The sequence below is a fragment of the Cyclopterus lumpus genome, chromosome 3, assembly GCF_009769545.1.
Source record: "Cyclopterus lumpus isolate fCycLum1 chromosome 3, fCycLum1.pri, whole genome shotgun sequence".
Taxonomy (NCBI): domain Eukaryota; kingdom Metazoa; phylum Chordata; class Actinopteri; order Perciformes; family Cyclopteridae; genus Cyclopterus; species Cyclopterus lumpus.
Genome location: NC_046968.1, coordinates 19,975,773 through 20,255,280, shown reverse-complemented (window position 1 = coordinate 20,255,280; position 279,508 = coordinate 19,975,773). Strand labels below are relative to the sequence as shown.

At 40.6% G+C, this 279,508-nt stretch overlaps 14 protein-coding genes, 1 long non-coding RNA gene and 1 other non-coding gene across 24 annotated transcripts in view; 10 read left to right on the top strand and 6 right to left on the bottom strand.

The window, feature by feature from the left end:
• The first annotated feature begins 43,734 nt into the window (after nt 1-43,734).
• LOC117725575 (zinc finger protein 710-like) lies at nt 43,735-52,933 on the top strand. Its single transcript, XM_034525714.1, has 5 exons — nt 43,735-43,931; nt 45,588-47,159; nt 49,623-49,814; nt 50,159-50,330; nt 51,225-52,933. Exons 1-5 carry the CDS (start codon nt 43,887-43,889, stop codon nt 51,404-51,406), a joined length of 2,163 nt encoding a protein of 720 aa, XP_034381605.1. The 5' UTR covers nt 43,735-43,886; the 3' UTR covers nt 51,407-52,933.
• A 1,181-nt stretch (nt 52,934-54,114) lies between these two features.
• Nucleotides 54,115-60,520, bottom strand: LOC117748624 (isocitrate dehydrogenase [NADP], mitochondrial-like). The gene is made up of 11 exons (XM_034558568.1): nt 60,048-60,520; nt 58,854-58,945; nt 58,505-58,670; nt 57,692-57,852; nt 57,450-57,593; nt 57,108-57,244; nt 56,755-56,906; nt 56,515-56,627; nt 55,627-55,724; nt 55,444-55,536; nt 54,115-55,301 (listed from the first exon to the last, which is right to left on the bottom strand). The coding sequence occupies exons 1-11, from the start codon at nt 60,148-60,150 to the stop codon at nt 55,217-55,219; spliced, it is 1,344 nt and encodes a 447-aa protein (XP_034414459.1). The 5' UTR covers nt 60,151-60,520; the 3' UTR covers nt 54,115-55,216.
• An 831-nt stretch (nt 60,521-61,351) lies between these two features.
• Nucleotides 61,352-64,383, bottom strand: tmed3 (transmembrane p24 trafficking protein 3). The gene is made up of 3 exons (XM_034558596.1): nt 64,147-64,383; nt 63,419-63,664; nt 61,352-62,590 (listed from the first exon to the last, which is right to left on the bottom strand). Exons 1-3 carry the CDS (start codon nt 64,288-64,290, stop codon nt 62,357-62,359), a joined length of 624 nt encoding a protein of 207 aa, XP_034414487.1. The 5' UTR covers nt 64,291-64,383; the 3' UTR covers nt 61,352-62,356.
• A 1,017-nt stretch (nt 64,384-65,400) lies between these two features.
• Nucleotides 65,401-68,863, top strand: LOC117748631 (retinol dehydrogenase 13-like). Its single transcript, XM_034558582.1, has 7 exons — nt 65,401-65,663; nt 66,046-66,186; nt 66,368-66,559; nt 66,882-67,043; nt 67,233-67,349; nt 67,438-67,642; nt 67,818-68,863. The coding sequence occupies exons 1-7, from the start codon at nt 65,588-65,590 to the stop codon at nt 67,912-67,914; spliced, it is 990 nt and encodes a 329-aa protein (XP_034414473.1). The 5' UTR covers nt 65,401-65,587; the 3' UTR covers nt 67,915-68,863.
• Nucleotides 68,864-89,018: 20,155 nt separating this feature from the next.
• LOC117728661 (ras-specific guanine nucleotide-releasing factor 1-like) lies at nt 89,019-114,979 on the top strand. Of its 2 annotated transcripts, none has more exons than XM_034529433.1 (27): nt 89,019-89,294; nt 94,789-94,895; nt 96,447-96,594; nt 97,383-97,475; nt 98,705-98,958; nt 99,076-99,155; nt 100,043-100,236; nt 100,851-100,960; nt 101,137-101,255; nt 102,922-103,082; nt 103,493-103,556; nt 104,450-104,574; nt 104,873-104,955; nt 105,558-105,806; nt 108,598-108,971; nt 109,347-109,468; nt 110,970-111,138; nt 111,442-111,548; nt 111,669-111,784; nt 112,301-112,361; nt 112,532-112,638; nt 112,822-112,906; nt 113,081-113,278; nt 114,007-114,086; nt 114,195-114,312; nt 114,403-114,471; nt 114,735-114,979. In XM_034529433.1, the coding sequence occupies exons 1-27, from the start codon at nt 89,019-89,021 to the stop codon at nt 114,825-114,827; spliced, it is 3,762 nt and encodes a 1,253-aa protein (XP_034385324.1). In that variant the 3' UTR covers nt 114,828-114,979. The 2 variants fall into 2 exon arrangements, with proteins under 2 accessions (XP_034385324.1, XP_034385323.1); XM_034529432.1 differs by having other exon boundaries at nt 103,493-103,568.
• Nucleotides 114,980-117,945: 2,966 nt separating this feature from the next.
• Nucleotides 117,946-123,647, top strand: ctsh (cathepsin H). 3 transcript variants are annotated; one of them, XM_034529436.1, is made up of 12 exons: nt 117,946-118,092; nt 119,699-119,730; nt 119,881-119,986; nt 120,121-120,191; nt 120,283-120,387; nt 120,952-121,038; nt 121,217-121,272; nt 121,388-121,469; nt 121,556-121,624; nt 121,860-121,966; nt 122,640-122,768; nt 122,865-123,647. In XM_034529436.1, the coding sequence occupies exons 2-12, from the start codon at nt 119,722-119,724 to the stop codon at nt 122,938-122,940; spliced, it is 897 nt and encodes a 298-aa protein (XP_034385327.1). In that variant the 5' UTR covers nt 117,946-118,092; nt 119,699-119,721; the 3' UTR covers nt 122,941-123,647. The 3 variants fall into 3 exon arrangements, with proteins under 3 accessions (XP_034385327.1, XP_034385326.1, XP_034385325.1); XM_034529435.1 differs by having other exon boundaries at nt 117,946-118,324; nt 118,419-119,730; XM_034529434.1 differs by having other exon boundaries at nt 117,948-118,324.
• A 497-nt stretch (nt 123,648-124,144) lies between these two features.
• Nucleotides 124,145-130,013, top strand: wdr76 (WD repeat domain 76). The gene is made up of 15 exons (XM_034526801.1): nt 124,145-124,309; nt 124,647-124,766; nt 124,860-124,928; nt 125,060-125,152; nt 125,984-126,042; nt 126,449-126,566; nt 126,664-126,750; nt 127,004-127,044; nt 127,213-127,366; nt 127,713-127,871; nt 128,008-128,123; nt 128,253-128,351; nt 128,475-128,627; nt 128,722-128,775; nt 128,892-130,013. Exons 1-15 carry the CDS (start codon nt 124,259-124,261, stop codon nt 129,145-129,147), a joined length of 1,629 nt encoding a protein of 542 aa, XP_034382692.1. The 5' UTR covers nt 124,145-124,258; the 3' UTR covers nt 129,148-130,013.
• A 203-nt stretch (nt 130,014-130,216) lies between these two features.
• Nucleotides 130,217-187,982, bottom strand: LOC117728716 (FERM domain-containing protein 5-like). Its single transcript, XM_034529512.1, has 14 exons — nt 187,414-187,982; nt 147,683-147,787; nt 146,779-146,821; nt 146,544-146,622; nt 144,104-144,201; nt 143,572-143,695; nt 139,196-139,283; nt 138,826-138,914; nt 137,256-137,319; nt 136,750-136,841; nt 136,580-136,654; nt 136,362-136,430; nt 136,131-136,237; nt 130,217-133,621 (listed from the first exon to the last, which is right to left on the bottom strand). The coding sequence occupies exons 1-14, from the start codon at nt 187,513-187,515 to the stop codon at nt 133,035-133,037; spliced, it is 1,722 nt and encodes a 573-aa protein (XP_034385403.1). The 5' UTR covers nt 187,516-187,982; the 3' UTR covers nt 130,217-133,034.
• A 1,392-nt stretch (nt 187,983-189,374) lies between these two features.
• Nucleotides 189,375-189,446, bottom strand: trnah-gug. The gene has a single exon. It is a non-coding gene; the product is annotated as a tRNA-His (tRNA).
• A 278-nt stretch (nt 189,447-189,724) lies between these two features.
• On the top strand, nt 189,725-193,872 carry cry5 (cryptochrome circadian regulator 5). 2 transcript variants are annotated; one of them, XM_034529302.1, is made up of 11 exons: nt 189,725-189,890; nt 190,017-190,241; nt 190,356-190,550; nt 190,684-190,802; nt 190,936-191,090; nt 191,646-191,786; nt 192,029-192,196; nt 192,324-192,464; nt 192,936-193,087; nt 193,191-193,409; nt 193,517-193,872. In XM_034529302.1, the coding sequence occupies exons 2-11, from the start codon at nt 190,027-190,029 to the stop codon at nt 193,578-193,580; spliced, it is 1,569 nt and encodes a 522-aa protein (XP_034385193.1). In that variant the 5' UTR covers nt 189,725-189,890; nt 190,017-190,026; the 3' UTR covers nt 193,581-193,872. The 2 variants fall into 2 exon arrangements, with proteins under 2 accessions (XP_034385193.1, XP_034385194.1); XM_034529303.1 differs by having other exon boundaries at nt 193,191-193,412; nt 193,519-193,872.
• Nucleotides 193,873-199,364: 5,492 nt separating this feature from the next.
• On the top strand, nt 199,365-210,091 carry LOC117751726 (alpha-protein kinase 3-like). Its single transcript, XM_034525083.1, has 13 exons — nt 199,365-199,492; nt 201,210-201,331; nt 201,699-201,816; nt 202,045-203,293; nt 205,151-207,227; nt 207,557-207,704; nt 207,841-207,968; nt 208,072-208,107; nt 208,203-208,477; nt 208,687-208,775; nt 208,888-209,105; nt 209,630-209,678; nt 209,782-210,091. Exons 1-13 carry the CDS (start codon nt 199,365-199,367, stop codon nt 210,089-210,091), a joined length of 4,947 nt encoding a protein of 1,648 aa, XP_034380974.1.
• Nucleotides 210,092-216,689: 6,598 nt separating this feature from the next.
• Nucleotides 216,690-221,628, top strand: sec11a (SEC11 homolog A, signal peptidase complex subunit). The gene is given in 7 exon segments (XM_034529248.1): nt 216,690-216,868; nt 217,379-217,488; nt 218,818-218,967; nt 219,214-219,304; nt 219,306-219,334; nt 220,978-221,035; nt 221,122-221,628. Coding segments are annotated over 7 exon segments (540 nt in total). The 5' UTR covers nt 216,690-216,817; the 3' UTR covers nt 221,173-221,628.
• A 1,704-nt stretch (nt 221,629-223,332) lies between these two features.
• Nucleotides 223,333-224,070, top strand: nmbb (neuromedin Bb). Its single transcript, XM_034529423.1, has 3 exons — nt 223,333-223,498; nt 223,731-223,918; nt 224,017-224,070. Exons 1-3 carry the CDS (start codon nt 223,333-223,335, stop codon nt 224,068-224,070), a joined length of 408 nt encoding a protein of 135 aa, XP_034385314.1.
• A 4,306-nt stretch (nt 224,071-228,376) lies between these two features.
• Nucleotides 228,377-232,909, top strand: tspan3b (tetraspanin 3b). The gene is made up of 7 exons (XM_034525781.1): nt 228,377-228,544; nt 229,375-229,566; nt 229,693-229,767; nt 230,201-230,302; nt 230,460-230,612; nt 230,789-230,872; nt 231,778-232,909. Exons 1-7 carry the CDS (start codon nt 228,482-228,484, stop codon nt 231,868-231,870), a joined length of 762 nt encoding a protein of 253 aa, XP_034381672.1. The 5' UTR covers nt 228,377-228,481; the 3' UTR covers nt 231,871-232,909.
• A 1,239-nt stretch (nt 232,910-234,148) lies between these two features.
• On the bottom strand, nt 234,149-240,683 carry pstpip1b (proline-serine-threonine phosphatase interacting protein 1b). Of its 2 annotated transcripts, XM_034525761.1 has the most exons (15): nt 240,464-240,682; nt 239,773-239,873; nt 239,094-239,168; nt 238,705-238,739; nt 238,485-238,591; nt 238,008-238,070; nt 237,756-237,848; nt 237,260-237,305; nt 236,955-237,034; nt 236,512-236,610; nt 235,586-235,682; nt 235,283-235,379; nt 234,889-234,977; nt 234,570-234,664; nt 234,149-234,406 (listed from the first exon to the last, which is right to left on the bottom strand). In XM_034525761.1, exons 1-15 carry the CDS (start codon nt 240,512-240,514, stop codon nt 234,275-234,277), a joined length of 1,260 nt encoding a protein of 419 aa, XP_034381652.1. In that variant the 5' UTR covers nt 240,515-240,682; the 3' UTR covers nt 234,149-234,274. The 2 variants fall into 2 exon arrangements, with proteins under 2 accessions (XP_034381652.1, XP_034381660.1); XM_034525769.1 differs by lacking the exons at nt 234,570-234,664; nt 234,889-234,977 and having other exon boundaries at nt 240,464-240,683.
• Nucleotides 240,684-266,360: 25,677 nt separating this feature from the next.
• The window catches only part of LOC117726216, a 16,386-nt gene continuing 3,238 nt past the window's right edge, over nt 266,361-279,508 (bottom strand). The window contains exons 2-4 of one of the 4 annotated variants that reach the window (XR_004608978.1): nt 279,399-279,508; nt 274,063-276,450; nt 266,361-273,373 (exon numbers count right to left, since the gene is read on the bottom strand). The exon at nt 279,399-279,508 is cut by the window's right edge and continues 2,443 nt beyond it. This is a non-coding gene — a long non-coding RNA (uncharacterized LOC117726216). Of the gene's footprint in view, nt 276,451-279,398 lie in introns of all 4 variants that reach the window. The other 3 variants (XR_004608980.1, XR_004608977.1, XR_004608981.1) reach the window with 3 other exon arrangements.

Genomic DNA, 279,508 nt, shown 5'->3' with positions numbered 1-279,508 from the left:
GCAACGAGCAGAAAAAAAGAAAAAAAAACAGTCCTGAAGGTTGAATTTCACAAACGCTCCACGGTTGTTGATCACATCACCCTTAATCTGCCACTGCACTCAAATAATATCCCCTTGTAGTGGCACGCAAACGCACCAGGGAGCATATTAAGGTCATGGCCACCCATGGAGCTTTTTCTGGGGTTAAGTGTATGACAGACTCTTTCGGTAATACACAAAACCAGATTTGGACAGTGTCTTGTGAATGTATCCATCCAATAAGCTTTTGTCAAGTAAATCAAGTCATTGTTTCCCCTTTTGATCAACAGGCTCAAATGCACTCTAAGTTTAGATGACCTTGATTGTGTGTATTGATTATTGTCCACGTGTATTGATTTTGTGCATGGTCAACACAAATTAGAACTCGCTGAAGTAAAAAAGAGAGATTGATAGGTTTTGAAAATGACTTGATTAGTTAATTTGTAGCCATGTAAGCGACGTGGCTATAGGTGGACATCATGGTCGGTTGGTCAGCTCAACAACTATTAGATGGATTGCCATGAAAAGTGGTACATTAGTATTAGTATTCATGGCCCCAATAGGTAAATCCGAATGACTTTGATGCTCTTCTGGATTTTCATGGAGCACCTGTAGGCCAACGTCATAATTAGCAGATGTTAGCACGCTAACACGTTCAAATAAGATGGTGAAATCAGAAAACATTATGCTAAACATCAACATGTTAGCATGCAGACGTTAGCATTAGACTACTACAGTACAGCCTCACGGTGTGAAAGCATGGCTGTTGACCGACTTTGTCTCTAATGATTACTGACTTGGTGGTAAATAGAATATTGATATACATATGTTATGCCTTTATACCAACTATGGCAAGCAGGTTATTGTACACAAATGTAATGTAGAGGGGATGAAAACAAGTATTGTTGACATGCAACATGGTTGAACTCATGATCCCATGAGGTGTGCTCCCCCTGACCAGTAAGCTCCACCCTTGCAGACTGTGATGAAGTCAGAGCAGCTTGGTGCAGGTGCCTCCCACAGAGCGAACAGCACTATGACTCATCCCGTGTCCACACCTTGTCCAACTCTGACAGTCCCAAAAATGTCCCCACATCTGACATGCTCTCTCTCTCTTTCTCTCTCTCTCTCTCTCTCTCTCTCTCTCTCGTCACACTGATGATTCATGACTATTCAACTGAAGCAGCACACCAGTCTGAAAGTGTCCCATTTGCTTACCCTGTAAATGATCAAGTACTTTGACAGGTTGGTCATAAAACAACTTAAAATGCGCTCGACTGTGACCATATGTGTTTTGCACATCTGGGAAACCAAGGGAAACTAATGTTTCTTGGACAAGATGAGAATCACAATAAATGCTTGTCAGTAACCTTTGTGCAAATGCGAAACCTTCATCATACATTTGGATTTTTGTCTAAAAGCGACCCATGTAACTCAGCCAATGAACTACTTTGCACCCTGATACAGTTTAAATGAAAATATCAAATAATCAAGTTTTCTCACTCCTTCGTGCTCACCTCAATGCTAACGTGTTGATGTTTAGCAGGTATTACCATGTTAGCGTGCAAACACACGCTAATAAGCACAAAACACAAATCTCAAATCCATACTCGGCTTGAAGCAGCTTCAACCTTTTTATAAGAAGCTGCAAAGACCAATTTATTTTATCCCGCCCAACAATTTCCTACCTAGTCCCGCCCTACTGTGCTATGATTGGCTAATATGTTATGCCTCGACTGTTCAGCTCGTTTTGCACACAGGAGAAGTGTGTCCTTAGGGCCTTCTGCCAGAAGGTATTTATTGGAACCCAAACAAAGATCAGTTACTAAACTCAACCAATTAAGTTTGTTGCCTAAACCTAAGGACTATTGTTCCAAAATGCAATCCACAACATATATGGAGGAGCAGCCCACAGCTGAAAAAGATAAAATGAATTGTGGGTGGAGGTGAAACAGCTTCAAATCATTATGGAAAACAAGAAAAAAACATTATTTATGTAAAGTATGAGTTTTTCTAATGTTGTTTTTCAATGCTCTGAGCACCATAAATAAAATGCCTTTCACCTTTTGTGTATTTGGGTCAAGGCAAAAAATCTCAGGGCCAAATCCTCCGAGATCTAAGCACACAAAACTATACGCATGGCTGGACACCATTGGAGAGAAATGTTAGATTTTGTTGTAATTTATACACTGACCCTTTAAGAAACCAGAGAATGCACTCATGTCGTGGTAGAGTTGTTGGTAACGGCCAGTCAATAAGAAAAAAAGAGTACATCACTGTTGCCGCAGGTGGCAGCTCATGTCCATATCAAAGACAGCCATTCCATCATACCCTGAAGTCTCATAGCCACCTATCCTGACTCTCTCCGTCTGATACGTGTCAAAGGAAGGCCTGTGTTTATAGTGACAGGGACTCTTTTTTTTATTTTTTTTTACACGAGATGCAAATCATGTCATCTGCTTTAACTGGCTTGTTCATGTTTAATCATCTCAGAGTGAGTTTTTAATTTTTCTTGGTTCCCCCACATAATTAAAGCTTAGAGGTTTACAAGCTTACTGTCAACACAGCTCATCATTGAACGTAGGAAGAATTTAAGACTGAAGGGTTGAAACAACTAATGAAAAGTCTTGATTTTACCGGCCATATTTTGTATGAGGAAATCTTAATTTATTTGATTGTTCTTTAAGGTTGCCTGCTAGACAGAAGCTGAAGATGTGGCAGGAAAGAAGGATGCAAATACTTTAGGTTGAGCTACATTGCTGCTGCAAAGACCAGTAGTGGTAAAATTACAGAAAGAAATAGTCACAAACAAGAAAAGACAAGTAGAAAAACAGATAAAGAGAGAGCCTGACATGTGGCAAAGATTAGGAAATGGACTCGAACCCTTGGAGCCATGTGGAGATACTGGAGCAGGCTCAACTGTTTGGATGCATCTTTATCTTCCATAATGAATGAGAACGATATCTGCTGTCTGGCAGCTTCTGTGTACCCACCGGGGGAAAGATGTTATGAGATTATTGCATATACATGTGGTCCTGAGACCTTGGGGGAAGTGACGTCAGTGACGACAAGCGCAGTTACAATGAAGAAGTCAGTGTGTGTGTGTTTGCTCAATACATGGATTTTCTTTGTCTGGCTCTTTCTTCGTGGTTTTGAAGCAGGGAGGCTGTGGATGCTGCAGTAGGAGGGCATAGGTGAAGGTCCTGCACAGCTGCACAGCGGAAGGGGGGAAGGCTGTGGAAGGCTGTGGAAGAAAGCCTCCAGGCACTGGGAATGAATTAATGAGTTTCAGATTTTTTTATGAATTTATCAGCACAAAGAACTTTATTAATCTTGACATTAAATATATAGTACAGCGTTAAAGGGGAATATCATTAAATGTAACAAATTGCTTTGGTGTTTCTTAGGTCTAATGGCAAATTTATCCAATAAGTGTTTGAAATTAAAAGCCAAAAAACATTAAAATCTCGGCATTCGCCACTTTCACTCTGTCGAGGTTTGTGTTACAAAATAAAAGTTAACTAACAGAAGGAAATTTCTACCAGCTGCTTGGCAAGCAATGCAAGATATTAGTAATTATTCATGGGTATTTTAGTAGTTGTAAAGCGCAGGAACATACAAACAAACTGAACAAGGATCATCCATATTTTTCTTTGCTTTCAACCTTGTGTTCTGTGTTTAGTCTTTATTAAAACAACGAATACTTCCTTTGGTTTGGAAGTATTCATTGTTCCCAATGCAGTTACACAATGGCCTGAATTAGATTTTGGAAGTTAGAAGTTTTTATGTTAAAAATCTCTTCCTGATAAGGTAGTATTCCTGACATTTAGGCAGTTTGGATGAAATAGGAACATGTTTCATTCTTGGGAATACTGCTAGTGCAATAAAACAGTGACGGGAAGGTTTTTGAATCTTTTCTGTGCTGTATTCAGGATCCAAACTGGTCACACAGCTGGCAGAGTCGATGAAATATTGATTGAATCGACCTTTTAACTTTCCTAGTCTTTCACAATTCTACCTGGAGTGAGTTAAAATATTCATAGTCACATCAGTTGATTGATCTGACGTCAGCAGGATTCACAAAATGAACAGGTTCAGTCCGCATCTGTCATAATCATACCAACAGCACAAGTTCTGCCACCTCAACTTCACAGAGCCGGACTGTGTGACAAAACAGATGAGAGAAGAGGCTCCTCGCCATCAGAGGATGATCTAGTAACAGATGAACTGCTTCAGGGAGAATATTAACATTTAGATTTTCTGCCAGGTCACAAAGTGCAGCGTATGAGTCCATTATTAGCTCCCAGTTTTACATCTAAAGGTCTTTGGGGCAGCACAATGTCTGTTGTCGACTGTAACGGTATTTAAACAGTAAGAACTCAATAAACTATCTCGGTAGGACCACTCGCTAACCTTTTAAGCACCCAAATAATGCTTTAACTGCCAATCGGAACTGGCTTTGTTGTGCTTTCTCAATCCCTGTTGGTCTATTAGTTTGTTGTTGGACCACCATCCTAATTACTTTCCATTCATGCCTACATAGAGTATGTCACAGTTAAACAGCCTCGAGGAAGAGCTTTTCCATGTGCTAATCATTGAATATAAAACACTGTTCCATGAGGGACTTCCAAAATATCTTTGTGGGTTTCATCCTTTCTATGTGGTTATAGCTGCAATCATTCATAATAATGAATTGAAAAGCATTGCAAAGCTAATTTGTTGGTTAATTGAAGAATGGCATGGAGATTATCTGGCATAGAAAACATATTGTTTGGTTTGCTGCCAATGATTTTGATGGATTATTCCGTCCAGATTTACTAGATTGAATTATGGATCCCTGTTACACTAATCAACCAAACAGGATGGAGTTACTTAAAAATGAACCAAAATAGGGCATTTATATTGAAATTGAAAAGCAGCGAATCATGTCTGGCTTCTTCCCAGCTCAATGTGAAATAGAAATGGAAAAAACATCTGGATGAATTAGTAATGAGAGTGTCCACATGTGGAGGAGAGCAACCATTATAAAATATTAACAGTTCAACACACTGGATGTAAGATGTTAGGTGGCAGTACAGTGAATACACAAAATGCAATTTGGTCAACCTCAAGAAAGAAAAATGCAGCAGTGACTTCCGTCCTCAGTTACATTATCATCAATGTGCCACAAAGCAATCAAAAGCCGCGGCAATAATATTATTACTTTCCCTATGAGACTCAATGTCATTCATCCTTACGGTGAAAGCTGCAGAGCACATCATGTGGAAGGAGAAGACAGGGAGAGCACTGCAAGTGTCCAAATGTCAGGTGCACGAGTTCACACCACATGCAGACACCCTGTTTTGTCAGTGACACAACAGGAACAATCTATACGCACATAATGAGACTGTCGGGGCTTTATTGTAGCCCATACATCCTCCCTGTGCAGCGGCAATAATCAGAATAAACTAAACCATCACAGGAACTCAATGCAGGAGCAGCATTGGTTTGCACGTGTGTGATTCCTTCCCTGTTATCTCAAAGCAAGGTGACTGACATTTTTCAAAGAGGAAACCAGATAACTCACAACACCCTGGACCATGTTTAGTCTTCATGATTCATACACACACAGACACACACACACAAACACGTGCACCTCGCCACAGCTTCCAGCACCTTACTAGGACACAGACACACAATTAGCCAAGACCCTGACTGAATGTAATCTATTGCCATGGCACCCAGCGCCTGGATGGCCGGTATCTGTAGTAACTGAGCAACCTTACACCACATCATCACTCCAAGCACAAACTCAGCTGTGAGCCTCTCCTCCCAGGCTGCAGTGGCAGCCTACCGGTGTTTGGCCGCCACTCTCTGCAGAAACCCCCCACGCCAGCTTCCTCTCACCCTATTGTCTTATTGTGACCCACTATCGCCTGCTGTCATGAGAGAAAGGAGGTACTCACCATGCTTTCCCCCCACGGCGGAAGACAGGAGGCAGGTGGAGCGAGCAGAGGCTGCAGTGGCGGAGGAATCCCCCGGTAGTGTATGTGTAAAAGTGTGTGAGAGGGAGCATGGAAGTGTGCATGTGTGTAAGTGTGTGTGTGCGTGTGTGTCTGTGTGTATGTGCGTATGTGTGTGTGTGTGTGTGTGTGTGTGTGTGTGCAGGGAGTCAGAGCTGATCCAGCAGATGCAGACAGGAGCCACCAATAGAATGAGGAGAATGAGAGAGGAGTGTGTGAGAGACGGCGGGAGGGAGAGAGGGAGAGGCAGCAGAGGAGGGGTCTGCTAGCATTACATCATGGACTAGGGAATGGTAGGTTTGCAGGAGGGGGGGTGGGCTACGGGTGGGGGAAGGTGTGTGTGTGTTTGTGTTTGTGTCTGCATCACCATCACTGTATTATCTCCCTCTGCAGCGGACCACAGGTTGATTAAAGGTTGTGTCCATGCTGCATACAGTGCAGTGTCGTCATGGTGGCTGCACCTGTGTGTGTGTGTGTGTGTGTGTGTGTGTGTGTGTGCGTACGGTGTGTGTGCGTGCGTGCGTGTGTTTGTGTGTGTATGTGTTTGTGTGTGTCTGTGTGTTTGTGGTTGTGGACATATGAGCAAAACAACAGCAATAATCAAGAAGGTATAATCATCACACCACATTTCATAGATCATGTACCCAAACCTCCTGGAAACTATAAATAAGCATCCTCACAGCTTTCATGTACAGATACTTTCCAGATGCTGATTTTCATTTATTTTTTTCTATTACTTCGATGTCATAGAGGCGAACAGTTGGCTGCATATAGACATTAAAAAAAAACTCAAACCCACCCCTTTCCACCACACAGCCTCGAGCTAATGGCTCCCTTGTCAGTTTGAAAAAGCACTGATGGACACCCTGTTAGGAAGTCACTGACATTTCAGGTGAGTGATTCCAAACACTTTCTGCTGGCTGTGACATAGCACGTCTCTAAGTGGAAGAGAAAAAACACATACACACACAGGAAGGAGAGAAAGAGAGGGAGGAAAAGGCGTTAGTAGGAAAACAAAGACAGCTCAGGGTCATTCTTGCACCTCTGCTCTGTCTGTACCAATCTGGCACCAGACAGGCAGAAAACGAGATAGGAGGGATGCAGGTGGCAGAAACATGTAGATAAGGAAGTCTTTCCTCCCAGCTGTCATCATTCATTTCCATAAAAGTATGTGTTGATCTCTGCTTTAAGTGACTTAAAGCACATCTTTGTAGTGTACGCTCAGTCAGGATGCAGCTACGACATGTCTTTACTTGTAAGAAATGGTCACACTGCAAAGGGGCCACACGAAGCAGGTGGGGGCCGAAAGCTTGCTGACGCAGTGACCACTCGTTGGTGAACTTCTGTAGCTGTCACAGGGTTATCCCGATGGACCCAGGACCTTCATTATCGGCGATCGGTGAGGACTATCTTCGCAGTTCAAACTGTAAAAGGAGGTTTGAATTGTAAAAATCCATTTGGCCACCGTGGAGGCATCAATGTCCTAAGAAAACTGTCTCGACTGCAAACTTAAAGGCGTAGGTTTTAAAGAGTAGGTGGGTGAATTCAACATATTGACCAGAGGAAACATACCTGGAACATTTGAACTTGGCAACAAAAAAAAAACATTGCAGGGAACACTGCTAACAATAGGACTTTCTCTATTTTGGACACTCTGGCTTTCCGTCCCCTCAAAGGTCAGTATTGTCAAGGCGACTTGTTGTTGGGGAATGGTGCACATTTCTCCACGACATTTCACAGTTTTATGGCGTGTCCAGGCCTTTAGATATCACTGGCCAAAGACACGTTCATCACGTGTGATCCTCCAGGAGTGGCAGCGGGGCTTTGTTTGAAAGATGACAAGCACAATGATTCAGCACTCAGCGGTGACACAGGTTAATGCGACACCGTCGCTGTTACCATACTTTTAGAGTACAGGAGAAAATCTCAGTGGGGAAATAAACAATAAAAAGGTTCCACTAAGTCTGAATGATTGATGATTCTTCTCTATTTAACATATTTATGGGACATTTATTGTTGCAGCTTTTAGAACTGCTGCCACTCACGCTTTTCCTGCCAGTATAATTTCATGCGATATTGAATACTTTTTCACACAAACCTTCCCATAATGATTCTTGCTGATGTTTCAAGTTAAGGCATGTTTTGTCCATAATCAGTAATTGTCTAAAGAATCTCCTCCTTTTACATCTCCCACATCGAAATAGCTGACTGGGAATCCTCCATCCATCTTCTGTGAGATTGGCGGAAAAAATCAGAACAGTGCCTCATTTGAACTAATTTCAAGGCATTTGTTGGGCAATGAGGAAGGAAAAGGGAAATTCAAAGTTAAACGCCATGTGTCTATTCAGAGGGGATGCTGCAGATGTTTTAATTTCAGCAACATCTTTTTTTAAATTGTTTACATCAACATGTGAGCATGCTCTAAATAGGTTTGACCTTTTATTTGTCACAAGCCATTAGATATCCTCTCGACTCACTAATGAAATGCGACAAAGTGGATGTGACTCTTTTTGGCAACATGTTTGCCCATAACATGTTCGCTTTCTAGACTGATGCCATGTTTATTGTAGAAATCACTGTGAAAGACTGAAAGCGACATTGATATACTATACATTTAACACATGCAGTGTGAAATCTGTATTTATCAGAGTGGTAACAGAATATTGGACGCAGGAACATGCAGGATTCATGGCTATTCAATGATTGGTATAGTCTGCAAAAGTCACATTTTCACTTTAATTGAAGGATAAAACAGCACCCTGAAGCTGTTTCAATAACTTTAAAGTACCGTAATGGTAATTTATTGACTATAGTGGCCAGCTTGTATTTGTGTAAGTTCCAGTGAAGCTGTATCTTCTTGGTCTTACAAAAACAAAAATAATGCCCTGTTGGGAAGGGGCCACATCTAAAGTCAACATGGTGGCAGGGTTCCCAGGCTCTGGAAACTAAGCACCGGTTATGACCGCTGACATCAGTATGGCAGGCCAAAGTGCAATACATCAGTGTGGCATATGCACACACAATGCTCCACTGGTTGAATGACATAGAAGAGATGTGTTGCCCCTTTCCTTATCTTGGGATTTAATTAGCACTTGTGGAACAATGTTTGCTGTGCAGTTAATCAATAAAACAGCTAATGTAAGAGGAGTTCCTGCAGTCATGAAATTACATTATGTGCAGATAATGACTGAGTTGATCGGCATTTACTCACAGCATATAGTAGATATAGGTGTAAATAATCTGAAAGTTTAATAAACTAAATCAAATTCAGCCATCATTCATTTTATTGCTCACAGACAGGTCAAAATGTCTTCTGTGAGAAACGCCAATCCACTTTTTACACTGCAATATGAATGCTACTCGAAAGACACCATAACATTTGTACGATAAAGTGTCATACCTGCAAACAGTCCTCCTTTTCCAATCGGCTCATGGACATTTTGACATTTGGGTCCAAGGAAAGGACTTCTGGTGGTTCTACAGTTGATGGAGCTGTGGGTTTGTCTCGCAGTCGAGGCAAAGCTAGATCAAGAACTGTTGGACACAGCATTTCCTGCACACACATTGTGAACATTTGGCAGAAGCGAGAGCTCAGACAGAACAGATGTTCTTCAGATGACTACAGTCCAATGGACACGGGCCAGTTTTCTCTTATCTAAGATGATTTGTGGGGGGATTTTGATTAAATTCATGGTGAATAGTCAGAAATACATATGGGGAGTAAATGGGACCACGTGCAACATAACATAGGTAACCCAGCTGGGATGTTGCAAATACATGATATACATCTTAATCAACTTGGCCAGGGTAGATGGGCATATATATATATATATATATATATATATATATATATATATATATATATATATATATATATAGATAGTTAGATAGATAGATAGATATACATATAGATTGATAGAATACCAAAAAACCTGCTGTTCGAAAAAACATTTTCAGAAATAGGTTATCCCTCTAAAAGTATCATTAATGGCAAATATCAGAACATCGTTTGAATTAAAATATCTTGTTCACCAGGTGGTGGCAGATCTAAAGTCAATGAGTTTTGATCTAATGACATATTTCCAATATGCCTCATTTGTTCTTCATTTATATAAATGAGTCTGTATTTGTATCCCTGAAAAAGACACTTGAATTACACTTCATCCATGACACTTCTGCATACAGAGCCAACATTCTAGAAGCAGATATCATCTCTCAGTTGGTTAGAGATAAATAAAATTATCAGTGTAAAGTCCTACAGGATGTATTTTACTCTGTTACCAATGACTGCATAATTTCAAGCGTGTTCATTTTTTAGTGCACTGAAGACCATATATCTAATGAAGCAGACATGAGAATAGATCAAAGTATCCATTCGCCCTGGTCTGGATACCCGGAAAATGCTCTGTGTGCGCTGTGAGGCACATTCTCTGATATTGGGCTTCTCAATTTTAGACACTGCCTAAGCAGCACGAGTTATGTTTTTTTTTTTTTTTTTTAATAATAATGTTTTAAGTAACTTCTCTTTTTCTCCCTCAAAAGGGAGTGTGGAGTATCTTAAGGCACACAGGTGTCCCCTGGTGTCTCCAGTTATCCCTATCAGTGCAGACCCCCTCTTCTTTCACTACCATGCCTGCACTGTTCCCTGTTGCCTTGGCAACCCTATGGCCAGGCCTCATTCACTCTGGATACACAGGGACTTCTGTTCTTGCCCCCAAGCAGCTGAAGAAGGACTCGCTAAGGAAGGTTGCGCAGAGGAAAAGGTGCATGCTTGTCCTTTCTTTCTCCCCCCCCCCCATTGAGACACTCGCATGACCAGAAACAGGAAAATAGCCCCACAGAATAAAGCCTGAGCAAATACATCTGGTGCTGAATACTGCACTGCACATATATTCTGAAAACTAGAACGTAAAGGTCGACTGCTCTGAAGGCTCAACACCCATGAGGTTTAGGCCAAAGAGGTGCAATCTGTTCCAACCCAAAAGGAGTGGCAAACAGGAATACAATGGTGTGTTGTGTCAGATTGTTTCCATTACGAAGACATCACGTCTCTCTTGATTTCATCCACTGCCTCGTCCATTCTGCAGAAATTGTGTTGTTCAGGACAAAAAGGTTCAGCTTTAAATAGTTCAACATTTTCTGAAATAAGCACATTTGTCTTCTTTCAGAGTTAGATGAGAAGAAAGAAAGTGTATTAAGTACATTTAGGTTTATTAGCATTAGTCTTTTTGCATTCATAATTTCTACATTAAGCATGCACTTTTAGTTGATTTTGTATTGTCAACATATAAGTTATTTTATCTTTAAGTTGCATTGATATCATGTGTCTTTCCTGCTGGTCCAGAGGGCTTCCGGCCTCCGCCATAAGAGATTGACGGATGCAACTACGATGTTAAATGCCTTCTCCTGACCCCTGAGATATAATATAGTTTGTATTTCAAACTTACTTTGTTCAGTTTGCTGTATTCTAGTTCTGTTCTGTTCCATTGACTTCTTTAAGGGCAAATTAAGTAAACAATATATTAATTTCTTTATCCAAAAGCCTGTGTCCTGTGACTTGCTGCTCGGCCAATCACAGACACAATACATTCGGTAACATCAGTCAGATGTCAACTGCTCTGTGAAGACATCAAGTCTAATCTAACAGAACCAAAACGGGAAATGTGAAGACCGTCCAGCTGGCAAAATGTTGTCTTCCTTCAAAAGTGAAGTAAAAAAAGAAACGAAAACAGCACAGATAGCCTCGCCTGCCACTGTGTTCAAATAAACAACACAGGTTTTACAGCACTAGGATAGCAAAACCCTTAATCTCCAGCTAAAGAGATCTAAGGCTGACAAGAGGAGGGCGGTTGTTGTCGTGCCGTCGCACCAGAACATCGACACCATAGAATACAATACGTACAGGCCGAGGGGCCCTTTCCCATGCTCTGATTCAAATGATTTAATGAAGTGTCAAGAGAATGGTTATCACTTTGTCTCCTCAGCTGTAGCTCATCAGCTTTAATTGCCTGGTTTTGTCTTGAAGGAAGTTTTAATTGTTTGGTGTTTGTGTGTGTGTGTGTGTGTGTGTGTGTGTGTGTGTGTGTGTGTGCGTGTGTGCGTGCGTGCGTGCGTGCGTGCGTGCGTGCGTGCGTGCGTGCGTGTGTGTCTTCCCTTTGGCAGAACAAATTGTTCTGTTCTTAACAAGATCTTCCAGTTTCATGGACTGTCTGGTCAAGGGCCTCTCAGAGCTTAGGGGGGGGGGGGGGAGAATGAGAGAGTCAGGTGCAGCCTGAAGTACATCCTGTATCTGAGAACCAACACACTGAAGGCTTTATCCTGCCATGTTACTGGTATATTAGACCTGTTCTCCGTCGCAGCATGCAAATACTTTGTAGAAATAGTCGGCATTTATTAGCTTCCAGATCCAGCGAGGGTCGAAAAACAGATGCAGAAACAATAACTTATTTTAATGATTAAGTGGGTTAAGAGATTGGGAGGGAGACAGAAACAGGATGTCCCTCAGCCTGAAAGCATCACTTAACCCTGTTTCATGAGACAGCTGAGGAGGACAAGAAAAGGGACTAATATGGAGTTTTCTTGGAGAGATCCCTGAGTGTGACCGCCCCGGGTGAAAGGCAGAACAGCTTGTTTTATTGACACTGGCAATGAGAGACACAAATTGCTTGAGTAACCTAATAAGATAATTTCTCAATCATAAATCCAAACAATGACTTAAGTAAAAGCTTTATGAGAACGACATAATCTGTCACCTCCTGACCTCTTTCTTCTGCTTCCATCAGCTTGACAGATCGTTCACAACAACTGAGAACTCCCAAGCGTTGCTCCCAAACCTTATATGGGTTCCTTAGAGCTGACCCCTGCATGATATCTAGTTGATTATCCGTAGCCCAGAGATACACAGATTGTTCCCTTTTGAGGGTACACAATAGACAATGTCACAGGTTAAATTACTTTAGTCAGCTAGCTTTTGTCCCTTGTTTTAAAGGTCCTGAAAACTCGTTTTCTACATAACATTAATTATCTGTGACTAAATAAGTATAATTATTTGTTAATGTTTATAAATATCATCTAACTTTATCAGAACTGTGCGGGTGTGGTTTATTCAGAGTTTACTAACCCAAGCAAATAGCCACACATAACCCCACAAACAATATTACATTTTGATTTGAATGTTGCTTCATAATATTGATCACCTTCTTTCAATTGAGACCCATCCACTTCAAAACAACAACTCTGAAATATCTTATGTGAAAGGATTGGAATTGTGTTTGTGTAAGCTATGAACAATATGCCTTTTGGGAATATGTGTTTTCAGAGCATTCAAAGATTCAAAGTATCCCTAATATCCACAATGTTATGATAAGATTTTAAAAAAAACTACAATGAAAAAACTAAAACCAAAATAAAAAAACTAAACTAAATGAAATCCGACCAATCCATATTAATCCACTGCTAAAAATGTGTGTATAAAATACACTATTTACTCCTGTTTTAGTAACATTTTATAAAGACTGCAGTGACGAGCTGTCTTCAAACCATGAAGGGACGTTCATGACATCTTCTTAACAGTATATGTGTTCAGTTGGGATCAATTGGTTTAGTGCTGAGAGACAAAGGAAACGGGGGAAGTTGGAACATATTGAGGGACAGACTAACACACTGTTGTTGTTTTTTGTTTCACTTTGACAATAAGAAAAACATAGAATGACTCCATCCTTTTCCTTTAACTCAGTTGCCAATGTATAAGTCATGAGTGAAAGCAACTGGTGAGAGTCAGCCAGCAAAGCAGCCAGTTGCTCACCTGGTCAGTGAGGCAAAAGAGACGACTAATTGTACAGTTAGTCTATCTTTCATTCTGTGCGTCTGCCAGTCAGTCAATCAGTCACACAGTCAGACTGCAATGCAGCCAGCCAGCCAATTAATCAGCTCGGCAGCCAGTCATCCACAAGAGTGATGACATAGTGGGAACAGAAGAGAAATGGGGAAAAAGCTGACGGAAGGTTTTCCTTCAACGACGATAAATAGATCTGAAGCACTTTACACACTTCAGCAGGATTGCCGAGAGGAAGAAATAACTGAATTGGTGAATTAATTCATCTAAAAATGAGTTCCTGTTTGAGTTGAAGGAGCAGTGTGTAGGATTTAGTTGCATCTCGTGGTTGCAAGTTGCATCCAACTGAATACCCCGGCACTCACCCCTCCCTTTCCAAGGGTGTTGAAAAACAGCTGGCCTTCGGGTTACAACAGAGTTTGTAGTTTCAGGTCATTATACACTAATGAAAACTAAGTTTTGAAGATTATATTCCATTTCTGCCAATAAATCCCCCTAAATCCTACACTCTGTTGCTTTAGGTTGTGTGTTAATTGTGTAAAGATTTGCTACACAACCTGAAGTCGTACTCTATCGGTACATGTTTTACTCACCACCAATAACAAGAGAGATCATCTGCAATAAATCTTCAATCCAATTGGAAAGGCACCATGAAAACCTCATTGTTCCCCCTCTGTGATTGGCTGTATATAATCTCTCAGCGTCATGTGCAAATGTCAGCTCGGCCCCATTGGGCCTGTTTAAATGTTAAAGGCATTAAACTCCCAAGAACCAAGAAGACTGTCGAGCAGCGGCCGACGTCCATTCACAGCCCGGTTGGAGGAAGGCTGTTCAACTGATTGTCTTATTGTAACTAATGTGACGGCAAGGGGAGCCTTCGGTGGACACCCTTGATACGTCTCAACAGTGTTTTGTGCAAGATCCAGTCCAGGAATGAATACACACATATATTCTGCACTAAACACACCAACAAGGGGGAGAGGGAACGTCTTTGTTAGTGCCGTGGTGATGTCAGCCATCTGACGATTCTCATGTTGATGAGGTCAACTTCCTCCCGGTAAATGGGAGCGGATTCATGGTGCTCTTGGCTGCGCATGCCTTTCCAAATGATCTTTTGACTTCACACCAAGGGTGGGGAGTATTCTTACACTGGTGTTGTGAGTTCACTTTCCTCAATTAAATATGTTGACGTTTGGTGGAAAATGTTAATTTCAAATGTAATCACATTGTTTTCCTCAGTAACGCAGTATTCAAGTTACAAAATATAATTCCAACAGAACTCTGGTGTATGCAGTCAATTTAAATCGCTGTCAACATCTCGCAAATTCCTTTGGTTTGGCTCTTTTCTTCGTCTACTGTCAGAACACGTGTGTGCACGGGGGAAAGAATGTAATCAATGCTGCATTTGGCCGAGGAGGCTGCATGCTTTCACAATTTTACTTCAGGGAAAGAAAAAAAAACTTCACTGCAAAATTGAAATTGTGGTGTGGCAGCGCAACATCAATATGTGACACAAAGAAATACATGTCCTATTATAATGGTGAGAATGCTAAAACACCTCGTGACAAACTACAGAAGTGCTCGTCCATGAGAAACAGACGGGCCGAAGCTCGGCGACGTGGTGACCTGCTGTACTGAAAAGCTTGCGCTACCCACTCACAATAGCCCCCTGAGCCTTTCTCAAATTTCCCCCAATATTGTTCTGTTTACTTCCCCCCTGACGGCATCATTACACAGCCTTTCGTTCAATAAAAGGTAGCTGAAGAGGAAAAAATAAAGCTTTCTGAGCAAACGGTCTGTTGATAGTGGAGAAATAAGTAGTGTGTCATATATAACTTTTTCTTATTCTTCCACAACATAATTAATCAATGTCAAACACTTAAACATGTTATTAAAGGGAAACCTCTCTATGTGCATATACAACAGACTACGGTGGATAAAAGGAGGAACAAGAATTCGGACAAACACTAACATGACGTGTGTCGTGGGAATGTAAAGCAGTGTTTTATTTTTTATTTGGCTGCAGGGACTGAGCACAGCAGTCAGAGCACATTTCTACACAGCTGGACTAAAGAATTGTGTAATTTTTCTCGCGAACAATTGATTCAGTACTAGTGCGCTATGCAGAACCGTAATTAAATGTGCATGTATTCTTGATGCTTGTTGGTCGTTGTCATTGCATGTGTTTCTGTGAGAACACGTTACCATGACGTGGAACGAGGAGTGCGCTACAGTATGATCACTTCTTCTTAACTCAACAGACCCCGACTTTTTTTAATTACAATTTGCAGTCTTCCTCCCAAACGGATGTTGCCTCAAGTGACATCACTTGAGGCAATTTATCTACAAAGAGCTTCCTCTGCAGCCACAAAAGGCTTTCGACAACTTGCAGTATTCCTTCCCCAGTCTTTAATATGTAAAGTTGGACTTTACTTTGATACAACAACCAAAACATTGAGTGCTGCACACTGTATTAAGAGATAAACAAATATGTCTGTCAATAGCATTCACATCTTTGAAAAACCTCCAGAAGCTCTGCAGACTTCTCTTCAAACACATGCTGGTCTCTCCGTTTGAAGCAAGGATTTCGGTCTAAAACTTTCTGCAAGCATAATCTCTGCCAAAAAAAACCAACCCAATGCCAAACAAACAGAAACGATACTGTGGCAGAGCCAGTGCTGAGTATATGACCTGCTCATCATATTTGTGAATATGAATTTGAATATGTTACTGAAGGCGCTGTGGAGCTGAGCGTTAACATAACACTTTGAGGTCCATTGCCGAAGAGGATAAACATATTTATTCAGCCTTTCCTCACCTTTGGCTTCAAGAAAACGCTGATCCATGTGTAGGGAAATGCAGTTTCGCTGGTTTGTGAGGCAGCATAATTGTGCCCGTCGAGGTGCCTGCAGCTCCCACACCATCAATAGACAATACAAGACAAGAGCAGATGCAGCTTTTGCAATACAATGGGCTCTGACAACATGGAATTACAGCCTCTGCTGCTGAAAGTGGCTTTTTATTTCTGTGCTCCTGGGAATGGCAATAAGGGTGGGACACATATTGAATAATAGCATTGATTCTCATACAAAGAGCCAAGTGGCAAAAAATGAGGCAAAGCTAGCATCTGCACTGATCTGTCACTCCCAAATCTCCTCCCAATCTATAAAGAAAGAAAAAAACAATGCAGAGGAAACACTGGATGTGAGATGATTCATGGAGAGGCAGAGGCATGTGATACATCAGCCTCTCATCCAAAAAACCGAGGAGCATATGGTGTGCAGAGCTGTGTGTTCATGCATGTGGGCCTGTGCTGAGCTCACTGAACAGCTGTGAGGCAGGCTGCAGGTGAAAGATGAGTCAAGTCCTAGGGGGAGGCATCAATCATTGATGGACTGACACATCTGAGAAGAAAGACATGAACGAGTGAGACAGAAGGGGAGCCCGGAGAGAGCGGACACCAAACACACTCTTACACTGTTGAGTTCTGACCTTGTTGAGAAGTAGGAGAGTCAACGCTGTCCGGCCGAGCCCATCCCAGCGCATATGAATCCAGTCAGCCCAGAGGGGAAAGAAAGGATGTGATGCAACATATGACAGGGGCTCTTACAATGAACGGTTGTTTTCCAGAAACATGCATCATATGCTGTATTTAAGCACCAGTCTGCCAATCAATAGCTTATTAATGCCAAAACTTAGATTTGTGCGGATCCCTAGGTGCGTTATTGTGCTTCAGGAAAAAGTGACACTTGTTTGCGACCAATTCCAATATTGCCTCTCCTTTTAGCTCTTCAAAAAAAAAAAAAAAAAATACATGACTCTTTAGCTTCTAATTACTATTCTAGGTTCACCAGCTAGCCATGAACATTGCCTGTCTAAAAGAGGACCTATAAGAGGCAAAAAACAACCCTTCAGATTGGGGTGATATTTGTCTGTGGATTCGGAACTATGAATGTCTTTTCTTATTACACATCTTCATTTGATTAATTTCCAACATTAAGAATATTGATTAATGCAGCTTCAAGATTGAATAGAAGCAAAACAAATTGCACCATACAAATTCTACAGGATGACTTTACTTATGGATATACCATCATGGACGGATGTTTCAGTCTGGGGGAAATTGTAATGGATGTCTTTGTTCTAGTCCAACTTTATGATTTACACTAATAGGACAGATGGAAAAAAAAGTTGCATGATTTTTATCCATTTTATCTGGGATCCATAGAAAATAACAAATATCTGGACCTGATTTATGGCTAAACATATAGTGCAGTTTGCAGATGTTATGAGTCCTCCAAAAGGCCTCTAGGCAAGAAAGAGAATGGATTAATCAAAATATGATCACATTGAGCATCACATAAAAATAATTGACTCATTAGTATTTGTAGAAAACTGCTGTTCCAAAAACAAAGTACGAAACAGAAAGAAAGTTCACATTTGTTTACGGAAAGCCACTGAAAAAAAATGTTTATCACAGAAACAGTTCTCTTGTAGCACAATTTGAATCCCATTTCTTCCAGAGTGGCACACAGCATCTCTGACCCAGTTTACTTTTTCTCCTTTATTTGGAATGTTTCTCTTTTATTTTTAACAATCAGAAGTGGGCCTTAAATTACATAAGATTGAGAACGCCTGTATTGAAGCTCCTTCGAGAGAGGAGAAGAAGAAGAACCCATCACTGCCCACAGTACCGTCAGGGAGGAGTGGCCATTGCTCCGCTTTCATGAAGACAATCGGTCTTTGAGTGTTAAAGTGAGTCACTGCTAACAGGATGTGCTTCAGGTTCATCCCAGGCTCATCTTTTGACCTGCTCAGTATTAGATAACCTTTAACTGATGGGTGTTAATATATGCAAGAAAGTATGTGTGAAACTATCACACAGGAATGTGTCTCAGTGACATATGAGTCAGTGGCCATGTGTGTTGCTTTAATGACTTCTGATGGATGTGCTTCTCACTGATGGGAGCAGGCAAGGTTAAAGTCTTTCCTTTTCAGTCCAGTTATCTCTTTGGAACCTTTCTTTCAGGTCTACCGAAAAGCACAACTATCTAAAAGACTGGAGAAACTAAAAGAACGGCAAAAAGAGAGGTTAGCACCAAAATGCAAGTCTGTGAAAAGCAGCTTTCCAAAGAGTTTTGTTTTTCTATACTAACAGCTGAATGACAGGTTGTGCACGTTCCTTCAGACACTTGAGATGTCCTGAGAGTGAAGTACAGTCAGTTCAAAGCCCCTCTCTCATATTTTTAGCCACGTGGCCTCTGTGACACTTCACTTGCCTGCTGCAAGTTCTCACCAGCGTTTCTCTTCCTGCTACAACTATGAAACAATAAAGACACTGACCCACTCTTTCTTTTAATTAATCTGAATGTAATGAAGAGTGGACATCTGTTTGATCTAAAGGTTCACAAAAATTACAACTAAAAAACACCGCGTGGGTAAGCCATGCAGAAAGTTACATTTTGTTGTTGTTGAAACTTAAGATATCCTCTCCAGTGTCGTGTGGTGCAGCCCCAGCACAATGATAATAGATCATTTTCATGTATTGAAAAGGGTTCAAGTTTAACTTCAATTAACTGCAACAGGACTTTACAGACAAAACATGTTGGTTACTGTGGACAATACACCAACCTTGCAGTCAAATCTATTGCCAAACAAAGGTATACAAAAAACAAACAAGTTCTAATATTGCTTGTTGATGACACACTGTGCCACTCCTCCCCATGATTTAGATTCTAGATCAAGCCCTAAATATATCTTTGTTTCTTTTTGCCTTCTTCCCAAAAAACAGATAGACATGGAGTCACAATAAGTGGAGGTGTTTGCCGTAACGTAGTCCGAGAGCTCACCAATTGTCATATACTGCCAGCCTTAGCTTGTGTTTCTTTAAGACTGAATTAATCTGCAATTAGGGATTATCTATCAGTAAAGGTCATCTTTTTGACCATTCCCTTGGTTTGGTATCAAATGTACAGTGAACATATTTGAGTCATCACTAAGATATGCTTTCTGCATTCCAAACAAACGGTGCCATCTTGCTCCGAATTACATTGCAGCCCGCACTGCTGTCGATAGCGCTCCCTCTCAATACTCAACTAAGTTCAGAAATTATTGTCCCTATTAGTCAGTTAGACACAAAAACATGGGAAAATAGGATTCAGGTTAAAAAATACAGAAGTTCCTCTCTCAGTATGTGTGTGCTTTCCCCACCAGTACAGAACCACATAAAAAGACGAATGGTCAATATTTCATTGATCAACTCGGTAGTTTTGCCAGAGTGAAGCTGTTTATTAAAAATAAAATCCAATACCCTTTGTGATATAAAGTAGAAAGTCCATACACTTTCGCTCACACTTAGTTCAGGCCACCCGCAGTAAATAAACCCGTGGTTTAACATCTCGTTCCAGTTTCAAAGAGTGAACAAGGGACATGTCTTTGCCCTTCTGTTAAGGACCAAAGACTCATGTGGATTCAGAAGAGAGAACGTTTTCAATAACTCAGATGGATACAGGTGGGTGGATTTCCCCCAGTCTGAGTGTCTACATCAAACAGAGGCAGCACCTGTGCTAGCTGCTCACCTCGGGCTACAAAACACTCTGTTTTTCAAGGAGCGAGGGAGAAACCCCTTACAGGTGCACGGCTTACATCCTCCAGTCCACCAAATCAAAGCGTTGCACTGCAGCCGGATAGAAACCAAGCTGACTGAAATGTCTTCTCTCCCAGATGAACAAGATTGCTCGTTCACATAAAAGCTGCTCTCTGCTTCTGGGGATGTGAATGCATCCCGCAAGTGTTTTTAACTGGACAAGGAGCAACAAGCATGTGGAATATTTGGTTCTTGACTGCATTCTGAAAAATCCAGTATAGCCTTCGAAAACATCTTAGTTAAAATAGAGTAATATTTTGGTTTAGCGATAATGCCCGACACGATAACAGATGTATCTGTATTGAAATAAGCAGGAATAATCTGATTCTGGACAGGTTTGTCTTTGTTTTGAAACAATTGAAAATGACCAGCAGGCTCTGCAAGGGAAAAAGTGGAACAAGAACAATGAAGTGTTTGCTGGTCTGGTTTCCATGCTGATTATAAGTGCAGCTTTCAAGGGAACTTGACGTGTCGGTGCCATTTCCAACTCCACGTAATGCGGATATCCTTCTCAGACGTGAACACATTTCCAACATGTGAAAAGAAAACATCAACATTAATAAAACACGTCGTTAGTCTGCCAAGAAGCAGAGTGCAACACATTTAAAGTGGAATAACAATTATTGCTAATTAATTCTGAATATTTTCCTTAAATCATACTTCATTTTGATGCTTTTTTAATGTATTCAGTCTGAGCTCCACAATTCCCACATTGGATTTCAATTGCCTTCGAATGCAAGACGGATTTATAGGAAACAATGCAGCATGTAATCCAGCATCGTGTCAGGACTGTATTAGGTTACGCTGCTGCTTCGTGTTGAAACTATTCAACTGGTGAAATATGGGGTCATTTATATTTTGAAAAGCAACAGGAAACGCTACGTATTTGTCACTGAGCGGCAACAGGAGCCCTATAAATAAAAGAGGTTATCATTAAACGGCCCTGGTGGTAACTAGTATCTTTCATTATCGTATTAAACTGCCTTCGTTGTTGCAACGGTAACCGCGGGGGTCGCCAAATTAACCAGGAATAAAATCTTAAAGGGACATTTCACCCCAACTTCAAAAATACATATTAAAAATACTGTATATGTTTCTGTCATAAAGAGCTTATAACAATGAGAATGTTTCACACTCAAGATAGAACATGTCTCTGATGGGCCGTTTAAGTAGTAATGTGGGGATTGGATTGCTGTTTGTTCAATTTGTTCAGTGTCTGTGTTCTGTGAACACTGTGCTCAAGCAATTAGAAGGTAGCTAGAAGGTATCATCAGTGCTTTTTACCAATAAAGCCTTAAAGGTTGATGCATGGTGGGAAACTCAGGCTGTGTGGGTGCAAATAAACCTGGAGGACATGTGTCCACGAGAAGTCAGCTTTCAAACAAATAGATGTTAAAAAACACACATTGGAATATAAGAGTTACACAAGTCTGAGTGTGTGTGGTAAAGCAAGGCCAGGCAAGTTTATTTGTAAAGCACATTTCAACAACAAGGCAATGCAAAGTGATTCACATAAAACCATTAAAAGCATCAAAGCATAATGCAAAAGAAAACAAGATTTAAAAACAGTCAAAAGCAAGAAATAGAGTTGTAGTGCAGTTAGAGAAATGAAATGCAGTAGTGAGATGCAGAAATTGATTGATATCCTTGAATCTGGTTCAATTAAAGGAAACAGCAAATAGAAAAGTCTTCAATCTGGATTTAAAGGAGCTGAGGGTCTCAGCAGACCTGCAGCTTTCAGGGACCTTGTTCCTGATGTGTGGAGCAGAAGACTGAACGCTGCTTCCCCGTGTTTAGTTCTGACTCTTGGAACAGAAAGTAGACCAGTCCAGACGACCTGAGGGGTCGGGATGGTTCATAAGGTAGCAGCAGATCACAAATGTATTTAGGACCTAAGCCATTAAGTGCTTTATAAACTAGCAGCAGGATTTTAAAGTCCATTCTTTGTTGGACAGGAAGTCAGTGCAAAGACCTCAGAACTGGAGTGATGTGATCCACTTTCTTAGTCTTAGTGAGGACTCAAGCTGCAGCGTTCTGAATTAGCTGCAGCTTTCTGATTTACTTTTTACAGAGACCTGTGAACACACCGTTACAGTAGTCAAGTCTACAGAAGATAAATGCATGGACAAGTTTCTCCAAATCCTCTTCAGACATCTTCAAAACACCAAAGCGGTGGATAATTTGTCTAAATCAAGAAAGGTTAAAATAAGGGAGAATGTGCAGGCCATATTGATTACTGCTTGTTGAAAACAGACATTGTGAAGAGGTGGTAATAAGCGTCTCCCTTTTTCAGTGGACTCCAAGTCTCAAACAAATGTATATATATATGTATATATATATACATATATATATATATATATATATATATATATATATATATATATATATATTGTATTTTATAATATCCAAGGATCATTTGATTTATTTTACCCTGATGTAACCACATTTTAGGGGTGGCTGAAGATAAATCAAGTAAGCTATACGCCTTGCACTCAAGTAATCAAATACACCGCAGAATCCAAAGGAATGTTCATATATATTTTTCCTCAAGTGTTATTCATCTTGATATGGAGTGGGAGTGTACTTCAGCCATCACAGAGGTCTCACTTTTAACTGCAAAGATGGGCGTGATATTCACCAACTTCTCTGACTCATGTCCTCAAGTGTTTTATTCTGTTTTTCTTTCTTCAAATGGTAGAAATGTAGCAGCCATGAGCGAGCTGCATGATGTCAGCCCTCCATGACGGCCTGCATGTGTTGAGGTTATTAACAACTTGTCAACAAAGGCGTCTCTTCCCTTTTCTTGTCTGTCTGTGGACAGTCTGCCTGACAACTCTCACACATTTGACACTGGACACTCCTGAACAAACCTATCTGGAGCTGTAAATCCTGAAATAGGCACAAGCACTTGGTCAGTGTGGCATCGAGGAGGAAGCCCTGTGGTTTTTACTGGTCTCTCATCAGGGGCGAGAGCGACCTCAGCTATATTAAACCCCCCACTTGAGTGGGATTCTCCAGAAACTCTGACCCCACTGTGGCATTCACTCTGATGTCATAGTTCACATGCGTTTCCTACAATTCTGTGGAATGTGTGTGCAACACCTTCAAGTCAATGCTGAACAGCATTGTAGCATTACTTTTTAGAAAGAGAGTCTTGCACAACAGCCCGTGCACTGTAAAAAAAGGTTGGGAAAACTGAAGCTGTACTCTGGGTTTCTACTGCGACCTCAATCAGGACCAATGAGGCTCAGCTGTGTGAGCAGAAACGCTGCCAGGTGGCAAGAAATAGAACAAATTACAAATGTACTCACTAAATACGGGGCTACTCGTGGATCCTAGAGTCCAACCAATTTGGATGGGAGCCAGAGCCTTCAGTTATCAAGCTCCTCTTTTATGGAACCAGCTTCCACTTTCAGTCCGGGAGGCAGACACAGTCACCTCATTTAAGAGTAGACTTAAGACTCTCCTCTTTAATAGTGCTTATAGTTAGGGCTGAATCAGGTTTGCCCTGGTCCAGCCCCTAGATATGCTGCTATAGGTTTATAGCTCCTCTCTCCTCTTCTCTCTCTCCTTATGGATGAATTTACATTTCTCCATTGCACCTTACTAACTCTGCTTCCTCCCCGGAGTCTTTGTGACTTCACATCTCATAGGGTCCATTGAACCTGGCGGTGTCTGATGCCTGGTGAGCCGACCTCCCGCGTTGGCCCTGCTGATCATGGCCCAGCGGCGCGAATGAAGCGACGCGAATGAAGCGGCGCAAATAAACCACAAATAAAAAATAAAACCTTAAATTATCATCCAACAAGAACTCTGTCTGATCTCAGGTTGAATGGTGACAGTGAGAAAAGATAATAAATAATAAATAATTACATTAAACCTACCTGATTCTAATCTCCATGATTATCAAAAAAGTGGTGGTTCAAAAGACAATATATATATATATATATTGGCTTCATTCACTTATTTTACCATTACAGTATTTGGGTGTCAGGTGTATGTACTGTATACATGTTATCATATGTGCACAAGCCAGTGGCATGATTAGACATGATTGTTGAATGTTCAATATGACGAGGGACATGGATTTGTTGTTTAACTGTCAGACATTGTAAAATAATAATAAACCGCCAGGAATAATGAAGGCGTTGCTTAATAAGTAGGTGAACAGTTAATCTACATTGCCGTGGACTTCTGTGGAAGTTTAAACTTCAGCTCCATCTTCATTTCTCTGTTTCATTCTTCAAAGATTTGAGTCCAAATGAATAGCTAACCGGCAAAGTTTAAACCCGTCTTCGATAACAATAAAGTTCTTATATTTATCTAACCTCTTCCCACTCCTGTAAAATTAGCCTAAAATGCCCATCCAAGTAAATTGAAAGCTTTTTTTTCCCAATTATTTACTGTGGCCATATATGCACGGGAATGCACTCAACATAGTGACACATAGTAGATTGTCTTTCGAGTAAGCATCTTCTGGCTGTCTGGCTGTCATGGGATGCAGCCTATAGGTCTGGTCTGTTTAACAAAGCAATGTAAATGATTGCAAATCATAGCCACGTAAATCTTTCCAAATTATGCGATACATTTCTTATTCCAACAAATATATAAGCACATTTGATGGGACAGTCAGCTAAAACATACCTACCTTAGATGACGTTACATTGACCTATCGCTGTTTTCTCTCAGATAGAAAAAGGATCGAGGGTAACAGCCACACAATCATTTTCTCAATGTTCCGTACAACCAGGCCAACAGCTGTGATTGAGATGGGATTGCTCTCACATTGGTCTCCTAGCGGAAGGCAAGTCATTTGAAAAGTAACATTATCAGCTTTACTTTTGGCTCCCTGTAAGCGATAATTTGTCACATTATGTTTCTGTTACGCTGTAGGCAGAACCCTGAAATATCCTCCTCTGTGGAAGCTCCTGGAGGTGACGAGGATTAGAGACGGACATTTGCATGCTCGGCTTGCTAGTTTGCAAACGTCCAAAAAGAAAAAAAGGCTCAACTCAAAAATGCTTGTTAACGATAGGGAGAAATTTGCTGGCCTGGCACGTTTTTATTAGTTGCTTATGGAAAAGCTTAGTTTTTGAGTCAGATTAATTTGAAAACGTTTATGAGATCAACAATTGCTAGTTGTCTTTTTTACAGTGTGCATTCTCCGGGGATTTAACTTGAATTTGAACATGTGAACTTCAGTTCAACACGCCCTGCCTGTACATCTCTGGAAAGCACTGTAAGCCTGGAGTGAACTCAAATGAGGTAATGCTAAAAAACCCACTAAAAACACGCCGTCAAGAAAAAGGGGGGAACAGAGTACTACACTTGAATGAATAGTAAACACATGTCAGCCCAAAGTTAAAATCCAGCGTAACAAATGGAACAAGCTCTCTCATTTTTATGCCCTATCAATTTTTTTTTATTAAATAGGACTTGACGTGAAGTATCAGTGAGGCATAAGTAGTGGGCGAGAGTATCGTTATTTCTATTCTAATTGCAAGATGACTTTCCTTATAATCATTATAGAACAAGACTCTGAGTCTACAGCAACGCTAGCGGCTGATTGAGACTGCAGTGCTTTGAGCTAAATGCTAATGTTGTCATGCTAACATCAAAATATCGGGAGATCCCCAACGTTAGTTCATTCTCTGGGGAACATGATTGATTATACAAAAAAATAGTAGATGTTGAGACATGTCAGCCTAGATCAAAGTGACAAACCAATTCCTTGGCTATTATGGCTAGAAAAATATAAACAGAAAATATGATAAACACGAGTCAGACTGGTCCCACGACGGGATGTGAATCAAGGCTATGATCTTTTATGTGATTAGTAAGGAAGCAGTTACTACTCTATTATCAGTTACTTTAATTAGTGTGTGGGCTAAAGGGTGTAGTTTAAGTATTTCACAATCATGAAATAAACCTCCTTTTATTATATTTCAGATTGCTGCACAAACATGCTTAAATTCCCGTTGTTAACCGTCTCAAACTCTTGCATTCACCGTAGATAACTTGTTACATAAGTGGCTCTTAGATGACATCATCACTGGCTCCATTATGTATAGCTTTAGAAGAAAATTATACTCGATCACAAAACAGGTCTAAGCTCGCTGGGGCCCTGATAGGCAGCACATGGCACATCCTCCCTCTGATGTACTTTCCCTTTAAGAGTTTCTGTTAATATCTAATGTATCTGTTTCATGTTAATCAATCATTGTGCAACATGTTCCTCTTCTAAACTAATGCAGCCATATACTCATCAGTGCATCAGTCTGATAATACTGTACTTACAGGATGGACACCAGCCTCTAATGGACTTCAAATAAAAGGAGAGTAGATTTATTGGCAAGGTCTGACAATAATCTGCTTTAGCCTCTTACTTTGTTGTTTTTGTGGCTGTTTGTGTGTGCGAGATAGAGAGGGAGAGCAGCAAACAGTGGACTGTCCAAAGCGATGAAGCAGATGGTTATCACAGTCTAGACAGGCAGGCCAAAGAGGAGGAAGGCGAGCAGGAGATGGTCCTTGCTGTAGAATCAACCACCCACAGGATCAACATTTTTAAGCTGTTTTCAAAGACTCTATTGCACAGATTTCTGCAATGCGAAAAAGCAGGCAGTCAAATTATCACGGTAGCGCATCATGATGAACCAACAGTACCAGACTAGAATATTAATATGTTGGCAGGAGAAAAAGGAGCGTGTGCTACTGTAAGTCGGAGCGTTTGCTGCATATTAACTCACATATTTAGGTCGTTATGTGAACAGCACTTTTTCTTCTCATAGATGAAAGAAAGACAAAGGCATATGTTATGAAAAAAGATATGAGGAAGCCTCAAATGGCCAGAAGTTTGACTCATAACCCAGTGAGCTTCCCAACCACCCACACATTGTCTGGTTGCTGTTGGAAAACAAGCCGATTTCCTCTCTGGCAATGCCTACAGTGTTCTTACCGACGAATCTTCTAACAAAACAATCAATAACAACTCATCTCACTTCGCTGACACAGTTTTAACCCAAGTTTGAGACCAACAACCCCGCACACATTTAAATTCACAGCGCATTTGTATCGATGGGCCCCTGAATACTAAAAGCCGCCCCAGCAGCATCTTAATGTAAGGGAGCATATTCTGTCAATAACACAGATAATCACAGGCTGCAGGGGGCCGCACAGCCGTCGACGGATATAGCACAGGACAACAGGACTGGAAGGCACAGCTATGACACACATACACACTGCTATTCTTCACCATTACAACATAGAAACCCTCAATCGCTTTCTGACTACCAGCAAGAAATTAACTTGATCAATCAAGAATCATTTCCTTTCATGTTGTAAAACTAAATGCCTTTAAAGGAGGAGAGCTGCACCACTGTGGCGGACATGCCTTGATCTTCTCTGACAGTTTATAAGAGGAACACTGATCTGGTAATTGCCACATTAATAGCAATTAATGAATTCAGGAATCATATGAGACATGAATAATCATCTGGACACTGAAAAGAGGTTTAACGCTCAGTCACACAAATTCAGTGGAGTGCTGGTGCCCCCTAGGGTCAACATTGTGCATTTATCCAAGAGGTTTATTGCGGCACAGTTTCTTAACACTGAAGGAAAATAATTCACAGTTTCTGAATCTATTCAATCAAAATGTAATCAGCGGCTCAAAATAACAAAATACTTTTGATTTGATTGAGGGGGGGGGGGGGGGGGGGGGGGGGGGGGGGGGGGGGGGGGGCGTAAGGAATAAGATCAAAAGGTTATGTTATTAATTGAAATGTCCCTTTTTCCATCTCAAAACCCTTTCCCATCTATTCAAATTATTATTTTTAAATGACCTGATGCAAAAACAAACAGACACAAACAAATATATCTGTTTAGATGTGGTTCTCACTCTGTGGTCTTGCCGTACTAAATAGTCAAAACAGATGACGGCTTTCCTCTGAAATAGACTGAGTAGCTAATTAAATAATGCAAATGAGTTTGTGTCACATTGTTCTGCTGTGTGTGTGTGTGTGTGTGTGTGTGTGTGTGTGTGTGTGTGTGTGTGTGTGTGTGTGTGTGTGTGTGTGTGTGTGTGCTTGTATTACTGACATTGTGAGGATAAAAATGTGTTCACACAGTCACATTCTGGAGACTCGCAGTTTGGGGACAAACAGCGGGTTCCTAATACAGTTAACCATTATATTTTAGCGTTAAGGCTTATTCTATTACACATACCCCATCCACTCAAAAATATGCTTTGCGTATTGTTCATTTGGATGTGTGAGCTGCAGAATGATGTCAGAGCAGAGTTTGGCAATCGAGGACATCCGGGGACTTTCTCTGTGCTCAGCGTTTGTATACGATCAGGATTTTGTGACACCTCAGCTGGTTTGGAAGCCACTCGTGGTCCAACATGCAATTTACATAAATGTGACGTGATACTTAAAACCTTTTCAGCTGCATCCAGCAATCACACTTTGTATTCATATCTGGATGTTTCAATGATTGTTGTTGTTGTTCTTGTTGAGTAAGATAAGATTATTCATTATTGAATAACATTATTATCATTCAAAGCAATGTCTGCAGGGGATCTTAATGGAGTCTAGTCACCATGCCAAATTAAATCCTGTTGTTAGGGTGCAGAGATAGCGCCACCTGGTGGATTTTGTTAATGCCATACAAAATATGTGTTTTACAGTATTAAAAAAATGACTCCTCGTTTAAAAAAAAAAAAATGTTTTATATTAAAATGAAATGACACAATAACAGAATTGTCGGATGGATTATGTTTTTAAAAAAGTGTGAATGTTCAAATTAGCCATACGCTGTGGCACATTTAGGCTATAATAGTCAATATAAAAGGTCGCAAAGCTTGTTTAAAACACCAATATTCGCCGATAAAGACCGCATCCAAGGGGCTGTGTGATGGCTGGTGGAGGATTCCACTTAGTGAGCCACATTCCGCCTTTACTTGTGGCGTTGAGGAGGAGCTCAGTTGTTTATTCATTCACGTCAGCCCCTCTCGCCTTCCCTTCCCTCCTTCCTGCTACACACAACGGGGACCCACCAACTGTTTTTCACATACTGAAATTAACCAACATCACGCCGCCACCATAAACCGATTTTGGAATCAGGTGAGTTTGCGATTTTATGTTTATCTTCCTTTTTTTTAATTTTCTTTTTTTTTTAACGACGATAGACGGAAACGTCTGCGCCGCTGGAGCGTTGACTTGTCCGGCCCGGCGAGGCGGAGGAGGAGGAGTGCTTCAACCGTAACTTATTACATTCCCCCTGACCGGGCGAGGACATGTATGCGCAGACATAACGTCCGCCGAGGTAACCGCCTGAGCGGTTGGCTCCGGGGTCTTTCGGTGCGGGGTTGTTTCATGTTGTTTTGTCAACGCTACACTGGAAACAAACGGTCGATGTAGGTCAGCAACTACAGTCAAAATGTCGTCTTTTCTTTTCTTTTTTTTCCTCTCTCTCTCTCTTTTTTTTTTTTTTTACTTCCACATTCTCTCATGCCACAAACAGATGGCGTCGAGATGGGGGGGGGGGGGAAGAGACTCATCGAGGAGTCGGGGCTCTCCACCAGGCCACATTAGCCCGGGTCTGCCCATCACTAATCTCCGCTGCCCTGCACTCACGCGGCCTCACCCACCTCCTCATGCCAGGACGCGGGAGGCCGAGATGTCTCGCCTACGGCCTGTCTTGAACAAAGTTTTTTTTTTTGCTGTTAAGTTGTCGGGCCTTTTTCTTTTTTCTTTTTTAAAGATACAGCGCGACTTTCGGTTGGAATAATGGTTTATTTTTGCGCAGGCGAAAGTGTACACAGCCCCGATATTAGGCAAAAGCTGCTTTGGTGTGTGCAGCGTTCACACCACATTTTTGGTCACAACCCAGTGCGGTGGGGAGGGGAGGGGAGGTGTTTGACACCTGAAAGCACCGGAAAGATGCACTGCAGTAGATAACCTGTGGCCCGGGCTGCATGCTCCTGAGAGGAAGACAAGCCACCACCAGTTGGCTGACTCCTCACTGGGCTCTCAGAGATCATTGATAGGCCACAGGTATCCTGCACTGCTCTAATCAGGGCACTGCATCTCACACTGGGGCTGTGAAGGCGTTGGGGGCTGTCTGGGGCTGCATGCACACTCTTTATTTTTTTTGACCGCTTCCTTCGTGACATTTTGTGTATTTAAGTGCAAGGCCCGAATGAGTAATCGTGCCGCTGACCCCTCGCCTACCTGCCATGTGGAGTCTGATCATGCGATGTGGATGGTGCACTGGCTGCATGCAGCAAGGCGGCTGCATACTGTGCATACCAGTTGGCAGCCAGGGGGTGGGGGGCTATAGATGTACTCCGGTGCAGTTCAGTGTCAGTGCACTTAGGTGGCTGGCAGTAATTAAAAAGACATCCTCCCCTTGTGGTCTATGGGTCATCTGATTGATGGTCATTGAGATGGAAATATTCAAATGACTCAGCGTGGTTCGACAAAGGTATCGCTGCCGTGCAGATCTCAATTCCCGCTCAGATCTCTCTGAATGCAGTTTTAAAAGTTGACCCATTTCTCTTGTCAATTTGGGCAGACTTGCATTCTGAAATGACACCTTGACTAAACTGATTTAATCATATCGGTGCTCGAGGGAGTGAAGGGTGTCAACCATCTCTGTCCGACTCAGCCATTCTCCAGTGGTACACTAACCTTTTGTCAGGAGATCATATTTCATTGCAACTCTTAGATTGAGCATCCCCAGTAGGTTTGCTGTTCAAGTGATGCTGTCCTGGTATATTTTCTCAATGTAGACTCCACCTCTTGTCTTCTAAAGAGTGCATTTATTGGCACTTGCTGTACTTTTACCCCAGAGTGTCAAGCACCGGCCATGTTGGAGCTCTCGGCCTCCCCGAATGCAGCTTTGAGTCTCTCTGCCTTTCACCGTTTGATGATAAGCTCTCCAGTCTGTTTTTTGCTCAAAGGCATCTTACCAAATATTAATTTGCAAAACTTGCTGTCTCTCAGCTGGCTGCTATATTTGTTGTCTTTGGTGTTAACCTTGTGTTAATGATGTGTTCAATCTGCTCTGAACATAGAACATCTTGGAATTTTCATGTATTGTCCTCTGTGATGAATGATACATGCATTGTGTTCGGTATTTGGCATTATACTTACTTAATTAGTGGTGTTGGAACGTTTGATTGATAGTATTTTTTTTTTTTACATAACGTACGATGATCCAATAACTTGAGTAAATAGTAGTCTACCGAAAAATGTCAAGCTTGACAGATAGAGCTGTCGTAATCTCAACAATTCAGGCTTGTACTTTGTTTCTCAATTAATGCCTCCAAGTTTAACAGTCCATTTTTTAATTTGTTATTGCTTTGCCAGCTTGAGTTGTACGGTGATGAATGAATTTCCCCAAGTTTAAATCGATAATGTGTTATTACACCTCTGCTGCAAGCTGCTACGACACAATCTGCTACCCAGGGGATCATAAGCCACTCGTCCATGGATCATCAGCGGCAGGTTGGCCGGGTTGAAAGAGGCCCAGCAGAGCCAAGCAGAAAGCACATCACAACATCCATAATATGCATTAAAAAAACTGAATCAATCATCTTAAAGGACGTGGAAAATTAGACACCTCTTATAAATGAAAATGAGCTGTTCTCTTTTTGTTCCTCTCTACATCCTTTCTTTGTCAGGACATGGGGATAAAGCTGTGCTAAAAGGTTTAGAATAGCTGATGATAGTGTCAGCACATTGCAGCGCTCGGCAGTGCTGCAGGCACGGTTTTAAAAAAAAAAGAAAAAGAGGCCGATGTTTCTCGAAGCACAAAGGCCTAATGTGTAGGGCCTGTTTGTTAGAGCCACGATGAACGACCTCCAGAGTGTAATGCCACTTTGTTTGTTTGTGCCGTGTGAGTGTGAAGTGTATTGTGTATTGTGTATTGTGTAGTCCTATTGCAAAGCCACAATACTTCAGGGCCTTCTGGGAAAATGATGCCTGCAACATCCAATTGTTGATAAATTACATCCTAAATTATGCTTTGTGTCGTTAAGTTGTCTAACTGCTTACTCTATATGGCTTCATTAATAATAAATGCAACTTCCTCGTTGCATAACAGATGGTTGAAGCTTTGGCATGTTTGAATGTTCACTAATAACATAACTGTCAGTGCACATAATGACTGATGGACCATGTGAACACATATAATTGTGATTCAAAGCAACAACAATCTTGTCCGCTGTTATTACGACTTGTGAGAGATACAAGTTTTGGTTTTTAGAGACGTTGGGCAAACTAGGACCTAGATTTAATCACTCATCTGTCACCTATATTTCACCTAATATCTCTAGCCAATGTCAGGGCTACTTTGTTTTCGGCATGCCAGTGGATTGGCTCTAGAGGTGGGAGTGTCGATTAACTATCGATTGCTGTGATACATGACATTCATTGTCCTCAGTGGATGAATCCTAACTTTGGTGATACTCTCCAGATTTCCCTCCAGTGACACCAGCGGGTTAAAGCTTTCACTTATTTTGGGAAATATGTCAGCATCTATGGGATGGAGCGGTACATCATTTAGTGCAGACGTTAATGGTCCTCAGAGGATGAATCCTACCGACCTTTGTCAATTTTCTTCTAGCGCCACCAAAACGCTGGCATTTCTTTACTCGAGTGAAATATCTCGACAAGTATTGGATGGATCGCCATCTTATTCATAAACTGTAATAACATTGGTGGTCCCTTAACCCCTTAACTGTACATCTAGATATATAATCATGTCAAATACTTTTTCTTTTTGACCAAATACCTTCTTATCTAATGTAATTCCCTTCGGCTGCACTTTGCAAATGTTGGCAAAAAAAGGGCTAGACAAAGATGTTGAACAATTGTGATCAAGAATTTAGCTCAAAGCACCGTACTCGCTGAGCTGCTAGCACGCCTGGGTCTCTTTTAGTCCTGAGATTTAAATGCTTCAAATAAAGTTGTGTTGATTTTCTGTTAGAATCCAGACAACTAGCACTTAGCTGTGTCTGTTTGCTGCCGATGAATAAGTGAGGAATTGGAAAACCTCTATACATTTTAGTTTTAATGCATAACAATACATATTTGTTCTGCTCCATGGAGTGTATGCAGGAGGAGTTCCTAAAAGACAACTGCAGTATACTGCTTATTAAGTTTGAGTCATGCCTGCCAGTTTTGGTCTCGCTGCTGGTCTGGCTAAAAGCTGTTCTTGCCAGCTTTTACTGTGAGGTTGTTACTAGTTGTCTGGTGAGTCGGTTTGTCATTCAGTCCTGCCAAATTCTCTGTTTAAAAAGATTAGCTGCTGAACTTATTTAGCTGAAGTTTAACATAACATGATATCGTACAATCTGTTCACTTGTTCATAGCTCAAAGTATTTGTTGTTCAAAGCTGGATTATCGGTTCTCGCATAAAGTAGAAAAAAAAAAGACTACCGTACTTCTCATCGTTTGCTCCTTTTTTCTCTTTCAATCTGCATCCCAACTTTTATCCTTTTGTGTTGAGTCAAGATCAGGCCGCAATTATCTGGGCTGACGATAATGGTATTGTGCGAAGGAAGCTAACAGTTCAGTCACAACTAACAATTGTTTTCATTGTTGACTTAATGTCAATTAATTAATTAGTTCAGAAAATGATGAAACCGTGTTTCTAATGTCTTGTTTTAGCCACAACTTAGTTATTCAGTTTTCTGTCATAAAGGAGTAAAGAAACTATTCACAGTGAGGAAGCTGGAATCTTTTTACTCGAATCGATTTAATCAATTATCAAAATAGTTGGCGATTTGATATAAAAGTTGACAACTAATCGATGAATCTCTGCAGCTCTAAAGGTGACTACATTCAGATATCCTTCAGCCCTTGTGTCCCTGCAAGCCTCTGTTCACTTAGCCAACGACCACTTTCCTGCACCGTGCAGGGCAGTGATCTAGTTCATGCCCTCTTCAATGTCATTTTAGTTGTGTGTGTTTGAGTGCATGCATTGTGTGTATCTGCGTCCATAGACGCCTCTCTGTTTTGTCTCCTCTTATCGTCTCTGTTTCCCGTTCCTCTCATTCTCTCGCTGTCCTCTCGCACGGTTTGTGTCTCCGTCAGTGATGAGGCTTTTGTCACGACACTGTTGGCGTGCAGAACCCGGGCTGGTAATGCCCGGGTCGTTACCTCAGTGGTTGCACCTCTGTGTGGACGGGTGATGTTGTTCTCAAGGAAGTCCGAGACGGTATGGCCATTTTAAAGTGTTGGTTTGATTGACGCCTTCTGTTGCTCAGACAGTGCCGCTGATATCGGGTTTACACTGTGGCTGTGAATGCATGAAAAGTAGCCGGACTGGAGAATTACACAATGATGTTGTGGACAATAAGTAATATTCAGGTGGTAAAACTCAAAGAATGAATTACCAGTTTGCACCTGTAACGGTGTGACCATTACATAATCTTCCAGAGAGCACCGCCAAGTTTATTTTTACACTGTAACATGTCCCATTCAATATGTATCTTGGTGCACACTTGATAAAAACAAACTAAGGTATCCTTATCAGGTTGTTTGAATATGTCATGTCTTTATGTCAGTGTCATAAGTAGTTATGTGACTTGGTGCACATGTACTCTGTGTGCAAGATGCTGAGAATCAGCTGCACATGTGATGAAGAATGCAATGCAGATAAATTCACACTGAACAGGGACTACTTAAATCCAAAAGATGTTGCGAGGTGTCAAATTGCTTAAAATCTATAGCTAGATAGTTAGATGAATTAAATCTCACTAAAGAAACATGCAATGGGTGTTGTGGAAACTTTCCATTAAGTCGCCAGGATACTTCATCGGGACTGCTAGTCGGATGGCCAGACAGCCATCGGAAAACCGGATTAAGAGGAATTTTGTCCGACCATTTCTGTAGTTCGAATCCAACATTCAAATCCTTGTCCTGATGTGCAGGAGCCCCGGTTTACATTTCTCTGACTCTTTTTTGAAAATTCATTACACAATATACATTTTCCATGTGAACAACAGACTGTAACGCTATGCATATCAATCCCTGTATATGTTCCCCTGTATGCAAGCATATATATATATATATATATATATATATATATATATATATTTTTAAGAGAAAAATACATGACTGCACCATAAGGTTACAAAGGCAAATGTCGAACAGGGAAACAAAAGATTTTAATCTCCATTTCAACAAATGTCTGCCGTGCTGAAGAGCCCTTGAGCAAGACACTAAATCTCCACCTCGTCTCTGGGAGTGCTGTTGTGTAGCTGATCTCCAAAGAACAAGTGCAAAGAGAATTCCCCTCCAGGGATCCTTATTATACCAGAACATTAATCCTGTTGTTTAAAGGGAATTATTGTTCTTTTTATGTCCTATTTTGTATTTTCACATGAATCAAGGGGAGGGGATAATAAGGGATCCTGATCATCATACTATAACCACATGTGCAAACTCAATCTGGATTAGAGAAACTCGTTGAGGATAATACAAAGAAAAAAAGCAATGAAGGACTGGAAGCTAAGAAAGAAGTGATGAAAAATGGGGGGAAAAGAGAGGAAAAAGGGAGTGTATCCATGGAAACATGAGGACAGCGTGTGCGGGAGAGAGAGAAAGAAAAATAAGTGATGTAGTTTGAAACTGTTAGAGCACTGGAACAAAATGGTAGGCCCGCAGCAGCAGAGACAATGTTTATTGAGACTTTAAATTGTGCCTTTTGCTTGAAAGCTTTGCGTCTTGATATTTAATGATGCTATTCTTGGTGAACTTTTAACACAAGGATGAAACATGGTAGACATTTAAGAGATGCTACGTTAGTTTGGATCGATATCCTCGTAAACCCGAAACAAACCCAGACTCAGCTCTCCAATTATTCATATCTACATGGGGAAACAAAAAAAAAATCAAACGGTGTTTAAATGGGTAGCTCATAAGTCATGTAGCCGTTTTTCACATTTAAGGAGAACAAAGATGAGACGGCTAACACCATGTGCTTGTGACTATTCGCAAAGGACAGCTCTTCATAAATATGTTATACTGTAAACTTGCCTCAAGCGCTGCAAATAGACTACCTTAAATCTGCCATTTACACCTTTGATGGCATGTTCATAGATTGCAGTTTAATGTTGATTTAAGAAACACTTAAATTCAAGGCCTAAACCTGTCGTCAGCATTTCATTGTTTTCCTTTTATTAATGAAAGTACAAGTAAAGGAGCATTTCCAACTCTGCTCGGATACTTTAGACTTCATAATTTTTCTATAATCCAGGGGAATTTCAAAAAACGAGTGAGAGGCTTATGTGTCCCTGAACTGCAGGGCCCCATGTGACCAGTGGTGCTCGACCCTCGACCCTCGATGCTCGCAGCTCCGGCTCTGTGCCAGAGCTGCAGTCGGGGAGGGGGCGTCCCCTTCACAGTGCCGATCAGTGTCAGATCCAGTTTGTTGTTTGTTTTTATTGTTTGTATGGGTTTGCATTGGAATTATGTTGGTTCAAATACTTTTGAATACTGTGTTTTTGAGTAATTCTGCCCCTTAATGTCTTTCATTTTAAGTGAGTGCTCGGAGACGGGGGCAACATTTAGAAAGCTATAAAGATGGGTTTCTCTCTAACACGACGGACCAACTTCTCCCAGGTGTTCAGCTCTAGGTTGAGATCAGGTGACTGAAGGTCAGAGCATATGAGTCACACTAACTTGGGCCGTCCTCGACCGGAGATGTTCTTCGTTGACAAACACTTTGTCCTTTTGATTTGGACGAGATGATTTGATCGACAGGTCTGTCGAGTTTCTCCACAAAACAATCACACAAAAGCACAATTTTGAATCTTGTGATTAGAGCCGTGTTCATAAGTCATTCAGCATGGAAAAAAACGCTAATCTCAGTCGACTAAAACCAAAACGACCGATTAGACGACTAACCGACTAAGAGGAGCAGCCGACACCGGCCGAGCCCTGTTTGGAAGTTCACTGAGTTATTCAGGTTTTTCTCTTGTATGAACTATATTATCAGGGTTCACTTATTTATGAATATTAATTTCCAACCAGTATAATGTGAGTGTGTCAAAGTGCAGAGCTTTGAATGATCTCATGCTGCTCAACTATTACGGGTGGTGAGCCCACTATTTAATTATAAGTATGTACTATTGTGTGTGTGTGTGTGTGTGTGTGTGTATGTGTGTGTGGTGACCTTTCACATTGATCCACAGAAGTTCAAACTTTGTTCCTTTTTTTTTTTATTGGACAAAATGGGAAATTACAATAAAGTGCATCGTGGCTAATTTACCTTTCATGGTAAAAGTAGTTTTTAAATGTGTTAAAACACACACACACACAATATTTTGAGGTGCTATTGCGTGAGGCAACCAGCTCTTTGTTAGACCCTCGCTTTATTTATAGAACGGCAGCATAAACACTGAACACCAGCTTGAGTTGCAGATTTGGTCCTCAACCTTCTAGTTAACTGCTCCGGTGAATAACTGCTGACGAGTTATTTCTTTGTTGGCACTAGTTCTTTGAGGTCGGCTCAGTGTGTCAGGACCCACTCACCTTTCACCGTGGTCACTTTGGGAGACGGATAAGCAGGCGGCTCTTGTTGCTGTTGGGCTCTTTAACCCAGGAGGGAAAAACTGCCAAAATCACGGTTTTAGCTGCAAACATAGCAGTGATGTGACGGCAGCATCATCGTGGTGGTGGTGATCCAAACAAATGTATTCCTAAAAAAATTTTCTGCTTCTCTATTCTCCTGCACTTCCAAGTGTATTAATATCATCGACATGTATTACACTTAATTATTTTCACTCGTGTATTAGTGTTGCAATATCTTTGACGAGGAACTTTAAATTGAGTTATTACAGAATTCATGCACCGATCCTGTGGTGCATGAATTATGTGGTGCTGACAGGTGACCTGCAATGACTGAACAAATGTAACTATTGGAGGAAACGCTGAATCATGATCGCAATGACGACAACAACTTTGAACAACACTATTTCCATCTCCGATGTCAATTGTAAATAAACATCCATAAATTCGGTCAAATCATAAAAACCATAGATCAGAGTTGCTCCTTTTTTTTTTATTACAGAACTTACCTGAGAATCATCAGGTTTGGAAGTTTTCTGTAGTGCCGACATAATCCAGTGATGGTTGTCTGTTCATGCAAACATGAACTGCTAATAGGTAATTCAGCATTTGGCCAAAAATGTAAACAAATATAGACAAAAAACCTGTTGGAGCCCACAATGTACTGTACTGAATCCATAGCAACTCGCAGGAGGTGAGAGGGGTGATGGGAGGACACACTTGTCTGGATTTATATATCGCGATATGCCTGCTGGCCGCCACTATTTAACATTTCAGCAGTTGAGAAGAATAACATTTAGCCTTTTTAGGAAGGACCCCATCACAATATGTGTGAATGGAGCGGTCTTCACCCTACAATGATTAACATGGGTGATTACATCTGATGCTGGTTTATTGTTACTGCTTTGGTGTTTGTGTTGCATAGAGAGGACTTGCAATAACCAACGGTAACCTTCTTCTTCTTCTTCTACTTTTGCTGCAGCCATGTTTGTGAAACCACGAAATAGAGTGAAATGGGTTTTGTGCTCTCTTTCTCCCTCGCTCACTCCCTAATTTTTTTTTTCTGCACGCTCTTTCTGTTTTTCTCTCTCCAGCTCTCTTCCCCTCCCCCTCCCTCTCTGTTTCTCTATCCTCCTCCCTCCCTCCTCTCTCTCCCTCCCTCCCTCCTCTCTTTCTCTCTCTTTCATTTTATTCCTCTCTTGCTCTTGGTTTCCATCTTGCTTTACCCCTCCCTCCCCTCTCTCTTTGCCTCTCTCTCTCTCTCTCTCTCTCTGTCTTTCTCTCTTCCACTCTCACGTTGCACACTGCCCCTCCCTCCCTCTCTGTCTTGCTCTCACGTTGCTCCCTGCCCCATCTCTCTCTTTCTCTCTCTCTCCTTTTTTTTCTGTCTCTCTCTCTTTCTCTTGCTCTCCCTCTACATCCTCCCCTCCCCCACTGCTGCCTCTCATTTTCTCTCTCTTTTCCTCTCTCACTCCACCATTTCACTCACTCACTCGCTCACTCGCTCACTCACTCCCCCTCCCATCCCTGTTCTCTTTATCTCCTCCCCTCCCTCCCCCTTCAATCCCTCTTTCATTCCATGCAATCATCTGTTCTCTCTCTCTCTCTGCTTCCTCTATTACGCCCCCATTTTGTCCTCTGCCGTTTCCCTTTCTCTCTCTTTCCTCCATGTTCTCTCTATCCTGTTGTTTACCACACTCCCCATGACATTTAGGTCGCAAACTTTATTAAAAAAATGTTTTCTTTCACAGAAAAAAACCCACACATTAGGGATATAACCCACTAGAATTCTACAATAAAAGCTGTATCTTGACAAAAAGCTTCTCTCCCCATCACTACTTATTTCTTTCTTATTTTAACCCATCCATCTGTGATGCTATTTAAGTACCACTGTCTGCCTCATGGAACATTGGGTTTGCTTCTGTTTGTCAATGTTCAACAAGTGGCTAACTTGCCGGGCTACAAAACAACCGCAAAAAACAGTACTCGGAATGAAACTAGCTGAACCAGGTGAACCAGGTGACTGCCTCACCTCTCAGGTTAACCGAGACGATGGCCTCAAACACCGAGCTGCTCCTTCTGCACAGCTGGAAGCAGAGTGTTGCTGCTCGGGCTGGGTTTGAAGTGTCTTCGATACACTACAATGGAGTGTTGCAGGGATGACGTATTTGTCTTGGCCAACCCTGGAGGTTGGCATCGTTACCTTTGACAAAATGCCAATGGGATTTTTTTATTCTTTGGAATTTTGGATTATTGGTGAAGGCGTACTAGTCGCTGTGATGACGCTTAGTATTTAGCCACCGCCTTTTTAAAGACATGTAAAAAGTGTCATGAGTGGTGGATTAACGGCATGCCGTATTTTGCATTGTAGAACAAAAGATTGAAATATCTTAAACTACAGACCGTATTTCAGTCATCTATCTAAAAAGCCATTGACTTCAAGACGGGGGAACGTGAAGTGCTAACAGGCAAACTCCTTTCCAGGTTGTAGGACTCATTCCTGCAGCACAGTTTAGTTTTTAAAGTCCCGTTCATGTTTCCTAAAGACTTTGTTACATGTTAAAAGAAAATATGGGGCAAGAAGGTAACTACGACCCCCAAGATGCATTTTGGCCACATCAGAGTTTACGGTTGTGATTTACATTCTACCATTTAAGTCACTTCTCTTTTCATTGCAGTGTATTTATTTCCTATGTTGAGCACAGTGTCTGCCTTTGCTTTAGAGTGGTGCTGTTTATTTATTATTACGAAACCAAGTCCACGGTGAGGTCTTCTAATATCTTGCTTTGTTCGCCCAAAACACAAGAATAAACAATATAATGATGCGAAGCAAAGAAAAAGCAGCACATCCTCACATTTCAGATTGTTGAACCAGTGAATGCCATTGTGCTCTATAAATAAACGTATGTTTTTTTTTAATTGACGAAATGATTCAATTACTAATTGTTTCAGCACTATGACAAATATATCTATCTAAATATTGCCATAGCAAGCGGCCGTATGACTTTAATCTTAGGTTCTAGACATAATGTGGAGCGAACATGAATGGCTGCAGATGGGCCAAAATGTCTTCAGCCAGCTCTGTCTGCACCATGTTGGGTTCTGTCCCACCCCGGTGTCTCGTTTTATCCAGATGAATCCAGAAGGGGTCGAGATACGGCTGAGACAGACCATAGTTTACACCTGTCATCAGAATGCATCACGAGCAGCAGTTTAGTTGGGTGTCTCTTCCCTCTCCCTTTTGATCTGATCAGTGGGAAACTGTGACTGCTGCTACACAGAAAGAAATGCCCAATGTGCACTTTACTGTAGAGCTAGAAAATAAAAAACCTTTTGCAACAATAAAGCAAAACTGTAAATAAGTTGTTTGGGAGTTTAAAGCTGAACAATGCAAAAGACCAAATGCAAAAGCAGCATGAGCTTAATTTCCAGGATTTTCTCACTTTTGCTTTATCAAGCTAAACTTTGTCACAGACTAAACGCAGGGGAAGCTCTTTTGAGCTTGTCTGTGTCGGTGGTAGCATAACCCCGGAGAAAGTTAACTGTTCGTGGAAAGTTTTGTTTTGTGTAGATGAAAACATGGAAATCGGTGAAGCTGGAAGTAGAGCACAGACACAGTCACGTTTCAGACCGACTTGGAACCAGAATATGCAAAGATTATAGAAAACGCTACCAGTGTTGTTGGCCTTAACAAAACATATCAGAACAAATACATAATGCTGGAGGGTTTCGAATAATCAAGTAATTTAAATACACATTTAGTTTATGAAATTTCTTTGAATCATATATCCAAGAGCCCAATGTCCAATAATTGACTAATCAATTGATCAAAGGATGGTTTTCGCTCTAATTCTAATTAAGCCAACCTAATTGATGTGTTCTAGTTTGTGAAATTAAACCCAAAGTGTTTACATTTAAAGCAGTAATCATATATATGACATTCTCAGGATCGACTTTTTATTCCTTGCAAATTAATTGTAAATAGATGCTTTCTAGACTAGACGTTTTTTTTTCTCATCTCTTTCAGATTTCCATTCCATCCTTCCAACCCGATCCTTGGTTTATCAAAGTGATCGGTTGTGTCTATTCATTTGTTGAACGTTTGGCGGTTCTTCTTTAACTGCTCGTGTCAAAGTGTTTCACTGGATCTCCCACGAGAGCCGTGTGAAATTATAGCTCGAAAAGGAGCGCTGCTAAAAAGGACATTAGTGTCTAGCGCATTTTAAACACGGCTGTTTTTCACATTTCAATTAAAAACGGAGAGCTCAGACTGTATTACTGTAGCTGTGATCGACGATTGTTCAGAAGGAGGGCTGGTCACAAATACATGTTGTAGAGGGAACACACCTTCAACATAACCTGCTCACACATTCATATAATGCACATCTACATTTACAGCCAACTGACACCAAACAAGTGCAAAATGCATGCAAGACATCTGCAGGTTTTGTGTATGCACACGTACTGTTAGTCATTTCTTGGGAGGAAGTGCTGGTGACTCTCCTGATTCCCGTTTTCTCATTTCCAGCCATATTTGTTACTCTTATGTTGTCTCGGTTTCATCATGGGCAGGATGTGCATGACCTTCGTGCACTCTCAGGCCACCGTCGGCACCGTCTCACGGCTGTCTCATCTCCCCCAATTTTGCTGTTCGCGAGATGCTGTTAAAAAAAAAGAAAAAGTTCTTCAAACTCGAACTTTGGACGAGTTGGTGTCAATCAGGGGTCGTGTGTGTGTGTGTGTGTGTGTGTGCGTGTGCGTGTGCGCGCGTGTGTGTGTGATTTGAGGAGAGAGGGATACATTGGCTTGTTTGCTGCATCATTAAAAGAAGTGTCATACCTTTTTATTCTGTCCCTTTACTCTCATTCGATCCTTTTCTCTCCCTCCATCTATCTTCCATTTCTTATTCTTTTACCGCATTCTGCTCCACTCTTCCCATCCCCCTCTGTCTCTTTCTCTCTCTCTCTCTCTCTCTCTCTCTTTCTGTCTCCCCTCCAGCCCTCCCCTCTCTTTTCCTTCAGTATTCTTTCCTTCCACTCCCTCTTCCTCTCTTTCACCACCATCTCTCTCTCTCTCACTCTCCTCCATTCGCTCATCTCCCTGTCAGTCACCTTCCCTCTGTGTCCCTCTCTTCTTCCTCTCTCCCTATATCACATACTTTCATCCAAGTCTGCACAAAACAATCTTCCAACACTTTTACTTATAAACCTTACTTGATAAATGAAAGAAAGAAAAGATACAAAGGCAGAGAGAGGCAGAGAGATGGAGAGAGCGCTGCGCAGAGGATACACAGAAAAGGACTCGGTAGATGGAGCTACAGGAATAAGCAGATAAAGAAAGAGAGACAGACAGGGATAGGCAGAAACAAAGAATGACAGACGGAGATGGAAGAAAGAAGGGAGAGTGAGGCAAGAGGCAGCCTGGTGGATCCATAATTTCCGACTGATATGATGTTGATTTTATTTTGTTGGTGTGTGTGTGTGTCTTGTGACTTTGAGGTGACTTGGCCCATTGATCATCCGACTATCAGGGAGCCTTGTGCGAGCCGGTGATATATGAGCTATGCATTTTGTGTTTGTTTGTTTTCAAACCCACTGGCCAAATACTGATTCGTTGGACGAACCTTTGTTTGTGACTGGTCTGTGTTTGTGATGGTGTGACCAGAGTCACTATACCAAAACTGTGTTGGAAGACGAAGAAGAGGGGTGGAGGCGGGCAATATTAGCCCCGCCTCCCCCCCATCCCTCACGTATAAAAAGGAAGGGAACGTAGCCGGTTCTCACTCAACACACTCGCACTGAAGAATGAGATCCTTAAAGCACCTGAAACCTCACAGCAAGAGGAGCGTGGTGAGTTCATTGGCTCTCACTCGTAGCATGTTAAGTGGTAGTTTACTGAGGTGGTGGGCAACGAGGCTCGATCCCACTCGCAGCTGAAAGACAGGTAGGGAGCTGCAGTCAGGGATGCTTTGGTTCCTGGTAGGTTTTCTTTGTTTTTAAAGTTGCCATCTGCCGATTTTACTTGTTTTCTCCCTAATTAAGACTTGTGTCTGGCATTGACTCTGTTTGCCCTCTTTTTAACTGTTTTCAACTCTTCTTCGTTCCTCTTTTTTCTCTCCCTCGCTGTTTCCACTTCACAATTGTATTTTATCTTTCATTCTGTCCGGCTTTCATTTTGTCATTTTCTTTCTCCTTCTGTCTCTTGGTTGCTCACTGCATCTCCCTCCCTCCCTCTCTCTGTCTCTACATATCTTTCTTTCTCTTTCTTCCTCTTGCTCTCTTTTGACTGCTGCCTTACATTCACCCTCTCACTCTTTCACTCAGCTCTCCCCCTCCCTCTCCAGTATTTCTCTCTCTCTCTCCCCCTCCCTCTCTGTCTCTCTCTCCAGTCTCTCTCTCCCCCTCCCTCCAGTATTTCTCTCTCTCTCTCAGTCTCTCTCTCCCCCTCCCTCTCCTCTCTCTCCAGTCTCTCTCTCTCTCTGTCAGCTTTCCTCCTTCCCCCCCACACCCCTAAACTCCTTATCTCTCTTTCACTCTCCCTCTCCTTTTCTCTTTTTTTATTTCTCTCTCTCTCCCTACTCCCCTCCACTCGACTCTCGCCTGCTCTAAACTCTCTCTCTTTCTCTGTCTCTGCTTTTTCCTCTTTCCCCCCCTCTGTTCTTGCTCTGCTCTCTACTGCTTTTCCATTCTTTAAAAATAAAATATCTTCATATTGCTCAGTTTTGTCTTCCTCTTTCTCCACTTCTTGTACTTGAATGTGTTTGTGTCTAGATCAGTAGGCCATCGTATGCCTCATAACACACACACACACACACACACACACACACACACACACACACACACACACACACACAAACACACATAAGCCATACATGATTAGGATGGTGTCTTTCTTAGCTCCTGTATCTGTCACTAGATGTGTACAGTCTTGCTTCAGGTGGTCTTCTTGTCCCAGAAGCATTGATTTGTGGTGAAGAGTCTCTGTAGGAGGACATGTGTTTGTGTGTCCTTCATCGGGATGCTATGAAGGGCTCCTTAAAAGAAACATTCCTGTTTCTCTCTTTCTCCTGCTATTCCTCTCGACAACCAGCTCTTGTGTCAATGAATCTGAGGACAGTGTGCTGTAGTTTGACTCTTACTAAATTATTGTCATTGCTTTATTGTCATTGCTTTAGTTTAGAATGAGTTGGTTGTAGCCCGAGTTTCCTGTATTGACAAACGCATGCTGTTTCAACTTATCTTGAGCAAGCCAGGCTGTGTTTATTGTTTTCTTAGCTTAGACAATTTTGTTCACATGCTAGATTTGAGAAATTGTCTGAAACAACAAACAGACCTTTACCTAAACTTAAGACGAGAGAGAAAAAGTTTTTCACCCACAATATCGCAGAGCAGTTTGCATTTTTGTTGACTATATGTCTTTATTTCTCTTACATCAGACGTATTGTATATTTGATAATTGCTTCCTTGCCATGCTGATGTCTGTGCCTGTGTCTCTCTCTGTTCCAGGAGGAGGCGAGCCGGCGCCTGGGTAGATGTGAGCCCAAGGTAATGGCCAGGCTGGTGGACATAGGCACACAGACAGATCCAGTAGTCGTGCTGTCCCTGGCCCAGGCTGCCGTGCTAGGTCTCATCTCCCAGAATGAAGTGTTCGGCGCTACCATTGCACCCAACGGCTTCTACACCGGCGAACCCAAAGAGTCCCCCGCACCACAAGTAGAAGGAGTCGACTACGAGTACGCAGACCAGCTTATCGGAGCCAACGGAGATTACCTCGGAGACAACTTGGGCGAAGACGGACAGATGCAACCCAGCTGCAGTCAGAGGAGGTGGCAGCAGGGGCCCCCTCAACATCCGGACACAAAAATGGTCGGACCCGATCGTCACAGCCTGCAAGGCGGTGACGTGTCCTCATCCCACGTGAAAGGGGAAGTGGTGAACTCTGGAATGTCCTCCTGTGTCCACATGCTTAACAATTTGACTCCCAGAGGTGGTTTAGTACAAGTGGATCCAGCCTCCCTCAGAGGCACCAACAAGAGCTGTGTGGATTGCGAGCGGGACACAACCAGTCAGCCGCAAGCCAACACACACGTTCACCCTCCTCCCCCCCAGGTTGGCCACAGAGGAGGGGAGCAGGGCCACCGAGGACTGCAAGGCCAGCGGCCTATGGGGGGCCACGGTCGAGGTGGCAGGGAGGAAGAAGAAGAAGTAGAACACCAGGGGAACAACATGATGAAGCCCACGCAGCAGGAGGAAGCCATCAGCAGCTACTTCCAGACCAGCGAAGTAGGGAGCTATGATTCGGCGGAAATGGGCATGGCGGGCGAGTACGAAGACAGAAGCCAGAACATGATGTGGACAGACGGGAACGCAGGAGCGCAGCACCAGCAGCCTCCGCAACCCCAGCCTCCCCGTCGGCACGGCGGCCGCAGAGTGGACCGGCTAGATATCAACATCCAGATTGATGAATCTTACTGCGTGGATGTGGGAGACGGCCTGAAGCGCTGGAAGTGCCGCATGTGCGACAAATCGTACACCTCCAAGTACAACCTGGTGACGCACATCCTGGGCCACAACGGCATCAAGCCCCACGCCTGTCCACATTGTGGGAAACTGTTCAAGCAGCCCAGTCATCTTCAAACCCACCTGCTGACCCACCAAGGCACGCGACCCCACAAGTGCACCGTCTGCAAGAAGGGCTTCACCCAGACCAGCCACCTGAAGCGACACATGCTCCAACACACTGACGTGAAGCCCTACAGCTGCCGCTTCTGCCGCCGTGGCTTTGCCTATCCCAGCGAGCTGCGAGCCCACGAGGTGAAGCACGAACGTGGGCGTTGCCATGTTTGCTCGCAGTGCGGCATGGAGTTCCCCACCTACGCGCACCTCAAACGCCACCAGACCAGCCACCAGGGTCCCCACACCTTCCAGTGCACCGAGTGCAACAAGTCGTTCGCCTACCGCAGCCAGCTCCAGAACCACCTGCTGAAGCACCAGAGCCCGAGGCCTTACACCTGCTCCCAGTGCGGTCTGGAATTTGTGCAGCTCCACCACCTGCGTCAGCACTCCCTCACTCATAAGGTACTGACACTTCCACCCCGGAGCTTCCTGAACGCTCCAGTTACAAAAACACTATTGATATTTCCTGCATAAATTAGACGGAAAAAGGATTTTTCTTTTGTCATGGAAAAAGAAAATTAGAGTAGGGAGCAAAAGCAAATCCTATCGGCTCACCAGACCTCTGCTCATCTTCTGTCCTTCACCCACTGAGATCTGGGGGAAGTAGACGGGCAAGAGCACTTAACCTGGCAGGCATCCACACTCTGTACTCGTACTGTGCTTTTGTGGCTTTGTCTGACTTTGTGACTTCTTTGGAACTTCTGAGGTCAGAATAGAAGAAAGTAGAAACAGCTAAATGGAGACTTGAAAAGGGGTTTTGACTGCAGTCACCCTGCGTACAGTTAACCAGCCATTCTCTATTCAATAGAGCTCGCTCCAGGGCGCGCGTTCTCTGGAGAATTGAGTTTTCCGCTTTGGAAAAGTATTATTTATGTTAACAACAAAAAGAGAGGACAGATCTGTTGCAGGATAATTATCCTATAAGCTGTTAAAAGAAATCCCTTTCGAAAAATAATATGTTTTTAATCGGGGAAATGAGAAGTAGAAAAGATATGTCTCTCACACAGATTTAATTCTTAACATCATCAAGTCTGAGCGTCTTCATATAGTCCTCATTATAGTCTCCATCAGAATGAAATGTGCGTAATTGCTCAGTGAACACACACACACCCACGGGTGAGGAAGAGAGAGATGGGGAGCATAGAGTGAGCACAATTCATTTGATATTACCAAAGGACCGTCTTCTCCTCAATTCTCCCACCGTTGTCGTTCTAAGAGATGAGATCTTGACGTTTCTCTAAAACTGCACTGTTTGCAAAATTGCCAGACTTTTACTTCATCCAGATAGCTGCAGCAGTTGAAATGCTGAATTCCTGAGGATTTACCTACGTTTGATTACTTTCAGGGAAACAATAACCCAAAGCCACACTGAAAATGAGAGCAGTTGGTATTCTCAGTGGAGAGAATGTTCCCTTTTGTATTTGAGCCTGCTGGCTGTTCACTGCTCCCCCTGGTGGACAACGCATGCACAACACATTTGTTGTGCAGACAGTGACAGTCTGCCAGAATTGGTTTGCTTAAACAGACAGTCTCTCGGCCCACTGGCGACCTTTAATACATATTAGTTCTTCTCAATACACCAGAACACAGTTATTCAGGCCCACTTGTTTGTCTGCGGACATAGACGGCAGAGTGAAGTGTATAATGCAGCAGCACATTCATTCAGACGAGCCTGGAGGCCTCGGGTGCTGTGACTGTTCTGCTCTTGTGACCTGCTTCTCGATGACTACACATTTCCTGTCGCATGTGGTTGAGAATATTACTGGAATAGAAGAAAGACGGACGGCAAGGGCTTTTCTTTCCCGTACTGTAGTAATCTTTTTTGGTACACCCAAAATGGCTGCCATGGATTTTGATATGGTCAAACTAATGAGCATCATCTCGCAAGCAGGATGTGGATGTGGATGTCATCACGCTACCAAACTGACGTCCCAGACAAACCGTCAGGGCCCTCTGCTATTTGGCAGTTCTGCCTCCCCTGTTGTTTTGTGGATGGTATTAGATATTAAGTCACAATAGCACAAATTAGTTTTTAAAGTTTGACACTGTGGGCTCCCCAACATTAAATACGATACACCTAAACTAGATAGATGAGTGTCACTGTTCCAGGGATATAGGAACCATGTTGAGGGGACATTCTTAATCGTGTAAAGACAAATCTATATTGGTGATGCAATAGGGTCAGGATAATCATCTCTCAATGTTTTGGAACTACAGTTCCCGTAATGCTGTGGGGGATGTAAAAAGGAAGTACAATGCCATGAATTCAGTGAGTAACCCTGCAGGCGCCAACTATTTTAGCCTACATTTCTTTACCGTTTGGCAATTTTGTCGCCGTTAAACATTTGCTAAGTCAGACATCAGCAGTTCATCAGCAAAATGCTCATAGATGCACAGAAGCAAGCACGTTTTGGAGTTGTAATGAGCATACTTTTAATGGATTAATGAACATTAGAGGGACATTTTTTGGAAAGTGTAAGCTGCACTGAATCTGAGTCTGTGTGTTCAGATTTGACTCATGACTCAAACAAGCAGTGTGATTTTTTATTTTTTTTTAAACTTATTGTGGCCCTCTGCTGCGGAGTGTTTTAAAGTCCCTAAAGTGAATGGCCTCTGTGAGCAGTGTGCCGTTGCTGCAGCTCCAACAGCCGACCGAGTTGATCAGCCGGCCAAATCGGGCTCCCCGGTGTGCTCCGACAACACCAGAAGGCACTTCTCCCGCTCACCTATGTGGCCTCAGTCTCTTCCTCCTTGCCTCCTCTCAACTCTCTCTCGCACAGTGAATCCACTTCCGTCTGAGCGATATTACAAAGGGGGTAAGACAATGTGAACGATTAACCCCTTTCTTCCGTTTGCACTCCGAAGGGAATGAAAGGCCACAAGTGTGACGTGTGTTCGCGGGAGTTCACCCTGTCGGCCAACCTGAAGCGGCACATGCTCATCCACAACAGCGTCCGGCCCTTCCAGTGTCACGTCTGCTTCAAGAGCTTCATCCAGAAGCAGACCCTCAAGACCCACATGATCGTCCACCTGCCCGTGAAGCCATTCAAATGCAAGGCGAGTATTTGAACTTGATTTTATTTTATTCGTGACAAAAAATATAGGGTGACCGCGGCAAGTGGGAGATTTTTCTAATTAATTTCAGTGTGAAATGAGATGTGATGATGCACTTGAAGTTCAATTTAATGGAACAGGATTATGTGAGCAGGAGAAATTTTCTTACGGATAATACGCTTTGATATCAGCGGGTTTGATCCAATGTAAATTCACATTCTTAGCGCGGAAGAAAAGACCGCGACCGTCGTCAGGCAGGATGTTGTCATCACTAACTTCCATGTACAAGTAGAACTTTAAAATAAATTGAGTTCATTTTTTTGGGTTGTGTATATTTTTGTTTCCAGGTATGTGGCAAGTCTTTCAACAGAATGTACAACCTGCTGGGCCACATGCACCTCCACGCTGGCAGTAAGCCCTTCAAGTGTCCATACTGCACCAGTAAGTTCAACCTGAAGGGAAACCTCAGCCGGCACATGAAGGTCAAGCATGGAATGGACGTCTCACCAGAAGGACAAGGTGAAGGCCGCTCCACACGCTGTCACACGTTTCCTTTAACTGGTATTCATCCACTGAAGGGTGATCGTATGCATGCGCTACATGTTAAGTGACCCTCTGAATAAAAACCTGCTCCCGGCCTGGTCGGACACACCTTCTACACACATGCCCACAAATATAAGTAATTAACATAGTTTGTGATAAATGTTTAATTGTGATGTTTGTTTAGCTTCAATAGTAACAAAATATTCAATATCCTTGGACCCCTGTTGTTTTTTCCCAGATATAAACTAATTTCTATTAAAAGAATCTTGCTTTTTATACAGGCAACGTGACTATCAAAGGCGCTTTTGTCAAAGTTTCATTTATGGATGTAATAATATTTATTTGTAAAGTTTTAAAGGCCATGAAAAACATTTTTTATCTATCGGCTTCTCATTTGTGCGATGTGATCCAACATGATTGCACATCTTTCTGCCAAACATGAGATTTCTGCATTTATTTATTTTGTCTTTGTGATCATCTCACTAGTTTGAGGTGGACGAAAAGGTGATGTATCAACTTTTGAATCAGAATCTGATGACAGTTTTGGGATTGCCTGCTTATGGTGCCAGGCCACTGTCAATCAAATCTGATCAATACTCATCCTCGCAGGTTAGCTGAGTTTAAATGGCTAAGAATGTCATAAGATTGTTGCTATATACATATCATACATATCTATTAAGAGGTTTCTTACGAGTACATATCTATTAAGAGGTTTAAAGTTGATGTAAATTTTTTTTTTAAAAAGATATATAAAAGACAAAAAGGTTTTTGTTTCCTTAATGTTTTTAACCCTAATGAACAATTTCTTCAGCATGGGGACACTAACTGTAGCTTGGAAATGCACTTTATAATGCTTTTGTTTTTTTCCAGATGTTCTTCCAGAAATGAATAGCCAGGGGGAGTATGAAGGACAGAACTTCAGCTTTACATCACAAGACAATATGGACAACGGTGGCTCCCAAAACCTCACTAAACTCACTACAGCAAACATGGACGACATGGAGGAGTATTACAATTTCGGGAAGGATTCGAGCAGCTACGCGACACCTTGAGTGGCGATGAACCGGAGAACATGCTTTGGGTTTTTTTCTTTTACGGCAGACGGAAATTACCGAGTTGTTTTCAAAGCTTCGGGAGACACTGGGGACGGGGTTTTCTTTTAGGGATTGGCCTCCTTCCAGAAGAGCCAGAACTGAACGGCCTCTGATGGGAGGCCAGGAAGGAGGCGCACTTCAGAGCAGACGTTTCAACTCTGTTGCTGATCGCAGAGACACTGAAGCTGTGGACGCTGGGCCTAGAGCTCCTTTTTTGGGGATTACTACGCAAAGCGACTCAAAGACTCTCACTGGCGGACAGTCGAATCTGTATGTTGTGTGTATGTATCAGTTATTTGAAAAAGGAAAAAAAAGAAGGAAAAAAACATATAAAAAGTTGCAGAGCCATCAGTTACATTTGATGTGATAGAAATCTGTTTACCATTTTGCCATTGTTGTCATTCACAACCAATGTATGCCCTTTATATTTTTGTCTGAAAGTGCCAGCGAGATACATTTGCAACTAAGCTTCCACCGTGTCAGCTATTTACTCACTGTATATCGAACTTTTGATACATAGTCACGACATATTCAGAGGTTTGAATGCTCTTACTAAACAGTTCCTAATTGTAGTTACCCATTCCTTCCCAGCCCTCAGTTTAAACAGGTCGCTCTTTCAATGCGTGCGAGTGCTTTTTGTTGCACAGGACATCGTAGCGGTTATCTTCCCGGGGCACTTACTACCAAAGTTGCTACTGTCCCATGCAAGCTGATACCAGAAACAACAATGTTGGCGACATGTACAGAGGATTCGATTCTGCAACAGACTTTGGTCTCACATGGTTTAGCTTGACATTAATAATCTATCACGTGTAGTGACTATACTGCTCAATGTTTTACTGAGTGAAGAATGCAAAGCACTTTTTCCATTGAGACCTGTCATTTTTTCTGTGAAGGCTTGTCTTCGGTATACTCATTTGCCTCCAGGAGAAAAGTGGGGAGAAATAAGATCGTAGAATCTTCCGAACCCCCATAACGGCAATATTGTTAAACAGATATGCTTTCTCTGTAGTTTTTTTTGTAAACTGCAGTTCCCTTGATATGGATATTTCACAGTTGTCAGTTTAAATATGAATTGAAGAATGGGCATCTTTGTTTGGAGCATCAGCAGTGTGGACTGTTTTCACTTCACTTTCAATTCACTTTATTCAGACCGATATTTCCCCACTCAATGGGGAACAAAACACCTAACGTGGATATCAAATCCAATCTGTAGATTTTAAAAGAAGAAGAAGAAGAAAAAATATCTTTCAGATTAAATTCTGTGGGGTTGAATTGAAAGTGGACTGATGCTAGTTCTGTTATTCATAATTCTGTTTTGGGGAAGACTCCCCCTGTCCTGCCATGCAGGTCAGCCTTGATATGCACACTAAACCAGAGGAACGGTCTGCAGCACTAGTTCTTCTTTGAGATGAGGAATATCAAACTGAGACCTCATGGAAATTGACCATGAATTATTTAATAAAGGTTCTCTAGTTTAAATGATGGAGACTGGTGTTTTAATCTGTCACTGTTTGGGGAGGGGGGGGGGGGGGTAATCCTCAGAGTTGGCTATTTTTAGCCATGCTAGCGGCTCTCTGGATGGCAATTGGTCCAGGCTGAAATCTATTGAAATATGCTATTGAATGGATTGTCATAAAATGTCACTTTTTGTCCCCCTTCACCTCCTGACTTGCATGATTCTCTGACTTCCTCTAGCGCCACCACGAGGATCACAGTTCTGGTTTTAAGTGATACATCTTAACAATTATTAGATGGATTGCTCAAAAATGTGTTTCACAATTGAACGCTTATAAAACTACAGAATAACAAAGAGTAACCACTGAAGAAAATGAGAAGGCCGGTGACACCATCTAATGACGTTCACATGAACGTGATCCCTCATTTCCATCCTGTGGATATCCGAGAGCTCTTAATGCAATTATATAGATTTTAGTATCCAGCACCCATCCCACTGAGGTTTAGTGGACGTATCCACGACTACTAGAATAATAGCCTCTGCTGATGCTGACGTTTGTATTAATTAACCAATGATAGCTGGCTAACATACAAAACTAGGATGGTAAACAATATGCTAAACATCAACATGTCAGCATTGTCATTGTGTTAGTATACCAGTGGCAAATGAGGAATAAAAGTGGGACATTTAATGAATATAAATAAACAAGGCAGAACACATTTTGATTTATTGATAACCTGTAAAGGGGGTAACCTCCCCTAATATTAACTGGTAAGGAGTTTAGTGTCTTCCCCGGCTCTGAAGCCTCAGTCATCTCAGTGCAGATCCCCCCCTCCCTCCCCCCCCTGCACAATGTGCACCCATTAATCGGTTCTAAACTGTTTCATGGATGCTTTGCAGAAGTTATATTTGCATAGGAAAGCATTTCCCAGGATAGGGTTGAACAATCTGCTCAGATATAACTTTTAAGGCTGCAGCTCATATTAAGCGGGAGGTTCTTTAGCACTTCATAGTTGCACAGGAATGTTCCACCAGGAGGAAATTAAAACAGGAGAAAATCTAAATGTAAAATGTATTGATAGAGGCACCGTGACTATTTTCTCTGACATTTTAGTGACTGGGCGAAAGAGACTAGTCAGTGGTTCAGTTAGAAAGTGAGTACCACCAATCTGTAGATTGAGAATAACAAAATATCAGACCAACGTTGTTCCGTCAGTGCTCCCGTGTCCTTTTATTCACATGTCCTTAAAGGTATGTTTTGCTTCCCTCTACTTTGGCTACTTTGTTGTTATGCGGGATAACAGTGAACACCAGGTCATCTAGAATCTAGATGAACAGAAACCTATCTCGAGGTAAATCCAGGCGTAATGAGCTATTTACCAGACACACTCTGAATTGTCTTACTGCAGCGCGCCTCAGCGGTTCTCCATCCAGCAATAACGAGCTGCAGGGGCCCACCATTGATTTCAGAAGAGCATCTGTGAGTGGCACAATGAAGCATTCAGCACATGGCTGGCTGGCTAACCATGTCGACATCTGCTGGTGTTGTACTGTAATTGTCACAACATCAGAAAGCGTTCCCAAAACTCCCATCAGGCCCCGCACCCTGCTGGAGCAAACACCACTCACCGTCATGCACTGGAGGGGGCATTTGACCGCATGAATATTCTCCTGGACAGAGGCTCACGTGTGCCAGCGCATGCAATTAAAATGTAGAATAAGATGGCTTGAAAATTAATTGCGAGGGGAACCCTTATAGCGCCCTCTGGAGGAGTTATGGATTCAACACGAGAAGTCACATTCCTTAACTGTTGTCTCATTAAATCATATTCTTGAAGCTCTTTCAGAGGGCTCAATGCTAATCACACCAATACTTCTCATTACTATTCTGACATCTCACACATTGTTCTTAAAACTATGTTCATAAACTGAAGTAAAAATGCTCCTCTGTCACATTACATTGAATTATATCCGCATTAGTTTGCCTAACTAATTAAATGGGTAAGTATCATAATACAGAGGATTTGGAAAATTAATCTAATCACTTATAGGAAGATATCTTCAGGGAACATTGGGTTAATAGCATTGATATCGATTCATACAGCAGAATCACTTTTATGCAATGCATAACTGGACATTTGGCAACAGGAAAGGCAGAGGACCATGAGCACAGTTATGTGTCAGTGAGCTATACAAATACAAAAATTGCAAATTTGGTTCCTTTAAAATTGGATACAAAGATTTATACAGAAGGAGAAAAAAAGAAAGTGTCTGAAAAATTTTTTTTTTCTACGTTGGCAAGTTTGTCTTCATTTGCTCAAAACTTTGTCCAAGTTGGTCTTGATGGCATCGAGGAAGTCCGTTGTGTTCACATAATGCTCACCCAGCTTGCAGCTGCAAGATAACAGTTCAGAGGTTACATTTGTAACGACTTGTCAAATCTGTCTTTCCTAAAAACACACACACACGCACACGCACGCACACACACACACACACACACACACACACACACACACACACGCACACACAAACTCACTTGGCCAAGCCATGGATGCAGCCTGCCAGGTCCTTGGTCATCACACCATTTTCCACAGTTGTCACACAGACACGTTCCAACGTCTGGCAGAACCTGGAGAGCAAAAACGCAGAGCGACACATTATTTCACTGTAAAATTGCGTAAACATATACTGCATGAGTAAATGACATCAGATAACGCACTTCATCAAATCAGGATTGCCGTCCAGTTTCCCTCTGTGCTCCAGCCCTCTGGTCCAGGCAAAGATGCTCGCGATGGGGTTGGTGCTGGTTGGTTTTCCCTACAAAGCGAGGACACGGTTAGGTTTAGTTCCAGAAACGTCAACATGTCTTGTGGTTGCTTTGCATTTGGGTTCATTGGCATTAATGTGGATAGGGACGTTAACGTCACTGCCTCTCCCACCATAGATTTATGGAACGGATTTCCTGAGTATATAAAGGGTTTAATATGGTGAGGACTTGCAACATAACCTGCACAAGCATTTACTATTAATGACATGACTTCTGCTTTCAAACTAGCTCCGATATAAATACCACAAAATGACTTAGCCAGACAACACTGTGGAAACACTCTATACTAGACACAATTATCTAGAAATGTTAAACAAGCTGCAAAACTAACAGTTTCTACACTGAAACACCTGGAAACTGCATTCAGTATAGTTTGGTTCTGAAATTCAACAATCATATAGACACAGTTTCAGCCCAATTTATTATCAAACATACAGAATTCAATATTTAATAATGTTCCTTTTTACACTCAACTCAGTGAAATTGCAACAACTCAATTAACACTTGCAATTTAATACTGATAAAACAATAAAATAAAAAAGCCTTGGTCCGGTATTTCAGTGCACTTCTCTCAAGTCAAGAGCTCATTAGTGTGAACAGTGTGCATGTTAGACAGTTTGCGCTCCACTGGCTTTTAACATTTGAAAATATATGGGGAGGAATCACAGCTTCAACTACAACCGTTGTCCTGAGTCTAGCCTCAAACCTGGCACCAAATCCCAGACCTGATTGCGTCCTAAAGTAAATACCACCCCAGCAGTGTGACCCAGTGGCTCTTACCCTCTGGTGTTCACGGTAGTGCCGGGTCACAGTGCCGTGTGCAGCCTCGGCCTCGATAGTCTTTCCGTCTGGGCACACGAGCACTGATGTCATGAGACCTAGAGAACCAAAACCTGCACACAACACACAGACATTACCTGGCATCGCAATTCACAAAAACGAGCCCACATGTAAATAACGTGTCAATTGTGACCGTCGCTGAGCAAACAGGGCAATACTTCAAAGAGAAGGTGCACTAACCCTGAGCCAGAATGTCTGACTGCACATCTCCATCGTAATTCTTGCAGGCCCAAACAAATCCTCCAGAGGACTTCAGGACCTGGGCCACCATGTCGTCAATAAGACGGTGCTCATACCAGATCTTCAGCTTGTCAAACTCAGGCTTGTAGTCCCTGAAATAGACAGAATAATACGCATGTCTCGTTACAAGTGACAGTTAGTGGCCTGACCGTAACACACTAAAATGGGAGACCGAACACTGTTTGATCACCACATAAAATTGTGAAGAGTCAGCTGAGGAGTCCATTCCTTAAGCAATGTAATTGAACAACCCAATGCACCAAGTCTGTATTCTGAGACGTCCAGTATCTTACTTCTCAAAGATGTCCTGGAAGATGTCTTTGAAGCGCCCGTCGTAGGCCTTGAGGATGGTGTTCTTGGTGCTCATGTACAGAGGCCACCTTTTCTGGATGGCATACTGGAAGCAGCTGTGAGCAAATCCACTGATGGACTGTGCAATGGAAATTAATAATAAAAAAGGTCCAGATTTTAAACATAAGGAATCCCATCACAGAACTTAACATAAAAAAAAGAAAAATAGAATGCACTCTCCAAAAGAATTGTGTAACAAATTATCTTTAACCATTTATAATATTGCATTGATTTCTTTGCATACGAATTCATGTAAATGAACATAACAGCAAGGCTTTTCTTACCTCGTCAGTGTTGTACATTCCCAACCCACAGCCCCCAGCGAGAAAGTTATACACCTCCCACTCCTTCTGCTGGCTTCCGTCGGCCGGAGCGAACACCATCTTGAACTTGCCCGGCTGGTCAACAACAAAGTCTGTGGCCCTGTACTGTGAGATCAAACGTCAAACGTGGGCTGTGAGATTTGGCCTTGGTCAGTTTAGAGGGATCTTTGGAAAGAGCAACACACACGTTCGCATTCTCATACCTGATCGCCGAAAGCATGTCTGCCAATTGTTATGGCTTGTGTCCAACCGGTAACGAGACGAGGGATGTTTTTACAGAGGATTGGCTCACGGAAAACGGTGCCGCCCAAGATGTTCCGAATGGTTCCATTAGGACTTTTCCACATCTTCTTTAGCTTAAACTCTGGAGAAAGTATGCATTGAACGTTGTTACCATTTGGAGACCCAAAGGATCCAGAACAGTTAAGAACTCTTCAAGGACCAAAATGAAAAGTATTAATACATGTATTCTTATTAACATACAACCGATTGCATTACTAATGCAGCTATTGGTTGAAAATGAACTATCATGCAATGCAAAACATTTCTCAAGGCTATAAACTGTTGTTAGAGCCATTGTGTGTGTGTGTGTGTGTGTGTAAATAGTAAAAACAATATTATTGACACCTAGTGGTGACCACATTTTAGGACTGCAATTCCCACGCGTTCAAGCCAATTAATAGAAACGGGTGTGAACAATTTGAAGCTGGAGACGCTGACGAGAGACAGTTCTCATACGTGTAACGTAAACCCTCAAGACGATTTAAGTTTGCTTATTGTTTTATTTCGTCTTCGTAAGGCCTACTTTCTTTGAATGTGTGTTTCGAGCAACCTTTATTTATTTGTTTTGATTTGATTCTCCGCACGAGTCGAGCAAGTCAAAATAACGCGTTTGAGAATTTAAATGTTTATCTACAGAAGTGGAAGTAGAAGAAGGCCGCGACAAGTATTCTTCTACACAAAGTTAGAATAGTATAGATGGCACAGGTAGCATAAAGAAACAGACTCAAACTCACCTTCAACTCGGGCCTCGTCGGGGGTGATGGTGGCACACTTGATAGCCACATTGTATTTCTGAGTTGCCAGAGCGGAGTCGATGGTGACCTGGTCGTTTGTCTGGTCCCGGTAGGGCAGACCCAGGTCAAAGTACTTCAGCTCAACATCGACATTGGGCAGGATGAGCTGCACATGTAGAGATGTTGATGTGTTATCAGGACAACACACTGCATAGCAACCCCAAAAAAGAAAAAGTGTACATATGCAGTCTGTCTTTCTGATGATTAAAACCCATTACACCCATTTAAATTAGCAATTAGGCGACCTCCAGTTTCTTTATACGGTGAAAGTCTAAATCATTTGATTTACCTTCTCTTTGATGAACTCCCATATGATGCGAGTCATCTCATCGCCGTCCATCTCCACCACCGGCTGCTCCGCCTTGATGCGCTTTGTGCCATCTGAAAAGTTCAGTTATTCATGTTTCACAAAGTTAGACGGAAACAAATATATATTACAAGTTTGCCTCAGGCAAAACATTAACATTCATTTAGCTGGAGAGTTATTTTTAAACGCTCATTATTTGCATGTTTTCATTATTTTCACTGAATCCACTGCCTTGTATATACGTTAAAGAGCCTTTAAAGTCACATCGCTGTGGGAAGGTTCAACAACAATTAGAGAATATCACTCGAACCTGTGACACCAAACTGATGACACACAACACACCTGCATTTTGGTTTCATATCCCTTTTATTACTTTGGCTGCTGTAATGTTATAGAGTTCATTCTCACTGAAAACTTTGCCAGACAGTGTGACCTTATATGACTGCTTTAATAGCAGGTATTAGCTGACAAGCCCTTTTTGTACCCGACACACACGTGGAGTCACATGTCAAGATTAAATGATAACGCTTGTTTTGCTCAAGGATTCAAGGTTTTTATTTGCCATTTGTGCCTACACCAACAGTCCAGACACATTGGAAATCTTGTTCAGAAATAACACTGTAATAAGAAGGAAAAAGAAAAATACAAAATATAAAAGAAAACACTATACAGAAGAGTGGTACTATGTACAAGGACAAGAGATGTGCTAATATGCACCGTTTGGGATACAGTTTTAAATCAGACCTTTTTAAATGATATAGTTTTAAGTAATAATATGTCACATATTGCAAGTGTAGTGAGGTAGTGTTGGGTTCTTAGACAAATTTCAATAGTGTTGTGTTGCCACTGTGGCAGGGAAGGAGCTTGTTGTAGGTTGTGTGCCGTTTTTAACTTTCTGTGCCAAATGGAAATACTGAGTCTGTTTTCAGGATCGTATGTATGATTCAGTGATGGCACTTTGCCAATCAGCAAGATCGACCTCGTTGGCTACGGGTTTCCACTGACGCCTCCCAATTAGTAGCGCTCATTCATAAAACATGCACTCTGTATGTTACACAGCCACGTGACCACATTATTGTTGTGAATCTCGCGAAAATTGCGCAAAGCTGTATACAATTTTTTTTTAAAAGTACTTTGGAGTCATATTGGTGTGAATTTAGTCGACGGCTGACTTACAGTTTCTCTGTTGCAGGAGGCAGACGGAAGCCGGTGAGAGCACAGCGGGGCTTTGCGACAGTGCAGCAGCTGTACAGTGCAGAGCTTTCAGGTAACCCGCCATGTTTACACGGAACTGATGACGGTCGAGGCCACTGGAACCCTCTTTGCTTATGAATGAAGGACAGACAGGTAGAGCCCGGTAACGACCGGACGTAGGTGTTGGTGAACACCACCACGTCAGCTTGGAAAGAGAACGCTTTACTCTGATTGGCTAGCCAAATCGGCTCCGGGCCAATCAGAATGAAGTATGCTCGTTGAAGTTGGCTACGGTGAGTTCAGTGTAGGTTCAAGTTCACTTCAAATCTTCTTCCCTTTTCCCGTTACCTGTCCAGGTAGAAGTCTCGTCTGCTCTCTTTCTCACACTTCAGTGTTGGAAGAAGGAGCCGACATAAACTAGTAATACCACAGTGTAGACATTACCCATATTAAAAGTGAAAGCATTCAAAATGTTACTCAAGCAAAGTAGCCGTAATATAAGTAATATAATTAAAATACTTGTATACTTAAAGTACCAACAGTTAAAGTTATTCATTATGCATAATGTTGCGCCTGGTAATGGTGCGGCTAATTTTAATTAATATACTGCTGGATAGCTTGTGAATTCCCCCCTAGAGATCAATAGAGTGTTATCTTAATCTTTCATAATACCCAATTTGTTTGCTGATTATATTTTGTAATATTAATTGGCAAAGTAATTAGTATCTTCAATTATGTTAAATTAACAAAAAAAATTATATTATTTAGTAAATTAACAGTCACATTGCACCACAGCACAGTGAAATGTAGCCACTGCATTTAACCGTCCCAGAAGGGGAAGCCGGCAGCTACTATGCAGCGCTCTGGGAGCAGTTTGGACGTTTGGTGCTTTGCTCAAGGGCACTTCCCAGGAGGTGAACTGGCACGTCTCCAGCTTCCAATCCGCACACCGAACCACGGACTGAGCTACTACTGAAATTATCAAATGAGTGTAGTATAAAGTACAATATTTCCATCATAAAGAGTGGAGGTGAAGTATATAGTTGCAGAAAATTTAAATACTAATATTAAGTACACGTTCCTCAAAATTGTACTCACGTACAGTACTTGAGTAAAGACTGTTGCATGAGGTGTGTGAATGTATTGAAAGAGAAAATATATTTTTATCTAGTGACTAAAATCTTCTTTACATGTTGGAAAACAAAAAGTGAGAAATAGATAATAAAATCCCCTAAAATGGAGTTCATCTGTCAATTAGAAAACAGAGAGCCGACAAGGCTGCACAATTATGTGAGCTACTTATTTTTTTATAATGAAACATGTTTTCTGAAGAATAAGTTCAAAATGTAAAATACATATTACATGAACCTGGATCTAAGTTGGCAGCTCCTGACACATTGTCCCAAAAAAATAACAAAATTGCTCAAAATACAAACCATAATATGGCAATGTTAAACCAGATTTTCATCTTTACTAAAAATGGCTTTTGTCTGTTGACCGGTTTTACAGATAATTAAGAGACAGATAAACAAATAAGACTGCAAGCATACTTTGTGTTGTTGAAAAAGAAAAGCCATCACAATGATGTCACTTAACAGTGTTAAACATATCTCTGTATAAAATAACATGGATTTATAATCCACAAGAGTGAAAACTGCGAATCCAATCAGTAACAGGATGGTGCACATCAGACCAATTAAAAAAAAAGAAGTAAACTTTCAACTTGGTAGGAAATTAAAAGAAAATGTCTTAAGGCACTTTGTATGAGACACAGGGGACGAGGAAGACGGAACTCTTACACCTCTTATTTTTTCGCACATAAATTAAGGTAATAATAAACACAATATAGAACAATACAACCTACACTCAGCAACAACTGATTTACCACAACATCTTGTGTAATTAGCATCCAGATGAAAACCCATGACCGTCTTCATTATTAACAGATCAAACTAACCCTGCTTTGTGTTGCACTAAAAAATATATTATAAATTATCTGTGCAATGTTGAAAGGTGGAAATATCTCATTTTCCAAAACCAGTACAAGAGTTGTTTCTTCTCGAAACCGCTTGTTAAGAACAAATCAGCACAGTCATGATAAAGGCACTCACAAGTTTGTATGACACTTTGTGAGCAGGAAAAAAAAGAGAGACTTCCCAAACTATCCCTTTTAACAAAAAAAGTCTGCTGGAAATACTACAAGGTGTGTGCTAATCTCCAGACGCACGTATGTGTGTTCACATTGACACGCTTCCACCTGTTTTTCTGAGGGCGAATCAAGACTACGAGTTCTAAGTGGTGGCCGCCACAGAGCCTTTCCTCTCACTGAAGAAGCTCTTGAGCAACACGACTTGACCGAGGCCGATAACAAACAGCAGGACGGTTTCTCCGATGGACCAGTAGGTCACCCGCTCCAGGAGATGTTCGGCTTTCGTGCGGTCGTGTGCCTCTCTGAGCCTGTACCATGTCTGTGAGTCATCCACCACCTTCAGGACCTCGTGAATGGAGACGCAGGATGACTCCAACTGAAAGTAGAGCGATCAACACAAATGAATCCAGAGCACAGGAATGGCCCAGGGCACACAGCAGGAGGAGGAGGAAGGTCACATAGATGCAAACACTATCCAAAACTGCTCCTGAACAACTTCACTTCAACTTCCCACATCTTCCCCCGCATGTCTCGGGGCTCGAAATGGCCGAAATACAACACATACATAAAACAATCGTGTATGTAGTATCGCAATAAATACACTGTAACTAGGGATCTACAAATGTGGGCTGATATGGGGAATCCGAGTGTTATTCTGTGTTCTGATTATCTGTAAAGATGTCCGGCATACAAACTGCAATGAAGATGTTTGACATTCTCTGAAAGGGGGCGTTAACAAACCCGGTGTCTCAGGTATTGTGGCGTAAGGAGAGCGTAATTGTGGCGTACATTTAAATACTCGCAAATACAATTCAGCCATGGTTAATACAATATTTGCAGTACACTGCGATACTTGTCATCTCACACTTTTATATTTGCACTCTTCCGACTTTGTATTGCAACTGCAACCCAGCAATGTCCCTAAAGGGCTAAATTAAGTTTTGTCTTAAGTTAGAACAGCTTTGGCTCCACTTAGTGGACTTTTAAACTGTCCCGCCAACATGGGAACAGTAAAGGTTATGCTGCACTTGCAATATCCACGACAGCTGATTAGTTAGCCCAACTTACAAATTACAACATTATTGACTAATAATGTTTTTGCTAAAATGTCTCTTTAACCTGGCTCATAACTCTAAATGTGCACGTATGGATTGTAGTTAACCTAAAGCAGACGTATTTTGAGCCCCTTGTTCCTCAGACATACCTGAGTCAGTGCTGTAGCTCCAGTCATGGTCTGAATGAGAGGTTCCTCGTCTCCGTGGCGGAAATCCAGATACACGGTTTTATGTGTAAACGTGGAGAACTCATTGCTGAAGCAGACCTTGTAGGTTCCCTCCATAGTCGTGGTATGAGAGAAGCTGTCATACTGCTTCTTCTTCTCATTGTACAAGACGTTGTTTTGAGGATCGGTGACGAAGCTGTCCACATCGTAGTTGCCTCCTGCGATGACCTGAAAGAAAAGAAAACATTCTTGTACACATGTGGATGACAAATCATTTATGCATGCCAAAATAGTTGACCATTGTAACAGGATTTCTTTTTTTGGTGACATATGGATTGTGCAAGGTTGAAACTGCTCATACTGGTTATGCAGCAAAGTGAGCAAACCAGTTAGGTGGGTGACTTTGGACAATAAAACACACTTTTACCAACAACTATTTCTCCTCAGTTTAAGTGTGTGATGAACTGCAGGCAAAGGAAAGCGTGAAGGCTCAAATTTAGTTGCCAAATGTGCACTCAAGATGAACGGAGGCCTTTTGAAACTATAAGAAATAAAACGATGCATATTCTTTCCAAGAACGAAAGACAGAACAAGTTACTATCAAATTGCTCGTGTTTTTTTTACAATATGCTGCACGAGTTATATGTAACTCGTGCAGCATATTGTAAAAACACACTTGTGGAAGTGATGAGGCTTTCGGAGTAACTTACTTGGAAGTCTATTTCAAACTTCACGTCTTTCTGCAGTTCCTCGTAAAAACATTGCTTTTCGTTATCAGAGAGCTCAAAGGTGAGCTCGGTGCCAAACACCAGAGACACATGCAGCAGCAGACAGGTGAGTCCCAGGAAGAGCATCGCGACAGCAAGAAGAAACAGCTGAAAGCGACAGTGGAGCTAGCAGTTGGTAGCGGGGATGGTAACAAGTGTGTAGCTCTGACGTGGCACGAGCACGAAGAACTTCCGGGGCAGGTTTTTTTTTTTTAAATTATTTTTAATGTAAAAATAAAAAAATACAAATGTTATCGAGCTTAAAATACTGTAAAATAAGACACACTGTGACTCTAAATGTGAGTCAATCTGTTTTTAAACCAGTTAAAGTCACGAAACGACACATTGTTTCGATAGGTCTCCACTGCGGTCTAAGCCAGAGCCGTTTATCTGATCCAATTAGAGCACCGACAGTCATTTGGTTTTCAAAATAAATTACCCGTTTCTTTTTAAGTAAGGCAGGTCACACATTATTTTTACTTTGAAAAATAAAACACACACATTTTATAAAGTATAACCCCTAACGGAGTTTTTAAAAGTCCATTTATGAGCAATAGTATTTTCAAGCATTCAGAAAAATGGATCCTGCATTCAAAATCTATTTAACTAAAAGTACAGAAATATATGTAATGCAGTTCAAACTGAACTTGTTAGTTTGTGTAACCAACATTACATTATATTTTACAAACTGATCATGTTTTGCATGTAGTCTTAATTTAAAATATAAAGCAGCTCAATAAGTGTAGTAAAGAGTATTTGCATCAGTAGTGGAGTGGAAGTACAAAGTAGCACAACATTGAAATACTGAAGTGAAGCACAAGTACCTCGAAATTGTATTTAGGCACAGTACTTGAGTAAATGGTTACTTTCTACTACTTTCCACACCAATCGTATCAAATAAATAACTGTGATTACAGCATGATTAATTTATTTAATAAAATAAATAAAAATAAAAATGATGTCCTCTATCCAGATAACTGTAGAAGTCAACACTGCAGCTTTGCTTTCCTTGGGCCTGTAATATATTTTCAAACCTGATATTAACGCGTAATTTTCACGACAGCAAATTGCATTTTCATTGTGAACAGACGCAAAGCAGCATGTCATTAGTTGCCAAGACAACAGAAGGTAAACAGTAAACAAGAGTCTTACTCTGAAAATCCCACACAGTGCACATCACGCCCCCACTTCCGCACAGGGAGTTGTCTTTAGCAAGAACAAACTCGCCTTTTCATACAGTTTGACAGCATTTGATGTGTTATTATCTAAAGAGGAGTGTGGTGTTATTCTAAATAAGACAGTGTTTACTATACATTGGTGATACTATTTCTACTGAAGCTTCCACATATTTAAGCTGGTTAATTAATTATTAACTGGCTAAAATATGCAAAACTACGCAGAGACAATCAGGCACTTATTAAAGAGGCACGCGACCGGTCTCGCCGTTGCTTGTGTTGCAGGTAAATACATTATTTTATCTTAACGATATTGTGTATGCTAACTTTCCTTGAATGTTAGTGCAAGGTTAAGTGATCATTACTAGCTTGCTGATAATGTAAGTAGTAGTATTTACTCTGTAACCCATAATTTAGGCAGAAAAGTACCAGTTTATTCCACAATGACATTGGATGTCGAGCAATATTTGAAATGCAGTAGCAGTTCAACTTGATGTATTTGTTGATGTATTTATTTACTCTCCTGCAAGGGAATGAGTTTTACTGACCGCTTTTCATGTCACATTAACAAGGAACAAGAATAAAAATAAAAAACTCATGTTGATAACCACAACAAGGTATATTACACTGTATTTGCTATGAAAGTTAACATTTCCTTTTCTGTCAGGAGCAGGCATACTGGCCTTGCGCAGGTGGCTGGCTGGGGGAGTGTGTCGGAGCAAGGTCAGACTAGATGGGAAAACAGTCCTGATCACAGGAGCCAACACTGGCATTGGCAAGGAGACGGCCCTGGATATGGCCAAGCGAGGTACGACCCTCACCTTCTATACATGTTGTTAGTTGTTTTTTTGTTGTTGTTTTTGTGCTGCACTTTTCCCCTATCTTTAGAGTGGCTTTGGATTAAGCTAAATTCCCTGCTGCTTTGACTACTAATGAATTACTACTTACACTATTACTGTTTAACTCCTAAACACACTGACGCTGTCAAGGAGCCAGAGTGATCCTAGCCTGCAGAGACATGACCAGAGCCTGCATTGCGGCTGAAGAGATCCGGCAGCAGAGTGGAAACGGCAACGTGGTGGTAAAGAAACTGGACCTCGCCTCCCTGCAGTCTGTCAGGGACCTGGCCAAAGATGTCGAGGAGAACGAGGGACGTCTGGACATCCTCATCAACAACGCAGGTATTTTCACTTCAGGAATAAAATAATACAATACCAATACTAATAGGTGCAAGCAGAATTTATTATGGGGGAGGCAAAATAAGTGCGAACTTCATGACACACTGTTTTATTTTTTACTTTAAAAAAACACCTGACAGCTTAACAACCTGTATAAAAATTTATTGGAATTAAAAAAGCATCCTATATGTTTCATATGAGTGGCTACTTTATATGGCTGAAATTGAGCTGGCTGTATTTATTGATCTCAGTTTGGGATCAACTGATGGTGGACCAAGAGGTTGTATATTAAGTTTAAATGTTACATTTATCTGTTGACTTTTAGGTATCATGATGTGTCCTAAGTGGAAGACTGATGATGGCTTTGAAATGCAGTTTGGTGTCAACCATTTGGGACATTTTCTCCTCACCAACTGTCTTCTTAACCTGCTGAAGAAGTCGACTCCAAGTCGCATCGTCATCGTCTCCAGTCTGGCCCACGAGAAAGGTAAAGATGATGCTTTGTAATATGTGTCTATCAAATCGACGTCATAGTTAGAATTGTATCTCTGACGTTTTACTCCACATAAAGTGATATTACGCTTTGGTTGGTTATGACAGATACAACTTACATGATTGCTTCTGGATTTCAAAATGTAATTTCTGTTTGAGGACTACACTGGATTGTTTCTTGCAGGCAGCATCGACTTTGATGACATCCACCTTGATGTAGACTACCAGCGCGAGACAAGCTACAGGCAAAGCAAGCTGGCCAATGTGCTCTTCTGCAAAGAACTGGCCTCCAGACTGCAAGGTAGGGTCCAATGCATGACTACATCTTAATGGCCCTCTGGTGTTAATGCATTGTATTTGGTTTGATGGATCTCTCTCCCTCTCATTAGGCACTGGTGTGACAGTGTACAGTCTTCACCCTGGTGTCATCCGCACCGAGTTAGGCCGCCACTTGTTGCCTACTTTAGCTCTGTGGCAGAGGATCCTAGTCACGCCAATCATGATGCTGATCAAAAGTCCCTCCGCTGGAGCTCAGACCAGCATCTACTGTGCTGTCGACGAAAGCCAGGCAAACGCCAGCGGCCTCTACTACAGGCAAGTGCTTCTGCAGTAAAACTCACCGGGCTGTGAAGATGAACTTCATTAACTGAGTTAATATTTTCAGTTGACTGCATGTTTTTTTTTCTGCCCGTTGTACTTTATCAGTTTAGATTATGTGAACACGGTGACTCTTAGTGATCTTCTCCCTCTATTTTAATTCCTTGTGCAGTGACTGTGCCCCCAAAAAGCCGGCACCACAGGCCCTGGATGACGCTGCGGCCAAGAAGCTGTGGGACCTCAGTGCTTCCATGGTCGGGCTGGCGTAAACACAACAGCCTGCTCCTTCTGCTGGAGTCAGCTTCCCTGTTTACACGGGTGAATTTACCACGATAAATGTTAGTTGTATCTAATAGGTATGGGTATTGCATTAATAATGATTTGACCTCTTCTGGGTCTGAAAGATTTGCTGCCCAAGTTTTGCACTATTTAATCTCAGACTCCAGTCAGTTGTGTGGATATTACATTATTATATTGAGCTCTATTGTATATCTGTGTCCTTATCAAATTGAGACAATGCTTGCATTTTAATGGACCATTTAGGCTGATTGTCTGTCTGTATGCATTTGTGGGCGGCTGTGGCTCAGGAGGAAGAGTGGGTTGTCTTTTTATTACCAGGCTGATGGTTCGATCCCTGGCTCCCCCTGTTTGCATCTCAAAGTGAGCAAGACACTGAACCCCAAGTTGCTCCTGATGAGCAGGCCAGCGCCTTGTTTGCAGCTCCATTATCATCCGTGGGTGAATGGGTCCATAAGTGGCTTTGTCCGGTGAAGTAGAAAGGAGCTATATAAACGCAGTCCATTTCAATAAGCAATTCTTTTATTTTATTTTTATTTGGAATACTAAAATGTCTACTTTTCCAAGGTAATTTAAATAATTCAAACTGTTTCTTTTATTCATTACAACAATCGACAACATACAGTAAAATGATCGTATAGTATTTTTTAATTAATTCTGTATATCAAATTAAAAACATGTAAAGCAATACTATATTTTCCGAAGAACTACAAGGAAAGGTAGATGACAGTGTACCGCTTCAACCTAGGCTGCCGTTGGAGTAGTGATGAAGTGTTGCATGAAGGCAGAGGTGAAGAAATTCTTGCTCTTCAGAAGAGAGAGGGTCCTCCACCAGGTGTAGAGAGGGAGGGGAGAGCAGTTAGGAAGCAGCCAGTAGCTCCTGAAGACTCGTCAGCTTGTGTGTGTGTGTGTGTGTGTGTGTGTGTGGGGGGGGGGGGGGGGGGGGGGGGGGGGTTTGTATCGAGGTTAGTTGCTTTCTTTGAGGTGAGAATTGAACTGTGTGCCTTCGAAACAAAGAAAAATCTGCAATGTAATAGTTTTTGCAATAAATGTCTGATTTAAAAAGGATTTATTTTCTTGCATATAATTAAATAGCAGGTGCAATATCTTAAAATCGTAGATATATATTTACGTGAGATTGATGGCTGTAAATGAGGGGAATAGATATCGACAAAACAATTAAAACGCATGTGGACTGGAGGAATGACAATAGCAGTATTACCAATGAAAATTGTAATAATGACAAAATAACTCGCTAATAAGTACTTACATAAAAGTTGCAGAAACAAATAGAGATTCCTGGCTCTTGCCTGCACATTAAAGATGATGCTGTGTTCAAAAGAGTGAATGCGGCCGCATATTGTGTTTGAGAGCAGTTTATGCATCTTACGATATGGGGGGGTACCAATCTGAGCTCCTTATTGGAAGCTTGGTTATTAAAAAGAGTTTTCCCTTTTTAAATTTCATGTTTTATACCAGGACGTTCTTATCGCTACCCAAAAAATGTTCACACTGTTTTGTAACCGTTTCTTTAAAACTTTCCATTCAGTGAGCTGTAAGTAAGAATGCCAAAGCTGCATGTTTATAGGTGTGAACTCATGTCAGTAAATTCGCATGCATCATAAATTACTCACCTAAGTTCGCCAGTTGCTTCGTCATGATTATGTCATGCTGTAGCATGTCTCCGAGTTCACTTTCATCTCTCGGGTTTCTAGAATATAATGTCAGGAGAAGTGATTTTACATGCTACATACTTCCCCTGACATATAAACTGTCGGTAAACTGAATTGAATTTTAATGGATCAAACTGATAATGTCAAGAAAAACATAGTCTTGCCTGTCCACACCTGACAAAGATGATTGCTTTCTGTCATATTTTTGGGAAATACGACATAATACATAAACCAGGTGTGCGCAGAACTGCCTGAAGGGAATCTATGTTAATATTCTGCTGTCTCTCATTTTACGAGACAGAGGCGCAAAGCCAACTTTACTCTTTTCAGTCCGTGATTGTCAAGTACAACCCAAATCATCCAGGACAAAATCATCTTCAAAAAAAACGTAAGATAATTTCATTATTCACAAATCACAAGATTACAATGCAACCTAAATGTTGGTGTTAGTGACTCAAAACTTCACATAAAGCTCTTATTTTCTTAACAACTCTTCCAAATGCAATACATTCCATCTAAACAATTAATTAGGAGCAAAAAAATAAAGCACAAAACAAATAAAAGCCTTCAACGCGGTCAACAATTACACATTGAATGAGTGAATTACCCCGCGGCTCTCTGACTCAGGTGTTGCCTCCTCAGTGTCTGTAGGTAATGTCATGCACATGCCCTTATCAGTTCTCCGTCCAACGGATACAGAATCTATAGCTGGGCTGGAAAAGTGATAAGGAGATGTGAGCGACCACAGTACCGCACCAATTGTTACAGTCTCTAGCAAACTGTGATGGAGGACCTATTGTTCAGGGACACAAATGAGATTCCTGAAAGGTTTACAAAGTCTCCATCCAAGGACAACCTGACATTACCGTCCCTTCCATAGTGGTCCTGGTCCCAAGAGAGGAGTTTCGAAGTCGCAGCGGATGAGATCTGTTTTTCACTTCCATCATTCGGTCGCAGAAGAGGTAAACCCGTCTCTTTTTCTACCATCTCTACCACCTGAAAGCCGCTCAGCTCCTCACGCAGCGAGGAACTAGTTAGGCTTCAACCAGTCAGAGTGGGTTCCCGCAGCAGTGGCCCCTCACTGTTTGACTGCTGACAAACTTTTGAGACACACCCCACTGATGAGTTTTATTTCACTGCAGCCCCGCCTGGCTAGGAGGGATTTCTCTGCTGCCATTGGTTCACCCTCAGAGCTCAACATACCTGCCCCCTGGCTCTTGTGGACTGGAGCCAAATAGTTCTTCCAGCTGTCAATCATGTGGAGATCAGCCAGTGGGATGAGAGAGGCCAGACTTGGTTGGTGTGTTTCCCACAGGTGTGGCTGAGAAGCACATTCCAATATGTACATACCTGTCAGCTCCTCTGGTATTCAGCTGCTCCTAGAAGGTCCTCTGTTGACCACTCACTCTCCCCTCTCCTCCTCATGGGGCCCGTGCAGAGGGAGAAGAAGGAAATAGCTCCTTTTTCAGTTGCACAAACAAGCGATTATCCACCCATGGTGTGTGTATCCTCAATTCTTTCTTAAAGCATACCATTTCTGGAGCAAACCCATGTATGAGCTGCTCATGAGCAACATGTATGTCACCAATGACATACATGTTGTGTATAGGTAAAGTAAAGGCTCCCTTTGTGCCTGGAGGATGTTTGGAGTGTAAACTCATGGGAGTCACGAAGAGCAACTTGTGAACTCTGTGAGTAGACATAAACAAAGGCTACATTTTTACATATTGCACTATATAAAAAATATGTTTTAACATATTTTAGGAACCACAGTCTTAACATACGCATATCTCATTTCATGATACACCCTAATATGTGGAGACGGTTAGCGCACAGGTGCAGGCAGTGGCATGTGCCTCCCCCCCCCCCCCCCTCAGCAGGGAACATCAGATCATCTGTGCCCGTTTTCTCCCTCTGTGGATCATAAAGCTTTAACGAGAATGTGTGAAGTGGAGGGTTGTGTTGTTTTCTCCCTCTGGAATGCAGGCCTCTGCTTCTTTCTCTGTTCGAGACATTTTCTATATGTCTTTCTCGGTCTTCATCTCTCTCTCTCTCTCTCTTTCTCTCTCTCTCTCTCTGTCTCTCTCTGTCTCTCTCGCCATCTTCATCTTGCAGTGTGTCCCTCAATCTCCTTCAGAGTGCGGGGACCAACTGTGTATGGCCTCAGGCAGGTGCGGGAATGCAGGTTTGCAGGCATTCACACGCCTAACGCCGAGCGGAGTAGTGCAGCCCATTCCGTGATTACCTTTCGGACGAGTCTGTGCATGTGAGCTGAATCAGAGCAGCCACAGTGACTAAGCTCCTCTGTGTCACCAAGCACTTACCTAAAGTATAGTTTAGCTGGAGCTCGCATCAGAAGCTGCTTGTTTTTTTTTCAAAAGAATCCTGAAGGCCTGTAACCCATTTTGTGCTCTCAGACAATAAGAAACGATAATAAGTGGCTTTAATATATTCTACTAGTAGCATCAAACTACTGAAATGATACTGCTGCTGCTACAACCAATAATAACGATAATGATGATGTCACAATATTTACTTGATATTATTACCTGATGATTGCCGTGGAATCCAAGTGAAGCAGGAGTTTAGTAGCAAAGCATCCAAAATGCAAAAATACTGAGTGCAGACTGAGAATATCAGTGTGTCACTGATGTATATTTTTTTTATATGCTGACAAAAAATATACTTTGGCTTTCATTACATTCATGTGACACTATGAACCAAAGTATGTTTTTTATGGTTGGTACACGGAAGGTGAATATATATATATGAAAAAGAAAAGAGATAAACAAGAGCGGTGAGTGCAGTGAAATTACACTTTGCATTGTCAGTACGAGGATGTTGTTGGACTGAAATGGTATTAGGGAAGCCATCACATCATGAAATGTGCTTTAGTTTAATAAAGAAGGAAACTTAAAGTTTCATTTCAAGGATAGATGTACGAACACAAACACCTGTACGTTGTTTTAAAATGCAATCCACTTCGATAGCCTTGCAATACATTTACAAAAGTAATGCTTAAATGTCCATTTTTGGTGAAGACAGTATGATGGATGTAATGTTTAAGGTCCTATCTCAGAATGCTGTTGTGTTGCATCGCTTCATTATCGGGTGTTTATTTTATTTGAACAATATTATTCTTTAAAACACATCTTCAGATTGGGGTCCTTGAGCCCCTGGGGCCTATTTACCAGCTCAAAAGACATACTTAATATTGAACGTTTAATACTTTTTCTTCGTTAACAAAAATCAAACATTTTCGAGACCATCCTCTTTCGTGATTCTGCTTGTTTGTGGGAAGAGAGAGATGGCGGATCGGGATCAGGATCAGGGTTGTCGGTTAGAATTCCAGGGCCCGTGCTGAGAGGAGGATTTTTAGACGGTTGTGAGAGGCGTTCAGGGCCCTAAGGACACATTCTGTCGCTAGGGATGAAGACATTGTCGAATGAGCACACAGACAACAGGGGAGGTGCTGAGTCAGCTGTCCTCCTGGTTTAGCACACGCTGCGCTGCTCCCGACTCTTCGACGCACGGTTCCCATCAGCTCCTCGTCAGGAGTCACGAATACCACGATGGGAACTAAGGCTAGATTTAGAATTTTGGCTATTGTGAACTTTGATTACATGTATTTTGAAATAAAATAGACTCCCAAAACTTATTTCTAATAATGTTGTTCACTCATTACTTTTATTATGATTTTAGATTTGAATATATTTCAGGCACACTATAGGCACACTTGGAAGAAAATGCTGTTGAAAATTACTCAAAATAAGCTTTTGAAAAGTTGCGTTTCCTAAAAGTCGTTAAAAAAGACACTCCTTTGTCCTGGAACAGCTTAAATGTCTCATATTTCAAGATTATTCAAATAAAACTTATTCAGTTTAGATAGGATTAAATGTCATAGTTAGTCTTATCAACATGTAAAGTTGTTAAATCTTTACTTTTTACCTGGCGCCATGCATGCAGCTTGAATGTGCATCCCTGTTCCGCCTGGTTTGACATTCTGCTCTTGATAGTTTGTGATGTCTTAGCACAGCATCCGGAGAGGAAGGGCTGTAGCCATCTCTGCTGGCATTGTTGTCGATTATTTAGTTGAGTTCCCCTCGTCAGTGTGAAAGTCTGGCGCTAACCAAACAGCCGTCTGTCTCTCTTTATCCAGTTCCGGAGTTTGTGGGGGAAACCGACAGCGGGTCCATTCATGTGGACCAGAGGAGATCTGCTAAAACATCTTCTGTCCTCACTGGGATTAGTGCGGACACATTCCTGGGTCCTCTGCTTTGTGGCTCCCACCCCTCCACTCACGTGTATGAATGTCCATGTGTGTGCATACAACATAATCCTGACGCATTCGGAATGGCCATAGCACTATTACAAATGACAATTGTAATAATGGCAAAATGCCTCGTTAATAAATACTTTCATAACAAGTCAAACATCAAAGTGACACATTGTTCCAAATGACAAGTCCATCAGAAAAAACACACCCTAAAGCATATTAGAATAAACCAGATGTGTCATTGTATACATCTGCAATTCAAGGGCCACAAACAAAATCAAGATTTAAAATGCTTTATTTCATGGCTGCTGTCCTCTGAACTGATGTTGGGTTCAAACGTAGTAAATGATCAAAAACACAGTGCTGAAAACAATATTCATTCACATCGTATTGTTTTATCGCAGCTTCAAGGCTCTGCCATAAAATGTCATCCACTCATCACACGCGATGTTCGGTTGGGCCGGGCAGCGGGGGAAGCATCCCCTGGCGTGTCGAATCCTCCCCTGGATGGACTGCAGTGGAATGTCCCAGCATGCTTCCTCCAGCACTGTATAAGGGAGTCCACCTTCCACAGCCAGGCCAGAAAAAGAAAAAAACTATGTATTGATCCTGGAATTCTAAATAGCCGTTTAGTGTTTGGACCTAGAGAATGGACTTTGAGTTCAGGTGTGATGGCTTAGGGTTATTGTCCCTGCTACATGAAGCCATCATGCTACAACCTGTGTTCACAAAGGTATTGGATGGTTTCAGAGATCACAGTTTGACATGTCACTGTTGGGAAAGCGCAAGTATTAATTATGTAAAAACGGCTTATCCCTTATACTTGACTTACTGGGACAATTGAATAGAACAGATATGGTCAGGAGTCCCGATCTAATCCTTTATGTTATTAGTACCTCTTGTGCTTTTCTGACAAGTCAAAATGACACTGCAGTGACAAAAGGGTTGATGTTCAGAGTTCAGCTCAAAAGATGAAATAAATCTGGCAGAAAAAATCATACTTTTTGGAAATTACCAATCTTAATAATTGCTAAAATAATTTTAGAATTTTCATCATGAAATCCATCTTGTTTCTTTTTCTTAATTATTTGTTTCAGAATTTGGCTCATTGTGTCAAAACTGTATACACAAGCCAACTAGCTAACTAGCCTTATAAACATCTCACTTCTATCTCAAAGTGAAACTGCAATCAAAACCTTACAAGCTGTTTCAAAATGGCATTTTTGCAACAAAATGATGCACCCATTCACACAAGACTGATATTTGAATATCTTACGATATATAAAACACTGCTGTCTTTAATACTTTGTATACCTTTAACATTGTCTCATTCAAACTTCTGTGTAAGACTGGTACAGTACACTATATCTACACACAGAAGTAAAACAATATATATATATATATATATATATATATATATATATATATATATATATATATACATGCATCTTATTTGTATGCAAATGCAGGTTTTTACAACAACAAAAAATATAAAAGATTGAAAAAATACAATGTGTTACTGTAAACATAAATATATATACAATATATATATATATATATATATATATATATATATATATATATATATATATATATATATGGTTGTGGATGATGAATGGTTTTATATCCAGCCTTCTGTTCAGTTCTCATCCACATCACAAACAATGGCAAGGCAAGGCAAGTTTCTATAGAGCACAATTCGTACACAGGGCAATTCAAAATGCTTTACATCTACATCAAATTACAAATTACAAATTCCAATGTGATTCCATGTACCTTCTCGTCCTCCTCTCTCTCTTTCTTTCTTTCTTTCCTCCTCCTCCTCCTCCTCCTCCTCCTTATCCTCCTGCTCTCAATTCCTCCATGTTTGCAAGTTTTCCCAAAAGAGGTGAGCTGACCTGAGGTCTGTAGTGCTAAACACCATACTGATTGGTGTTGAATGTGTGTGTTTGTTTTGTCAAGTGTGTTTGTGTGGGAGTCCGCGTTGCCAAATCAAGTTTTTTTTTCCAATAATTGTATGACATTTCATTTGTCGAATGTGTGTGTCTGATGTAAGAAACTGTTTGTAGTGGTTTGCTGAAGGTGTGTTGCCGAATTGCAAACAAAGAACAGAACGTGTCTTTCTATTTTTTTAGACAAAGACATTTTAAGACATGGTTCCAAAAGTTAAGGTTTTGATGCTCTTGTCTAAGCATTCACTTTCAGTATGTGAGCAAAAGCAAAAAAAAAGCTAAAATGATTAAAACAATTGTGACTCAGATAAAAACAGACATTTTGTTCTCCCCCTCGAGCCGCTGTCTTCTGGTTGCTACATGATCACCTGTTCACATTCGTTTGGGCTTTTTCTGTCTGCAAACAGTTTTTTGCACTGACCTATAGACGGTTTTCAAGGCAGACATCGTGACTTGACATGGCAGAACAATGGCAGGGCGCTGACACCAGAACAGATGTGCCATTCGTGTTATTATATGCTTTTCCTGCTGCATGTTTTACAACCAACCCTTCTATGATACGACACGATACAATGTGATCCCGTGATGTAACGGGACTGAATTACAATTGATACAGGACAGAGCAGAAGGGCGCTTCACTTTCCAACATTTCCATTGTTTAAAGATGGAAGATTGAGATGAATTTAGATTGCACTGGCCTTTAATCTCATCCTTCATGTGAGACATGTCGGCCCATGCTCTCACACATTCACCCTTAAATTATCAGAAGATACATCTACGTCAGTCTCACACAGATCAGCTGAGATCACTGAGCAGATCAGTGAGTTTTTCAATAAACCCTTGCGATAATAAAATATGTCATCCTGTGGTGAAATGAGTGAAAGTGTCCTCCCGGTATTCAAAACGTTGTTATATTATTTGGAAGGAGAAGGACACATAAGGAAGGCATTGCCTCAAAATGAAACGTGCATGGGCTACTGGAATTATTTATGGTCCGTCAATGAAATGCTGACAAATTTCCAATGCTCAACTGTGGCCTCTGTTTCCAACCAACTAAAAGTTAAGAGAGGCATCTGACTGAAGTTGATATACATACAGTAGTCAAATTAGTCTCAAGTGCCAAATCTGTGTTATTATTATTTGAGAACCCTATTTCTGATTTGTTAAATGTGAATGTTTTTTTGTGAACTTGTCCTGAAAAAGCCTCATGTCATGATGAGATGTACAATTATCTCTTAAAAGAGAGTCTGATTGTTTCTATAATACATACAAAACTAGAGAGGACGCAGCTTCTTGATCCCAATTTTGACTCCTATAATAACATTTCTCTTATGTTGCCTTGTGGCTGTATTTAGTGTCACAGAGCTTAATATGTACATGACAAAAAATAGGCTACTTAGATTTGACCTATTTGTATTGTTTTTTTTTAATTAAATGTGTGTTTATATGAAACATATTCAAGAGACAAAATGTTACATTTATTTATTTTGGGGCATGTATAACATGCCCAAAACATGGACGTAAGATTACCAATTATACCACCAATGTGGGTAAAACTGTGAACTCATAATTATAAAGAGATAACCACTAAAAAGACATTGCATCACTTGAATCATCTTCAAGGGTGCAATGCCTTCTAGTGGGCAAAAGTGCAAACTGACATGTGGCTTTTAAATCAAATTTAAAAAGGGAAGAATTATTGTTGGCAAAAAATACCCCACCACATTACCAAAAGTGTGTCACAGTCTGTTAGGCAATCGGACACAGGACATCTGTTGGCAATGTCATGGCCAGTAATGGCTGCTAAAGTGTTAGAGCCTCGAAACAGTCTCCAAATCTTCCTTTGTGCTTCTTTTACTGAGAGCTGTCGTTTGGATGATGTGTTGTTACAGATCGAGACACAAGACACTACGAATGCTTCGATAAAGTGTCGGACTTCAGACTCTTCCTCAACACATTCAGTACCAGCCCTGATGTTTGACCATCTGATGATCTGTCTGCAGTTAGGCACACAGTACACATATTTTACCAATTGAATAAATATGCTCACTAGTTGGTGAAGTAATGAAAGGCAGTCATGTTTACGAGACACATTGGGTCTCTTCATGTCGGTCTTATCTTAGTACAGTTGGTGCTCATCTTGGGATATATTAAAAAGTATTTGGTAATATAAGATATTGTTGTTTCTATGTGAAGGAAATGCATTTTATGACACCCCCAAACAAGCAAATGATAGTCTGTGTTTGGATATGACATTCACACATGATTAAGCATGCAGTGTACACAGGAGATCATTAACCGGTGGAGTTGCACTTGATTTATCAGCTGAAACGTTGATTCCACACATGTTTTCACGTATGATCCTCGAGTTTCTTATCACTTCCACACCATCCTCTTTCCACTTTGACAGGCTAAACAGCACTCAGTTGCCATGGACACAGATCATGTGGTTTTGAGATAATGTGTCCCTGAAAACCAACTACAGCTCTCTGTTTGTTTGTTTGTGTGTGTGTGTGTGTGTGAGTGTGCCTACTGTACCTGTGTGGTAGATGCACTATAGAGGTTTGTTGTGCGTCTCAAGGCGTGTGCACTCATGTGACTCATAACTCGATAACAGGATTTACCCACAGGTGAGCATTAGCCAGTGCAACACTTTGGACAGAAATACTGTATGCTTTTATTAAAATCTACAAAAAGTGCAAAAGCTTTAAAATGAAGCAATACAAAAAAGACGAGGCGATTCCAAATCGTGACAGACAAGGGACACCGGATACATAATACAAATCAAGATCAGAACACAACTTCTTTGATTCTAACAATCGTAAACCTCGGCAGCACTAAAGCAGTTTGATTTCCGAGTAACTCACTTAATCATAATTATGTGACTGTGTGGGAGAAACAGCACAGTATAGGCCTACAAGCTCCAGTTCTATAAGTGTGGAGAAAGTGATCTGTAACTGATCAACCTCGCTGGGACCTGAGCGGATGAGGAGCAACACGTGGAGCTCCAGAGCTGCTGCTGCTGCTGTTGGGCGGTGCTTCACTCACTGAAGGGTGACATGTGATCACGGAGGGCTGCCACCACACATCAGGACCTGGCAGTTAAAATGGCAAGGCCAGCAAAACTGAGATCTAACACTTCTCTACCTATTGTCGGTGTCAGCCTATGAACACTAGAGGGCGAGCACGGCCTCTGCTTTGATGATGGCTGCGGTCGGTCGGCCCAACAGTGAAGATACAGTTGGTATAAAAACACAGGAACTAAGAAAACCAACCGGTCATTTTCAGTTCTCAAAGCTTTTTAAGTGATAGTAAAAGCCTTTACGGTCAACAAAAGTCATCAAGAAGAGACAGACAGGTCAACATGTTGTATTCAATAGGTCCCCCAGGTCACTATACCAATTCGCTCTGATATTATATATTGTCTATTCTTTTACACGTTAATGTTGTACCACTGCCATTTGTACCCTCGAATGTACAATAAATAAGTATCCCAATTGACTAAAATATTCCTTTGAACATCTTTATCGTCAGCAGGTGACATTTAGAAAGTGGGATACAGAACTGGGAATTAAAATGTAACATTTTCACTTTAAACTCAATTGATGTTTCACATGTGGCCCTAATCGTCTGGCGTACATATCATGGATATGAAATATGTAATACCGTAATTATTTTACAGGTTCTGGAGAATATTAGTTTTGAGTCCACTTAAAGCTCGAGCTGGAGACACCTGGCCAGTGGCCGCCTCCGGCAGAAAGACTAAATTGCTTTATTTTTGTTCATAAAACATTACAATTAAACATTAAAACATTAACAATTCGAAATGTAGAGAAATATTGCAAATCAATCTTTTTCTTGGCTTTCTTAAAGACCTTGCCAGTGATCTCCTTGCTTTTTCTAAAATGTTCTTAAGCCTTTTAAGTCTAAATTAGATCACATGTTATATTAAAATTACAAAAGGTTAATATCTGAGTACATTTTTTCAAATTTGTTAACATTTTGACTCATCCAAATTACAAAGACAACACATACTGGCCTTGTGGGGCTTGTAGCTTTAACAAAAATGCTGAATTCCTGCAGCAGAAAATTCAGGCCCAATGTGTGTCATCCAAGAAACAATGCCAGTATGCATTGACAATGTATTCTGTGTTTATCCCAGAAAAATGGTGAATCTGTATCCAAAAAGAAAGTTTACTTTTATTTATTTCTTTAAGCAGCAGCACAAACTATTTCACGTGTTTTGTGCTTCATCCTCTCTCTGCACCCCGTGTACCCTCTTCTCATTGTGTGAGTGGCGTCTTTGAGGTCTCCATGGTAGTCGGGAGGTTATGTGAGTGACATTCAATCAGCTCTTTCTCTCTATACATTGTTTCCTTCATTTACTTAGCATTGTAATTATGATATCAATTATATAGATAGTAATTATACGTACTACATATTAAAATACTGTTACTTTATAATTGACCACAGTATTTTAAATGTAATTATTTAAAATACCGTAACTAATTTAATTATACTATTAACACTGTTATTCCTTTAACCCCATTGTTCCTGTTTTGTTACTCACACTCTGGGGAATTTATTAAGTCCCTCTTAAACATAAAGTATTTCACCTCTTATTCCTTAATAATCTTCTCCTGTACTTACTGTATAGATGTGGAGAACATGTCAAATCTTAAATATATAGGCAACACCTACAAAACACTACATATAAATATAAACACAATTACATTTGTTATTTGCATATGATCTCCACTTAGACTTATACTACACACTACACACTACACACCGTGTGATTAGGAGGTGTAACCGCAACAGTGACCTCTAGTGTCAGTACTGATTTCTGGCACAACAGACGAGTTCAGGGTAAAGAGCTGAGCTGCACATTGAGCTACAGCTTGAAGACACAGCAGTAAATTAGCTGTGACTAATTTCCCACAAGTTTTGAGTTATATTTTGTTATTATTTGTCAAGTTGTACCACAGCTGGCCGGTACAAAGTAGGCAGTTTCATGGCCTTGTTTTCCATCAGCCTGTTCCACTTGTTGATCTGCTGAGTTGGCTGATTTGTGATGTGTAGACGTTTGCCTTCTTTTACGAAAAAAGTCACAATGTGAATTGTCAGCAACTTGCTGCCTTTATTTGTTTTAATTAGTTTGACAAGTTCTGTCAAAAAGAGTTTAAGTTAAAATGTTATTATCTGCCAATCAATTATGTTCTTCCTTCGCAAAGTGTGAAAAACATGGATTATTATATATGCAGTGCTCCATATAGCTTGTTAAATTCTGTTTCACAATAGAGAAAATGACCCCGAAGGAGAATGATATGAAAGATTAATTCAGCATGCCCCCAGAAGTAATCTAATTGTAGACCCAAATGAGTTATCTCATGCATTGTTAAAAATAAAAACTATTGTACATACTCCTCATGAGAATATTATTAATGATATAGATATATAGCCTTCAACTTGCTATGACACAGCAAGAAGGAGGGATTTTAACAAACTGCACAGATCAGACACTTTCACAATTCCTCCAGTTATGTCGGCCCTCAATAGGCCCTCCTATTCCAGTCTATCAGTGTGTTCATGCACTGTTGTGCACTGCAGGCGGTGAGTGCCAGTTCTGCTGCAGTTTTGAAACTAATAGAGGCATACTCTGGGAGGTTTATTAGTCGTCCCCCCTCTCTCTTCAGGGCATGGCAATGGCAACTGTGGAGAGACATTGCCACAAATAGACTCTCTAAATATGGAGGGCTTCAGTCAAGAGAGAATGCATGATCGAATGTTGGGCCTCTCCACCAAACAGCTTCTATAAAAGGAACAAGACCGAAGAGTGGCTGAACTGTTGATGACACTTTGTAATATGTGTATGTTTTGAGTGTTTGTAGCTGAGTCCTACTGTGGGCATGTGGCTGTGCGCATGTGTGCGTATCTAGATTAAATGTGCATCATCTGTGCTTGTGAGGCTACAGCTTTGCCTGCAGATCTCAGATAAATGTTGTCTCATAAGAATCATAATGCAGAATGTAAAAGCTGTGCTGTGTGCACCATGGCAGTATCTACCATCAGGGTGTTCAGGGTGTCGTGCTTGCATGTTCAAAGATTAAGTTAATGGGAAAGTCCCATATACCTATCTGCATGCTAACTACATTCCAGCAACAAAACAATCACCCGTTTTCAATGGGATTAATTTATTGATCAATACAAGACTGTCATGTTTCTGTCAACCTGATAAATGTATGTCACATTTTCTTGATCTCCACCTGAAACCCTGTGGTGAATATTTGGCTTTTTTTGGCCTTGTGCCATTTGATTATGTTAACCAGTGACTAGCTGACTTTATCTGTCTGCTGTTTGGTGCTGAACAGGTAGCGTACGGTAGGTGTTTAGAGCTGAAAACAGCTGCTTTATCCAGACAAACAACCTGAGCGGTGAGAGTGAACCAAAACAGGAAAGTTAGGGTCCGGAAAACCAAAACAATAAGCTGATAGGTAGCTCTGTAGAACTCCAGTCAGGTTATAATTTACTGTGACTTGCTGTGAGCTACCCTATTCACATACAAGTAGTCATATGATGCATTGTTGATGTAAGAATGTTGATTCTAACCACTTTAAAGCTGCATTTTTAGCCACAGTCTCACACCAGTTTATATACATTTCCTTTTTGTCTGCTGAACTGAGGACCCTCTTCCTGTTGGTTCCTCGCATGCCGGAGTGCTGCAATGCGCCATACTGACCTGCAGTTGACCCTTTGCTCTGACTTTCTGTCTCACACACTGTGGGCATTGAGGATGTAGATGGAACAAGCACAAAACCCAGTCAAGTCTCTTGTCGACCGGTGCAAACCAGACATCACATTTTAAGAAGCCGTGAGTCTGTGAAAAGTACATATTTCATCTGATCCACATTATGACCACTTTGAGATGCTTCCACACTGACTACATTATAATAATGAACACACGCCTCCATGACTCAGCCTCCTTCATCCCACAGCCAGGACTGTGTGTGCATGTGGACGGTGTCTGTAAGTGCAAATGTGTGCATGTTCACGGGCGAACTTGACCCCACGCGTGTGTCCGAGCCGCCGCGTGTTACAGCAGATGTTGCCTGAAGCCTCAGCAGTGTCTCCAGCGAGGTGCTCTCCGCTGACCTTCAGTAACATTTGAAGATGTGACGGCCCGCTTGTCAAGGACAGTGCACTCCTCTTGCTGATGATTATGCTACACCTCTCATTAATATGCCTCACCTCCAGATCTGCTACATGGCATTTGCTTGACATTAGTATATATCTTTGGGCCAACCGTTTGACACTATAGTGTACGGAGCTTCGGGTGAAGAGGGTGGAAGATGAGGGGAGCGTATTGGGGCGTAAGGGAACATGTGTAATTTAGGACTGGTTTAAGTTATATTTGTTAGCATGGAGTTCATATTCAAATAGAAATGGTTTCACTGTTCATTTTGCTTTGATTTTTTTTCTAGTTTTTTTTTAAGTTTCTCAAATCCTGAACAAAAATATTTCCAAATTGATGATCTGGGTGCAGTTTTCTTAAATAGTGACACATTGCATAAAACCATTATTTATTCTTGAAGTTCAGACGATATATGAAATACATGGTTATCCAGAGATTGTGATGGGTACTGTTGTCTCCAAAAACATTAAGCCAGCCTACTGCAGCAGAACAGAAGGCACACCGGTCTTTACACACGCTCACTATGTCAATGGTGATTTTTAATGGGTATAATGTTTGCCTACTTAATTTAACAAGTTAGTAGGCTTGAGCTAATTAGGCCTAAATGTAATATGCAACTTAAGCTGATGGGAATGTCATTTCTTTTTTTTACTGCTGATCAGTCATAAACTAAAGCATTAGACACATTCTACTTTTGTCACGATGATGGTGGATGTCAGTAAAATTCCTCCTGAGAGGAAGCTTATTATTTTCAAATGAGGCATAACAAAATAAGACAGCAGCCCAAGAAGTGATGCTCTCTCGAAGAGAACAAAAATAATTGTTGCACATCTTTGGCCCATTGTTGTGAAGCCTTCTCTGGTTCAGTATGGCATCTTAAATAATGACTCAATGTATAAACAAAGGGACAGCAATGACAGGACACCAAGGGTTTAGCAAACTTTCTTCTTCTGTTTTTAAGATTGCTTATCGCTCATTGCAAAAACATCTCTTGTTTAACCTCAATCTACACAGCACATGCACTAACAATAACATGAGAGCAAGGATGTGATACATTCCTGTTCTGTAAGTTCCAGGGTCTAAGTCAACTTTTAACATGCACTCTTCTCCTCCTTTTTGGTTTTGTATTAGTTGGGACAGTTCAGCTAATACGTGGGTGAGATCTGTTGGTCGTGTTCGTCCCTGTCTAAAACTCAAGCTTTTGGTCAGTTCAGATGCTGCTTGGCCTGAGGATGCTGCAGCCAGGTGGTGACCCTGCATGCAGTACCTGGCACACAGCAGAGTGCGTGGAGCTGCAGCCAAATCCCCGAGTCCAAGAGCTGCCCACACTGGCCAATCTGCCATCAGAGGGAATGAGCAGCAGACACAGTCACTTATATAAAAACACTCTGGCAGGACTATTGAAAGCTCATATTTTGATGCACGTTATTGTTTATATATACTTATTATAAAGCTTTGCGTTGTATTGTGAATAATTCTGTTAGAATTTCAAAGTTGTGCCGTCATACCTGAGCAGAAAATGAAGTCTCTTTCCCTCTCTGTGTGTAATCTGAGCTTCTCCTTGCTTTGTTTACAGTCGGGCCGGCCGTGCATGCTTTCAAAAAAAATAATCACAGTCTACGCTCTCTTCAAAAATAATTTTTGGAGAAACAAATGTAATTTTCTTTGCATGGTGCCAGCTTCTGTGAGACAGAGAAAGAGTACTGGGCCCACTTACTAACTAGTGTGTAGTCTCAGTCAGCAAAATGTGGCCAATCTCAAAGGTTTCTTACATTCAGTAGTTGACCATGATTGATTTAAACAGAAGCGACTGACTTCTTTTCCAGATGTCAAACCGCATATGTATGTAGCTGGTCTTAACAGGCATTTACTGTAAATTGGAATTTCATTGACAAATGTTAGTTGAGTGTCGAGGCTGCCTCCCTAATCCAGCAAGTCTTTGCATTACTTCAATGTTCCGTGAAGACTGACAGCGTCCCGAATGGGATGTGACTTCAGACAATTACTGTGGTTGAATGGTTGCCAGGCATGAGAGGATTCGTGGTCTTCACAGTTTCGAAACTGACTTACTGACATATTAGGAGACATTTACAAAAAGCAAGTGCCCACAGGAATTCAGACAATTCATAGGCCAGTTTACATACAAAACTGACCTGAATAGACATTTCAAGATCCATAGGAATCATTTTTGGCTCGACATTGTATGTACTGAAACATTGAAAAGGATCAGTTGAGAATGAAAAGTAACAATAATCCAGATACCATCTTCATAATTAATTCAGGAAACTAAAGTTTTAAAATGTGAACATCCATTTTATAATCAGATGATGATCAGATTGATTGAATTGAAAAAGAATTCCAAAAATAAAAAGAATTCCAAAAAGAATTCCAAAAAGAATTCCAAAAAAGAATTCCAAAAAGAATTCCAAAAAGAATTCCCAAAAAATATTTTTTCAATAATAATTGAACATTTCTTTTTTTCATAATTGATTCTCTATTATGAAACAGAGAATCTGTTAAAAGCTGGGAGGCCCTACCTTTGACAACAACAAAGCATACCGATATTAGCTGGTGAAGAAAGTCTAGCATCAAGCAGTAAAATAGACTTTTTTCTCATGGGTTGGTGGAGACCAAAACAAAGCAAAAAAGAGTGAATATTGGACTGATTTGTTTCAGGCGGCAAAATAACCTACTCCAAATTAATGAACATTTGCTGTTTTACAACAGTTTTTCCAACACACCGTGACATAACATAATTGTATAAGGCAATAATATGTTTGAGCCGGAGATTGTCAGCTTGCATTAACCTCCCTTTCATTCCAGCTTAATTGATGAATAACTTGTTTATTGATACACAGCAAACCTAGAAACCCAGAAAGAATGCTTGAAAATCATGTTCAAAATCACACCCAGTTGTGGGCACTGCTGTTTTCCGATTGGTTAAAGTTTCACAGGTTTGACTCCCCTTCATGACCTTTGTCAAATGTCATCACTGCTCCGTCTCTCCAATCTTATGCGTCACTTTCCATTTTATACCGCCTATAAAAGGAAGCCATAAAAATAATCTTTACTATCATTGCCAGTCAGAGAGGAGAATCACCACCTCATTACCACCCTTGTCTGAGGGGCTGATTATGGGATGGAAGGAACCCGCCAACAGAGCTGAGCCTGGGGCGTCCCGGTGGCTCAGTCTGCTAATGGCTGCATGGGGTTGAATTGCAGCTAATTCCACACTGTTGCGTCTCTCTCCCTTCACTTCCATGCTAATGTTCACTGTACCTGACACTAAAAAAGGGAGAGATAAATAAAAAAACGTAAGAACGATGGCTTGTCCTCTCTCCTCTTTAATATAAAGACCAATAAGCTGGTTGAATCCAGCAAAGAGAGCAGTCGAATCGAACTCAATTATGCCGTGTTACCTCCCTGGATCCTTTTAATGATCCCACACAGACCAAGCACTGTGATCCCACTGTGAGACACCCTGTGATGAAATAAACCATTGTGTGTGTCCTCGCCCCAATATGGTAATCCAGGATTAATTATGGTCCAACCCTAATGAGTATCTCTCTCGCCCCCTTAGATATGTTAATGTTCCAGCAGTGGACAGCGTTGAGAGGCTTTTGTTAACTCTGTTCTCTCTGTGTTCTGTAAAAGAGGCAGGACAGGGCAGAAAGAGACAAGGACAAAGGTTTAGTGGCCATAGATTATTTCAAATAATATCAATACTGGAATGAAACAAAGTATATACTCACTGGGTCACTTGAGTACATTTGTAGTGATGTCTAGAAATCAGTGTATACTTACATTAAATGTGACTTGAGGGAATTCCACCTGTGGGAGTTGAGACAGAAATCTGAAAGAGCAGAGTGCATATCAAGAATATTAAGACACACTGTACAAGTTATGATAAACTCAGTGACCTGACCTGGACCCATTTGCTATGGCTGTTGACGGACTGTTCAGTGGCTACCTGTCTCCCAGACAGCATGGGTGGTGAATTGCTTCACCACCCATGCCTAATTAGACAGGAAGTGTGAATATATGGGCAGAGCCAGAGGAAGTGTGCTCTTGTAACACTTTCATCCTCTTTACTTGAAAGGTGATGGATGAGGAGGGAGAGAGAGAGAGCGAGAGAGAGAGAGGCAACATTCAAAGATTCTCAGCTTTGTACTTGGCACAAAGAAGAAAATATGCTGATTCAAGATCAGGACATGCTGGCAAACAGTCAAAGGGGGCATTAGATAAGTATTGTATTACACTGTAACTGATGTAGAGCCAGTTACACAATATGTATCGATGGAGCAAATATTATAGATAAAGTTATTCAAACTAAAGATTACTGAAAGCTTAGCCCCAAGCTGGATGAAGTGAAACTCCTCAGCAGCGGTCCATGAACATCTGCATATTTTCAAATGATTTACTTCAGATTATTATTATTATTCGAATTTATCGTATTTGTAATACTTATGCATCAAATCTGTATTTTAGAGTTGTAGCAGATCAAGGTTGAGCTAGTTTTAATACTTTATATGCAGTCATTTTGAACCAGTCTTTCCCAATCTAGGACTGGGCCTGTGTGTTGTCACTGGCACTCGTTATCTGTCATGTGTGGACCATGTGTACTTTTATTGTAGGCATTGCTTTTTTGTCCTCACTTCAAATCAAAATTTGTTGGTGTTAGGATGACACAATAATACTAACACCTGCACATGCAATCGAAAGCTACACTTACAACAACAACAACAAACTACAGGATTTATTGCAGGATACAACATTTATATTTTCTACATTATTGCATAAACTCATTGTTAGTGTTTTGTTTGTGTTCTATATTAACTACACTACTTGATATATAGTAATAATTAAACAACAACAACAAAACAACAACAACAAAAAACGTTCCCAATGGATAAGATATAACTATATTCATCCCCATTGAAATAAATGTGTTCCAGCAGTAAAATAAGCAGTTTTAAGAGGGACATAACAAGTAAATAACTAATACACTTAACACTAAATAAATAAAACTTGAACAAGGACGTTTAAATGTTATACATCAATAGTATAATAATAATAATAGTTTCAAGGATCAAGTTTAGACTATTTATAGAGCACTTAAAAACCAAAGTTGACCAAAGTGGTGTACAGTGGCAAAAGAACAATAACAATTCATAAAGCCTGGTCAAAAAACAAGACAGAATATAAATACAACCAGAAGAAAAAAAAATCAATGAGTATCATTGCATGAGCTTATCTTGATTCCCCGTCGCCAAATGTGGTAGTAGTTCAAGTGTGGATCAAATTCTCACACCGGTGTGTGTGTGTGTGTGTGTGCGTGTGTGTGTGTGTGTGTGTGTGTGTGTGTGTGTGTGTGTGTGTGTGTGTGTGTGTGTGTGCGTGTGTGTGTGTGCGTGTGTGTGTGTGTGTGTGTGTTGTCGGTCTACAGGGCCTCCTAATAAGCCTTATCTGCGTGGGGATTCTCCACACGTCTCTTCCTGCGTGTTGTTTGTCGGAGTTTCTGTCCAAGGTGCTGAAATGTGCTGCTCCGGGGACGGGTCACGTGACTGCGCTTTTTTTTTCCCTTCTCCCTCTGTGAGAACAGGATGCAGTGTGCGCGCGCGTGCACTCGCTCGCTTATGTGCGCGTGTGTAGGCTAAGCACGGGGACACCTCAGTCCTCATCATGAGCGATTCGGGCTCACGAGGAAGGCTTTTCTAAGACGGCGTCGGCGGTGGCTTCACCGTGGCGGGCTCGCAGCGTGGAATTAGTGCAGTTGAATGCGTAACTTTGACTTCTACGCGCATCCTTTTCTTTTTCTTCTTTTGTCTTTCTTTCGCCGTTGCAGACACTAGTGTGGCAACTGTGGATGATGGGCACACGGGAGTGGGCTGCTGCCCACCAAGTCTGACTGGCTTTCGGAGGTGCTGAGAAGAAGAAAAAGAACATGTAAGAGTCTGCAGATCCTCTCGGATTCACAGACACAATGCAGAAAGGGATGAGACTCAACGATGGCCACATCACCTATCTGGCTCTTTTGGCGAAGAAGGATGGGACCAGGCGAGGTTGCCTGAGTAAGAAAAGCTCAGACAACACAAAATGGCATTCAAAGTGGTTCGCTTTGTTGCAGAACATGCTGTTTTATTTCGAGAACGACTCCAGCTCACGCCCCTCCGGACTGTACCTGTTGGAGGGATGCGTTTGTGACAGGGCACCGTCACCGAAACTATCCCTCTCAGCGAAGGAATGCTTAGAGAAGCAGGTGAGATATCGATCACACGGAGCTCACTTCAGTCCGACTGACGGCCGCTGTCAATGTGCATCGTCTCGCCGAACGAGCTCACTCGTGGATGCTCGACGACACTTGATGTGTTGTGATTTCCTGTTGGGAGAAACTTGCTCCCATCACTGTGGCGCTCGGTGAAAGCATCATGTTCGAGAGAGGAGGCATCTGTGCACGCAGCAGAATCGCAAACGACAGAGTTGATGATGTTGTTGTTGTTGTTGTTGTTGTTGTTTTTATCCCAACATCTATTTATCACGCAAAACAATGTCCCAGAGATGTTCACTTGACGTTGGGTGTTACGTAATGGCGTCATTCTAACTGATTGATTGTCTCGACCCCTGCACTAAAATAGCCTCGCGGCCAGCCTCAAAAGAAATGCGAAGACACGCAGAGGTTTAAAGTTGACGCGGTGAACGCGAATCTCGGAGGAACTTTGCAAAACACGCGAACTGGTTCACCTTCCTCCGCTGTTTGTCTCTCCTCTTCACAACATCATGCGTTGCGGCACATTTATTTATTTATTTTATATAAGAGGCTGTATTTTTAGACATCCCAAGTGCTCAGGGATCGCAGCTCATAGGTGGGGAGTAAACTTAAACAGCATCCAAACTTTGCAGGTTGCCATCTTGCGGATGAGAGCTGCCCTTCCCTGTCGTTTTGACGTATTGATTTAATTCCTTGTCTTGATATTAATAGCATCCTACCTTGGCAACTGCGTCTCCCCGCTTCATAGCCGCTTGGTTCATTTGATAGCTCTGTCGTTATCATGATGTTGATAACGACAGACATGAATGAAACCCAAACGATATGTCCCATGCTTTTGTTTTTCAGGATCCCCCATTCGTTTGAATTCCTCAGGCATTTAGTGCCATGGATTAACATGTGTGAGGGCTGCACAATATCCACTCTTTTTTTTTTTTCATGCCAGTGTGACAGGGTCAGAAATAATCTCAGGGAAAGCATGGTTGCCTCTAGCGAAACCGCTTTGAAGGCTTAGGAAGGCTGCTGCTGGAAGGAATAAACCTTGTGGCATAAAAGCATTTAAGAGCCAGAGAAGTGGTCAAGCAGCTGTGAGCTATGACTGCAGTCACCTTTTGAAATCTGCTCTGCCAGCTGCAGTCTCTTCTGCTTTCCCTGCAGTACAGAGCCAATGAATAATTGAAGTCAAAAGTCATTTCATCTGGTCAGTCAACATAATCTTTGTTTTTAAGGGGACAAAAGTTCTGACTGTTTTCCACCAATGGCATTATAATGTTTAATTTGGCATGTATTTTCCTTTTGAGTGTATGAGTGTATATAGGAAAGTTTGTAGGAGGAATGTAGGAACACCTGATCTTCCTGCATCGCAGACATGTTGCACTTTCACTATAGAGCATGTCTGTACAGCAAAAGTGAGACAAACAAGTTTCACTCTGAAAGCTATAGCACACATCATGTATGTGTCATGTTCTATTTCACAATGCATGCAACAAATGACCCTGGCCGTGCTGAAACCTGGGACGTGCGTTCATGATTGCTTAACCCTTTAAATGTTTTTCAGATTATTAGTGTTATTATAAAACATCTGATCAATCCTCGCATTATTCTGGACTCACAGGTGTTGCAAATATCTCCATTGCAATTTTTAGATAACTAGAACTTAGGTTCTAAACTCTCTCAAGTCCTACAAAGAAATCCCCAACTAATACCAGTACAACATCCCGTACAAATATTCAGCATGTCATATCTATTCCACCTATGTTAACTGAATATGCACCATGTGTTTCTTATGGGATTTCTTATTTAATATATATAGCTAAATTATCTATCTATTCAAAACAATGATTGAAGATGTTTGCACATATTTTGTTGCAATATTGTCAAGCTCAAATTTTACTTTTACAATTCATATCTTCTAAATTATTATGATTATAAAAACAATTCCATTGAATTAACCAGCTTCCTTGTAGGTTGTCTGGTTAGGACCCCAATCCTGAGATACAATATTTATATTGTACTGTATAAATGACAGCTAAAGGATGGACACAGTTTACATTAATTATGAGAGATTCAGTGTCTCCGACCGTTTCTGTATGCGGCTGTTTTCATCAGCTGTACCTGTGTTGCTGTCCGTGGAACTGAACTCTGCTGTCACGTCATTTTCTTCAAACACTTGCCCTCTGCTCTTTGTTGGCAGAGCTGTCAGGATTAGTATCAGTGTCACCAAAAGGGCTCCATACAGATGTGCCAGCAGAATTCAGACGATTCACAACATGTTTATTTTAGCGGAGACCATTTGTTTTCCCTGCAACCTGTAACATATTCAAATTGAGGTTTTTGGGGTTTGCAGTCCTCAGCTGGAAAAAAAACCTGCTTGTTTGTTATTTTCCGAACAAGCAAGATGTTGCAGTAATGTTAACTTTGATATTTATAGTTTTTTTTCTTCTTTTTTATGGAGTAGTTTTAGTTACCTAAAATTAGCCAGAAATAAATGTAGCAGAGCAGAAATAACTTATATTGGTCAAATGTGTTGTTTTGCAAGGCACTGACTAACAACCTACTTTGTCATTTAGTTATGAGAACTTGTTGGTCACTCTTGTAGAGATGTAAACTCTTAAACTTTGCTCACCGTCAAGCCTGTTTCCTTAAAACCCTGTCAGGACAAGAGCTCTATTCTTGGGATGAAATATGGACTGAGTGACATCTATGATGACAGCTGTTCACGCAGGCTGCTCCAGTGAATTTATTTCAACAGTGAATTAAATGAATTTGAAAGCCTTCAATTAGCATAACACAGTCTTCTGTTCAGCACGTGTCCCTTTACATAATATGTGTCAGGAATGAATTCTCTCAGTTTTGTGTTATTTGTGTGGGGGTGTGACATTTTGTGCACAAATTTATCAAATTTTGATCTGTATTTGCACAAATGCATGCTCTTCATGTATGAGAACTGCATGCATTGTAATGAGTCAGTAATCATGCAAGTGTACATGTCTGTATGTGTCCACATCTGTGCATCTAGTGTGTGGCTTGATGTATTTGCCCCACTGTGACCTCCTGGCATGCGCTGATGTCAGTCTCTAAAAGGTGAAATGAAAACCGAAAGAGTAATCAATGCTCCAGGTGTCTGAGGGCATACAGATTTCCTTTTCACTTTCCCCGCTCTCGAAAAACAAAGAATGACACTCGAGTCAATGAGCAGACAGCAGAGGTCATCTGAGGCAATGTGATTGTAGACTTCTGACATTAAACCTGGTCCATATGCAGATTACAACAGATTTCTGATGAGCGTCTTAGTGTTGTGTCTGCATGTACTGTGTGTTTGTGTGTGTGTGTGTGTGTGTGTGTCAGAGCTGCAGGAGGATTGGTCGGGCGAGTGCTGGATCTTATCTATGTGTGACAGGGAGAGGGACAATGCTGCGAATAGATGCCAAGCCAACTGCCACCTTGCAGGGCTACAGCGCTTTTTATAGCCCTCACTCCTCAAGAAGGCAAAAGATCTTTCTCTTCCTCCCTCTCGTCTGTCTCTCCCTTCTCATTGTATTCTTTGGAGTGTTCTACTTTTTAAATGTTCTTATTCCCCATTTAGAAGGCGAGCTACGTTTAAGCCCACAGTTACTATGGCAACCCCTATTTGCATCTGAAAAAAGTGCATTTGAAGGGGCCAACGAAATGTGCAACAACATGCCTCGGCATTGTGCTTTACTTAGCAAGTGCAGCAAATATGGGCATATAAGAAATGTGAGGTGGTGAGGGGTAGAGGGCGGATGAAGTGGAAATGCTTGATATGTTTTTGTTTTTACCCTTTTCTTTGTTTCACATAACTGAACAAAAAACAGGATCTAGTCTACCGTCATATTTCATAACTTGACTATTGTTTGTAGGGAGTTCTTCAAGAAGAAGTTCTTTTTTTTTACAGAATTCATTAAGTATAATCATGAAGTGTAGGTTGTACAGGAAACAATTGTATACTGAACAAACAGCATGGTTGGGTTCAGTGTTAAGTTATCGCTGTAATTCTCAACACTATCTGTGTCCAAAGGACAATACCGGAGCAAGTGGGTCAATGACTTGTATCGACTAAATGAATGCATCCATACATCAATAGTGGGCCGTTATATCTTATGCACCAATTGTTTTGAAATGTGTCTCTTAATGTATTTTTTCTTGTTTCACTTTTTAAATGTCAATTAAACAAGTTATATAATTCAGTTTACTGCAGGTTTGTCAAAATTAGACAAGGAAAAAACATTACCATTTCGTACTCAATCAGAGTATTGCTTCCCTAATGTTAGCGGTGTCACACATTATGTTATAAGCAACTCTCAGAAAATTAGAAAAACTCATGAAGTATCATGGTGATAAAACAATGTTAAGTAAGTTATTAATGACTTCTAACAGAACATTAGGATAGCTGTAAAAGTAAATATGTATGATAGAAAATAGCTTTTTAGAGTCCAGGCCTACTCGAAAAAGCTTTTTTATTAAAAATAAAACTGTATAAAAAAATGTTGACTTGAGAAATTCCTTTTCAGTGCATAATTGGAGGCCACACGTATCATAGTCATTACGTAGTGGTAGTACGTGTCTTCATACTTTCTCTCAAATACAGTACCTGTTTGTCCATAGATTTTCAACAAGGATTTACTACGGGCTACATTGTCTCACTTACCAAGAGATAGTGTCTCTGTGGCAAAAAGAAAGGCTTGACCTAACAGCTCACAGGAAGCGAGAGATTGGAAGCACATTATTGACCAAGGCCCATTCTGCTGCTCATCAGGAAATATGGAATATTACTTCCCTTCACAAATAATTTGCTCTTGGCATTTGGGAGGGATAAAAAAATTCAATATATTGGATTTGTGGGGGTCTATTTACAATGCATTAGTGTTATATCATTTGATGTGTTTCTACTACAAATAGGCTGTCTGTTCTATTAATGCAATGACCACCACTTTGTTGATTTGAGGATTTTACCTGATAAGCCTATTAGAAAACAATTCCACATGCATTTGCTATAATTGCCATTTCTGAACCTTTAAGGCTGTAGGGTCACTGGGGATAATTGGCGAGGGAGTAAAAACGGGCAAGGACACAGAGGTGTTTGTGTCACTAATATAAAGCCAAATCACTGGGACAAAGCTAAACAAAATGTGGCGTCAGTCGAGAGGCTTCCACCAATTCAGAGGTGAGTTGCCAGGTTACAGGCAGAATGCACGGAGGCTTTATAATGAATCTCTCAAGACTTTTCCCTCAGGATCTCGCTCTCCCACTCCTTCACACACATGGGCATGCATGTGTGTAGACACAACTTCAATTTTAACACAATGTAGGTTTATGAAAAAAGACAGTCAGGGATGACAAATCATGCATGTTTTTCCCTTAGATAGGCTTTCCTTATACTCTTGTACTAAAACCCATTAATATATACTGATTGTCTTATTAAATGCTGAGCAAATAGTTGACTCTTTCCATCCTTTTCTATTTTCAGTACTACTTTACAGTCACGTTCAATCATGACAACCAGAAGGCTTTGGAGCTGCGCACAGAGGACGTCAAGGACTGTGATGAGTGGGTGGCTGCCATCACACAGGCCAGGTACCTCTCACACATGACCTCTCACCTACATGCGCACAGTCGGCTGAGGATGTGGACGAAGTGTGTGTGTGTGTGTGTCTGTGTGTGTGTGTGTGTGTGTGTGTGTGTGTGTGTGTACCCTGTGATGTCGGACATTGAAAGGGTTTTCAGAGCCTATTGGGTTGTAAAACTTGATAGTCGTTTGGTTTAATGATGGCAGCCCATAGATTTGCATTATATCAGCATGCTCTCATATGCAGACGGTCACGCCGAGCCGGACGGCAGCACAAGAACAAGAGCCACAGGACAGCAAGTGGAAGCTGCCAACCCTGTGAACATTATCTTTTCTGCTGCAGTTTCCTTTTTGTCTAACTTGCAAACACACGTGTTGTCCTGCACTGAAGCGATATAACAAACATCGTCCACTGCCAACATTAATTTCCAGGCTAGCTAGCTAAGCAGCCGCTCAGCTGCAGCACACCAAACTGCATGTAAACGTACCTGCAAATGTCAAAAGGAGGGATGACTAAATAGGATTTCAGTTGGACCGTAACATTAGATATCGTTGTATCCTAACAAGAATTGAATGTAAAGCTGTACTAAGTCACAGCGGTGATTTAAGCTAAATGCTAACATGAATATGCTAATACACTGAACCAATGTATAAGACTAATGCAAATTGTACCTAACCCAAAAAGACTGGGGATCACTATAGTCATTATATTGTAATCCTTTGGAGTCATGAATGTTTGTACTAAACTTCATGGCCATTTTTGTCAGGGTATTTTCTTATGCGGTGGACATTCTCTTTAAGCTGACATTCTCTTTAAGTGACAATAAGATGCTGAGAACTACAACAGAATAATCTGCTATGTCCTCTCCAATATATATTTTGCCTTCAGCTCAAAATTAATGCACATTAACTTTCCCACCATTCTTCTACACTGTAAAATTGTGAGCAAAATGCCCCTTTAGGATTTAGAGACAAAAGAGGGTCATAAAAGCCAAGCGATACAATCACTCTAAATGTCAGCAGTGTGAATTTGTAAGACGAAAGGTCAATTGATTGGACTTATTGAAGATCACATTGATTAGTTCTCAGGCAGGGCAGCAACACTTAATGTAGTAAGTTGGCCTGTAAGCATGTTATACACAGCAGGGCAATAAAGATATATATTTACATATTATTATATTGCTTTTATTGAAGATTATCAAGTCTAGAAGCCATATTCTAGGGCTTTGAATTTAGTTTGTACAACTATTTGTTTCAGAGCATTTCCACTTTAACACACTGTTTTGTGATGTTGAATCAAATTAATCTAAAACCTTTTGTTGAATTGGGTAATGCTCTGAATAATTGCTCATGCAGAAGCAGGCTTTACACATGGTTTGCTAAGCCCACAAGTATTTGAAGAACTGCTTGCGTAAGTGCCTGGGCTCGGTGCGGACGCAAGGTCTGTGGTTCAAACATATGCTGATCAGAAGTCTGCTTTTGCTTTGATAAATCTATGGCGAGCCCATGAAACATGCGTTAATGAGGTCCTTACAATGTCTCTGTGCGTGTCTGTATAGTTACAGGAACCTGGCTACAGAGCATGAGACCCTCATGCAGAAGTATCTCCATCTACTCCAAATAGTGGAGACGGAGAAAATGGTTGCCAAGCAACTTCGACAACAGATAGAGGATGGGGAAATCGAGATAGAGCGGCTAAAATCAGAGGTAACTTGCCTTGTATTTTCATGCTAGTAATACCTGTGTGTTTGTTTGTTGTTGCTGTATGGTTTACAGAGACAGAGAGAGAGAAATGATAAAATTAAAAGTAGTCAGTCACAGAGTATAAAGACAGAAAGAGCAATGGACAAAGGTCAAGACCCGGATTCCAAACCAAAATGTTTGGAGTTCACGGCAAGCGTCGCAGCTTGCACCGCCCCCGGGATGTCCTTGTTAGAGACCCTGCAGTACTCTTACTGAGTGTTTTGTATCCTAATTATTCAGTCTAAAATTCATCAAATACACCTCTCTTTAATGTGCTAATGGGTAGCTCCATTTGAATTGAATGTTTTCAATATGCATGAATCAGCTTCTATTGTAACTGATACTGCCGCCTGCACCACAAAATGATAATCAAATGTCTCACTTTCCATGGCTAAAACGGGTAATAGTAATGGATTTGGGGTTGTTTTGTTTACTATCAGTCCTTTATTGAAAGATGTTTGTCTCTGGTCTGTTCTTATTCATACGCTGTGTGAGACTAATGGGAGTACATGAAAATTAAAAAACATTTAGATGCAATTGGTACCGTTTCTTCATATAAGAAATCTTTGAAACCAGCTAATGGACAGTAACAAAGTTGAACAAAAACCAAGCATAAAAAAAATTCAGAATTGTGATGAAAACAGTGAGTGCAGTGAAAGAATATGACAATACCAAGATCAACAGCAGGATTATAGATGCATACAGTGTGAGGTACTCAGTCGATGCATTGTTTTATTTCTGTTGGATTTCAGATCGCTGGACTGCTGAAGAACAATGAAAAGATCCAGTCAAATCCAGAGGTGCCTCCCAGTGAAGACGACACAGAAATCAAGAAGATCAAAAAGGTGAGCTCTGACTGCTTTAGTGCCGCGCTGTTTTAAAGGAGGAAGCCTGAATCACTGTTCTGTCTTTATCAAGAAAAACTAAAGTAAAGCAAAGAGAAAAGCCAAGTGGGACGGGGGAAAGGACGGAGGGGAAGTTTGATCTGTTCCAGCAGGGATATACATATGGTTTCTGACACATTTTATTTTTAACCTTCATTTATTCACGGAAGCTCACTCTCGCATTCACAGCAAGGAGCTGCTCATCCACTACAACCACAGGCTTGTTCTTCAGCTCTACTGAAGCAGCTGCCTGCTCCTTAATGACGCTGGAAAGTTTGGGAAAGGCAGTTACTTTAAAGCTGAGGCAATGAACCTACTAGATAATTATGACCCGATTCTGCTTTTCCCCTCAGTGCTCAAGAGCATTTTAATGTCTTTGAGCTCAGAATTTTGTTTTTGCCGCCTTCAAAGTTTCTGTTTTGGTTTACTCTCAGTACTCTCAACTAAAACTGTTTCCAACCACAGCTGCATTTACACCTATGATTCACACACCCAGTAACCCCCAGTAGCGCAGCAGAATTATCAACTATTATTGTTAATATAGGTCTCAGGAGTTGGTGAATAACAAAATGGAGGATAAAGGAGAATGCATATTGGATTTGCCAGATTAGCAGAAACACTACTCCAAATAAATGCTACTATCTGCATGATGTATAAACAGGCAACTGTTTGCGAGCATGTTCTCTATATGACACCTTGATATGGTCATAATACGTCTTATTGTGCTGCCCCCCAAGTGACCACAACAATCAATTAATGCAGGTTTTAGTAAAAACACAAGGAATTATTTAGCTCCTCACACACTGATGCCCTAAACATGAGCTAGCTAAGCTTTTCTTCACAGCCATTAGCTGCCAGATCTGGATCTTAGTCTTAGTCTTTATCTACATCCAGGAGGGACTACTATCGATATTGTGTAGTGAAGAGTGACAGTGACAATTTGTCACCATTAATCAACTGACAATGCTTCATGTAAACGATGATAATTGTCGTGAATAGTTAATAAAATACTAAAAAGTTCTGTGAGTCTATTGGAACCCCCTTTCCCAGACCTCATTTTAAATGAAATACTCCTTTTAATGTAGGCCTACATGAAAAGATCAGGTATATATAGTCACAAATCCATGCATCCATACACAAATGCAGACTAAGGTAGCTTAACTTTTGTGTGCTAACCTTTTTTATCACAGGTCCAGAGTTTCCTACGAGGTTGGATTTGCCGCAGGAAGTGGAAAACCATCATCCAGGACTACATCCGTTCACCCCACGCTGAAAGCATGAGGAAGAGGAACCAGGTGGTGTTTAGCATGCTGGAGGCCGAGGCCGAATACGTCCAGCAACTCCACATCCTGGTCAACAACTTCCTACGGCCACTGCGCATGGCCGCCAGCTCCAAGAAGCCACCCATCACTCACGATGACGTCAGTAGCATCTTCCTTAACAGGTGGCTGGTGCTGAGACTGGTTGTGATAGTGGGACAGTGGAAGCTGCCAACCCTGTGAACAGGAGCGGGAGAAACAATAGCTCATGACCATCTTCTTGCTTTGATTTTTTCTATCAGTGAGACCATCATGTTCCTCCATCAGATCTTCTACCAGGGCCTGAAGGCCCGGATAGCCAGCTGGCCGACACTTGTGCTGGGTAAGAGACTTGGAGACTACCCCTCAGTCACCCACACAGTTCAACATTTGGCTTGTTTTTGTTGAGGTTGGTCAATGGGTCAGTTCCCTCAAATCATACATAATAATAAAATATATTGCAGGTTTTTGAGATACCTACATGAGGGAGCTTGTGGCACTCATACCATCCAAAAACTTTTCTCTAGAAACAATGCCTTTTTTCCTCACACGATTCACTCGGTAAACAACATAACATTTTGTACTTATGTACCACTTTCTGAATTTAGGTGTTTGCAGAAAGTTGTACAAATAAAGAGCAACTGACTCTTTTTCATTGAGAATGATTTAAAAGAAATAGCCCTTTTTAGCGTTTGCTCTTGATGTAGTGTACGAATGAATATAGCAAAAACATATATACATGTGATTAAATTAGATTAGAAAACTTTATCAATCCCCAATGGGGAAACTCATTTGCCACCAAACATTCGTACAGACAACAATAGACACAGTCCACAGAACACAACAGACAAGTAACACACTACAAGGAACAAACAAAACCAGAAGATACCCCATAAAACATGACCATCAGAAAGATGCTAAGTCTAAATCTAAAAACACCTAAAGGTGTTCATTAAAAAATTGAACTGCTGCCGGAACAAAGGACCTTCTGAGTGGTTCAGTAGAACACTGAGGCATCCTGAGTCGCTCACTGAATGAACTTCTGAGTCCATTAAAAACACAGTGTAGTGGATGGCCTTCAAAAGAAATGATTGTTTTTAACTTGGCCCTTGTCCTCTTTTGTATAGTGACCTCTAGTGAGTCCGGGGGAAGGCCAATCACTGAGCCAGCCTTTTTGATCATCTTATTGATCCTGTTTTTATCATCCGCATATACTGTTTCTCTTTCCAGCGGACCTGTTTGACATCTTGCTGCCCATGCTCAACATCTACCAGGAGTTTGTGAGGAACCATCAGTACAGCCTGCAGATCCTGGCCCACTGCAAACAGAACCGGGACTTCGACAAGCTGCTGAAGCAGTACGAGGCCAAGCCCGACTGTGAGGAGAGGACACTGGAGACCTTTCTCACTTACCCCATGTTTCAGGTGAGACTTCACGGTCACTGTGTTGATAACAGCAGTATTATTACATAATCCGTATACATGTCATAAAGTATAAGCCTGTACACGTTGTTTAGTGCTTGCACAAAAACCTTACTTCCTTCTGAAAAAGGTATTTTTGCTACAACAATACTGGTGAAATATATTCAAAAGAGTTGTTAATCATGTCTCCACCACCAAGGCAACACGTGTAACATTTAAACCCACAGTACATCAATGCTTTATCTTACATTTTTCACAACTTAACTTTCATCATAGTGACATCACTAATACGGCAGTTCTGGCCTTAAAAGAAAACAGACCATTTAAAAAAAGAATGCCTCTATTAGGCAATCAATATTATTTGTGTGAGAATGAATTAATCAAAAATGGGACCATTGTAAGATATCACCATAGAAAACGTTGTTGTTTCTTAATCTTCAATAATGACATGACATTCAAACAGTTCTAGCACTTTTGCACAAAATGAACTGAGGTTTTCAAAGCTACATTAGCAGTGGAACAATTATGTTTCAAATGAAGACAGTATATGTTGTGGTGATAAATGTGATCAATTTCAATAACTCATTAAAACCTCTTTCTCTCTCTTTCTCTCTTAGATCCCTCGTTACATTCTGACGCTGCATGAGTTGCTGGCTCACACCCCCCATGAGCATGTAGAGAGAAACAGTTTGGACTACGCCAAGTCAAAACTGGAGGAGCTTTCCAGGTAGCTCATCAGTCAGTCAAGCACTTGAACATATATTGTTCATTGTGCAACAGTATATGTTAGAACATGAATGGATACAGAGATGTCTGTCAGATTCATACAGTGATTTTGTGAAGGGATGCTACATTCAATGAACTTGGACAGTGAAGTTTCTGATTTCCATTCTGTACCTTCAGAATCATGCATGATGAGGTGAGCGAGACAGAGAACATCAGGAAGAACTTAGCTATTGAGCGGATGATTGTGGAGGGTTGTGAAGTGCTGCTGGACACCAGTCAGACGTTTGTCAGGCAAGGTAAGTAAGACAAAATCGCAAACAGGGACTTTTGTATGCTCAGCAAATTCACCAAAGATGATTGTAAACGTGTACGGCTTGAAAACTCATTCATTTATGCAAATGTTTAGTTTCTTTAATTAAGGAGGCCACATCTCAAGCCACATTTCCAAATGAAAGGTCACACAACCAGCATTGGACAATTGACTTGAAACTGTACTTGATTATTCATTACACATCACACAATGAAAGAGTTTTGACTGATGACAGTACCAAATACTTAACGGCAAAAGTATTGCATTACATTTCTAGTTTAGTTTACTCAGCCCAGCTTTGTCAAATGTACTTTTCCTCAACAAACACGTCACATCTTTTGTATTTAACATGTGGTAGAAATAGAAAATGAGATGTTGTAGTTTAGCAAGGCCTACATTTACATTTACTGACCTTACCCTCGGGGGCTGATTTCTAGAGGACCCAACCTCAAAAGCATATTTACACGCCCCGACTTAAACAAAACAAGAACTCAAGGCCCTTTGCGTCCGGACTATAGAGGTGGAAATCAACAACCACTTTGATGATTCAAATCACATTGTCAGTTCAGGTCAAAGATTCAAGAAACTGACTATGTAGTTTGTGTACTTTTTTTTCTGATCTTAGCGGCACGTCAATGAGCAAATGCACTTGAGTTCATGTCAGTAAGTGAATGCATCACCATTCATCCCGCTGTGACGTTCAGCGCTCGTTCTGACTGTCTTCAGTTCGTTTAGTCTGATTCTGGTCCAAGCTGTCATCGTCATTTATCAGATTATGATTGTTTCTGTGGCTTTCACAGTCTTTTAAAAGGCTTTTAAGGAGGAAGTAACATACAGTTTATCACAGCTGAGCTCTAGTCAGTTCAGTTTCAGGATTCATTGTTAAAAAATGATTTGTACATACACTGAAAACCTCTTTCGGATCAGTTAGTTCACTGAACACGAAGAGACCCAACTGATAATTAACCCACTATCTAAGTTCTGGTCAGACAGAAGACAAGCCGACCTGGGATGTTAAAGCAATAGAGCATTGAAAATAATAACTGTAAAGTTATTACTGAATTTCAAACTGAGTAAGTAACTAACTATCAACTGAGTAACGCTATACTGACCAGCACAGCATGCATTATTTGTTTACAGTTACATATATTCATTCTTCAACATACATTTAACACCGTCCTTACACATCTCTTCTGCAGCCTTTCTGTTGCGATGCATCACATATAATCTCACCCAGATGTTCAACACCTTCCTCCATCTCTGCAGACATGTGAATAAAATCATTGATTATTCATGCACACATGCCTGTCATATATTTCACTGTAACCGCAAACTACAAGCGACAGAAGTCTGTATGTTTACACACACAATTGTGCACTCAAGATTTACTGCTACAGTAGGAGCAAACATTTTGAGCATTTGTCTTTATGTTATAACACCTGATATTACAAAGGTGTGTGGACCTTGTGGTACAGGAATAGCTGAGAGAGAGAGAGACATTTGATTATTCCTATAAAAGGCTTTTGAAGCTTAAACACCAATTATAAGATCAAGGTCAAAGTCACATTTCATGTGCTTTTGTGTGTGTGTGTGTGTGTGTGTGTGTGTGTGTGTGTGTGTGTGTGTGTGTGTGTGATGGTGACTCTCCATAGGTTCCCTGATCCAGGTGCCGATGAGCGAGAAAGGGAAGATCACGAGAGGCCGACTGGGCTCTCTGTCTCTGAAGAAAGAAGGCGAGAGACAGTGTTTCCTCTTCTCCAAACATCTCATCATCTGTACCCGCGGCTCCGGGGGAAAACTACACATCACTAAGGTACAGTAGGATTGTACTTAAGAGGACTTGATTTAAAAAAGATACAACCCAATAAATTTAGGTAAACATTCTTCTTAAAGTATCCTATAAAACAGATAAAATGTCTCCAAACTGGTTGAAGCTAATTCAAGCAGTTTTGGAGTTTGGAATTTCCACGACTTAAGGGGTGAAAATGAAAAGGTTTACAACGCTTTACATTTTTCCCAACATATATAATATATACATATAATAATTATTGAATTTATCTTTTTTTTCTCAAGAAAATGTTTTTGTCACATCCAATCAAATCATAGCTTTGACCCAGATTGTAAATGGCCCTCGAGGAGACATTTACAAAGTATGAACAACGAAATCTCCACTTAGCTGCTAGCAAAGTGTATGTGACCTTGTGACCTTCAACCCTGTCACAGAATGGAGTGATCTCTCTCATCGACTGCACACTGATGGAGGAGCCAGAGGGGACAGATGATGAGTGTAAGTTACAATGTACAATGTATTCAACAGTTTATATGTAGTAGTTGAAACATACAGGAAGTCAATGCACTCTTTTAGTTGATGGAGCTCAGTAAACTAGTGGACTTGAATAATTGCAAACCTTACCAAACAGACAAACAGTCAGTGATCAAAGATTTAATTGTACTGACTTCTAGCACTTTGTATAATGTCTACCTTTCCAGCTTCACTCCCACAGAATAGCAACATTTAAGCAGTTACAACAATACAACTGCAGACACACAATATGTCAAGTATTTGATAAGTTATATGCTAAGTAGTTTCCTTGAGCCTTTTGGATACAATTCTCCATAATAATCCTGTTTTCATGAGTGTCCAGAGAGAGCTGGAGACTTTTTTTCTACAACAAATATTGTTTCTTCACACTTTAAACATAACCAAATCAATCCCATTAATAATGGTTGAAACTGGTTGAAAGGGTGTTGATTGCACATTATTTAATCAAGCAAACCACAATGGATGGTTACTAATTGTGCGTTCATGCCACTCTCTCTTAATTAGAAACTGCAGATGGAAAACACATATCTGCACTTTAAACACATATCATGCTGACCTCCGTACTGGTCTGGGAATGTCAAGAATGAAACAACTTTCTTCTTTTACTTTTTCTCGTACTGTGTGTAAATGTTTCATGTATAAATCAATATAAAAACACAGTAGATGACACAAATCTGATTTAAATAACTTTGAGCTTGAGTCACAATTAGAAACTGAAACTAATTCACACTTTACTTACACAAAGTGTAATCATATTTTTGACATTTATGTTTTCTACTCACAATGTTTGCTCTCAGTATATTTTATTTTCTCCTGTCACAGAATTCAAATCAAATTAATATTGTTGAACATTGCAGCCAAGGACATAGAGCACCTGGACTTTAAAGTGATGGTGGAGCCCAAAGACGTCCAGCCCTTCACCGTCATCCTGGTGCCTTCGTCCCGACAGGAGAAATCAGCGTGGACAAGCGACATCAGCCAGGTACGTGTCCTCACCTGCGTGAATAAAGACTCAATGTGTTCCAAACAAAGTGATGATTTGACTTAAGCATCATTAGATGAAGAGAGTTTACATTACAACTGACGCAATAAAATTAGAGCGGAGATTGTAGGCTGCAAACATCATTTGGGGACAGAACGTAACATTACAAAGATTACAACAGAACAACCCTCACGGCCGTTCGGGATGGAAACCTGTATCCTCCACAGGTGTGTTAACGCCCTGTTGCTTTGTTATCATCACTAACAACCTTTTCTCTGTCCGTCTGCTTGCCTTTCAGTGCATTGACAACATTCGCTGCAATGGTCTGATGATGAACGCTTTCGAGGAAAACAGTAAAGTCACCGTGCCACAGATGATTAAGTGAGAGTCTGACACCACGCAGAAAAGCACATACATTATGCATGCACAAAGAGAGATTGGCATTGACATTACTTACATACATGAAATATGCATGAACATGTGTGCCCAAACTCTCAAACGTTTTTTAGTGCTATACTTGTGAGGGCCCTCAATGACATAACATATTCCCCATGCTCTAACCGTAACCATCACAACTACAAGCTTAACCCAAACCTAAACCTAATTGGAACCTGAAGAAAACCAGACAACATGATTTGAATTTTCAATAGTCTTCTCACTCTCAAGGTCTGAAACGGGTCCTTATAAAGATTGCAAACGCAAACACTCACACACACACACCAGTCACATACTGTTGTGTAAACACAGCTAAATATTCACAGTAGAGTTAAAATTGCAAAATTAGTACTTTTTCAATATTGTATAGATTTTTGTAAGTGTTTATTTTCTAGTTTAAAAACTACTCAACCCATAGCAATGGTAATGCTTTCCCCAGTGACCCACATGTGACCATAACAATGTACCAACTCGAGGTGGTCTGCATAACTACTGAGAGCTAAATTCCTATGAGTCACATTCTTAACCTCAGTTAAATCCCAACGCAGGTCGGACACCAGCTTGTACTGTGATGATGTCGACATTCGCTTCAGCAAGATGATGAACTCCTGCAAGGTGCTGCAGATCCGCTACGCCAGCGTTGAGCGTTTGTTGGAGAGGCTGACTGACTTGCGCTTCCTCTCCATCGACTTCCTGAACACTTTCCTCCACTCCTACCGTGTCTTCAGCAGTGCTGACGTCGTGCTGGACAAGCTCATCACCATCTACAAGAAGCCCATCAGTGCTATCCCCGCACGGTGAGTGATCCCCCGAGTGAGGTGTTTCCAAGAGGTTTAAGGGATTTTATGAGCTCACTGTTATGAAATATTTCACACTAATCGTTTTTTAGTTGCAGGCTAATAGAGAACGTTTGAAGGTAGCAACCCAACGTCTTGTTCTGCGTACGGTGCACACATTGTTTTTATGTGTTTGATCATTTATTAAATCAAGAGGACATTTCTTCACATCATATTTATAGTATGCATGCTTTTTATTCCACACCAGTAAATTGTGGGAAAGTTTTCAGCTCTAGTTCATTAAAAAAAAATGCTTTTTTACTTTGATGAAACAGTTGCAAACGCTGCTACAGAGGTTCAAGTCAATTCAATTCAGTTTATTTTATATAGCCCAATATCACAAATTACAAATTTTCCTCAGAGGGCTTTACAATCTGTACACATACGACATCCCTGACCCAGGACCTCACATCGGATCAGGAAAAACTCCTTCAGGAGAGCAACAGAGTAGGATCCCTCTCTCCGGATGGACAGATGCAATAGATGTCATGTGTCATGTGAATAATGATTAGCAGCATTTGTCAGGTGTAAAGAGGTCTGCAATCAGCACTCTGATATGTGAATTGTTTAGCCATGCTTGAAGCTCCATTGGTTGGTCCACCACCTTGATCCAGAAAGGAAATATTTTATCAATATAACTATTGGAAGGATTGCCATGTCATTTTCTACAGATATGCATAGTCCCCAAATGATTAATCATACTGACTTTCAGGATCCTCTGACTTCTCATTTGGCACCATCAAGTCAAAGTTTCAATAAAGTTTGGTTTATGATATTACATGTCATTTTTATGACCAAATACTTGCAAAACTAATGACATTCCCATCAGCATCCCAATAGCATTATTGCTGTAACCACGCTTAGCTCCAAGCCCACTGTGCCCAAATACAGCTCCACAGAACAGCTAACATTGCTGTGACTCTTAGTCCTGTTACAGTAAACCAACATGGAACAACTAGCTGAGCTATAAGGGCAAATTAATTATCCAGGTCCATCAGTCCAAATTTATTTGATGTGTGGAGGCGTTGAATGCAAGTTTATTTGTAAAGCACCGTTTCACTACAAGTGTGGTGTACATGTGGAGGAGAATGCATGACGACATCAGCCAAAGAAAATCAAAGGGAAAGTGTCTCAACCAGCTGAAACTGCAGCTAAAACAGCACACCGCCCACCTACGTAACAGTGTTTGCAATTTTGATTAAGTTAATTCCAAGTTACTGTGGCCCCCCTCGTGAAGTGTTTCTACCTTTCAACAGGAGAGCTAATACGGTTTGTTACACTTAACTCCTCCAAGCACTTCAGTGCGAGGCCGATCCATGTCGCTGGTGACAAGTGAAAAAGGAACAAAGTTTGAAATGTATTTTTCTCCGAAGGATGCAGCAACAGAGCTGTAGTGGTGCAGTGAAAGGGTGGGACTTCCCCTGTGTCTGGATTTGTCTTTGCTCTCACGTGGACTGTCTGTAAGCAGCCCTTCATGCTATCATATACCCTGTCCAGGTGAGAAGGGACTAGAGGAGAGGCAGCGAGAGGTCACACCAACTCATCCACTCCTCTCGTCTTCTGTCCACCATCACAGTTAATTGGGTCCTGCGTCCACCCACCTCTCCCTAACCCCTCCTCTTCTGTCTCATTCCTCTCTTTTACCCTTTTCCATTCTCTCACTTTTATTTTTCTTTCCACGAGTCTGACCATTCCTCTCTCCGCTGCGCTGTCACCATGGCAACCCTTCACTCTGCTGCAGGACCCCACCCTCTCCCTCTCCCCTCATCTTCTCCCTCCCTCCCTCCCTCTATCCCTCCCTCCCTCTTTCTCTCCCTGTCTCACATCATCTGCAGCGGCTCTACGGTATTAAATATTGATGGTGGTGTTTTGCACCCAGACCGTGCTCTCCTCTCTTGCTCCTTCTTTCTTTTTGTCTTACTCCTCTCTCTCTTCTCTTGCTTGATTATCTTGTCTCAATGTTCCTCTTTCCTGCTTGACTTGTGTCCTCTCTCAACTCTCCACCTTGCTTTTTATGCTTTGCCTTTTTCATTTTTGACTCAACCATCTCTCTCTCTCTCCCGGACTCCCCCAATTTGTCGTTCTCATCTCCTTTCTTTTGCAAATCTGGGCGAGGAGACACAACATGGCCGCAGTTAACACCATACACGGCTGGAGGCTTCCCATTCGCCCACTCCCAGTCAGCAGCCTTCGCTGTGGTGGAATCCATATCCACTATGTTGCTCCTTTCTAGCCCCCTCCCTCTCAGCCTCACTGTTTTTGCCCCTGCTTTTTTTTTTTGCACTGCACCTCATTCTCTTGCTCCCTCTTTCATTCTCTCTTCCTCTATTTGGCTCCCCTTTTCTCTCTGTTTCTCTCTCCCCATGTCTCTGTGGGCCTCCCCTGGGCTGGTTGCTGTTGGCAGCACCCGTGCCTCCCACACTGTCACTTGACATGCTATTTATAGGCCTTCAGAGGGGGTGGCTCTCAGTGCAAGAAGGATGCTGTCTTAAACAATGTAGCTTAAATAAAAGAGGCAGGAGCTCCCGAAGAGCCCTGTGGTTAATGTGTTCCCTCTCTGCTTCTGTGTACTGACACCAAGTGCACCATGCATCCCTATTATCACAAAGTATTCCCTCTCTCTCTTATTCAGGTCACTGGGAATAATTAACCCAAAATCCCCAAAGTGATGTTCTCAGTTGTGAAAGATGCTCTTCTTGATGTTCACCCTTATGTCTTTTTTTCGGCTTTTTCATTCTCTCCTCTTCTGCAGTTCTTTGGAGCTTTTCTTTGCCAGCAGCCAGAACAACAAACTCCTCTACGGCGAGCCACCCACGTCGCCACGTGCCAGCCGCAAGTTCTCCTCCCCTCCTCCGCTCTCCATCACCAAGACGTCCTCGCCCAACCGCCGTCGCAAGCTTTCGCTCAACATCCCCATCATCACAGGGGGCAAAGCCCTGGACCTGGCTGCACTCAGCTGTTCTCCCAATGGCTATGCAAGCATGCACTCCACCATGTCACCCTTCAGTAAGACCACCCTCGACATTAACAAGCTTTATGTGTCTAGCACCATGGCCAGCAAAATCCCCGATGAGGGAGAGACCAAAGCCGACGGCAAGGCGGAGGAGTCTGTCCTCAACAAGCAAGGTCAGAATCACTGTCCATGGGATTTTGCTCAGTTTTAATGAGGTTCATGTGTAGTGTGGAAGCATTTTCACAAGCCCAGTGTCACGCTAATATCTTGTATGTATCCTCCACTCAGAGTAAGAGTGGTACAGAATATATGTTGCATTTGTAAGAGGTGAAATAAATAAAGAATCTGCATCTTTAAACAGTTTTCTTTGAGCTTGCACAGCAAAAAAGTTTGTTTTCAAAAAAACAAAATTCAGTACAGATGTTTTGACACTCTGCCCCATCTACCACCAAGCTCAACCAGTTATGCCCAGACATTACTTTCATACACATCTCCTCCCTTGCTGACTTTTTGATTTCTTGATTGTGAAACACTTTTTCTCTCTCCAGATCTGTCCGTGAGAGAGGAATGTGATGAGGATCCAAGACAGAGTGAGGAAGTAGAAGCAGAAATGTCTCCTCCCAAATCACCATCGACACCCAAGAACGTCAAGTCCAAAAACTCTGGTGCGGTATACTTTGTCTCTGCGCCATTGTGTTACGACACAGAGTTATGCTTAAGAGGTTCCATGTCCGCGACATCGTGGGATCTACTTTTGAATACCAACCCACCAGTTTAAAAACAAACGAGTTGGCAAGATTGTTAAGTAACTTGGCAAGAATGTAAGAGCTGGCAAACTGCAGTAGATTAGCGCTTAGTGCTGGTGACATAGAGTACTTGCCAGAGCGAATTAGAAAATGAAAAAAAATAAAATCAATAATAATAGATCAAGTCAATAACAATAACCAGTCATAACATGAAGCACAGACAGGAGTGTGATTCTTATGTCACACTCTCTATGAGCACTTGAATGAAAAATTCCAGCTGGCAGATCACATGATTCAACAAATTAAGCATAAGCTCCTGTAAAACCATGTTGTTAAGCTGTTTTCAACCTGCGTGCAAATCTAAGCTAACTGGTTGCTGGCAGTAGTTCTTATTTACTCTACAGACGTGAGTGTGTTGATCACATCTATTTCTAGGCAAGGCAAGGCAGGAGCATATTTCCCAAAATGTCAAACTATTGCTTTAGTACATTTGAAACATTCAGGAGTTTGATTTATTCTTAAAAGATGTCAGCAAAGCAGATGAAAAAGGCGACTGTCTCAGAATAGAATAAACGTGTACATTTTAGGTGGAAATCAATAATATCAAAGGCAAAAAAAGGTGTCATTTAGATTGTTTACCATCGGGTCCATTTTTAGTCAGATTGTGCAGGTGAGAAGTGCAATAAGGTTGAGATGACAAGAGTAACTCATATAGTTAAATAAACACTGCAGCAGTGGACTGTATAGCAAACTTTTTTCTCTTTTTTTTCTCGGAAAATGACAAGTGTAACTATAACCAAATAAGGTCTTGATAAAAACCACCCACAGTCTCCTGGCCCTCCCCGTACCGCACAGAGAGGGAGCATCCACCCCGTAGGTAGTCAGGCACAATTCATCCCCAGCGTGTTCTCTTCCCACGGTGCTGGATACAAGGGAAGCCAGTGCCTCGTGTGAGTAGGTGGAAGGAAACCTTGTACCTTAGCAACGATGTGCATGTTCTTCTATACCGCCCCCGGCTAAACGGAGGAAGGCAGGCAGGAAGAGAGGGAGCGAAGGAAGGAGGCAGAGAGGCAGAAACAGTGGAGTTTACACCGTCACTGCTACAAGCTGCAGGACACACTGTGATGGGTTTGTTTTAGCTCTCTGTTGCCCTCCACTGGTCAACAACATAGTTTGAGCATCCACAATCAGTATTTCCACCGCACTTTAAAGAAATGACCTTTAATAGTTTACCTGATAACGCCTCAATTACCTCAGTTCCCATTTCAGCCGGATCCCGAGGCTCGGAAATATAAGACTTGTAATATTGTTTTTTGTAAATAAAAAATGCTCGAGTGGAAGTATCTTTTAACTGTTTGATGACAATAATGAAGTTAAGGGTCTTAATCTTATTAAAGTTCCCGTTTTGCTCCCCTCCCTGTAGAGTTTTCCCTGTTTTCCTTCAACAATGGCATGGTGGTGTCCTCTTGCCGGGAGCTGGACAACAACCGCAGTGCCCTCTCTGCGGCCTCGGCCTTTGCCATCGCCACGGCTGGTGCCAATGAAGGCACGCCAACCAAGGAGAAGTATCGCCGCATGTCGCTCGCCAGCACAGGTCAGTGGCGGGAGGGGATGCTACTTCAATTGAGGACTATTATGGAAACATTATTCAGTTCTGGTTGGACAAATTAGCCACAGTGACCTACAGTAGATAAGCGGAAAGCATACGCAGTGTTATGCCTTACAACCACCAGAGGGCCTTCAACCAAATTAGAAATGTCATGTCATCATTTATATAAGCGTCTGTGCCAGTGATATCTAAAGAAAGAAAACAGACCGTTTTATAGAATGGCAGGTTATAGAGTTACATCATTGTGAGAAGGAATTTTAACTGCAACTTTGTTCAACCGGGTTCCAGGTTTTCCAACAGACCAGAGGAATGGGGACAAAGAGTTTGTTATCAGGAGAGCTGCCACAAACCGAGTCCTGAATGTGCTGCGTCACTGGGTCTCCAAGCACTCACAGGTATAGTTCACCTTTCCCTCTATCGATGTCTTTGTTTCAATCTGTCTTTCGATGCTGTTGCAGAAAAGGAAAACAACACTTCTGTAATGACTCTGCTGTTGTTCCTGTGTTGGTCTTCAGGACTTTGAGCTCAACACATGCGGGCTAAAGATGCGGGTAATTGGCTTCCTGGAGGAGGTGATGCATGACCCAGAGCTCCTGACACAAGAAAGAAAGGCAGCTGCCAACATCATCAGGTTGGTTTTCTGTTATCATCGCTTGATGGCACACACAGTCATATATGACACATTTGTTTTTCAGCTCCCTTTAGAAAACAAACTTCCACAAAAGTAGTACAGTATTTCTGATGTCAGCTAATGGAGAGACAGTACATCCCAGATGTTGGACCTCCACAAAAATTAACCTGAACACTGACAGTGAAGCTACATAAAATAGAAACTTCATCTTTTCATCTGAGCAGCAGTTTCACAATGTACACTCGTACAGCGTGGCCAAACTGGAGTGCACCCCCAGTATGGTGTGTGAGATAACAACCTGTCAGCACAACCTATTGCTACAAAACATTATCAACTTGAGGAGCTGGAACCATAAGTGCCTCTAACCCAAACTGAACAAAGAGAAAAATGAATACCCATCATGCTGGGTCGAGTTGAGCACTTTTGGACAGATTAAGTCCATTCATGTCCACTTAGGTCATGGCAATTGTGGACAAAACTGTCAAATAATGACACTTGTATATTTTTCACATGTAGGACTCTCACTCAGGAGGACCCTGGAGACAACCAGGTCACACTGGAAGAGATCAGACAGATGGTGAGTGAAATAAACAGCCTTTTCAGTATAAAATAACCCCTGTACTTCTTAAAAGATTACTATTCATCCTGTTGAAAGGATTGGTGTACTCATTGTGATAATGATTTGTGTGTGTGTGTGTGTGTGCGTGTGTTTCTGTGTGTGTGTGTGTGTGTGTGTGTGTGTGTCAGGCCATGGAAGACTGTAAGACTGAGCCGTTTGAGAGCCACTCCGCCCTGGAGATCGCTGAGCAACTCACACTGCTGGACCACCTGGTCTTCAAGGTCATCCCATATGAGTGAGTACACAGGCATTCATGAGCATGTGTACGCGCAACACAAATACAAACGCAAACGTACAAACACAGGCACTATATGATCAAAATGATAAAGGCCAAGTGGGGGAGTTAAGGGAAACGCACACAGTAAATGTTGGTGTGTTTTTCATTGTTGATTATTTGAAACAACATTTTCCTCTACAGGGAGTTCTTTGGTCAAGGCTGGATGAAGAACGACAAGAACGAGAGAACTCCCTATATTATGAAGACAACCAAGCATTTCAACGATGTATGTGTTTACTCTGGTATTGTGACCAAAAATGTACATGTGTATTATAGATAGATAGATAGATAGATAGATAGATAGATAGATCGATAGAGATATAGATAGATGCATAGATTGATTGATTGATTGATTGACAGTCATTATTATTACCATGTATTTGTTCTCTTTTTTTGTCAGATCAGCAACAAGATTGCCACAGAGATCCTGCAGTGGGATGATGTCAACATGCGAGTGGCGGTGATCGAGAAATGGGTGGCAGTGGCTGACATCTGTCGCTGCCTCCACAACTACAACGCCATGCTGGAGATTACGTCCTCTCTCAATCGCAGCTCCGTCTTCCGCCTCAAGAAGACCTGGCTCAAAGTCTCCAAGCAGGTATCGTTGACGTTGCTTCCCAGCAGTGAAGTTAACTGGGTGCAAGTTTTCAGGATTTAGCTAAAGTAATTAGTAATAAAGTTTAGCTGGCCTTAAAGGAATAGTTTGCCATTTTTGGGAAATACGCTTACTTTCTCTCTTGCCAAGCGTAATATGAGAAGATCAATACCACTCTCATGTCTGAACACTAAATATAAGGCTTTCTGGGGGCCGGTTTTGTCATTGGTATCAAGCAACTATCGAAACTCCAAGAAGTCACGACTTCTGGCCAAGAAAAAAATTTATCTCTTCGTTTAACAAAGCATGTGTAACTTGTTAATGATTGAGTTTTAGAGGAGAAGTTTTTGTTTCCTTTGGACAGAAGCAGGCTAGTTGATTCCCCTTGTTTCCAGTCTTTATGCTAACCTATGCTAAGCTAATTACCTCCTGACTAGCTTTCTAATAGTTCACATATGAAAGTGGTATGAATCTTCTAATCCAACTCTTGGCATGTTTTTTTCAAGCTTTTTTGTTCAATTATACTGTAGTGAGCATTTTAAGCTTCATTTAAAAAAAATACTTTGTATAAAAAATTAAATAAAACTAAAGGAAGCCTCACATGTTCTTAGTGAGGCAGATAATGGTATTTTTTTAAAGAGCATTGCCCTCAATTCACAAAACTCTGATCGAGATTTCAATTACCTTTTTGGCTGCTGGTAATAAAAGTTTTGCTTTGATCCATTTTCTAGACAAAGACCGTGATTGACAAGTTACAAAAGCTGGTGTCATCAGAAGGGCGATTCAAAAACCTGAGAGAAGCTCTGAAGAAGTACGTATCTCTAGCTCTTCGCTCACACATTGTGGTGGAGGAGGTTTACACATCGCTCTTTATGTGTGAGCACTATATCTCACCACCTGACCCTCCTCTCCTCCTCAGCTGTGACCCTCCCTGTGTTCCCTACCTGGGAATGTACCTGACTGACCTGGCCTTCATCGAGGAGGGAACGCCCAACTACACCGAGGACAGCCTGGTTAACTTCTCCAAGATGAGAATGGTGAAGAACCCCAGCCTGCTGAAGTACACACAATAACATGAACATAATGTTGTTTCTGTCTTAAGTTGTTTTTATGTAATTTGTCTCCAGATATCTCACATTATCAGAGAAATACGGCAATTTCAGCAAACGGCTTACAAGATTGATTATCAACCAAAGGTGATCTTTTCTTATGTATTATTTCATTCTGTATTTTATACTTTTTCACATCTTTGATTACTTTTTTGGACGTATTACTTGACAAATATTGCAATGTCATTTTACTTTTCCTAATAGTCTGTATTGTTTAGTTAAAGTACTTCAAAATAAGTTATTTTCATCATATTCCTTATTCATCAAGCTTAGATTTCTGTTTGTTCCAGATATGCATGGCATCCCGGGACACTCGTTTTAAATTGTGTCTGTGTTCATTATTGCTTTAGGTCGCAAAGTACTTGCTGGACAGCAGTACAACGCTGGATGAGGAAAGCCTGTATGACGCGTCTCTGAGAATCGAGCCCAAAACTTTATCATGAAGATGATCTCTCTCTCTCTCAAACCTCATATGGATCAACTTACAAGTTATTTATTATCATGTGCACAACAATTACACAGAAGCAGTTGTTGTCAATGAAACTCTTAGATCTCAGGCTCACTCCAACAGTGATCACCCAAGTAAAAATGTAAATCTACAACATGAAATCATAAATTGTAAAAGTTAAAAATATAGGGATAAAAATGAACATATATAAAATCTCAAATTAAATCATATGTAATTGTGGTAAACAGTAATGGCAAAATGAATTAACTGATATCTAGTAATATATTTATATAAATATCAAGAGCTGTAAACAGGTTTAAAACAATAAGTTAAGGTCTATAGAGGTAAAGTGGTCCCTGATAATCCTGTTGGCCTTCTTCCTGCACTGTTGGGTGTAGAGGTTTATGGTGATGTGCAGTTTTCACCTCCCTCTGGAATGCTTCGCTGGAGAGGGCGGTGCAACTGCTGAACCAGGCGGGGATGCAGCCAGTGTCGAGGAATGTACAAGAACAATATATCATAATGTACATAAACTATTATTTGTATTAGACACAGTAGGCCGTGCCCTTCTAGTATGTGCTCCCCAATGGACTCGTTAGTGTATAATCGTTATTAGAGACTGAGTAGAAGCCCAGAGAGGTTTTATTTATATAGTTACAGAGTATTTATATCTTATTTCTCGTCTTAAATACCATTTTATGATACATTTTTTTCAACCACAGAGCAGACAGATGAGAGAGTATATAGAGTGGCTATTTAATCGTATCCTAATGGGAATGTGCAGTCTGGAAAAAGGCTCTCGTTCATGAGAAATGGTGGTCATATTTGACACATGATGATCAATTTGAAGAAAGAACTGCACGCAAGTGCAACTGTCTCTAAACATGTCCCCACTCACACATTCTGCCTGATTACAACAGCTATTTCTTCAGCCTATTTGTCCTCAAGTGCAAATCTTACATTTAAAAGTAATACAAATATCTGTTAATCCACTGGCTGCATGCACTTCAAAGTCGTGTAATCCATCAAATGTCAGTCCTGGTTGATTTGCTTACAGAGCGAGAATGGCAGAGTCATACATGTTGAGGGTTTGACTTTTCTGACACTTTTATTAAAAAACGTTTCTTCCCAGAGAAATAAAGGGAGTGAAAAGTGGGACTGCTGTGGTGGCTAAAGTTGAATCATCTGCTCTGATATTTTATGTAGCCGCTAAATGACAAAGATTAGAGATCTGGAAGTGCTGAGCCGAACTGAAACAAGAATACCTGCTGATTTCTTCTTGAGCTGGGACACTGTTTTCTGTTTGGAGAGATGGTTTTTTATGCTTTGCTTATTATCACCTTATTCCCCTGGTGGGCAACATGATGTATATACAGCATAAGCACCGGGCAGTGTATGTAGCAGACGTAACCAATATTGAGCCACTTCAGGAAGTTAAATGTCGAGCTTCACTTAGACAGCAAGAGCATAGTTTTTATGGTTAATCCTCTTTGGCCAGTGCATTATGGTTTTGCCTTAATCATGAAATGGATTATATACAAAAGTATGTAAACTATTTTGTTCTACAATTTACCAATGAAGCAGAAATATTTGCTGTGTACAATATTGTGTACAGGCAGTCTGATGCATTTCCTAATGTGCAATGTGTTAAAAACATATCCCTCGAAATGTGTTATCCTTATGATCGTTCAACTCTGTAATAACTTTTCTGTGTATGATACTTTAAAGCAAATGTTGAAAACAATTTATAAGTGTAACACATTCTGTATCCTGTCTATTCCAATGTGTTAGCGGGAACTATACAGTAGTAATATTGTGCTTATTCTTGGAATATTTATAGGTATTTTTTACAGGCTTTGTATAAAAAAACACCTATAGCTTAAGTGGCAGGCATGTACCACTTTCACGTGTTCAAATCAAATCTATATCTAGAACAGTATGTGTACTGTATTTAAACCCCACCCTTGCACATTAATCTTTACCCTCTAACAGGCACATCCAATGTTTGCAGTGAGCAATACCCAGTGGTATGAGAACTATCTTTCAGTCTATTTCAACAGCTTGAGTAGTATTTCCAGTTTTGTATAAAAGTGTATTCTTTCCTGATTACCTCTTGTTAATAAATCTATTCTTTCTCAGGGGGAGAAGTGTCTTCACGACTGCCGCATTTGTTCACGCTGCATGAGCACATGCATGCTGGAGCTTTACTGGGGACGATAAAGACGGGGGGACAAAGGAAAGGAGTGTTACCTTAAAAAGCAGCCGACCCATGTGACGCTCTCACCGCTTGTTGCAGTCGACGGGGCCAAAGTATAGTTCGGTAAAGTTGGAAAGATATTTATAGATTCGGACTTCCCGGCTCAATAACTCTTTCGCGAAACGGAGTTAAAACACACACGACACCTCTCTGTCACCGTAGTGATGATCAACAAGCTGCAACCTTAAACAGCCTTCATTTTACCAAAAAGGGACCGTCTGCAAAGTGCAACCCGGAAAATACATACTACAAAAATAGTGAATAGCTTCACTGTAATAACGTGTAGGATAACCGTTTTGAAGAAATGGGATTATAATGAATTATTTCGAATATTTTCTGGAAGAAATATTCAATAGCTTTACTGTAATAAAGTGTAGGCTGAAATAATCCATATCATATATCAATGGGTTCCCCTTTGTTGACTTACAGCTGTTGAAAGAATTGGATTTTTAATAATAATTATGAATTATTTTATTGATGTATGATATTTATTTATTTATAATTTATAATTATTGTTAATTATACACCATCTTACAGTGGAGCCATTGAATATTGTTTCCATATGATATTCTAAATATGGAAACAATATTCAATGGCTCCACTGCAAGATGGTGTATAATTAATAATAATTATAAATAAATAAATAATATCATACATCAATAAAATAATTCATAATTATTATTAAAAATCAAATTTTTTCAACAGCTGTTAGTCAACAAAGGGGATTTGATATATGATATGAATTATTTCAGCCTACACTTTATTACAGTAAATATTCGAAATAATTCATTATAATCCCATTATAATCCCATTTCTTCAAAACAACAGCTGTAGTACAACAAGGGGGAGCCTATTGATACATGACATGAATGTTGGTTATCCTACACTTTATTACAATGAAGCTATTGAATATTGTTGTAGAAGGTCCCTGGGCTCTCGTCTCACAGCTGGCGGCACATTGAGACCAATGATTTTCGTCCAGCTCGGAGACCGTCCCGTTATGGTAAAATTAAGGTTGTTTAAGGTTGCAGCTTGTTGATCATCACTACGGACAGAGAGGTGTCGTTTGTGTTTTAACTCCGTTTCGCGAAAGAGTTATTGAGACGGGAAGTCCGAATCTGTGAATATTTTTCCAACTTTACGGAACTGGAAAAGTATGGCGCTCTTCGGTGTTTTGTGGTTCATCTTCACCGTTTTTAGTTTCGTTCATTTAACACCGGTCATTTTACCCGAAGGTAAGTCAAAACTCATGGAGTGTAACGGTTGTTGTCGTTTGTTCATTTTAGTTTGTTGCAAAGTCGCTTTCGCTTATGTAACCCTTCTCCCTAGAGAAGGAAGGAAGGAAGGAAGGAATGAAGGATAGGGTTTTGAACGCAGCTGGCTCCTCTCCAATCAGCGCCAGCTGTACAAGGCACCTGTTGTCATTGCCTCACTCCCCTTTGGCCCCTGTCCTCGTCCTGTGGTGGCTCTTGGCCTGCTGTTTTGCTGCCCCTATTTTGCCTGTTTTGCTGCCTCCATTATGCTTGTTTTTACTTCTGTTTGGCATGGTTTGGCCGTTTAATACACTTCTGGTTCGTTTTACTAAACACGTCTATGGCCAAATATCAGTAATGAATCTGTGTCCTTAACACTTCTCAAACTATATATTGGGGTTGTTAAACTTATATTTCTTGGAGTGTAAGTCCCCAGGTGGCGTTGTTGGTTCCCTTTCATTTCCCCTCCCTTAAGGCCTCGTCACACTTACAGTGAACTAATATCTTGTTGAAACTAATTTGATGGCAGAAAATTAAATGAGTGTGAACGGACAGAATATGAATGGTTAGGCTACAAAAAAATATAGTTATTCTGTCATGAACAATGGTGGAATACGTATTCAGCAGCTCCTTGAGACATGATCCTTACACAGAATACTTTACTTTATTCTACTGTTATTTATATATATATATATGTGTGTTATTACTAACACCTATTCATTTTGTTCTTCCTTGTGTACATAACAGTATTGTTTAGCATTTACCTCTATTTGTCCAGCGTTATTGTTCTTGCTGTTGTGTTTTTTTATTTATATGTAAATACATCAAGATAGATGCAAAGCAACCAGTGTCAAATTCCTTGTTTAGCCACACAGATCTTTGCAAATAAATCTCATACTGATTCAATTCTGCAACATAAAAACATCCCATTAGGCTACAAGTAAACATCCTTTAGCCTATTAGAAATGTCACTTACATGCTTTAATATAGTGTATTATTAGATTATTATCAAGCTATTGATGAGTAAGTGTTATTTTACTTTTGTATGTGAAACTAATTTGAACTATTTGATATAGCCTACTGTTTGTACTGTGCATTATATTATATTAACTCATCAAATGTATTGCATGTCAATTCTTAATCTCTACAATAACTGCAGTTGACAGATAAATGCAGTAAAGTGAAAACTACAAATTCCTCCTGAAAAGTAGTTTAGTTGGGCTAGTAATACCATGAAGTAAAGCAATAAAACCTAACATATGTGAGTGAAAGTACTACATTGCCCTCACTAATGACTTGAAATGTTGATTATTAGGCTGTGTTATTAACAGAAGGCTTCATTTTGTGTCCTATCAGAGGAATATCAATTCAAACAGTGGATGTCACAGGTATGTAGCCTACATGATAACAATGTTACTGAAATGTATACTTCACAGTCTTATGAATCGTTTGATTTTGATCGCTTCAGTAAAAAGTAAAAAAACCCCACTAAATTCTTTCTTTTTTATATGCTGTTAACCTTCTCTCTTTAACTGCAGTTCAACAACATTTATGACACCGAGGAGTATTACCACCGGCTTCGCATATTCACTGAGAATAAGAGGGAAATTGATCACCATAATGCTTGGAAACACTCGTTCACAAGTACAGTAGAGCTCCTCACCCTGTCTCATAACATGTAATATATAGATTATTACCACTTTCACAAGGTGTGATATTTTATAATGTTATGAAAGACATGCATGTCCTCACAATGTTTTTTTCATTTTCAAATCTAGTGGGCTTGAATCAGTTCTCAGCCATGACATTTGAGGAATTCAGGAAATCATTTCTTTTGACAGAGCCTCAGGTATGACACATTTTACAACACACTTTATGCGGCTGGTGCTTTTACACAACAACTTTTTTGATGACAATCTTTTGGTTCTGGTCTTCTGTAGAACTGCTCAGCTACTAAAGGGGGTCATGTCAGCAGGGCGGGTCCTTATCCTGAGTTCGTAGACTGGAGGATGAAAGGCAACGTTGTGACTCCCGTGAAGAACCAGGTACCCTGATATGGTGCTGAAGTGACAAAACAATAACACCACTGTCTAGAGGCAGAATCAGGAGGACAGGAATTTGGACATGGACATTAATCCAAGCATTAACTTCCCTGATAATTTATAGTGGAAAATGAAACTGAGTGTTGCAGCACATCCCCGAAGGCTTGTTCCTCATTTCACAGTAATTTTGTCAAGCAAAACCTCACCAGTAGCTGTCATAACAGTCGCATTAAGCAGAAGAGGCACACTCATTATTTCCTCTTTCAACTACTTTGATTTAAATGTGAGCACTAAAAAAGTAAAAGCAACACATGTTTCATATACAAGCACAGTGGTTACATCAATCAAACATTTAGTTACAGTCTTTATGTATGTGGCCTGACTAATTTGATGTGAAATGAGCATAAAGTGACAGACTGCAGACTTTACAAAAGCTCCGCCAGAGACACGGAACACACTATTCTTTTTTCACAAGCCATCAACCTTTATGTGATAATATTAGTGAAGTTCCCCCTTAACAAAAGTAAATTCCAAGTGGTTGGAGTTGTAATGTGTTTGCGTCTTCAGGGTTACTGTGGAAGCTGTTGGACCTTCTCCACTACTGGCTGTTTGGAGTCAGTGAATGCTATCGCTACCGGGAAGCTAATATCTCTGGTGGGTTTGTTATCATTCTGTACTGTCTAATATATTTAACATGAGGCCCTTTCCCACAAGGATAATTTAGCAGATGTACTCACAGAAGAAATCTCTATTTCATAGTTGGATCTGTGGTTTGTCGTACAGAATTATTGCTTGTGTATAAAAGCATAACACAGTTTGCTTTCTTCACCAGTCTGAGCAGCAGCTGATAGATTGTGCCCAAGACTTCAACAATCATGGATGCATGGGGTAAGTAACCTGTTGACAGAAGCTGTTAATTTTGACACAACATTATAAGTTACAGTCATAAGAAGAATATTTGTTTTTGGCTTTAACCAATTAAACACTAGCTGGTATGTTTCAGGGGCCTCCCCAGCCAGGCATTCGAGTACATCAAATACAACAACGGCCTTATGACAGAGGAGGACTATCCCTACAAAGGACATGTATGACTTTTTTGGAGTAACGTCTCATTGTTATTTTTAATGTAAAATCATGTTACAATGTAAGAATGTTTGTTTCCTTTTTTTAGGATGACTCTTGTCATTTTGAGCCTGCCTTTGCAGCTGCTTTTGTCCTGGATTCTGTCAACATAACGAGTGTGAGTGAACAAGTGTATTCATATTGAGTTGCATTGGGCAACACATTGTACAAGTGTCCTTTAAGAAATTACTGCTTGGTCACAAAGTCACAAATCAGGTACTGTTAACCATGTCTGTGTTGGTGACCTGATAAGAGGAAGAGACAAAAGCAACTATTTTGGGAGACAAATAGACAAAATAGTTTCTTATACTTATGTGATTTTGTGACATTTTTGTATGTTTGTCCATCCACAGTATGATGAAAAGGCCATGGTTGATGCTGTGGCCCGGCTCAACCCGGTGTCCTTTGCCTTTGAAGTCACAGCTGACTTCATGCACTACAAAGAAGGTGTTTACACCAGGTGAGCTAAGGACTTCAATAAGTCAACAAGTATTTACTGTTATTTAGAAATAAACATGTGGTCATGTGGACTGTGCATCGCCATGTTGTTACTGTCCCTGTTGCACTATGGAAATATTTAAAATACAATAATGGAATTTTGTGTCCACCAGCACACAAGTTATTTATCATGAAAGAGGATTATGGAATTAACAAGGCAACCAGTTAAATCTTAGTTGATGGCTATTGGCATGACGTGACAGAAATCTGCGTGTGCCTACATTAGAGCGTAACATATATTTCATACTTTTGATTGATTTAGTGCTGTTTTACTACTTTGCCTGCCCGTTTACTTCAACATTGGTGTCAGGCCGCTGTAGTGACCAATGTCCTTTCATCACACAGCAAACTGCCTGCTGGTCGCAACATGTTCGTCCCTAACAGAGAGCTATTCATAAGCCGACCACTGTGAAGATCTGATGGCTCATTTGTTACGGTGCCTACAGTTATGAGTGCTTGTGATTCAATGCACTCAACAGGGCTAATATTAGCCTGTGTTTTTGTGTTTTGTGGCTCTGAACAGGCATACAAATATCTTTAGAAGCAGCTCCAAAACACCTCTTTGCATAGGCAGGATGTAGCCCACAAAAGACATGTACTCCATTGATCTAAAAGCGTCAGTGTTGTCTGTTTAGCACACAGTGTAAGAACACAACAGACATGGTGAATCATGCGGTCCTGGCTGTGGGTTACGGTGCTGAAGAGAGCGGCACACCGTATTGGATTGTGAAGAACTCTTGGGGCACCGACTGGGGAATGGACGGGTAAATATAGTCTGTGTCTGTCCGTGTGTGTGTTTCGGTGTGATGACTTGTTACAGCTTCCAGTGATCACAGGCAACTTTTTTTTTATTCCAACAGATATTTTTTGATCGAGCGAGGAAACAACATATGCGGACTGGCTGCATGCGTTTCCTACCCTCTCCCTTTAGTTTGAGGATTAACAACATACATGGAGGGAACATAATGGAAAGTCAGTGCTTTCATGCTCCCTGAAGTGTTTTATGGAGAAGTTTGATTTCTCAACATTATGTACATAAACATTTTTAAACTTTTGTGTCACACTGTCAACTTGCCTGTGTGGTGCATTTGCTTCTCCTTGTTTTAAGGTTAGAAGTGTTCATCTATTATCTTCGTTCCTTGTGTTTCCTAATGTGTCATTAATGACTACACAAAGAACATATATTTAATCGTATAAAGTTTGCCTGTACTGATGCTTGTACCATGCAGTACTTTTTATTAAGTATCAGCAGTGGGAATAATATCAGGAGAAGTAGCCACTTTACCAACATTTAATATAATTAAATGGGTGACATGCATGGTTATACGCTGAGCAACAGACATCTCGGTAGATCAATGATATTTTATGGCAAATCTTCCATGGGCTATTGACTTAATTTTTTTGTGAAAGGCGGCTTTATGGCTCTGTAAGTACAAAATCATGTGTGTAAAACTCTCGGAAAGTCTTCAAAGACAAGGACAAGCTGCTTGTTTGACCTCCACAGTTCTCTATCTTCTCTGACCGGATTAACAAACTTTAAAGATGGCCATGCACAAAAGACACATTGAGGAGTCAGCTCAGAAGTGAAGCATTTGTCTGTTTCCATTTCCACATGTTTTGTTAATAAACAATTCTTATGCTTATGGGTCTTTCATCATATTATTGCCTTTGTTAAAGTTTATAAAGTAAGTATTTATAAAGTAAAGATATACAGCATATACATATAAATATAATGTAATCTTTCTGTGTGTGCGTGGGTGTGTTTGTCAACTGAGGACTATTTTCTATTGCAATGTGAGTCAGTCAATTGTTAAATGTTTAAACGTTACTTTTAGGGCTGCTTTCATGCATTAAAAATAGAGAACTATCAATATTAACGACGTTATGTCGTGTTCCAGCCTGCTTCTGCCAACATCTGCCAAAAGGTGGCGACATTAACTCTGTCTTTGTGGAAGTTGAAGCCTGAAGCCAGAGAGGAGATGTCAATCAAAGTGTAAGGCCGTTCATTGGCTGTTGGTCGAATGAGAACAGCCCCTTATTCTGATGTTATGTGAAGACAACCAATGAGCTGCTGACATTCAGTTTCACAACCCCGAGGGGCGGGGCCAGCTACAAAACATTTCCAGCATGTGGCGCGAGGCGTTTTTTCTCTGCTTGTTACAATTATCAGGTACCGGCCTTTGAAGTGTGCATTTGTGACCTTGCAGTTCTCTTGAAGAAAAAGTTCATACGCACTGCTTATGAGTGCACTAATATGGAGACAAGACGAACAACACACGACGTGGTGGTGGAGTTACAGTCAACGGTGAGTTAACGCTAAATTACCGGAATTTTAACATTTAACGAATTTAATGTTAAAATACATTTAATGTCAGTTCGCTGCTTAGACAACAGCAAAGCATGTTTTTAGGCGTCACGTTGTGAGTTTCGTGAACACGTTCTTCTGTAGAAAAGTTGAGTCATGTTATTTCTATGAAGGTAGATTTGTGTCTTTATTACGCAAACAAAAACATATGTTTTGAGAGCAAATTTCACGTTTGTAAGTAAAAAAATGTATAAACTGAGAATAAATTATGTGTTAGTTTTGCTTATGAAACTCTTCATATCCCGAGTCAACGTGAGTTATAATGCCCACCTTGTAGGAAATGACCCCTGGGAGTCTGGAGGTACCAGTCCGACGATCTTCACGAAACGCTCGGCTACCCAAACGCTTCCAGTACTCACCGGAAACAGCTGGCGTTAAAAGACCCAATCGGAAAAGGGTAGGAGACGCTTCATAAATGCATTAAACTAAAATAGTTATATTCAATTTGTGTTTTTATTTTCTAACAAGCGTGTCAATATTTTGTTGAAAGGGGAGAAGAAGAAGTCACATTGACCAAAACAGAAAGGATGTTGGAAATAGTGATGAGGAGGGTTCATCTGTAAGTATGAAAAGCCCTGTGTGCGTGCGTGTGTGCGCGTGTGCGTGTGTGTAAGGGCAAGTTCAACTATTTCATGGCTGGTCATTGCATGTTTCTCCAGAAGGTCCGAGCTGTGTCTTTGTTTAATACAGGTTGCAAATGGGGTATTGTCGTCATATGAACTGGAGCGTCTGGAAAACATCAGACAGAATCAAGTTTTTCTGTCATCTATCAACTTATTCCAGGTCGGTAAACGGGCGGAGTTGCAGTTTTCATTTATTGTCATTGTAAAAGAGGATGGTGCAAAGACTTGCAGTTTGTAGTCCCATTTTGCTACATAAGAAAAAACAAAAACATATTTTACATCAGTTCGGCAGCTGATACTTTTTAATTTCTTGCCAGACGGCAGCAGAGCGAACAGGCTTTGGCTGGGGGTGGATATTGTCTTTTATTATCCTATGAGCTCTTTGCTGAGACATCTTCTCACCCTTATCACTGATGAAGGCACATCTCTTTCATTTCATATGAAATCTACAACATTAGTATTTTCCCTCAGGGTGGTGATTGGGGTGACGATGGTGTGCTACTTTTCGAGCCCCACACTCGTCCAGTAAGCTGCATGGCGTTCTCCAAGTCTTATCCAAACCCAGCTGCTCGTTAGATGGGTACCAATGATGGGCAGTTTTAATCCCCCACCGTAGAGCCCCATCTGTACTGGGATGCTTTCTATCCTGACTGCCCCACGGGTCGCCAATCCTCCACTTAATTTAGGGACACTAATCTTTAGGGCTGGATGATATTTACTGACGTTTGTGAATCTCTCTCAACCTTCTCTTTCCACTTTTCAATAAATATATTGTCTAAATTCCATTGAAATAAACTAAGAATAGCTATACTAACCAGTAACATCTAAAAAGACAATCAACCAGAAGAGTATTTAACTGGCCTAATTCAAACAAATATAGACAATAATTTCACCACGGCATGCATCTAAGACGAATGACAAGATTGGTCTTACTTTCTTTGAACAGGTAGGATGAGTATTAATAGTTTTTTATTTTTTTTATTTTCAAAAGGCAACTGAGGAGTTGAAGCAGTTGAACCGGCCAAAGCCGTCGCAGAGGAGTCTCATGAGGTGTGAATACTGAGCTCTTAATTCAGCGTATTAGTAATTGGCATCTGGTGTGTACATCATACTGGTAATAATTTTAAATGGGTTTGGGAGTATACTGTTTTTTTAAGGTTTGGTCTAAACAAGTGTAGGAAGTGTGTAGCAAGTGTAAGTAATGCCTTTTAGTCGATTGGTTAAAACAAACTTGAAAGTTGTCAGTTGATATTATATCCTGTTGCATATCTCTTTTTTTTTCTTTCTTTATTTCATACCACTGACAATTTATTACATAGGTTTTTTGTGTAGAGAAGTGGCCTGTAAACTTCACTTTAGACTGTCAATTTTTTATTTATTTAAGTATAAACTTTCAAAAGTACAACAAACAAGTGTCTTCTTCATGTAACTTCAATGCTCTTTTCTGTGCTGGCAGGACAAAGGCAGCTGTAAAAGAAGCGCTGCCAGCTCGCAAATCACTTCGTCTCCAACATAAAGAGCCAGAGATGTTGGCACTTCCTCCTGAACCCAGGGCGCTGCTGATCACGCAAAGGGTAGCTACATATAAATAGTAATATATATCTTGCCACTCCAGTGTGTTTCTTTTTCTTGCTGCTCTTTTTACTTTATTTCCTGTTTTTGTAACTCAAGAAACCTCCTGGTCCTCTGCCCATGGATCCAGTCAACATGGAAGAGGGAAGCAAGCTGCCATCACAACTTCTGGAGCTCTGGTCCGAGGTAGGAATCACTTTTCTTGGCTATTACAATGTTTTGTGTTGGCATTACTTTGTATTTATTTGTTTCACAATTTGTTTTTGTTCTCCCAAAACTGTAAATGAATGTTTAGCTGTTGACTGTTGTGCCCCAAGAACACAATAACGATGTCTACTGTCTGATATGTTATCCTACATCTTTGCAGGGTGATAATTTGTGTTTGTTCATGCTGCTCCTGAATCAATGTGTACAAATTAAAATAGCTCTTTTTTTATAGGGTTCAACAGAAGAAAGAAAAATAAGGCTTAATCTGAAAGAGTAAGGTTTAAAAATGATTTTAGCCTATCATTTAGCTTCTTAAGAAGTGACTTCTCCATCTCTTAGGGTATTAGTCTCCCTTTGTCCATTGCAATTATAGTCACATTTCTCAATCAGTTGGAAATGTTCTCCAGGTGGACTAACATCTTCACTGCTGTCTTTCCGCAGGTACATCTCAGCTCTTAAGAACATGAGGGCAACTGAGGACGGAGTGGCCAAAGTGGGGACGGAGCGCATCTTCTCTGCTGCCTTCCACCCCTGTGCCAGCAGCCTGTTGATGGCCACAGGAGACAAACTGGGGAGAGTTGGACTCTGGAAGTTGGTGCGTTGTTTTTCTTTTCACTGATCTTAATGATATTATAAATTGGTATGTGACCCTGGAGGGTACTGTGAACTCCAAAACAACAGGACTTGATGTACTAGATTGGCTGTAAACATCCTATTTATTCCTTTAGTAAACAACAGCAGAGGTACCTTAAATGTGTCTTTTTTTGTTTTATTTGCACATTTGTAAAAGGAAAAGAGAGTTGGAGTTATCTCACCTACTGTTAATGTGAGGCTAATATTCTGAAAGAAAAACATCAGTAAGTTGACACATTAAGTGGCCTTTTTAAAGGCACATCTCTTTCATTTCATATGAAATCTACAACATTAGTATTTTCCCTCAGGGTGGTGATTGGGGTGACGATGGTGTGCTACTTTTCGAGCCCCACACTCGTCCAGTAAGCTGCATGGCGTTCTCCAAGGCTTATCCCACCCAGCTGCTGAGCCTCAGCTATGATGGATCTTTACGCTGTATGGAAGTGGAGAAGGCTGTTTTTCATGATGTGAGACAGCTTTTGTTTCAGCTTTTGTTTGTACTAAAAGTTCTAAGCTTAACTGCCGACATGCAAACGTTTAAGAGCCAAAAATATTGGTACCACCTCAATCGGTTCACACCAGTTTGTTTGTGCATTGTTCTAGGTGTATGGCACTGGCGTTGGCCTGAAAACATTTGACTTCATGTCCCACGACTGTTTCACACTCGTAGTTGGGAACTGGTCGGGAGATGTTGCCATTGTTGATAGACGGACCCCAGGGTAATGAATAATAGTTTTTAGTCTCTCTCCGCTGTTGAAGAATAACAGTAGAGGTGAACAGTTTGAACTCTCTTGTCAATTAATGCTGTTTTCATAAACATGCTCCACTGGGATTTTATTTCTCTTAAGAAACACTCATGAGTCCCTCCACTCATTGGACCCCAAGACTCTGCATTGTGTTAGCGTCCACCCTTCACAGAAGCAGTACTTTGCTGTTGCAGAAAGCAAGTATGTCTGATTATTGATTTAATATAAAATATCAGAAAGATAATGTGAGCCATATTTCTCTATCTTGTCGCAGTTTGTCTTTTTTTTTTACAAACTAAAGGAATGTTTTGATCTTGTCTTCAGGGTCGTGAATATTTACGACAGCAGATATCTGAAAGAGACTCGAAGTCAGGCAGTCTCCAAGCTGCATGGACACTCTTCAAGCATAACGAGCGCTTATTTCTCCCCTCACACCGGCAACAAAGTTCTCACCACATGTATGGATAACCACATAAGGTGAAGCTGGCGCAGCAGTTTGAATAATTGCGTGTTACTCTTTGTCGTTGACTTTTCAATTCCAGCTAAATTGTATCCTGAACTCCTTTGACAGGATATATGACACATCTGCAAGGACTACAACATCTCCCTTGCTGACATCAATCAGGTAAATCCCCTTATTTATTCACCGACTTTGTGCTATCTTGTTCTTATGTATTTCTGTGTTAGGTTGCGAGTAGGTTCAGCTAACACTAGTCTCAAATTCTCAATCTTCATTTTCAGACACAACATGCACACAGGCCGATGGCTGACCAAACTATCAGCCATGTGGGACCCCAAACAGGAGGATTGCTTTGTGGTGGGCAGCATGTTTCATAGTCGGATGGTGCTGGTGTTCCACGAAAGCGGCCAGCTCCAGCACTCCTTCATCGATGCCGAGAACATTCACCCAGTGCTGTCGGCCACTGCTTTCCACCCAACAAGGAATGCCTTCCTGGGTTGCAATGCGTCAGGGCGCCTGCATGTCTTTTCTGACTGAGGTGAAGACCAAAATATCTGTCGGAGCCTTTTAGTTGCCTTCGTTAAGGTGGGCAGAATAAGTTCGGAAAAGTTTTTTTACACAGTCAAGGTGTTAAGTTCGCACAGAGAGGATGGATATCTCAGCACCAGTCGTGACAATTGTCCCTTATTTGTTATTTGCTCTGGATCTCCATATCGCTTTAAGACAGTGTTGTCATAGATACAATACTGTGAATACAGTTGTAAAACACAACTATATCCACCGTTTTCAGTCTTGAGTCTGCCTTCTGTGGAAGGGGCGGTAGTAACTTTGCACATGAGGACACTCCTCCAAATATTGTACTGCTGCTCAAACTGTCAAGGTGCATGTGACTGCGTGAGCAGCAGTGTCCTGCCACAGTCTTGACTGACTTGAGGTCTGGACTTGTGAAGCCACTCCTGTCTAGATTTGGATTCCTGTTTGGGTTTGTTGTCTCACTGGAAAGTTCAATTTAAGTCGTAGTTCTCTCCTTGGAATCGCAAGGATTTATTTGTGCTTTTCTGCATTAAAGCTAGGGTTGCTCATCTTTGTTACATTTATTGAAACTCAATATATTCCGACAGCAATCGAAAAATCAAATGCTCAAACGGAAGAACTCTGTCATCTGTAACCGTCTCATGTCTTTGTGTCTTTCAACCTGCGGGTTGCAAATTAATAACTCTGATTGACTGGATGACTGTTGACTTTTCTGTTCTCATATCTGCAGTGTTTATTACTCGAAATGTCTTACAGAACCATAATTAATTTAAAAATTTGTATTGATTGATCCCTGTTTTTTTTCGGATTCTTTTTTATTTTGTTGCTGCTGAAGTAAACAGAATAAAAATATAGTTTTTTACACTAAACATTTTCAGTGTGAGTGCTAATAATTTAGCTGGGGTAGTACCATTTTTAGCGTAGGATGGCAGCATTGTGCAAAGGAATAGTTTTTGCCATCATTGACTGCAGTCTCTTGTTTTCAAGATGCTGAAAAACCTTGATTTGGGTCGACTGTTTGTTCCCTCTGTGAATTCATGATTGAACTTGTAGACTCACTAGCTGCCACATGTCAAGAATAGATTATATTTATTCATAAACAAATTACACAAGTCTTAAGTCAGTGATTGGAAATAAGCAGTCTTGTTTGGAGGTAATAAATGCAGAACACATGCTTACAGAGACATTTCCATGTGCAGGCCATGGTACAGGAAAGAAGCTTACAGTAGGACCACATCAGGCCTCGTTCCTGTTTTACATGATTCAGCAAAACGAACACAAGGAGTTGCCCGTCAATGGGACCGTCACCCCTCTTCATCAGGACCAGTGATTTGAAACAGATTTTAACGATACAAACAAAACTACATCGCAAGAGGAGATGTTCAGGTAGTTGAATATGCTACTTCTGCTGTTCTAAATTGGCTAAAAAAAACAGTTCAGAGTGGGTCTACTGTTTTGGTGTCCAGTTCATTTACATGTACTTTCACAAGAAAACTTGCATCTACTAGAGCAGTCTAGTATTAGGCAACAATTAAACAGGACTTGCACGACAATGTTATTATACCACTGCGTGGGCTCAGGGACGATGGGCACCGCTCCCTTTACACATGCATCGACAGGTTGTTTCACCTTCTGAAGGGACGTTTTGAATGTTTAGCAGACATTCCTTTGCTGTTCATGGTTATTATTATTATTATTATTATTCATAACTCTGTTATTTATTGCTCAAATTATGTTACATTTGTCATACACATGAACATAAAATGAGACTTTAAAGTACAAATTATACTACAGTAATCACATATTTTCTGCCTCGCCCAGTCAATCAGAAACCAGCGAGCATGGTCTGAATGAAAGCAAAAGCATAACTAATTCATCGTCTGAAAACCAACCACAAAATGTTTTTCTGTTAAATATAAATAATCGGTCAATATGTCTGTCTTAGTCATCCAACTCACATAACTATTAATACTTCTTGTTATTTGACCATTTATGAATCTTAAAATGTCATTACTGCACCAAAATCCAATCAACATTCAAAGACCAGGTATTTATTTAATACTTCAGGGATAAACTTAACTCCAACCTGTGGATTCTTTTGGGAAAGATGTGAATATTAATGGTAACAAACCAAACTGCCTATAGGAGCCTACATATTCTAAACCCCTCAGCTAATCATAATAAATACATCCATTTTCTTTTAGGTATATTGATATATATACCTGCCGATCAGTCAATCATCACCACTGATACACAGAATACCTATTAGATCCCAATCAAACACTAGGCTGGCTGAGAGGACCAATAGTTTCCATTATGCTGTTGATTGCTCTGAGCTGTAAAGACGCACTGCAGGCTAAACTGTGAAACAACAAATACGTAATAAGGCTAGAGAAGGAGAGCAGACTATCAGTTTCCATCTATTGATGCAAACTGACAAACACCAGACAACAGAGGTTTCTTTGGTAGGTGTGATGCTTTACAGCTGAATGCATCAATTTGAACACAGCAAGGTTAAACAAAGTTGTATGACCTTCACGCAGCATGAACTAAAATCAATCTCTCTTAACCGTATGATGTGGGGAAAGTATAGCACTAATTCTTGCACAAAAGGTAAAACAAGGTCAAATTTTGCTGAATGGAAAGGATCTTGTTTTTTATATTAACAGTATTGCACATCAAGATAAACTCCTTCTACAGAGTGTGGGAGTCAAAGAACTAACCAAACACTTCACTATCACTACAGCTCTAGCTCACGTAGTCCCAGCACCGTTACAACTACTGTCAAAGAAACTACGGCAAAGTGACAACTGTTCCTTACACATTGAAGTTGATTGTAGCTATAAGAATTATTTGGCTGTTATTTTATAAAACCAGTAAACCTACCACCTCCTTACTTACTTATAGCCTTACAATAATCCATAATTCATAGTCATTGGAAAATAAAACGTTATCAGTGCTCTAAGGGCTCGACGAAAAATGTTAACGAGAGCACTCTGACCATAATCTAAGTCACACTTATTACAAAAATGATAATTCAAGCCATCTAACAGGGCAGCACCAACATGACTCCTGGCTCAAATAGCTACAGCAAGTAATTCTTAGCATTTGCTTCAATTTAATTTACCAGATGTTGGGTTGTATACCACATTAGGACAATTTGTAGAAGTTGTCAATCATCTAAAAGTCTGGTAAATACATTTTTCTACTATTTCCGGTCACGTGTCACATGGCAAATCCATTTACTGTATGGCTCAAATTTGAATAAAAGCAATAATAATATTTGCAAGTGTTATTTGACTCAGGACCGATCCACAGTCAGTAAGTGCTGCTTAGTTTTCCATTTCACACTTTCTCAAACCCCCAGATGCTACGACATCTAAAAGCAGTAGTTTTCAATCTCATAGCAGGGTCCATAATAACATTTTAGCATCATGAATGTTGTTGTTGGCTTTGAAATATGAAAATTAGGTGAGCTTGACTGCCTCCCGTCTTCTCTCAGTACTTAGCTCAAACTCTCAGGTTACACAACACACACCACAACACACCAGGTCATTCTGTCTGACAATAATATTGCAACGTATAAATTAATACAAAAATAAAGGCAACTATTAAACGATTGACTTGCTTTTACCTTTTCAGTGTTTAAATCAAACTATGTTACTGTGGCTTTGTGTAAAAATAAAATACCTTGAAATGACCTGAATTTCCAAAGTAAAATGCGATTTCCAATCCTCGCAGTGATGGTCAAACATAATAAACAAGGCATGGAACAGTCTGTGGCTCGGGACAGAAACCTCTTCCTGGGAGAAGCTGAGTTGATATCGGGAAAAGGGACACCATCCTTTTCTCTCTTCCCCCCTCCCGTGTTGTGTATTTCAATCTCAGCCTCACTTACTGATGAGGAAACCTCCCATCCATCGTAACTTACAGGCGAACCAGCGCCGCAGAGGGCAGAAGTATTCAAAGTGGAACTGCTGGAACTCCGGTGTCTTGCGGATGTCTCTCAGGAAGGCAATGTCCAGGTCTGACTCGGTCAGCATGATGAGGAGCAGCAGCAGGGCGAACAGCAGTCCGATGGTAACCACAAACAGACGCAACACGCTCAGGATGAATTTGTTCAGCTCCTCTACGTCGCTCGGTGGTGAAGGCCTGCTCCTGACCATATGCAGGGCTCTCCTGCCAGAAGAAAACTCTGCTGCGTGCCCCTCCTTCGATGAGCCGGCTTCTGACTGCTGCTCATCCGCGCTGCAGGGAGCACCGTTGAGGTGACGCGCCGAGGACATGTCCATCCCGTGTTCGGCCACGGGTGAGGGCAGCACGCTGTCTGAAGGGCTGTAGGCCTCATCAGAGATGACTGCCGAGGTGCTGGCCTCGCCGCCGTCCACCAAATGGCCCCGAGAAGACATGAAGCAATTGCCATGGGAGACGGAGCGTACGGGCGTGGAGTGAGCACTGTCTCGAAGGGACTCCAGGCCTGGAAACACAACACAGAGGAAGGCAGTTCGTAAGGGACACGTGTTTAAGAACTGGGAGAGGTATTGTTGACACGTTCACATTTAAAGAAATATTCTGACTTTCTTTTACCTCTAACTCATGATAAATGTAGCCTATTTCGTCCACAAGTCAATGACCCAAACGTGTGACTATAAAAAACCTGACCCTGTTTTTTAGGCAATTAAAAGAGGAGGGTTAATTCTGTTCAGTTTGAGTTTAATAAGTCCTAATGCCGAGATCTGCTCAGTGTCTTTGACCTTTAACTTGGCTTACTGGGAGTTTTCAAGTACACACTGTGGCAACAGGTGGTCAGCTTGTCAGCTTGTCATGTCCTATGCACAAGAGACTGATCCCATCCTCCTGTCATTTAATCTATTTCTAAATTAAATAAATGGCAACCTTAAAGTAAACATGACTCATTGGAGCAACTGTTACTCAGTTCTCCCCCCATCCTCATGTTCTCTGGAAGCGAGAAAACGTGATAACATCAGCGTTTCAACTTTGATTACCATCGCGTTGGACTCAACAAATTAGATAATTACACAAGTTTAAGTTTTGGAATCTGAGAAACATACAGCATCACCCTGAACTATCTGGCTCATTGGTCAGACACTCTTCAAGAGAAAGTTGTCCAATTTGAATCCACAATAAGAACCACAAAAAAGCAGCACTCCATAATCCTGCATGACAAAAACCAGCTCCGGGTTTTACCTGCACAGTTGGCTGGCGGGTTACGGCTGTGGAGTTGGGGTGGGACAGCTAGTCTGGAAGGTGTCCTGGAGCTCTGTCCCGACCCCGGACCAGAGCCTGAGGTGGAAGAACCCCCAGGGAGTGCGGGAAAGAGCGGTAGGATCCCCAGAACCTTGCCCAAGAGCCTGGGCCCCAGAGACAGCACGCGCACATTCACATCTCGATAGCAATGATTAACCATGCGCAATTGAACGTTCACCGTGGTCTTGATCCGGATCAGACACTTCACCATGGTTCAAGGAGATCAACAAGGGCCTGTCTAACCCTAACTGTGTTCCGACACATTTGCTGCGCTCCTTCTTTTTCTTTATCTCCGCCTGTACTTGAAGCTGCCTCTCGTCTCTCCTCTCTCCCTGCTGTCCGTCTCGGTCTCTGACTGCCCCTGGCCGGCTAAGCAGCCCTCCCTCCTCCACAGAGAGCTCCCACGTACGCTGGCAGGCAGGCTGACAGCGGTAGAAAGATAGACAGGTGGACGGAGAGTGAAAGACAAGGCCCAGGAATGTGGCTCACTTGTGCCACAGTTCACCTCGTCCATTCCTGCGGCGGCACACATGGCATGGCCCCCGAGAGCAGCAGCTATTTTCAGGCTGAGCTATTATTACCAGTGGAAATGCTAGTGCCGACAGAGCACCGGGACAAAACACAGGGGGTTTGTTTCAGTGTTGCAACAGTGGGTTGCAATGTCAGAGCCTTCTCTCGATGTCAATGACAAGAGGGGGGCTAGTTTTACAATAGGCCGTCTTTGTTGAAAACACTGTGCGATAGGTTTATTTATCTTTAGCGAGGCTTGTCAACGGAGAGCAAATTTACTCACAATGACCGCATTGGCAAAAGGTTAATCGCCTGATGGAGAAAAGACGGGTCAGTAAGTGACCTTTATAAACGGACTTTCTTGTGTCAAAATACTGCCACTGGCTCCAGGAGCGTGTGTGTGTGTGCATGTGTGTGTGTGTGTGTGTGTGTGTGTGTGTGTGTGTGTGTTTCAGAAAAAGCACACCAAGAGAGAAAGAGCAAGATCTCACACTAAGTGAAGAGAATGACTGACACTCACGAGTGGGGGATTGTTCACATGAAAAGGTTACATTGTCCAAACAGGATATGAGTGTATTCAAATTGAGTGAGAGCCTTAAAAAGGACCGCAGATGACTTGAGCAATGGGTGTGTAATCCAGTCAGATGGACTCAGGAAATAATTCCCAACCAAATTGTACACAAGAGGGATCCAGTTGCCAGAGGGCTGTAGTAGCTCAAGTAATACAAAATAAAAAAGCCATGTTGAGCTGTAACACCCCAACTAGTTATAGCAAATGAGAGAGCAGGTTTATTCATATAGTAATGAGTAAACAATTATAGTTGAATGAAAGTAATTGATTGAAATAACTAAAGTAATTGATATGCATGGTGAAAGGGTTTAAGGTAAGAAATGGTTGAAATAGTTGGGTAAAATCCCTTTTACATACATTCGAATGACAGGATTTGTAATATATAGAGTAGGGTAAGTAGGGAACATAGTTCATGTGACAATGAGGGTGCATCAGGATAAAAGGTTAGGAACCACTGGATTAAGACTTGTGCAACATCTGCTTCACACTGATGGAGATGGTCTCTTTCTCATTCTCTCAGCCCAGAGTGTTTGAGGACCCACAACTGTGACCTCCTGTCAGGCACATTTTTTTGTTTTGTTTTCGTCTTGACTGCACAGTAATGCAGTCACACTAATGTTTTGCGTGTGTGTTTTACCCTCCATGATGGAGATGTGCACAGCTCTCCGTCGGGTCCTTGGCACACTGGTCAAACGAGGGCCGTGGGTGATGGATGGACAACTCCTACTGGGCACCATGCCATGCCTGGACAAAAACACACAGCCATAGGCGCACATCGCATATACATCAAATTATAAATCATTAACCCCCATTTAGGGCTGCAGGCTATATCTTCTTCTTTAGATTTAATATTTGTAAGGATTCTGACCTGTGTATCTCAGGTGGGTCTCTTTTAATTCTGGCACTTTGTTCCATCACCTCTTTTGCAACTTTTCCACTGAAAAAAACATTTAAAAAACTTGAGGACTAAATAAAGAACTATTACACCAAAGGACATATGTCTAACTTTTCCAAGACTGTTTTTAATGTGAAAATGTGCACTTACTTATACTTATGTGTACTTAATATCTTAACTTAATAAGTTACCTGTATCTAAAGCGACTACCCTTGAAGAAGAGATTACTGCTTGACACAGTGCGGACTTGACTCGACTTCTCCAACCTGTGAGAAAAATGGAAAGAGAAAACATGATTTACATAACGGTGATAAACATTACGTCCTTTTTGCAGTTTTGTGTCGCAGGTCTTGTGACTCACTTGAAGAAGGCCTGATTCTCAACTCCACACTTCCACAGATGCTTACAGGCATCAGGTGTAGGTGCAAAGTATGTCAGTATGATCTTCTTATCCTGTAACATGTCCAGCACAGTGACTCATTCATACATTATATGGTTTATATAACTCATACTTCAACAAGACAAGTGGTAATTGCCCATACATTCTCATCATGTGAATAGAAAATGCATCGTGTTCTCTGTTAGTTTTACTGAGCTCCTGGTTTGAGGGCATTACGACTGATCAGACAATGCACACAGTATATTAACCAACACTCAGACAGTGGCTTTACTTGGTCTTTTGTCTGCTAAAACTCACGGCAAACACACATTTTTATTCAATCATTTCCCATTTACATCACTATTAAGGATAGACTACATAGGCTACCCAGTTGCAGTGCCCCATGCATAAACCAAAGCCACACTCATTGGCTTCCTGAGCTCCACAGGCTAGAAAAGGGAATGTTTTAATAATGCATACGCTCATACCTCCGTCTGATTTGCATATACATGGAATGTCTTTGCTTCAAACTTGAGTTTGGTCACCTCCTCCCTGTGTTTGAGATAGACAGACAGACAGAAGATAGGACAGAAAGATAGAAAGGGAATTGATGATGAAGAGGTCAAAGTGAGAAAGAGAAAGAAAGAGCCACAAATAACCGAACATTGATAGCGAGATGGTGGGAGAAAGACAGAAAGAAGGGATTTGCAGAAATAGATACAGATGGCAAAATATGTATTATGGCTGGAGGAAAATGGCCAACAGTGTTTCATTTTGGTATTTTTTTAAATCTCGACATATTGGTTCCCGTCAGAAAATGACAAGAATAAGGTGCCAGCTTAAATTAACCCGATGATTGAAATCAGGCTATCCCGGTTTCTCAAATTCTGATCCGTGCTCAAACAATCTCGTTAATTTGAACCAGACGTCAGTACTAGACGTCAGGATAGTTGCGCGTGCCCGTCTGACTTCAAAAAGAGGAAGTGTCGATCACCAAAACCATGATTTTCTAACTGCACAATGGCAAATAAACTCAAAGGAAGAGTCTCTTTTTGTCTCCGCTGACGGGCAGGAGATGACCATGAACGTATATGAGGAATTCCAGACCATAATCATGTCGAAAATCTAACACCGCCAACGCTGCGAGGGCTAGACAAGAAGCATGGCAACATATCAGACAAGTTAAATGCATTCACATGAATATTCACAACGCTTTACTCGCGTGAGTTTACTCGCCCGACTATTTGTGGTTTATTCATTCAATTCATTCACTTCACATTGCACTGGAGAGGGGGCGTGGCTTATCTCCATAGAAACAGTTATAACTTCCGCCATCCACCATGGAAGAAATAACCACTATTTCTGCTTTATACTTGTTGTGGAAATCCCACAAACATCGGAAACATCCAATGCATCATCTTACCTTGTGCTTGGAGTTCTTTCCTTGTGATTTAGTGTTTCTCATGTTTAGTGCTCCCTGTGTTTCTGATTTACCTGCTCTGCCAACTGCTTCCTACTACCTGTCTGTCCTTACCTGTCTTCCTGTGGAATCTCAGGTTATAAGTTATTTTCCACAATAAACCATTGCTCTTTTCCTGCTGCCTCCTCATCATTCCATCTGTTTTTGTGTTGAACTCAATTAACTGAGACTGTTACAGCTCTCGTATGAAAAAGTCATACTATAAAGTAAGTCATAAAATGGTCAAGTAAAAAAAAGTTAATTATATTTTATATCATAAAAATGTAATACAAGTAAAGATTTAGTATATAAAAATGCCATGAAAGTAATAGTAAATCAGAAAAAGGATTTTTCCTTCACGGGCAAAAGTGTATTATGTCATTGTAAAACTTGAACATTTGGACTTGAGTGTGTGTTTTTCTTCACGCTTTTGCATTGAGCTGTTAATTAAGGAAGGATGTATATTAATATACATTCTTTTAGAGATTACAAACTGCTATAAAATCCTGCTTGAAAATGTGAGCATGCACATGGCCTTTGATTTACATATGGTTATTATCTTGCTTCATGTACAGTTTTAACTGTTAATCTTAACTCACCATTTGAGAAAATGGACCCTCCTGTTTCCTTGCAGCACAGTGAATCCAAAAGGAGTAAAAGCCAGAAAAGCTGGGTTGCCGGACACATCCTGACAGGCACATAAACCCATGTTTTTGTTATTTTAGAATTATAATTTTAAATAACAGTTAGATTATATATTCTTGTAAATGTCATACATTGATAAATGACACTTCAAGACAATAGAATAATAATTCCCTTTTATGATTGACATCAGTTCATCTCACATTTACTCAAAAAACATTAAAAAAACATTACTCATTGCTTTTTATTAGTCTTAGCATATTAAGCTAAGACTAATAAAAAGCAAAAGCTCATAAATACAGAATACATTGGTTTTGCAAAAAACACCTTGCATGGATGAGGGTCCACTCCATATGTCTCCAGACTCTGAGCCTTCTGGAGGAAGTTGAGCTCTGATGTTTCAGGACTCTGACCTCTGAGAGAAAAGATCAAAAAGTCAGTTAATTGGCTTCTGTCAAAAACAACTGTCAACGCTTACTGTGTGTAACCTTTATTCTATTTCATTATCATTTGATTCAGGGTTTGTGCAATTTCTTTGATAAATGAGCTGAAATCAAAGAGTTTACTCTCAAACATAGGAGCGATATTTCCCCATCACCCTCTCTATTTTTGTAGTCGACCAGTACTGTGGTGATTCTTCCATAAAATTGTTTCAGGTACTTTTTTCCTGTGAAGACATTGTTTTTTCAAACAAGATGGAGCAAATGAGCGATAGAGGGCAGTGTAGGATCAAACCAGTGTCCACCTGACTTGTTAATACTGTGTGTGTGTGTGTGTTTGTGTGTGTGTGTGTGTGTAAAAAAGATTGCGATAAGAAAAGATCACAGAAAAATGCTAATGCTCTACTAACAAAAAAGTTTTGATTCAAGTTAATTATCAGCTAACAAATCAAACAAAGTTTGCACAGTACATCTTATTATCATTTTATATGAGCACAGGTTAAGCTCATTTGCATTGCATGTAGTAGTTGAGCCAATCATAAAAGTCCTGCCACACACACTGGCCCTTCGACCATGAAGTCATCAACTGAAAGAGTCGCAGTATGTCTGTGTCTGCTCACGGTGCTAGGGTTACCGTGTGCACCTGCTGTGACGCGGGGCTGTGACCTTGGCACGCACTGTCTGACACCCTTCCACTGGAAGGCCGAGGAGGCAAAGCAACGTTAACTGAACCTGACTGAACACTGCGAATCTGTTCCTGGGAGTAGTACACACACTTTGCCGATGGGAGCATTAAATAACTATCGTCCATCCTGAAGACACAAAATCCAAAAGGTGGTCAGGCTTTTCCAACATCCCCTTTCTTAGTGGATTAGCAACCATTTAGAGCTAGTAGCACTCACACACTAAAAGTGTTTCACACTATTTAGAAGAATTAGTGGGGACTGGGACATCCCCACCTCAGACCCATCCGGCATACTGGTCATCCCTCATGTGTGAGGAAGCCAAAATTAGCTACATTTTGTGAACAATTTGAACTATCAGCACCACCAAGGGGAACACATCAAAATTCACCAGACCTTTAATGGTTGCCTGAGCTCTGGCTTATGGCCACTGTTTGCCTGAGGCAGGGCCCCTTGAAATGTACAGAGCACTCTGCTGGACATTGCTTTTAATCACAAGGCTGGAGTAGCAGTCAGAGTGTGTACTGAATCTGGACATGAACATGTTAGTGCCTTGTTTTGCAGAGGTGGGTATGCAAGTCCATGGAGCCTGTATGAAGGCAACGCTTGTAGAACAACACAGTACCAAAAAAACCACACACACATACACACGCACATTGGACAGAAGTGAATATTCAGCACATTAAGTATATATGAAATTTCAAACCTATAGATATGCATAGTTAATCAGAGTATTTACTTTCAGATGTGCTCTGAATGTGAAATGTTACTGGCTGTGAGGAGTTGCATGTGATCGGTCTACTATTAGTATGATTATTATTATTATTAGTAGTAGTAGTAGTAGTAGATTTGTAGTACTATTAGTAGTATTTGCAAAGTATAGCATCTCAGTTTAAAAGTATATGCTCCTCTTAAGCTCTGCTTTTGAATCAGCACTTTCCATCACACCATAATGGAAAGTGTGGGATACACTAAACCTCAAACCAATTGCATCAAGGAGAGTTAACTTGTCCTCCCAAGTGTTACTGCAGCAATATCTGAAAACACAGTTGCCACATCTGCCAATTCATATGTTACTCATGAAATTAAAATAAATGACTATGGTTGATTTTGGTTTCTTATGACTGCCCTATTTAAGATGCACTACAAGTGTTAGGTGTGCTTCCATGATGTCTGCACTGTGCTATAGAGGTTGAAAGAGTACACAGGTACACTATGGGACATGGACTCGGTCCCAATGCCCACCCTAAAGCGAAATGTAAATATTAATATAAGTATTAATAGCAATAGGATTAATAACATGTGTTAACATTAACAGGGCACCACCCTGGGGTCAGGGAACAATAACCAAACTTTGGATTAAGTCCCAAAAGTGTTCACTCAAAATATCAATAGACAAAGTACTATTCTACATTCAGAGTTAAGGGTTGAATCTGAACGCTGACTATACCAACCAGCTGTCATCACAATACATATGCACAAAATAATCACAGAAAGCTGCTCTTTAAAAGTATAACAGAGTTTATTTATCTTCACCAATACTGATAAAAAAAATCAATAATACAAGTTAACAAACATGTATTATACAATTAAAAGCGGGGATTGAGTATTTTGTAAAATAACCGGATACATCCGTCTGGCTCAGAGGCACAGATAAAATAAATAATAAATAAAACCCACAAGCTAGCAAAATAAGTGACTGACGCTGGCCTTAAAACTATGTTTAAACTCTGCCAGTGTTCTGGATTAAAATCAGGCAGACTATTCTGAGATCGCCAAAAAAGCACTGAAAACCCTGCTTCCATTTCCAACATCCCGTCTTTGTGAAGTGGAGTTTTCTGCAGTGACAGCGACCAAATCTAAGAAATAAAGAACACACTTCTGGTGTCATTGTCTCCAATTAACCCAAGATGGTTACCGGCTCTTTGCAGAGAAACAAACTCAGGGCTCCCACTAATTTGGCGTAATGATGTATTTTTATGCAATTTATATTAGTTTTTCTGCTGGTCGTATCATTGTATTACGTCATATTTAGCGCCCACACCTTGAAGGCTGGTCCGTGGTGCAAAAAAGATTTCAGACCGCTGTAATAAAGTACAGTTTACCTACTTTACGTTTCTCCTTAGTGGCTGATCCAAACACCACACTATTACCGCAGCATGGACCAACACTATTACAGCATCATGGATCAACACTATTACAGCATCATGGATCAACACTATTACAGCATCATGGATCAACACTATTACAGCATCATGGAACAACACTATACACAGCATCATGGATCAACACTATTACAGCATCATGGAACAACACTATACACAGCATCATGGATCAACACTATTAAAGCATCATGGATCAACACTATTACAGCATCATGGAACAACACTATACAGCATCATGGAACAACACTATACAGCATCATGGATCAACACTATTACAGCATCATGGATCAACACTATTACAGCATCATGGAACAACACTATACAGCATCATGGAACAACACTATACAGCATCATGGAACAACACTATACAGCATCATGGATCAACACTATTACAGCATCATGGATCAACACTATTACAGCATCATGGAACAACACTATACAGCATCATGGATCAACACTATTACAGCATCATGGAACAACACTATACAGCATCATGGATCAACACTATTACAGCATCATGCCCAGACAAAAGCCTCTTACTTGAGATTGCTTCGTAGGGGTTGATGTGTTTCTTCTGACTTGTTTGCCGGAATTTGTTCTGCTTAGGACCAGGGAGTGACCCGCAATGTGTCGGCGGGTTCAACGGCATGCTGACTCTCGTCTGGCGATGGACCAAAGAGCGAATGTTGACTTGAAGAATCCAGGAATTCCTTGAACTTTCTTCTGTAGGTTAAAGTGGCGGAGCACGGGGCAAGTTATCCGTTTCTCCTTCAGGATCCAAGTGTGTTCTTGAACACAAAACAGTCTGTCGTTCGGCCAGCAAAGTCAGGACTATTACTTTGGGTTTTTTCTTTAAATGCACCAACGTTGTTTCACCCCCTCTTCGCAACGTGAGTCGCATGGACGGCGCAGGGTAAAGGTATGCGCTGGTCTATATGGCCTGTGACATCATCGCTGTGTCACAGGGACTCCCTGGGGTTCCCGTGGCTCAAATCTCACACTTAGTTGATTTTGACGCCAGTTGGCACAATTTTACAATCCAGGCTTTCCAAATTACATGCAGGCCTCTCTCTTTGTTTCAACCACATGGTGAAGTCTCATCACAGATGTATTATAGCCTATTCTTGTATTCCTCTGATTTCATGTGTTTTTATAAACAATTTTGAATCCTGAATGTTAATGGTTCTGTGTAAGGCTGAACACCCACGTGTTCACTCTTTGTTTTTGTTTTTTTTACACCTCAAGGATTCCCCTTGTAACCCTCTGTTTAGTGTCACAGTGGTATGAATTGGGTCGGTAATTCCTTCGTAAGGAAAGTGTGCATAAAAAAACGCAAGAGTGCCATTAAGCACTCAGTGTCTGTGAGTCAGTGAATGTGAACATTGGGATTGGGCCATGGACAAGTGTCACCTTACATCAGCTCAGCCTTGTGGATGTCAGCAATCCGCCGCTCCAACTTCTCAGAGTGCTTGGGGAAGAACTGGAACTTGGAGCTGTAGCCCTCTGGGTGTTTCCCGGGGTCGTGGTCGCCAATTTCAGCTGTGAGAAAATGAGAAAAAAAAGAAAGGTTTACTTCCATGATTGATGAAGACTTTTTAATCCACTTATTTCAATTGAAATTAAATTGCCTTACCTAAACATCATGGCTGACACTAGCTACAAGTGCCAGAAGTACTTTGTCAATTCAAAATAAACACAACAAATTTAAATTCTGAATAATAAATATCATTTCTGCCAGACAAACCTCTGTCAGAAGACATAGGGTCATTTATTTGGGGTGTGATTCTGACATGACGACCATCAAAACAATGTTTGGGATATAACATTTAACTGTCTCAAATGCACCAGTCAGAAGACACCAATGGGTTGCTGGTCAAATTGCAAAGACTGCCTTAAGTGAGGAAATGTGTGACGTAAGGGAGTTTGACGCCCTATTTTTAATTGTACCTTGTAATATGTGGGCAGCCAACAGAGCAGCATCGGATGTCTTGCACAGGAGGCGACCATGGTAGAGATCCCTCTTAACCTGCAGGAAGACGAGATATCTGTGGAGCGGAACACAGAGAAACTGATCTTGGTCATTATTTAGATAAGCCCGATACCGACATTCCTCTTCTTGTAAACACACATGGTGAATGTTTACAAATTAAAAGTAAGGTGTCCTCTGAAGCAGAATGGGTGTCAAAGAGATTGGTAGAAGAAGAAACCTTGAGAATTCTAAGTTAATTTAAACCTGAGGTTGAATACTGTGTATGTTGTGTTAATGTGTGCTTTTATGTGTTTGTGTCCCTGATGCTGAACCTTCAACCCATATGTGATAGTTCAAGGTGCTGTTCTTAGAAACAAAGAGACTTATGTAATGACAGCTCATGAGGCAGATGCCCTGTGTTTTTTAGTCTCCTTTAGATGCAGGTCTACACAGTGAAATGTAAAATAAATGTAGCTAGCAACAACTCCATTACTCTGGGGCCCTTTCATAACCCATTTATAATTAAACTATAACCCAGAAAGAAATGTATGAATCTAAGATTGGCAATCCAGTCTGGATCATTAGACACAGGACATGAAGCCAACCTGAAGGCAGAACTGGAAGTGGGCATATCATTTGGAGAATTGAAAATGATCTAAAATGTGATTGCTGTTTTGCACTGAAGTCCACTGGGAGCAACTACATTTTCTGATCTTGTCCACAACATCCAGACATCCGTCAATTTTCCCACTCAGCAGCATTCTTTTTCAAACGCCTGGGATTCAGCTTCTCTCTAATCAGCAAAGCAATAACTAAGCATTGCAATTAAAACATTTAGAATACAGTTGGGGTGTGTTATTGAGCCTTTTTTTACATCATGCCACCACCGTGTAAAATGATATACACTATAAAGACAGTTAAATGCATGCCTATGCTTATGCACCATGTATTTGTGTGTCTGTGAAAGCTTCCAGTCAGAGCAGATGGAGGAGGATGGAGGAGCTGTCCCTTGCTGGCACTTCAGCTCAATCAAGAAAAGCTGGATTGTAAATAAGAGATTTCACTGCTTGGCAACCAGCAGAGGGATGTGATTTACAGGGATCTGTGCGCTCTGTAGCTCTCTGGCTTACTCCTCACTCCTCACAGCAGTTTGCTCAGCTGTCAAGGATGCCACACACAGTACAGTGTGGTGAGGAGCTTCATGACACTGCAGCTTACTGTATGAAGAAAGAGAAAACTCAAATCCCCCTGCACACAGTCTCACTGTTGAGCTCTGGATTTTGTGCTTTTACTTATGTACCTGCATCACTTATTGCAGTTACATTACATTTAAGAGTATTGTAGTTCACCCAATGATGAAGAAGGCAAACTGAAAACCTATTTTCCATTAAAAATCTATCATAAAGATATTTAATTTTAGTTTTTAATCAATAATAATAATAGTTACAGTTCTAAGAGATATGTACTGATCCAATTCTCAGTTAAGACAAACGCAAACATTATTCTTGAAAACCACTATTAAGCTGCAGTTGTCTTATCCATGTTTCAATTATCTAAAGCTGGCTACACAGGCATTATAACAGTACGATATCAGAATACTTTTGATTGGATTTTATGAGACAAATAAATAGAAAGACAGAAAATAAAAACACTCCCTTTGTTTCAATAAAACCAGTCTAAAGTGTTTGATGTTAAGGTTTGCTCTTTGTCAGCATTTTTACACCCTGGTTATTACTTCCAAAAATAAAGTTGTATGGTGTGATTGTCCCTCGCTGACTGGTAATATGCCCCCTGAGTTGTATTTCTGTTTTATAGACATCACCTTTTCCACATTATTTTTGATACCACCAGTGAGCTCAAACAGACCCAACAGGTAACTGTTATGAACAAACAGATCTTTGATACCAGAGAAAAAAAAGGATGTTCTGATTGTCTGTGGAAAGAATTGTAAAAATATGTTGATGTATTTTACCTTTTTGATTTGGAAAACTGTGCCTAACCCCTAAAAATTGTCCATGTTTCACCACAGTGGCATCATGCAAGCTCTGATTTGTAGCATGAGATCATTTACTCCTCTGTAAATGTTGAGACAATTCACTAATAAAACAAGATTGTGATGCATGTATAAGTGCACAGAAGCCCCTTAGGACTTGCAAATGTAGTTGTGAGTGCAACACTGTTAAGAAGAGCAACGCTAAATCGGCGGAGTACACTTTTAAGACGTCGCTCAACCCTACTGCCATTCGTACAATTTGCTTGTATTACATGATTAGTGAACATGTCACACTTCTCACTTTTAAAACTCCATCAGTGGAAGACAAAGGGAGACAAGAGAGGCAAACATGTAAATGTTATTCCCTTCCATCGCTCAACACCTCAACCCCATCTGCAGCCCAACAAGCAATCTTGAAATCTTACCTGGTGATTTCCTCTTTTAGGGCAGCGGGATCCGGCGGGTAAAACTTGACACGCAAACACATGGTGAATGGAGGCTGGGCTGGGGAGAAAGACCAATATTTAAAATCTATATGTCATGTTTCTGATGTGGTTGACATGTTTGGTGTGTTCTTCTTTTTCTTTTATAATTAGCACATATTTTGAGGGTTTATTATTTAACCAACTAATTAACTAATTATAATTATTAAATACTTACATTTAATTTGTTTGGCAATTGACTTTGTAAACTCCAACCAATGCTGAAAGGGAGAGAAAGAGAGGTAAGGACCTCAGACGTCTGATTGTTCAGCATGAGGATGGAAGGCACAGTAGAATAACTCTCATCTCCTTGCCTTTATTTTATTTAGACCCCAACAACACAGTGAGATGATGACACGCTGACAATAATGGTGCACTGCAAAAATGTAAAACACAATGATGAATGTGAATGAACACCTGCGTTCACATTTTCATTGAATGTCTCTCAGATAAAATGCATAGAGAACGTGGATACCATATTCCAGCCCTGAAAGCATTTGTACTCCCATCCACAGTTCAAAAGTACAACGATTAACAAATATAATCAGTCCAAGCATTGCGAATTCAAGGACTATGTTAACCTCTGTGATTGATATTCATCTCAATCAGAGGTGGTTGGCCTCCCTGTGAGACTTAATTGATCTACAGACTCTAAAAAAGAAGAGATGGTCAAGACTGACTTGACTCGTTCTTATCCTTGCATCAGCTTCACAGGGTTTCTTTGAACCTTTTAGGATTTACAATTGAAGTGTCATCAGCATCAAATCCGAGTCTTGCCTGTTAAATACATTGCTGCATTACCTTTGACAACATAACAGGTTGTTCTACAAGATAAGGGATCTGCTCTGCAAACTTGGGTGAACTAGTTTTTAAGGGGACAAATTACTCCAAATCATTCCAGATAGTTCAGATTAAATGCCACGAATGAGAAGAGAGGACGATAGATAGAATGGACATGAAAGAAAGGAAGGAAGAAAGATGGGCAGATGGCAGAGGGAAGGAGATGAGACCATGTCACACATTTAACTGAATTTAATCCAACTGAAATGCAGTTGGGTTTATTATTACAAACACATATTTACCCTCTGCTTGTCTGGGTCAACATATCTAATACCAAAGTAGTCTTTCTCCAGCAGGTTGAGATGGTGGCAGATGAGGTCGAACAGGTACTGTCCCTTGGCATCCCGCTGAAAGAGAAATAATTTGGGAAAAGTCATGTAATGAACCCCATCAATGGCTCATACTGTTACTGTATGTTAACACGGCCCAGGTGGCGCAGCAAATGACATCACACATCTAAAACCAATATCAATAGTGTCACATCTTTGGAGCCCTTGAGAAGTCAAAACAGCCACCGGAAAGTGTTTTAATATGTAACTACCCTCAGGAGACATATATGAGGGCTATCAAATATTCATATTGAGGCAGCAGCCACCTGTGAAAGCTTTGAGAGATTTCTGCTGCACAAAAAGACCTGGAGAAACAGTGAGACAATGTGTGGGCAAACAACAGGCTGAAAAGGAGAGGAAGCCCCTGTCCTGCAATGCAGTGTGATAACCTGACACTTCCATATGTATGAATACTTTTTGTATCTTTTGTATCATTCAAGAACCTGGAAATGCAATGTTTATTTTAGAAAAACTAAGAAAATAGGCTGTTCAGCTCCCCAAGTTCAGAAGAAGAGAATAGTCTTGATCAGGTGAGACGTAGGAAAGGAAACAGCCCTGCTACCCTGGCAGTGTCAGCGGGGCCATTGCATAAAGCTGCGTCTGCCACCAAAAGACCCATTAAATACATATTTTAATCAAGTCTTTATTTAGATTTAATTGCAACAATAAGGATCAGGCAAACAAGGCTGCCACTGAATGCATAACAAAGCATGAGCCATTGGATCATTACGAACAAATTCAACTCTGCAGCCAAAACATATTTGAACATATTAAAGAAATAGGTTGCATGATAATTACAGCAAATATCATTAACAGCATCTCATTGGAAGCAAAGGGTAAGATGCGATGGTATGTTAAGATTGATGCCACCTTCAAGTTCCCTTATCTAGTTTACCTTGTCAGCGTTCTCCAAAACTATTGAAAGTTTACCATTTTGGGATGAATACTTATTAGCATATTTGACGAGAGTATAGATACGAGGAAAAATACCGCACTCATTCGAGAAACTCCCATAAACTACTGTGTAGTGCAGTGCAAGGCCACAGTAAACATGTGGATAGACGTTGTAAATTCAAACAAAAAGGTTGAGGAAAAACATCATAGTTGGGTTTAAAATATGTAACTTAACTCAGGTTTTGTCAATAAAACCAATGAAATAACATGAGTAAGGAAAACCTGTGACGAACATCACTAATAAAAACACACACATCTATACCTTGAATAGGGAAGGTAGAGCCGGAGTAGCACTCTAGTAGCACTTAAATGTCCCTTACCGATAGCACTTTGTTGTTTAGCACTTTAGTAGCACTTAAACGGCACGTACGGATAGTACTCTGTAGTTTAACGTTATTGAAGAAATTGTACTTGCTTGATTCTTGTTGTTCTGAGTTTGGACTCATGGTTTAATGCACTTATTGTAAGTCGCTTTGGATAAAAGCGTCAGCTAAATGACATGTAATGTAATGTAATGTAACTTTGGGAGTTGAACACCAGTCTAGAACACCAGGGTCTTGGTTGAAAGTCCTGCATTTTCTTCACCCGTCCACCTCCTCACCTCCTGGCTTGTGTGACTTATTTCAGTCTTTATACTACGTCATCGCACTCCCAGAGCACATTCTCTGGGTGTCTAATAACGACTCAGATGGGAATAAAAACAGGCTGTGTTATCCTGTACAAGCTATTCAGAGTAAATTTATGGTCAAGCTCAGCCCCTTTTGAAGCTTTAAAGAGCCCGTTAAAACCATCCCTTGTTAAGATGATATTCCCAACCATGTCACACGTACCTCTAAACTAAAGTCACTAATATTGACACAGACACAGATTTCTCCAACTGTGCTATGTCCACTTTCTAGCTGTCCTTCCTTCACTGGCAGAGGACGCAATAAAATATCCTCCAGTACCCTTCAAAGGAGACACTGCATTCACATAAGTGACACAGAACTGCACAGTCAGAAAGTCAACGGCGGTTATACGAGAAACGGAAGAGGAAAAGAGAAGAGAAAGACAAAACCAAATGAAGAGAGGGAGAACACCGAGGAGGGGAGAGAGAGAACAAGCCAGGCCAGTTGACAGTGATTAATCTGTCTCAATGCAGCATGCCACAGCACGGCAATCAAGAAGAGAGGACGGGAGAACATTGAAGGCGTCATGTATGAACCATTTACGATCCCTCATGAGACATATCATTTACGACAATGTGAGAATCTATCTGCTGACGCCTCTTCCCACTTCTGTTGATCAAATGGCAGAACAAACAGCCTCCAGGTTGCATGCTGCTTAAAGAGAAAAAAAACGTCAACTCTTAACAGTATGTTGATGTCCAGTCAGCGTTGATGGTACATGCATTCAGTTTAAAGAGCTACATTGTTCAGATGCTTATTATATTGACAGAGAAAGCTGAGTTCTCCTGCTCACGGAACATGCAGTGCCTACATGTACAAGGATGCATTGCAGCAGAGCCTCTGACGCCGGAGGGTGCTCACCCACAACAGCCTCTTGCACGGCGAATGCAGCCACAGCCCATTTCTTCTACCATAGAATAAATACGGCTGACTATCAGAGTCAACCATAACACTGTGAAATGTATCCTGGTCCATAACACGGTCTGCAATCATGTTATGCAATTTTCCCTGCTGGAAATATAGCTTGTTTGCAATATCAGAAAAAGGGGAAGTTGTTTGTGAGAGGCACCTTGAAAGCAACTCCCTGGCTACCCAGAAGCAGAGACTAGAAATCCCTAGCTTAAAAAGCAGACTGTAGTTCTCCTGGCCTCCAAATATGTCACTGTCACTTGAAATGACAGCGCTGGATTCAGGAAGAACAGATTTTGTAGCTGCCAAAGTCAGCTTTCTCTGTTATTAAACCATGCACTGAGGAATTTATTGCTTTAATTGACATTACATTTCAGCCACTGACTGAAGACTGACATTTATAAGGCAGATTCATAACATTCAAATATTTTCTCTCAGGTTGAAACATTTTCCACAAGCACCAGCGAGTTTGTTTTGCTGTCTGAGCACAGTCTTGTTGACAACATCCCACACAATCACACTGTATCTGCTTGTGTCCAGCACTTCATTGAACGGTATAGTACATCACCCATATTTAATAAAATATTGAAGTCCAAGATGTGACTAAAATTACATAAATATATTTGTAGAAAATGTCATGTATAAATGATATGATGATCCTGAACAGATCTTTATATTACATTGAAGCATCAAGGAGGTACATGCATGACTTAAGTCAACCCACAACAAAGCATAACCCAACCAAACTGATGTTCATGGTCTACTTGTGTCAAGCTTAGCACTTGCCAGACCTTTCCCAGGATGCACCAGGCTGACCCCTCCATCTCCTCTGTCAGTGTGTCTGTATGTCACTGTCACCACTTACACCTGACTCTCCAGGACAGGCCTAGCTGACTTGCCCAGCCAGCAAAAATAGAAACACGCACTTCAATGTGCAGTCGTGCACAAGGAGTCCCCATCTTTCTTGCTCTATAATAAATGTCTTTGGCACACCTGTGAAACCTCTAGAGCATGTACCTTCCAGTCCCTCCATCTGCTGTGCCACCGTAGTGAAAACTACAGCAATGCCCAAAAACAACAAACTTCCAAATTAACCGGCAGTAACATTTGCCGGTTTCCTGCGCACCAGTGTTTGAAAACCCCATGCATAAGTGTGTGTGTGTGTGTGTGTGTGTGTGCGTGTGTGTGTTGTGTTGTGTGTGTGCGTGAGGCTCCTGATGATCCACATCCAAGTTCGTAGTTATGAAACAACAAACAACAGAGAAGCGGTGTGATTCATCTCAGTCCAACACTTCAGCAAATAGATGAAAAGGAAAATTAATGAAGAATTCTGAACTCCTTGGCGAAAATGTCCTCACTCACAAAAACAGTGTAAGCACACACACCCTCTACAATGGATTTATCAGATGTTACTACTGATTACAATGAGTGCAGCGCAGGGTAATCCATTGTCCCTTGTAATTTACCTGACTCTGCACTCTGATGCAGTTTGGTAACGATGAGATCGAGCGCACTCTAAGTTCTCCGCGCGCTCCTGTCTGGCTCGACTGAACAGCGTTAGAAAGAAGCAGCAGTCTCTCTCTCTCTTGCCTATAGGCAGCTGAGCAGACACTTCTAATGTACACGTGGTGTTGTGTTGCATACTGATGAGACACAATGAACTTCAGTCAGCTGACCGGGGCTCCGCCAGGACACAAAGGCAGAAACATTATGGATCTGAAGTTATGTGTTCTTAACATCCTTATGAGATTTAAAACCCAGAGCCATGCTGCACGTACACTGGTGCCTGCAGAGAGGAAATACTATATGTTGCTGTATTTTAGTAGTTTTATGTTTTAGAGTAGATACACTGCAGCTCTTTTATGTGGTTTGTGGTCATGATTTCAGTGTGGGAATTGATTTCCTCCCAGACTTTCTCTCCCGTAGGTTGTTATTGCTCTGGGGGAAATAATTAGAATCCATGCTATCCAAGGATTAAAACCCTTTTATTGCCAAAACATCAGGGAATAAAGTATCCTGCTATTGAGATAAATGGCTATACAGTGAGAATTTATACAACAGGCTATGCCGCGGGAGGATTTTAGTTTTATAAAAATGATTTATAATACACCCTATTGTGCAAATCTATAAAACTGTAACAACTCATAAATGTAATTATCTAATCCATCACTAGGTGTTTTGCATAAAACTCGACATTTTAGAAAAGCAAGTGTTAGAGTTTTGTGATAATAGCTGGATGTTAAAGTCAGCGCTCAAATGAATGTGGACTCAATTTTGAGATTAATCTACAGTTTGGTTATTGGTCCAATGTACACTTTTAAAAAGACGGAGAGTCAAGGTTTTCATGTGATGGCTGAGTTTGTATTGGTCTTTAAAGTCAGCTTAATTGAGTTGAGTTTTCATCAGTCACGCAACATTATATTTCATAGTAAAGAAAGCATGGCTTGAACATTGGCTGCTATCATCTCGTCGCATCACGTAGCAGAGATATGTACTTGTTAATGAGCTGAAGGTTTTCTTTCGGGTTCATTTGAATGTGTCTGTTCTGACAGTCGCTGACAGATTTCAGTACAAAACAAAATAGATGAATAGACATGAATATCTGTTCATTTCCTGCATGTAATGTACCAACTGCACTGTTTTCATGCTTCGTGAAGACTCAAATATCTAGATGTAGGTCTCTCTTAAGCCAGTAAATGAGGTCCTTATTCAACCATAGATTTTTTTCCATTACATGCCAATTGATGCACTGCATGTAAGATTAATTAGGGTTAGATCTGTGATATTTGCCACAACATATTTACAGTAGTTGTGATAAACTGACTTTCCAGAGTAATTAAACCCCATTCATTACCAGCTTTCCAAACTCAACCAGAGCACAGCTTCCTCAGCTGTACAGCAAGTGAAGAGGATCAAGCTTTCTTCTTCTATGAGCCATAAAAGGATTCATATTGTGTTATACTGGGACGTGTATTGTATTGTATTTGTCAATACACATCATGAACTGTGATGTAAATATGAACCAAGGAAATAGGTGATGTGTAAGTGATGTTTATGGCACAGCGTTATGCTGGGAGCGAGCTGGGCTCATGATTGTCCTGTAAACTTCCTTCTAGTTCATGAGGAAGTCATTAAAGTCTGGTATTTAATTTCACTGGTCAAGACAAATGACTGGCCTGGAGGCCCTTTATTCTAGGTTTATGTATGTTGTCTAGTTGTGTATGAAATCCAGCAGGCTTGGACATGTTTACAGACTTACAGGCACTGTACAGACTTACTGACAGGCACTGAAGCTTTGAGACTCGGTGTGGGAAGAGAACTTTCCTTTGAGGCAGGGTTTGACCAGACCAGAGGTCTTGGTAGATGGAAGGAAACCGGAAGAGTCATACGAGTTTGCTCATACAGTCTACACGTGTTGTGGACTTAGTAAAGGTCACAAAGCAGATATTATCCATTGAGGAGCAGTTATTGACTGCCACTGCTACGAGCCACGAAGGGCTTGTAATCAGTTTGGAATCAGATTATCGTCAAATGCGTTCTTAGTGGGTGTTGCACCTGAGTCAGTACCGGAGTCAGTATAAAGTTGTGTGCACCTTCCACATCAGCCACTGGAATAGAAATGACCGAGCTTTTGAGGGCGAGGGTAGCACCAAAGTTGTGGAATATTCTGACTGCACCCCTACGGCTCGCTGATTCTGTGATAATCAACTCAAGACATACCTGTTTACACTGGCGTTAGTGTAAAATTCACACTCTATGGCCTGCTTTTAATCTGTTTTTATTGTGTATTTTACTGTGCCTTCTTAAATATGTCTCTTGGCCCCTTGTATGGTCTTATTGTGTTCATTTAGTTTTCTAGTCCTGTCAAGCACTTTGTGACTTCCATCTGTAAAAAGTGCTATATAAATACATTTTACTTACTTACACACATGCCCATATCCATGTATTTAATATGTTTCTTTTGAGAAATGTGATTTTATATTAATGATATAGGGTGCAATGGCCAGCCGTTATATTAGCCACAGTGACTCATGGGTAAATGAGATTAGTGCAGGCCTGTCAGTGGGAGAGGAAAGTATTAAACAAGCAGAGGCCAGTAAGTGCTTTATGTAAGCACGCATAGCTTCTCATCATAGCGATAATAAAAGTGATAAACGGGGAGATGGAAATAACCGAGACTGGGGCCAAATGATCACGGCCCTTAGTGGAGCGGCAGCACGCCGCTTTCTGGGCCTGGACAAGCCCTTGCGTCAGATTAATTATTGAGAGGGGTTTCCATATCAGCTTGGGAAACACCACATCAATAAATAATGGTGTCATTTTAAACTAGAGGATGGAAATTGCAACAACTAAGCAAATGGTCCCTGAAATGTTTCTGCTTTGTACGGTAGTGTCGAACACCGCTGCTCAACAGTGTTTTCTTTTAGTTTAGTATTTACATACAGCTCTGAGCTCCTGGCTAGTAGGTTTTTAAGTTGCAGAATGCTTTTTGGTGGTCCTAAACAACGCCCGCTTCTTTGGGGCTAATCTGCAGCGTTGATAGTTGGCATCAGCGCCTTCACTGCATGATCTTTATGCTGATTTTTTGGCTGCCTCCGAGGCTGCGAGCAGCAAAGCTTGTAAATGGCTTACTATAATCTGATGATATGGTAATGTGTAGGCTACTCTCCATACACTGGAGAGCAGGCACAGAAGTGGAAGACCGTAGCGGAGGCTCCTGTCAAGTCAGCCACTGAATAGTGGTCGAGGATTTCCACTCAAAATGCCTTCTTAGACAATCTAATAAAAGTAATAGGTGTGTTATATTTGGCCACAATTTGCAGACAAGTCAATCATTATTCAGTGTTATGCAGGTATGTTGTGCACACATTTTGCTTTACTTCAAGGGAATGAACAGAAGGTATAACTTGGTGATGAATAGTAGTACCATGGATTTAAATAATCTGGTGATGTGCACAACAGGCTGGTTCCAATGGGTCTCTCTCAGTATTTATATAGAAGAGCTGAAATGAATGAACACATTTGCAGAAGAAGAAGAAGTTTGTATTTTAGCCATTTCAATTTATTATTGAGTTCTATTATTTTTTTAAAACATAGAAATAAAACCTGTCGTACTGGTTATTCTCAGAGGATGACTCATACCGCTGCTGATAGCATGTATGTAAATTCCAAGAAACTGTATGAGATTGGATCTTTTTTTGCTGCACAGCCATTACTTTACATTTGGCTGCATGCTGGGGATACATTCTTGCTTGCATAGCACAGTGGCACTTATTCAAATTGCTCAGGATATCTTATTTATTAACCTCAACATAACTCAGGAAACAACTGAGTAAAAATAAAGGTGTGAGAAAGTGTGTTTTATGTGCCTGGGCCACTGTAATTGCTTTCACATTTTGATTTGACTTTCAAGTGAAGTACTTTGACTCTTCTTGAGGCAGAACTAAAAAGCTTAAACATTTTAATGAAACATGTCTTCAAACTTTAGACTGCAGTGAAAGTTGTGCAACAAACTACTACTTTAAACCGTTCTGTTTTTCTAACTTAACCATTCAGTCCTCTCGCAGACAAGCGCATTGTCGACATGAAGAGTCCCCCTTTGGAAAAATAACTCTTCAAACAAAAGACTATTCAGTGTAAACACCTCTACGTAGCGCCTTTTAAAGTTTCACTCTATAGCTGCAAGACAGAAAGACAGCGATCCTCTTAAAAAGCTGTTCTCTATCAGCAGGCTGCCATCTTATTGCCCTTGGTCTCAGCAATACCAGGGCTGCGTTCACAATCAGTGCTCAGTTGTGTAAATCCTTTCTCATTTAGACAGCGATTCAGGCTCCCAGGGGCTCCATTAAAGAGATGCCACAGCGGAAGAAGTGGCCCTGAGTGCAAGAGTATAAGGGCAACCACACTTCGAGTGCTCACCACGGCTTTAACGCGATAACTGGAGAGGAAGGCTTGTGAAGAGGAAAGAAGAAGAGAAAGCGGCATTGTACGGAAAATAACCCAATAAGAGAAGGTAAGTGGAAGAGGGAAATTATAGAGGAAAGGTGAACTAATAATAATAATAATAATACATTTATTTATATAGCACCTTAAAAACAGGGTTTACAAAGTGCTCTACATAGAAGCAAGGTAAAAACATAACATCAATACAAGTAAACATGTCAGAAAATACATGAGGCAAAGGAGACAATGCCATATAGGCAATGAACACAATAGAGAAATAGAAAATTAAAAATACAAAATAAAGCAGAACAGACAAACTAAAATAGGGGAACCAAAGAACTGCATAAAAGGACGACATCTTGGAGTGTACCAGTCCGGTTTTGGGGAGTGGAGTCAGCAGGAAGAGTAGAGGGTGCTGGGGGAGCTGTAACAGTTCCTAATTTCATTGCCACCATCTCGCTCTTGGGGACTGTTGTTGTGATGACGAGCCTGCAGCGATGCGCCTCGGCCGACCAGAGGGAGGGATGGAAAGCGTTGGAGCGATCAAGCCAGGAGCAAACAAACTCTTTGAGCGCCCCGATGGCCGAGACGAACGGAGGAGCAGAGAAGCCGTTGAGCCGAGGAGCTGCGAGGTGGAACACTGTAGAACCATGCCAGCCGGGGAGGATGCAATCGCCAACCACGGACCCGGACCAACCGGAGCACTAGGACGCTGAGAGGCGACCAGCCTCAGAGCAACAGCATGGAGCAGGGAGTCGGCCCGGCTCGCCGGCAGCCGCCGGCCAGCAAGAGACCGTCAGCCAGCCAGCAAGAGACTGTCGGCTAGCCAGCCAACACCAGTTGTCCAGGATTGTCCAGACGGCCAGCTGTGGGAGAGCATCCAGCAGGGAGTCGGCTGGCTCGTTGGTAGCCGCCGGCCAGCAAGAGACTAGCCAGCCAACGCCAGTTGACCAGATCGCAGTGGTGGAGAGCAGGAGCCAACGGCAATCACAAAATAAAAATAATCCAAGATTTGCAGAATAATTAAGAATGGCTACACTGTTAAATAAAATTAAAAATAATTTAAATGAATGTTAAATGAAAAAAAACAAATAAAAACAGTCCTAGTAATAATAAAGTAGAAGAGAGAGCAACAGTACAAAAGAAAGACAACAGTCACAAAGTGTCTTGTTGTCCCAGTTGAGAAGTCTCTCAGGCTTTTGTGCAGGAAAAGGGCACTGATGTGCGTGACAAAAAAAGAAGCCAACCCACTGAGCACTTGTTTCTCTCCGTCCTTCCTTTAACCCTGCAGCTCCAGGGACTGAGCAGTGCACTTACATACAAGTCCTTGCAGAGTCTTAAAGCTTATAACTCGGGCAATGTTCGATCTGGACCCCAAATTCTAAATTCTTTAAACCTGGATTTTTTCCATATTTTTTTCTCCATTTGCCAGATATTTCTTGCTTCGGGTGCTTTGTGGTGGATGTAAACAAAACATGGGCTCTTACAACATAAACAATTGCAGTCATATCTAACTGTAGGCCATTTGGGCAGCAAGAAGCTTAGTCGTGTGTACTGTCCTGACTAATCATCAATATCAGGATGTAAGCGAACATAAAGTTTGCTTGCTCGTGTAGCTGTTGGAAGAATAAGACTAAGCTAAGATCTAGGCTCACTATAAGGTAAACAAAAATAAAAAGTGTATGGCCTACATCAATGGCCATGAAATACCCAACAAACCAGGAGGGAACTTTCAAAGTCAAATGGGAGTGGCAGCTGAATGCTTTGCTCTCTTAGACAACGGTAAAAGCTGGTGCCTTGAATTTAAATTTAACTGGATACCAAAGCGGATTATTAAAAAAATACACAACTTTGAGAGAAATCTAAAGAGGGTTTTTAGCTACTACTACTAAAAAAAAAAAAGAAGCGGTAACAGGTATATATACAGTTGAGTTTAATTATTAGAATTTGAATATTTACTTTGTAAAATATTGTAAATATTGTTTACAGATATTAACGTAAATATTTCTTATTGCATTCATCAGTCTGCTGGCATCAAGAGCAGGAAAGGTTCTCGTATATCAAAGATGAAACAGTGAAGTCTCAGGCCTCAAGAAATTAATGATGGATGATTTTTGTCACATTAAACTATTACTGTCCTTCTGAAATGAGCCTTTAAGAAATGAGGGGACACTCTAAATTGGATTCACTAAACTGTGCCATAAATCTGGGAACATTGCTCCTGATCACAGGAGACATTCTGCAAATAGAAATGTAATGTGCTCTACGCTTTCATTTATAGTCTGAGGTATTCGGCATGGAAACCTTACTTTAGTCTCGGAGCTTAGTTAGACATACAAACTAAACCAGCACTTCCTGTTGGCTGGTGGAATCCAGTAGAATAACATCATACCATATTTTGGCATGAGATTAATCAGTGAGTTAACCAACAAAGAAGGAAAGAATATGCAACAAAAAGACACATCTTTATTCTGTAGTTTGTAAAAACAAAAACAAACAAAATTGTATTTATCTTCAGAAGACCTTGGCAGGACTCTAAGCAGTGCCTTAGGGCAGGACTGTAACAGGAGGCGTGGCCGCTGTGATACAGCAGGACAGCGGTTTGTTCTGTAAGAGGTGCAAACAGCCGATACTGATGCCCTGATCGAGCAGACAGCAGGTCAAACGTGTTACTGATCATGGTCCATGATAGAAGGAGGCGCCCTGCATCTGCTGCGCAAGCATCCAGACAAGGATTCGGAAGGACGCTGTTGTGTTTCAGAGCTTACACACATACGCGCAGGCGCACGTACACACACACACACACACACACACACACACACAAAAACAAGTTTTTATCAATATCTTATTTCATCAAAGTACCAGATTGTGCGCACAGGCAGGACCGACATGCTCTCAGACGATGTAGAGGCAATGTATCCACAACACACAAAGGTTTTTTTTCATTATCTTTCCTCATACTCCCCAGAATTCAACATGAGCACACTTGTGTATTGAATGAATGGGTTTATTTTCCTTTGAGGACAATGTGACCGTCAGTGCGCTGTCACAATAGTCAGGATGCTTCCAGAATGGTTTTGTGAATAGAAAACTGAGCCAGAGCAGCAGTGAAACAGCTTCCCTCCTGTACCGATCTGTGATAACGGGAGCTGGATATACCACTGAGGCGAGCAGGGATACCTGAGAAAAATCAAAGTGCTTCTTTTATAGTAAGAGAAGAAAGGAGCTACCTCAGCAACATCACAGCTGATCTTAACATCCAGGATGCTATACCTCAAATAGAGCACAATAAGCTTGTACAAAAAGAGAATACCCCTTTGTTGTTGAAGCAACTTGACACCAGCTGAACTCCCGCTGAGCCGCCTGAGGCATCTCCCTTACAGTTAAGGTCATTGTCGTGGGTGGATGTGATGAGCGAAAGGGCCGAGAATGGTGCATTATGTCTTGAATCCATCATTCTTCCTTCAAAAAGACAAACTGTGTGAAATGTCGGCTGCTTATATGAGTGTTATTTTAATGTGTATGCCTCAAAAGTGTGCATGCGTCTTGCAGAGGCTCTGGCCTCCGCATATACACTCCTTCAAAGATCATGTGGTTTATAAAGACAAATGCCAAATACTGAAAACAGTTCAAACAAGCCTTATTTCAAGGCATTGGGCTCTACTTCCCATCCTGTTTGCTATATTTAAAGACCACGTGTGTGAGATGTAATGGCATCAAGCGGTGCATGGGACCACTGTGGGTCAGTGATTAGCAGTACCTTCTTTCAATCAGGGGGTTGGCGGTTCATTCCCCGCCCTAGTTGTGTCCTTGAGCAAGCAACTTAATCCTGAATTGTTCCCTCTAGCTGTGTCTACGGTGTATTCATGTAACAAATGTCTGCTAAATGTAATGTAATATGTGGCAGATTTTAACCAACTAAATACTCCTCTGCTCACCCCTCCCTTTCCACATATGTTCAGGTAGGGATAGTTACCTTTAGGAATGTATGCAACTAGAGCTACTCTTATCAATACTCTGCTTTTATACATGAATACATATTTGCTTTTAAAAACATATACAGATTTTTAAAAACAAATACATTCGAAACAGGATTAAGAATATATTTAAAATATATCTAAATATTGTTTTCTAGAGCAGCAACAGTTATGTTTACAACAACAAAGTCACTATAAAAAGTAATACATATTTTACTGGAAACAAATGTAAAATGATAATAAAATAAAGTATTTAAAGAATGAAGAACACAGACTAACGTCAGTATCAGCCATTCCTCATGGTCTCTGTCTTCTGCCCTTTTCCTGTCTGCAGACATGTTTACAAAAATCTTAGCCTATCTGCTCACGCTTTGTGTGTGTGCGTGTTTGTGTCTATGTGTGTGTAGTTGGAGTAGCTCAGCCCAACAGAGAGAGCAGGGCAAATGTGCACTGCAGTGTGATAATAAATAAAGTCAAAACGTTAAAAAAGTACTAATAAAAGCATCAGTAACATCGAGGCTCATTAATACTCCAGTAATCTCATACCGGGGCCCGTTTAATACTGGGTTTCGGAACTCATCCTTACCTTTAGATGATGTAAAATGCAAATGGCTCATGGCAGAGCCAGTTTCCGTTGTGGGCTGCTGTAGAAACATGGTGGTGCAACATGGCGGACTTAGAGGAAGACGACCCGGTCCAGAGGAAGATATAAATGGCTTTTTCTAAGCTAACGAAAAACGCTATGATTCTTAGTGTCAGGTGATTTATACACTGAATAAAACAGAGTTATGAATATTGTATTCCATTGCTGCTAATTAATCTCCCTAAATGTCACACACTGTTTTAAGTTTACTTTGAATCCCTTTTATTAATTACACCTTAAGGGAAAGAAAATAATAACTTCATATGTTAACTAATTTAATTTACATATTTGCATAAACTGTCCATTGTGGAGCCAAATTAACTAATATGTATTCTGTTGAATCTCAACATTCTTGGATACTCATTCCCACAGAGTTATATATCGATTATTTCTACAATCTAAATGCCTGCTGGGAGAAATGTTCTTAGATGCATAATTGCCCACACACTTTAGTTATTTACACATTTACCCACAGAGAAAATGGACATTTGGACAACAAACCATTTATATTGCTAGCAAACCATCTCTATCTGAACATATTTAATTACAATAGAAATGGCAGTAACAGATGGCCTAGTCATGAGCAGTAGTTTTATACAGTAAGTTGAAGATGTTTACTGATTAGAAGATTTAAAAATGGTCATTGTCCAGAACTTAATATTGTGCATATGTAAGTGCTTTTATTCCCAAAAGAATATATTTATATCAACTTTCTTTTTGAAATCTAATGCTTTGCTTTGAAAATGTCTCAATTTTATAACTCTGCTCGACAGTTATGATACAACTGTATTTTCCATTGTTTTACCTGCAGGCATGGCACAGCCCTCTGCTGTATTCATCTCAGCTATATAACCTCAGCACATGAGATTAAACCACCCACACAAGACCTTTAACAGTGAATACGCACAAATGCAAAAACACAGGCTTGGAAGTGTATCAATCAATATGAAATTGTGAAAATCATGAAGCTGCTGAAATAAGAAAGTCGTTGGTCCACAGTGGAGAATAACATTAGTAGTAAATCATCAAAGAAACCTCTGCTACAGCCTACACAATAAGCAATTGTAATTGCTTTTATTTTTATGCACCTTTAGGATTAAATGTCTTGCTGGTGGAAATGAAATGTATCTTTATGGGGTTATCGAAAGCCTGGTTGCCATATTTAGTCCATTTAAATATGGTAACATGTAAATATGTATTTTGCAAAACAATGATCAATGATGATGCTACATTATTTTTCTTATTTAGTTTCAATTTGTTTAACTTAGTTACATTTACAAGCATTGCAAACATGTTGAGTGAAGGTAGAGTAATGTGAGATGCTGTCATGATTGCATAAAATTACAATTATGTATAATAACCGAAATTACAGACGGTAACCATCCACACAGAGATGTGGGATCCAATTTACCTCCGTCAATTGTAACTCAATGGCCCGATGGATTGCATGTTCAATCTGAATGAACATGATGCTTGGGGAACTCATCAGCTGAACGGTGCAAAAATCCATCTGGGTGCCTTGACATTTAGTGTTAATGACCCAATTTTCACCAAAATACCAACATTTCACCTTGTGCCAGCTTGTTTAATCTCGTTGCACTTTACCTCTCACCTTCCCGTCAGGCTCATGTCACACAGAGCCAAAATACTAAAAGTGCATTTCATGGTCATGAAAATGTGTCTTAGCGATGCCTGTGACATAAAAGATGAATTTAATTTTAACTGCATGACTGAATAAATAGAGAGCAGGCTTTGGCACTAAGTCCCTTTGAAGAAATAAACTTTGAGGCACACAGTAGTGCTGCAGAGCTGAAGGCAGATGAGCAAAGGGTTTAAAATTCTGAAAACAACATGGTTACCGACTGTTATCTGGCGGTTTCAATGAAAACAGCAGAAGTGATTAAATGACAGCTAACAGTGAGGGAAGTTGACAGCGATAGAAAACCTCCTTTCTCTACAACTAGTTATTTCAAAGAAAAGTAGTCTTCTTGATTGAAACGTAGATATTAATTCAATAGCCGTTAAAAATTACTGAGCTGCGAATGGAAAAGATTTTTGATAACTTGTTTCACAGTTGAAACTAGGTGGATACACAAAGAGCATGAGATTAAAGGGTAAAGAGGCACCATAAGGGCTCTCTTTCCTCCCGCTGACCTGTTATCCACATATCCAACCGATATCTGCTGAAGAAGGGCAGTGCTCTGAATGTTTGACCTCTTCAACTACTAGACTATTGGAGTTTTTAAGATGAAACATGTACTTCCTTCTTTGCAAGGTACCGGATTTATTCCCATTATTATCTATTTGAACAACACACAAACACAAGCAGGTGTTTCCAATTGTTTATGAAGTATTCAGCAGTGGGAAATGGTAACGTATGAAGGGAAGAAGAGGTTGTGTCTCTGATTCAAAGTAATGGCAGGCCAGGGCCTTGACACGGGGTCAGTGCATACAGAGCACTGGAGGTTTAACGTATGAAGTATAAAGCTTCTGCCAAACTGAAGACTGGAGAAAATGTGCATCCTATTTACTTTAGATGAATTGATGCTAATTTATTTCATATAATTCCAGCTAAACCAAATCCCCCTAACGAGGACACAGCCAGCCTGTCCTATTCAAAGCCTCAAGCTACAATTACATCCTCCAGTTATATGGAACCTATCACATTAAAAGCCTGTAGCGTCTAAGTGTTAGCAGGTGCAGGCACAGCTAAATTTTAGTACAACATCAACATTCACTGACTTGAACTGACTGCATAGCACCTTCATGTCTCAGATTTGCACCAGGACCATGAGATGAGTTCAGTAGTCTTGTATTGCCTTTCTTTGCCACTCTAGTCATCTTCCAGCTCTGTCACATTACATTTCTGGCATCAGAATCAAACATCTCTGCAAACCAGCTCATATAAACTAGGAGAAAGTCCAGTCACATCATGTCAATATATTCAACCTGTGGGACTCCATTAGTGGGAGAGCTTTGAGGAGCACTCACCACTGTCTGCCTTGCAAAAGTATAGAATTAGCACTTAGAATTTCATGAAGTATATATGTTTTAAAGATCTGCAATGAGTTAAGTCTAAAAGATAAATGTGTTTATATTTTTCAAAATTATATAACATAAAAAATTACATTAAAAAAAGAGTTTGATCTATTAATTGGGAAGATTTAACTGAAATTCATGCATTCAAAGTACCAGATTGCTTTAAAAAAAAAAAAGAGGCATGACTGAAGAATATATAATATTTTCAGACATGTGTCTGTAGTAGAAAGTGGAAAGTGGAATTTGTTTAACTACTAATTTGGGACATCATACTGATGTAAAGCTCCAGAGACAATGAACGAGGGCCAAGCTATTACAATACTAATTGAAACGACCACAAGACATGCAGCAGAACAATAACGTTGATGTACAACTTTAAGCATATTAAGAGATTTACTTTCATATTGGCAATATTTTTTGCGGCACTGATGTTATTTCAGTAAATGATGTCCTTTCAATGTTTTTTGTTTTGTAATGAATGCTAAAAGTGTTTAATTTGTTAAAGCGTGTATTGAGTGGTGTATAGTAAGACATCGCCCCTTTTCCTTCACCAAAACCGTTGACTAATTTCCCTAAATCATAGCAGCACTATGATATTCTGTCATGGACAGCGACTGGGAAACACATCGCTGAAAATGACCATTTCAAAGATGGGGCCTTTGCTGGCTGTGTACACATTCACAGTTGCTCTGCAAAATACCAAGAGGGTGTAAAGGAAGTTAAATTTTTATTTTTTTTATTTTTTTTATACAGCATATTTGCTTTGTCGCATTAGTTTTTCCCTTAGACAATGTTACGTGACTCATAGTTGGAGGTCTTACTGCTTCGCTCGGGATGAAACTCATGAGTACCAAAGATTAATAACGGCAATAGAATATATCTTGTTGTCTAAAAAAAAAGCTTATGCGTATGTGCACATAAATACTTCAAGGAAAATGCAAGATGCATTTCAGCAAAAAACACCAAGTGTAATTGTTACATTTGCAGCTAATGGCAGGTAAGAATATGAAAGGTAAAAATGACGCTGTTGAGAAAACTGAATACAATCTGAAGCTTAAATCACTTCCCTTTTAAATTGTGATTCAATTCAAATAGCCACTGCCAGTTGAGCTTCAGTAAGAAACAACGCTGAATGTAACTTAAAGATTGCCTTTTGTCAGGCCATATTTATTCCTATATATGTGGACTGAAACAACAAAATGGTCTGTCCAAATAAGGTCAATAGCATTATTTTCCCATCTGTGTAGTTGTTTATATACAGCCAATCAATTTGCTTCATAAAGAACCATATTTGGTTACAGTTTTATAATTGGTAACGGCCACACAAATAAATGGTGCAGTCAGACTGCAATCCAGGCGAGATGATGATCTCTGGTGTGGCCGAAGGGGGGGTGAAGGAAATAGCATGGTTTGAGTTGTAACCTCAAACTGTGGTAGCTACAGCACTCCACAAAGTTGTTAGTTACACAGCATGAGAGGGCAATCACTCCCATTCTCTCAAACGGACTGGAGCCTTGCGGTTTGGCATGTCATAGTTAAGTCAGATTTAGGTCAATTTGCAACCAGCATTAAATGTGTCTCTTCCGTTTCACATAGACGTGAATGGGTTTCTGGATGTTGTCATTGACACATAACAGCCAGCCTTGTGATACACAAGCAAAGAGCCACAGTCAGACTTTGAATAATCCATATTAGCTTTCTAAACATGAACATGAACACAAGCCACAAGCCACCAAACAAACATGTTCCAATGAAAGGTGCGTGCAAACTTAGTCTAGATATGTTGATTGACAGAAAGGAAGGTGTTGCAACAATCCTTTCGGCTGACAAATAGAGGTGTTTACTTGTTGAAGTGAAAACTTCTGCCCAGTCTTAACAAAAGTTACTCAGTAGCTTGAAGTATTGCTGAATGTCCTGGCATTATCTTGCATCATCAACGTAAAGGATTTCCACTGTGGGAAAATAACCAAATTAGGCTGGCAAGAAGTTTAAGTTAAGATTGACAGACATACACAAAGACATACAGATGCATATGAGCACATCCATGAAGTACACTGACTGTAGTACTGGGATTAATGAGTAAACCTCTGATTCCTGACACTTTCTGGAAATTATTGGTAGGTCATAGAAATAAAGAAAAACGCTTGTCGCTTTAGGACAAAGTTAATTTGTCAATTCTTGAAAAAAAGGCAGCTCCTTCTCCATTAATCCAAGTGACAAACAGTCGTCTGTGACAAGAGCAATGTTGCTGCAACATCCAGAATGCCAACACACAGTGGCGGAGGGACAATTAGACCCTGAGCTGCAGATTCACTGAGACCCTGAGAGGACAACCAGGAGTCGTTCTTATTCCTGTCACACAGCCCGCCGCTCAACAACACACCCCTCACACATAAACAACACTGCGGGGGAAGAAAATACCTTCTATGTTTCCGATTGTCAATGTTTGGGCCCAAACATAATGTATCTGACAAGAAAGACACGTCAAGGAGGAGATGCTTTCAAAAAACTGCAGCAGCCTACATCTCCATGGTTCTCTGTCTGTTTGCTGATGTATGTTGTTTCTTGTCTTCCTAATGCAGAAGCTTAGCCTCATAACCTTGTAATGTTGCCATTGACTGACTGACAATGTACTAGACTGCGAGAGTGAAGCTAGAGGCTGGAGGTCAGTCTGACGATAGCGGCAGGTCAGAAGAAGCTGGACATTTCCTTTGGGGCAGCATTTAGACACACAATCGCACACAAGGCCAAGCTGGCTCCTTTCACAGGGCACAGCCCGCTGCCCCAGTGAGAGTTGGGCCTTCTCTGAGGGCACATGCCCCGCTAAACCCAGCAGCATCCATGCCAGCTTCCTCTCGTAAGGCATTGTTCACAGCGTCAACATGGGCAAACAGCACAGCACAGGAAACCTCAGCCAACCTAATGTCCAACACAATCGAAGAGTGAGAAGTCCACTCTCTTGAGTATTTGTCTTTAATGAGGCACGAGGACAAATGAGAGGATGAAAAAGCAGAGAATACAGTTTGAAGGGGACTTAAGAGACAGAGTGATGGTACAATAGGATTTAAATCTGTATTACAAATGGCCTGAATGTGGTTCAAGAGGCTTTGGCCATTACCATGCACAATCTGTGCTTTATTGCAATGGTTCCAACCTGTATGGTGGACCCCTAAAATTAAGAGTGTTTTTGTATCTTCTCAGGTTGTTTTTTATTATGCAGTTGAGTTGACAATTAAGTATAAAATGTGCTCAATGTTCATGAGATACCTTTTCAACGGTGTACTCTTATTGCACTGTAGCATATTTTATGTCAACTGATTACAAATGTACCATCAACTCAGTGCCGGTGGCATCTCTGTGGTATCGCTGTGGTATAATCAATGAGCATAAAAATGTCATCACAGCGGTCTCCATAGTTGTGTTAGCCTGCTTCCTTTACTTTTTTGATATGCCATGAGATATTCCAAAAGGGTCTCTATTTCATGCTCTTTCACCGATAGTGCAAACATTTCTACCCTGTTGAGTGTTAATAAAAACCTTGAAGCCTAAACTGATTCCCATCCTTGTGCCTTAATTCTTTATTTTTTTTCTTCTTCTTTTTGTTCCCCTTCTTTTGGGGTCTGCTGTAGCTCATGGGGATGATTGGTCGTCCCGTAACTACATGGTACCCGGTTCGATCCCCGCTCTCCCCATAGTTGCATGTTGAAGGGTCCTTGAGCGAGACACTGTACTGAACCCATGGGCGCTTCACTGCAGCCCACTGCTCCTTAATAACCAAGGATGGGTCAAATGCAGAGAAGAAATTTCCCCACGGGGATAAATAATTCTTTCTTATTTCTTTAATGAAGGGAAGAGTTGAGCTCTGAGCTCATGTACCTGGCTACGGAGGAAGAGTGAAAATCCCATTGGGATGACAGAAATACCTCCAGTACAAGTCTTTCAATTAAAAGCTCCAGTACCTCCAACACTTGTGTCAGACTCACTGTGCACAAAGAAGGAGAGGAAGGAATCCTTAAATAGCAGGTGACTTGGGAGGATGCTATCACGTATTACAGAGCCTCTCGTGCATAGTTCACATCGCTCGCGGATGCATTGCAGACACATTCCAGATGTCTCACATTCTAGATATCTGGACCCGAGTGTCGGGATGTTAAAGTCAAATTCAGTTGTCAGGTTGAGAGGGGTCACCTGTGACAACAGGAACTTTACTATACATGTTGCATTTTCAACACAGACCAAAGTTGTTTTTGCAGCTAGAGGAAACAGGCTGTAAAGACGTGAGACGTGTGGGAACCAAGCCAACGATTTTCTGTGATGCCATGTGGCCCAAAAATACATTTTCCAATAGACTTATATCATGTAAATCCTCTCCCCATTACAGATATATGAATAGCCCTTGTTTAAATCATTGGGTCCTTCAAGCCTTCAAGTTGTAAAATGCACTAGTAATAGTCTGATCCAGAGTTGTTTTCTTCCTCTGTTCATGTTAATGTGCCAAACAAGGCTGTGCCGAGGGCTTGGAGGTAGGTTTAAGGAAAAACGCTAGTGGGCAAGCCCTATGGACCCCATTATCTGAAACATACGGGTGTTTCATCTCAATTGTTTACTCTTGAGTCGAAATGTTTTTGCTTCCTCCGCCAATGAGCAACTTTCATGCGCTGAATCCAGTTCTCTTTATACATCCATGGTGGAAACCAGCTATTTTGTGAACACGTCGGCCAATGACAACATAAACAAGATTTATTACAATGAAAGCATGAAAAGTTGCTAATTGGCGGAGGAAGCAAGACTATTTAACAATAAAAAATGGTCTTAATATTATGTCACTTCTCGAATGTGTTATTGTGACAAAACTTAGTTTGGAGATCAGACAACACTCCTTACCTACATGTAAAATATCTGTGTGACCACCTGTCACCGGTCATTCACAGTGTGAAAACCTCAATGACTTCAGGAATCCTGACAGCAAGTGTTGTAAGCACAGGACAGAGATTTGGAAACTTTGAAAGGAGCCTGAACACAGCAAGCATCATTTCTCTGCACTGCATCAGGGAGGATGACTGACACGTTAAGAAGCCTTGTTAGAGCCAAATGTCCATAGCACCAATGCCTGCCTGAGTATTAATGTTTAATCTGAAGGAGAACAGAGATTGAGCTCTCGAGGACATGCATCCTGTAAACTGAGAGCACTCAAACATCCTAAGCAGATATCTTTCTTAGTGATAGTCAGGCTTGCTACACAGTCATCATTGCGCCACTGCTGCAATATTGAACAAATGTCACATGAACGAATGATGTTTGGAGTGAAATAGTCCACCAGAATGGGAGCAAGTCCGCTCGTAAAAACAAAGATTAATTGAGAGAGAAAGTGGGTTTTAAAGTCCCGGTATCTTTATTATACTCTATTTTCTGTAAAGAACAGAGCAATTATTGATCCTTTGAGTTGGTAATTGACATTCTAAATGTCTTTAGCCTGGCTGGCCGGGGAGGGGAGAGCTAGCATGACCGTCATCCAGATTGTCCTAATACAAAAGGAACTTGTTAAACAGTGCCTTTGTAATGCATAATGCCATTGAAAGCCATTTCTGCTTGGTGGAAAAGTGGATTAATACTAGCCGCCAAAAAAACCCAACCAACAACAGAAGAGTATTGTTCTTAGTGTCGTGGCCCTATGGATGTCAGTCTGACACTTTGCTCCAGACCTAAATATCCTGGGACTTTATATCCAACAACAGTTTTGATACATTTGATATATGAATCCTAATGACTTTGGTGATCCTGTAACTTTTCTAGTGAGATTTATGGCAAACCATTGGATGTATTGCCATTGTCTGGCTGCATTATATTTTTATAAATTCTGGGAATAATATAGACTGACCTGAGACACTTAATAATATTGTATCTGCATCTTTACAGGCATGCATGTTTTACTACCTTACAATTGATATTCAATCCTAGAGTTATTGATTGGAATATGCCATTAGCACTTTGTCAACTTTTTTTTCAGCCATGACTAATACTTGCAGGTCTTCCTCTCAAGCTGACAGTCCTCACTGCTGCACACAATGCTTATAGTATTCATTGAAACACATTGAGGCAACCTGGATGAACATTCATATAAACTCAGAGCTTCTCTCCTCCGCCAATTCTCATCTCATTTTGGACAGTAAGGAAACCCTGTTAGGAAAGATTTAAACAAGGAAATTAAACTGAAACTGAACAAAGTAAATAAAGCTCCTTTGTTGGGAATAGTGTTGCCAGATAATCACATACAGAACAACCAGTCTTTATTCAGAACTCATGATATGCATTTTTTAATGGTGGCTCCAGTAGATTCTGTCAAGTAATCAGATGCATTTTCTCAGAAAACTAACTTTTAACCATATCACCTGCAGACATCAGATCCTGTTTCACCAGGGAGCTTCATATGAAGTACTAATGCATGGATGAAGTACTTTTTATTCACTGCAATGCCATTCATTCAGACTTGTTACTCAAGTGCACAGGAACTATGCTTTATGTGTCAAATAAGAAAATTTTATTTAAACATATTTTTCTTTCTTTCTTTATCTTTCTGAAATGTACAGACATCCCCATTCAAATAGACTATTATATTAAAATATGACGTAGTCAAACATTCAATTATGATGCGTACCAGTTGAAATTACACAGCAAATATTTATAATTATATAACAGCTTTAATATTTTCTATTTCATATGATTTTACAGTGCTTTTCTGATTTTCCCATGCAGGCCCAAAAATAGGAATTCCGGTAAAAATATGAATCAATTCAATGCATGTTAATTTAAGACTATTAAGTTTGTGGATGTGTTAATTTATCAACTAATTCGGGATTCTGACGTCACTGCTCATTTATCAGTTTTAAGATAAATGTCTTTGTAGATTAATGTCAAATGTGTGACATTTCATTAACTGAATAGTAGCCACCTTCGTTAACACCCCTTGTATGTCCCTTAAGTTATGCAGAAGTATGAACAGTTTGCTCATTTTTCAGGGTGAAATCACACATTTTTCTTAACTCACTGCTGAAACAAGTATATAGAAGTTAGTCATCATTAATAACATAAGTATCATTGCTTCATTATTCTGAAGGAATATGTTTCAGTGAATACATTGAAGCAGGCGTTTTCTTATAGGACATAATACATCATAGAATTTGATCAAGGGCAAATCTACACTCCAGATTTAGTTTTTGGCTTCTAAAAATCCTTTTCGTTAATATATAAATTCTGTAATAGAGTGCTTGAATTGTATTTCCAGTGGTGGTTATTTTAATTCTTGGTGACATCATCGAGGCACTTGAAACATCAATTAGGTGGAAAACATGCCTAGAGTGCTTTTCGCTAACAGAGATCTACAGCAGGCGAGCAGTGCTACTCTGGATTACCATGGTTGCATTGTGATTGATTATGCCAAAGGACTAGTATGGTGGCCCCTGAGGACAAAACACATACATGCACTCCAACTAAAGAAATTATTTCTATACCAAAAAACAAAAACTGCACGAGAGCCTGTATTGAACATTTTCCTACTTTCCTACTCAGCCGAGGCCTTTAGTTAAGTCCTGCATGTGATTCGGTTTGCACGTTGAGCCCCAATTCCCATTTGGATTCTGAACTCGACAATGAGAATCATCCCTATTGAAGAAAGACTGGTGTGCTTCAATAGAAGGATATCAAGCAGCTTTCCAACATCCTTTAGTCATTTGTATGTTTGAAGCTATTGTCTGACATTGCTCCTGGCTCCAACTTGTTTAGAATTACAGCAATGCCATTTCTTTATCTAAGGCTATCCCTATCACATGACACCGTTCAGTGCAATGCCAATTAATGATTCGTACGATTTCTTTTCTGATGAAAGCATTAGATTTAAGGTGTAGTTCAAGATAACATACTTGTGAGGGTTATCTTCTCTCTAGTGGCCCAAACTGTATGGGATCAAAGCCAAGCATGGTTTTGAAGTTATTTGACCAACATGACTGTGATCCTACTGACGAAGCCTGAGAGGTGAGCCATGATCTCTTCTTTAAGGCCACGTAAAACTCTGATTAGAAGAATAGAAATTGTGCTCAACAAGGAACATGCCAACCAATTCTTTATTCAAAACGGTGTAATTATTTTATCCCTTCATGGCTTTTCTCTCTCTGCCCTGGATATTTCTTTCCTCACCTTTTATGCTGCATTATCTTACACCTTCTGACAATTTATGAATTTTTAATGACTGCTCTGCAGATATATGTGCTGACTTCGTAATTCTAATTTTAGCTTTGCTCGCAAATGTAAGAAGATAATGTGTAACAGCCATGAGGGAAGTGAAAACATAGTATTTCATATATATATATATATATATATATATATATATATATATATATATATATATATATATATTTGTATACAGTTTATTCATGATTCAGCTTCTTTAGACCCAGGTAGACTGCATTACAGCTGCTGCCAGCCAGGTGAGTCCCACCTGGAGACTTTTAACACATCCTAGTTTCAAATCTGTCCTCAACCCTCTCCTCTTAGTGAGACTCAGGGCTTACAGCAAGCTGTGCACATAATGTTCAGTACCTGAAGGACCAGACAGAGCGGAGAGAGTTCAGTCAGGCAGCAAGGTTACGCTGACCTCTGTTGAAGCAGGAAGTACATAAGGCCTTCTGGGATACACTGTCCTGTCATTGCTGGTAATGGCAACTTGATGAATGATTCAGGTAGATTTGTCACCCTTCTTGAAACAACGTTGCTGGCAGAGACCGGGGTTAGTAAAAGAGAGTCTGCTGAGCAAAAGACGGGCCCGATGCTGTTGGACCTTTTTGTATACCAATCACAACCTCATGACATCCTCTGTAGGAGCACATCACAGATGGCTGTAGGTAAGTTGCTTTCGTGTGACCATCTATCATAGGCATCCACAGGGACCCAGTTCACTGGAAATGGGTCTAACAGAGACTGTTAACCCCATTTAAACAGTGCCAAACGTTTTAAGAACTAACCTTCCCTAAGGCAAGAACCAAACTGGGGTAAAGAAGGCTACAAGTGGGGAAGGCAGTTACAATCATCTGGTGTTGTTGTATCACTAATAGTTCCCTTTTTTTATAGTAGTATAGTATGGTAAAGTATAGTAGTAGTAGTAGTAGTAGTAGTAGTAGTAGTAGTATTGCTATAATCCTTTCTTTGCCTTCCTTTCTTCCGATTTTCATTTTCTGTCTGGACTTCTTCATTACATGGTTTCAGGTAGGGCTACAATAAATAATGTTTTTTTCTTCACAAAATCAATCACTTATTTGTTTGTTCTATAACATATCAGAAAATAGTATGAAATAGAATTTCTTAGAGGCCAAAAAGTGGAAAAGTGCTATCAAAACACATGTTAATGCTCTTCTTGTTGAAGAGTTAATAGTGAAGAGTGTGTGTGTGTGTGTGTGTGTGTGTGTGTGTGATGAGTGTGTGGAGTCACAGTTGGGCTGCCGCAGAGCTTGGCCAAACACCAGCTTGACGACAGCAGCTGGAGAGTAGTGATGTAATACTCTTGTTGCCATGGAGACCTGTGGTGCCCCAGCATCTCCAAAAAATCCAAGGGCGAAGGAAAGTCAGCGGGCCGGCTGGCTGGGTCGTGGTACTGCTGTGACAAGATCATGCACAGCTGCTATTGCAGGGACGTCTGACTTCACTCACTTCTCATCAAGCTAGTTTGTGCAGCAGAAAGTTAACAATAGCTTGTTATGTGGCAGATTTTTTCTTTTTTATAATAGAAGTATGATAGAATATAGATCGTCATGATATTCTTACATATTGGGAGGATCAACATTTTAAAAACGTTTTGCGCCATTAGAATGGCAACAGAAGAAGGATTTTAATGTAAGATTCAGCCCTTTAAGCTAAATCTCCATGACCTTGACAGGTTTACTCATGTTTAAAATAGCTGTGTTACTTGTGTGTAAGTAAATCTCCCAATGAAACGGATGTTTGAAACTTGGTTAGGGAGAGTGTCGGGGGAAAATAGAAAAACCTGGATTGCCAATGAGTCTCCACTGTCTTTCATCACATTAGTCATGTAGTACAAACTGAAAGGTTTTCACAGTGTACTAATAGATTGTCTATTATGTGTTCTTCTGAGTCAGTTCTCACCTTTAATTGAGGCAGAGAACCTCTTCATTCTTTTGATATAGAGGATTTGAGATCCAGATGAGGCTCTGGAAAGAGAAATTGTCCGAGAGAAAGCAATGGGAAACAAAGAAAAGGGGAGAAAAAAGAGCTCTTAGGAGCCTGCATCTCCTCATCCGTTAAAGACTGTTTCAAAACATGGAAAACCAATGTTGCCCTTGCCTTGATGTGCAAGGCCCAGAAGACTACCTCGGGAATCTAATTAGATGGCTGTTTATATAAGAAATAAGTAGCATGAAACCATTTCAGGTAAAAAAAAAATGCTTTGAGGGGGAACTAAAAATAAAGAAATTACATTATAAAACTATACACTAGGGAAACTCTTCGTCGACACAACACTCATTGCACTGCAGCAAGTGCAATGAACAAGTCAACAGATCAACAGGTCAAAGCAGGTTGAGTACATAATACACAGCACTAAGTGAATAAACTGCTGCCCTGGATGGTTTCTGGAGCCTTTCGGGTGTTATTTACCTTGATTCCTCACCTGAAGAAGAGCCAACCTCTCCAGCTTTTTACTAGATTTAATAAAGTCCTGTGTGGATGTAGAAGGCTGAGTATTTTTCTTTCTAAACAAAATTTTTCTTCTCATCTGTTTTGACAGCCACAACATCATAGAAGATGAAGGCATTGGCCTTGGTTGTATTTCTCAGTGAATGTGTATGATTTCAAATGCGTGCATGTGCTTTTTTGTATATCTGAGCAGGATACAAAAAAGTATCAGTTTATTTGGCATTCATGTGTGCAGGAAATCTCATATACTGTTATTAATATCAACTAGCTTGGTTTCATTGTACTTGACATATAATGTCTAAAGAGTTGAGTCATGACACTTAGCATGTTTTTTTCATGTCCACGTGAACACATTTTAAATCAACTTTAATTCTATTTAACAGTAATGTTTCTGATTCACTGTCTGTCTGCATTACCACAAGCTCCTACATTAAATGGAAAATATTACTCAAACCTCTGAGCCTTGACCCCCAACCACAAACAATTGCATTTAGAAAGAAAAGCTTGTTCCATTAACATCCAAAATAGCCATTTATTTCTAACATGGAACAGTATATTGTAAAGAAGAAGAAGAAGAAGAAGAAGCCGCCTCATGCTGTGCTTCCTTCTTCTAGTTTAAAGAAACACACACACACACTCAGCGAGTGGCCGTGATGAGCAGCTCCTGCGTATTCAAGACGTCATCAGATTACTAAGTAGTCTGTTAGTCAGTCTGCTCTCTGATCTCACTGCTTATACCATTCCAGGAGACGGTGGAGAAACTAAGCTCTGAAAAGAGACAACGGGAATATTAGAGAGGTGATGAAAGGCTGAAACAGACGGAGTGTGTGCTTGAGTGTGCCGGGATGACCGCGCAGTTAGAGAGGGGATGAGCGAGAGCCAGTTAGAGAAGGAGTGCTTAATATTCCACGCACACACAGTTGCTCCACTATAGCAAGAGTTTAAAAATAGACGGCAGCAGACTTGTGGAGTGAGGAGCTGAGCTAAAAAAGAGTGTGCAGCCGTGTACAATGAGGGGGATCCAGACTGCTCTGAGTGATATATGGAGGGGAGGGAGATGGAAGGCTTTGCCCTTGGAAATGATAATTATTGACTGAACCCCTCCTGTTTAACATAGTGCTTTGGAAAAATCTGGTAAAACATCATCTGCTCTGATTCACCATTATTGTCCATGCATTATTTTATTAACATAATGCATTATTTTATTAACATAATGCATTATTATTTTATTAACATAATGCATTATTTTATTAACATAATGCATTATTTTATTAACCAAGTTTCCCCAAGGTTTAATAACCTTGGGGAACACCACATGTCAGATAATAGACTTTAAAACAGCTCTTCTTGTGTACAAATCTCTTCATGGTCTAGCACCAAAGTACATGTGTGACATGTTAGAGCCATATGAACCATCTCGGGCTCTGAGAAGCTCAGGGAGTGGTCTCCTGCTGGTGCCCAGAATCAGGACTAAACACGGGGAGGCTGCGTTTCACTTTTATGCTAAAATCTGGAACAGTCTTCCAGAATATGTGAGACAGGCCTCAACTCTGACAATGTTTAAATCCAGGCTGAAAACGGTTCTATTTGACAACTGAAAGTATTTTATATGAACTCTTCGCTTTTAATATAATTAATATATTATTATTTTTTTGTAATTTTATGTAGCTGTAAAGCACTTTGAATTGCCTTGTGTATGAATTGTGCTCTATAAATAAACTTGCCTCGCCTAATACTGGGGCCTCTTCTGTTCAACATCTACATGCTTTGCAGACCACACACAAATCTACATCACCAGGGGACTATAATCCCATACAAGCACTGGCTAAATGCATTAAATAAATCAACAACTGGATGTGCCAGAATCTTCTTAATAAAACCAAGGACGAACGATTGAAAAGTCAGTGTTCACTTCAATCGCTGATGTTAAAAAACACAAACCAAGTTAGAAATTTAGGTGTAGATAACTACACCAAGATTCAGACCTCAACCTGAACTGCCACATCGAGACAATCACAAAATCAGCCTACTATCACCTGAAGAATATATCAAGGATTAGAGGATTTATGTCTGAAGAGGATTTGGAGAAACTTGTCCATGCATTTATCTTCTGTAGACTTGACTACTGTAACGGTGTGTTCACAGGTCTCTGTAAAAAGTAAATCAGAAAGCTGCAGCTGATTCAGAACTCTGCAGCTCAAGTCCTCACTAAGATCAGGAAAGTGGATCACATCACTCCAGTTCTGAGGTCTTTGCACTGGCTTCCTGTCCAACAAAGAATTGACTTTACAATCCTGTTGCTAGTTTATAAAGCACTGAATGGTTTAGGTCCTAAATACATTTGTGATCTGCTGCTACCTTATGAACCATCCCGACCCCTCAGGTCGTCTGGACTGGTCTACTTTCTGTTCCAAGAGTCAGAACTAAACACGGGGAAGCAGCGTTCAGTCTTCTGCTCCACACATCAGGAACAAGGTCCCTGAAAGATTGAAGGCTTTTCTGTTTGCTGTTTCCTTTAATTGAACCAGATTCAAGGATATGAATCCATTTCTGCATCTCACTACTGCATTTTATTTCTTAAACTACACAACAATTTGTATTAGATTTTTAGCTTTTTGACTGTTTTTAATGTGTTTTCTTTGGTATTATGTTTTGATACTTTTAATGGTTTTATGTGAAGTACTTTGAATTGCATTGTTTCTTAAATGTGCTATACAAATAAACTTGCCCTGTCTTTCAAAATAAACTGTGATTCACTTAACTTAATTCATACAAGGGAATGAGTGTAAATAAATATCAGCATTTTAGCTGGAAGAATGACTGCTGACTATAAGTTTAGAAACATTGAAACATTGTGTGTGTGTGTGTGTGTGTGTGTGTAAGAGCTCTGGACTTGCTGACTAATACACAATGCAATGATTTCTGTGCAGGGAAGGCAGGTAGGCGGGTTTCATAAATTCTTATTGTTTGTCTTACTGTAACCAATTTCATACCATAAATTCTGGGGGTTTGGTGTTCATATATATTCGTACGATTTTGGGTATTTGAAAAACAATCTATTAAAGAACATCATCTGGAAGAGTATTGTTATCAAATTTTAATGTTTTTAAACGAAAATCATATAAATAGAGCTCAAATGAAGGGTTTCCAGGTGCAGTATGTCTGATCTGAACAATCACAATAATCAGCTGATTAATAATACCCTTTGTATTTCTTACTCTGAAGCTCTTGACCATGATTTTACTATTAGTGCAGTGTGTGAACACAACTTTCACACCAGCTGTATGGAACTACTTAACCAAATAATAGTTTTACACATGGCCTTGGCACATGGCCTGTGGATCTAACAGGAAGAGTGCAGCTTCATCCCACATTAGAGCGCAGACAGCCCACTCCCAGGAGACAACAAACAAGACAACTACAACGTAAACACACACCCACCACAGACCGCAACACACGGCCTGGACTGACCATGCAGACGGAAACCCTCTTACATTAGTATATGTTGAGCCTAGCAAACAGCAAAGACATTAGTGTATCTGTGTCAGACACCACTGTTCATCTCCAGGCATGTTTAAACTGCTCACATAACAAAAACAAAATAATCCCAACATTGCAAACCCTCATATACTTCTAAGAATCATAAAGGTTATAGAATTTACTTATTTAAAATCTATGTCATATTGCATCATCTCATCTCTACGCATTCATGCATTTGCTTTCTGTCACTCTGCTGCAGAGTAACCAGCAGACACAGTGTGCTATCGCGAGAGTCCAGGAGTCATGACACTCATTTTTATGGTGTATTATCTCTATTTTCTCTTGTCCAATGTAAAACCTGCCTTCCCAAAGCGCTTGCATGCACACACACATTCACAAGCATGCTCACTCCGAGGATTCTGTTGTCTGTAAAGTGCCGAGCCAGCAGGCAGCCCAACAGGACGTCAGCATCCGAGTGTAATTAAAGCTTTTTGCCTTTTCTTTACAAAGCACACAACACACACCCCAGTGGACACAAAAAACGAGTGTGCCATCCTTTATTTATGCATGACTTCACACAAATCAGATATGCAAGCGAACCCTTTTTTTTAAAGCACTGACACACACAAATACCACAGGTAAGGAGAAGACATACACACTCTAACCATTAAAAGCAACTCGCTGAAAACATCATTAACATGGTGAATGGATATAAACTGCTGCAACCGGAGGGAGTTGAATTATGGATAACACATGAAAAAAATCACGGCAGAATGATTTCCAAGTTGAGTGCAACCGACATCAGTCTACACAGAATCGCCAATGTGCCTGAACTCCTCCTCTCCGGTGACGTCCTCAACTCCACAGCAGACTTTCTGCCTCCCCAAAATAAGCCCTGTCTCTCCTTTCAAGTTTGACATAAAAGAAGAGGAAGAGGAGAGCAGTGGCAAAGTCTTCAGTGAGAACAAGAAAGCGCTCTCTTATTTCTATAAAGCCTTAAAGAATTCCCTGCTGGAAAACCTGTGCTGGGGGAAGGAAAGTTCTCTGCCAGTCTAATAAACCAGTGTTGAGAGGCATTCGTTCTGCTAATCTGAAGAGCCTCTCTGCGGCTCTTTGAAGACGTGGTGTACCTCTAATACCTTACGCTGGGCCTAATGTTGTGGATGGAGTAGTGACAAGATTTACTAATTGACAGATGTGTGAAAAGATGTTAGAAAGACAGACATAGAAATAATTATAAACATGGCAACATCCATTTCCAGACTGTCTTTTTCCTTTTGATCTCCCCAGTCGTACTAAATAATCCCTGAGTTGTAACTGCTCCCTACATGCAGTGGGGTGATGTAGTTTGGCTGCTGTTTAGTTCCTCACATTAAACCAGAATATCTTTACTCCTCCCAAAAAGGACAGGAAAATGACGTAATTATGTTTCAGCTGCAAAATTAAAACCCTCCATACTAGGTACTTCTGCAACACTAATCGTTACCATTTTAATTAACCTGATGCAGCTCAGCGTGACTCAATGTGCTGTTGACCTACTCTTCTGCAGTCTCTTCTTCATTTCCTCATGAGTTTGTTTGGACTCGAGGCCCCTGACATGTCAGCAGGCTGCAGACAGACTTGTCGAGTTAAATAATTTTCTACATTTTTATTTCTAAAAGAATCAAAGGCAACTGGAAAGACATACAGCCACCCTGAGAAATGTAATTCATCAGTGTAAAGAGGCAAAGAATGAGTATTGTACGTTAGAAAAATACAGTTGTTCTGATTAAAGCAATGCGACAAAGTAGAGAGAGACGGTCATCTGGGGCCACACACACTGTAACATATAAGTGCATGTAAAACTAACAGATGTATAGATTTACCAGACCTCTGTAGCTCACCCCTCATCTTGCTTTGACTCTAGTGGCTGGACACCACATAACCTGCTACTGACACATCTGAATCTGAATCATGTTGCATTGTGGGTAATGTAACATTGCGTAAAAAAAGCAGATACCTCTGATTGTTTTTAAAAACCTGTCCAAGGTGAGTCTGTCAATGTTGTGGGATTGCAATGCTAACTCGATGGAGGACTCTTTTAGGCACAGTGGTTTGTGTCTTGGACAGCCAACATTGGCTAATTAGCACTTCGCACAAGCTTAATCTGAGGCTAATGGGAATGGCATTAGTTTTGCAGGTATTTGGTCAGGAACCGAAGAATTGAACACATTGAAATATTGACCTGATGATGGTGCTAGATAAAAGTTAAAGGATCTGCAAAGTGGTGGACTGACCAACACCGTCATCTTTGGAGACACGCCGCTAACATGGCTAACAACCAAGAACAAGCTGTCTATGCAAAGTCACGACTAGGTAACATACGTAAGCCTTTTACGTGGATAACAATGCTTGTGATGACTATAGCCTTCAGGAAAATGCATCCAGCGTTCTTAATGCAGTATCATGTATAGCATGTCTTTGCTGTGTCATTTAACGATGTTCGTTTCAGCTAGGGCAACCTAACTAATCTGTTCAGCTGCAGTGTTACTGGCTGAGAGGAGAGAGACAAAGACAGAGGGAAGAAGAGCTGAAAAGGAACAAAGTCGGCATTTTGTGGAATTTAGCACAAAAAAGAGAGGAAGCATGAAAAAAAAACATCGAGCGAGAGAGAAATCGAAAGAGAGAGAGCGAGAGAGAGAGAGAGAGAAAGAGAGAGAGATGGAGAAAAAGAGAGTATGCAGAATAAGCTTTGCTTCGCTATTAACTTTGATTCAAACGCAGTGACTTCACTATGGAGAATCCAAATGCTCTACACGTGCTGGCGGGTTCTCCTATCACTCCTGCTACTGCATCCCATAATCACATAGGCTGACCTCATCAAACACCTTGTGTGCAGCAGAGACAACCAACATTAAATATTCACTCATGTCACATACACATTTAAAAAGCCAACAACCCAGTGAGCTCACCCTTAAATACACAATTTCAGTCGGCTGCCATGATTTCAGAGTGAAAACCTTCGACAGAACATGGAGGCACAAGAGCTCTGAGAATAAATAGCACCCCATTCGAATCTGACTGTAATTATTACTACGGATGAAGACTTTTGACAATCCATGCCATTTAGATTGAACTAAATGTTATTATCGGTGAATCAGCTTGTTAAATTGAAATAAAGATAAAAGAAAATGAAAGTGATAATCCATCCCAAATGTATCTTTTATGTATGAAACATACAATACGCTATATGGTTGAGGCGGATAGTATATTAGGATACTTTGCTTTTGCATACACATTCTTAGTAGTAGTATTAGTATTTCATGGAAATGTAATTACTTTAAATGAAAGCTTCAAGCAAGTCATCCGTCAGTACAGACCGTCAAATCCATTTTGTGTCGGTAGTTAAAAGTCCAGTTATAATGAAAATGATAAAGCTGCACTGATTCACGTGGACGTTCATAGGAATTGGTATCGACTGAAAGTTATCATCACCGATTGCTCATGACCGTGAAGTAGCCAATAGTATTGGTTTTCTATGAATTTATTACGTGTGAGCAAATTATTTTGGTTTGCATTTAATCAGCTAGTTTAAATCTCATAACGATTAATCTGCACAGTATGTAGCAAAACAATCAGTCAGGGTTGTGAGCGGATGGCCATGTTACGGTCATGGCCAACAGCCGCACGTCCTAATCTGAGAGCACACCAAAGCCTTGAGGGTTTATCTCAACGCGGCTTCACATTATGAATGAACATGTTATTTAGCCGGGCACCTTCACATCAGGAAGATGTGCCTCGCTCAGGTTTCAGCAGGGTGGCACGTAGCTGGCAGAGCATAAGCAGGAGCTAAAGCATATCCTGCTTTGGTTCTGTATTAAACCAGGTTAGAAAAAATGTACCAGCATTCCCAGTCTGTGGATTATTATTTGCTAAAATCTCTCCAATCCCATGCTTGTGAGCCGCAAGCTGAATGTCTGGTTGTCAGATTTGTCTATATATGAATTGTATGCTGAATACTTTGTGATAAACCTTTATGAATTAAAGCTGACTGGTTCTGCAAGCACTGTTTTTAGCATCACTGTTCAAGGTCATTTAGCTACAGTGTGAGAGAGAGGCTACCAAAACACTCAATAATAAACTTATTATTTAGATATCTAAAAATACAAACAGAACCCCTTTTTAATATTTCCCATTTTGCTCCTTTAGCTTATATATCTGGGAGCTTCCCAATCCAAGCAGATTTCTGTTATCAGCTGCTGAGCAGATCCACAGGAGCTGAGACTGAGAGCCATGATCAAAGACATTTTGACAGCAGTTTCTGAGTGAAGTGAGTGCAGTCAAGCATGTGCAGCGTATCCAAGATTAAAAAACCAGAAAGCACAGCCCAAATCACCGGTTGGCTGGTTGTCCACTGACTGCATCGGGTTTCAAAAGCTTGGCTTCCCAAAGTTGTCATATGGAGTAACCTATTGATTATTTATTTTTTGACTGACTACACATTTACTCTAGTCAATAAAATTACATAAATATTGACAAATAAATGCCCATCAGACATTGCCCAAGGTTATGACTTTATCTGACCACCAGTTGAAAACCCCAAAGTATCTCATATTCAAAGATATGAAACGGAAAAAGTGAGCACAATCTTCACATTTGACAAGCGTAAAACAGCATATATTTAGTATTTTCATTAGCCGTATGCATGGCACTATGGATGGCTATTTCGTGCATTTTGTTTATGAATGAGCAGCAAGGCAAATTGGAAAAAGTAGAATATGGATCGGAGGGTGAGGTGATTAATAAACATGCTTTCAGCCAATCACATCACTGGTCTCATCACTCTGGAACAGCTGGGTCAATCACAGGGAGGTATAATAAAATGATACAAACATCAACATCCTCAATGTCGTATCGAAACCATTCCAGCATCCAACATTCTCTCTGACGTGAAGGTGAAGTGCTTCGTATTAGATCAAGGATTGCAATAGTTCAGTGTATTGGGACCATTCCAATACCTAGCAGCCAAAGGAAATCACAAAACACTTTGTTATGTTAATCTATATGCTCCAGCGAAATAAAATGCATCTGCATTAGTATTTGTCTGAATTCTGGTTTTGACCATTTAGATGCTCCCCCATTAACATTATTTTAGTAAAGAGGAGAAGGCACCACTAGCAGAAGAGCAGACCGTTGCATGTATGAAAACAAAATATGTTACAACGTCTCTTGCAACTTTAGCAGTGCATGCTGAGAAGAAAACAATATGAGTGCACAGAGACCACTTAAGAGACAAGAGCAACCTATTTCAATAATGCATCCACAATGCAAAACGAAAGGAGCTCCTTCCAAGTTTTGCATTTGGCTTCAAAAGAACGGCCTTAATTTTATTAGTGGACTTTACGGGATCAGCCTTGGTGCCAGGTGACTGCACCACTCACAGTGATAAGGTACGTCTCTCTGGATCAATGAGTTTCCATCATTCATCTTGATTTTTTGACTTTGATGTACATCTTTTGGTTCACGGTAGGAATCTTAATTTATGTCAAATGTCCCACAGTATCTGCCTCCAATCTTTACCCTTACTCAATAAAACGTGAGATTATGTGTGTGATCTACATCTTATAGTTCATGCAATGGATCTGAATCACATAGCTTTGTATTTGTATAATAAACTATAATAAACATTCAATGTGACTGTATGGAATGTGTGGCATTAAAGTGTATATTCTACTCTTCTGTGTTATCTAATGAGCTACTGCTGATTAACACTAGTACACCTAACTGCTCAACTACGATCCATGAAAATACAAAGCCGTCCAGGATATAACTGCCAAAAAATATATATGTCTAAATAATCCCTGTGTTTGTGTGTTTCTTTCATTACAGTGACCCCATGTTGAAGATGGCTTAATCTAAACAAGAGAGACAGTAAATAATGTCCAGGACAAAACAAACAAATAACTTACTGATAATCAATAATAACAATTCAGAAAAACTCTCATTCGCTCTATAGCCTGCTCTCCTCCAACTAATCTGTCATGGATAGTTTTGACACCAGGAAGTTGTGTGTAGGGATTGCCGTTTGTTCATCGTAATAAAAGAACAAGCAGTTGGAAGATCCACACTTTTACTTTGAGAAGATGTCCAGTGTTCGACATGCCGCATGCTCTCAGATTATTGCGAGGCAATGTCCAGTGAGGTAGCACCCTGCACTGCACTGCCGCTGATATCTTTAAAATCTAGTCTTGGTGGACATTTTCGCTGATGTGAACATCATATGGTAACTAAACATAGTTTAGCACTCCTGACGCTGTGTTTCCCCTACTGCCTCCAAGTCCCGGTCTTGGGCTTGCCAAAGCTTCCATGGTGCCTTTGAGCACACCTTCTCAGGACTTTCCACTTTCCCCCCAGACAATTCATCCTGGATTGAGGCTTTAAGAGAGTGAATTGTTGACACAAGTCTTCCCATTCTTCCACGGTTATGATGTAATCAGCAACAGTGTTATCTGTAGGAGAAGGGGGCAGATGAATGGGTGGTGGTCGTGGAATCTGATGAACAGGTGAGCCTGGCACACTGATGGGCAAAGGGAGTCTGTCCTGCTCTTCTCTTTGCCTCGCACCCTTCCTTTTACACTCCATGCTGTCTTCGCAGTAATATTTCTTTTCCATTTATAAAGGTCATATCGACCATTATTACATGATGATGGGATTTCATGATGACAGCAGCAGCTCGAGGTGTAGGCTAATTGAGCTAAATGGAAAGTGTGACTATTGTTGAGCTCCACGAGGGGCCTTCGTTCTGGGCCACATCTCCAAGGTGTGCAGGAAAGGACCGCAGCCATCCGCTCCCATTCTCAGTCAGTCTACAGTTGTCATGTTCCACTGAGGTCACTGCGATGTCCTTATTGCACATGAACAACATGATGGGTTCACCAGGGCTTATTTAGCTTTGTGTAGACCATAATTAATATAACTCCCTAAATGCTGTGTTCACATATTCTAACGCTCGCAAATAAATGGTGAGGTTTATTTTATAAACAATAGACAATTGATCAGCATGTGTTTCATCAAGCCGCCATAGTGTGAAATAATGACATATTTAATTATTTCTCTTGGTGGAAATAATGAAATGTGCCAATAGAGAGCGAATCCCTGTCAATAGAAGCTCCACTAAAAATGAGGCATTTGGTGCTTTGTGCTTTCAGTTTCTAAAAGGGTGGGGTCAGCATATCTTGACAGCCACACATTGATAGAGAATCATGACTCATGATCAAAAGTGAAGATGGAATAAGTGCAGGCAGTACTTTGGTAAACACAACTCGTAAAAAAAAGTGCCAGACACACTGTCTTCGCCTGTAGTCGGAAGGTAAAAACGAAACATTGTGTTCTGCTTGTAAAATATTAACATTCAAACTGAAAGGTAAGTTGGGATGTTGCATCAACAACAAGGCATTTCTTTTCACTCAAATGTAATTATTAGAAAGTTAACCTTGGGGCCTTTATTTAGTTATAGGCAGGACGAGCACAATGGACCCGAGACTGACGTAAAATCACCATTTCATCTGTCCCCCGAGTATTGCCACTTTAAGTTGTTAGACTTTGAAAGGCTTGCTTTGCCTTTGCCGTCAGATCCTATAAACGAACAGCTGCTCTGATGGTCTTTGTTTGTTGTCGTCCCCGATTCAGCAGCAATGGAATCCATTTGAGCAACAACCTTCAAACGCAGTTCCAGCAACTCGAATAACCAGGTTAGGGGATGCACACAGACTTCTGAATGATGCAGCCACACTTTGCAGGGATGCACACACACACACACACACACACACACACTTGATTTAAAATGGAAGTAATGGACATTAATCACTTGCTCTTAATCCTCCGCTCTCTTTCTTATAAACACTCAGTCTGTTTACAGACTCGAGTGATGTCTCACATTCATTCATGTTAATACAATTGATTTTTGAGACAACTCAAGAAGTACAAGAAATAAAGAGAAATGCATCACACCAATCTGCAAGGGACTCACTGAGTAAGGGCCTGACTGACTAATCCAATGTGCAGAATAAATCTATGTGACTGAAGAACATGTGAGAGCTATCAACAAACCTGCCAAAGGAACAAAAGACACCAAGCAACCAGGACTTCCTTAGTTCTTTCTATTCAACAGCACCACCAGCCTCAGTCACCAGAGATGAGAATCAATGCTTCTCTGCCACGGTATCAACAATAAATTAAACACAATGATGAGAATAAGTTAAGTAGAACTGAAGTGGTGTAGTACTGTCACCTCACAGCAAGAGGGGCCCGGGGTCTGTGTGAAGTTTGCATGTTCTCCTCGTGGCATAGTGGGTTCCCTCTGGGTTCTCCGGCTTCCTCCCACAGTCCAAAGACATCTAGCTTGTTTATTTGGTTATTATAAAGCTGGTTATTTTGCGAACTTTTGTACTACTGGTTTACGTAGAGAGGTTTACGTACATGGTGTTTGTGTAACTCATTTCAATCAAATTGATAGGAAACAAGACTGTCAGAGCAGAGGAAACCCCGGACCGGACCGCTCCTTATACCTCACACACTGACTGCTCCGACAGTTTGAATCATTAGGTCTTCTATGTGGAGAGTAGGCTGCGTCTCCATAAAATGCTGCTTTTCATGAGTTTATTTGATCTGTAGGTTTTAGCAGACAAAAAATGTCATGAACTTAATCTAAACAAAGTGTCCAAAAATCATAGCACATAGTGACACTACATGGTCCAACACAGGGTCAGTCTGAAGGGCAAATTGACAACTCTGGGTATATTTGTTAAGGCAAATTAAGATGTGCCCACCCTCTATTTAGACTAATATAGACCCTTTGTTATGGGACAAACACCTCCTATCCCTCTGCCTGTATCACATAGCTAGAGGATACAGAAATCCTCATTACTGAAATCGTCCAAGATCCCATTAATCAGAGGTGATTAATAATGAATTCATATCAATGCATGCGCGCATGAAGCAAATTACCACATCTTCAACAGAGATTTGTGTTTGCTTTATTTTGCCATCTGTTAACATTGTGCTAATTAATAATCCTTGACGCAATGCACATCATGATGTCTACACAGGTAGGCTATGGTCATCTGACAAAAGCGGCATCTGCAGGCCATTGATGAGTTATCGAGAGTTGACATTTGGAAATAAACACGTAGCAGCAGCATTCAATAAATTGTGTGTGACATTGCATGGGGGGGGGGGGGGGGGGGGGGGGCTCGGGGAAAGTCGTTGTACCTGATCACCGCCCCGTTACGTGTTAACGGCACATGCTCCGCCACAAGGTGATCAGACAAACAGGAAATGTTGGTCCCCACTGACCTGAATCGTGCAGGTGTACTCCGAGTCGTCCAGCAGCCTCACAGTGCAGTTGCATTCCCTGTCCAGACTCCTGATGCTGCTGCTCATCAGTCGGCTCAGCATCTTCTCGGTCGTCTGTGTACGGGACCAGGGAGAAGCGCGCGCAGCGCATGCATAAGCGACAAGTTGTACCTTCTGACACGTTAACGACGTCCCCGTTAAGTCCAGCACCTGGTCAGCGGCGGTGACGGTGCGGTGCGGAGCCGCGGCGGTCGTGGTGCATCGTTTTATCCACGCGTGTGCGTGTGTGCGTGTGTGTGTGCGTGTGTGAGAGAGCGTGAGTGAGAGCGCTGACTGGCCGAGGTGCCAACACGGTGCGTTTCTCCAGTCAGTGAGGAGTGGAAACAGTGTGGTGCTGCTGCACTCTCCCCCCTGGTCCGGTAAGACGGTCACCCCTCACCTCACCTTCTCCCCCCGCCTCCTCGCCGTTGCCATGCCGCTGTAATGCTAATGGGCGGGCCGAGGCCGGTGAGTGGCGAGTCCGTCAGCCAAAGGAAGCCGTGACTTGAGGCACTGCCTTCACAGAAGTGACGACCGGAGACGGAATTCCGATAGGCTGGTGTTCATCGTGACTTCAGCCACATGGTTGGGAATAATAACATGGTCGGGAGGTGGATGGGCTTCAGCTTCACAAGTGAAACAATGGACAGGCGCTTTATGAGGCTGCAGACGTTGATGCATTGATATTCAACGTTTGATCACGAGGCACATAATGTGCTTTTTAAACCATGTACAACTAAAAGCAAAAATAGGCTAAAAAAAACAACACATCAACATTACGTTTTAGATAAATGAATTACCTTCAAATGTTAATGTCTTAAACGAGACATTTCAATAGCCAAGCAGAAGCCAGATGTCCTACTTTTACCAGTCGACTCGCCCTCTTTGTTTAATGGCGATATTTCCGACATATCGTGAAGGCAGCAACACATTTAACACTGTGGCCTCCACAGGTTGATAAAGTCTTTTCTGATGAAGTCAGCACAACTACGGTCTGATAGGCAGTCATGTAAAACAAAGATAATCAATGTTTCCGTCTAATGATATTACTGTTGACTATTATTCTCATGTGTCACGTACTCAGAGTCAGTTTGATAGAAAGGTCAATATGGGCACCAACATATATACTTTTCTAAATATAGTACTAAATGAAGAATAAATAAACGAATAAGTAAATAAACAAAAAAAATAAAGGTAGCATTCTCTACTGCGGGAATAGCTGTCTCTTTGAGATGAGTTTGAGTCAAACTGTTAACAGTATAGTTTCCGATTCCTTTGACTGTGTCTCCCTCTAGTGGCGTTTTATTATAAATACAACGAAGTAAAATGAGGAAAAACCCAATAGCCGACGACTGAATGGTGGAAGAAGTATTCAGGTCCTTCGCCTTAGTAACGGCAGCAATACCACACTGTGAACACTATTAGCAAAAAGGTCATGCATTTAAATCCGTACTTAAAAAAAATAACGTATCAGAAAAATGAGTTTTGCTTATGGTGTTTTGGGTTTGGTTACTTGGGCATTTAGTGCATGTTGAATTTTTACTGCCGTATATGTTTACGTTTGTGCTCATTTGAACTCCTTTATAAACTTTTGGGTATGTTTGTGGTATCGTTGTATGGTGAGAAACACCTAACGTTATCTTTACAATGTCAACTGTTCATGAGGTCAGAAAAAACACCCTTGTTTTCAGCTTTGTAGCGATACATTGTTCAGCTATCTAAATGTCGTTGTTGTTTTTAGGCTAAAATGATTTATCTTTACGTGACTAAAGGTAGATCTACTTATTTGACCAGAGGAAACCGTAACGTAAAATAACTTCACTTGCAGAACAATAATGCGGTTGTTATAGAAAAAATAGCAGTCCCTAACATAAACTCCAAAGACAAAAATACAGCCCATCTGCCGTGACATTGTATCGCAATGCCGTGACCCGGATTCGAACCGGGGTTGCTGCGGCCACAACGCAGAGTACTAACCACTATACGATCACGGCGAGCTACGATGGGCTGGCGGAATTTGAATGGTCGCAACGTGGTGTGTTGAATGGAGCAAGACTTCGGCGCGACTGTATAGTTGATTGAGAAAGCTGCGGCTGCTTGTTGTTACTCTCTCACCGGAAGTCAATGTGAAGGGAACATATCCTAAACATTTTCTTTCAAGAATCTGCCCCACAGAACCTTTCTTTAATATATTTTTTTTAACTACGGAAACTTGGAGGACAGCTTGAATTGTTTGCGCAGTAGTGACATCTGGTGTACAAACTGACAAACTGCAGGGGATACACGTGAGGCTTCACCTTCTCTCTGGTTGGCTGGTTCTGCCGTAGACGTAGCAGAGCTTCCCGTTTTGTAACGCAAGACAACGTGCTGATTACCAAACTAAATATCTCAGCAAACACAGCATCTACCAAGCATTACTTTGTGCAAGTAAAGTTAAGGTAATGTTTCGCTTCACAACTGTGCATCGTTTTTTGGATGATGTTGTCATCTTGTTGGTTCGTTGTTTTGGGTCTGTAGCCATTCCCTCATGCCTCCTTTAGGGCTCACCGTGGATGTGTTCACAGGTTCGGAGCCATGGTTCATACATGTGTTCACTGGTTCCGCAAGGGCCTCCGGCTGCACGACAACCCAGCGCTGATGGCTGCTCTGCGGGACTGCCAGGAGCTGTACCCGGTGTTCATCCTGGACCCTCACCTCCACAACGACACCTGTGTGGGTATCAACCGCTGGAGGTTCCTCGTCGGAGCCCTCCGAGACTTGGACTGCAGCCTCAGGAAACTCAACTCCAGGTAGAGACACAAGGACGACCTTGAGACATATTGAATATTAAGAAAGTTTGAAACACCTATACATATTATTAGTATTATCATACTCTGATATTGTGTTGTGTTTGGCTCCTTCAGGCTGTTTGTTGTGAGAGGGAAGCCCGAGGAAGTGTTCCCCGAGCTGTTCGACAAGTGGAAAGTAACAAAGTTGACCTATGAGTACGACACGGAGCCCTACAGTCTGAGCCGGGACCAAACGGTGACCACATTGGCCAAAGAACACAGAGTCGAAGTCCTCTACAAAATCTCGCACACTCTCTATGATATAGACAGGTATTATTTATTAATGCTGATCTTGTAGCCTACACATATTGGGGCATTGTTTACTTACATTCCATGCAATTGTTACTTGTGAAATATTTGGGGTTGCATCATACGTTTTTAAAAAAGGTCTTTGATGTCTCAGGATGATTGAGGAAAACAATGGGAAGGCTCCGCTTACTTATAATCGTATGCGGGCGATAGTGAAGACTCTTGGTCCTCCTAAGAAACCCATCCCTGCTCCAACAATGGAAGATATGAAAGGTAACTACTGGATCATGGATTCCATTGAAATAAAAACAATTAGTTTAAACAGTAAACGTTCATGAAAAGCTAGACTATGAAAGTAAAAGCCAACGAGTGGCTGATTGAAATATGCCTGTTTCTTCTGTCACAGATGTGAAGACGCCTTGTTCAGAAAACCATGAGCAGAAATACGAGATGCCCACGCTGGGAGAGCTCGGCCACGACACTGCAGCTCTTGGAGAGGAGCAGTTCCCTGGAGGAGAACAGGAGTCTCTGAGGAGATTAGATGAACATATGAAAAGAACGGTATTTCACTCTTGTGTATTCGTCATCTCTTCATGACTGGAGGGTTTGGCACCCTGCAACTCAGGGTTGAGACACATGGTATTAAATTCATTTAATTTGTGTTCTCTGAGGAAAATCACAATAAGGTGAGAGCTTTTTTTTTTTTAAAAACAGAATCCAAACCGACAACAAAGAGTGCTTTATTATTATTATTATTATTATTATAGCATTGGTGTTAATACAGAGATACTTTTAGTTGTCTCCTAGCAAAGCAGAGATGGGCTGTTGGAGACAAACTACTAACACATTGTGACTCACAGTGTGCTTTCAGAATTTAGACCTGCCTTTGCTTTCTTTCTACAAAGATGATTATGCTCTATTCTCAGTTATATATCATACATTTAATTCACAACCGTGGAACTATGAGGTTCATCTGACATCTTTTAAAAATATTAGTCCTTCACATTTTCTAAATATATGATATAAATGTATGAGTTAAAAAGAAATACAGAAAATGTCCACATCTCGTCTTTGATGGAAACGCTCTGTGTGATTTGCACCACGTCTTTTCTTCAGGGATGGGTGTGCGGCTTTGAGAAGCCACAGACTTCTCCAAACTCTCTGAGCCCCAGCACCACTGTCCTCAGTCCATACGTCACGTTTGGCTGCCTGTCTGCACGCACCTTCTGGTGGAGGCTGGCGGAGGTCTATCAGGGGGTGAGTGTCACCATGCACCGCAGTATGTAACACCAGAAACGAGGCTGCACAACTTACGCTTCATAATGGAATTGTAACTTAACTTTCCTCCATTGTTTAATACATTTCAAAACAAAAGAAAATAGTTACGATGTTGATTTAAGCTTCATGGAACAGCAGGAAATGTGTTCTAGATTTAACTATTGATGTAGGGGCCTAACTTTGGACTTGGTCTGACTGCTGTGTTTGTGTGGCATTTGCAGAAGAAGCACTCAGATCCTCCAGTTTCCCTGCATGGCCAGCTGCTGTGGAGAGAGTTCTTCTACACAGCTAGTGTGGGTATCCCCAATTTTAACAAGATGGAGGGCAACCCTGTATGTACCCAGGTGGATTGGGACACAAACCCTGAATATCTGGCTGCATGGAGAGAAGTACTGAATCCTTTAAACATTTGAACTGAAATGTATAATTATCTTGATAATTCAGTAGCACTGCTATTTTCCTTCCATCATAAACTTTTCCTGGCTTTCATCCTGAATGTGTTGTATTTCCCTTGAGGCTCGGACTGGTTTCCCCTTCATCGATGCCATCATGACTCAGCTGAGGCAGGAGGGCTGGATCCACCACCTGGCCCGGCATGCTGTGGCTTGTTTTCTCACAAGGGGAGACCTCTGGATCAGCTGGGAAGAAGGGCAGAAGGTGTGTGAAATGAGATTGCATCTTGTGCTTCTGGTGATTGAGAACGGAGCTCATAACCAATCCAGGTCAACAACGCTTGTTTCCATACACAGTTTACAGTGTGTGGGAGATGGCTGCAAAATAACAAATACCTATTTATAAGTCTTGATGAAATGGCCAGAATAACCCTAAATAAGTACCTTTAGATCATATATATATATATATATATATATATATATAATGTGGCAATGCAACACACTAAAAAGTACTGAAACCACTTAAAAACATGAAAGTGAATTGAGTTATGTAGTTGGGTATAATGTGGATCCCTAGATCCAGGATTTAAATCTTAAAAGGAAGAAAAATGCATGAAATGAAAACATTCATTCATTCATTCAACTGCACTCTGCTGCATTGATTTTGATCTTTTTTTCAACCGAGGAGTGCAATGCTAAATCTGTGGAGTACTCACTTTGCTGACTGCCCCTGAAGGTGTTTGAGGAGCTTTTATTGGATGGCGACTGGGCTCTGAATGCTGGAAACTGGCAGTGGCTCTCTGCAAGTGCCTTCTTCCACCAGTTCTTCAGGGTCTACTCCCCTGTCGCATTTGGCAAGAAAACAGACAAAAATGGAGACTACATCAAGTAAGATCATAAACCTAACAAATGATACACATATTGTAATATACATGCAATATATGTATAATAATAATAATGGTAATCATTTTGCCTCCACTCTACTTCATAGAAAGTACCTTCCTCTTCTTAAGAAATTGCCGGCCGAGTATATCTATGAGCCGTGGAAAGCTCCACGCAGTGTCCAGCAGGCAGCAGGATGCATTGTGGGTAAAGACTACCCGCATCCCATCGCACAGCATGAAGTGATCAGCAAGAAAAACATCCAGAGGATGAAGTTGGCTTATGCCAAGAAATCGACGGACGCTGCTGGTTCACCCAGCAAAAAAAAAAGGTAGTGTAAGAAAAGTAACTTTTTCAGAGAAGTTTATCTCCTCTGATAGTTAGTAATGTTTACAGAACCTCCTGCTTCTTTAATACTTTCACTTTTCCCCCTGTAGGTGTAAAGCGCAGTGCTCCATCTGTTGTTGACATGCTGAGGAAGAAAGACAGAGGAAAGTAATATGAATGCATAGTAATAGAGGTTTTCTGTGTCTATTATGTCTTCTTGAATACACCCTACGTCAGTTCCCATTTTATATTTTGAGTACTGTTTTTATTTTTTATATTGTATCTATATCAATGTTTAAAAGTGAGTGTTATACTTGTAGAATGTTTCTTGCATGGAGATTAAGTTACAATGTATAAAGATTGCTGGTCTCATCTTGTCGGAAGGCTACAGTTTATTTTGAGACAACGTTTTGTCTGTTCACAAGTGGCTATTTCATTAAATGATAAAATGCCTCACTGTTGAACCCTAGAAATGTGATGTTTTTTAGTTTTTTACTCTACAATGTCTGACGACTCAGCTGTTCATCTCAAATTATAGTTCATACATGTTCCAGATCTGTTCCAGATATTCACAACTGAGGTGATGTTTTACATTTCTAATTTAGTTACTGTCAATGTCTATGGTGTGATGTCCATTTCAGTAGTTAATCTGCATAAGAGTGGTACATCAACAGAAAAAAAAACATTTTGTATCTTCGAGCAGCCAATGGACAAACTCATTCCCAGTTTGTGCACTGGTTGTGCTCTCAGCATTACCACTAGAGGTCACTGTAAGTCTACCTGCTGGAAGTTCACTTTGTCATGCAGTACCACTGAAGGTCATTATTGGTTGAATTGGTCAAGTTTAATACTTTTGTCAAGAATATGTTTCATAAATAATTTGTACATTTGTCGTATGGCTTTGGAAGATATAGTAGATTTAACCCTCAGCAGCTGTGGTCCACAATGAGCAGCAGAGATTGTACACTGGCGAAAAGGATCAAAACATTTATATTGCGTGCATGTCAAACCGATAATATTTTGCATAATTTATATGATCTCGTTATAAATTGTATGTGTATGTAACCTCACACCAAACGAAAAAAGGCTACATTTATCCCATTCATCACAATGACCATCGGCCCCTGTCTAATCTGAGTGTGCAGCAACATTCATTTGGGCCCATTAGTCAATATAGGCAACATGCTGTATGTTTACGGTCTGTCCATGTGATTGGCTGAGGGCAGTGTGAGCGGTCACTGTGTGTGTGTGTGTGTGTGGCAGCTGTCCTTGGAGGCCTAGTCTTCTCCTGTTTCGGCTTCCTTGGAGCTGACACTGGTGTGAATAACCAGAAGATGATGTCACAGCCTCAACAGCGTGCCAGACGTCCGTACAAAGCCAAGCTCAGTTTCCACAGAGACCTCTCAAACATCAAAACAATCGGCTGTAATACTGTGCATGCGTGGTGAAGGGTGTTTGAGGGTACACTTGGCACAGGGCCACCCTGCCAGTAAACACTCACGCCAGACCATACAGGTCTTGCTAAACCGTTATCAATCATGACAGATTCATTTGATATTTTGTTTTGAATGTATTCTGCATTTGCGGTCCGATAAACATGTTAAATTGGCCCCGGCCCCAAAAAGATGCATTAATCTGTGATCAAAATCCCATCTGAACCCGTCGAACCTCAGATTCAAGACGAACAGTGCGGATTCCGTCCCGGTCGTGGAACAGTGGACCAGCTCTTTACCCTCGCAAGATTACTGGAGGGGTCCTGGGAGTTTGCCCAACCAGTTTACATGTGCTTTGTAGACCTGGAGAAGGCTTTCGACCGGGTCCCTCTGGGTTTTTTGTGGGGGGTGCTGCGGGAGTATGGGGTGCCGGACCTGTTGGCACGGGCCATCCGGTCTCTGTACGCCTGCAGTAGGAGCTGTGTTCGTCTCCTCGGTAGTAAGTCAGACACGTTCCCGGTGGGTGTTGGCCTCTGCCAGGGCTGCCCTTTATCACCGGTCCTGTTCGTGACCTTCATGGACAGGATATCTAGTCGCAGCCAGGGGTGGAGAGGATCCGGTTCGGGAGTCTCGGGATCGCCTCTCTGCTGTTTGCTGATGATGTGGTCCTGTTTGCCTCCTCGGACCGTGACCTCCAGCATTCACTGGGGCGTTTTGCAGCCGAGTGCGAAACGGCAGGGATGAGAGTTAGTACCTCCAAATCTGAGGCCATGGTGCTCTGCCGGAAACCGGCGGATTGCTCCCTCCAGGTGGGGGCAAACTGCCTACCCCAAGCGAAGGAGTTCAAGTATCTCGGGGTCTTGTTCACGAGTGAGGGTAAGGTGGAGCGGGAGATCGACAGGCGGATCGATGCGGCTGCAGCAGTAAAACAGGCGCTGTACCGGTCCGTCTTGGTGAAGAGGGAGCTGAGCCGGAAGGCAAAGCTCTCCATTTACTGGTCGGTCTACGTTCCAACCCTCACCTATGGTCACGAACTCTGGGTCGTGACCGAAAGAACGAGATCTCGGATACAAGCGGCCGAAATGAGCTTCCTCCGTAGGGTGGCCGGGCTCAGCCTTAGATATAGGGTAAGGAGCTCGGACATCAGGGGGGAGCTTGGAGTCGAGTCGCTGCTCCTTCGTGTCGAAAGGAGTCAACTGAGGTGGTTCGGGCATCTAGTCAGGATGCCTCCTGGACGCCTCCCATTAGAGGTTCCGGGCACGTCCAACTGGTAGGAGGCCCCGGGGAAGACCGAGGACACGCTGGAGGGATTATATCTCCCGGCTGGCCTTGGAACGCCTCGGGATCCCCCAGAATGAGCTGGAAAGTGTTGCGGGTGAGAGGGAAGCCTGGGTCGGCCTGCTGAACCTGCTGCCACCGCGACCCGACCCCGGATAAGCGGGTGATAATGGATGGATGGATGGAAAATCCCATCTGTCTGTGTCGACACTTTGCCACTCACACCATCTTGGATCTGGGTGCTTTAATATCCCAGTTGGATTAGCACAGCATGTTCCCATGCAGCTAGCGTTTCATAGTGATTTATTTCAGAAGTTTATTTGCTCCACGGGCAGCACCATCAAACAGTTAGTTCCCTCTTTCTACAATAAAAAAATCACTAGTTTAAAGAATAGCAGATGCCATTTATATTTAATTTTTTACAACGCCCTGACCATGATAATAGACTTTGGGCTTTTTAAAGTTCATCATTTATAATAAATGTTTTCAGCAACTGACACTACAAAATATTATGAATGTACCCAACCACTGGATTTACCAACCGAACCAAACAAGAGGACACACTCAACACTGGCTAGTAGTGTCTCCTTCACACAGCAGTGGGGTTGATTGCATCATAAAACGTCATCGTGCCCATGTTCAGATTTCATGCGTCAGTGCCAGCAAATAATAGAGACTTTTAGAGCTCCCAGTCATCACATGTGTACCTGTTGTAGACATACTTTTACCTGGTCGGAAGTCCCACCTGTTCATAGCCTAATGACTGATTATAACAATTTACATTTGCCCCGCAGTGACCTCTTTCACTATTTCTGACACTGCACAATTCTGTTTGCAGAAGACAGATAGTGGTATCAATAAAGCCGCAGTGTGAGGATCTGTAGTATGTGTTGTGTTTCCTGTTTTATTTTGTAGTCCCCGTCCCTCGTGTCCTCTGTTTCCCGGCACTTCCGGTCCCTGTGATTGTCTGCCCTGTCCCTGATTGTTTCCTCCTGTGTCCAATCACCTGAACCAGCCCTGTGTATTTAAACCCTGTTCGTGTCTTTCCCCTTTGTCAGTTCGTCTTGTTATGATCACCATAGATCACGGGGGGTGAATCAGTCGCTTGGATATTTCCTGCGAGCAATAAAGTTTTTTTTTTCTCCCTACTTGTCGGCGTTTGGGTCCTGTTCTTGCAGCTACTCCCGTGATACAGAGGTAGTGATCTCAGTGCGCATCATCTGTAGCCTCATCTATAAATCTGACAGAATAAGCTATACAAAGAAAAGCATGAGGCAATGGGCAAGCGATGTCTAAATCTTGCCCCCAAAACTCCAATAGAATTCGGATTTGGAGTGGAATTATTAAAACATGTTTGTAATAATTTGTTTTAGGGAAATGGGTGTGGTTGGCCAAAATAGGTGGAGAAAAAAAAACGTCATTGAAAAGTGACATTTGGATGTCTATCAAAGCTAAAGAATTGTTCCTTTCCATTGGGCCTATTTTTTAAACAATATTTTGACTTGTATTGAATAATATATTTGCACAATGTTCCTGTATTGTCGTATGTGCGCTTAAACATTAGGAAATCCCTCTCCAGCCATCAGCAGTGGGGTAACATGCTTACGGGTGGTTTCACTATCCAACAGTCACATGACTGAGTCTCCCGTCCTCTGCAGTGTTTCCACACCCTGCTGTGCTTTGATCTCTCTGTACACACCCCGTCCAGAGTATTCAGACCATGTGTGTGTTTTCCAGCCCCTACACAGAGAACTGGCAACCAGTCACACACAGGGCTCCGCTGCCCATAAAATGCCTATCACTGCAGTGTGTGGGGGAGGCGTTTGTTTATAGGAGTCCCTCATGGAATCTATTCTAAAATAACTATGACTGAATTCTATATGTCCATGTTGGGGGGTTAAAGGATCCTTTCTCATTGTTGAATTTGTAATTTTTTCTTCTTCCTTATTTTGAAAGTAAATTCTTCAGTTAATCTTGGTCGTTAAATTAAGTCACCTACCTGGCAAGAAAGGTGGAAAGTGTGGTATATAGAGAAACATGATGGATGGAACAAAACATTTAAATAGACAGAAGGCTCAAAGGCGTGTGTAATATGAAGCGCGTATATGTGGTAACATGAGAGACAAATTCAGATTGATATCTTTGAACTTGATTTAGGAAGCTGTAATTCACAGTCGTAGTATCAGTTGCAATCAGTTCAAAGAAGATTTTAAGGATTTAGAGTTTGTTTACCATGCAAAAAATAAAACATTCAGGAAGGTAATTCTGATAACATTTAGTTCTCAATCGTACAGGTTAATTAACTTTTCTCTTAATTTGGATTTGTTTGATTGAACCAAACATTTTAACAGGGTACATTTTTCCCATTCAAACATTTGTATGAATAATGTTGAACCGAATCAACTCATCAAGGCAAAAAGAAAAAACAAAATAAATTGCTGACCACTGATTTGTGTGTGTGACAATACACATGTTTATGTGTATGTGTGTGCATGCTTGTGTAAAGATAACAACTCATAGCTCGTTGGCAGCCAGTGAGATCTGCCTATATAAGGCTGTTCTATTCCTACTGCTTTTCCTCTGGGGATCCAATGCAATTGTCACTCCCTGGACAATGCATGCCAAAGATCTCGGTAGATTTCACCATCTTATATTGTGTTATAGAAAAATGTGCTTTTATCTTTTGAAAAATTAGATCATTCTAAAGAACAAAGGGGGATTTTTCTTGTTTCTGTACATACCTTTTACTACATGGCTATTAGCTCATTTTATAAGATGGTCCGTAGACAAGTTTTGGAAAGTGTGATGTACTCTTGTGCCTATTTGCAGGCCAACTATAAATAGTGCAGCAGCCTACGCATGCTCATGTTTGATTGGAAATCGCAGTGCCTGAAGGCAGTGCTGTGGGGCATCTGTCAAAGGAGGGACGGACGCTTGTGAATGGTGAGTTAAATGTATAAAATTATCTGCTGAATGTTGGTTATGCAAATAATAAATAGGAAAGGATGTAAAAGAGATTTTTCAAGAGATTTCTTTTAAATCTCAAACTTTTTAATCTTAAATTTCAGTAGAATTTAATGTAAACTAACTTTCTGTTGTTCTGTCTGTGATATAGTTATCAGTGTTATTGTGTTCTCTTTCAGCTCTCATTAATCTATCTGGAAAGCCCCCCCTCCCCAAAAAAAGCATTACAACACAACATTTTGCTCCTGGAGTCCCCAGAGTATTCCTTTATCTGGTGTAAAATGGATTCACGGAGAACGACGACACGCTCCTCTCCTAGAAATGGAAGATCCAACAATGGGAATGATATCAGTGGGAGTAGCCGGCCCAGTAGCTGCAGCTACCTCTCTAACGTGAGGCCAGAGAACAGGTACAGATTCAACACAAACCCAGTGTGCTGTGGTTAGTCCAACATTAATACATCAATACTTTCTAGTTTTCTTGACCTGGAGTGGACTTATGTGGCATAGTATTATATTTATTTGTTGCCATGGTCACCATAGTTTAAATAAACTGTTGATTAAAAACAGCATCTCAGTTACACACCATGGGCCTCATTTCATATCAAGCATTACACAAACAACAAAAATCTGTTCATGGAACAACCTATGTTGACCTTTAAGTTCATGATACATGCATTTTCTTTTCTTATATCCAAACCCTCAAGTTATTTGATAAATAACGACATGTATCACCATTGGCTTCTGGGAATATAATTACAAGAAACTAGAATTTGGATTCTTTGTCATATTCTGTTGGCCCTAACAAGATTATTGCCCGTGTGATTCATTCCCAAAAAATGTGCAGTGCGTAATCACTGCAAAATGATATGTGAAAATAATTTGAGGAGAATGGACAGTAATATTGTTTCCAGCTGGAATTGGGACAAGCTCTATAAAAACTATTGAGAAAAAATAAATCTGAAAGGATGAACAGGAAATGCTGTTTACTGCCAAACTCATACTTTTATAAAAAATGTTAGCTTAAAAATGTACTCATCATAGTTACATTACTGTAGTATTTTTATGGTCAACATTAAAATCTAACAGGATAAACAGCAGTATGTAGTGCAGGCACAGTAATTTACTGCATTTAGTATTACTGTCTGCTTGTGTTTACTTAATCACAAGTAACATGCAGTGAAGTGTAACAGTAACTGTGCACTGACCCAACAAATGGATGTCAACACCAGACGTGGATCAACTGCTCGTCATGTACACAAGCAGCACAATAATGCGCTTATAATATGCATGCAAGCCAATATTAATTTATGTTATTACATGTGTGAGATGTTTCTTCCACATTGCTGCATGCAATTATGGGTCAATATTCTTTAGCTATCACATTTATGGTGATGTGTTTCATTTTTCTAATGAAGATATCTGGACTAATCAGGCCTCTCTGGACACAACACATTCTGAACTTCACACTTCTTTTCTTTCTATTTTATATGGTATGCATAAAAAATAAAGAATAAGTAAGATGTGCCTTTTGTTTTCGTTGCATCTTGTAAGAACTGCTCAACACTCAATAAGAACAAATCTTAGTCTAGTCTTATTTTGTGTTATTGAGGTGATTGAGGGCTAAATTTCGATTTGGATTTTGTGACCAAATCATCTTAATCATAACTAGAACCTGTTGCTCCACACGCTCTTACCACAATTTGACACAATTTAGGATTTACTTTTTCTAACAACCTCCATGCGGCGAGTTGACTCACAACATTTGTTCACCTCGTTTTTATGAGACTGTGGGTGACGCTACAGTCAATTCGTTTATGTTTTTTCACAATGCTCGTTACAGAATATTTTTGATTTAATCAGAGCTGTATTTGCTCCCATCTTCAGTGCTATGTTGAGATTGAGGCATGCTCTTGAGCCAAATAACATATCGGGTATTTTTTATTTTAGAAAGTGTACTATTCACAAACTTGACCTATTGAAGGGAGCAATTTTGAATTAAGTAAACCTTATAAATCATTCAAGCCAATACTTTTGCTCGTCAGTCTAAAAACTGTCCGGTATGAGCGGAATCATAAAAAATAATAAAAATACAACTTGACAGACCGACTCCCCTCTCTTTCACAGGAGCACACTCTGCAGCGTGATTGCACAGTTAACAGAGGAAACGCAGCCCTCCTTCGAAACAATCCTCAAGTCAAAAGCTGTGTCTGAGAATTCCTATGTGAAGTTCACGTGTGTGGTTACAGGTAAACACAGCTTCACTGTACCAATTTGCGAGGCACACCAGATGTATGTGACCTAATAGCATTGTATTACAGGCAGGAACATACAATAATACAGTGGACTTGATAAAAATCAGTTTGTAACAATGTAAAGGTAGAGAACTCACCATAATAGTGTTCGACGTCTGAAAAAAAGGCTCAATGGAAATTTGATTTCATGCATCTTTAGCATCTGAAAAATACAAGACAAGCTCTTTCTTTATTTATACTTCAGGGAAGCAATTGCTAGTGAAACTGCTACCTTTCTTTAGTTAATACACACATTGTTTGCCCTGATGACCATATATACTGTATATATATACTTTCTATTTCTTCTATATATTTTTTTCAGGATACCCTATTCCTCAAGTCATTTGGTACAAGGATGATGTGCAGTTAGACAGATACTGTGGACTGCCTAAATATGAAATCTTCCGCAATGGACAAAACCATTCCCTGCACATCTACAAGTATGTATGTTTGGAAACAGTGACATGACATCTGAATGCACTAGAAGCAGTACACACTTTCAATAAAGACATTTAAATGACTACACAGCAACAGGTACTCTAATGGAGTTTTAATAAAGAGGTTGTTCTGAGCAAAGTTTAGCTAACACAGCACTTTCTCCTTTTTCAGCTAAGTTTACTTGTTTTTCTCAAGGATAAATGTTGTTAAAAATGGGCTTTTCTTTGCAGTTGCACTGTGGAGGACGCAGCTATATACCAGGCCTCAGCCAGCAACAGTAAAGGCATTGTGTCCTGTTCTGGGGTTCTGGAGGTGGGCGAAATGAACGAGTTCAAGATCCACCAGCGCTACTTCGGCAAGCTCAAACAAAAGGCAGAGAACAGACGCAGGGAAGCGGAAGGTAAAGAAAACCAGGAACCGCTCCGAACCATCAGTCCGGACCGCACACAGAGGAAGCGCCGCTCCACAATGGAGGCCTTTCTCAGCACTCCAAGCTCAATGGAAGATGAGAGCAACGAGGAGAGCCTTCAGGCTGTCGCTGTGGGGACAGAAGCCAGGCTACAGGAGGCCACTGTGGAAGAGGTGGAGGAAAAGCCAATCCTCATCACTAAAGGAGCAGTGTCAGCCTTAACTAATGGACAGACTATTGTTGACAACGCTAACAAGAGCGGGACATGTATACATGACTCTGCCCAGAAGATTTTTACTGCACGCGAACCCAAAACTCCCTTTGTCAAAAAGAAGATTAAAATGTCCAACAGTACACCAGGAGAGCGGCCATCTGAGGAGAGAATGGCAAAAGATGAGACCTTAACCTCTGTAGCTCTGGGCTGCACAGAGAAAGTTCAGTCTGAGGGGAATTCAGAAGAGTTTATGGAAGTAGAGAACATTGTTAGTTCGTCAGCTGTGGATTCAGACTCCAGGAATGTGCCAGAACGACATCAGAAATCAGAAACAGAGGAATTATTGCGTGCTGAAAGGCCTTCAAAGGGTGAAAACATATGTGTCGAGGTAGCCGTTCCTTCACAGAGAGGACAGCTGCCTGCCTCAGTACCCGCTGCTGCTCGTACATCTACAAGTCGTACTGTTTCAAGGACTGAAGGGAAAAAAGATGCAAAGCATGAGAAGAAAGCTGGGCGTAAAGATACTGAACAGAATTTGGAAATGCAGAACCAAAGTCCTCACATGACCTCAACACAGCGACAGTCAAGTGCTGCAGCAGCATCCCGACCACCCAAAAGCACAGTAAAGGGTGACATTTCTAAAACAGAACATGTTGAAGTCATGGTTGTGGACGAGAAGTCAAATACTGCTGGATCTTTAGCACACAGAGACATTGAGTCAGTGAACACACCACGTGAAGACAGAGCCTCTTTGCTTCAGCGTCCATGTGAACAGACTGGAGGTCAGCCGTCTGCGAATAAAGCAAGCCCCACCCAAGAAAATGTGTCTGTGTCTCGGCCAGCGCTGCTGAACGAGGTGAGCGAGCCTTTACGCATGAGCTCATGAGCGCTTTGTGCTGCCAACACAGGCCTCATCGGTAACATACGCATCCTGGAGCTATTTCTAGCTTTTACAAGTATGCCTTGCTGTGTGACAAGAATTACATGACGCACATGTTGACAGATGCAACAGTAGATTCATGCATTTGATATTCTTAGTTCAAAGGTCTGAGAGTTACAGTATTTATTATGATATACATTTGGAATTATACTTTGACACTCTAAAAATATTATGGTACATGGATGAAGCAGATTTTCCCCCAAGCACAAGTTTGAGATTTGGGGAAATACCTGTATTTGCTTTCTTGCAGAGAGTTAGGTCAGAGGAAGATCGATACCCTCTCATGTCTGTCTGTTAAATCTAAAGCAATAGCCAACAGCTGATTAGCTTAGCTTAGCACAAAGACTGGAAACAGGAGGAAACAGCAAGGCTGTAATTTTTGTTTTTACACTTTCTTTTTTCATATGGATTAAACAATGAGATATATTATGTTAATTCATGAACTTTAGATGGAGTAGTAGTTGGATTTTAATGTTGGACAGAGGCAATCTAGCTGTTTACTCCTGTTTCAAGTGTGATGCTGAAGCTAGAAAGCTGCTGGCTGTGGCCTAAGCAAATATGCCGGCTATGCAGACAAAAAAAGCTATTTTATTTCAGATGGACTGAAACAGACAGACATGAGGTTGATCTTTGGACAAGGGTATTTCCCCAAACGTTCAACTAATTCTTTCAAAAATGAAAGTGAATGGAGGGTGTTGTGATGGTGACGTGATTGATGATGTTAGGCCTCTATAACTACATTCAACCTATACATTTAACAACAGCCACTATAAGCACTTGTTTTGCTATTTGGATTGCGTATCTTTATTGCCCACTGCTTATGCAATCCTCCTGACAATAGGTGCATGGTTAAATACTGACGGCACTGAGTGCTGAGACAAAACACTGCACAGCTGAAGCACCTCTTAAAATGATTCGCATTCCTTTCTGGCCACACTTAAATGTAAAATAGCCAGCTTACTTGTGAAGAGGCCTCACTGGGTCAGCATTAGGGAAACAGGGAATCAGAAATTAGCAAAGCTGCTGATTTTGTATGTAATTTATTATGACATTGAATATTAAGTACTTAGATTTTTTGCAGTAGCTTTTTTAGGGAACCTATGGGCAGAATGAGAATGGCCCTAGAGCTATATCACGGCGTATCTCATGACATATGACACAGGGAACCTCTCGTGCTAATTTGAAAAGGGATTCAGCTCAATTACAAACTTTATGGGGATTTAAAGCTGAACCAACATGCGCAGAGACGTATGGAAGAGAGTTTCGCACCATGCTTACATTTCGCTATATACCAAAAATATCACACAACCGTGCAGTATTTTTCACTGTCACAGCAAAACATAGAGTCTCAAACAAGTGTTAGATAACGTGCTGGATTTGGATTCTAGGTGAAGTTGAGTTGATATGTCAACATGGATTTTTAAAATAGTTTTCTTGTTCAAAAACAATTTAAGAAACATCCTATGGTTCGTTTCCAGGACACTCAAAGCTTCTAACATGGATGCAAACACTAATGTGGCCGGTATTTTACTGTGAGAAATCTGAAAATTGCAAACTGGTAAAGGAAAGGTTTGTGGTTATCATCACGTTCTATCTTTTCTCTGGTTCGTGATTTTCTTTTTGCTGCAAGGTCTTTCCATTCCGTTCTCTGTTTGTTGCTGGTTACTCTGTTGCTGTTTTCAAATTACATTTGTTTGTCCATGTTCTGCATAGTCAGGGATAAGGGAATAAGTATTTACAGCATGGAAACCTCTGCTTGTATTTTGCCCCAAGGTTACACAGGCCCATACAAAGAGGAACAGAAATGATGCACCTGTCAGCCTTGGGCTTCCACCCAACCAGATGGATGCACAAACACCACGAAAAGCCGAATCAGAGAGAGAGACTACGGCAGATGACATCCAGACCCCGTCTTTGCGGTGTGGTCTTCAAGCAGCAATTGACAAAATGACACAGGGCACATGGGATCATTCCAAGGGATCAAATGAAAGCAGTAGGGCCCTTTTTACAGACATGCAGAAGTCACCCCTCCAAAGCCCTGGTGGTGGTGAGAACTCCCGAGGGTGTAATGTTTCTTCCAGCACCCAGCAAAGCCAAATTAATACACCTATAAAAACTGTTGAAGGGACAGAAATACAAGTTGATGAGAAGGTAGAAGGCAAAAGGGTAGGTACGTTATCAGTGGAGTCTAACAGTTTGGCTCCAAATGAGAAGATAGTTGAGATGGAGACTGAAAGTGCCGCTCTGCATATGATTGGACACATGAAAACAGAAAAGACCAAAGATGCAGCAAATAAAGACACTGATGTTATGATTGTTGATGGATCGCATAAAGAAACTGAGAAGAATGAGCATATATTAGATATGGAGGAGAAAACTAATTCAGCATCACAGGCTCTACAGTCCTCTATGTTAGAGCCTGCAATCTCACTCCTGACAAAAACGTCAGAAAACACAAACATGTCTGAACTCCAGATTAAAGAGTTCCAAGAAATCACAAAAGTCATATCTGTAGCTGAACATTTGAGATCACAAATAAAGGCTCTTGAATCCACAATAGTAAATTCAGTGACCGCCTTACCGGTTCATGCTGTCTTTGTACAAGATCCAACTACAACTGTGACCGAAACATGTGAGGAGTTAAAAGAAGATAACAGCAAACCGACAGTGAAGAAGTCGATGTCTGACAGGAAAGCTGACGCGAGTATTACTCCCCCCAGAAACATAAAAGAATCCCTCATTGAGGCCTATAACCAACAAAATAAAACTGATCAGGAACAAATTCCGTCTCAAGGTGCAAATTCCCCGCCTGTTCAGGCTTTACAAAACCCATCTGTAATCCCTCCTATCTCTGTCATAGACACTGGCACCACTGCAGAGACCGCAGGACTTCATGGCAGTGACAACACCAATCACAAAGGTGTCATGGACATTTGCCAGGAAACGGAAGCCTCAACTCAGTTTCCTCTGAAAGATTGCCCTGTTGTTTCCCTTTCTGGGAGTGAAAATATCAAACACAATCTTCCTCCTTTGACCTCTCAGGATGAACTGACCAAAATACTTTCATCTGGAACTGTACCACGAGAACATGGGACTCCAATTGCAGTGACAAATATTACAGTTCTGGAGCATGCCAAATGTCAACCGGTTCAAGGCAAACACATGGGAGTTACACAAAAGTTAACCCCAGAAAGTCAACTCAACTTCCAAACTGAAATGGGGATTACTGAAGTGAATTCCACAACAGCAGATAAATACAACATGGAAGAACACAACACAAACACCCGTTCTGTGCAGAGTGTACAAACGTTTCCAGCTAAAAATGTACTTGGAACAGATACACAAGGGAATAATCTTCACATTATTCAGGAGGATAGCTCAATAGTGGAGGAATTTTCAAGGACTGACCTTTTAGGCAAACCAACTCCAGGGGTTAGTCCATTGTTAAAGAAACAAGACTGCGTTTCTCCCATTCCTTCTGCTACTCCACAAGAGCTAGCCTCTGGCGCCCGACGCAAAATCCTAGTGCCAAAGGCCAAACCTGAGGAGGCCTCAGAGGCCCCATCACCTGTTGATATCCAAACTCAGAAAAAGGACGTTCCTACAGAGAGCAGCAAGCTTTCCATAAGTCCCGTGACCCTCACTACGTCTCCAAGCATGTCAAAAAGGTCACCTCTACTTCAGCCCCCTGTTGAGCAAACCTGTCCTGCAGAAAAGCGTTCTCCGCTCTTGAACCGGAGGAAGACGGCATCTGAGACTCAAGCACCAAGCCAGCCGCCCACTGAGGAGATCCACACGCCGAAAACTGAGGGGAAACCTGCAGAGAGGGACAAGCATGACCCATTCAAAGGTACAATAGCCAAAATAGTTAATGAGAAACTCTCAGCTTTAATAGAAAGTGTTACTAATTGTTACTACGTAGCATGTGAAATATTATCCTACAGTAGTTGTAAAATCATGTCTTTATTGTTTGAGGGTTGCAGTGGATTGACATTTGCTTTCAGCGCCATAATATGTATTTTCTATATATAAGCTGAATTATACAGCAAATAAATGTTTGCTATGTAGCATATGGCAGACACAGTATATATCAGACTGGATAAATCAAGGTTGCTAGACAGTTTGAACGTATAAAAGTTGCTTCACTATGTTGTCTGTGTTGTGTCTCTTTCCCTCCAGCACCTCAAGTTATTCGTAAGATCAGGGGTGAAACCTTCGCGGATGCCTCAGGACACTTGAAGCTGTGGTGCCAGTTCTTCAACGTACTTAGTGACTCAACAATCAGATGGTACAGAAATACAGAGGCGATTGCTCAGATTAAAAGAAAGTAAGTTTTCAGTGGGACTCCAAAGAAAATCTTCAGTTTCACAAGAAATATCATATAATGTAGTTCTTTGTCGTTTTTTATTATTTATTGTTTTGCAAAATAGGAAAACAAATAGCTGTTGTTATTGGTTTCTCAGTGCAGGGGATGAGACTCAGGTCAACCTTGCCATTGTTCAGGCAACCTGCAAAGACTCTGGTGTTTACGGATGCACAATCACAAATGAATATGGGACCGACTCCACAGACTGTCTGCTTAGTGCAGATAGTATGTACTCTTTTAACTTACATTTGCAATAAAACAAAAACTTTTCCTTGCATTACTGGAGCGCCACTAGTCTCATTCTGCTTTCTCTCTCACTGTGTTGCAGTCTTGGCTGGAATGTCCCTGCGTGAGGACCTTGGTGGTAAGATGAGACTTTACATGTTTGGATCCCAGTTTTTCCAGTGTCAGAGCCCAAATGCTTTTCTTACTGCCATTCTTACATTCTTCTGTATGCAGTTGGAGAAGAGATCGAAATGACACCCCTGATATTCAACAAGGGTGTGGCTGATACTGGGGTCTGGGGTAACACATTTTTTGGCCGTATAATGATGCAGGAATCTCATATTGGTGATGGCTGTTCTCATAAAGTCTGGAGGGCAAAAGTCATCTATGGTCTGGAACCTGTGTTTGAGTCTGGAAACACGTGTATCATTAAAGTATGCAACCCCATCGCCTATGGAGGCAAAGCAGAAAGCTGCCTTATCGACAGGAACCTGGACATTGCCAAGCAGGTATGTAAAAAGGTTTCATTCATTCATGTCTTCTGAAATGTAGATATTTTATTCTATAAGCTTAAAAATCTAGCATTAAAGTGAATCAGTTAGTAGTCATTCTTGCCCACATAGGATTACTGAGGCACTAATCAAATAAAGAATAACTAAATATACCAATGTAAATTGAGCATATCTTTACTGGCCGTTCTCCAACGTTCTGCATACAGGAGTGTAAAATTCGGAACTTGGCTCGGGAATACTGCAAAATCTTCTCCGCAGAGGCAAGAGTGATCGAAAGCTTTGGCCCGTCACTTGAGTGAGTATGATCTCTTGGTTCATTCTTCCTCAAAGTTTAACATCCTTTGAGTATTATTTACAGTACACAGACTATTACGCTAAAAGTCAATCACGTCATCTTTGTCACACAGGGTGATCCCAGTCTACCTGATGTACCGACCAGCAAACACTGTCCCTTACGCCACAGTGGAGGCTGATCTGCCAGGAAACTATCAGAAATACTCTGTCCTTGATGATTCAGGCAGAATAGACATGAGGTCTGGCTCTGAGGCGGAGCAGAAGTGCTGTGCCCTGCAGCACTGGATCTTTCAGTGGACCAATGGCAGTCTGCTACTCACTCGTCTAGAAGGTATACGCTGACACTTCAACAGGGCAATGTGAAATGTTTGGTTTCCCCAAGTTTGTGGCAAAAGTTTTGAATGATATGAAAACTGAGGCCCCCTTCTTTTTTTTACCTCCCGGTTCATCCCACAACACAACAAGCGTTTTTCAAGTTTGTGTTCAAATCAGTGGCATATTGAATTAAAGGCAGTGAGCGTGTGGAGCTCAAAATTGGTTGACAGATTAAAACACACGTTACCATAACGAATTAAGTAAGCTGTTGCTTGAAATGGGGAGAAGTTTTTTTGTGCAGAGTTACTTACATTTTCACCTTCTCAACCCTAAACACCCTCAGGTTGATGAAACACGATATTATGCAGCGTTATATTTACAATAACAATGAGAGTCAACTTGTATTTTTATTTTTCTCTACCGCTTACATGTTCAGTGCTGGAGTTAATGTGGTGAATAATCACATTGCATGTCTGTCACATTTGAATATGTTTCCTGAACAACTGAAAAATAAAGTAATTGCGTGGTGTTGTTTTGCAGGTGTTGACACCAAGATCACCAATGTTGGGATTTCAGTTAAATCGACGGGGTTAGTATAATTATGTAGTGAAAACCTAATTTTACAGGTAATTTACATTCATGCTGGCAACAATCACGACTGTGACATTTGGCTTTGTTGTGTGTTACTACAGGCATCAAGGTCTGTCTGTGGAAGGAAATCCCAAAGTGTTTGAGCAGTTCGTCTCCCAGCACCAGTGTAACTACTTCTGTGGTCTGCTCAGCCTGAGGTCACTAAAGGTCATGGACTCTTTATTGATGCCATCGAAGCCTAAGGGCTCCCGGAGCCCATTACTTCAACGCAAAATGGCTGCTGACTCCTCCAGCCCTCAGGCCGGCCGGAGAGCTGCTGGCAGCCCCAGACTGCCCAGGAAGACTGAGCAAGAGGGCAGAAACACTAAACAAAAAGATGCTGATGCTCCCAAACTTGTTAAGGTGGAATAGAGCAAGATATGAGGGATCACATATTTGCTCAATAGTATAGAATTCTCATCAAATTCTATTGACTTTCTTCACGATGAAGTCCGAAAACCAGAAATGGTTCACTGTATCAGCAAAACAGGGCAGGGAGAAACCAAAAAGGATGATTACACCTCCTGTTTTTAAGAGAGGAATAAAACCCTTCAGAGACCAGGAAAGAGAATAATAAATAGTGTTTTGACAGCCACCATTCCTCGCCATTATCATTCATAGTGGACTTATGCCCTGACGTGTTGTGGGGATTATCTATCGTTTCCTACAATCAACCAATCTTGGGGTTGAAACTACAGTGAAGTGTAGTGAGAAGTAGCTGTCCTGGGTTTGTGTTCGATCAATCCTTGAACCATTGCAGGTCACAGATTGTCAATCCCAATCTCAGGTCAGTGTATTTGTACTAAATGAATTGGCAAGATAACCCTTTTTGAACTGGAGTGTGTAGTTTGTTTTAGTAATCTGAATGTAGGGCAGTTAGTATGCCAATAGTAAAGTCAAGCCATAACAGAAACACAGTACAGCACATTTTTACGGATGTGAGTGAACAAACATTTTCGGTTATGTATCACGCCAAATGTAGCTTCACATGACACTGTTGTACGGTGGCAAATGGTGCTGGGCTTTTTTGTTGTAACCTCATGTTTACTTGCTGTTCTACATTGCACTGCATTTTTAGAAACTGCACCTTTGAATGCAAATGGCTATAAAATAAAAGATGTGATTAAGCCTCGTACGTTTGGAGAAAGTGCTGTAAAAGTGCATGACGTGCTTTTTAAATGTTGAGTGTCATTCTTAATAGACATTAGCATATTGAGGAGTGAGCTAAATCACAGCAATGAAAGTCTCTCTGACATCTGCAGTCACTCATTATCATATCGTCTTGAAAGATAAGTAACCCGGTGTTATCTTCGTGACTCCTATTATCTGAGAGGACTGTCACATTTTTTTCTGTTAATTTACTGACAAGAACCTGTTATTTATAGCATTTCTATAAAGGGGATTTCCATATATGGGCTGATTCCTTTTGATGATATTTGGAAAGCAACAATTTATTTGTATCAATATTATTCCAGCTACATCAGAATTATACAAAAGATGTAAATATGATCTAGGGGGCCATGAATGTACAGCACAGCCATCTTGATACAATCTTGACTTGATCATCAACAAATAAAAAAGGCCTTAAGACGTGTGGGCAACACAGAAATACACTCACAAAGAAAATCGGCAAAAATTAAAACGAGACTAAGAAGCCACAGCAGTGCTAGCAGCGCTGTATCTGTACTGTATGGGCAAGACAAAGCTTCAAGCTAACATGATAATAGGGTTAGCATATCATCTAGGTGTGATATGGTTTAGCAGGTTGCCATTCTAGTTTAGCATTGTAGCATGTTACACCCTTGCTAATCAGCACTAAATTTGAACTGATGATGGCACAAGATGAAAAATGAAGGGATCACCAAAATTACTACAGTACATCCTACGGAGGACATGAATGTGTGTAGAATCCATCCAATAGTTGTTAAGACATTTAACTAAAGAACACAAATATCAGCCTATAAATTAAAGGGTCGTCAAAGTCAGTAGGATTCATCCTGGGATCTTTAAATGTCTGTAAGAAAATGTAATGGCAATCAATCTTCCATTTTATAGTTGTTGAGATATTTCAATTTGGAATAAAGTGGGGAACTGACTGCTAGCATGGCTACAAATTAAACTGATCAATTACAATATGCAGAATAATTTGTTTTATATCATTTGTATTCAGCACAACATACGTATTTACTTTTTGAATAGATGTACTAAAGGATTCATCACTTTGTGCTGTAGGATCTTATTAATATCTGACATGAGAAAGACACATTGTGGCGAGAGTAAAAAAAAGGATTCCTCAGCTATCTTATGCTGAACAGCTCTACCACTTAGGGGCAAATCACCTTCACAGAAATTAGAGAATGACGTGTTGCTCGCAAATAGTGTGTTTTTACTGGGTGAAAGGCTAACTTCATCATGATAATCATTTGTGATTCATGGCGTTAGTGAGTCATCGCTTATGTAAGCAGTGGCCTCATGCACAAGCGTGAGCGGTGCCACAGACCGAAATCTATACTTCCCAAATAAGGTCACTTAGTGTCAACCCTGGTGTTGTCTAGTAGCGTGAGAGCGTCAGATGCTGCCAACAGAAGGAAGAGTTCACAGACTTAAGTGTGAGGTAGCTAATGCGTCTGTTATTTAGTCTATATTTCTTAGACACAACTATTTGTTATAATCTGTGACACATGTTGGCAGCAGGGTAAAAAAAAGTTTTATAAATAAAGTTGTGGCCTTGTACCTGCTGTGTAAGTGAACTGAAGCAGACTACACTACCAAAGAATTTGTAACACCATGCACAAAAGGCCCGTGCATGATACTCACTTGAAAACCAGCTCACAGATATCCAGGTGCAATTAATGTCTGTAATGAAGGAAAGCATCTTCTGTAACTATGAGAACAAACCTTTAATTTAATGTAAATAGAACTAAAGTGCATGACATCTGGCTCATGGGTCTCATTCATTAATTGATTTCCACCACGTGTCCACATGGTGCTGAATCTGGCGCCCTCCATTCACTATTGAGACAGCGTATACAGTATGTTTGGACTAGACACATGGGCGGTATCGCAGATGAACAGGCTGGATGTAGTGAAATTGATATGTTACGTTACTTTTCTTTTTTTTTTATATGTGATAACAATAAGGATGCGATTGGACCTATCATACAACAAGACACTCCTGCCACCTACTGTTTGTTCAATCACCGCACAATTGATGAAAATAAGAGAAGTGAAACAACTTTAAGGCTCTCAAAGTTTCCAATGATGTCTGTTTTTAGTTGACCAAACTTTCTATATGGATATATTGAGGTGAATGCTTGATTTATCTTGGAAAGTCATCAAATAAAGGTTTCCCTTTCGATGTCACATCTGTCAATGCAAGTATTTTTTCACATTTGTATTGTATTTTTCTTCTATTGTATATTTATGTCTCTTGTACATATTTGTTATAGTATTTTTCATATTTTCTATGTATTTTTCTTCTATTCTATCTTAATGTTTGTTGTACATATTTGTTATAGTATTTGTTTTATAATTTCTTTAATATTTATTGTATTCTATATTTATGTTTCTCAACTTTTTCTATATCTGCTTTTAATAGAATCTGTGACATTGTGGTTATATGGCGTGAGCTGTTGCCTACTTGATTTAATTGTTTTATTTAATTTCTCTATGTTTATGCACCAATAGACCAAAGTAAATTCATTTTCTGAGAAAACCTGCTTGGCAATACATCTGATTCTGATTCTAAGTACTACTGTCATTACAGTTTGTTATGGGAGATTGAGTCAAATATTTAGTCACTGATTATCAGTTTTCAGGGAAAAATGGAAAAAAGCATAATAGTAAATGGGGGTATAGTGCTGTGAAAAGTAACATCTTCATGACAAAATAAACACGAAAATAAAAGTATTAATAGTATGGGTAAAAGGTTATCCACAATATATCAGAGTGGCAAAATATGTAAAATCAATATTATTTTGGAAATTAACTCGAATGAAATGTCAGTATCATTGTTGATTATTAAAAAAACGTTTGTCGGATAATGACAAAGACAATGAGACATACCTTAATCCGAATGAATTTCCTGCAATGCGTTACAGAAATAATTATGAGCAAAGCGTGGAAATTATAGAGAAAAGATGCATTGGCACAGCTCTTCCTGCTGCACTGAGAAGCTCTGACTAAATGATATGAAGAGCACTGAATCGTTCACAGTAATCTTAGCATTAATACCCATGATAAGACGCATTTAGGCCTAATTAAATGCCATTTAATTTAATAGGTATAATGTTGAGTTAATGTGAAGACCTCACACTCAGAACCTGGGTCTTTAGCACATTAAACACATTTGTAGAATTCAGTCGCACATTCAGACTCATTATGTGGCAACATGTAAAAAATATGCTAAGATCTTATTTAATTTTGATAGTTTTGACCGACATTATAGAATTGCATCTTTACATTCTGCCAGACGTTATTTGTACAACATCAGAGCCACAATGAGGTTGCACAGTCAGTAAGATCTCATTAAATCAAAAGGAAATAAAGGGAAAACAAGTGTGTATCTGCATGGTCTCTCTCACAAGGCATTGTTGTGCCTGACTGACCTCAATTACCATCGGCAGGCCAGGGTAGTTGTGACCATTTAGGCAGATTATATGAAAATGATCACACGTCCCTAAATGCCACAGACTTGTTGGCATTTGAAAAAAGTTTTATCTCTAGCTCACCAAAAGTCCCAGGCTGCCACTGGTCTGTGTGCCATCGCTAAGTTGACTGTCAATGCTGAGGTAATTTACCATATCACAGCAAGCTATTGCTGACTACAATAGTGACATTCTGATGCATATCTCATGTTATCTCCTCTCATGAGGGAACATAAAGGCTAAATCTGTGGGATGTGTATGCATGGATGATATGCACATGATGAAGCGCTGTGCAATAGGGCTGAGCAATCCTCCTTTCAAATACTGCAGAGGAAGAGGAGATGTGGTTACGAATCTGCAACAATATGCTCCTAAATCTTCTCAATTATGTTTTGCATAAAGCACGGCAGTGCCACTTCTAACACCTGGGTGTCAAGAGGTATCTGTAATATCTACAGCAAAAACAACTGGGCTATCACCTGGTAACAATCCCGATTTAGTCGGGCTATTCATAATCAAGAGGCATTGAGGACAACCTCTGAACAGCTTTAACGCTTTTCAATATTGCTTTTTGATGGGATGGGATTTTGAAAAAATAATCAAACCATGAGTTGGTATCACTTCACAACTAACGTCCTCAATTGCTCAGAGAAGTGTCAGTAAAGGTGATGTTCAGATACCACAGCATCCTCTGTATGACACAGCCAATACATTAAGACATCGCAACAGTCTGAGGGAGTAAAAGCCATCTGTGAATTTAAGTTTTGCATTCACACCCTTCTTTTTTGATGTGTACTTAACTTAAGCATATATGAACGTGTGAATTCAGAAACATTTGAGTTACATATTTGTCTTTAAGAAATACGCAAGGCAGACATTTTCTATTATTTAAAAGTTGAATCCAAATATTACTTTAAGGTCAGAAACTGTCCAAGAGATATGGATGAATAACTAAACTCTGCAGTGTTTGGAACTTGACAGCTGCTGTTGTTACATAAGTGCACTTGGATATTTATGCGTGCAGCAAATATTGCACAGAGGAAAGTGTTATAAAGTTAGATTTATATTTGTACTAATCTTTTTATTGAAAACAAACCTATGACCTTGGTTTTCTGTTTTGACCGATTGGATCATCTGTATTTTACATGTCTAACTCAGGGAACTCCTTTAACATTGGCACTGTTGATTAATAATCTTGTGTTACACACCAACAATTATACAAATACAGTATATATGTTTTTCTTCCATAGGGAAATATACAACTTTTTAATATAATGTAATATCTTTGTAGTTCGAATTTTCCATTTGGTAATTTTCCAAAACACCATCTCAGTATGACAGACCCCGTAATTGTTTTACCTTCATGCGAGTCGAGTCACACATGTGCCCCCAAACAGTGTTGCTGCAACACACTGCAACAAGATTGAATTAAACACAATTCAGAAAAACACACAGGCAAGACAGTCTCAAAGAAATGATATTGACATAACACCTGACTTTTTAATGATGGCTCAAACAAGTGTTGCTAATCTCTACAGGCCAAGTCAACAAACAAACATGGCAGGTGGGTTTCAGGTGTGTCAATAATTATGTTATCACTTACTCAGTCAAATGTACGTCCTTTAGGAAATTAGATGTGGTCCATGATCAAATAAATAAGTTAATAATTAGTGGTGTTGAAAGCTTCTCACATGTTGTAGTGTGTGTTAGATTATTCCATTGTTGACAGTCCAGGTGTTGATTAGGTTGTAGTGGAAAGTAAACTCACCAACATCCACGTTATGCACTGTTTTATTTACAGAATAGAGTTTACCCACCTTTAAAGATGACCATTAATATGCCATAAATTGTTGTTTCAGAGTGATTGTTTATATTGGTGCTTGTTTGGTTTATGAGTCAAAATAATTATTTTACCGATGTCACTCTCAATCAAAAGAAAGGCTCTTATGATTATGTGTAATCTGAAAGGATATCATAATCATGTCAATTCTGCATTAACCAGGCACTCTTACACTTAGGCTATATATATAGTTATTCTTTTTTTAGACTTTATATTTGCACTCCTCCCACTTTGTATTGCAACTGCTGCACAGCAATACCTACTGAATCCACACAGAATTATCACCAACTCAAAACTATCCCATTAATGTCCGTATTTTAACGTAATAGTCCCTCTTGGCTGTCCATAAACTACTGTAAGACACTATTGAACAAACGTAGAGCTTGCGACACGTTTCATTTAATTTTTTGTCAACCGCCTCGCTGCTCTCTCTCTCTCGTATCCTGAACTGACACCTCAACACAGAGCTCGCACGGGGGCGGGACTTCCGGTTGCGCGCACCCGGAAGATTCGGATGCATGTGTCAGTGCTGGACGGTGCATCCGTATGCCTGTTACTTTAAACGTCTTAATGTGATTTAAGTGCTTTTTCTATCCACTAGTATTTGCCACCATGTTGTCGATAGACTTTCTCGACGATGTTCGGCGCATGAATAAGCGGCAGGTATGTAGCCGAACATGAGTTTACTCTGATGTTACGAGCGCCTCTTTGTATGGTGAGACACCGCTGAGCTAACGTGAACTAGCCGCCGACCGCCTTCTAACGCTGGAGCCTGTTTGTCACCTGTTAGCAACATAGAAAGGGCACTGTTTCGTGCACGTGTGTCTCTTAAAGGTCCCCTTTGTACTGCAGCATGAAACACAGATGGTAACCTTGATCAAACATTACTCCTGACTTCAGTGTAGCTAGCTAGTTTCCTCATCATTTCACCACACTATTGCCATGGCACCGTTAGCTAAAGTCTAACTTCAGATTAGCTCAACGTTACCAGTGAAGCCCCACTGAATTTAATGTGATTAAACATATGGGGGGCACAATTCAGAGTTAACAACTAAGTTGGGTCTTGAGTTAGTTAATACCTGGATTTGTGGTATTTATTGCTATATACACACACACGTATGTTTTGAGTAGTTATTGGACATGTCATTTTAATAATCCTCTTTTTGTTTGCAGCTCTATTACCAGGTGCTAAACTTTGGTATGATTGTTTCCTCTGCTCTGATGATCTGGAAGGGACTGATGGTTGTCACTGGCAGTGAGAGTCCAATTGTTGTTGTTCTCAGGTATGTTGGTTGGGAATTAGGTTCCTGTTCTTCCTTAATTTGGCATGTGTAGCCCCTGCTGATGAGAGATTAGTGATGTGGGAATTTCACTAGCTAACATCCTGTGTGAAGTTAAGAACTTCCTAGGGAGATGGGTTCAGCATGGAGGAAAAACGCATGAATAAACAAGTACTTCACCCAAAGACTGTTTGTTATGTATGTAAAAATAGGCATTGCCACATTTCTAACAACCGGTAGGATTTCGGTTTTTGTGGGGGGTTTGCATTTTTTCTCAGGCAGCTGTCATTTATTATTGGGCGACACTAGGTAATTGAGTACTTTGTTAGCACACTTCTGAACATGTAAACTACATTGTACCACAACACATATCTGATAGAAGAAGTTGCTCAGTCACTGAATCTCATGGATTTGCTCCTTTTCACTAGGATGTAGTTTTGCTGTAAATCTCTATAGCATATGTACAGTTGTGATGTAAGTGGTCATTAGAGAGAGCATCACTCAGGCTGAATAACACCAAATTTGAGGTTGCCAACAATATTGAAGAATTGTGAATCTCTCTGTAGTACAGCGTTAGACATGGTTGGCTTTCTTCTGAAAAACAAAAAAACAGGTAGATAGATCACACAAACATCACAGATTAGGCACGCTTTATTTGACTGTCCATTTCTTTAGCTCTAGTTTAACTAAGCCATGCCACACCTTGGTAAACAGAAATAATATTAAATACAAGTCACCTTTTTGCCATCATTATGCTAAATGCATGAATAGTTGTCCGTGGAAGTAGGATCATTCTGCAACATAATTACTTTCTGATTCTGTGAAAGTGTGTGTATGTAGTTAGTTGCTTAAAATGAAGTTTTGTTAAACTGTGCTAATTGGTCCTCATGCCTGCCTGTTGCTGGTCTCCAGTAATCCGTAGTAACTAGTATTTTAGTTTTAAGTAATGCAAGCTATACAATCCCAGTTTAACCACTGATGGGTAGGGATGTCAGTCATTTTTTAAATCTTAATCTCATGCCATGTAATGTTGAGCAGTCATGTTGACGGTCAGTTATTAATACCACCTTGTGACTTTATAAACGTTGCAATATGCTATTGAGCTGAGTTGTTTCCTTGTTTTTTCAATGCACACATTTAGTTGTTTTTTTACTCTTAAAAGGACTCGCTAATATCTGTTAATGGTTAAGTTTGGATTTGCATATTATTTAATACAAGTGGAAATGTTGTGTATATATATATATATATATATATATATATATATATATATATATATATATATATATATATGAACTAACTACTTTGATGATGTATATCTACCATTCATTTCAGTGGGAGTATGGAGCCAGCTTTCCACAGAGGAGACCTGCTGTTTCTGACCAACCGAGTAGAGGATCCAATCAGAGTCGGAGAGATTGTTGTCTTCAGGATAGAAGGCAGAGAGATTCCAATAGTACATAGAGTACTAAAGATCCATGAAAAGTATGAATACACATCTTATTCATAGTGTTGTCAATGATTCATTCGTAGTTTCAGTATCAGTGGGTCCCATGCCTGTGTGTCAAACCTGAGTGTCATTCATAGTTATCTAAAGTTATCAAAAAATTCTCAGAGAGGCCTTTGTGATATGTCACGCTAATCATGCATCCTCATCCAGACACAGATGTGTTGAAAAGGAGGTCTTGGTGTTCATTGTGGTCTAAAATTACACTGATACTTTGTTCCCAGGGAAAATGGAGACATTAAGTTCTTGACCAAAGGGGACAACAATGCTGTGGACGACAGAGGACTGTACAAGCAGGGCCAACACTGGCTGGAAAAAAAAAGATGTGGTGGGACGAGCTAGGGGGTAAGTGCATTGTTTGGAGGAAAAATCCATAATAGGACAGATCAAATCACCTGTTGTAGTATCATTTAGATATGTTTCTCACTCAAAACTGGAGGAGAATTGCAATCAATGAAAGTTTGAAAAATCAAAGAATATGTATAAATCAATATAAAATCAGTATAAAATCAATCGTCTGTAGTGGCAAGATAACACAATATGTGTTGCCAAGGTTTTTCTGCATTGGACTCAATAAAAGACACACTTACAATCTAATGGATCTAATCTAATTTGCATTGGATGGTGACAAACTGAGAAGAAGGTCATATGCAAAAAGCAGCAATTTCCCATCTTTGCGGTTTAAGATTTGGGGATTAGAGTTGTTCTATTATCTTTGCCAGTTAATTTACATTGAGGACATATGCAATTCATTCGCTTCATCAGTGCTCTTCTAGATGGATGAGAGAGATGGTGTTTTAGTGACTATTAAAGATAGTAATTAGGTACTGCAAGGGCTAATGTGGGGATCTCTGTCTGACTCGCCATGTTCAAACAAATAGCATGACTCCATAACTGCGTTCTGTTTTTTTTTAATTTATTTTTATTTTACAAACAAAACCCCTAACAGATGTGATGTGTATGATGCGATATTGCGGAAAAAAACGGAACAATAGTCGTCTCTGTACTCACCTTTTATACAAACAAATCTAATTACAAGCGGTTCCGCAGGAAATACTAATTGCACCTTCACACAAAGAGATTAATACATGCCTTGCTTCTACAGATAGGAGGGGCATTAAAGGCTGAAGCTAGGTATATGTTTGAGCAGATGTTAATCCCAGAATATGGCTGTCACGATCATTCAATTTGAGATAAAACAATTATTAGCGATTTATGGTTTAATTTCTTTTTCATTTTATGTAACTCTGCGCTGTTAAATTTGGCTTTGCAACTCAACCTAAATCCATGTTGTACATTTTAATGGCTGCCCATCGAAATGATGTGGTCATTGGCAAAAGAGTGACTTCATCTTCAAATTGACCTCTCGCTCTGCTGCACAACACAGCCTACACAACTAAACTCTGTTGTGTAGGCTGCCTGTAACAAATGTAACAAGAGTTAATATGCAACAGGGATTAACCGTTCCAGCTTCAGACTAACCCGCTTCACTTTACCCAGCTGAAAGCAAAACACAGGAACTTGAGTCTTGAGGAGCTGCAGTGTATATCAGAGACGAACCATAATGAATCAAGAGACCCGTTCCTGGCAACTCTCTACCAACATCATCTTGCTTTGGAAATGTATCTATTTCACTTTCTATTTGTTGCCACATTTGTCATTTCACGTGATTGTGGAATCCAATGATTGCGTGAAATGATTGCGGTCGGCTCAAATGATATAAACAACAACAATTATTGAGGCAGACCCATACCAGAAAGGTGTCTTCTGATTATTAAAGATGGATATTATGACATGTTTTACCATCTTTCCTAGAAGCGCCAATGATTTCTGCTCTCGGACGTCTGATTACATCCCTTATGCTAGCAAAAGTCAAAGTGTTTTATTCAGTGTAGACATTTTGTGTACTGTGGGAAACGTTATTAGTTCAAAACTGACATATTGAATGCATCAATGCAATTGACCGTAAGCATTTGTATCATCTCCAGGTTTGTGCCATACATCGGAATTGTCACCATTCTCATGAATGATTACCCCAAGTTCAAAGTAAGTTGGTGGACTCCATCGCAGTTTTTAAGCTTGAAGGTTTTCGGCATGACTAATTTATGAAATCTTCTGTTTTCATTCTGCAGTATGCTGTTCTCTTCCTGCTGGGTCTCTTTGTGTTGGTCCATCGAGAGTGAGATACCAAAACTTCACGGCTCAAAAAAGATAAACTACGTCCAGGAAACCTCAGTCATGCCTTTCAAAACAGAATTAAGTTAGATTTTGTCAAACCCAATTGGCTTTTTTGTACCATTTTGTTTCAACATTTTATAGAAAGGTGGATAGGGTGTTTACATTTGAAAAATTCAAGCTTTAAAAATATTTTTGTGAGGGGAACTTGGCTAGATTTAGTTTGAAATGTATCTTTATTTGTAATCCTCAGAATGTGAAACTGCATTCATCAAGATACATTAATTTGTGTTTCTTTTCTGTTGATTCATTGTCTTTGAAAAAGATATGTGAAGTATTTTATGAAAACTGAATATGAATGATATTAAATATGAAATCTGGTTACCATTCACTATAGATTATTGTAACTTTGTTTTGTGTTCTCTTGGCCCCTGTTACATTAAAAGCCACTGTCCACCCTGCCACCTGTTTTGAATTCATAAAGCTAAATACCCGATGAAACCAATAGCGCACACTGTCAAATTAGTGTAAATTTACCAAACTACCAGAAATATTTTGTTGCTTATCACATTTTTGTGGGAATTAAATGATGTAATGGGTTGTTTGATAACTTTCTTATGTAAAGGTCACTGGAATGAGGCTCACACACTCTCTTCTGAAGTGGGCTTAGCTTTTCATTAGACATGCGTTAACCTTGTTTCTGTTCTCTTAAAGGGAGCACACCGAGTGTTCTTGCAATCAAGATGAAATTGACTGCGGCTTTCCAACGCATCCAATTAATCATAAATATAACCATAATATTGATCCACTCCAAACTGTTGGGGTACTTTTACAGATTGCATTTGGTTGTTGTCGCCTGTTTAGTGGAGCTTTTTTAAAATTTAGATTTTTATCTCTGCCATATTGTTTGGACACAACGGATTATGCTTCAGTGGTCGCAAATAGACATGATACATCACACATGGATTAAGAAAGTCATAAATCAAGCAGTCTCCTTTAAAACTGCTTTTCGATAAACTTTCAATAGTTCTGTGAGTCAGGTATCAGTTGAAGCATGAGCTTCACTCATCTTCTCATTTTGGTGTGTTGAGTGAATAATAACACAAGTTACCATTATCCATCATGTCTTAAGGAAAATGCAGTGTTGTCCAAAACCACGGCTGTCTGAGTTCATCATCTGTGAACTTCATGAGAGTGATGCAGTGATGGTCAGACAGTCTTTTAATTAGACTGACATTCAGCTGTGCGGAATGTCTGAAATCACAAGTGTGTGTGTGTGTGTGTGTGTGAATGCCAAAGGTTATGAAAAGAGCAACATGCAAATTGCACTATTCCACTAAACCTGCAACTTTAGCACCCTGAAGTGACAAAGAGGCTGTCTGTCTTATCAGCTCTAAATTAGCAGTGAGAATCAGCCGGTTGTCCTCAGAGGGCTGATGGTGATGCCAGCAGCATGCTGCAACTGGCCAAATGTCATGTTGCTCATTGTTAGGGGCCAGACATGGCCCTCGGAGCAGGAGGGGGTTGGGGGACCTGCAGGAAATCACTCAATGTATTGCTCCAGAGGGAAGCTATAGCTATCACCTCTATGTTGTGGATCGCACAATTTACACCAAAAAGTACACAACCTCTAAGTCATTATTTATGTGTGTATGCAGCTTATATTAATGGTGGCAATATATTGTATGTTATTGCATATCATAGTTGATTGTTTTTATGTGGATTGTAAGAGCTTGATGAAATGCAGCCGTACATCCTTAAAAACGTCTGAAAATCCCTTTAACAGGAGAAAGTCAAATCAAACCTTAGTTAATGAAACCGCACTGAACATGTGCGCACTGCATTGCTGCTTGTGTAATTTGATGGCCGAGAAGACTATTTTTCATTAAACATTCGCATCTACCTCGAGTTAAAAGATGAATCGTGTGGTGCGTAAATACGCACAGCCAGAGGCTCGGTCCAACAACACCGTGACAATGACTCGGATGAGTAGGCTACATTTCGATTAATGCAGCTGGCTGAATTAAAAGTGAACTACACGCAAGATAAGCAGAGCCCACCCCGCACAGGAGATCCTATAAAAGCAGCGTGAGTCTGAGCAATCCACGACCGAGAGGAGACACTTGAAAATCTGCACCCTGGAGGACAGTTCGCCACTCCGCGCTGAGATGAGAGGCTTTACGCTGAATAATGTGTGCCACTGTAGCTTATTTGCTTGTCTTGTACTCTTTTCTTTCATGTCTTTCACTGCTGCAGTCAGTTTCGACCTGTCTGAGCTTCGGAATAAAGTTGCAAAAATTAAAGTGAATCCAAGAGGCAATCTTTGGGCAACAGGTAAGAATCGTCTGATTTTAAAAGCTGTGGACCAGTCGGTCATGTTTGCATCGAATGGAATCAAATTAATCAAATGTCATATATTTTTCACATGTAATATAGTCTTAGTTTAGTTTTACATGATAACATGTTCTGCCTCTATCGATATTGCTTTTGCCATGTCCCTAAAAGTTAGGTTTGTTCTCCCTTTAGTTTGAGTCTATATTCACGAGCGGTGTCTTTGATTGGTTAGGACATTTCATGGGCAAGAAGAGCGTGATGGATACCCCCCTGCTGCCTCCAGCTCAGGGGCAGGGTGTCGATGCGCTGGAAGTCAGCCTCCCCGTGGAGCAGAGCGCGCTCGTGGAGCTCTTTCGCGAGTTCCTGCGGGGGGCGTTGCAAGCGCAGGTGGATACACGAGAGAGCCGCACGAAAAATCAGGTGATTATACCACTAGTGTACATACGTGGTTTTCACGAAGACAAATGAACTGAAATTACTTTTGTATCGAATATGATGTTATGGGCTCTCTCTTTCAGGAGGCGGACATGCTGATGAAGATTTTAGAGAGCTACTTCCAAAGCCGAAAGTGATACAGAGGATGCCTGTCACGCATGAACACGGATTCCAGGTCATCTGACTTGATGGGTTTAAAATAAATAGATTAGACGCAGCCTAGAGTCTCCTGCTCATCATGATTGTAATTCTCTGTGACTGACTCGGCCATTTACAATACACGTAAAGTTGTTTTTTTTCCCCCCAATTTATTTTGATGATGATATTTCACATTGTCTTGTCGTTGAAAGTTATTTATATTAAATAAAATAATTATTTGCACTGCTTTGACTTTGCTCTGAAGCGGATACATTCTAAGATGTTAATAGATCCCGTTTTGATTCTCTGAAGAAATGCTTCTGCATGCCTACTTCTTATTCGTTTCTTAATGGAGAATATAGCATATTGAAGTCCAGTATATGTATGACTCATTTGAGCATCAACCAGCACGTGGTGCTTAGGGTTCTAAAATGAACAGAGAACAGTTGCTGTAATTGTGTTAATCTTGGCTTAAAAACTTTAACATTGTGTTTGCCTCTGTGAGGGTCTGATACATTTGACCTCCACAGTCCTTATTTATGGGCCCAACACTAACAACTGATTGCTGAGCATGAGTAAAAATGCGTTTTTCACTTTTGTACTAAAGGCATTTCCAAAATAACACTTATATAAATCCAAATGTAGGCATCTTATATAAATCACACAATATAGTTTTCTGAATATTTTGACATGAAATCAATATTATCCTTTGTACTTTTCCCTATCTTGCATAAAGGGATGATTCTCTCGATCAATAGTGGTGAGGTGAGATGGCCCATTCTTTGCCTTGGGCTTTCCATCGTAGATAAAGGGAAGGCTATTTCAATATCTCTCCCACACTGTTGCTTTACTTGCGTCGTATTCAGAGTAGTCACTGGTGGGAGGAAACAAAGACTTTAATCCACTATTCAGATGAGAGTTAACTCAACAAGTCTGGCCCAGTAAGAAACTCAGAATAAAGAACAGTTAATTAGGTCCACCAAAAAAAGGAAAGCAATCCAATACAGCAGTCCTGGAATGAATACCTTCATGAATGTTCAAATGTTGAAACATGTTTCTTTATGGTCATTTTGCAGGCGTTAGTTTGTGGTTCTGGTGAATTGATATAGTGTTCTGATAATTTGTCCAAAATAGATTTGTTTTCAAGCTAACCTTATTTGGTCAAACAGCCTTGACAATCTCTAACTTGCAGGTGCAGAACGTTATACACCAGTAGGTTAGGCTAGAAAATTGGGTACAATTTGATAAAAATTAACCTTTTCGGTAGGCTACATGAAATATGAAAAGTAAGTATAACTTAAAAACACATTTCCTCATTTGGGTTAAAAGGTTCTTTTTGGTTACCTGTAATAGTGCAAACTAGTTCCAGTCTTTGCAGTGAACACACTTGTCTAAAAACAGAATCAGCATATCTTATTGCATATGTACACAAGATGTTCTCGTCTGTATTTCAATTTTGCGAGAAATTTCATCTTCAAATGCAAATATTGTGTCTTTTATTAATTAACTTTAAATGGCAGGCTGCCGCATGTTATTAATCTGATTATTATAATTCAAATTAAAAGTTAATGTTGTTTAAAGACTCAATAGTTTAGCCATGTTATGTATAATCGCTAATAAAGACATTACATAATTCCAATCAGCATATAACAACACAGCAGAAGACCAGAATAGCTAGATACTGAGGCATATATTCAGCATAGGGAATACGTTACACCAAATGATGGTGCTCAATGAAGGCAATCATTTATATGTCCTCATCCTGAATAGGTGAAATGGGAATTTGAATAGTGATATTTTAGTTTTCAAATCTGTTTTAGTTTAAATAGCTGCAATGTGATCCAAATCATGGCCTGTTATCCTAAATTTCTGATGTGACAAATTCATATTTTTCAGGAAGGAATCAGTAATCCTTTTATTTGGTTATGTTTTGAGGAAAGAAAACAACAACATGATTTACAGTCAACATGTTGTCGTTTCCCCAATCCGAAACACAGGTAGCAGCACGAATCTCTGCCTGTCTGACCGACATCTCTCAGTGGATGTCCGCTCACCACCTGAAAATTAACCCGGACAAGACTGAACTTCTCCTCCTTCCAGGAAAAGGCTCTCCCACCCACGACCTGACTATTAACTTCAACAACTCAGTGCTGGCTCCGACTCTGACTGCCAGGAACCTCGGTGTGACAATCGACTTTTTCGACTATACCTTGAATAGGGAAGGTTGAGCCGTAGTAGCACTCTAGTAACACTTAAATGTCCCTTACCGATAGCACTTTGTTGTTTAGCACTTTAGTAGCACTTAAATGGCACGTACGGATAGTACTCTGTAGTTTAACGTTATTGAAGAAATTGTACTTGCTTGATTCTTGTTGTTCTGAGTTTGGACTCATGGTTTAATGCACTTATTGTAAGTCGCTTTGGATAAAAGCGTCAGCTAAATGACATGTAATGTAATGTAATGTAATTTTACCTCGTCACATACTGACGCTTTGTCAGACCCTTTGGCTTCACTTTATTATCATTAGTTTTTTTTGGACAGTTTTGTCTTCCACTAATTTAAGTGTTGCTCGTGTAAATAAGTTTCTGTGTGAGAGCATTTAAACTTGAACAAACACAACAGGCAGTATAAAGGACTACACTATGTTCACCATACAATATTCTTCTTGAGGCAACTCCATTTGCATTCGTGCACAAGACATCTGATTCATCATTTTTGTCACCACATTGAAATGAATAAATGTCATGTTTTCTTCTGACATGTAGAAGAGGAGGAGAACGTGTAAACCCAACCAAGGCCTTTTGCTTTTTCAGTAAGTGAAGCCACACTGAACTTAACCAATAACTTACCACACCATTAACCAAACAGACATTGTCCATAGTGCATGGTGAAAAAGTCTGTAATTATATGTACAAACTGTAAGTCACTCACATATTTCTTGCAAATTAGTTGTAAGAAAATATGACCCTAATTCATAGACTTTGGAACGTCTTACACCCTGTGTTTGACTTCTTGTTTATGTGCTTGTTTCTTTGTTTTATATTGTTCTGTTTAAATAATTACTCAATTCTTAGCCAACAGGTAAAGTTGATGCATAATTCACACTACAGATGTATGTTGTGTCAACAGTAGCCTTGTCTTCTACTTGAATGTGTAAGTGCTCATGTTTGAACAACCAAAAGCTTACAGAGACAAATGTGACGAGCTTTAACTCAATAAATAAACAAGGCTTCAGGCACCAGTCCAAGTCATTATGGATTGAGTGCCCCAAAGATACAAATATTCAATTGAGTAATCCATCTTGCCCTCAGAGGAGATGCATAGGTTTGAGTAAAGAAAGCATATCAAGTTCATTCATTACTACTACGGGACTGTATTGTTGCAGTGCGTGTTTTATTATTTTATTCAAACTGAACATCTGAAAAATATATGTGGTCATCCTCAGGTTTGTGATATGGTTGTAGGGTGTTTTTACCAACAGCTTACACTTGATATATCTTCCTCTCATTTGAATCCAGTGTAAAACCAGATGCTACACTGCCACCCTGTGGCAGAAAGCCCCATGAAATATACCCCCAAAGCAATTTCTATGCTGACGCTGCCCATCAGTGTTTTTCAAGAGGCTTATAGTAAACCTTTATGTTCATAAGAGGTCAGCCGTTTGTTCATAAATGTAACACCTCAAACACACCATTGCACCGGCATCAGTTGAAGATGAGTTATTGCAGGCCTACTACCTATATTGATTTCATGCCATTGAGAAATCAGCACAAACTTCATTTATAAAGTAATTATTTTTTCTCTCCGAAAAACACTCAACTGCTAGTCCGGCAGACCCAGACAGCTGAAAATGATTGATGGTGACAGCGATGGATGTAGTTAAAACATCAAATATTCTCCTTACAATTCTTCTTATTGTTAATGACACCTTACATCCCACTGAATTAATTAAAATCCATTCTGTGGTGAGCAAATCAAGCTAAATGACATATGAAGGTGTTGTGTTAAACAATTATTTTTTTTAAACACATAATTATATGATGTCTGTGTAAGAAAGTGTGCAACTGGTTGCAGTGATTTACTGTGATAAGTAACTTCAATCAAGTTACATACACAATGCATATTGAATGCACACGCCGCGCTGTTTACATAGAATGCAATCTACATTGTGCAAAGCTGAGCAATAAATACTCAAATATACTCCATCACAGTTTTTTTTTTGAATGGTGATGTCATTGGAGCATGTGACCGTCTTCTTTTTTTTGCGGCGTTTTCATTGGTCGAGCCCAGAAGAATCTGCACTTTGGGGCAGGACCACCGAAGCCATTTTATTATCATACCAGCAAAGGTGCAGGTGCATCAATATATATTTTTATAGTCTTAGTTTTCATTTTGGACATCAAGTTACCATGGGGCAGTGTGGAATTACGTCATCCAAAACCGTGTTGGTTTTTCTCAATCTCATATTTTGGGTAAGAAAACGACGGATGTTTGAACAATGTGCAGCATCAGAGGCCAGGGATGGAGAGCATTAGCGGGCTAGCCAACTGCGCCAGAGATGCGCTGCAGTCTGCGGATGGCGATGCGCGAGCTGTTTTCTTAAGGCAGGCTATTCACTGTGGGGGGAGGGGGGCACGAGTTGGACTAACAATAATGTGAAGGTAGCAAGTAGCAGTGTGTCGGTAGCTGCCGCCCACAAGTTGTAGCAATGACGTTATGCAGCAGCTGTTCGGTCCTCTGGCGGCTGCTTTCCGAGCGATTGAATCATGGAATGAACAGTAATGGATTAAGATATACATGAATATTGAATATTGCTCTATTCGGTTTAGCTTCAAATAAAAAATGAAAGACTGTATCAACTCCCAGGATGGATGACACATGTAGAGATAACAAGTGGCCTTTCAAATGTGTTGTCTTTGTCAGCTTGAGCTCAATATTTTTTCAATGTATGAAATTATGCATATTTTCTAATGAAGTATTTGTTTTAATCAAGTTCTTGATCTCTTGCCTGTTTACTTTTTCCTTTATTCTGTTTTGAATTCAATTTAGCTTTATTGACATGACCATAATTAAATACAGTGTAAGGAATACTAATTGATATTACTTAATATGGGGAGGCGAGAAATGCACACACTATATAGCACCTTAATTACTGTACTGCATAGCACTGTATATTATAATTTAAGATAAACAAATCATCCCTAATTACAAACAGAAACAGATTAACAATTGACAGATCAATATCCAATAAAGAAAAAAGTCTTCAGTCTTACTTTTCTGTGGTTTGTGTTTCTCTCTACAGGCTGCAGCTGGGATTTTATGCTACATCGGAGCCTATGTGTTTATCACATATGACGACTATGACCACTTCTTTGAAGATGTGTACACTTTGATTCCTGCTATCATAATAATAGCAGTCGGGACTCTTCTCTTCATCATTGGCTTGATTGGCTGCTGTGCAACAATACGTGAAAGCTCCTGTGGTTTGGCAACTGTGAGTGTGGACTACTTTGCTAATTAAATGGCGCTGAAAAATCATTAGCGATGTCAAGTCATCATTTTATTTCTAACTCACCTGACTAATAAGCCTCTAAACAATGTGTCTTTGTTGTCATTTCAGTTTGCTGCCATTCTCCTGCTGGTGTTTGTGACAGAGTGTGTGGTGGTGGTGCTTGGCTACACATACAGGGCAAAGGTAAACAGTCTCATTGGACTGCAATTGTATTTCACAAGTAAAGTTAAATGGAAGTGGGTCTAAGTTTGCATCATTTTGTCAGAATCTCAAACTTTGCATCTATATGTGTGATATTGTATTGTGTGTGTCTGTGTGCTAGTAGTGGAAGATAGGATGGATATAGTTCATAGCATTAGGAGTATTCATTTCACGCAAAACTTAATATTTTGTTGCATCATGTTTTTGTTTCAAAACTTCCTTTGCTAGGATTAATTAATGTTGATTTGTTTAGCCGCTCTCAAGTACTACAAATCCCATTGGGTAAGAGTGTTACCTCAGGGCCTACATTGTAAATTAGCTTTATAATAATGTGAAAAACTGTCCCTTATAGATAACATATGCAATTTGCAGTCTCTGAGCAGGGACAGTAACTGCTGCTGTGCTTTTGTTTCAGGTAGAAAATGAGGTGAATCACTCCATACAGAAGGTTTACAACGAGTACAACGGCACTAACACCGACGCCCCCAGCCGCGCCATTGACTATGTGCAGAGGCAGGTAAGAAGACAACATTTGACTTTTGACAGATAAATTGTCATGTAAAAATATACATTCTAATTTTAATGAATTTATTTTCTTTTTATTTCAAATTGTGTTCTGAACTCCACACATTCTGATTATTCTCCCTCTCTATTCTTTGCTATTGTCCTGTTAGCTTCACTGCTGTGGCATCCACAACTATTCTGACTGGAGGAACACGCACTGGTTTAAAGAATCTAAAAACAACAGTGTCCCAGTCAGCTGCTGCCAGCCCAGCATCATTAACTGTTCCGGTACTCTCACTCGACCTGCGGATCTCTACCAAGAGGTACAAACAAGATGTTAAACCCACAGCACAAATTTCAAGTTATGAATGTCATTTTCTTTCTTCTGTGGCACAAGCAGAAGTATAATGTGGTTGTCTGGTGTTATTCTTGTTTTGTTTTGTGAGAAATATTTTTATGCCGGTGAAACCATTTTAATGTCATTCATTTTCTGTTGTAGGGTTGTGAAGCTCTTGTGGTGAAAAAGTTAAAGGAGATCATGATGTATGTCATCTGGGCTGCACTCACTTTTGCATCAATACAGGTAAGGAGGACAACTTCAATGCCACCTGAAATTATCAGGGAAAATACAAAATGTATTAAGTAGTCAATCAGTGCAAGCAGCCAGACAGGTTTTAAACAAATCCCTAGCTTGGCAATAGCCTCTCAGCCACTTATTTGGAAGTGAATACAACAGTTATTGTTAGATTACACACGCAAATAATTAGTTCTTAGGTTTTACTTGATTTATTTGGTTTAAATCCGCTGAACCAGGGATGTTTATAAACCTGCCGGACTTTCGGACCGCAAAGCAAATCGCAGAGTATTCCTAAATCTAAGAAAGGACGACAGTTAGTATCACACTGAGGTTAATGAATTCACAACACATTTCTGCCTCACTGCAGAAAACACACACATAATGCATCTTATTCCATGACTGTTTCATTCAAGTCAAAAGCATGTTTATTGGGAGAATATTTAAAGCTGCATTCGTCTCTGTCAACACGAACTGAGCGGACAGCAACTCTGACCTAATTGTGTCCACTAATTCTTATTGTGTTTAAAAGCTCAGCATGGTTGCTGCTGACCAAGAAACCACTGCTCCCAAAGCAGCGACTGACAGCATGGCCAATCACTTAGTATTACCCTCAAACGTTCTCATTATAACACAGCATGCAAACTGCGTGTGTTAAAAGATCATGCTTTTTTGGTTTAACATTATGTGCTTACACAGTGTGATTTACCATAGTAGCGAAGTGGTAAAAAAAGAAGGTAATCCATGAGATCTCCTGATCTCATGGATTACCTTCTTTTTTCAGGATGCTTGACAAGAAGTATAAAATAACTGATCGTTAGCTCTTGCTCGTGTTGTTTTCCTGCCAAGTTTGCTGAAGAGCATAAAGACTTGTATAACAGCTTTTCTTTTGTTCAATTGCTGTCTGCCTACAGATGCTGGGCATGCTCTGTGCCTGCGTGGTGTTGTGTAGGAGGGGTCATGACCCTGCGTACGAGCTGCTGGTCACAACCAACAGCTATGCATGAAGGAGGCAGCCAACCAACGAAGCACTCAATAAAAAAATCAAAAGGAACATCACTGGACATGTCCACAGTAGATTTCAGCTGTAGTTATATAAGGCCAAGCACACCTTGCACAATTCATGATAAAGTAGCGAACACTGGTGATGTGGTTTGGGTGGGTGGGTGCTTCAAGGGGAAACCAGTTATTTATTGACATGCTTTGTAAGTTACTGTTACATTAAATGTTCTTTTTTTCTCCTTACAAATACTGAAATATTTACAGTAGCCAAAGTTGTATGTGGCTAATTGACATTATTGATGTTGATGCAGAAATGTATTTCTTTTAATGTGGCTTGATCAAACTTCCCACTGAGGATTATGAGAAGTAATTTGGAGCATAATGTGTAAAAGAATGTACTGTATTTCCTTGTGTGCTAGTTTGCACAACGGCTGGAGCTCTGGAAATATTTCCTGGTTGTAAATGAAAATCTATGCTAAAAAGAACATGTACAATTTTGCTAAGAACTTGGTTGGTAAGAACCAGATTTTGTGAAAATGGAAAAAAAACCATAGACACAACAGATTCAGTGATTTTGTCTCAGAATTTTGTTTGTGGAGCAGCGCAAAGTTTTGTCTCTTAAAGCCATGTTTGGAAGAAAGAGTTTTTCATATTCACAAATATTCAGGTTGTGAATAATGTATGTTCTGTTTTGGTGTTGATGTTCTCCAAATCAGGCTTCATTAGCGAGGCATCGCCAATACATACATTGTGAATGAACCTTTTAGTCTCCAGTGCTATTAGTAGGAGTGTTATCAGTGTTACCTGAAGACTATGTGTAGCTTCAGTTTGTTACAGTCAGAGAAATCCCTGTTTAGATTCCTAGTATACCCTGCTATCGGAATTATGACACATTACTTTATATTTTTTTGTGAAATTGTGCACCGTTTTAATATTTTTTAGCTGTTAAATTGACTGCTAGATATTTAGCTTGTGACGCTGAAAAAAAAAACTTACAAACAAAATTGTGTATAGACTGGAGACAAATAAAGTCATACATTTCAACTTGACTGGTTAATGGCCATTTCATTTCATCCACATGGCTTTACATGAAATTTCATTTTAATTATTTGATATTTCATCAGTTGCATGAAAAATATAATATTTAAATACATAGCTACGTCATCACTTGACATACTGTATGTGAAATGAGTTTCCCAATGGACCGCAGACATATAATTACAGTACTGTAACCATCAATCTTCCCCAGCTCTCAAGCATACAAAAACATTGAAGAAAATACCACATAAGAACGTGAGAAACCAGGAGCAGTGGTGAGTAATTTAGAAATTCATAACGTTGTGGAGAAAGCATGTCATAAAACATCAACTACTTTTGCTTATTATTATGCTACAATTTAAAGTCAGTTGCTAGATGGAGGAGTAGATTTAAAATGGTGTTATAAATGGCAAGTGTTCCTTCTGCGGGAAAACAATTGTCATTCTGCTTCAATTTGATTGGCTGTTTTGCCGAGTGCGGTTGCCGTCATTAGCTCGCAGCTGGAAGAAGTTAGTAACTGCAGTAAAAAACAAATTATATGGATTATCTTGTACAGCACACATTTTAAATTATTTTTTAAGAAAAACTGTAGATTAAACACCTCCTGCCCCACCAGGATATTGTTTTAAACCAAACCGCTCTATAAGTAATACTATTTAACGTGAAGTAGATAACGTTAACTAATGCTAACGCTAACTGTTAGCTTGTCCGATCACATGGGGTTTTAGCCCGTGGGTGTTATTCAGAGGAGACGGTACCTGGTCAAGCCTTTCAGGATCTCAGGCATCTTCCTGAGAGGATAAAGCAGCAGGACAACGCACTGACATTGTGAGAGCAAACTTAGCTAGCCAAATAGACAACGCAACAGGGAATGGAGGAGAGCAGGTACGTGCCCAGATTAGCATATGTGTTAAACTGTGTGCTAAATGAGAAATAAAGTTGGGGGCATCATATGTCAAATTGACTAATTTGCGCCGCTGAATACCGCGTCATTGATGTCCCACCACTTTATCCACCCCTTAACACCATATTGGGGCGACTATGGGTCAGTGGTTAGCATGCCCGTCTTTCAATCAAGATTGGCAGTTCAATCCCCGCCCTAGTCGATGTGTCCTTGAGCAAGACACTTAACCCTGCATTGCTCCCCGTAGCTGTGTCTACGGTGTAAAGTGTCTTTGAGTATCTTGAAAAGCACTATATAAATTAAATGGATTATTATTATTATTATATGCACCGATCTACATCTAATGTTTACTTGTGATTCATCACATCGAGTTTAATAATGAATTGGCGATACATTCTTTTATCATATGGCACACTGACAAAGCAAAGTCACTGGAAGCCGAGGAACAACTCCAGGTGGCTTATCGTTCAGATTTTGGCCAGATAGTTTCCTGGCACCAGTCCAGTCAGCCCGTTGCTCTCCGCTATCCACCAGCAATCTTCTCCTTGTTCCAACACCCGGACGATGTCTCCTCTACTGACAGACAGCTCATCCTCCTCCTGACCAGCCCATGTGAACAAACACAACACATGTTGGTTACACGAAGCAGCCTGTATCACCAAATATCTTCACTGATCACCTACATACTGTACACACTTGGTTTCATGTGCAGTAACGTCTCAGTATTGCAAATAGTATAACAATAATAAGGCATGTAATCACCTGGGCAGTGTATTCATAAAGAACAATGTAGCTGTCTTCATCAGCTGCAACTGTTGCCGATGCTGCTGTCTGCTGGAGGCCCGTGAGGGGCGCAACTAAACCAGAGTGAAAGTAGGCCATGCAAAAGCAACATGTTAACTTCCTTGAGAAATCAAACTTTTTGTATACAATACATTGTATACAGCACATTGATATTTTATTCAATAAAAATGTGCAAAAAAAGTGATGTTTTTCTATTTATTTACACGTTTAGGTTTTGTTACAAATCATGGTTTTATGTTAAATTCAACATTCTAAGGAGGCCACACACTCTACTTACACTCGCCAAAAGGTGTCATTGCTGATTGTGAGTTTTGAAGACTGTCGACATTGATGTTCACAGAACTTGCGAATAGGGTATCAGAGCACCTGAATGATCCAGGTCAGGGTAGATATTTAGGATACATAGAAGTGTTCTGATCAACAGACAATTTTGGCCTAAATAACAGCCTTATTTGATTCTTTCACATTGTCAAAAAGAAGATTTTATTTGTGTAGTGTTTAAAATTGAGAAAGGTACTGAAGAAAGATGAACCAGGAGGAGACAGCATGTTCTTACTGCCACAACGACATGCAGTAGTCACGTGTTATACCCTTCACCCTATCGGTGAAGGGTATAACAGTAACAATGCTGTCTCCTCCTGGTTCCTCCTCCAATGTGGATTGTGTCAAACCTCATCGTCACGTCTTCTTCTCCTACTGCGAAATGAGCTTGGCCATTGCTGTTCCGGGATGTCTCCGTCTGGTAGAAGTTCTCGAACAATATGGGCTCTGTGTGAGGAAAAGAGAAACGGCTTATTTGAGAAGGGAGGTCAAGTGTTGCTTTCGGTCGGTGTGTGTCCACCGAAAGAGAGAGTTAGAAGTTGAGTAGCACTCTAAATCCAGTTATGTTGTGATCGCACCTTCTTTCACTTCTCCCCTTAAGTTTATAGTTTTCTCTGAAAGCGAAAGGACAATCTACACGAGGAGTCTCTTACCTGGAGGCCTCATTCCTGTACTTTTCATGCCTATGAAATAGTTGTTGTCTGTGGTGGTGTCACACTGTTCCAGTAGCTTCCTCACCTCCTCGATGAACTGAAAAACAAAAGGCAAATCCTGTATAACATTTTTGTGGAGAGAGACTTTCTTTTTAATTGCAGTTATGCATGCAAAAAAATAAATGAGGAAGAAACTAAGCATGTATGAAAGGTGCTTTTGCAAAATCCTCGACCAAATGTGTGACATGTGCTGCTGGTTCTTTCTTTCAAGAACTAGTGGACATATCTCCAGCCTAAGTATGCTAACATGCTCGCAATGACAATGCTATTTAGAAGATATAATGTAAACCATGTTCACCATCTTTGTTTAGCATGTTAGCATACCAACATTTTCAAATAAGCGACACTCAGCCCAAGCTGAACCCAGAGGGTTAAAGGGTAGTTCACCCCAAAATCAAAGATATATTATTTTCCTCTTCCCTGTAGTGCTATGTATCAATCTGCATTGCTTTGCTGGGAGTTGTCTAGTTTTGGAGATATCTGCTATACAGACGTCTGCCTTTTCTTGAATATATTGGGACTATATGGCACTCGGCTTGTTGTGCTGAAAGGGCCAAATAAACATGTTTGAAAACTGCAATTTCTCTTTCCAGAAATCATGACCCTGTTACTGAAGATAATTCACAGACCTTGATCAGTTTTAAATGCGGACTATATCCTTAAAACAATAGTTTTAACTGCAATATAGTACCATTATATTCCAAAGAAGGCATACATCTCTACGACAAGGCAACTCACACCAAAACAATCAGTATTGATAAATAGCACTACAGGTAAGAGGGAAAACATGTATGTTGGGATGAACTGTCCCTTTCAGGGATGGTTTATCAATATAAATATATTTAACTAGAAAAAGTTAAGGTCACCTCATCATCTTTGACACACTGTGTGGAGAAATGGTTGCAGTGGTCCCAGAGACAACACCTGAGCATGCTGATGCGATCTCCCTCCAGTTGCTGGAACACCTGAGAAACACACACTACCGGTTTCTACTGTACCAAAGTTCATTTCAGTGACTCAGAGAGACTTATCATCTGACTGTATTAGGAATGGCTGATTTGTTTAAATTTACATAGAAAACACAAAACAGATCTCCACTTTGAAGAAGTTGCTTTGTGGATGTGGGTTTGTTGTGTCTATGTTAGCATGCTCAATGCAAGATATGCATTTCCTCATTGGTCAGCAGTAGCAAGGTGCTGTGAGAGGAATCATACTTGCAGATAAAGGGACTTGGTGTGAGGTCTAGTCTTCTGGTTAGAAGCCCTCGTTCTGGTTATGACATGTAATATAGAAGTATAGTCCACAGTACCTCACAGGTGCTTTTGTGTGTCTCTTCCCAGTCCTGGCGAACACTCTCTAGCTGAACAATGTTGGTAAAGTACAGCTTCTCTGTGAGAGATTGCGGTATCATTACAGATGGTTATAGTTAGAAATTAAACATAGAACAAAACACAAATGTATTTGAAAAACCATATACAGTGCACGCTTTCTCTAAACTTATATAATCTGTGACGACTGTATTGAAAAACAAACAAGCCATGAATACAGACATACAGTGATTTGTGCAGGTTAATTATAGACATTGTAGAGAGGAGACATGATTCTGAGTCATACCGGCTTCATTGGCTGCCTGTCTGCTTTGCTTTGCCTTGTGACGCATCTGTGAAAAAAAGTATTGCACAGGAAGTGACATGCATGACCAGTGTGGCAAGTTCTCATCACCAACTGGAGATAATTCATCACTTTAAAACATCATCACAATAACATCAGAAGGCCACAACATGTTAGACCTGTTGAAAATGTGTATTTGGCACCTTTCTTGAATATGCAAAAGTCTAAACACAAGAGTAATTTAGGAATATGCAAAAGATTTAATGCACTTTCAAAGAGATGCCAGCTGTAACTGCAGCCCATGAACATACTTTAGCTCCTCCTTGCTAGATGTTGCATAGTTACATCACTGTGCACAATTGCAGGAAAGTCCCACCACTAAACTTGCAGTTTGGGGTGCAAAGCCAAATGTCTAAAAGGAAGTCTATATTTGAAACCACAAACCACAAACTGGTCTGACGGTACTCTTATAGTGAGGTAGCCAGTTTAGTTAATATACTTTTTCTGAGTTCTTGGATGGAACGGTTGTCTTCTCGACCCCCTGTTCTGCCTCGTCTTTCTCTCTGCATCTCAGCTCATAATACTTCTTCGACTGTAAGAGACAGAAACAGAAACCAGTGTTCCAAGAGCTGTGTAATGTTTGCTATTTATGCCAATGATGATCATATATACATACATATAAGTCATGTTTGATTTCTGGATTAAATGCAAAGTGTACTAATTGAAATGATCAGTTTTGGCTGTTACTTACTTCCACGGTCCTCTTGTACAAATAAACCTTTTTCTTCTGAACCTTCTCCATGATGCTTTGGAACTATAAGGGGAAGTAGAATGGTCAAACTTAAAATACATATTGTATTCATCTATATCCTTTTGATACCCACAGTTACTAACATACTGTAGAAACTAAAAATAATGTCTAACTGAAATAACTTGTCCAGCTTCCAGAAGGTTTAATAATGACTGGAATTGTGTTATCATTGTAGGAAATATATATTGTGAATGGTGATTACTTAGCTTTTTAAATATGAATACATATTTATTACCTATAAAGGGATTTAAATGACCTTAGGGATACATACAATCTGCACACAGAGAAGATTAATCTCTATATGCCTCAAGCTAAATAAAGCAATCAAACCTCACATTATGTTCATCAGGGCAATGAAACCTCACCTTTATTTGTGTACAATAAGTCAGTTGTTAAGCAGCACAAATTGCCCAGTACCTTCTTCCTCTGCTCTTTCTGCCGTTCTCTGAATGTCTCGATCTTTTTCACCTCCTCTTTCAATATATCGGACAGTTGGATGTGGAAGTTACCAATGTTCTCGATTTCTGCAGCCAAAAACAGCAAACTGAATCAATTGTACACATTATAAAACACATTTTAACAACAGCAGCAGTATTTAGTACTTTGGTTTGATTTGTCCTTGGCTAGAAACACTTACGTGTTTTTAATAGTTCAAAGGATGCTCTCATGGTGCTGGAAAAACAATGCACATTTAGGATCAGAAATAAATGAGAGAAAGCTTGGTACATCTTAAATGTCTGACTGCTTATGACAGGACAGGAACAGGAAATCTGGCAACACATAATGACCCACTGTTGCTGCAGTTGGTTGCAGACACAGAAACACGGCCACTCCTTTTCTCAAAGACCTAGAAATGTGTTTCCTTTAAAAAAATAAATGATGACTCATAGACGCCTGACTGATGTTTCATATGTTGAGGGTCAGTTTCAATCGGCAATGAACTCATCACATTGTCCTTGCAACGAAATGAATACGTGACCCTTTTTCTAACGTGCCATCAGACAGAATGCCAGTCGATGTATTTACCTGATCTCTGTGTGTCCTCCTGCTTTGCGAGCAATAGTCACCAGTTCCTTTCCATACTTCTCCTCTGCTAGTGCCCTGTGAAGTATGACCAGATGCATCACACTGCAGCCCATAATTAGTTTTTTAGTATTTACTTATACAACTGAACTGTTTTTCTTGTCCTGACAAAAGAGACTCGTTAGGCATCACTGCATTTTGTTGTGATATGCTAACATCATTTACACCTCACACCTCCATTTAACAACAAAAAACCCTAGTATTGTATGTTCGTCATTACAGATTAATCAGGAAAAAATAATATCGTGAAAATATATATATATTGTTGGGTAATAAAATGTCCTTAATTGGCCCCACCCATCCTTTGTTATATTGAATTACAAAATGTATTAACACACTGAACCTTATTTTTTTTATATACTAAATTGTTAATCTTTTGGGATGCAGAGCAGCAGTGTGACTAACTGAATTCAAGTAGGACTGATTACATGTTGTTGTCTCATGATAATAAATACTCCAGTCGCCTCAATTATCTGCAGCGTAATCCAGTTGTTTTCTCATTCTATCATGAACTGCTGGAAAAAACTATATTTACTTGGATTTCTAGCCATGTTATGGTAACATAATTACACAACAATCACACAAATTGTGTTTCAGTTACTGAAATACAGACTGATGCTACCTCATCTTTAAAAGCTCCTCCACATCTTTGCACATTTGCCTTCCATCTTGCAACCTTTGGATCACAGCGTCATAGCCTGCATGACAGGTGAAATTGGACCCCTGCAGGAAAAAATAAAAAGCTTAAAGACATATTAAAATGAACAGCATTGCTCAACAACTGTTGCAACATATTCTTGAGTCAATCCTGAACTCACTCTGTGGTAAAAATGCAGAACTAACATTTAGCAAAAATAGAATATATCACATACTTCATGAAACTGCCCCTCAAATAGTAGAGCAGATAGTTTGACACACAATAACTTACATTACATTACAGATGGACCTTGTAGCACAGAGTTTGGGGTATTTATGAACCATTCAACTTATCAGTACTGTCTTGGTTAAGTGGTACAACATTGCTAGAACATGTTTTAAAAAAAATATAAAATAGTAAATGTGACCTCTACACTTACAATGTTGGCTAGCTTTTGTCTGCAGATTACTGGTAATCGAAGGGTTTTGTTTTGTAGGTAGGCCTACTTTAGAATATCTGCTAAATTAATAAATAAAATTGTAGTTTACGCAACATGTGAATTCTACATAAAGAAATGAACATAAAAGATTGCATGACTTCAAAAACACTAATGCACATTCAGTTTTAAAGGACAAGGAAACCACAGCAAAGCACGAGAGCACAGAAACAGACTTACCCAGAAAGCATCTTTAAACCTCAAAGGTGTCATCTCAGTTGTTACTTCCATGAACTGAACACAGTTGCCACCCTTAGTGCGAACTTCTTTCACTGTTTTCTCTCTAAAGTTAATCGCCCATCAGCCGAGTAGACTGTGGTTCAACGGTGAGTCGACGGAACGCCGGTGAGTCCTGAAGAATGAGGAAGAGTTTCTGATGTCACTGACCACAGTCAGCTCAGCCCGTGTGTGAGACAGCATCTTTCTTACGAGATGTATAATACTGAATGTGTAGTTTAAAAGGATTTGTAAATTTGTCAAACACAACAGCAGATTATGTACACTATCTGCTTGGATAATGTAGTCAGTATGTTTCTGTTTTATATAATCTGTTAGCTGCAGATGAACATTTTATTTCTCATTTGGTCATTTACACTGACAAACAAACACACACATACAGTGTGAGTTTCAGTTTCAGATGGCTGAATGTTTGCCAGTGGTGAGCTAGCACCTAGACTGGCTGTGTTGTATCATAGATATGAAATCATTATTAACTTATATTAGTGAAATTATTATAATACTTTATCAATATGTTAGCACGTCAATACAATAAAAAAAATATCTCCAAAAGATGTTTTGTGACCGACAAACATTTTCATCCCACCGTTGTTCTGCACTTTCCTGTGATGAACACAAGGGGTAGACACAGACCTTTCTAAAAAAAAATATCTCTCAGTATTTCATGGGATCAAACCCTCCCTTTATGTAGTCAGTAGTTCTCACATCTCCACGGGGTCAGAGATGAAATCCCAAATCTCTCAATCCAGTTGAGATGAAAACAAATCTGTGCCTCAGGCATCTTTCCAGGAAGATATGGAGACATGTGAATGTGAACCTAGAAGCTAGAAGCCTATTATTGATTTTCAAAGTGAGGAGGACAGACTGTGGTGTCTCTCACCCGTCACTCAATGAGATGTGTGAAAATCTTTGGCTCTCTCACAAAGCTGGAGGGGATCATTCACACACCTAACGACATGTTCATGGGACAGAACTAATCAATACAGCCAACTGAGAATAATGGAGCGCCGTCTTTTACTGTTATTTGTTTTATATTTATGAAAAAATAAAAAATCACTTTGAGATGCAATTTTACATATATTGCACCAGCCAGAGATATGGTTGATTTATTGATTGATTGGACAGATGGATCTTTTTGGATGATTTATCCAAGCGCAACAATGCTGTCCTGTGAAAACCCTTTACCCACAAAACAGATACGTATACCTTGTGACAATAATGGTTTTTAAATGGTTTTAGGCTTTTACAATGGGGCGTTTGAAAATGTTCTCGCCTGCTATAGCCATCCTTCTGGAGTGGCTATTTTAGGGTTTAAAATTCAGTTTTCCCAATTTAATTTGTATCTATTTATTTCATTTATGAGTTTAAGTTAGGATATTGCTTCCAGACTAAGGCTCCCAACAAGTTTTCAAGTCGAGATGGTGGATCTGTGGTGCTTGGCCTTCGCTGTGACCCCGTTTTAGGGTCTCTAATGGAGGAACAAGCACTGGGAATCAGCTGTGCAGCCAGGGTCTGAGCACACTATCACACACCAGGGCTTCAGCACGCACTCACACACAAATACACTTAAGTTTCATACCCCTCTCTCTCTCTCTCTCTCTCGCACTCCCTGGAGTGGCAGTTATTGAACTGTGACAAACGAGCCGTGTCAGACCAGCCCCCCTACCTGGGGGGATTGGCTAAATGACCTTTCCATTACCCAACCACTGCTGTATTCCCCCTCTACAGATAAAGTTACATACACAGCCACAAAGCCCATTTGCTGGGACTAGTGTCAATGTTGCCGCCAGTAGCCACTACAGTGTTCTGTGCCTTTTCATTATGATTTATTTAAAAATGGTATATGCAGAATCTATCTATATATAATCTATATATTTTGTCTGCCTTTATTCCTCTCAGAAGCGGGGCTTTGGACCATGTGAGCATGCTAAGTGTTAAACGTGATGCGTGTGTGTGTGTGTGTTAGTTATCTCTGTGCGCATGCATGCGACTGAGAGAGCCACTGTGTCGCAGAGTGTTTGGCTTAAATGTTTTTCACACATTCTCCAACCTCCATACTTGCTAATCCCCTGTTGACCATTGGCGCTATCCTTAAATATTGCCACATACTTTAAGGAACAAGTCTGAGGAGAAGAAAAAGAGGGGGATGAGTGGAAAGATTAAAAGTGGAGACAGAGAGAGTAAAAGTAAGGAAGAGAAACAACAGGACAGAGCGTAGTCTTTAACTGACTGCTGCTGCCTGTTGGACAGGAATGCAATGAAGTGAGTCCTTGGGAATTAGTGGGAACCTGTTAGGAAGCTGACAGATGGAGAGCTAATGATGTGTAGGCACAAGGGCAGGGCCTTTAGTTGCTAGTGAGACAATCTGTAGTGGCTGTCATAATACAGCTGAAAACCAACAGCTGAGGGAGGAGGAGTAAGTGGAGGAGGAGAGGAAAGAGCAGAATCATGCTGACCCCAGAAAATGAGCCGCGGGCCTTTCTAACGTTTGATCCTGGTTTGGCTTTGAATTAAACATTTATTAGTCTTAATCCGCAGCATTACTGCTAAGAACTCCGAAGTTAATCAATTTGATCCTCCTGTGTCCGTTATTCTCTGGACACTGGGAGGAAGGCAGTATATGGTAGTATATGGTCACGTCTACACACATCTCTAGCATGCAAGATTGTGTTTATTGTCCTTCTGTATAACCATTTTGTCAGCACTGATGTCGCATTATACGTTCATGGCTATGTTTCTTTTTATTTGATGATCTTGAAATGCCTTTAAATGATTGCATGTAGGTGCACTTATACAAGTTTGGTAAAAAAACAAAAATATGTGGAGAAAGAGATGGGGGGGGGGGGGGGGGGGGCTTGCATGTATGTAAGTGTGTCTGTACATTTCAGTCAATGTGTACTGGTGGTGACCCCTGTAAAAACTGATGCGTGCCACAGGCAATTCCCCCTTCGTCCTGCTTCTCTCCTTCCCCCGCATGGTCCCTTCAACAGACTGGCTTTTGGTGTTACACTAATTTGCCCAGCGGCCATTCTCTCCACTGGGACGCACCCTGTCTTCCTCACCTGCCCCATGCACTCCCTTTTCCCTTGCTCTCTTTTCTTACACCTCCTGACCATCCACCTTATTTTTTCATACATTTTTTTTGACATCCTCTCCTTCTCACTGTGTCATCATCCTCCACTCCACTCTCCTCTCACCTTCCTCATACTCCCCTCTTCCTTCTCACTCCCTCTTTTCCTCGCGTTCTTCTTCTTTCCAGCCTCTGCATGTTTCTAGTCGTCCTAGTCTCTCATGACCTGGCCTTTAACCAGCACATGCTGCTTGTTTGTGTGTGCACATGTGTGTACTTGTGCACCTGTATGTGTGCTTTTGCAGTTTGCACTTGCATTGTTTGTCCGTGTGCGTGCGTGCGTGTGTGTTGCAAAGACTCAATGGAAAGACTGCTAATTTGCTGAGTGGTTTCATCCATCTGAGAGAGGATGGAGATTCTGCTTGGCTTCACTCCTCTGATCCCGGCCATAAGGGGAGTTGAAGCCTGCCCAGATGCAGGCCAACATGCGGCCACTTCGTCTGGACCAGTGCCATTCTTTGCTTTGTAGTTTTTCTCCAAAGAGTACAAATGGATTTTTTTAAAGAGTGTGTCTGTGCGTGTGTACAGGTTTAGTTTACATTTGCTCAGTGGAGGATAATGGATTGTGTGTGTGTGTGCTTGCACATACTGACCTTTTGTGTATCTTTGTTTGTTATGTTCAAAGGGCTGTAAAGTGAGAAGTGGTCTGTGATTTGACATACTGATAAAAGGTATCGGGTTTGTTTTCTGTGATTCCGATAGTGTTCCACCCCTTTCTGAATGAAAACACTCCATAAATAATTATCTTTGACTAATTAATGTTGAATTCTTTGTTCAAAGTACTCTAGGTTTACAAAATACAACAGTACTTATTATTTTATTTAACTAAGCTCTGATAACATCATCAGGGTTTTATTTTGAAAGCCCTAGAAATCAGAAGAATCTGTTTTCATAGTATAATTCATGTGTAAAAATAGCCCATAGACTGTATTTCTTTCTGCTTTAAGACTTACTAATAATCCTGTGTCCGGTTAAAACAAAAAGATCACTTATTTAAAACTTTTTTTAATTGTGATAATTTAATTATCACATTTAAAAGCTACTGTACACTTAATACTGAGAGAGTGGCATGGTACATGTGTACCCTGAGGACAATGCACATAAGGACAGCAGGTGGGGCTGTCGAGTTTCTAAATTTGCAGTTTGTTGCCTCACAAGTCTCTCAATCTACATTCTTTGTTTTCTGTTCAGTTTCACATTGAATGGCGAGGCCTTCTGAGGAAATGATCACTGGCTGCACTGCTGCTTGTACAACAAAGACGAGTCAAAACTGCTCACAGAGTTGTCAAAAAACTGTGATAAAGCCCACAAAGGTTACAGTCCATTTCTTAACCTTGATCTGACTGATCTCACTGTTTAATTCACACCTAGAAGTTTCCCATTCAAATTGAATTGTCTCTCCACTGCTTTTAACGGTGTCTTGCAACATTAACCAAAAAACCTTGGAAGTTGTATCTGAACCGCATTAGGAAATCAAATATGACATGTACTTTTTTTACCAATTACCAATTAGTAATTTGGTGCATACAGATGTCTGATTGCATGAGCAGCTTTATGTGACAGTTTATATTTGATGTTGTGTTGCTGTGCAGTGTAAGGTTGGTTGTTCGTGATCCATCAGACATTTTATTGCCATGGTAAAACAGCACAGGCTGCATTTTACAGTATTATAGTTGCCTCAGTTATCTAGCTGTTCATATATATATATATATATATATATATATATATATATATATATATATATATATATATATATATATATATATATCCTTATGTATAGACTCAATAGCTCTAATTAATAATGAATGCTGTGTGTAACAGTGATAGTATACTTACTCATTTTTGTATTGAGGGAATTAGATTCATAATCAACTAAAGGATCACTGTTTAGTTAACATACACTTCTTTAACATATTTCAAAATTAAATTATTATTGAATCTCATCTTTAATGGTCATGGTGTGACAAACCAGTAGTCATTTCCAACAAATAAAACCTCGAGCAAGAGACAATCGGTAGTGTTATTTTGGTTGTTTTTAACCTCCACCACCAACATTAATTATGTTCTGCCTCAATATCTACAACAATTGAGCAAATCAAAGCAAAGGCTAAATGAAGAGGAATAAGCTAATATTATCATGGCGCCTACTTACGGGAAATACACTTCAACATCTCACAAGTGGCTGAGACGGCGTTTCTCACCACAAAGTCACACATAGTATATTAAAGATTAACACACTTTCTTTGTTTTAATTCCCCACAAACTTAGTGTGTCGTCAAACTGCTTTAATCTCGTATGTACCGTGGTACAATAGTAAGAAGAGGTCAGATATTCAATACGTTTTAAAACAATCTCCATTTCCACATGATGAATTACTGTTAGTGTGAGCGTGGCTTCATCCAGGCGTGTTTGTTTATGCAGGTGGGCCGGTACGCAGGCAGGCGGGCCCAGGTATTGCAGCTACAGTGGTGTTGTGCTATGCGGTGGTGTGCATGATTATCGACCAGCGTGTCATGCAGGATAAGGTCCAGTGTGCCTCTGTTGACTGCTTTGCGGTCAGCACTGCAGGGAGCAGGATTGTGGTTAGCCTACAGACAGCCGTCTCTGTGTGTGTGTGTGTGTGTGTGTGTGTGTGTGTGTGTGTGTGCATGTGGTTTGACTTTTACCGCTGTGCCCTTTATGTTTTCTTCATGCTTTGTTTTTATGACTGCACATCATTTCTATCTTAATACTTATGTATCCTCTGCCTTTATTTTCTTTCTCTGATCCTTCTTCAGCTATTGTCTTCCCGCCAATTATACACACACACTCACACTCACACACACACACACTTTTACCATTTAGCATTTGGGAAGTGCCTTAGGCCTCAAACAAGCCACCAGTACTAATGGCCCTACTGAGTGCATGAGGGGATGTCTGCTATAGCGAATACTTGATATGCAGCTAAATGTTTTCAACCAGTCACCTTACTGCTTGACTCCATTTTGTCTTTGAAGATTCCATTATTGTGTATTATACTTCATCTTGTTTGTCTTATTTCCTTCTTGGTTTTGCTATATTTCTCTTGTTGCCTCTTGTCATGCCCACACACAGACGCACACCACCACCCTTTCACCGCAGTGACCGTGGATGCGTGCAGAAGTTGGGCCCCGTGGCGGGAGCTAATGGATGGCTCTCATAAATGGCGGGGGCTTTACACAGTGGAAGCATAGATGCAATTTTTTGCCATGCTCTGATTCTTCCCTGTCCTGATGATAGCACCATTCCAGAGATCTTCATATATTTTTCATGGATCTCAACGCTAAACACAAACAATATCTGACGGAGGTTTGCCACAGGCATGCTCCGAGCACACCTCCATTTTCTCTGTCCCCTCTCAGTATGTTTTGCAAGCTTCAACAGTTCCAGTACAATCGTGTTGGAACGGGGACATCTCATTCGACATCAAGTCGATTGTTGGATGTGATGTATTTAACCTTGGCTATGCCTGGTTCTTGTCGTATCACACTGCAACTATTGATTGTGGTTATGTAAGTGTTATTACACTTTTGTCTCCAGCATGAAAGTAGAAGCTCGGGCCAATCTCCTGAAGAAAATGTTGTCTGGAGCTGCTTGCACTCATCTCTGGTATACAGATGCTGAACTACATAGTACCATGAACCTAATCTTAACTTAGTTTACATAAAAACATGCACACTGACGAAGCTAACAAATTAACAATTTAATTGAACAAACACCTTGCATGCGCACATTTCAGTGGACTAATATTCATCCATGAGTGATCGCAATTCTAAACTGAGTCAAATGGTAGTCTAGTCTGCTGGGCTGTAGATAAAAGCTATAGCAATACATCCTACTGTTTTATCTGCTTTTTGGAATAAAGTTAATAATTTGAATGGTTTCAAATTCTATTAAAATCAGTAACTTGATGATACAAAATATCAGCTGTCCCCTGTGTTATAGTAACATCAGCAAAAATGTCAGCATACGCTCAGTTTTGCTTCTGCATATCTTCTTCCTGACAATCAAGTCATGATTAATGAATTTGTTTGAATAACACCACAACCCCTTTAACCCAGAGTATACATACCTAATTAGTTTGTATCAAACACTGTCTCCTACCTTGTCTTTATTTATGTCACCTTATACAATACAAACCACTAAGCACGGACACTGTCTTGCAAATAAACATCATTTGCGTAATTTGTTGCCAAACACATCAGGGCCTGAATGAAACAAAACTCATACATATTCTCAGATTATGGGAAATTGTGTCTGCTCCCTTGCTCTGATGGGATACATTATCTAATGAAGAGCATAGTTCTTATTTACTCTTGTAACAAACAGTGCCATGCCAGCAGTTGTGTCATGGTGAAAAAAAGCCTCCATATTGATTTCAACTCATCTGTGGTTATTTCACTCATCTGTCTCTGTTGTTGATGGCTGATGATGAGGAGTGCGGTGAGATCAGATGTGTTGGAAATTAATTTTCTCTCGCATTTACCCAGTTGACTTGAGGGCTCTTGGTTTCTCAGGCAGCTGCGTAGTTTTAGCGCAGTTCAATGGGACATTATCATTTACATAAAAATTGTTTTGTTTAGTGTAGCAGGGAACTGTTAGCTGTACACTTTTTTTTTAACACGTTCTGTTCTGAGCTGAACTACTGTTCACCAGCCAACCTTATCAAACACTGTTTGGCAGCCTCCTTACATGTACTGGCTTAATGACCATGAAGGAGCGTTGCCTGAGTAAAACAAATTGCATACTCTCTGGTCTTGTGCTCTGTAGCTGCCACATCATTTTACCAACATAATATACCCAGTGCAAGTAGCCTCTCTGTCTCAGTATAAGCGGTCCACTCTGCCTCTCAGTCCCATTTGTACATTTGTATTTTTTTAAAAACTATGTTGGGGTACAATAATGCTCCTTAATTTGGGCCTGTGAAGGCAAACATTTTTAGCCTGGTAGTCTTGGAAGGAAATTTAAAAATTTTCAAAAATATTCCCAAAAAGTACACAACAAATTACTTTGTTATAGTAACGAGAGTAAATGTAATTCTTTCACCCCTTGCATGGCCCCCATCCTTTCTCAGCAGGGATTTTCATTTAATACCTGATGGCTGCTCACCGACACCATCTTCCCACTGTTAACCAGCATCCATGATAAGGAGCTGTGGCGGCTCGGACATCTTTCACTAGTCGACTTGTCATTAACTAAAAGCACTGTGGAGCTTTACTCCCAATTACCACTCCCCTCTCTGCTCACATAAATCACACATTGTCGTCTTTCATGAGCTGCACTCGTCTGATTTTTTCTCTCTCTCTCTCTCTCTCAGCAGCCCATCGTTGCCCATTCACCCACTACACTGTCTTTCTTAGCCCCACAGAGTTTTTTTTTTTTTTTTTTTTACCAGCATGCTCTCTTGATGTCGGTGTACTGCCATTATGAGAAGTAGTTACTTTACCTCCCAACCTGTCCTGCTTTATATTGAGTGCAAACGGGGGTTTGATTGCTGGAGGTTTAGGCCAGAGCAACAATAGAGACCTCATCGTTTAAGCTGTTATGATCTTTTAATGGTCTTCCATTACTGTATCGTTGTCCTAAAAGCCAGCAGTCACTGCGGCGGGGCTCTCGCTTTGATATCGCTTTCATTAAAAGGATGCTAGGATCATTTGTAGTGGAATTTAAGTCATTTGTTGAGGATGTGTGAATATGTTGTCTGTGTGTTTTATAAAAGGAGACTAGCTGATGTGCAGAGTATTTTTATCTGGATCATCGATCTGTTTCAACCTCCCCTCCTCTGCTTCTGGGTGTAGAAGCCTTGACCTTCAGTGTGGGAAGTATCAATGAGCCATGTGACCTCCGCACTGGGCCACTGCTGCTACACCGTTCTCGCACACTCACTACTACACGCAAAACATTTACTTTCAGAGTCAATCATGGATAACACAAACTGGGGAAAAAAAGCAGGAAAGTTTGAATTAAAGATGTAAAGTTCCAGCTCCACTCAAACTGTCAGACCGCTCCAGATTCCAATGCACATGCAGGTCAGCCTGTATTTTTCTCTCTCTCTCTTTTCACACAAACACCCCCCCCCCCCACACACACACACACACATAGGGTCAGGGTATCGAAACACAAGATTTCTGTTGTCTTTGTTTGTCGTCAGCACCTTCTCAGGCGGTTGAGGTTACGTCTTCTCTGGAATCAGTCGAGCGCTGCAAGGGGACTTGCCTGTGTTCTGTATCTGAGTGTGAGTGCGGGTAAAGATGTGTGTGTGTGTGTGTGTGTGTGTGTGCGTGTGTGTGTTGAGGAGGTGGAGGACTCAGTAGCTGCAGGGCCCTGTATTGATGTCCGCTGTCTCCCCCCCGAGGCACAGCACTGTGGGATAGTGTGTCAGTAGGACAAAGGCATGGCGCCATCCGTCCTGCTCTATGGGCCAGTAACTAGAATTAATTACAACCAATCGAATCCGCTGCAGCCAATTGGTAAACTAATTGGTAATTTCAGCTGCCCATCTTGTCATGGACGGGCATCTATCTGTGGCCACTGGTGCTGGTGTTCTACGTGGGAGCCCTCATACTGACTTTGTTCGCTGTAGCTGTGCCAAAACACAGTAAACCCTTTGGCAGAGCTGTTTTGTTCCAGGGTTACTGAAATTACTGTACAACTGTCCCAATGTTTCACAAGTTCAATTGTCTTACATTAACAGGCAACCAAAATGGGCAATGCTTTCTATCAAATACTTAATTTAGAAATTGTGCCACAGACAATATTGATTGCCAGTGATTAAAACATTTAATCTGGGATATGCATGAAACTAACTAGTTCATACAACATGTTTGTAGTTGGTTCAAATCGCCACACCCGAGGATGGGACAAAGGATGCCATCAGAGAGATGGGGCGAGATGCTTTAGTAGTTTAAACGTTCCTAATTTAAAAAAAATGTTGCACAGCCTTTCTATGATGGCATTCCTAGTGTTGCACTTGTTTGTACTAATAAAACGTGACAAGTGTTTGAGTAAAGGACCCAGAGATTCAGAGAGAAGTCCAATCCCCGCTTATATCTCACCTCTACACACCCAGGCTAATTGGTGCATTACACGGATTTGAATGTCATATTGTCTGCCTATTTGGAAAAGATGGAACAAAAAATTCTCACACACTATCTTCATCATTTGCATTCAGAGATATTTAATGACAACGCTACTTCATCACCTGCACCTGTAGACCTAGAACTATTAAACTTTTACACTTTTAAAAGTGTTCCAGGGCTATTGCAGTCACATCTTATCTAAACATAAAACACTGGTCAGGACATGCCCCATTGGCCCCTGTCTGCCCCAGCTGCGTGTTGCTTGCGTTGTAGAAGTGGTGGATGGGCGGTTCAGGTTACGCGCTGCTCTGACGTGGCCTGGTGATTGGGAACACGGTAGAGCCACTGACCCCACTATTCCTCCCCAGACATTCCCCACAAATAGGCCCATTAGCTGAGGCCGATGCCCCTATTCTTCCAGCCTATTCAAGGATACTCTCTTCCCCTCAGCATTTCTATAGCCTCAGTAATAGGTAAGGCCACTGCTATGGAATCATGGGAGATTAGGTGGTTAGCACAAGCAGTCAAGTCTTGAGTGACCGTTTTGACTGCTTGTGGTCCCCCGATGATGCTGCTATCACTCCAGTGTCATCCTTGCCTTTTATTGGCTGAGAAAAGTCCTCAAAAAGGACAGTTGTCTGTGTTTCAGCGAGCCGTCAACATGTCTGGCTCCTGCCGTTTTGGGAGGAAGTGCATAAGGGAGGATGAAAGGCATGTCAAGGTGCCAGGTTTCTGGAGGAACATCAATCTCTCAATTAGGCCTGAAATAACCTGGCCTGACCTGACACTTCCTGTCGGCCTGAGTGCGAGAGAGAGAAAGAGGAGTGGGAGGACAGTAGGGCAGAGGGAAAGTGTGAGAGACTGAAAATGAAACCAAATGAGAATGACACATAGGCACAGGACCTGTGAGAGAAGTAGTGGATAGGTGTCAGACATACAGGTGTACAGTCAGCACTATGTTTCAGAAAAAATGTCTCAGGATATATGTTGCTTACACAGTGGACTTTTGACTTGTGAGTATCAGTAGCCGTGGAAGTCAAAGGCTATTTCTAATTTGTTTCAACCTATGTTTTATAATTGTATTTTGGCAATAAGACTTTTTTTCTATTGCAGGGATGGCTCCACTTTGCTGCAGTCCAGCCAAAGTTTGAACATGTCGCGGCATGCTTTAGAGCTGTAATATGTTAATTACTATTACACATTACTAAACATGAAATAATGTTTTGGCCTAAGATGTCTTTCAATTCCAGGAAGAAGCTTTGGTGCTCATCACAAGATTAATTAATGTTTCTTCTGGCAAAGCTGGAGACAAACACAATTTTCCATGCAGGTCATCAAGAGCAGCAGTAGTTCACAGTGCGTGTTCCCCTCTGGAATGAGATCCCCTATCATCAAAGGCAGTAGGCCCTTAAGAGGCACTACATTCGTGATGCTGTCTGCCTCACGGTACTGTCAGGTGTTTTTAGTTCATTGGGTCAGATTGTGGATGGCTTGTTGGCACTGCCACAGAAACCATTACTACAATTTGTAATTCTATAAATAACCTGGTATAAGGTTATTAACTTCTGTGAGATAAGACGACGTATATAATTTTGTTTCAAACACACCTGCCCCTTATAGGATATCGTGCATGACATCTGGCGTTGCAACTGGTGATCCTACAAAATGATTGGCCAGTCTGCAATTGAGGCCTTTGATAATGGTCAATTGGATCCTATTTTTTATTATAACACATAATTGGTTCCTCATTCACCATGCCCTATAACTGTCACGCATCGAAGACCAGGGACCCAAGCACGGTGGACAAAACGGAGGTAGCAAGGAATAATCCTTTACTGAACTTGCAACAGGAACAGAATATTTTCAGGAACAAGAAACGAACAATAACACGCTGGAGAACTTGGTTTGAAAACACAAGACAATCTGGCAGAGGACAAGTGCAAGTGAGGGAACCTAAGTAGTGAGTGACTAACGAGGGAATGGGCTGCAGGTGAGATGGGCGTGAGAACCAGGTGAAGGGAATGAAGGATGATCAGGTGTGAATGACCAGGTCTGAAATGACAAGAGAGTTAGTAACCAGACAGACCAAATGAAAACAACTATTAAAAGAAAGAAGGTGTGGAGCTGAACTGTTACAATAACCCTTGTGAGGACATACTATATAGGGCTGTTTGATTGACAAATGGTGTAATGGTGTAAAACATTGTGATCAGGGATCTCTAAAAGTTATATTTGCTTCCTTTTTTCTTTTGTGCTGATCCGATCAGTGATCTGATCCGCACTGAGTTTTATGATCTGTTGCACCACTAATTGCGACTGTTGTAGCAGGTTCAAGAACTAAACCAATTTATGGCAAGTGAAGAACTCAATGAGGTGAGGTTTTGCGGTAACGACCGAACACGCAGTGGAATAGTGCGAAGAATGTAGATTAGCACTTGTGGCCAAAAGCATCATTCTCCTCACACAAAATATAGTGCTACTAAAGCAGCGGTGGTCAGTCATGGCAAGCTGTCATGCTTCACAGATCAATACAAATTAACTGATCAATACAAGTATAATCGACAAAAACTCTAAGGAAATGGAACTTAGTGTGACCGTGACTTCAAAAAAAGAGTGCCGACTTTTTTTGCTCAAAACTTTTGCACGGGACTGGCGTGGGAGTAAGCTCACTCTCTCATGCTGTACATTTAGAAGGGAAAATGTCAGCCGGTCACCAGGACAGCAGCTGCTCATCCACGCGGTCACAACAACAAGAGGTTGTGACGCTAACATTCGCTAACATTTATGCAGTAACATCCTGATTAGCGTCAATAATTAGACTGTAATGTAATTTAACGGTTGTCTGTTTCATCTGAATGATTCATGTTAGCTACAGAATTGTTTAAGATTAGACCACCTCTTGCTCCATCGATACTGCGGGTCAATGGCTAGCAGGTCCGTCTTTCAATCAGAGGATCGGTGGTTCGATCCCAGGCTAGCCCTAGTCGATGTGTCCTTGAGCAAGACACTTAACCCCGAATTGCTTCCCGTAGCTGTGTCTACGGTGTATGATTGTAAGTCGCTTTGGATAAAAGTGTCAGCTAAATGTAATCTAATGTAATAAATGTGGGACGGTCCACAGCTGGACAGCTTAGGTTGTATTTTGGGACAGATCTGTGAGGATGGTGAAAAAAGCCCTGAGGTTGGTGAAAAAAAACACACACACACACACACTGTGGAGCCGATCCCAGCTGACATTTGACGAAGGCAGTTGTACACCCTGGACAGGACTATTGCAAGGCTGTTTTAATCATGTTATATATATATATATATATACATATATGTATATATATGTATATATATATATGTATGTATGTATATATATATATATATATATATATATATATATATATATATATATATATATATATATATATATGAGACATTAAAACACATTGTGTTGAGGGTCAAATTTACGTTCAACAGATCATGAACACATCATAATGTAGCTGAATGGAACCTCCGTACACTAGCTGCCAACTTTACTAGCTCTCCTTGACTTCAACACAGATTTGTTGTCCACAATGTTGCATTATCAGGGATAGGTGACAAGAAAGCATTAATGCTAATCTCCCAATAACATATTTTTTCCTGAGGATCGGCAGTAACACTATGATGGTTGAACTTTGTAATCTTTGTAAGACGTGTTTCACATGCGTGCCGAACTGTGAGGGGGGATGCGTACAGATCACAGATCACACACACACGCGCACACGCACACACACACACACACACACACACACACACACACACACTAATGGTGTAACTTGTATCATAAAAATAGACGGCCAATGGGCTAAGCAGTATTTCAAGGTAATCCACCAGTTTATTGTCTTAAACAGAATTACCAGTCCACCCATAAATTGATTAAGGCATCAAAGTGCAGGCTGTTCAGTAGGTTCCCCCAACCCCAATGTGTGCTTTTAGCACAGACTGTACATTGATTGGCTAACTAGTGCTTTGCATGGGTTCTGGCCTTTGTGTTTCAGGGGGATAAATCAGTTCACTGATTTAGAAATTAATTTTACATGAGCTGGTTTTTAGTATTACAAAGGGTACAAAGGGAGAGGTAGTAACGGGCAGGTCAACTCACCATCACAGTAACTAGTGCTGCCTCTCAGGAAAACTTTCCACTGATGAAGTCTCATTCTCAACTGTCCTTCAAAGGGAAAATCCACCTTTGAACAAAACATTTTTTTGTCTCTTTGATCTTTGGGTGTCAATCTTGAGTTGTGGACTTCACTCTTTCCCACAGTTAGAAACAAGGTAGCTATAATCAGCCAGATCCCTGACCCCACCTTGATTTACAGTGCTCAGCAATGCAAAACGGTGACCTGACCTACAGTAAATTTCATGAAATTAGTGTCCAAAGAAATGTCAAGGAGGTTTTTACTGAGATCACAGGTTACAGTTTCTTGTTTCTAGAAAGTTTTCTTCACAAATCAAAAGCTTCTATCCCGAGCATAACGCATTAATTTAGCTTTAGGCTGGGTTTTCTTGAGCCCCGAGAAGCAGTGAGATCAAGAGTTTCCACCTATTAAGTTAACACTGCTGATCTTTGCAGGATAAACAGGAATTGCAAACCAGATTAGAGGCACATTCCCTTCTCAGATGCCCAGTCTGTGCTGTTAGGATCTCCCAGTTAGGCCAGTGGAGAAGGATGGATGATCAATGGCTCGCCTGAAAATCATCTGTTTAATCTGATTTGTAGGGATTTTCTCTCCTTCAGCAACGGAAACGGTGGACGGCTGGGAGAGAAAAGCTGTGGCGGGAGTCTGCGCAAACATTGGTTCAATATGGACATTATCCTGAAACCTGACACCACAGGAAATAGATATTGATCATGATGACCATTTACTCACTCTGTGGCTGCGTGTGGGGCAAAGCAAGAATATTCGTTGTCCTATTGAGAAGGCAGAGCTGCCTTTTAGGCTTGTTGCAGACAATTGTGTGTTCTTTAAACGATGAGCCAGGTGATATTTATTATTTACAACAACCCTCAAGAAAACACCATAAACCTGCAATGAATTGATCCTACTAACAAGTAGTGTATCTAAAGTCTGACTTATCTTATTCCACATTGTCATTGAGCTCCATTTAGTTTATTTTGAGTTCACCCCACATACAGTCCTAATGCCATAAATACTCATAGACCAAATTGGAGGCTGAAAACAAATGCTCTAATCACTCACTTTCGGTTTGCTAAAAGCGCAGCTGTTTTAGGAAATTAACTTTTTTAATGATAAAAGAATATATAACTGTAGCTTGTTTTCATATATTTACATTTTAAGTAGGAATGGATGTGCTTGGGGATGATAACCACAGACGGGGATGCTATTTATGAAATGTGTTGATAATAAGAGAAATATATGTTATCCCAGGTCTTATCCTTTAAAATTATATTATGCTATTCTGGATTAATGTAAAAGTAAACGGTGGACAAACAGACAGACATTGAGCAAATATCAACAGTCATTTCCAAACTCATCATTTTAGGACAAGACCCTTTGTTCCAAGGCCCATCTACCAGGACAGCACACATATTTCTACTACATGCCATCAGCAGGAGACGTAGCCATTTCCTCTTCTTCTCTGAGCTGCTTGCGTATCCCCTCTCCGCTGTTTTTTACATAATTCATATCCCAGAAAACTGTTTGCCCAGACACTAAAGCCTAGGCTTTCAACTTTGGTTAGTGTCTGCATTTTTCAATATCAGGTTACTGTACCTGTGATGTTGAAAAATTAATTGGACGGGCCAAATGCACCAACTAGTCGTGCGTGAGAAAAGGAGAGGCGAATGCCATTTCTCAATAGTCAAGTTAGCCATGATAACCGCCAAACTGTCTTCTTGGATAATATTTCATACGGGCTCTGCTCTCAAATCCATCATACATCTGCCTCCATGAATCCATCATATTCTCACTCTGTATTGTAGCTGCTTCACTCTGTGTGTTTTACCTCCAATTCTTTCAATTAAGTGTTGCATTTGTGCAGATCTTAGTCTTAAGTCCCATTGGTTACCGAATTTTCTCAGAAGTGTAAAATAACACATAATCAAGAGCATACGGTCATAATCTCAAGATGCAATTGTCATTATATTATGTCATGAGTGACACAAAAACACTGAGACTTTGGTTGATCCCACGCACAGTCACACACACTGATGCCTGTGGTATTATTCACACATATAAACAAGATGTACATGATGATGATATAAAGAAGAAGGCAGGGAATGCAAGAGGATTTGTCTCAGTTAATGATGTTAAACTTGTAGACATAGATTTGAAAAGGGTGTTTGTGTGTGCGCGTGTGTGTGTGCGTGTGTGTGTGTGTGTGTGTGTGTGTGTTTGAGAGAGGAGTATGATATCCACAGAATAAATCAATACAGAATGAGGAAGGAGGAAAAAGTGTGTGTTGTCCTGTTTGGGTTGTTCATTAGGCTCATGTCTCCTATTGAAAGCTGAGAGTATCACAGTGTGTGTTATGCAGAGTGTGTGGTCTGAAAGATGGTATGGTACTCTAGAAATCTGGGTAGGGGTTTCCCAGGACATTTAAATGTAGAAATGATCTTTAGCTCCATTGTAGACTAATAAAAAAGATCTGTGGTGAGATTGAAACTAGACTAAGAGTATATAGCCATGCTAGTTGATTTGATTTTAGTTTTTATTTTTAGATGAAGGATTTATCATCTGGGGACCACAAATGTCCGTACATCTTATTTGGGTTATATCCCTGAAATGATGAAATATTGTTTCACTGATAAATCAACCCCGCCTTACGTTAATATAATTTGTTTTATCAGTTCTGGGAAATGTAATTGGATCATGTTCAGAGGCATGTTCTTTTTCGAGTAAAGGAAATATATTTTGATACAAAATGTTGGGATTTGTGGTTACAGTTAGACAACAAAATAACTTTTGGTTAAGAAAACATTGTCTCATTGTCTTGATTTAAATGCCATACATGTCCTGTCTCATGCCTCAAGTAAAACACTTGACTTTTTCAGTATTAAACCAAGACCATCATGATCAGTATCATCAAACATCCATAGAACAGTTTGATAATGTTGAAGTTGCTATGAGTTATTTTAGGGAGAACAGATATTTATGATGAAGATTTTTCAGAGGTGCTCAGGATCAACATGGTTTGACTGCCACTAACAGACAATTCTCTATCAAAAAATCTACAGACTATATGACAGTCGATTAAACTAAAAGATTAAATACAAAAAAAGTTAATTTTATTTTGACAAACAGTAGGCTGTGTCATTATATAATGCAGCAGATAACACAAATATTAATTAATATATTAATTAATTCAATAGAGATAGCCTATTATAAGAGTATTGCCATATGCTTCCCATATTCTTACAGTACACTTACCCCTGTTTATAATAAATCAATAAACCGGTCATAACATCAGCTCTGTGTTACTGCACCGCGTTGTTCATGCAGATTACTGACACCCAGTCTCTCTCTGTGCCACAGAGCTGTCCCACTCAGAGCACACAGGCAAAGGACTTTGCAAAAGTTTGGATACTGCACTCAAGACTTAAGACACAGATGTGGTTGTAATTGTTTATTGAGAACATAATTTTAGATACATTATATACATTCTTTAATTTAAATCCCCTGACATAATTTCACTGGCTGCCAATTCTCTAAATGGGCTCTTTATTCTGTCATTAAAGATAGCAAGGTTGTTTTTAGTCCCTTCACATTAATTCTTCTGATGGATTTTGACTTACTATAATTTAATGTTTCAGTTAATCTACATGTACATGTACATGTATCTCTAACACTGCTTTTTTTGCCCCCAAAAATCCAATTGTTTTCACCTGTGACAACATTAACATCCTTTTTTTTATTGTTTAGTAGAATTGTTTGGAATTTGTCTGCCACATGAAAACAGCAAGGGGCTACCAAGCACTTATAGTAAATGTTTAGATAAGGTTGGATTTAAATTGCTTTCAATACAGTCACTATTGCCAAATTTAGCTGTAAAGATTAACACACGTGGCACACTGGCGCTGCTTTAGTCCATAACTGTTTCCTGTGGCTAATTACAGAGTGTAAATAATAACATATTTTAAATTCTATATTAAATGGACTGTCATGAAACATACGGTCTATAGGCAAACACCCAAGCTGCTACACAGCAAGCCCCTTAACACTGGCCTGTTGAGATATTTTAGACCGAGCGGGGTGAGAGATGAGGGTTGAGGTAGTGGTGTATGGGGGTTGAGCTGCCTCCCTCAGGAGACTGTGACGCCGAAACAAATTCGATAACCTAACCTCGTTACCCTCAAGTCGCTTGGCACTGGCCTCCATAATAACCCTCTTCCATTCAAAACAATAGCTTAAGCAGACAGGCAAGACAGGTTGTGCATAATATAGACACTGATGTGCACACATGTTCACACACTGAAAGCCACAAGTGCACGCACACACACACACACACACACCACACATACACACGCACACACACACACACACGCACAGGGAGTATAATGAATGAGTGGTTGTGAATGGACGGCTGTGTGCACTTAGCTCCGGGTGCAGCCAGCCTCGGCCATAAAATGATGAATTGACAGCAGCTTGTAGCAGAGCCTGACAGGCCCTGGATCACAGGAGAGGAGAATAGTACCGTGCGGTGCAGGAGAGCTGAGGAGAGAAGATGGTTGTGGGGAGCGATTTAGAAGAGAGGCGAGAGGGAGGACTGTGGGGAAGGTGATGAAGCATGCAGCTCAGGTTTCCTGTCTCTGATGTAAGGCCAGCCTGGATCGATGGCTCCGCTGGGGCCCGGCCAGCACAATCCAACCAGCCTGCTCTCTACAACTCTCCACTCACCCTCCCTTTGTCTCTATCCTTATCTCCTTTTCTTTTTCTCTCGCTGCTGTCATCTGTCATCCTCTCCACTACTCTTTCCATCTCTAACTCTGTGGTATCAGTCATGATGAAGGCCAAGCAGCTTAATGGCAACAACTGTACTCCGCCATGTTAGCAATAAACCATCTATTCTTGCCCTTTTCACTCGTGTAACTTCACCCTCACTGCAACACATTTCTGTCTTTATGCTTGACATATGTGAGGTTAGAAGCTCAGTGTAGGTGAATAAATTAGAGTTTGACTGATCAAGTAAAGTCTGTGCAAATATAGTTAGTAGTTAAGTAAAAGTGCATTGAAATACTGTAAACATTTCATTACAGTGTGTCACGGTTAATTAAATGTAGTACATTAATACCATAATTGCATATAAATTAACATAATTGCATATCAGGTAATTGTTCTTTCTGTGGTAATTACAGTTCTCGCTTAAAGTCCTTGTAATTCTAATATAAATATAAATACTTCAAATAGTCACGATCTCATGATCTCACTGCCAAAAAAAAGCTAATTTGCTCATTTTATCTGTATAATAAGGTACTATGAATTAATTGTAATGCTTACAGTAAACGCATACACAATGACTCAAGTGTAGTTGATCTAGGGATGGTGGCATTAATATAAACGTTGTAAAATCTTTTTCAATTAATTATTTACTCGTAATCCATCTAGCTGGATGGTTTAAAATCCAGACCTATGTTAGTTAAATATTTTGCTGTCATATTAATCAGAATGATCAGTTTTAACATTGTGAATAGCTTTTTTGGTGTTTTCCTGTAGCTCTTTTCTATCTGAGCAGTGTATCTCTCATGTCATTGCATAAATGAACAACAAAATAACCAGTAGAAGCCGTTTTTTTAACTGGACGCTCTGCTGTAACACTAGCAGAATTATGGCAGACAGAAGAGAATCTACAGGGTTAAAATAAAAGTAGCAACACTTGGGCTGCTTGTGTGACTGGCTGCCATTTGTATTGAGACAAATGGCTTTTTAATAGCCTTCAGGGATTGATACTAATCTAAGGAGGCTGGTCTGGCTCTTTTTCTCAGTGTAGAATAAAAGACCAGATTGGGTGGCAACTGGTGCAGGCAGCCCACCAATGTAGGTCTTCAAAATGCCACCCAAACAGAATCCACTTGTAAAAGGTAGCACAAATTAGGTAAAACAAGGTGTGTTAATTCATAGTGTTGTAAAATAATACAGTAGGTTTCAGCAGAAGTCCAAGCATTTCAAACTACTGACCCACATTATTCCTGCAAAAAAATAAATTCCATATTTAAATGTGCACTGCACTATATAAATGCTGTAAATATAATTCAGCATATAATTAGGACAGAGGGCTGTGCACGTTCTCCTGAAAAACCATAACAAAAGATTCCATTTCAGTGTAGATTTTCTGTGTATAGCGACAACAGCCATGGTGCTGAAGGAGCCCTGTCCCTCCTTGTCCTCATTAAGTCCTGTTGTAGCCCGCTAGCAGACATGAGACTGAGGAAGCTATTGTTAGGTGGTTGAGTCTGGAGTTGTCATGGAAAAACTCTAGTCTCATCTGTCAACAGGAGGATAAGTGTTTCAAAACTAAACACACGCTGCTCAGACAGCTAGCCTCCATAACACCTTTAACATATATACATGCTTGTCTCAAATGTTGTTTAAATGGTTGCAAGATGAAATAAAAATGCACTTGAACCTTTAATATCCGCTTGTTATAAATGGGTATGGACAGCAAGAGTCAGTGTTTTCTCACCGTTTCTTTAAAAATGGACAATAAAACAATCAAGTTATTTAATGTAATATCTCCCCACTTGGCTTTATTTATTGCTCTTTACTGTGTCTTCAATTTGAGGTTAGTAATATATTTTTAGGCTAATGAGCTGTAACAATTGTCCATTAGTGCCCTGTAAATTGATACAATACTGGAAAATGAAGACCGAGTAAGACAAGTATCTGAGCAATCTTGGTTTTGGCAGAGGAGATGGTCTTTAAACACAATTCAGTTATAGTATTTAAGATGTAACATTTTGGCAATTGTTTAAAGAAACAAACTTGAATACCTATATTTCATTAAAAAAAATGTATGTAAGTCCACCCTCATAGAGCATCAATGTACAATATTTGAATCGGTCTAACAAGACACATCCCCAGATATCACTCACAATGGATATGAGTGATGTCATATTTACATGAAATATTTTGTAATTTAATAATATAATTAACTGTAATTTCTACATGTAATGTTTTTGCTAGAGTCGCATATTTATATATATATATATATATATATATATATATATATAAGATTTTCTAAAATTCAAAGCAGCGAGAAAATCAAAATTCTCTAATCTTAACGGTGCTTAAGGAGATGCAACGTGTAGATATGCGGTTTCCTCCCGCAGCAGAGATGATATGAGCCTTGGCAAAGGGCAGCACGACGAGATGGCCTATCTCTTACCATTTGTGTGGGTGGAGGGCTTCTTGTCATGGCCTTATCTAAACCTATCTGACACCTAACATAACCATAGCCGACACGTCAGTGCTGATTGCACATGAGAGAGCAGAACTCATCTCGCAGGGAGATCCACTCCCTTGTGTTTGTGGTCTGCCTTCATTTCTTCACAAATACACAGCGAAGTGCCCGTCTGCGCCGGCTTGCTCTGGCTCCATAAATATTTCACCCCCCAAAAAAAAGCCTTGAATGAAACTCCAGCAAATAATTCATACCATCTGCTGTCGAACACGTCCTGGATCCAAGAATACAGGGTGGGTTGGTATCGGCAAGAAGACTTACTGGAAGGACAGGAACATATTGAGGGATATATTGTGTGGTCTGTGTGTGCTGCCTCATGTGCTTTCATGCGGTTATGCTCCGGATACAAACCAAAGGCTGGAGGCGATTTACAAAAACCAAGGAGCTGTGTGAAGGAACTTAAGTAGTAGACAAGAAGACAAATGTGGACTTCACCTTCGGCAACAGGTTTCTTGCCAATCTGTTGACTGAGCCGTGGCAGCCCAAGGCCTCAGAGAGAGACCTTGTCATGCATTTAACACTGTAGGAGTCTATAGACTGGAAGCAGTTGACGGGAGGAGAGAAAAGGGTGACGACTAGTGTTGGCATCAGCAGAAAGCTGAGCAACGGCCGCGGTAAGAGGCGTGAAAACGGTGAAGTGGAGGCCAGTGAGAACACATTGACTGGGATGGAATTGGCTGCAGGAGGTAACACAGAGCTCATTCACAGTGAGTTGGTCAACGTGGCTGCTGGCCTCGGATATACAGAGCGACCAATTGTTTTCATCCTTCATCCCTTTTTTTTTTTTTTCATCTTTCCCTCTCACATTTCAATCTCTTTATTGCTATCCCTCCCAAGCCCCTCCCCCACATGCACACTAAATCTACATTTATAAATGTTCAAGAACGAGCAGCAACCCCTCCTTGTAAAGCACACGCAGAGTGCAATGCTCTTGTACTGTACATGACAGCATCATATCTGAGCCTTCGCAATAAATGTCTGAAATGTTGTTGTTCTCAAGGTACAATATGTTCTCTGAGGACAAAATGCTGATAAACTGCTGTGTTGTCATGGTAAATCATCTTAAAAATATTGTGTGCAATAGGTAGTAGTGTACTGTTCAGTGCTTATTATTTGAGAGGAGATTTGAAACAATGTGATTATTGTGTTTCACTTGTGCTATTTTAATTATACTTTTAAAAAAAAAATATTGCAGTATCACATATATAAGATTTAAAAAAGAAAAACGCAAAATATCACAAAGAAAATTATTCAGCCTTGGCTACAATTTGGTGAGGGGCTTTGACAGGAAAATGTATCTTGAATACATCTGAAAACAATCTGAATGACATCAATTCATGATGTCTGATATATGCAAGTAATTTGTCAAGGAAAATCTTCGACAAATTGAATGTGACACTGCAGAAACTTAAACATTACCGCAAGGTTTTATTTCATCAGTATAACCAGGCAATGGGCACGAAAAAATACATCGACATTTTGGAATGAAATGAATTGCTTCCAAAACATTTACAATACAGACTCATTACATTAACTGTTCAAAATGGCTTCTGACAAACATTTGATTTTCATCGGCAGAAGCCGATTCAAACAAGATTTTCCTGACATATATTTCAACAGCGGTGGTTGCATTAAGAACCACTATTCTTCGAGGCGATGCAGCCCTCATCATATTTTCAGGAGGGTATCCATGTTTAGTGAGCTTCAGCTGAGATGGTGTCGGCTTCAGTGAAGCATGCAGGTGTGTTAAAGGCTGTTTGTACAGTGCTGCTGCGTCTGGGAGCGAGCCTCTTGTGGGCCAGCAGGGAGCTCTGGTGGATCTCAGCCCATTACGTCTGTCTCATCTCACGGCCTCGTCGACTCGGAGGATATCTCTGCGGTTGTTTTGCCCACAGGGGGCCGTCTCATAGGCACTGCGTGCATGCATACAAATAAACATACTGTACCCATTTGTAGTACTGATGTGTGAGGACCGTCAGTTGATTTCTCTCTGTCTCTGTCATCATAATCCATCATGCCATGCCCAAAGTTATTGGTGACCTAAGGGCATCTCCTCACCCAGAGATGAAACAACCTTTTCTTTTCACAAGGTCTACAAATAAAACAAGTTCTCAAAGGGGTATAAGGAACTGTCACATAAAAGTCTCCACTCTGTTATGTGACACATTTTCCCCTCTGCGCTGCAAAAATGGAGCGATGTGGAGCGTTGGCCCTTGCTCTGCCAGGCAGAAACATCTTGGTCGCTAATGTGTTCTAGCCAGCCAACCAGCCAGGAGACAGTGGCCAGTGGAGCAGATAATCGCATCATCTGAGTGAGACCTGCACAGCCCCGGCGATGCCTCTAATGCTGCTGCTGATGATGAAGATAATACTGATACTGCTTTCCCCCCCACTGCCCAACAAAAGAAGGTGCGTGTGTGTGTGTGTGTGTGTGTGTTTTATGGTTATAAAATGGTTATTGTAAGTAAAAACAAACCCATTTCCTTATAAAGCAGTGGTCTGACAAGCAGGCAGACATATGTGGAACCGCTTACAGACACATACGTATACACTTACAAACACGCACTTTCATTGTGACAGCACTTTCGCATACGGTGTGTGACACTCATACACACACTTTGCAGACATCATATGTGTCCATTTTTCATATATATATATATATATATATGGCATTTTTCATATGCCTTTTCTAATAGTGATTGTGTGTGTCATTCAGCTTTAAGGGTTTGCATTAAATGCACAAACCAGTAAACGAAGGCAGCTTGACGAATGGACACATATGATGTCTGCGAAAGTGCTGCCACAAGGAATGTGTGTGTTTGTAAGTGTGTGCGTGTGTGTTTGGAAGGGGTTCCACATATACCTGTATGTCAGACCACTGCTTTATAAGGAAATGCATTTGTTTTTACTTACAATTAAAATGTCTTCATTGAGCTGAGTAATCATTTTCACTGAGCCTGAGTGATGATCTCAGCATCACTTACCAGAGATGGATTTAGTATGTATGACTGATGAAAATCAATGGGTTTCCTGGTGGTGGATCAGTGGCTGCAGGTACTGACTAACAGCGGTACGGCTAAGGTCGAACTAATGTCTCAGCTAATAATAAGCCATTTGAGCCGGTACTGAGTCCAAAGCAATAGATGATAGGAGGAACACACTTTTTTTAAGGAAGTTACTTTTAAAATATAATTCATTATAATTGCAACAATATTTCTTTAAGGGAAATCAAATCAATGTCCCTTTTTCACAAAAGACATTTTTGACTTATCATAGCAGGAAACACAGAATGGCTGTGTCCCATTTAAGTGCATCAGTAAGCCTTATCGATTAGTCTGCACTCACAGTGGCAGGGCCTTGAAACTACTAAAGCTAAATAGAGTGCAACCCTCATTAACATTATTAATGATACATGTTGTTTTCCTCCTATGTCATGTAACGATACAGAGTAACAAAGTTCATGTAGGTATGTTGCTTATTAATTGTATAAGTTTGTATTTCTGTATTGTACATGTGTGTTTTGCATTTGTAAATGATAAATAAACTTTTCCAGCAGTCAATTTCTGTTTTAGAAAGAACAGACACATGATGATGTTCTTCCTATACTTTTGGTGAAACTGTTATGTAAAATAATACTGATAGTAAATCAAATCAAACACTGGTGCCATGAATCATGCAATGCTGGTTTGAATCCTTCTCAAAAGAAGCATTCAGCAATATTTGTTGTGTGCTTGTAATATTTCCTTGTGTGTGATCTGCCATCAAACAACAGTATGGGATGTTTCATTTACATTGTATTTTGGCACACGCACTGACACAGGGGTCGGCCCCCTGTACTCTTGTTGTTTCGGAGAACATATTTAAATGAGTATTTAACTACATTCATTGAACATGAAGTGGCCGGTGTGATAAATTTAATGTTATGGTTATGCTTATGGAGGAGGGACAGCAAGCCACAAATCAAAACATGCTCCATTTATCTGCAAGGGAACAAAATGGAACGGGTGAGACAATGAATGTCACCCGGCATCTTGTTGATTAAAATGATCCCGTAGACGAAGAGGGGAGGGGGGGGGGGGGGGGGGGGGGGGAGAGAGAGAGAGACAAAGAGAAACGCAAAGGGCAAGGAGGAGAGACAAAGTGAATAGTAAAAACCAAGAGCAACTAAAACCTGACAGTGAAATATTGTTACAAGAGACGGGACGCACAGAAAGGATGAACAGGGAGATGCAGGGAAAGTGCAACGGAGAGCTCAGAGGATCAAATCTTGTTAACATTGTGGCATGACCTTGGCCAGCAGCTGACACCAGCGATCATCTTTAGGTCACAGTCACTAAGCCACTCTGGCTAATTGACATTAGCCACGGCTGCGCAGCCGGCCTTGGGAGAGAAGTGGCACCATTCATGCTTCTCTTGCGACAACGCAGGTCACAATTTGGACCAGTTTTTTATAAGATTGGCACGGAATGGACAACAGGCTGTTTTTCAAATCAATCATTTGTATTGTGCATAATTGTATTATTTGTACAAGCAAGATATCAAATGATCTTGCGCTAGAGTGTTTGTACTGTGCCATTATTTGTATTTCAGTCACAAAGCCCCACTTGGCTCAGACACATGGCCCATTGGAATAATCAGATTGGACAATGACACATGTTGTTTGTGCCTTTCTCCTTTGTTTAGAAATCCTTCATTTTTGTTTGGTTTGTCACAAGTTATCTGTGATGCAGGCTGAATTGTAAGTTTAAGTAAAAGCCAGCATCTGTTTCACTTGTTTTTTTCATACCTCAGAAAATAAATAAATATTAAATAATGGGGTCACCAAAGAAGTAGAACATTGCTAATGTAAAGGTCTTAAAATGTGTTACATGTGTACTCTATAATGCATTCATCTCACAATCACAAAACTTGATTTGCATTAAACAAAACACAAGAATATAATCACTAACAGTAATCGCATCATCATAAAAACATCATGGTATTGTAATTGCTGCAGGAAGTGACATCATAACAAGTCTGGCCGACCTACTCAGATTCCCACTTCTGGAGCCATTTATTCATTTACGACTTTATCAGATGACTGTACTCCGAGTAATGTTTCACAGCAAGAATAACAAGACGATGTGTCACAAGAACCCGGTGCATGAAGCTGACGATCAGGGAAGGAGTTAGTTATTGACAGTCTCTGAGTCAGGACGCCCCGCACTCCTGACCCCTCTGTCTCTCGGATCAGAGTCTGTAGTTACGATGGCTAGAAGCAGAACTTCTTTGATGATCACAGATTTACGGGGATGCTTTACTTATCGCACCTATGGGGGCAGGCAGGGAGGGAGAATGGGGTTTTTCCTCACAGAGAATTGCACAATTTATACCTCGTCAGGATCCTGAGAGTGCTTCTTTACATTCTAAAGGGGAAGGATCAGATCCACAAAGCAATTAATCTCACATTTATTTAGTTTTAAAGGAGGCCTTATAGCTGGATGTACACATGAGAAAGTCTACTACAACTTCTAGTGTCGTTGCAATGCAAAGTTTCTTCATGTAAAATATTTGGTTAAATGTCAAATTCGAATAGGGCTGGGCAATATATGGATAATGTGATATAAGACAAATCTTCATCTTAGATTTTCGATATTGTCTTCCTGGTTTTAAAGGCTGCCTTACAGTACAGTGACGGAAAAGTTACCAGACTTAGCTGTCCCATAACAGACATTGTTATCATTGTCCCATAATTGGCAACATACTGTACATGCCTTCCTGTATGCAAAAACTAAATGTTCACCTGCACACCCTTTTGGCTTTGCAGTAGAAACCAGTCGATTCATTCCCTTTTCCATTCCACTATAAGCAGATCTCTGCTTAATAAACATGCTGAGGTTGTCTGACAACTGTTGGTGGTATATGCCTAACCTTTGACCTTGCAGTCGTTCCTCAGTGGAGCCCTCTCTGCTTCCTAATCTCTAATGCCTTTCAAGCTCCACTCTAATTCATTACTTCCCTTCCACTGGCCTGCCAGGGTCACATAAATGACATACGCCGCACCGGACCCTATTATGACCGAGGCCTGTGTTTGGTCTTCGGTGCATCCCTCTGATGTCTGATTGCTTGTGTGAAGGCAATAATGACAAAGTGTGTTAGTGTTGGAGGCCTGAGCATGGTACAGAATCAAAGTGAAGACTTGCAAATAAAACTAAAACAAGTGCATGACAGATTGTCTGATTCCTCGTCGCTGCTGCAGAAGGTGAAAAGTCTTGGTACGGTGATAAAGGAAAGAGGACAATAGCCTCAGCAGAGACGTGTGAGTGAGTTATGGTGTCACTGAGAGGACCTCAGTCTATTAAGGAGCAGCAGGGAGTGTGATTGAGGTCTTGGGAGAATGAACTTGAAGATGACAGGCCGTAACAGTTTGGTTGTGGAAGGTAACATTTGTTTTGCATAATAAAAATCTGGTTATAACCAACCATAAAAAAATACTTTTTATATATTCACATGCATAAGAGCTATTTTGAAATATGTTTCCCTCTCTCTTACTGGTTGAAGAAGATGATGTTATCTGAGGTAAGGTGTAATTGTTGGCGAGGTCTGTCAGTTATATCGCATTCATTGGTATTTAAAATGATTTGCAAATATGGCCCCACATACATAGTCATTAAACACAGGTGCCTCGAATTATCGCCACGGCCCGTTTATTGTAGATATATCATATTGTCTTTTTATATTCATTGGCTCGCACAGACATGACATAATAAGCAATGAGATCAGAACTAATTTGACAATTAATTTTGTGATGAATAACCTCATGTGTCTAACGCTCGCCTTGCCCAGTGTCAATGTTATGCAGATGATTGTGCGTGTTACGGGAGTTAATTTGTCTTGTTCTGTCTTCTTTTTTTATACAATAATACATAGAATGGACAATCAGACATGAGCCCAACATTAAGAATTATATTTTTTTACATGAAAAAAAAATGTTCTCCAGATCTCTCCCTTGCTAAAACAATGTTTGCTCAATATTTTTTATTTATTTATTTACAATTCATGGAACTACAGAGTTTAAAGTTTAGCATGATGTTTGGAAGTCAACAGCTGAATAACATTTTCTTTTGTGAATGTACTGCACATGAATACAGACGTTTGAATCCTCATATAGTGTCAGCTCACACAGTATTAAAGCCACTTGTTTGGTTTGTCAAGCTGACCAAAAGAAGAGCTTTAAGGATCACACTTAATCACATACATCTGTATGGTTCACTGCAGGTATATGTGAATAAGGAGAAGTAAGCTTCCAAAATGAATAGAGTTAATCAAATTCCAACCTATCTTCTCTGCATGCATACGGACCAATATCTTCAAGCACACAGACTGCAACTGCAGGGCATGTTTATGATAAAACTGTTCACAACCAGAGGCAGCACCAAAGTTCTCTTTCTATGTCATATTTTAAATAGATGTTTGATGATGACAGCATGTTTCAGGTTGATTCAAAGTCAAGATATGAAACACACATCAATAATAGTCCTGCCAAAGTCAAACAGCACTGCAATAAAGTTATTGGTAATGCGATGAACTCAGGTTAATTACAACAGGTCCCATAATATCATATAAAGTTTCATAGTTTCAATAAAGTTCTCCGGCATTACTGAGCATTGGCTGCCTTGGTATGCCCCCATTTTGGGAAATCATATCCTTCGTCACATCCGATTGATGTAGCTGTTGCTTACTCTGTTCGCACACACAATTTGTTATGTGGTATTTCAGTCAGGCCGCTGCCAGAAGCCCTCCATGTACCTTCCATAACTCTTACAACCGTGAAAGATTTTTAATTAAAATGAAGACAGCTGGCTGAACTGTGGAGATGTCACAAATAGTTTTTGCCTCCAAAGAAGCCCATCAAGGTCTGCGGGCGTCAGATTGCAGGCAATTCTAGCTTTTTTGAAGAACTTGTTAATCACGTCTTCTTCTTAATTCAATTATCAACAGCTGCAGATTGATGCATTCAGAGATAGCAAGATAGGGAGAAACAGAGAATTCAATCGCTTTCTATCGGCTTATGGCTTGTCATCTGTCCCCTTTCTGTATTATATATTGATATGCTGGTGACCCCGTGCATTTACTGTATTGGATTTTTTTATTACTCACCTTTGAGCCTGTGTTGAAAAATAACCGCTGACCCCTTGATGTAAACGCAGGGGACACGATTCTGTGTGTGAGTGTGTGTGCACAATTGGGCTGGTATGAGTACATACATAATACACACGCTTTTGCATGTGTGTCATTACGATTGTCTTGTCGAGATGGGGTATGCGTTGCGGGTCAGAGGGTCAGGGGGGTACTGGGTGTTGGTTTGATGTAGTTGGGGGGTGGGAGAGGTTGGCTCCGGGGCTGAGTGCGGGAGCTGAAGAGTTGGAAGGTCACGTTCATAAATTGTTACTAGTATGCTGGGGCTTAATTGAAAAGGCTGGAGAAGGAACGGGACCCCTGATCTGTGGCCCCACACCCCTCCACTGTGACCCTTAGGTCTTCACTCATTCAACTGTGCATCTGTCTCTCTGTCTGTCACAGTAAAGACAGATTTTAAATCTGATTTCAAATACATGAATTACTCACGAGTACCAGGAGTGTTCAGCTAAAGTGTGTTCAGCCACTGTATTTAGAGATGCTGTTCTTCTTGTCATTCTTCTCGCATGAAGACATCATGAAGTGGCCTCAGTGGCTCATACTGTATATTATGTCTTCCTAGACAGGAAACTAACATGGAGAAAAATGAAGAGTTATTTTTAACTAATTATAATCAGCCATTGGGATCTGGCAGGAACGTGTTTGGTTATTAGCAAGTACTAAAACTAAATTATTGATATCAATACATTTTAATATCATAGGGATATTAACATATTTTAACAATAACGGGCCACCATCCTGGGATCAGGGACCAATAACCAAACTGTAGATTAAGTCTCAAAATTGGTGTTCTGTCAAAATGTGAATATTGAAAGTCCACATTCTGAGTGAACAGTGATGGTGAGAGCTGACTTTAACATCCAGCTATGATCACAACACATATGCAAAAAATAATCACAGCAACTGCTCTTTAAAATATTATATCGTTAATTTATTTAATATTACTGATTGAAACCAATAATATAATCTCATTGGGGCAATGGCACCGGCTATGTTTGCGTCTAGCCAGTGAGCTTTGCGGCATGTCATTCTCCATCTCTCTCTCTCCAAACATGTCATCTCATATATCAACTGGATTTATCAAATAAAGGAATAACAATGTCAAAGAACAAATATGAAAAATTGCAGTCTAAAAGCACTACCGTTTGTGTTATGTACTTAGTAGGAGGTGTTTTTAAAACATACTTTCACTTGGATTGAATAATCATGACTAAGTAATGTGTGGAATCATTTTGGATGAATGGAGAAAAAAAACATGGATATAGGGAAGGCTATTTGCTGCCTTTTCAAAATTCAACTGCCCGCAATAACATTACCACAACTATAAATCTAAAGACACCCATTAGCTTGTCACTCAGTGTGGCAGCAGAGGCTCCACAAAGTGTCAACACTAATCTGTTGTATTCTTAATTTATTCACTCTTCTGTAGGTACAGTATCTCTTTGGCCCGATCACCATACTGTGGTGTCATTGATAATCATCTCGGTCCATTAATCTTTAAGCTGCTACTTGAGATAACTCCACTCCTGTGCTGACAAAGCAACGGCTCATTTATAAAGCAGAGGTACCACCTCACCATCCCCTATGGACACTGAAATCTGTCCACCAAACAAAGCAATCATAAGCATGAATAGAAGAAGTCTGCTGTGAAACTCTATCCAACGTGTCTTTACATTCTACACAGGTGACACATAGTCGCGGCCTTTTGAAGAGGAGCGTTGAGCCGCGTGGCTCAATCTGTCATTTCTCACTGGGAGGAAATCCATCCAGGGTCGCTTTTGTCCTGGAGGTGGTCAAACATATCATTTTGACACGCTGGGCATTATGACACGGACAGATTTACTGCTGCCATAGGTGGAAGGAAGGAAGGAAACTCCTTCTCATGTTACTATGAGAGGGGAAAGATAAAGATGCTGTCGTCCTTTTCTGTCTTTCTCTCCTGTATCGTTCCCTCTTGCTGTCTTTGTGTGTGGGTTAATGTCTCTATTGTCACCCTCGCTGTCTCAGGTTGGGTGTCTTGGTGAGGAGAGGACTGGTTTTGAAGGAATAGCTCAACGTTTTGGGAAATATGCTTATTTGCATACTTGCCCAGAGTTGGATGAGAATACCAATACCACTCTGTCTGTACATTAACTATGAAGCATGCACTTGTAGTTGTTAGCTTCATACACATTTGGGAAGCAGGGAGAAACAGCTTGCCTGTCTCTGTCCAAAAGAAGCTAAATCTGCTGAAGCTCATTGACCTTTTGCGAAGTCCTGCCCCTAGAACACAGACTGACCAATCACAACGTAGCATTGGCTAGCTCTGACCTTGGTCCAATAACTATCCAGTTGTGATCCATAGACTTTAATGCAATCATATCGGATGTTCTTAATTTTCAGGCCAAGTTTGTGCATTTTGAGCTATACTCTTGGTAAAAACGTTATGTAATAGTAATACTCATTACCCGAAGAGGTTGGAGGGAGATTTCTAAAACATTACGTTTCTGTGTAAAAACCTGTGGATCTAACATTAGCAGAGGACGTTAGCACATCATTAACTTGTGTTACCACTCCTATGCTACATTGGAACAGTGAATAAAGTACTACCCAGCTTTACAGGAACAATATGTGGGTGTATTAGGGTGTGTCAAGGACCTAAAAGTGTCCAGTTGATCCCAAATAGTAACATATTTTCCATTTTGGGTCTCGTCTTATCAGACACCTGTTTGACAGCACCTCAAAAACATATCCATTAACTGTGGCAATCAGGCTTCCATATTTTCAAGTGGTTTCACACTTTTCAACCGTATCATCTCTCTGCTCCTTGTCAATATGTCAGCCATCTGTTTTAAGACAATGCACTCTGCAGGGAGGGGAGCTCTGCACTGTTTTATGATTCAGAGGTGTGAAGCCCTCTGACACGCGTGTGGTGTTTCTTCATCCGCTATGTCCACCTGAGGTCCCAGGACAGCATTTATGGTAGATGACTGCGCAGCTCTGGTCTGATGGCTGCCTCTTCTTTAAGGTGTAACAGAAACAATCCCATTAAGTGGTGGATCGCCTTTCACACAGATTACTGAGCATCTGTCACTCCTGCTGGAGGGGGCAGGGACAAGGTCGCAGCTTTATCGCTGGCACACACACATGTGCTCACACCATTATACAGGGCAGCACACACACATTTCACGGACGTATTATGGTAATCTAATAATGTTATAAAGTTTACAAGAAGCATAGAAGTTACTGTGCTGAACTAAAAAAAACCCAGGTGATGTTTTAGTTGACTAGACAGAAATAGTTTGTAAGATTGGGCTAAGATATAAACTCACGTCGCTGAAGTGACACAACAATGCTTAAGACACAACAATTGACAAATGAACATCACAGACACATTTAAAAGTAGAGTTGACTTGTGATGTACTGCATATTTTGGGGGTGATTTACAAATTAAATCAGTCTTTCGCTGATCTACAAATGAAAAGACATGATTTATTTGGGAAATCTTCCATGGTTGTACAGCAGGAAGACTTTGCATACCAAACATAAATTATTGGATCTTATATGGTATGCACACACACACACACACACACACAGAGGGATCTGTATTTGACACACTAACACTGCCTCAATGAGACGCCTAAACTCTTTTGATGTCTCCATGTCATCGCTGTGTCTCTTCGATGATGTCAGTTACATGTTGGTTCTACCTGGTTTCTTCTCCAAGCTTCTGTCTTTCAGCGTGCCACTGACTCTCCGTAGTAAAGCTCGACTCGTCAGGTTGGTGTTGTGTTCTGGTCTCCGCGGGCCTCAGGGAGGGGACCGAGTGATGCCGCCTCACGTTCACCCCGGGTGAAAGGTGAGAACTCTGAGAACAGAGCGTTCTGGTCTGCTAGAGAAGACCGGCCTGCTCTGTTCTGCATGCTTGAGTTTGGGCATGGGCTGACACAGGGGCTGTGGGGGTGGGGGGGTATGTGAGAATGAGAGCGAAATTAGAGAAAAGGATTAGTGCGAATGAGAATAAATGACAGATATGCATTGCTATAGACGGGGAGAAAAACATAGAGGGATAGAGTGTTCAGATCAACCAAAGGTTCATGTTGTGCATTATTAGCTTCCTGGCTTTCTAACTTTAGTCAGTGGTGAGAGTGTGAACGCCACATTCATTGTGAGGACAGGACTACTGTAGTGCTGTTGAGTGTGTGAAGCCATTGGAGATAATACAGCTAGTTGTTGACAGTCAGTAAATACATCCAAAACATAGTATTTGTCTCCTACAGTAGTATTTTTAACTGAGTAATATGTGATGAGTAATTTATAAATGTTTTCAATTAAGTTGCCCAACTAATTTTATTGGTTAACTTGACTATAATGTTGATGATCAATTAATTGTTATAGTCAATTATAAAGTACAAATACATACTAAAGATTAGAAGTTAGAACAAATAACAATTAGATTGCTTATTCAACTTGGACACTTTAAAGACTAAATAGATGTATTATTCAAAATCATATTAATAACCTTATGTACTGTTAACAGACTCACTAATAAGGTAAATAATAAGAAATCAATCAATAAAATGAGACTAATTGTGCTGAGAAGTTTTTGTCTGGACTGAATCAACATCTAATTAATTCATTTAAAAAAAGGCACGTACATTACCTTTCAGCCCAGTTTTCTCTTCTCTTGTGTACAGAAGAAATTCACTTTTCAAATCGATGTGTTTGTATTTTCATCTCAGTTTTTTTGTTTAGACCCAGTATGTTTGATAGGAAGAAGCTGTTATATTATATGTTTTGTCATGGAGAAAAGTGAAGAATTGAGATCCGCCTCTCGGCAAAGGTCAAGTTTGTGTCACTGCAGAAGGCAGATGTCAAGTGAGCCTCAACGGCGTCCAACAATTGAATGCATTTTAGTTTTTTTGCTTGCAATCCGTCACTCGCTTTCATCTTTGTTGCCCCTCGATGTTGTTTGATCAAATTGAAATGGCACATAATGCTACAAGTAATAATGTTACGGAATGTTATGGAAAAAACACAAAAGCCTCATACATAATAACTCTGGAGCAATACAGCTAGAGTGGCTGATCTGAGGAGTAGAATAACATAACTTACTGTAAATTACTTCTCACTCCCATTGTAAATTCAAATGTAGTGGGACAGGTCAAGTTTCACTGATATATCATGCTGTAGACACGCTGTTTGCCTGTTATTTGACACTTGTCCTTTCTGTCTGTCATGTAATGATGGAGAATGAAGCAGTTATTTAATAAGTGGGGGCTGTATATAAGAAGTAAAGGATACCAAGAAAAGAAAAAAAAAGTTGCAGCCATGCTTCATGGCTGTCTTCAAAACAAAACAGATGCGCTTTAATTTATGGCCACTTTCTGTGATTGGACAAGAAAGCTTAGAATCGATCAGGGGCCTCTCTCTTTCACCTGTTAAGAGCTTTCCTCGTAATTGGCTGCTACTGCCAAAACTGCGGCCTTATCTTTTGCACAATAGTATGTTAAAGTATGTGTAAACTCCGCCTATTTTTCTTCTGCTGTGGCTATTGATTTTTAAATGAAGTATCAAAGAAAATCAATAGTAATCAACAAATAGAAGGCAACACGCTGTAGTGTCAGATCCTGGGGCACAGCTTAATCAATTTAGATGCCTGTCACAACATGGGGACGAAGGGGAGATGTAAAAAAAGTTGAGAACCTGGTTTGAATGGAGAGTGCATTGTTGGATGAGCCATTTGTCATTAGAGAAGCAGAGAGATAAGGATGTTTTCCTCTCCTCCTTGCTCTTTCCTCTCTCCTCTGGCCTGTGACAGAGCGCTCACCCATACTTTAGGGCGATTCATGTAAAAACATTACAGTATCCCTCAGGCCAGGGATCAGGTTACACCAGAGCAAAACCTTTCCAAAGAAGCCTGTCCAAAATGCTTAATGAATCTCCAAGTGAACTGTGAAACAGGTAGTCTACCTGCCACTCATTGTCAACACCCGGCCATCCGTCAAAGTCACATGTCTCGTCTCACTGCATACCTGAATGTTGAGCCAATGTTGGACCCATGTTGGCTGGTTGTATAGACCCACAGTGAAAGAAGTCTGTAACCAAACCCTGAGTGAGTGATTCATATTTTTAATAGGTGAAGGCAGTCATAGATGGGGGCCAAACAATGGACCAGTATCTATTTGACACTTGTTTCCGTTGATGCTGATAGCTGTCTATGCCAAAATATATATTTTTTTCCATTATGTAGTGGTACAAGGCATACTGTATAACTTCAATTCCCCACCATTAATTAGTGTCATCTCTCTTTCTTTATATTTCCTGTGGAATCTCTTCTGTGGCTATCACATGGAGGCAAAATGCAAAAAAGCAATCTTGTGTTTCTCTCTGGTCTCTTTCCAAAACCACCGTGAAGCTGTGGTTTGGGTTAAGGTTTGACATTATATTCCACTAAGCTTGTTACCATTATTTTCCCATTAATCTCTATTTATTTCTGGGCAAATGTCAATCAACCAAGGCAAATCTATGTTCACTTCCATTAATTCTGAATACAAAAGGACAGGAAGCGGTGCCAGGCCTCCCTTCAGGCTACACTTTCTGAGTAAATTTGAAGCCAGGTTTATGTTTGTGCCCTTGCGGGTCCGTGGTGGACTGCCCACCCCCCTCCTCTCTACCACAGTCCTCCCCTCACACCATCCACTCTGCCACCAGGAGCAGACTGCTGTGCCAGGCCTCCCTCCAGGCCACAGTGCTAAGAAAGTGACAACATAAGGTCCATTCTGTTCCCTGTCACTCACAGCCCCAGGCCCACTGTTAAATAGAAAGGGCTTTTAGAGGCTTTAAAAGGGGAATGAAGGAGAGAGGGAGGTGGGTCACTGTGTGTGTGTGTGTGTGTGTGTGTGTGTGTGTGTGTGTGTGTGTGTGTGTGTGTGTGTGTGTGTGTGTGTGTGTGTGTGTGTGTGTGTGTGTGTGCGTGTGTGTGCGTGTGTAAGAGCCAGCCCACCGAAAGAGCGTGCACAGCAGGGAGTTGTGTATACCGGGCTGCCATGTTACCTGTGAGACAATGACTGTGTCCACGTGCCGTTTGTTGCCACTTACTGTGTTACTTTTGTCTCACACTTTATTTTCATCACTAACTCCAGGACCTGCTTTGTTTACAGCTAGTAATAGTCACCACTCTTTATTCTGTTTGTGTCTACAATACATTATTATTGTTATAACACATTACATTACATTTGACATGGTGCTTTATGAAAATCCATTTTAATAAATGGCCTGTTTTGTCATTTGGAGTCATGACAGTGGCCGACTTGTATTTTACGAGCAGGCTCATACGACTACACATTTTCATTTCTACATGACAACAAACCATGCCATTTAAGCTAAACATTTCTCATAGCATGACTGGGTCACTACATGTAATGCAGTGAGTACATTTACTCAAAATGGCTATCAAACAGATATATGTGCTCTGTCAGTGCCTGGTAAGCAGCATTAAATCCAAATTCCTCAGCGATCTCTTTTTATGACAGGGGCTGTCTGCATCAATCCCAGTAAGGGGTGAATGTAGGGACAGTTTTGATTAATTGATTATTAGTTCAGCTTTGAAGCCATGTGTTTTCCCCCTCTTTGCCCTGGCTGATTACTAATATTTATAACCGTCAGCCCATTTAACTGGAACCGGTCTCGATGTAATATATTGCTTCGCAATTGGTCCTCATTTAACCTTGAGGATTGTAAAGCTGTCGTGGCGGAACAGTGTAATTTTCACCTTCATGATGCTGGGCACGTCTAAAACTCTGGTTCACAATTTCTGGCAGGTTTGAGCTGGAATAGTTGCATTAAAATTTTTTAAAAACACATTTATTTAAATCCCAACTGATTTGGTTTTAGCCTCCTGGAACATAAATGTTGCTCAAAACTTAAGCAAATATGGCAAAACCCTACTTACTGAATGCAAAAAGGGTTTCACCCACAAGTAAAATAATTCTCTCCAAAACACACATTACACATTTATAATTATCTGATGGATTTTGGTTGGCATTTATTTTTTAAATGGTTAAATAAAAACAATGATCAACAATAAGCAGCTTATGACCAATTAGAATCCAATCGTGTCTTATGTTTTGTTTTCCAGTTTTACATCAACATAACATTCAAACTATTGATATTCATATTATATGGATCTTAACCTGTACATGTCTCCCTATTTATATTTTTAATCCATAAATAATTAGTCTCTAAAAATAAGAAAGAGAAAAAAAGAACAGTTGGAGCCACCTTCAGAGGATTGTGCATTATAATTATTGTGTTTGTCCTCATGCAGTGTGTTTGTGAGAGAGAAGTAGATAGAGAACTTGTTCTTGCTGTGCAACAGAGATCGTACTCAAACATATTGTAATAATGAGGAGAGAAAGAGCTCTGCTGATTCACTTTGAGTTCATCAGCAGAATTCATGAAAGCACAAATACACAGTAATACCTAAAGAATAGAATAAGTGAACACATGGTTTTGCCTCACAGATTTGGGATACTGCATCAATGCCCATTAATTCACACATATCATACGAGACACAATTTTAAAAGCTACAGACACTGTTTCTATGTCGTTGCTCTTTGGGATCTGACTTAAAAGCACCTTTGTGTGTTTGTTGTGTCAACATACAGTATATTCCCAATCAAATGTGAAATTAAACAAAATAGATCCATTCTTACTTTATCACAGTATCCATTAGGTCTTGGAGAACTCTTGAGACATGAGCTGAAACTTGTTTAGTCCGCTTCCGAGTAGAAAACTCAATTTACTTTAAAAATGGGTTACTTGCTCAAATGTGTTCTCACAAAATGGGTTCTTTCTTTGTTTTCCTAATGTTTAATTCACAAAAACAAAAGGAAAAGTTAGAAAACAAGTGAGAAAATACTTTTCCTCCTTAATTCCTTAACAGAAATAGATGCCTTCTGTGTGACAGGCGTGATGGATCGACTGCACCGTGTCGCTGGGTTGTCAGTAGTGAGTGTGATGATAGTCAGCTGAAGGCTCTCACCTGTCACTGCTGAGGCGAAGTGAGAGGACGACTGGCGCCGTCTCAGTCTAAACAGGAGTCGGCCCTCACTGTCTGAACAGGTCTGCTTCACACTGAAGCATGTTACGGGG

What these genes read in the sequence shown, in the direction of transcription:
- LOC117725575 (XM_034525714.1), top strand. Translation starts at nt 43,887, where the DNA reads ATGAGATCCTTAAAGCACCTGAAACCTCACAGCAAGAGGAGCGTG. An exon ending in CTCACAGCAAGAGGAGCGTG is followed by an intron (nt 43,932 to 45,587) that starts GTGAGTTCATTG and finishes TCTCTGTTCCAG; the next exon opens with GAGGAGGCGAGCCGGCGCCT. An exon ending in TGAAGCCATTCAAATGCAAG is followed by an intron (nt 49,815 to 50,158) that starts GCGAGTATTTGA and finishes TTTTGTTTCCAG; the next exon opens with GTATGTGGCAAGTCTTTCAA.
- LOC117748624 (XM_034558568.1), bottom strand. Translation starts at nt 60,150, where the DNA reads ATGGCGGGTTACCTGAAAGCTCTGCACTGTACAGCTGCTGCACTGTCG. An exon ending in GGGAGTTCATCAAAGAGAAG is followed by an intron (nt 58,671 to 58,853) that starts GTAAATCAAATG and finishes CTACATGTGCAG; the next exon opens with CTCATCCTGCCCAATGTCGA. An exon ending in CGACGAGGCCCGAGTTGAAG is followed by an intron (nt 57,853 to 58,504) that starts GTGAGTTTGAGT and finishes TACTTTCTCCAG; the next exon opens with AGTTTAAGCTAAAGAAGATG.
- tmed3 (XM_034558596.1), bottom strand. Translation starts at nt 64,290, where the DNA reads ATGCTCTTCCTGGGACTCACCTGTCTGCTGCTGCATGTGTCTCTGGTG. An exon ending in AGTTTGAAATAGACTTCCAA is followed by an intron (nt 63,665 to 64,146) that starts GTAAGTTACTCC and finishes CTTTTCTTTCAG; the next exon opens with GTCATCGCAGGAGGCAACTA. An exon ending in GAGCTACAGCACTGACTCAG is followed by an intron (nt 62,591 to 63,418) that starts GTATGTCTGAGG and finishes CTCTACTTTCAG; the next exon opens with TTGGAGTCATCCTGCGTCTC.
- LOC117748631 (XM_034558582.1), top strand. Translation starts at nt 65,588, where the DNA reads ATGCAAAACTACGCAGAGACAATCAGGCACTTATTAAAGAGGCACGCG. An exon ending in CCTGGATATGGCCAAGCGAG is followed by an intron (nt 66,187 to 66,367) that starts GTACGACCCTCA and finishes GACGCTGTCAAG; the next exon opens with GAGCCAGAGTGATCCTAGCC. An exon ending in GCCAGCGGCCTCTACTACAG is followed by an intron (nt 67,643 to 67,817) that starts GCAAGTGCTTCT and finishes TTCCTTGTGCAG; the next exon opens with TGACTGTGCCCCCAAAAAGC.
- LOC117728661 (XM_034529432.1), top strand. Translation starts at nt 89,019, where the DNA reads ATGCAGAAAGGGATGAGACTCAACGATGGCCACATCACCTATCTGGCT. An exon ending in TAGAGCGGCTAAAATCAGAG is followed by an intron (nt 96,595 to 97,382) that starts GTAACTTGCCTT and finishes GTTGGATTTCAG; the next exon opens with ATCGCTGGACTGCTGAAGAA. An exon ending in GGACAAGCGACATCAGCCAG is followed by an intron (nt 104,575 to 104,872) that starts GTACGTGTCCTC and finishes CTTGCCTTTCAG; the next exon opens with TGCATTGACAACATTCGCTG.
- ctsh (XM_034529434.1), top strand. Translation starts at nt 118,246, where the DNA reads ATGGCGCTCTTCGGTGTTTTGTGGTTCATCTTCACCGTTTTTAGTTTC. An exon ending in TTGGAAACACTCGTTCACAA is followed by an intron (nt 119,987 to 120,120) that starts GTACAGTAGAGC and finishes TTTCAAATCTAG; the next exon opens with TGGGCTTGAATCAGTTCTCA. An exon ending in AACAATCATGGATGCATGGG is followed by an intron (nt 121,273 to 121,387) that starts GTAAGTAACCTG and finishes GGTATGTTTCAG; the next exon opens with GGGCCTCCCCAGCCAGGCAT.
- wdr76 (XM_034526801.1), top strand. Translation starts at nt 124,259, where the DNA reads ATGGAGACAAGACGAACAACACACGACGTGGTGGTGGAGTTACAGTCA. An exon ending in GAGTTGGACTCTGGAAGTTG is followed by an intron (nt 127,367 to 127,712) that starts GTGCGTTGTTTT and finishes ATTTTCCCTCAG; the next exon opens with GGTGGTGATTGGGGTGACGA. An exon ending in TGTATGGATAACCACATAAG is followed by an intron (nt 128,628 to 128,721) that starts GTGAAGCTGGCG and finishes CTCCTTTGACAG; the next exon opens with GATATATGACACATCTGCAA.
- LOC117728716 (XM_034529512.1), bottom strand. Translation starts at nt 187,515, where the DNA reads ATGCTGAGCCGACTGATGAGCAGCAGCATCAGGAGTCTGGACAGGGAA. An exon ending in TTGACCCAGACAAGCAGAGG is followed by an intron (nt 146,822 to 147,682) that starts GTAAATATGTGT and finishes TCTCCCTTTCAG; the next exon opens with CATTGGTTGGAGTTTACAAA. An exon ending in GCACATCTCCATCATGGAGG is followed by an intron (nt 133,622 to 136,130) that starts GTAAAACACACA and finishes TTGTGTTTCCAG; the next exon opens with GCCTGGAGTCCCTTCGAGAC.
- cry5 (XM_034529302.1), top strand. Translation starts at nt 190,027, where the DNA reads ATGGTTCATACATGTGTTCACTGGTTCCGCAAGGGCCTCCGGCTGCAC. An exon ending in CTCAGGAAACTCAACTCCAG is followed by an intron (nt 190,242 to 190,355) that starts GTAGAGACACAA and finishes TGGCTCCTTCAG; the next exon opens with GCTGTTTGTTGTGAGAGGGA. An exon ending in GGTTCACCCAGCAAAAAAAA is followed by an intron (nt 193,410 to 193,516) that starts AAGGTAGTGTAA and finishes TTTTCCCCCTGT; the next exon opens with AGGTGTAAAGCGCAGTGCTC.
- LOC117751726 (XM_034525083.1), top strand. Translation starts at nt 199,365, where the DNA reads ATGGATTCACGGAGAACGACGACACGCTCCTCTCCTAGAAATGGAAGA. An exon ending in CATTCCCTGCACATCTACAA is followed by an intron (nt 201,817 to 202,044) that starts GTATGTATGTTT and finishes TTTTCTTTGCAG; the next exon opens with TTGCACTGTGGAGGACGCAG. An exon ending in GCTACTCACTCGTCTAGAAG is followed by an intron (nt 209,106 to 209,629) that starts GTATACGCTGAC and finishes GTTGTTTTGCAG; the next exon opens with GTGTTGACACCAAGATCACC.
- nmbb (XM_034529423.1), top strand. Translation starts at nt 223,333, where the DNA reads ATGAGAGGCTTTACGCTGAATAATGTGTGCCACTGTAGCTTATTTGCT. An exon ending in AGGCAATCTTTGGGCAACAG is followed by an intron (nt 223,499 to 223,730) that starts GTAAGAATCGTC and finishes TTGATTGGTTAG; the next exon opens with GACATTTCATGGGCAAGAAG. An exon ending in AGAGCCGCACGAAAAATCAG is followed by an intron (nt 223,919 to 224,016) that starts GTGATTATACCA and finishes TCTCTCTTTCAG; the next exon opens with GAGGCGGACATGCTGATGAA.
- tspan3b (XM_034525781.1), top strand. Translation starts at nt 228,482, where the DNA reads ATGGGGCAGTGTGGAATTACGTCATCCAAAACCGTGTTGGTTTTTCTC. An exon ending in TTCTCAATCTCATATTTTGG is followed by an intron (nt 228,545 to 229,374) that starts GTAAGAAAACGA and finishes TTCTCTCTACAG; the next exon opens with GCTGCAGCTGGGATTTTATG. An exon ending in GCTACACATACAGGGCAAAG is followed by an intron (nt 229,768 to 230,200) that starts GTAAACAGTCTC and finishes CTTTTGTTTCAG; the next exon opens with GTAGAAAATGAGGTGAATCA.
- pstpip1b (XM_034525761.1), bottom strand. Translation starts at nt 240,514, where the DNA reads ATGGAAGTAACAACTGAGATGACACCTTTGAGGTTTAAAGATGCTTTC. An exon ending in CACACAAAAGCACCTGTGAG is followed by an intron (nt 236,611 to 236,954) that starts GTACTGTGGACT and finishes TGTGTTTCTCAG; the next exon opens with GTGTTCCAGCAACTGGAGGG. An exon ending in GAAGAAGACGTGACGATGAG is followed by an intron (nt 234,978 to 235,282) that starts GTTTGACACAAT and finishes TGGATCATTCAG; the next exon opens with GTGCTCTGATACCCTATTCG.